The 235,671-nt window shown below is 43.8% G+C and overlaps 7 protein-coding genes across 17 annotated transcripts; 5 read left to right on the forward strand and 2 right to left on the reverse strand.

Moving 5' to 3' along the window:
- The first annotated feature begins 13,266 nt into the window (after positions 1-13,266).
- LOC140909741 (baculoviral IAP repeat-containing protein 5-like) lies at positions 13,267-16,840 on the forward strand. The gene is made up of 4 exons (XM_073339755.1): positions 13,267-13,443; positions 13,672-13,781; positions 15,449-15,566; positions 15,791-16,840. Exons 1-4 carry the CDS (start codon positions 13,321-13,323, stop codon positions 15,872-15,874), a joined length of 435 nt encoding a protein of 144 aa, XP_073195856.1. The 5' UTR covers positions 13,267-13,320; the 3' UTR covers positions 15,875-16,840.
- Positions 16,153-50,662, reverse strand: DZANK1 (double zinc ribbon and ankyrin repeat domains 1). 8 transcript variants are annotated; one of them, XM_073339745.1, is made up of 22 exons: positions 50,607-50,662; positions 48,571-48,695; positions 47,635-47,788; positions 46,562-46,679; positions 45,241-45,337; positions 44,276-44,400; positions 42,713-42,795; positions 42,147-42,264; positions 36,888-37,001; positions 35,544-35,636; positions 34,995-35,038; positions 33,934-34,018; positions 32,534-32,698; positions 31,603-31,831; positions 26,723-26,826; positions 24,179-24,253; positions 23,172-23,268; positions 20,706-20,800; positions 19,088-19,168; positions 17,636-17,763; positions 17,032-17,106; positions 16,153-16,759 (listed from the first exon to the last, which is right to left on the reverse strand). In XM_073339745.1, the coding sequence occupies exons 2-22, from the start codon at positions 48,677-48,679 to the stop codon at positions 16,594-16,596; spliced, it is 2,355 nt and encodes a 784-aa protein (XP_073195846.1). In that variant the 5' UTR covers positions 48,680-48,695; positions 50,607-50,662; the 3' UTR covers positions 16,153-16,593. The 8 variants fall into 8 exon arrangements, with proteins under 8 accessions (XP_073195846.1, XP_073195845.1, XP_073195844.1 ...); XM_073339744.1 differs by lacking the exon at positions 50,607-50,662 and adding an exon at positions 49,854-50,001; XM_073339743.1 differs by lacking the exon at positions 50,607-50,662 and adding an exon at positions 49,913-49,980.
- Positions 50,663-50,710: 48 nt separating this feature from the next.
- Positions 50,711-63,064, forward strand: POLR3F (RNA polymerase III subunit F). Of its 2 annotated transcripts, XM_073339752.1 has the most exons (9): positions 50,711-50,891; positions 51,137-51,254; positions 52,965-53,032; positions 54,054-54,121; positions 55,043-55,155; positions 57,167-57,310; positions 59,080-59,187; positions 61,034-61,225; positions 62,416-63,064. In XM_073339752.1, the coding sequence occupies exons 1-9, from the start codon at positions 50,836-50,838 to the stop codon at positions 62,491-62,493; spliced, it is 945 nt and encodes a 314-aa protein (XP_073195853.1). In that variant the 5' UTR covers positions 50,711-50,835; the 3' UTR covers positions 62,494-63,064. The 2 variants fall into 2 exon arrangements, with proteins under 2 accessions (XP_073195853.1, XP_073195854.1); XM_073339753.1 differs by lacking the exon at positions 59,080-59,187.
- A 10,451-nt stretch (positions 63,065-73,515) lies between these two features.
- On the reverse strand, positions 73,516-77,488 carry RBBP9 (RB binding protein 9, serine hydrolase). The gene is made up of 5 exons (XM_073339754.1): positions 77,302-77,488; positions 75,786-75,828; positions 74,854-74,959; positions 74,134-74,219; positions 73,516-73,823 (listed from the first exon to the last, which is right to left on the reverse strand). Exons 1-5 carry the CDS (start codon positions 77,416-77,418, stop codon positions 73,597-73,599), a joined length of 579 nt encoding a protein of 192 aa, XP_073195855.1. The 5' UTR covers positions 77,419-77,488; the 3' UTR covers positions 73,516-73,596.
- A 5,305-nt stretch (positions 77,489-82,793) lies between these two features.
- Positions 82,794-105,519, forward strand: SEC23B (SEC23 homolog B, COPII coat complex component). The gene is made up of 20 exons (XM_073339736.1): positions 82,794-82,933; positions 86,618-86,853; positions 88,810-88,867; positions 89,604-89,690; positions 90,628-90,864; positions 91,289-91,374; positions 92,122-92,266; positions 93,171-93,329; positions 94,191-94,306; positions 96,521-96,644; positions 97,684-97,764; positions 98,179-98,268; positions 98,863-98,969; positions 99,157-99,310; positions 100,821-100,898; positions 101,211-101,372; positions 101,862-101,948; positions 102,693-102,848; positions 103,681-103,746; positions 104,941-105,519. Exons 2-20 carry the CDS (start codon positions 86,633-86,635, stop codon positions 105,028-105,030), a joined length of 2,304 nt encoding a protein of 767 aa, XP_073195837.1. The 5' UTR covers positions 82,794-82,933; positions 86,618-86,632; the 3' UTR covers positions 105,031-105,519.
- A 2,169-nt stretch (positions 105,520-107,688) lies between these two features.
- Positions 107,689-109,089, forward strand: SMIM26 (small integral membrane protein 26). Its single transcript, XM_073339738.1, has 2 exons — positions 107,689-107,873; positions 108,619-109,089. Exons 1-2 carry the CDS (start codon positions 107,744-107,746, stop codon positions 108,771-108,773), a joined length of 285 nt encoding a protein of 94 aa, XP_073195839.1. The 5' UTR covers positions 107,689-107,743; the 3' UTR covers positions 108,774-109,089.
- Positions 109,090-113,561: 4,472 nt separating this feature from the next.
- Positions 113,562-218,360, forward strand: DTD1 (D-aminoacyl-tRNA deacylase 1). 3 transcript variants are annotated; one of them, XR_012158340.1, is made up of 7 exons: positions 113,562-113,702; positions 120,209-120,299; positions 122,777-123,012; positions 133,476-133,573; positions 202,644-202,819; positions 208,631-208,671; positions 212,056-212,659. XR_012158340.1 is itself a non-coding variant. In XM_073339740.1 (6 exons), the coding sequence occupies exons 1-5, from the start codon at positions 113,660-113,662 to the stop codon at positions 202,797-202,799; spliced, it is 624 nt and encodes a 207-aa protein (XP_073195841.1). In that variant the 5' UTR covers positions 113,562-113,659; the 3' UTR covers positions 202,800-202,819; positions 218,045-218,360. The 3 variants fall into 3 exon arrangements, 2 of the variants coding, with proteins under 2 accessions (XP_073195841.1, XP_073195840.1); XM_073339740.1 differs by lacking the exons at positions 208,631-208,671; positions 212,056-212,659 and adding an exon at positions 218,045-218,360; XM_073339739.1 differs by lacking the exon at positions 208,631-208,671.
- The last annotated feature ends 17,311 nt before the right edge of the window (positions 218,361-235,671 follow it).

Here is a 235,671-nt window from a genome sequence, read left to right on the forward strand (position 1 = left end):
AATATGCAGTGAGATTTTCAAGACACCCTTAACTTTGTATGTGCACAACTGTGCCCCATCCAAGAGAGGAAGGATGGGCCAGTGATTAGGGCACTAGCCTAGGACTTGAAGATCCAGCTTCAATTCCCTGCTCTACCAGACTCCTAGTGTGACCGTGAGCAAGTCACCTAGCCTCTCTGTGCCTCAGTTTCCCATCTGTAAAATGGGGGGAATGGCACTTCCATACCTCACACGGGTGGTGTTAAGCAAAATATATTCATGATTGTGAAGTGCTCTGACACAATGCCAATAGAGGACAAATAAGTTAAATAGATTCCTCTGCAGTTTTATGGGCAAGTGAGATATAGGCACAAGTGACAATACAGAGATGGCTACATTCTCTGACTTGTAAATATTGCTTGTCCATTGCTTTGTCCAGCCAGTTAGCTGTCTAAATTCTGCGCCTGGTTCCTACAGTTTACTGTACTCCCAGAACTGTGGAGTTAAAATGAGATACCTGATTACCATGATTAATATACTCTGCAGTGTGCTATTGTGCTGTCGATGCATACACAAAATCCCTTTCACAAAGTGCTATCTTGTTGAGGTCCCTTTAGAAATGTGGTTCTCATCTATTCATCATAATGTTCTTCTGGTGTGAAAGCAGGATGCCACCAGAACTGGCAGTAAAATCGCTCTCGCAGGCAGTCTAGCAAGACATCACTGGCACTGAATGGCCATGGAAATGAAAGCACCCTTGAGCCCCATGAAAGTCCTTCTGAGTTGAATCTGAAGTACGTGGGTGGGGCTATGCTTCTCGTGTTGTACCTGTCCAGGGTGGGTTTGGATTGATGGCTCTATAGGATATGGAGTTTGTTTTCACTTGTGACTCAAACTGCTATAGTGTCTCAAAATTCAGCTGCTTCTATTTTATCAGCTAACCAGGCAGAATGCAGAAAAGCTCATTAAACTGATGTTTCCTTTAGAGATGATGGGCTGGGCCGTCCCCACTATGAGAGATCAGGGTCAGGTCCTTAGGCTGGTAGCATTGAGGAGGCAGCATGTCCAGTCCTGGGGAAGCACTTCCTTCTCTATGGTGCAGTTTTGATGGGTTCCAAGGGAGCTGTGCACAGCCTTTCCCCATTAGACAGTCATCACACCATGAGGCATTTGAGGGGGTGGAAGTCCAATGAGGGAATTTTTTGTCCTCAGAGGACCCACCTGAAGAGGTAGAAAGGCAGTTTTACGTCCCAGAATATTAACTGTTTGTCTTCCCAATCACCATCTATGATTGTACTATGGGGTGACTCCAGTCTCCTTTCCTCTCACGTGTTGAATCTATCTTAGGCCTTGTCTACACTATAAAGTTTTGTCCATAAAAGTTATGTTGCCTTAATTAAAGCCACTGTTGCATGTCCACCCTAGCTCCTTGTGGCGGCAGAGCACATCCACACTAACAACTCTTGCATCAGACCCAGAGAGCATTGCACTGTGGTACCTATCCCACTGTGCAACTGGCCGCAGGGTGCTTTGGGAAGGGTTTGCCATGCCTCATTGGGCAGGTACAGCATCACATGGGGCAGGTTTCTCAATCCCATCCTTGTCAGCCACTTTTCAACTGAAGTGTGATGGGGGAGGGAGAGGAGAGCAGTGTGTCTGGGGTGCGGGAGACAGGCGCTGAGGAATGTCAAAGCAGCCCAGCAGTCCCCTCTCCCATCCTCCTCCACCCCCGCTCCCTGCAGCAGCAGTCTGCGTGCCCCTGTGTTCCCAGTGCAGGGCAGAACAGCAGCATTCCCCGCTAATGATTTGCTCTTTGTTCCCCCAAGGGACCAGCAGGCTCAGCTATCAGATACTTTCCAGAGTCCCCAAGGGAGCAGCAGGCTCAGCTATCAGATACTTTCCAGAGTTTTGAAGGAGAGGGTCGCATGCCTGCAGGGCAGCAGAGATCAAAACAGTGAGCAGAGCGGTCACGGCAAGCATTGTGGGATACTGGTGGAAGCCAGTTATGTCAACAATACAAACAGCAGTGTCTACACTGATGCTTTGTTGCTTTAATTTTGCTATAAAAAGCTCTATGCCTCTCATGGAGGTAGTTTTATTTTTGTAGGGAAAACAGCAGATTTTTGACCGCTAAAGTAGCTTTGTAGTGTGTACACCTCCCCTGTTTTGTTGGCAAAAGGCAGCTTTTGCTGACAAAACTTTGTTGTGTAGAAAAGGCCTTACGTAAATGGAAAAGGGACCCAGAACTCTGAACTTCCAAATGGCTCTTTGCCGTTCAAGGCCACTAATATGAAAACAAGCGCACACACAAATCTCCATGGGGCAGCTGGCTTTCTCTGGAATAGCTAGAGCCCTCTAGTAGAGTGTAAGTAGAGCATGCTATTCACTACTGAGCTTTCCTTTCCTTTGTGCCTCAGCCATTTGACTACCAAGCAATCTTATCACTGATTAAAAAAACAACACCCCATCAACTTGAATTATGTTGCAGCTCCACTGAGCTGTACAGTGACTGTGCAATTCCAATTGCTAAACCAGCACCTTGGCACAGCCAAATTCAGCTGAGCAATCTTACCTTTGTGACTAATAACTGAATTTCACCTTCCTCCTACGGGACAAAAATCCATCTAAGTGGCCTTACCTGTGTAGGTTAATGTTACGTGATAGGGAAGCTGCCTGTGCCAGCAATGCCCCTCTGCTATGTACATTGGTCAAACTGGACAGTCTCTAAGTAAAAGAGTAAATGGACACAAATCAGACGTCAAGAATTATAACATTCAAAAATCAGTCAGAGAACACTTCAATCTCTCTGGTCACTCGATTACAGACCTAAAAGTTGCAATTCTTCAACAAAAAAAACTTCAAAAACAGACTCCAAGGAGAGACTGCTGAATTGGAATTAATTTGCAAACTGGATACAATTAACTTAGGCTTGAGTAGAGACTGGGAGTGGATGTGTCATTACACAAAGTAAAACTATTTCCCCTTGTTTATTCCGCCCCCCACTGTTTCTCAGACGTTCTTGTCAACTGCTAGAAATGGCCCACCTTGATTATCACTACAAAAGGTTCCCCCTCCCCCCTGCTGGTAATAGCTCACCTTAAGTGAACACTCTTCTTACAGTGTGTATGGTAACACCCATTGTTTCATGTTCTCGATCTATATAAATCTCCCCACTGTATTTTCCACTGAATGCATCTGACGAAGTGAGCTGTAGCTCACGAAAGCTTATGCTCAAATAAATTGGTTAGTCTCTAAGGTGCCACAAGTCCTCCTTTTCTTTTTGCGAATACAGACTAACACAGCTGCTACTCTGAAACCCGAATTTCATTGGGGTCATCTTGCATCTAGATCTGCAACATAAGATGAGCAGGATAGGCAAAAGAGATTGTTTTATAATTATCTGAGCACTAAATAATTTGGGCAAAATCATGCTTGGCACTTCACCTTGACAGAGGAATCTAATTACTCTTCGGACAAACAAGGCTGGGAACTGGCAAAGTCTGGTACAGATACTGCAGTGGTTCTCAAACTCCCATATTGGTGACCCCTTTCACATAGCAAGCCCCTGAGTACAACCTCCCCTTATAAATTAAAAACACTTTTCAATATATTTAACACCATTATAAATGCTGGAGGCAAAGTGGGGTTTGGGGTAGAGGCTGACAGCTTGCGACCTCCTATGTAATAACCTCAGAACCCCCAGTTTGAGAACCCCTGATATAATGCTACAATCTCTTGTGTCAGAGTAACAGCCGTGTTAGTCTGTATTCGCAAAAAGAAAAGGAGGACTTGTGGCACCTTAGAGACTAACCAATTTATTTGAGCATAAGCTTTCGTGAGCATCCACAGTATGCATCCGATGAAGCGAGCTGTAGCTCACGAAAGCTTATGCTCAAATAAATTGGTTAGTCTCTAAGGTGTCTCAATCTCTTGTGTGTACGTGTACTTTACACAACTACAAACATACATGGTGGAGCGTTCTGACTGTTTGCAGACTAACAGGATAAATTGCCATCACCCATCTCACGTGCACCATGGTCACTCATCCCTCTCCACCAAGACTAAGAATATTCCAGACCAATGAGCTGCTCCTAATAGCTGTCATTTAAAAAAATATCAACCTGACACAAAAAATGTTTCCTCCTTTCCCCACAAAACTGGATTTGTACCTGTTTTTGTTCAGCTGTAGGAAGCACTGAATGGCCTAAGGACAAAAACAGAGCATCACAAACAACATGTAAAGTAACATGCTGTTGGATGCCCTACTACAAAGAGCTGGGGCAAAGAAGGATGACTGTCCAAATCTATTACTCAGGCAGTTAGGGGACCTGTCCATATCGCACAAAAGCAGCATGCTGAACTGGTTACAGAGACAACCATATGGCAGCCAAGGCCTGTGACAGGAGCAAAACACCATGAGCACTTGAGGGCTACACAGAACGTTAGCCATGTTCTGTGCTGTCACAAAAATCATGTTTAGAGCCAGCCATACCATTAACTGGCTACAAATTCCATGAGATGTTATTGTATAGATAAGGCCTGAGCCACAAAATTCTTATTCACTAATCCGTACTCATGGGAGAAAGGGCTTGCATGATTTGGCCTGTACAGTGCACCTATCGTGTAATCAGAGCCAGATTTTCAAAACCAATTACGTGATTTTGCCACACAAATATCATTGAGTTATGTGGCTAAATGCCCCAGTCAGCTTTGAACATTTCAACCTTGGTGTAAAACACTAAGTTAATGTATAGTTAAGGTTCCACAAAGAAGCACTCCAAAGTCAGGAAATGAGAAAGTTAAGGTTTAACACGCAACTTTCATTCTATCATTTTGCATGCAAGCATTTATAATGGGATTTTTAGTCATGTGAGCACACAGGATTTCAAATACCATTTTCCTTACAGCCTTACATACACTCACAAATCTAAAAGGCTAATTTGATCATACACACAAGTAGCACGATTAACCCTAACATTTGTATTTTCCAACTTTTGGCTGCATTTTGAGTTACATAGGAAGTGCTTTGCAACTTGACCTGCAGCAATGGCTGCTGGTACAAGCACTATGTCTTGTTGTATTGAATAAAAGTAATTAATTAGCTTGCCCCATGGAGATAAGCATATAATTGTGCGAAGTGCTGTAAAAAGTTCTTCAACCCAGCTGTTTTAAACTCTTCTTTTTCTTCTTGTTACATTCATTCAAAAATGTTGGTCAAAAATGTTAAACTTTGCCCTAAATATGCTTTTAATAGTCTGTGTTATTTCTGGGTTTGATATTATTTCTATTGCAGTAGCATTTAGAGGCCCCAGCTGAGACTGCAGTCCCATTATGCCTGGCTCTGTCAAAACACTTAGGACTTGTCTGTACATAGGTGTTGCACCAGTTTAATTAAAAATGTGATGTTAAATCAACTTAGTTAAACCAGTGCAAAAGTCCTTGTGGACACTCTTATTTTGGTATGGCTTCAGTCAATTACTTATTGACTGAAGCTAACCAAAATAAGACTGGTTTCAGAGTAACAGCCGTGTTAGTCTGTATTTGCAAAAAGAAAAGGAGTACTTGGGGCACCTTAGAGACTAACCAATTTATTGGTTATCCAAAGTGACCACTCTCCTTACAATGTGTATGAAAATCAAGGTGGGCCATTTCCAGCACAAATCCAGGTTTTCTCACCCCCCCGCAACACACACACACTCTCTCTCTCTCTCTCTCTCTCTCACTCTCACTCTCTCGCTGGTAATAGCAGTAATTGTAATAGCTGGTAATAGTAATTGTAAGGATAGTGGTCAGTTTGGATGAGCTATTACCAGCAGGAGAGTGAGTTTGTGGGGGAGGGTGAGAAAACCTGGATTTGTGCTGGAAATGGCCCACCTTGATTTTCATACACATTGTAGGGAGAGTGGTCACTTTGGATAAGCTATTAGTGAGTCTCTGTGTGTGGTTTTTGGAAAAAAGGGGGGGGGGTGAGAAAACCTGGATTTGTGCTGGAAATGGCCCACCTTGATTATCATACACATTGTAAAGAGAGTGGTCGCTTTGGATGGGCTATTACCAGCAGGAGAGTGGGGTGGGAGGAGGTATTGTTTCATGGTCTCTGTGTATATAATAAGAAAAGGAGGACTTGTGGCACCTTAGAGACTAACCAATTTATTAGAGCATAAGCTTTCGTGAGCTACAGCTCACTTCCTCAGATGCATATCGTGGAAACTGCAGCAGGCTTTATATATACACACAGAGAATATGAAACAATACCTACTCCCACCCCACTGTCCTGCTGGTAATAGCTTATCTAAAGTGATCATCAGGTGGGCCATTTCCAGCACAAATCCAGGTTTTTGGATTTGTGCTGGAAATGGCCCACCTGATGATCACTTTAGATAAGCTATTACCAGCAGGACAGTGGGGTGGGAGTAGGTATTGTTTCATATTCTCTGTGTATATATAAAGCCTGCTGCAGTTTCCACGATATGCATCTGAGGAAGTGAGCTGTAGCTCACGAAAGCTTATGCTCTAATAAATTGGTTAGTCTCTAAGGTGCCACAAGTCCTCCTTTTCTTTTTGTGAATACAGACTAACACGGCTGTTACTCTGAAACCTGTGTATATAATGTCTTCTGCAGTTTCCACAGTATGCATCCGATGAAGTGAGCTGTAGCTCACGAAAGCTTATGCTCAAATAAATTGGTTAGTCTCTAAGGTGCCACAAGTCCTCCTTTTCTTTTTGCAAAATAAGACAGGTTTCAGAGTAGCAGCCCTGTTAGTCTGTATTCGCAAAAAGAAAAGGAGGACTTGTGGCACCTTAGCAACTAACCAATTTATTTGAGCATAAGCTTTCATGAGCTACAGCTCACTTTTATAGTTGCACATGCAATTGTTTTCACATAGAAGTCACATTTAGAAGTTGTACTGGTTTAACTAATGGAGTTCACTGCTCCACCTACCAGATAACACTGCCTCGATAGGATTTGTCCTACATTTTTTTAATGCCTATTTTCCTTTATAATATTTTCTGTGATATATAATGTATTCATAAGAACAATGTTTACAGGAACTCATCTATTCCTAACTGAGTAAGCCAGATTCTCACCTAGTAACAAAACAATGTTCCCAGCCAGTTTATTGCCTAGCCTAGAGGTAAATACAGTTGGCAGGAGACTTCTTCATCTCCCCTGAGAATACAGTTACAGATTGTTAATGTCTAGTTTGTAAGGGATGTTAAAAGAAACATGTTCAAGTTTTGTACTGTCCTCAGATCATTGCATCTATTTGAAGTGGACAGGAAAAAAACACCTCTTTAGGAGACTTTTAAGTTACACAGTTCTATTCAGACCCTTATAGTGTGATCACAGTAATCGTTCTCAATTATTGTGGGTTCTTTCTACTGAAGTACTATAATCTAATAGGAGATCTTTTTATTCAGTTGTAAGGCATGGGATTTATCATGGTATTCCAAAAGAAACCTTTCCACATGTATTGAAACACACATGCTGTTGACTCAGATTACACTTATATCTTGATGACTGATAAGTATAAAATCTTGGATGGCCAATCAGAAAGTTCTGTGACTGAGCCCTGTTCATGATTTAAAAAAAAAACACTTTAAATACGAAGTTAAATGGTCACATTTTGGGCTTAATTGACAGTAGGCATCCCTGAATGCTGTCTTTGTGGTATTAAGCATGCACCCATACCCGTAGAGAGTATTCATGCCAGCAACAGAAATAGTCCTCAGAACAGGGGTATGTGGGGCTGTATCAATATCAACCAGGCCTCACAATGTGACCACTATACCCCACCAGGCTTCCCTTGTCCTTTCAAGAGAACTAAGAAACTTCAACGTTCTTGTGTTCCTGGCTGTTGCCCACTGAACTTCACCACGCTTTCATCATGAGTACACCAGCTCTTATATAATTTTTCCCATACCATCAAGAAGGGCCAACAATCCTAGCACCCCGCCATAATCCCACCTTAGAGAGCAGGCTTTCCTTTCAGTTTACAAGTAAAACAATGGATTTTTAACTGCCAGTCCTGCAGACTCAGCCTGGCATCTAAAACTCAAGGATATTTTTTTCTGGCTCATGTATTACCAACCATAAAAATTCTGCAATCAAAATTTAGCTAATTGTTCTACTGATGATGCACAAACAAAAATACAACCCAGCTTACTCTCTTGTCTCTGGAATGTTTACAGGAATAAAAAGCAGCACAAACTTATTGATAGTAAGGTCAGCAGCTTTGACTACAAATGGGACCATGTTTTTAAGTAAGATAGCACCACTTTTACAGAGTTGCTTTTAAGATTGGAGCTGCCCTTGAAGAACTTCTCCATCTTTGCTGTTTCTGAAGCTGGAAATCAAGTTTATATGGGAAAAATATGAGGCCTGCATAATCAGCACAAAAGCTGAAGGAGGAAAGACTCAGAGACCACCCTCAAAGGGCCTATGTCTTCACTGCAGAATTAGTTCAGGCTCTTACTTGGTGTTGCCTCTCTAACCCCTTTCCCGACCACACAGAAACTTCTCATACAAATTTAGTTATACTTTCAGTCTGACACAGCTGGGGATGTGAATTAAAGGCCGGGTTCCACTTTCACTTGGGTTGGCAACCAGCCCACTTTGAAGTGAGGACACAGGTAAACCACTTTTATGCAGACAGTTCTCCAATGCCTTCCCACATGCCCCCCATGTTCTCAAAAGGACAGACAAGTTCTCACACAATTCACTGGGAAATAATAAAAGAGCAGCTGACCTTACTGCAGCACAAAGAACCATGGGCAGTCAGTCACCAGCAGTTCTAGCCACACACATGGGTGAGCGTAGCACCAGTGAGGGTGCGGTATCTGGGGTATGGCTTTGAGGTGTGGCAACTCACGCATCGGCCAGGCTAAGCCAGCTGCTGATCACCTGGGCTAACTCTGCAGTGAAGAGCTGCTGAAGCTTTTCTTTATATATGAGGAAATATCCACAGTTACTGCAATGGGTTCTGTGCCAAGAGCACAACCTGCCCCAAATACCAGTGCATTATCCAAGTAATGGTATACCAGAGGACCCCCTCCTCCTCCGCAGCAGAATGGCCAGCTGATAAGTAGAATAATTCCAAACCTTGATTGTGCCATCATTCACTCATGACAAACAAAGCAGTTTCTTCCTTGTGATTGGCATCTGAGTTCAAAAACAGTGCAGCCTGCTTTAAAGTAGATCTATTTCCATTCACAGGAAATAATGTTGAGAATCTGAATTAGAGACATATTCTTTCTGACACAGGGATGAGGACAAAGCAGTTTTGATTTCTTTGCAGAAATATATATCAATTTTATTGAAACTTAAGGCCTACATTTGTAGCAGTAAGCTCTGATTTTCGATACATATTTTGAGACACCTATAGTCTGATTTTCAGAGGCGCAAAACATGCCCACAGCTCCATCTGAAGCCAGTGGTGTTACACCTCCAAAAATCCTGGCCCTTGGGTCTCAAGTTGGGTACCCAAAAATTGAGGCACCTAAAATTAGTGAATATTTCTAAAAATTTGGGCTGGATGCCAGATATTCCACTTACTTAAGGAGAAACATCAAGGGCTACTACCTGGGTACTACCTGGCTATAATATTAATTTGCAAGTTCAGTGCACTATGAATTATGCACACACTACGGAACAAGTTTTTAAACACGAAGACTCAAAGTCCATAGGTAAAAATGTGTACCCAGTAACAGAAGGCACAACCTGGGTACCTGCTCAGAAAAATGGTCATTTAGGAATCAATAATACAATTTAAAGGTCAAATAATCAAGTACTCAAAAATTCCAAAGGCTGAGCAACAGTGCTCCCTTGTGCATCTGCCTCAAGGCCCCCCAGCACCTCCACAGCATCAATGAACAGCTCTAGCTGAAATGGACACACTACTTGGCATTTATCCCCGAGACACTGCTCTGTTTCAGCAGCAGGAGATATCTCTCAGATCCACTGTGAGCTATTATCTGCAGTGTAACATGAATATTTTTCCCAGTGGGAAAAATTCTATCCCCCATATCAAATCATATAAATGATTAACCAACCTTTTAATTACCTGGAAGAGTTCTGCAATGTGTAACTGTGGACACTATAATGGGAAAAAAGATGCCTTCCTTCAACTTCACCATAACAAGATCCAGTGGCAGTTAATTAAGGCCTGTGTTATGCAGCAGGTCAGATTTCAGGGGTCAACAACCTTTGAGAAGTGGCATGCCAAGTCTTCATTAATTTAAGGTTTTGCGTGCCAGTAATAAATTTTACATTTACAGGAGCCCTCCGACAGAACCCCAGACTGGCAGCAGGTTGAGCAGTGCCGGCGACCAGGACCCCCGTTGCAGGGGCTGGCGGCAGGAACCCCAGACCGGCAGCGTGGGCAGAAGACAGAACCCCAGACCGGCAGCACGCTGAGCTGCTCAGCCCGCTGCCGGTCTGGGGTTCCATCTGCCAGCCCCTGCCAGCCAGGTTCCCGGCCGCCGGCCCCGCTCAGCCCGCTGCCAGCCCAGGGTTCCGTCCATCCAGGCCGACAGCGGGCTGAGCGGGGCCAGCGGCCAGGAACCTGGCCGTTAGCAGAGTGCCACTAAAAATCAGCTTGCGTGCTGCATTTGGCATGCATGCCACAGATTGCCAACCCGTTTGATTAGATGATCACAATAGTCCCATCTGGTGTGGTAACCTGCAACCATAGAGTTTTGAACATCAAAAGCTCTTTATTCTGCAGAGCAGTCAGACTGGCCACAAGACTTCCACCAGGAATATTCTCTCTCCACTGTTGCAGGGAATCAGTCTATCATTGTGACCTATGAAGATGAAGCTAGTATAGAAAGTGTCTGAAGCCCACCATACCAATAGTAGAAGACAAAAGATCACTATAAAATCTTACCACACCACTGATAGAGCAGTCATTCTGCTTAACAATATTCTCCCTCATGGCGGTCTGGAAACAGAACCAGCAAAAAAGGGTCATTGCCCTGACAGAATAAAGAAGACAATGGTCAGCCCATGACAAAGAAATAATATTTTCCTGCTCAGCTTTCAGGCTGGAGCCAAACACCAGGAGTGAACTATTGGCCTTATGAAGGCAATGGGAGTTTTGCCATTGATTTCAAAGGGGCCAGGATTTCACCCTGACTTGAGCGTGTCCAACACTATGAGTAAAGATGGCAACTGTCTACATGACATGTGATGGCAGACATAAAATTCTGAGATGATCCAGAACAAACATCATGTAAATGACATTGAAAGTTTTCATCAAGATAGTTGTGTAATAGCTAGGTGTATTTATAATGAGTTTCAGTGGAACTGAGAAACAGGGTTTGACTAACTCCCTGAAAAAAGCGACAGCATAACCTTTGATTTCTTGTGAATTACAGACACCCACACAGGGCTGTTATTCATCTGCCAATTGTGGCAAACATTCACAAAACAGAACTCCCTTTGGACTAGGTTGTTAAGGATTAGCCTAAGGGCTTGAGTGCCCCACAGTACCTGTTATTAAAGTTACAGCATATTTTCCATAAAAGCTTGCTTTTCACATTAAATAAGGAGTTAAGCAGAACATACCAGTAAGAGCTAATTTACTATGCAAACTCAGTACTGATCTTAGCAGGCAGTTATTACACTTAGACAGCTACAGTTTGTATTGTTCTTTTTCAAACCAGTAGCAACACCACCATCTTTCGTAGTGTTATTCTGTGGGAGCCAGCATATATGAATTAATATACAAAAGCACCACGTTGTGCATCAGATAAGGTTGCTCTGTACATAGCATATCTAACAGAAGGAAATAAGTTAAGACTATCAGAAATATATACCCCAACCTCCTCCACTCAAAGACACACCTCATCTTTAGCACAACCATCATATACCTCAGAATATTAATCAAGCCTCAGTCGGGATGCCAGCCTATCAGCAACCTTTCCCCAAACGGGCCACAATTCTCCACCCCCTCCAACCCCAAGTTCTGTGGTCTGAGGTCAGTCTTTATCGTTGGTGCAGTTGGGATTAGCTCCCTGGACTGTATAGAAGAGGGAGACTAGCAACTACAAGCTATACAAGGGTTTCACTCCCACCTCAATTATAATATAAAAATTTCATCTTTAGGTAGCAGTAAACAAAACTGGCTTTCATGCTTAGATCATAAGCCTCTTGGGGTGGGGACTGTCATTTTTTCTGTTTGTACAGTGCCAAACATAATGAGGTCCTGGTTTGTAAAGGGCTCCTAGGCATGACGGTAAAACAAATAATAATAGTGCTCATTTAAATCCAAGAACCAATGAAACCTGAATCAACTGAGCTTGCACCTGTTTGTGTCCATTCCCTATAAGGGCCCAATCTCTGCTCCCAGCACAGACCCAAAGCCATCCTCTCATTCCAGCCTTTCCTTTTCTGGCTCCAGGCTCAGACTGACGGGTAGGGGTTGCGATTCACCACCTCAAGTATTAGGGAGTAGCCGTGTTAGTCTGTACCCACAAAAACAACAAGGAGTCTGGTGGCACCTTAAGGACTAACAGATTTATTTGGGCATAAGCTTTCGTGGGTAAAACACCACTTCTTCAGATTCACCACCTGTGTCACTGCTCATGCCCTGTTCCCAGGATGGGGTGAGCTCTGTCCTGCTCCCCAAACTACCAAGCAGCTGAGCTGGGGCAAAGAAGGGCCGCCACACCACCACTCAGGGCAGAGTGCCTCAGCCCCTGCCCTGACACGCCGACATCCCCCACAGCCCTGACACACATCAACACCCCCGCAACCCTGACACCCCTAACATCCCCCCCTGGCCCCAGTGCCCCCCCACAGGTCAACAATCCCACAGCCCTAATACCCCCCATGTCGCCCCACAGCCCCTCCCTCAGCTCAAGATTTCCACAGCCCTGACACCCCCCACATCCCCCATGCCCCCCCTCAGGTCAACCCCCCCACAGCCCTGACACCCCCACATCTGCGCATGGCCCCGATGCCCTCCCCATGGCCCCTCCCTCAGGCCAACATCCCCCCACGGTCCCGCTCTCATCTAAACACCCCCAAAGCCTTGACACCCCCACAACCCTCATGGCCCCGATGTCCCCACAGCCCCTCCCTCACATCAACCCCCCCCCACACACACACACACTCACACTCACACTCACACTCACTCAACCCCCCCCCATCAACACCCCCAGGCCCCGCCCCGTCTCTCTGTGACGCGCTACCCACGCACGAGGGTGCAACCGCTATAACGGCCCGCCCCGCCTAACCCCTCCCCCGCCCCAACTACAGCTCCCAGGGTGCCCCGCGCGCGCGGCCGCGCCCCGTCCCGGCAGCCCCCGCGCCGCCGCCGCCGCCGGGATTTGAAGATGAAGTGCCCCGCGGCCGCCGCGCTCCTGCCCGCCGAGTGGCAGCTCTACCTGAGCGAGGCCCGCCTGGCCACCTACCGCAGCTGGCCCTTCACCGAGGGCTGCGCCTGCACCCCGGAGCGGGTGAGGCTGGGAGCCGGGGCCCTCCCTCCCCCACGCCCGCCGCGCTGCGAGCGGCCCGTTCCCCGGCCCCAGGCTCCCCGCGGCTGCGGGCGGGGATCTCCGGCCTCTCCCGCGGGCCCCTGCTGTGCCCGCCGCCAGCCCCCGCGGGGCGGTCGGTCCCACCTGTCGGGAAGGAGCGCGGTGGTCTTGCTGATCCGGCTTTCTCCTCTCTCTCCCCCCCCCACCCAGATGGCAGAAGCCGGATTCGTCCACTGCCCCAGCGAGAATGGGCCTGATGTGGTTCAGTGCTTCTTCTGCTTCAAGGAGCTGGAAGGCTGGGAGCCTGAGGATGACCCCATGTAAGTATCCCCGTCCACGGGGGCCACCATCGCCCGGCGCCCTGCCCACAGAGAGAAGCTGCCCGTAACAGGGGAGACGAGACCCCTGCAAACCAGGGTGCCGAAAGGTCCCATGGCAGCCTTCATTTTCTTGGCCATGTGGCACGTTGTCTAATTACACATCACTGAAGCTACCCAGCGTCTGCCTCTTGGGTGGAGTTGTCTCCTGATTATTGCAGGACTACAGGCTTATGTACTGGGTTTATGCTCCTCAGAGGAGAACAGGGCGCCTCTGCTGCCCCAGGCCTGCTTTGGTAGCTGGGCCCAACGTTCTCCTAAGTATCACAAGGAAAACGAATGTCCTGTGTGTGTCCTCAGTAAGTAACTTGAATTTTTACTCAGGAGTGGAGCCAGTCTATTGGACCTCCATAGAAGGAGTTCCACTGTAGGAACCCACAGTAGCTTTCCCCCTCTGGGGGCGTGTGAAAGTCACAAACACAGAGGTCCGCTAAATATGGGAGTGAAGCCAGAGTACCATACTATGCAAGACAGGTTTCAGAATAACAGCCGTGTTGGTCTGTATTCGCAAAAAGAAAAGGAGGACTTGTGGCACCTTAGAGACTAACCAATTTATTTGTGCAAGACAACACATCACTGAGCAACAACTGGAACACTCCTGTCTTTAGCCTCCTCTAGGACCTTGTTCTTCACTCATGCCAAGTGAGACATGGTTACATTCTACTTTTCTTAACTAATAGCAATCAGAACAGAGGACTAGGATCCTTTAAATAGTTCCCTGAACCCACAGCCCAGTTGCTACTATGGGTTTGGGACTGAGCCCTGAGGAGACTGAAGGGGCTGAGAGTGAGGAAAGTACTTTAGGATTGAAATGCCAGCTGAACCTCAATGGTGGAGTGTTTTAGCAAAATACCAGTAACTTGGTATCTTCTCAGTATTGCAGGGAGTGACTCACTTGTGGCTCTGTGACTAGTGGACATATGGTAGAGCAGAGGTTCTCAAACTTTTTGTTGACAGACCCCTTTTCAAATGTAATGTTAATCACAAACTCCCAACTGATGAACTGATTGACAAAAGTATGTATACTTCATATAAACATGTACTGTTAGTAATGTTTTAAGAAAAAGAGTGTAAGAGATACCTGTGAGATGGGTGTGTCTGCTTCTTTCTGCAGCCTCTATCCAGAGGCAATGGATGTGTGTGTGCACGCAGATGTGCCCTGCCAGATTTCTGTCTTCCTTTTGGCCCTGCTACCTGAAGAGCTGATGTAGCAGGGCCGAACAGTGGTGTCTCTCCTTGGCTAGCTGCTGCCTGCTCATGCAGTCAGTGGTTGTGAGGCAACTCCTTCTGATGGCAGGGGGAGATCTCTCTTCTGCAGTGACACACTGCAATTTTTAGTTGCGTGACAGGTGAGGTGGAGGTGGCACTGCCTCCCTGGGCCCATGAACATTTTGATGGCTCCCCCTGCCATCAGAAGGGGTTGCCCCACACCATTGACTCCACAAGCAGGACCCCACATGGCCCCCCGGATGTCGCCTCTGCTCGTAACATTTTGTGGAGCCCATGTGCAGTCTCTAAGGACCCCAATTTGAGAACTCTTGTGGTGGAGGATGGGGTGAAAGCAAGTAACTATTTGTGCCTTTAACATGAGCCTGGTCTCCCTTTCCTAGGGATGAGCACAGGAAACACTCCTCTGGCTGCGCTTTTCTCTCCCTCCGTAAGAACCCTGTTGACCTGACACTTCAGGAGTTCCTGAAACTGGACAAGGAACGAACAAGAAACGTGATTGTACGTACAGCTCAGAATTGGGGTGTGTGTGTTAGGCCTCTATTCCAAAAGGCTAAGGTAGCCTCCAGTCCTAGGACCTGTTGGGTCAGCCAGCATGTCAACTTGAAGTTCCCTCCCTTTGCCCTGGGGGGAGTGCTGAGCTGCAGTACCTTGTCCTTTTCCACCAAGCTGAGTGTGATACTGCCTGTACTAAGCTGAAGGAATTTTATTTTTGATCTTTCCAGAAAAAGCAAATCTCTCAGAAAGTGACGGAGTTTAAGGAAGAATCAGAGCGTGCACGTCGTGATATTGAGAAGCTGGTCTCCTAGGCCCCTGCGACTTGCCTGTGTGCAGTGTTTGACTTGTATATATGTTCTCTAGAGTTGCCTCTTTGTGCCTGCGTGGTGGTCGTAGCTCACGTCCCTTTCATGCAAGGATCAAAGGGATGTATACTTAAAAACAAAGGGGGAGATTTTCAAAATCATCTAAGGCATTTAGGACTGCAACTACCATTGACGTTTGTGTTCCTAAATCTCTTACATGACTCTGCAAACCTCCTTTGAAATTATTTTGTCTCATGTTGACACATAAATAAATGTCTCAAGGAAACAACGCACAATGATTTATTTAACTGCTCAAACTGAGTATTCTCTAGTGAAGTGTATCAATCTCTCCTATTAGAATAGTTCACATACATTCTTTTTATTTTAAAATGTAAGTTAATCACAGTAACTGCTGTCTTAAGGGCACCACTGCGAAAGTGGTGAATGATCCATTTAAGATTAGGGTGCTGTTGGAAATATCTTAAAGGCACAATTACTCTCCTTGGGCTCAATCCTGTAGTTCTTACAAGTATAAGAAGATTACTTATGATTTTGATATCAAAAGGTGTCAGCTACTTGCTTGATTCAAAGTCCCTTAGTCAGTTTAAAAAAAAAAATGCATCGCCAAGGTGTGCTGTCTTTTAAAAACCAAAAAAACCCACTTTCTTCCTCACACACACACATACACACAGCATCCAGCTCTGCCTTGGATAAGAGAGCTCCAATCAAGCCATGGCCAGACTGATATTCTTGGGCTTGGTCAGTTTGTCCAGCATTCCCTGTCCAAGTTTACTAGCAAACAATGAAATTATTTCTTCATTCCCAGTCTTCAGTGCCAAGTCATATGCTGATAAGCCTTTTCCATTCTTCTTTTTAATGTTTGCATTACAGCTGTAAATAAAGAACAGGCTGCTTAAGCTAATTTAGAAAAGGAATCTGTTTCAATTCACTACAACTCAAAAGTAAATCACAGAGTCAGATTCTGATGCTTACTCGTGTTACAATGTAAGTGATGATATCTGAGTTTGGCCCTGGGTCCTGTTGTACATGTACAGCACAATATTAAGTTGTGGGCACTCAGCTCCTTGCTGGATGAAGCCCATACCTGTTACTGATTACAAGTAGCCCAGAGTTGCACTGGATGCCACAACAGCAGAACTTACCCTAACAAGACTTTGATGCATTTCTTTCCCTCTAATCCAAGCAAAGCTGCCTCATGAAGAGCAGTGGTGTTATGCCTGTATAGGTGGAAAACAGGGTGTACTCAAATAATTTATATTATTTAAAAAGAAAGTCATGACTTTATTTAAAGGAATGTTTTATCTCTACTAGTATATCAACTGCCTCAAACTAGGTGGGAAAATCAAGGACCAACAAATGTAGTCTCCGGTGAGGTGGCTATCTTCTCCTTTTTGATAGGGAGAAATGGTGTAGGAGAGGAGAAGACTGGGGGGTGGTAGTGGGGGAACAAGGAAGGTACCAGTGACAGGAAGATTGAGGGGAAGGGTTTAGGAGAAGGATTGAGGTTTTGTAGAGCTAAAATATGGGGCCACATTTTTAAAGCTGGCCAATTAAAGTGAAGCAATAAAAGGGGTAATTGTCTGTTGATTGACCTGTTTGCAGCTGTGGGTGTGTGTGTGTTTGGTTTTGAAAATTTGATTCATGGTCACTTTAGGAGATTTTAGTCCCTTTTGGTGAAATATAAGTCTCAAGTCCCCCTGCTGGTCAAACTCTATAGAGGATTCTTGTTAGAAATTGCTCACTTACGGTCCTGACTGCTGGTCAATATCAGCACCTTTCTGGACAAGAACTGGAACCACTTCATCATGTCTGTTTAGGACAGCAACTGTTAAAGCAGGTCGGTCTTCACTATTGGTGCAGTTTGGGTCAGCTCCCTGGAATGTGCAGAAAAGGACTAGCTTATTACAAGCTATACATGTTTCAACTCGCCTCCCCGATTTAATATAACAAATTCAGCTTTAGTTGTCACATGTACTGTCACAGTCTCTCTCAAATCTGCTTTAACATTCAAAACACTAAAGAAACAGCCAAACCTGGAAAATTCAACTTTCATGTATTTGTCTTTTTTCGGTCAAGCCCTTGTAGTTGTGCCTAGCACAAAACCAGAGTAATCACATGGGAGGGAGAGAGGGTCAAAGGCTTCCCCACCTATTTGGAGGAGAGACATTGCAGCTGCTTTGTGGCCACAACTCCAGGCAGAGGTGGCGGTAGTGTTGTGATGATGGATTTGGCCAATGGAGGACTCCCCAACCTGCTTGCACCTCAGAGCTCTCGCTCTTCTTGCGTTCTACTGTGCAGTATATCACCATGAAGTTAAGGTGTATGCCCCCACTTTAGGGCAGGCTTGTGGCAGTTCTTCTAAGGATTTGACCTTAACCCATAAAATGGTTACAGAAAAGGTTACTTTTTTCCTTACTACCATGCTGTTGGTGGAAGCGGGGCAAACTTCTCATGTATCTGTTCATTATCAATTTTGGAAGAATCATAGAATATCAGGGATGGAAGAGACCTCAGGAGGTCATCTAGTCCAACCCCCTGCTCAAAGCAGGACCAATCCCCAATTTTTGCCCCAGATCCCTAAATGGCCCCCTCAAGGATTGAACTAGGATATATGCAAATAGATTTTCCTGTTTCTTTTTATTTAAACTTCATTTTCTTTAATACTGGGGGCAGCAAGGCCCAGAGCCTCAAAAATATTTAGGGCTGGTCTACAGTACACAGTTAGGCTGACTTAACTACATCGTTCAGGGCTGTGTAAAACATCATGCCATGTGTAATGTAATTAAGCTGCTCTAAACCCCAGTGTATCACTGCTTGGATGATGGAAGAATTAATCTGTCGTCTTAGCGACAGCGTCCTGGAGAGGTGGATTCACTACACTGACAGAAGAACCCCTTCCGTGGCTGTCGTAAGTGCCTATGCTACAGTGGCACAGCTGCTGTAGCATTTCTAGTGTAGAGGTTCCCTTAGGCTCCTAATTTCCATTGAAATCAGTGGAAGTTAGAAGCCTAAGTACTTTTGAGGATCTAGGCCTAAAAGCTCTACTGCAGCGATTGCCCTGGGAACAATCGTGTTGGGTTATGTTTATTATTTTTCTTATTAAAAGTCATGAAGGCAGGACTAAAGTTTTAAAAAAGAGTAATTTCTAGTTCAGGTTTTCAAGACACAGATCCAGGCCCATTTACTTCATGAACTTACTTCATCAAGCAATTGTTCTACCAATGAAATTTTTCCTTCCCCTTCTGGACCCACTTCTTTCAGGAGCTGTCTAGCCTCAGGCTGTGAAAATACAGAAATCAACAACACTCGATAACATTTCACAGAGTAGAAATATGATCATAGGGAACTCACACTGGCAGAGTAGCGTAAATGTAGCTGAGGGCAGAATTTGGTCTTATGTATGTTAGGTATTTGAACTTCACTAATACACACACAATTTCTACAAAAAAAGGCTGTCTCGCCCTACTTCTGAGCAAATATTGAACAGCAGGATGCTATCGTCAACGGTCATATTACTAAGGTCCCAATCCTGTAATCACTTATACACGAGCTTAACATTACTACCATGAGTAGTCCTATTGAAATAAAATAAAACACAAGATAATAAGGTTAAGCACATACATATCTTTGACAATTCAGGGCCTTCGACTTCCTGTTTTTACAAAATACACTGCATAATATTTACTAGCATACTATGAAGTTTTATCAAATAAAACTAAACTCCAATTGCCAAAGCACTTTAACAAAATACACTTTGTGATTTGCTAGCCTTGCTTTTTAATTGTGTTTGTTCACTTAAGCCAAACTCCAGCATCCAGCCTGAAAATCTGGGCTGCACATGGGTGACACGAGGACAGAAAGAGGTGGGAAATCCTACTAGGCCTCAGAGTCACTCTATGGCATGCAAACTCGAGCCAATGGCGGGATTAGCCTATACAAACATTTTCACCCCACAGTTCCCTAGATCTATGGCCCAGTGGCTTTCGGCTGAGCCTAAATATGTGCTAAGCCCAGGAGAGACTATAAAATAGCAAGGAGTGAGGGAAGCACTTCAGCATGTAAAACGCATACAGTGGCCCCATCACATTGCCACACAGAGGTTCTTGTGAAGTATGGCTTGCAGAAATGTGATCTTTTATTTGGGGTGTAATTCACTGGAAGTGTTTTTATTTTTGCACTGAAAATCAGTTATCTGTTTTTTTGTTTCTTTATTTTTTTAAAAGCCCTGAATTCAGGTACTCATGTTATATTTCTTACAATGTAACATAGCAAGTCTCCTCTTGTCCCCACTGGATAAATGATGTAACCACGTCCATGGTAGGTTGCCTTTAAAGGTTTCCATAACACATTTTCTGTAGCATTAACACTCCCAATTAGTAACAGTGGCAAAGATTCTGGACCTGATCCTGTTCTAATGGGAGTGCTACCATTCACTTCAAAGGGAGAAGAATGGGTCCAAAATACTTTAATTAAGCTACTTGCATACTGTCCAGACAGTAATGCTTTCGTTAAAAAATGAAAGCTATCTAGTTAAAAAAAAACTTTTTCAGGGAGTAGGGGAAAATTTGGTTAAATCCAACTTCTACAAAAATATACACATGCCAACCAACCATGCCTATTTAGAAAGAGAGCCATTTTTTAAACCAAATTTGACTATGTTCCACCTTTCCCTTCCAAAATGTTCTCCTAGACCAATGCATTTAGAAGGTGTTAAAAAATAAAGCAGCCCAGTTTTTCCATTGGATGTGTCGATTAGCATTAGCACTTTGGCAGTCCCACTATCCTTCCTACACTCACAGATTGTACATATACATACAGATAACTTATCTTCTTTTTCTAACAATTTTCTTGTCTTCTTTGTTCTTTTTACTTTTTCTCTGGGGCTTGTGATGCTGTGACCCTCTTCACACACTAAAATGGGAGAATCCAGAGTTAAAACTAAAAGTCATATTAGTGGTGTAGCAAGAACTCAGGAGCCATATGTGGTACATACATTCATACATTGTTGTAGCAGCGTGAAATCAACCCCTATCCAGAGCACCAGCATGAAGCCTACACCCCATTTAAGTGGCCCCTTGTACTGGCCATTTGCACTGGAAATGAACTTCAATTGGAGTGTTTCGGATTTGAATAGCATTGAAAATGGGTTAACTCTACAGACCATGCCACATCCCAAATCTCAAGTGACTTGGTATACAACAGCTCTAATAAGGAAAACTGACAGGAATGTGTAAATGCAGTGTTGTTGTAATCGTGTTGGTCCCAGGATATTAGAGAGACAAGGTGGGTGAGGTAACATCTTTTACTAGACCAACTTCTGTCGCTGAGAGAGAAGCTTTCGAGTTTACACAGAGCTCTTCTTCAGGTGCACGCTTGAAAGCTTGTCTCTCCTACCAACAGAAGCTGGTCCAATAAATTATATTACCTCACCCATCTTGTCTCTCTAGGTATATATAAAAGCATTCAGAAATAAATAAGGCACCATGATAATTCACATGCATGTGCATTCATAAGAGCAGTGTTGATAGTAAATGGCAATAAAGCCAGAGTCCAATAACAGGTGGTCTGATTTTCACGTATTGAGCGTTCACACCTCCTACTGAAACCCATGGGTGGTACGAGTGCTCAGCACCTTGGAAAACTGAGCCCTAGGATTATACATGTAATCATTTCTGTTTCATTTGTCAAATGTAGCAAAACCAAAACCCTGCAAACAACAGCTCAAAAACCTAGAAGTTGTGGCCTTCAGATATTAAACAAACACCTGTCAGGGATGGTCTAGGTATACTTAGTCCTGCCTCAGTGCAGGGGCTGGGACTTGATGACCACTTGAGGTCCCTTCCAGCCCTCCATTTCTCTGATTCTATTACTGCTTGATTAGAGCCATACAGTGTCACTGGGCACGGATTTTACAACTAGGATTCAAAACCCTGAGCTTCAGCTGCACTTACATGAGCTTTTCAGCTATTCTCTGACGATGTAATTCAGTGTCTGTGAGCACTCAACACAGCCTGCACAATGCCTATAAACCACTTAGGCCCAGATCCACAAAGATACTGAAGCACCTAAACCCCAGACTTGTTTGGTGCCGATGTTTCACCCTCTGGGCATGCACACTGCTGCATCCTGTTAGGTGTTCAGACTCCTGTCTCTCCACTTAAGCCCTAGAGTGAGTCACAAGATAGGGGTATGGACGCCTGACCTGCATGCAGGGCTCAATCCAGTAGGCATACTCGGAGGCCCCTGACTGGATCAGGTCCCATTCAAAAACTAGGGTGGGTGGGAGCGGTGCCTGCCTTATAACTTTTAGTCCAGCGGTCAAAGAGCTTGCCTGGGATGGGGGAAAGAGGATTTGAACAAAGATCTCCCACCTCTCAGGAGAGTGCGCTAACCACTGAGCTGTGGCTATTCTGAGGAGGGTAGGGTCCCTCAGTCTGTCCTGCTGAAGCGCTTCCTCTGTGAATAAATAATGAAAGAGTGAGTGGAGCACGGAGGCTGGACTCTGGGTAACACACCTCCCAGGTGGATGCCCTAACCACTGGACCACAGAGTCATTCCCTCTGTGGCCCAGTGGCTATTTAAGTATTTATCCACAGTGGAACAGCTCCAACGTGAGAGCTCAGGGATTATAGCATTCCTGTGAGAGGCGGGAATTGAACCTGGGTCTCCCACATCTCACCGGAGTGCTCTAATCATTAGGATAAAAGTTATACGGTGGGTACCAGCAGCACCACCTCCTTCTCCAGCTATTTTGTGTGGAGAAAGGCAGGCCTAACTCATTCTCTCAAGAAACGCTTCAGGAGCCTAAGCCACCTGACTCCAGGAGAGAGGTTCCTGGTCGTGCACCACTAAGTAAACACAGGCGCTTCTCTGCAGCCCAGATTTAGGTGCCTACATCTTTGAGAGGGATGGAATTTAGCACAGCCCCCTCTCGTTGGCATCTCCCATTGGCTCCCTGCTTCATGCTGGATTTTGTGGATTGCATTCTAAGACACTGCTCTCTTCCCATTCCTAGGCACCTAAGTAGGCTTTAGGGAGTCCGTTGTTGTTCTTTTGATTTTTTCTAGGCACCTAAGAAGTAGGTGCCGCAATGCTTAAGTCCCTCTGTGCATCCCACCTCTAAATCCCACTTACACCCTATTTTGAGGTTTTAAATGTTGCAGGCTGTCTGCACAGTGATAAATTTCCCTGTTTGAGCATCTAATATGTTATTCATAGGAGACAGATTCCTATTCTTGACTGCTGTAGTTAGGTCAGATTATAAAGATATAGGAAAACTCACCCAAACTAGCCTGACTATCATACCATCCATCTCTGCCTTCTGTCACAGTGCTCAGATAATGATTGTCAAACTTCATTGGTTTACCAGTGAGAATATCCTGGGGAATCATAACATGTGGACATTTAATCAGATGATCACATAATTCAGTAATATCCTCAGTAGCATGAAATGGGAGGAAGTTATATATGAGAAAAGATATACAGCTATTTAAACTCTTCAATCTTAGTTAATCCTGTTTCAACACAGGCAAAGGAAACAAGTTTTTAAAGCACCTCACTATTCAAGACTTGTTTTAATGCAAAAATTTGATCACCACCTCAATATTGTGAAATGAAGACACACATCCAAGGAAAACCATTATATATATATATCGATTAAGAAAACCTCTTAACATATTGCTTGTCAAATAAGATACAGCACTAAGAAGCCAAATGATACACCTTCTGAAACACCTTTCATCAGGGTGCCCTCCAAAAGACATAATCTCTGAGTTGAGCTGGATTCCTTGGAAGGATTGGGAATGTGGGTAAACAAGGTAATATTGCAGGAACACGCAGAGCCGCAGAGCAAAATTAGAAAAAGCTCTGGCATGTGCTGCCTCTGACCTGTATTTGGAATTAGAAAACCTGTGCCACAAGACAACCAGTTGCAGTCTGGAGAGTAGGAAGATTTGAGAGCAGGAGGAAAGTGGTATTAAGGCTATTAAAAATCTTCTCAGTTGAAAGAAGAATGTTAATATGAATAGCATACTTTATAAGATGCCTTGGCAATGAATACAAGATAACAGCAACATGACCATGAAGTCTGGTTTGATCAATAGGGATTCCTGTTTACTTAGCTCAAACAGAAAAAGAAAAGACTTTCACTTTAGAAAGGAATAACACCCTCCCAACAAGAGACGTTCTGGAATAGGGTTAGAGATACATATTAGTGCTGAGCTGTCAAACAATGGCTATTGGCTCAGTAGGTCAACTTCTCCAATGATTAGCCTAGTCCCCTAAACTGACCTTGTTTATGGAAAGAGTATAATTTAATCTGAGACTGACTTCATAACCATCCTCATGGACTGTAGCAGAAATAATCTATAAGGAAAAAAGCACAAGTTAGCATCTCTTCTTATAAAAGTACAGGAAGACAGTTTCAGTAATGCTAAGTAGTCCTGATGTGGGCTGAAAGTATTTATCAACTGAACCAGTACATTCATAAATAAATAATACAGTAATAATAATAATTAATAATTCACACTTTACTTCTTTACAGCACTGTACGCACATTAACTAATAATCTTTCCACTGTAACTGAGTGAAGGGGTAAGAATTTATAACAGGTGATATTTTGAGATAAGTAGAGAAACCTGAATGACTGAAAATGCCAAATGTCTAAAAATGATATTAATGATTCCTCACACTCTTATCCCAAAATGTTGTACATGCCATGAAACAGATTCACACCCAGGGCTGCAGAGGGATGGCATTTACACACACACACCCTGCACCCAGAGGGGCAGCTATTGGCAAATACTACGGTGCACAGTGCTCCATAAATACAGTAGATGCAACGGATATGATAAATAGAGATGCTTTACCATGAAGGAGGGCTGGTGCTAAGTAAGCATATTTCTCAGCTGACCTGGCCTCTCTCCCACTTACTTTTGGGCTGCACCATATGGCTACAGAGCCGCAGTGGAGCATGAGTTATGGGCAGCTTGTGCCACCCTGCTCCAGGAAGACTTATCACCGTCGGACAATTGCCACCTGGGTTGTGCCAGTTTGCGCCAGCACATGAGCAGAGTGCTGTATATACAGGGGGGCTAACGTCACCCGCTACTGAAATGCAGCCTGCTGTGGAGAGGAAACGGCACCATTCTGTGGCAGCCACACCATATAAACACTCTATGAAAGTGATTTCAAGAGGAGAAATGGTGTTATTTATAAAATTGAGACTTTAGACAAGTGGCACATAGCTGGTTGGCTTATGAAAGCTGATAAGATTACAATGCAGGTTGGCATCACTACAGGCTAAGAACTTTATCTATATCTCTAGATATATTCTTCATGAAACATGAAAAAGCATTAATAAAGACCAAATATTGGCATTTGCCTTGAATCAACACTGATACTTTTCTTGGCAGAGGTTTCATTACAGTAGGATGATAGAGGCCTAGAAATTGCAGGAAATATCCCTCCTGGAGATGTTTTCCATATCTCTCCAAACTGCATATGCCTGAACCTTCTCTCAAAGAAAACAAATGGCAGTGGGCCTGATTCTCATTTCACTAAAGTCACTTTACACCTTCTGGCAGTGTAAAAAGGCTTTAAAATAGACACCACTCACATGCAGGACCCTGCGCAATGTCAGAGAGGTAATAAGGACGTGATGGGATGCCACACCTCCAAAGAGTGGCATATGGCTACACCATTCCTGCTGCCAGCCACCTGCATTTTCAACTGTTTCTGTTTGGTATGATTTTTGCATTTGTGCCATTGAGAGCAGTCACAGCACGTAGAAGGAACCTCAAATTTCCATCTCCCCAGTATGACCATTTTAGCCATCAATACAGCCCCAGCTAACCATTTTTTAGTGTTGGCTGGTGACATTAAGTCAGCTAATATCCCTAATATGCACAAGCCAAGTGCCTGAGGTAAAAACACATTGTTCCAATAATGGCATAGTTTGTGGCAGAAATAAAGTGTATGACACAAAGTGACCTGCTGCTGTCTACTGGGGAAATTCATCCCTGTGCAGAGGGCCAGCCCAAGGCAAATGCACTACTTATAAGTAGGACTTAAATAGTGCATTGGCCTTGTGCTGACCGAAGGCACAGGGGTGAACATCTGCTCTGGGCTATAATAAAATCAGTTGAATAACACCTCTGCTCTGATAGGTCAGCAAGGCCTTTAAGGTTGTTGTGACCATCTCCCCTAACTTCAGGGGTGGTTCCAAAGAGAATATGTGAGAGAAGGAAGGAAATTATAACTAGAGAGAAAGCAGAAAGAGCTCAACAGCAAACTAAGAAGAAAAAAACGCAATAGAATGAAAGAAGTGAGAAAGAGAGAACAAAATGGGATTAGAAAGAGCAAGCAGGAAAAAAAGTAGGACAGAAATAAAACACAGGTAGATGAATCAAGACAATAATTGGCACAGTTATTTAGGCCAGGTCTATACTACAGACTTCTGCTGCGTAGCTATGTCCGTCAGGGCAGGAAGAGGTGTCTGATCCCTGAACAACACAGCTATGCCAGCAGAACCCCCTAAGGTAGATGTAGCTCCACTAGCAAGGCTGCACTTTAACCGGCGTGGCTTGTTTCATTCATGGGGGTGGTTTTACTATACCCGTACAAAGCGCTGCTTTGTTGGTATGGCTGCATCCACACTAGGAGCACTGTGCTGGTATAGTGCCCTGGTATTCCTATACTGGTAAAGCACTCCTAGTGTAGACATGGCCTAAGGGGCTAATTTTCTAGAAAATAAAAAAGTATTTTGATAAGGTTTATTTGCTCTTCAATTGTTCAATCACAAGAAAAATGTTAGGTGCACAAGCTATTTCTTACCTTTCCCATTCGAGGTTCTCCAATCAAAGCCCTGAACTCTGGGTTGTTCTGAGCATAGCTTCTAAGGTGAGCGCAGACATGATCTAACTGTTTTCTCCAGTACCCTAAAAAGTAGGAGTTATGAAAATACCCTGTAATTGTCATCAATAACGCTTCCACTGATGTGGTGGAGTAAGTAAAGAATTGTAGATTTTGACCAGGACAAAGAACACTGCGTTTTTCTGTAGCAAATCCAGTTTACCACGGAGGAGGAAGAGAAGCAAGCTGCACCCCATAAAGGGGTGAAATAATACTCTTCCTCTCAGATCAAAAGTGGAGCACTGAGTCATTCCTTCCCAGTGCTCCTCTTGGGATGGAAAAGCTATGTGCTGGCCCATATTCAGTGTTGAGTCTAAAGACTCACGTTAGCCCTGTGTGACAGAGAATGTAAAACAATTTTAGGGGAAAAAAAGTTTGCATTAGTGCAATATTAAGCCGGAGTTATCAGGCATGACTGAACTGATTTTCAGGAAATTTGGCTTGCTTTGTAGATCTCACAGAGAGTAAAAATGAAGCCAGGTCTGAAAACTGCATACACTGTAACAGCGTATAAGGGTTTCCAGTTTGTATTATAAACTGTATTATTGGACAAATACTTTATAATTTCCTAAAGACAAAGTATATTTTAAGGCATAGACAGAAGGAAGTACAGATAAGGATGAGTTTTGACATGCAATTTGTTGGGAATGGGAGGAGTTCTAACAAATCAATATTGGCTCATTAACTCCAGATGAACTGTCTCTGTATTTCCTTCCATAGGGGCCCCTCCACTTGAAATGGACTGAGCTGATACAACTGACAATTGCCTTCTCATCTTTCAGAGCCTTTTTCCAGACCCACTTCTGAGACATCACCTACGAGACATTAGCCAATTGCTAGGTAGCATCTAGGGGGTAACTGGAGACAGTTTATGCATATAGTGTGGAGCTGCCATCCTAACACTGATCTCTCTGCTTGTATATTGCAGGGGTGGCCAACCTGGGGCTCCGGAGCCACGTGTGGCTCTTCAGAAGTTAACATGCGGCTCCATGTATAGGCACCAACTCCGGGGCTGGAGCTACAGGCGCCAACTTTCCAGTGTGCTGGGGGGGGTGCTCACTGCTCAACGCCTGGCTCTGCCACAGGCCCTGCCCCGACTCCACCCCTTTCCACCCCCTCCCCTGAGCCTGCTGTGCCCTCGCTTCTCCCCCCTCCCCTCCAGCGCTAGATATTATTCATCCCTACCTCAAAAAGCTTGTAGTCTAATAGACGAAGAGCAGACAGAAAACTGGGGAAAGAGATACAGTATACCAGGGGTGGCTAACCTGAGCCTGAGAAGGAGCCAGCATTTACCAATGTACATTGCCAAAGAGCCACAGTAATACATCAGCAGTCCCGCATCAGCTCCCCCACCCTGCTCCCAGTGCCTCCTGCCCACCAGCAGCCCTGCTGATCAGCACCTCCCTGCACCTCCCGATCAGCTGTTTCATGGTGTGCAGCAGGCTCTGGAGGGGAGTGGGGAGAAGCGAGGGCACGGCAGGCGCAGGGGATTGAGCAGTGAGCACCCCCCAGCATATTGACTCCGGGGCTGGAGCTACAGGCGCCAACTTTCCAATGTGCTGGGGGGTGCTCACTGCTCAACCCCTGGCTCTGCCACAGGCCCTGCCCCCACTCCACCCCTTTCCACCCCCTCCCCCAGGAGGCACTGGGAGCGGTGGGGGAGCTGATGGAGGACTGCTGACCTATTACTGTGGCTCTTTGGCAATGTACATTGGTAAATTCTGGCTCCTTCTCAGGCTCAGGTTAGCCACCCCTGGTATACTGTATCTCTTTCTGTCTGCTCTTCGTCTATCAGACTACAAGCTCTTTGAGGTAGGGGTGAACAACATCGAGCACATTCTGGGTGCCGCCACAATCTAAATAATTAATAAGAAGTCAGAGTAGGATTTATTTTAAATTCTTTTGCAATCTAAATCCATTAATTCCAAGGCAATATTCTGTGTTTAGTGGACAAAAGGATGGAAGGACTTGTTTTAAACCTTAAGTGGCTGTGTATTAGGATCCAGCCAACTTTACTGTAGAGTGCCCTTATAGAAAGTACAGAGAGTAAATAAACTGTGGAGAGTACAGAGAGTAAAATAAGCTGTTATATACTTAGATAAAAAACAGTCGTCCCTGATTTAATATCAGGATGTGCAATGGGGCCCAACCCAACGGGGGCCTCTGGACATTACTGCCATATAAATGTTATTTTATTTTATATATATATATATATATAAGGTCAAAGTATAAACAAAGAAATGATTCTCTAAACATCTTTGCCCTTGAGGAAATCAAGGTAAGGAAGCTTAGAAGAAAAATCAACAAGTTCAAAGGTTGGCCATGTAGAAACTATGGTAAAGCAAAAAGACAGACTTCTAGGGTATTGATCACCAAGATAAGCTTTAAAGAAACAAACTAAGAGGGGGTACTCATCTCTACAGGACCCAAAATTGTTCCCCTAATGGCTTCCAAAGCAGAGGCATTTTGCTTTAAACTAAATCACAGACTGCAATAAATACTAATTTAAAGTAACAATTAAACGTTACAACTGGGCTACTACTTTGTGGATGCAATGCCCAGTGAAGTCAGTGATAGTTGCACTAGGTAAAGCCAGGGTTAAATTGGGCCAGGAGCCCATGACATAAAAATCAAGATGTAAAACCAGGACGCCAGAAATACACTTGTGCGTGCTTGGCTTCACGCTACTTATGTTCGTTATGTATCTTAAAGGATTTCTGGCAGCCTTGACTGAATATCTGAACTCATGTTGTCATTAACCAGTTACACCTAGATCGGACCGATTTACTGTATATTACAGTAAATAAAGGGATGGCTTCTCTGTGATATTTACTTTGCAAATGCTTTTGGCTCCTGTTCAAAACCAACTGAAAATACAACAGAAAAAACAGAGTTCAGATCAGAAAACTGAAACTTCTGTTTTGTTATTTCTCTCTCTCTAAATTGTCCTATACTTGTACATTTTTCCCCTGGAAGCATGATTGTCTATTTAGTGCAGGAGGCTTATTTGTTTAGGGAGGAAACAATTACCTTAATTATTTGGCTTTTTAATTTAGCAATAATGTCATAAATCAAATACAGTTGCATTGAAGAAATGATGTATGTATGTGGCCTGGGTGTCACTGAATGGCTGTGGTTAGTACAAGTGTCTCTGGCCTACGTAGCTTAGCATGAAGCAAGGGTGATGATGTGGAAGGCGAGTCCTGTGGGCTAACAAACAAACTGTTATGGATGTGCGGGACAAAGCCTAGGGGATTCTAATGGAGAACAACCTGCCAGCCGCCCCTGCTCTATATTCAGCAAAGGCCTCTGGGGACTCTAACTCTATGTCAGCTGATGAGGTTCAACTGTAATACAAAGCAATTCAAAGCTTCTCCTCAACTTGCCCCGTGAAGGGAGTTCTCTTTCACATGGTGAAAGCTGCACTTCCGATGCACAGACACAAAAGTCTTTAGAGTTAAATATTTTCTCAGCCCTATTTTGGGCCAATCCCTTACCTTGATCTGATAACTTCTTTCACATGTTGAGTCAAGTACTCTATTCACTGCAGTGATGGAACTATGAGGAGATTCCTCACTGCAAGGCAGTGTAAAGAGTTATTCCCCAAGTACTGTAATAGGTTAAAAATAAAAAAGCCTCACCTAGATGTTTACAAAAAATTTAGGAAGGCCTGAAAGATGCATTAACCCCTTTTTTTACACTACAGACATATACATCATTCTAACCAGTCCTTTGGTTGGCACACTGAAAAACCCCAGTGTTCTAAGAGTTAGGTACTCTACTGAATGGGAGAATAGCTACAGATGGGTGAGCCAGCTGGGTCAAAAATCAACCCACCGAACCACTGCCCTACAATACAACAATACAATTAGTTGTATTGAGGCTCTAGCTCTTTAAAAGTTAAAATATCCTCTGGGCTGACAGACTGGAACACATCATGAGATTAATGAGGTCAGTGGGAGCTGCTGGGTGTTCAGCACTTTTGAAAATTAAGCCACTTATTTAGGTGCTCAAATATAGCTATAGGAGTCTATCTTAAGGCTTCTTTTGGCCCTAAACTGGAATTTTGCCAGGACACTGGGGCTACGATCCCTAACAGTAAAGGATTTTTAATGACCACAAACTGTCAAGATGTTGGGTTTAAGCTTGTCTATACAGGAAAATTGACCAGAATAGTTATTGCAGAATAATCTATTCTGCAATAGTTATTCCAGAAGAGCTCCCTGTGTGGACACTTTATTCTGGAATAACAGTGCCTTTTTCATTTAATTTGTTTCCACAGTTTATTCTGCAATAACTATTCAGGTCAATGCTCCTGTGCAGACAAGCCCTTATATATTTTCCAAAAGACAGCGCCTCCAGCAGCACTAAATGCCACTATTGCCAGAAAGACTAAGAACACTGATTATATGAACATCACTTTCAGACAAAACCTGAGTTTTCCTTGGTAGTCTCCAATCCAAATACTGACCAAGTGTGACACTTCGCTTGTGAGATTTGATGACATCACAGTCAAATAGTAAAGCTGCACAAAGGCCTTATAATATAATTCTCGTGCATTCTGTGAAGGCTTGCTGTGCTTTAGAGAATGGCTGCGGTCTCAGATCAAAGCTCCAGACACAGGGTATACAGTTATTAGTGGGAAGAGAGACCAGAGTAATGATGTAAAAGAGTGGCTTTTCAAGGGATTATTCCACAGAGGACCCGTTTTAAAACAATACAAGGTAAAGTACTGTAGTTTTGTTTCAGAACCAGAGGAAGTTTTCCTTGCTGACCATGTGCAATCATGAACTATTTCTAACCTCTTCCAGGACTAATGGCTGTGAGCAGGGGCTTGCGATCACTCATCTTATCCTGTTTTTCTTTTTGAGAAATCAGCTCAAGTTCCTTCTTCTCCAAGAGTGTGCTGGATGGGTAGAACAGGCCAATGGTCTGGGTTCCTTTGTCTTTTCTTTCTGTTATATCTAGCCTTGACTTTGGTAATGAAACAACCAGAGGCTCCCAGGCAGCTCGAGTCTGTAATCCTTTATCCTATTGGGAACAATCAGTGCCCAGATGATAAAAGTGATAATAAAGTGTAATTAATAGTTATATAACTTTATACAAGAAAAAAAAATCACCAAAAAAGGAAAGAAACTATGTCTGTAAAAACAACCCTAGAATGAAAAAAAGTAATCAGAGATGCAAACTGTTTAAAGGAATAATTTTAATAATGCCCAATTACAGTTAACATTTGGGAAAAATGCCACCCTCACATATCAGAAATACTCAGAAAAATCCATGCAACCTATTTCTTGTAAACAGAAATTGACTTATGTTCTAATACCTTACATTTGTGCTTGCTAAGTATTACGGTCTTCTCTTAAAATATATTTTTTTAAAACAACGTGGCATATGCATTAATCAAAGAAAACCTTAAATTAGCCAGATATAATTTGTGAGTGATTGTGTCAGAACCAGATAAAAGTACTTAAAGAGCAAACACTTTAAGGAGAGATGGATTGCTTCTCATTTTGCTATACGTAATAATGATTAGGGATGAATAAATATCCACAGCAAACAATTCCCTCAGTGAACGTATGTAAACTCTTTTTCTGCTCACAGAATGCTTGCAAGCAGAACATGGTATCCTCAGATGGAAGAAGTCTATGGAGTTACACCAATTTATACCAGTTGAGGATACCAGTCTCTCTACTGTGGTCTCAGCCTCGTTTGTGACGTTATGCAACTTACCTCAGAAAACACAAAGGTATCTCCAGCACCCAATAGCATGCTATTCTGAGAGCCCAGTCTTGATGGAGGCTCAATATAAACACCACAAGATCCACAGAATCTAGCATATGGGTGGTTGCTTGCACCACACTTGAAGCAAGTAAAGTAGCTTGGAGGAGGACCTGGCTGAAAAGTACAATGGAACTGTTGTCACCATAGGAGCACATACATATATAGCACAATGGAGATCTACCTTCTTGTACTCCCAGAAATAAACTACCAATCAGACCAACCAGTATGAATTTAGAGAAACTAGAGTAATAGTGGTTACAATTGTTAGACTGGTGACTTGGTTGCCAGTTCTAAACCAGGCTCACACCCTGACAAAAGCCAGACCAAATATACAGCTCATCACCGTCAACTTTGGCTGAACCAGGCCATGCAGAGGTAGGGTTTTGCAGATGGAATCAGCAACTACATAGGTTAATTTTTAGGCCTACCAACCTTAAATTATTGATATCAAATGCACTTTTAAAATATTATTCTCCTCTTGGAAACCCTGTCATCAGTACTGTGGAGCTCTGGAACGTCAAAGCATCTCAGTTAATATTCTGTTCAATGGTATTCCTCCCCAGGCCCTCTCTCTATGAAGACCCATGATTTCACTTTCACCTTGCATCCGACCAAGTGGGTATTCACCCACGAAAGCTCATGCTCCAATACGTCTGTTAGTCTATAAGGTGCCACAGGACTCTTTGCCGCTTTTACAGATCCAGACTAACACGGCTACCCCTCTGAAGCATGATTTCACTGGCATATATAGCAAAGTTTCTAATTTTTATAAAAAAACAACGAGGAGTCCTTGTGGCACCTTAGAGACTAACACATTTATTTGGGCATAAGCTTGTGTAAGCTTATGTAACACGGCTACCACTCTGAAACCTGTCTAATTTGTATGAGGCCCTAGAAGATACAGTTTGAACTTCCCTATCCTGGTGGGGGTGAATCTAGCACAAGAAGTTGTAGAAATACATAGAAATATGGTTGCAGAAATACATTACATGGGGACATCTTTACATTGGCTATTTTAGGTAAAAACTCCTCTGGTCAGGGAACATGGGTGAAATTCTGGCCCTCTGGAAGGCAATGGGAGTTTGGCCATTAACTTTAATGGGATCACAATTTCATCCTATGTCTTTAATTTCTCTTTACTGAGCTCTGCACATCTATAGCACTTTATTCAAACATTAAATAATAACAATATAAAAACATGCCCTAACCCACAAGATTTTTGGGAATGGAGCTATGTAATTGCTTCAGGTCACAGATGAGTAAAACCAGGCTTGTCAACACAAACACCAAATGCCAATGAAACAGAAAGAGAAAACAGTCTTTACAGAAGCCTGAGCCTAAAAGCATACCTTGGCTCCACACCAGTCACAGAAACGAGCATCACAGTGGTTATCACGGCCACATTTTGAGCAGGATATTGTTCTCCCTAGATGACTAGATAAAGGTGGTGGTGTATCTCGACTGAGTGCAGGCTAGTAAAGCAAAACAAGAATTTCATAGGCTACAGTAAAAGAAAACCAAAAAGGAAATAAGGGGAGTGCGAAAGCAAGCCAATTTGAAAGCACAAAGCAATGTTCAATCTAAGGGAATGCTCAGACTAAAGCTATTCTTTCAGCAGTGAATTAACACTGGGTTTACTCTGATCTAATGTGGAATTTTCTCATTAAAAGGATACAATAAAATATGTTTTTAAATAGTTTTTTGTGCCTCTAACTTTCCATTATTCATCCTCTGAGAAATCTGACCACAAAACCTTATTTCCTAACATATTTTGTCCTTTCTTAATAGTGCAATTATTTACCTAGAAACATGGCGGCATAAGGAAAATCTGAAATTAAAACAGGCTATGTTGAAAAAACTACATTCCACAATAGAAAATTTGACCAATATTTTTCTTATTTGTTTGCAAGATTCGTGTACATCTTAAAATGTTGGCGTGAGTGGAGGGCTGGGGGGATTAGATCACTTGTTTCACATTTATTTTGAGCCCTCATCTTCTATAGTTGTTTCACTGCCAGCAAGCCAGCTCCTCAGTGTAACCCTACTACAATGAACCAGTGAGAGTGCACAATATGCTTAATTTAAAGCTTGTGAGTAGTCCCACTGAAGTTTCAAGATTACAGGGATTGTCCAGGAAACCTCTACACCCAGGTCCTGGTAGTTTTAGCTAAGATCTAGCATTGTTGTCATAGTGACCAGTAGGCAATGAGATCCAAATTATTACTGTCTTCTCTCATCTCTGTATCTCTCCCTGCTTAGCAAAAGAAAATCTCTCCTTGGGCATTTAGAAGAGATTTTGCCTAAGAGGTAGAAATTAATAACTACTCCACCCAGCCAAATGAACACAGCTAAACTGGAAGATGACACAGACAGCAATCTTAGAGGGAAAATTCACTGTTGTTTCTCTCACCTCTGGACAGAGTCACTGCCAAAAACAAGCATAGTAGTTGTACGCTGATAGGGAATGCAGGAAGTGGACATAATAAAAATAATTAAAAGATCACGAATACACACAAAATTTTAAATTGATAAGAGTGGTCTTTCCTGCTGCAAATACCCATCATTGTTGTCAAGATTTATAGTTTTTAATTGCAATTTAAAAGAGAACTGAACATACACAAGCTTCACTAAATTAAGGAAACTTTGAGTCAAGACCATCACCTTTAACAGACATTTTCAAAGCACCTTTTGGCAGAGACAGCAGCACTGTACAATTGTGGCTCCCGCAAGAGATACAAGAAGGTGTGTGATGGGATTTCCAGTATTCTTGCAGAGCTCGGAGCAGGATATTTCAAAGGGAGAGCTGCTAGGTGCCAGAATTCTGTCCTAGGCTATGCAAGAGAAAGCACAGTCCCCAGCACAGGACCAGATTTGGCCCCATGTTTTCAAGAATAAGAAAACTAAGTTCATTCACTGATCTCATGTAACCAACTGTGACTGTTTTGTACATGAACCTTACCGTCTGTATTTCAGGCAGTCTGCTTTCACAGGTCACACAGTGTTTTATGTGAATAGGATTTCCTGTGCCACACACCCGACAGATTACTTTGCCCTTTAAAATACAGAAAAAACAGACTAATCACCGGATAATTTTAAATTGCAGCCAACAGAACGGTAAGGATAAACCATCTGCTCAACAGGGATTTGAGCCTGCAGAGGTACGCGTAGCTTAGTCCTACAGATGGAGGAACTCCCTCAAGTGTGCACACACAGTGCTCAAATAACTCCTTAATAAAGTTAAGCTACCATGCCCAGCTGCCATGCAGATCTGCAGCTGATGGCAGTGTTGAATTGGCAATACATTTGCCTCAGGGGCTCCAACATCAGTGTTCCCTTCAAGGCTGTTTATACACTAGTGCCAATTTGCTTAGTTATACACACAGTTCCTTGCAAACAGTCTATTATTTGCAGGGAAAATCAAAAGAAAGCCACCTTTACCTTTGGGCTACTCTTCCTGGGGAGATCTCACTGGTCAGCCCTGGTTACTGCTACGGAGTGTGAGTTTCCACCGGTGCTAGGAATTATGAGTATGACAAATTCTAGTGTCGACAAGCGTGTCCACACTAGCCATGCTCAACTGGTTTAGGATTGCCGCTCTCTACCTACATTAGGGCTGCTCTAAACCATTTAAAGCGTGGGCTGATGTCTATGACAAATGTAAAAACAACAACGAGGAGTCCTCAGCCAGTGAACATCCTCAGTTCACTTTCTGACAATCCCCATTCCCACAGTTCTTCCTTCAGCAGCCTCCTCCCTTTCCCAGAAATGCCTCCCCAGCCCATCATACCCCATGATAACAAGCTAGCTGAGAATCACCAGCTGAGACTGCATTCTACATCCCACAGGAACCCCCCGGAACCTGTCTCCCCCTCACCCCATCTCCAGTAACTGCTCCAGCTGTGCCATTCTCATAGAATAAGTAATATTTCACAATCAAAAGAGGCAAATAGAATTGTGAGGACAGATTTATTAGCGTTAAAATAGCTATGAGTAAGGTATAAATGCCTAGACAGATCAAATTAACATACTCTATACTGTGCAGAAGAAATGTATCCCTACCTCACTCAAATAGATATTACTGACATATTGTGCTCTTGTACAGCATGCTTTGTCATGCTACTGAGGTCTATCTTTAATGACAGCTACTGTTCAATAAATATTTTAAATCCTACTAACTCAAAGTTGCGGCAAGGTAAAGACCCAAAGCCAAATGGAACCAAAACATCTGTGACAAAAAATCGTCTATAGGAAACATACAAAGCTCTAGGTAATTTACTTATTGGTTACATTGATTCTTCATTACCTTTAAGCAGATGCTGGCCTGGGGCTGCAGCTGTGGAGCTATAGGGGCCTCACATACAATACAAGTTGGTGTGTTCATTGGTACCATAGTTCTGCATTCTACGCATAGTCCCATCTGTACAAAAGACAGCATGATGTTTCTTTATAATGGAAAATTACACTATCACGAAAGTTAATATCAGACTTCACAATATTATCACTTAGCAGAGGGTAAAGCAGTAGGCACAGGGATCTGATATTAGGAAGCATCTACCCCATATATTATTCCTGCTACAAACGGTAAGATGTTGTCATTACTAGGGTTCTTTATAAGACAAATCCTGTAATCCTTAGTCTTTACTCAGGAAAAAAGCCTCACACTGATTCCAGTGGGACATTTACTCAGCATTGAGTCATAACACACTCACAAAGGACTGGCTCCTTTCCTCTGAGATAGGGTGTCAGGGAATGCTAAGGAAAGTACACACTGCAGCACACGGAGCATTACAATGAAATATCTATGGCAATTCACACTGCAGGAAAGTGGAATGAAATTAAGAACAAAAGAACGACCACACTGGTTCAGACCAATGGTCCATCTAGCCCAGTATCCTGTCTCCTGACAGTGGCCAGTGCCAGGTGCCCCAGAGAGAATGAACGGAACAGGGAATCATCAAGTGATCCATCCCCGGTCGCCCATTCCCAACTTCTGGCAATTGCTTCCTAAACACCTAAATCCTGGGCTATGCCCTGAGTAGATAAACCTTAGGCTATGCTTGGAGTAGCCCTCGTGGTTGTGGTGGGGAAGGATTCCTTTCCCCTGACAACATCCTGCCTCTGTAGGGAAGCTTCACAGCTGCTCTTATGGCTGCAACAGTAACACAGTGGGGAAAGGGAGGAGGAAGGGAACATCAGGGACCTCTGACCTCACTTAAGCCGCCCCCCCCCGGCCCCAGCTGGAGTTTACATTGCACAGGGGTATACCCAGGACATCTATGGGTGCTTCAGGAGAAGGGAAAAGAATCTTCCCTCCAGGCTGCAGAGTGCCATTCTGCAGCACTTATTGCTGCTTTAAGGTTCCAGTAGGCCAGGGAGATGATATGTGCCCAAGGGCCATTTGCACAAGGAGAATAACAGTTGTATGTGCATACTTCCACACATCAGCTGCTCTTGCCATGCCCATAAATTACACCTCCCCCATGAGCCTCGTAGGAATGGGCCCTGTGCCAAACAGGATCTGCTGCAATCCACCCACCATACAAGGAACCATGCGAGTTCCAGAACTTTCTACAGCCATGCAATAGATGGGGCAAGATTTTCCTCAATAATCAAAATAACCAGTGTATAATACACAGTGAATACTAAAAAGTGTCATGAACTATAGCTGTCAAAAGGAACTATTCCCATTAGACAAGTGCTCTGCTAAAAAGTGGATTCTAAGCTCCTTGGGGCAGAGGCTGGTCTTCCTATGCCTAGCACAAAGCACCTAGCACAAAGTCCTGATCAAGCCCTCTGGCACCACTGCAATGCAAATAATAAAGATTACTGTTACTTTAGCTGGGGGAAAGGGGAGACAAAGTAGAGACTGGAAACCAGGGCAGGGACGGTTTTTCAGAGTCCCGTAAAACTAAGAAAACAAAAACAAAGGACAAACTCATACAAGGTAAGTTTTGCTCAAAAAATAGATGCCTGAGTGGAAATTTGTAACTTCATTTGTCAACCCATTTATACACATTTTAGAGCTAAATTTTACCCCCCTCAAAATAGTGGTTTCATTGGAATTAATGATGACCTCTAATGTTGCCATTATAAGAGTTAATTCCAGAGTAATGCTGCCATTCAAAAACAAGTCAATCCACATTCTCATCTAGATACCCAGCTCAGCAGATTAAATAAGGAGGCTGCTGCTGTTCTGAAGGCCTGGTGTTTATTTACTATTATTAGAGGAAAACAAGTCCAACACGAGTACTGTACTGACATGTAAGACAGTATTTGAGGGAGAATATTCTCATTTGTTTCAAACAATCTCTCTCTCCTCATATGTGATCTCAGAGATTACAGGATGGGTTCTTACCAGAAAATACCTGTTGCTTTTCTGTGTCTGTCATTCAGCATTACCCTGCTATGAATCATTTTTTAGGATAATGGGACAAGTGATTTGAATCCCACAACATTACCTATTTTGATCCATGCAGTCTTAACACAGCAGAATCAATGTTACCCATGTAATTATGGTGTACTTATTCCATAGATATACCATATTATTCAAGGTCCCTAAAGTTCTTCTCTTTCCTACTACTGTAACTCTTGTCCAGGCCTTGGTCAGCTCTCATCTGATAAAACCTCCTATTTCCTGTTCTCACTGTTTCTTATTTCAACCCCTACAGTCTATTCAAAATGCCACTGCCAAACTTGTTCTTCTCCTGTCACTCTGACCATACCACTCCTTTCACTGGCTTTCCACTGGCATTCATGTCAGATTCAAACTTCGCATCTTTCCCTTCATTCAAGCTGGGCACTGCCTACATCTCTACTCTTATCTCCCACAAAATGTCCCTGTATGTCCTCACACCTTTGTCTTTGCACTGTCTTCTATGCTTCCCCTTGTGCTTGGAACTCCCTCTTCTTCATCAAATCATCTCCACCACAAAGTAATAAGGGTCAAATCCTGGCCCCATTGAAGTCAATGGCCAAACTCTCACTGATCTCAGTGGGGCCAGGAGTTCATGCTAAGTGTCTAATGTAACATTTAAAAGAAAGTGAAATCTACACTTTGTCTGTCATCTGGCATGTGTCTGCATTTATGGCCTCAATATTGCAAACACACACCTAAGTAGCTTTAAGTATGTGACCAGTCTCATTGAAATCAATGGGACTGCTTACATGTGTGAAATTACTCGAGTGTTTTCAGGATCAGAGACTTAGACTATTACTTGTGGCAATGACTATCTCTGTGTTTTGTACAGGATCAAACATCCTGATTATGGTTAATAGATAAGAAATAGAGCTATACAGAGCTCTAGGCTAAGATTTTCAAAGCCACCTAGTGGATTTAGACACACAATTCCCATTAATTCCAATGGGAATTGTGCATCTAAATCAGCCTCATTGTGTTATTGTGACTATTATATGTGTGAGCAAAATCCTAAAACTGTGACAGAGTGCTAGGAATCAGCACCTATTGAAGCACTATGGTCACTGTTTAATCGATTAGGCCTAGGGGATTAAGAAGAGGAGTTCCTGATGTTCTGATTGGGGCTGGGGAGCTAATGAGCTAATTAGCACATTACGGAGACTGGATAAAAGAGCGCAGAAAGGAAGCAAAGGAAAAAGCAAAGCAAGAAAGAGAAGGAGAGGAAGAGTGCAGAAGGAGGAGTCCTCTGGGAGGAGGGAGACAACTTCTCCCCTACCCTTTGTAACAGGGCTAGTAAAGCTGGATAACATAAAATACTGTGACTGCACTAGTATACAGAAGGTGGTGGAGTAAAACACTATAAATGAACTGTACGGTGGTATCTACATGGTGTCCCTCACCTCTGTTTGCCAGAAGCTGGGAATGGGCGACAGGGGATGGATCACTTGATGATTACCTGTTCTGTTCATTCCTTCTGGGGCACCTGGCAATGGCCACTGTCAGAAGACAGGATACTGGGCTAGATGGACCTTTGGTCTCTCCCAGTATGGCTTATCTTATGACTCTCTGAGCAGCTTATGCAAAGCAAAGAGGATGGGAGAAGTGTGTGCCCCATCAGAGAAATAATTAAACTATACATGCAGTCCATCAAAAGAATAATATTCATTTCCAACTGCAACAAGTTCAACATTAATGATACTGCAGCAATGTCAAAACCTAACTATCGCTAACGGGGTGTGCTCCAGCTATAGTTAAAGTTACCGAAGTAGTTCCATTTTAAAGGCTGTTCCTTAATTACTGACAACTGTCTCAAACTTTCACTTTTCAGGCTGAAATTGTCCAGATCCCTTCTCTGCCTGAAGGCAGAAAGTTAAGCAACAGTTCTGAAAACTAAAAGAGTAAAAAAAATACACTTTTGCCATGATAACATTATTCTTGCAACTCAGTGACCCTGGCTGAGTTATAACCACCTAACAGCACGCGCATGTTTGGTCCATTTTTAATAACATTTTAAAAAAAATAACAAGCTCACAAAATTCTAAAGGAAGGGGGCTACACTATACTTTGTATCACACTGTATTTTGTATTGTATTAAAATGGATCAGCATTAACTCCCAGGTTTATTTATCCTAAGAAATCCGCTGGGCTCAGTGGGAACTGTACAGTAGCTGATCCTCCATTTTAGCTCCTCCTACCTGATATATTACCTTGAGACCTGCAGAGGTCAAAACCCAAGACAGTACCTAAAGAGGGGTTTCTTGGGCATAGCGGGAGCGTGATGAAGATCCGTTGCTCTCTAGTTAAGTCACACTCCCTTGTCCAGTCCCACTGACTCTTGTTCCCCATCATGAGCACAAGGGAAGGGTTACAACTGATCCTATACCATTCCCCTTTCAGTATCAGGTTGCTGATAGATTTATGTGTGGACTCTAGTAATTGCATTTGCTTTTCAAGTAGGAGCCATTTATGGAGCTGAAATAAACAAGACCTACTCTTCCCATGGTATTTAACCCTATACATTGCTCACTGAGGCAAAAAAACTCATGAATAAGCAAAATCTGAAATTGGTTTTGCTAATTCAGTCAGATTTCTGCAGAACCCAAGAGTACAATCCTGGGTGCAGATACGTTCTTGTGGAAGTTACATTGTTTGTTGGCCTGACCAGCTCATGATTGGATACTGCCTCCTGTATGAGACAGAAGGAGCAAAAGTGTTAGTTGCAAAAGCAATTTATTTTCCAATCAGAGCCTGACACTGCTCTCAGTGAAGCCAGTAGAAATGTAAGTATTCGTAACTTTACAGTTTCTGAAGATTTGTTGGTCACTGCAGCTCTAATGGGAATCTATATTTTTGCTCTTTTCTGGCACAGATGAAGAGAAAATAATTTATTTTTCCAGAATATGCTTACAAGAACAGATCCCATTAGAAACTTGCCCTGGTCAGCTGAAAGCCACAGGCAAAACAAACCAGAAAGAATTATTATTGTCCCTCCTGTCAAAGTTACTGACCGATATGAAGAATTGCAGAGAGCAGGATTTTCCAACAGAAAGTGTGATGAAAACACAGTTCCCTCAGCAGTAACTTATATAATTTGTGGAGGCTGATTCTCGAAATAGGAGGGAGTTGGTTACAATTTTTTTTGCTGACCTGAGCTCCTTCAGGGGATGGAAGGTGATACCCTGGCACTGGCAGGATAGGAGAACCACATTCTTGACAGAAGCGAGCAAAGGGATCAGATGGGCGAGGAGCTAAGCAATGTGCACACCTAGAAATAACAGCAAACTGGTTGAACGTGTTCTCAATTTGTGCTGCTAAATCCTGCAACCTCCTGTAGTGAAACCCAGCGCAGGGAATCAAAGAGCCTAGACTGGTGAGCACTTACTCACACTCACTGTCTGGGACTACTCCTGGGCAAATGCTCACCAACACGAGAAAGGGCTACATACTGGAATTTTAAACCCAATTCCTCCCCCTCCCCATTCTTTGGGATGTCAGATCACTAATTAAGTTGACATCTCACTATAATAAGACATTATCAGTAAGATACTGTAACATTAAAACAATATGACAACAGCAGTCCCCTTTTATTAACCAATGTCCACACTTACCTTCCTCATTTTAGTTTAATTTAACAGCATTGTCCCTTCAATTGTTAAAGCAATTTCTCTGTGATTCCCCTACCACAAACAGCACGGGGGAAAAAAACACCTTACTTGAGGAAGTCTGTTTCCCTCTGGATTCTCATTGTCTGGGTGCTTGTTAGACTTTTCCTGCTAGACACTGCGGAACTAATGAACTGAAATAAAGATGGTTCTTTAAGATAGTGAAACATGCACGGTAAAAATATTAATTTGATTATAAATGACTTATTACCTATAGGCTGATCTACACTGAAAAGTTAGATTGGCATAGCTACTTTGGCAAGGGATGTAAAAAACCACACCCCTGACCACTGTAGCTAAGCCAACCTAAACCGCAGAATAGATGCAGCTATGGCAGTGGAAGAGAGCTGTCAACACAGCTGACTTCGTTTGGGGAGGTGGCGTTCCGACACTGACAGAAAACCCCTTCTCTCAGTCCAGGCTGTGTGTACGCTGCATTAGTCTCCAAGTACATTTACAGTTTAGAGACTATGCCAGCATAACCCCAAAGTGTAGATGCAGCCTACTCCAATGAAGGGGTTTTTTCCCCATCAGTGTAGGAAGTCCACCTCCCTGAACTAAATTAAGTATGTTGATGGAGGTATTTTTCCATTGACATAGCTGAGTCTGCGCTTGAGTATAGGTTAGCATAGCTATGTCTGAGGAGTATGTCTTTTCCACACCCCTGACCATGTAGCTATGTCCACCTAACTTTTCAGTGTAGAACAAGGGCTGGTCTACACTGAAAAGTTAGGTTGACCCAGCTACATCCCCATATGAATGCTTATTGTTCAAGGTAAAACTCACTGCAATTCAGAGGCTTCAGGTAAGGCCTGCTAAACCAGTGAATTTCATCTGTGATCCACAATAAGGACCTCCAGCTCCTGATAAAATAAATGTGAGTCTTACTATTTACTTTAATGAGAGCAGGATCAGATCCTACATTTTAACAATTTCACCTGTATTTAACAAACAGAAACTACTACTGCTGCAGGTCTATAAATCACTAACGAGTTAGAAAGAGAAACAGTAAGAGTCAGTCATCAATTATTTGCTCTGCCTCATCAGTCTTTACTGATGGCTGAGTTCTGCTTTGGACGTTCCTTGAATTATGTATTACAGGCCTGTCACCACCAACTTGTTTAAATCAGTACTGTACAGTATAGGCAGAGAAGTGAACTAGATGGAAAAAGGAATGAGGATGACTACGAAAGCTTCAAATATTTTTAATTGTTTAGGGCTCAGTTCTCATCCAGTCCTGCATGGTTGTGCAGGAGAGTAAAGGGATCTCAGACCACCCTGCAGGACTCACTCATCATAAATCATGATCTGGCGGAACAGTAAAGCCCATAGACCCGATATTGACCCCACCAAGCTAGTGCATGGGGAGCGGGAAGGGCCCTCAACCTGCACCCTTTATACACCAGCCAGCAACCATGCTGGTTCTGGAAATGGGCCAACCCAACCAAATTCCCCTGCCTCCAACTGGGTGCAAGGCAGGAGCGCTGGAGGAACTGTGATTCATAGGCCTCTCTCTGACTCACAGCTCCTTTCTGGAGCTATTCCCTCACACTGGGCTGAGAGTCAACTCTCAGCCTGGCCCTTATTGTTTCCCCCAGTAACTGTTTAACTTACCTGGGACTGGTGTGTTGGTGGTGATGAGATGGACTTTTCTCCATAACCTTGTGTTTCCAAATGACCATTCACGAACCGTGGCCCTTTCAAAGACTTGTGGACAGTTCTTCTCTCTAACTCCAAGTCTAAAATTACAGGCAAATTTCATCCCATCATTCCTCTATCATGCACTTCAGAAAAACATGAGATTTGATTAACATTATGACACATGTAATCCCAGGATCACATCCCAACATCTAAGAACAGTTCTCGCCATTTTCGAAAAGGTTATTTGGCAAACAGTTTTCTGGTAGTGGAAATCTATCACAAGTTCCTCTCTAATGAAGGGTTTCCTTTTGCATTTTCCCCTTAATTAAGATTTTCTCCTCTCCTAAAACCTCCACCCAAAAGTAAATTAATGAGCGATGGCATTAGGATCTTATGCTCTTAAGCAGGCTCATTTATCATAGCTATGGAACAATCAGCTTTATTTATAGCATGAATCAAAATCTGAGCTAAGTTTTCATTTTTGCCTTGTGGTATAATCCTGCACTCCTTATGCAGGCAAAACTCTGAAGGCCCTCGACACAATTGTGTCTAAGACATCTGAAACTCCCATTAACTTAAATGTTTGTAGTGTTGTTGTGGCTGTGTTGGTCCCAGGATATGAGAGGGTACGAGACAAGACAGGTGAGGTGATAACTATCATTGGACCAACTTCTGTTGGTGGACGGTACAAACTTTCAAGCTTCAAAGAGTTCTTCTTCAGGTCTGGGGAAGGTAACCAGAGTGTCTAAGCTAAATACAAATTGGGACAGATTGTTAAGCATAAGGGGTTCTAAAGCACATGGGAACTCACAGAGAATGCTCAGTGTCTGAGATATCTGTGAGATTATCTGCAGTTTCCTGCAGAGAACAGAAAAATACACTCCTACCAACTACTTTCAGTGGGGTTAAGGTCCAATTTGGCTTTAATGCAGTCATACCTTGAAACTCTTGGGCTGTATCATTCCAGCTGGATTTGCTTTCCACTTTCACTCCTTTCTTTTTTAATTTTGTGACAGACAGTCCACCTTCCAGCTCCTACGAATACAAAGATTACCTGTCTATAGTCACACATGCACACTCCGTAGAACACTGAATTCAAACACATGCCTGTGCTCAGTCTAGTCATCACTCGCCTCAATTATTGTTGCCTCATCTTCTTCGGTTTCCCTGATAACAATATCATTTCCCTCCAGTATGCCTTAGGGTATGTCTACACTACAGCGCTATTGTAAGGTCTCTCATGTAGCTGCTCTATGCTGATGGGAGAGAGGTCTCCAGCCGGCTTAATTAAACCACCCCCATTAAGTGGCACTAGCTATGTTAGCGAGAGAACGTGTCCCGCCGACAGCTTTTGTCAGGGAAACTTCTGTCAGTCAGGAGGTGTTTTTTTTCACACCCATGACCGACAAAAGTTTTACCAACAAAACTGTGTAGACATAGCCTAAAACACAGATGCTAAAATGATCATCCTTCCCTTACCCTAACTACATGGAAACTCCTTTGAAGGGACTTATGAGGTGTCCAGGTCTTTGGGTTGGGAAAGGAAAAGTATGGAAGGAGGAGGATTGTCACTGCACTACCAGACCACCCTCATAGTATAAATTTCTTCTTAACCAATGAGATTTGTACCCCGTGGAGATAGAAAGTGGGTGCAATCTCAGCATGTGGTGGAGTGCAAGAACTATAGTAGTGCCAGGCAGTTGCACTTGATGGTGGTGGTGTACAAGTGGGACCAGATTTTTTGTGCACATTCCCCCCTTGCACACCCAAGCAGCAGGGCACAACCAGGCTCTGAGTAAGAATTTCAAGATTTGGCCCTTTCTGGACTTCTCGTTTTCAGATGCTTAATTTTTCTAATGAGATCAGAACAATCCCAGAGAAAACATTACAGGACACGTTGAAGTGTTATTTCCAAACGAAGTCTCTGTATAAACCTTTCAGTTAAACACAACATTCCCTGAGCACAATGAATGGTAAATGTTGTAAGTTACTAGAAACTGAAACAAAACCATTCTTGCATAATGTCAGCTGCTCATAAGTAAAAGAGATGTATCACAATAGTTTCAATTGGTTGTCCCAATAAAGAACCAACCATTTGAACTTTCATAGATTTCAATACCAGAAAAGATTGAAAAAAACAACGATGGGCAGATAAAGAAATAAAAGTAATGAAACTCTACAGCTACCTGGATTTTGTCTCTCTGTAATAGAATACAAAATGTTATGGTCAAACAGGGATTCACCATTGCTGTAACTTGCCTGGTTGGAGAGGTCTTTCAGAAAATTCTCATCATTATCTTCATCAGCAAAGAGTATGTTTGGTGGCTCATATTCTACCAGAAATACCTTTGTTACAATGGCACTCTCCCTGCAGTCTCTGAAAGTTAATAATCAAAAGGATACAGATAGCTAGAGCACAAAATTATGGGTATTATTAGAAAGGAAATCAGTGGTGAAAATGGGTCGTTTATTGAAACTCCTCCTGCTAGCCAGATTACTATTTCAGCAAGCTGCCATGATCCCTTCATACTCCCAATCAATCAGTGCTTTTAAAAAACGACAGGAATTCTATGTATGATAAAAAATTACCAGTTTAAAATGATGAAAATATGGATAATTTTAATACCTGGTTCCCTTTCATATAAGATATTCCTGATATACCTTAATCCATGTCCTCTTTCTGTCCTTGTTACTGTACAACTCCCTTGTGGGGGCGAAAAGGTGATATGCTCCACATTATACATAATGCCACATGGAATGGGAGCCCTTACCTCCAAAGCTGAACCACATTCAGCTTGCCATTCCATACCATTCATTATATGTCATTGCTGACATTTGATACCACACACATTCACTGTCCATGCCATTCATTTAGCAGGGGATGAAGAGCTGAGAATGTGTCTTTTCACAATCACAACAATAAAAAATAATGTATGGTCTGGACAGCGATACCAAGAACTATATATAAGCCTTGATTCTGCAAGTCCTTGCCCAGGGAATGCACGGTAGTTTCACTCCAGGGCAAGTATGAGCAAAGTTTGTTTGTCCCTGATCCATGGTTGGGGCCCTAAGCACCACTGCAATACAAGTAATTACTATATAATAATAATAATAATAAATGTTCTGGCATAGAAGATACTGATGTCCATACAGAGGAATACATGAATATTAATTAGACTGTAAGCTCTTTGGAGTACGGGCTGTCTTTTTGTTCTGTGTTTATACAGCACCTAACACAATGGGGTTCTGGCCCATGACGGGGACTCCTAGGCACTACAGTAATGCAAATAAATTACCATAATTATAATGCAATATAGACAGTTGCTACTTACTTGGTGACTGCCAAAGCTTTTACTGTTATTTTCCCATCAGGTAATCTGATAGGTCCCTTATACTTAAAAGTGTTATGTTCTCCATAGCCAGGTCTCCTAACGAGTTCTGGTTTACTTCCATCTAAAGTGTAATATATAGTGACATCAGGAGTATCTGAAAGACATGAATAAGATAATTACCAAAATTGTATTAGAGCTGTTCAAAAATAAGCCTCACTCCTGTAAATGCTTACACACATGCTTAATTTACTCACATGAGCAACATAAGGATGTGAGTAAGGGATTGCAAGATTAGGGCCATAATGTGTGTTTTGGTTTTTTCCCTTCCCCTCTCTCCTCACAAAATTTGGTGACAAAATAATCACAATTTCATTACAGGCCAGTCATCTTCTCACAAAAAAGTTGCAAAAAGGGTATGTGAAAATATGCACAGGTTCTACATGTGGCATGTTCGGATATGAAAAATGATCATGGTTGAAATATAAAAGTTGGAATTTCAAAACTGAGACTCTTGCTAACAGATAGGGCCTTTTCAGTGAAATGGACCCATGCTATTTTCAAGTACCAGTTTTGCAAAATCACAAAACACAAAATTATCAAATTCTAAGGTTTTCATATTTCATTGTGACTATGGAACAGACACAATAGCACAGAAATATAAGGCCCAGATCCTGCAAACACTGAAAAATTTGAGTTACGTTACACACGAGTAGCCCTATTAGCTTCAACGGGACTAGTCACATGAACGAAATTAAGCATGTGCACGTTTGCAGGATAGAGATGTAAAGGATTAATTTATGCAAGGTATTTATGAAAATAGATTCTCATCAAAATCACGATAAAATGTGAACGCAAACACAGTATCAAAAAGTGAGAGTCAAATGACAAAATAAAAGAACAGGGTTTATAGAACAGATTTAAAGCTGTTGTTTATACCTGATTTTATTTCTACATGTGTATTTGTGTCTATTTCATGTTTAGCCTTCCCTGGCAGAGGGAGTCGAAGTGGTATAATTTGAGGCACTGACACTGAACCAGCAGTCATTTTTCTTTGTAGTGATCTGAAAAAATAGCAAATGTTTCTTTTAAAATGTAAGAGTAAAGCAGAAATGAATCTTCATGCAATTTCACACCCCTATTCCACCTCCCTGAAAAAAGAGAACATGAGATGCAGTAAATTGTTAATCCTTATAACAATAACATTCTTATTTGTTTTGCTGTCCATTGAACATTTTTTCCTATTGAACCCATCTGAGCATGCTAAAAGCTAATCAAAATTTTGACCAGTTCTGCAACTCTGCAATTTTGGACAGAGTGTGAGAAAAGTACCACTACTTTTATTCCAATCTGATCTTCATTGCATGAGTTTAATTGATCTTCTGCATACGCAGCTGAAACCAGCTTTGCCAAGGTCAGCCCTGTCCATGAGGTGTCAGTGATACATGCTGGATCTGAGTGACAGTTCATGAGATAATCACGAAGAGTGTTGGCCTTGTTTATAATAGATGTGGCTCCATCCATCTAATATCTCATGTAAGAGAAATCAGCTACTTATTTCACTATGTCTATATGAGTGCCTACATGGAACCCAAGATTATTTGCTGAACAGGACTAAAATAAGGCACTCTCTGGTATTCCTGAGTGGTGTCTCGCCTGCAGTATATTAGGACAAATGATGCTGAACATGATTTTGTCCTGGTTTACAATGGCCAGCACTGTGTCAATGAACTTAATTGTGAACAACTGTGCTTAGAGATGATAAAAGTGTATAATATAGACAAGCCCCTAATGTAGGTCTTGGGTGGTTATGTTCACAGCCAAAGGCCTTGTCTACACTAGCAAGTTCTGGTTTTACAATCAGCTTCCCAACCCCCCAACATGTCTGTAACATGTCACACATAAAACTACTACCCACTCTGCAGAGACAGGCATTCATTCATGAGAACGCTGGGACTGCACTTGTTCTGATCAAGGGTAACTATAGTGTCAGTCTGAACTTCTGTATTGCCTGTACAGACAGCAAGCACTGTGAGAGCAATTTCCAGCAGTGCCTTTACTCCTCCCACCAGATACGCCCTGGTGCAGTACATTTGCCAGAATCTGCCACCTCGAGCGCAGGATTAACAGATGGCAGAACCATTCCGATTGGTTTTCTACCACCCTCAGGTGGCCAGCTGACCACACCGGTTTATTTGAGAAGCTGGATGGCTCTTATGCACCTGCGGGAGGCAGAACCAAAAATGGTAATTCTGTTGGTGCACCGAGTAGGTTATTTTACCGCATTCAGAATAAATGCCAAAGCCGGGCAGCCACCCGCAGCCGCTGGCTCTGGTTGTTCTACACGGCTCCCCACGCCCCGCATCAGGTTCCCCGGGCTCTGGATCCCCCCGCCCCGCATCAGGTTCCCCGGGCTCTGGATCCCCCCGCCCCGCATCAGGTTCCCCGGGCTCCGGATCCCCCCGCCCCGCATCAGGTTCCCCGGGCTCCGGATCCCCCCGCCCCGCATCAGGTTCCCCGGGCTCCGGACCCCACCCCCCCAAACTGCGCCCGCCCCGCCCCGGGCTCTGGATCCCCCCGCCCCGCATCAGGTTCCCCGGGCTCCGGACCCCACCCCCCCAAACTGCGCCCGCCCCGCCCCGGGCTCTGGATCCCCCCGCCCCGCATCAGGTTCCCCGGGCTCCGGACCCCACCCCCCCAAACTGCGCCCGCCCCGCCCCGGGCTCTGGATCCCCCCGCCCCGCATCAGGTTCCCCGGGCTCCGGACCCCACCCCCCCAAACTGCGCCCGCCCCGCCCCGCCCCGGGCTCTGGATGCCCCCGCCCCGCATCAGGCTCCTGCCCCACTCCAGGCTCTGGACCCCGCCCCCATGAGGCTGCTCCCGCCCCACTCCGGGCTCGTCACCCCGGCTCCGGACCCTGGCTCCCACCCCAGACTCCAGTCACCCCCCACGCGGCTCCCTCCCCGTTACTCACCCGTCCCCGTCCCCGTCACTAGAGACGCTGTAACACCGGCAAGAAGGCGGCCCCGGATTGGCCCGCCTCCGGCTGCTCCATGGCAACCGGGTCCCCTCTGTGACGTCATCTCCCCGCGCCCCGGCGTTGGGGGACCTGGCTGGGGTTTGCGCCGCCGGGGCAGGGTATTGCCCCGCGTCACTGCGGGCTGCCACCCCCCCCCCCACCCTCCGCCCGGGTCCCGGCTGCCATGGCCGAGGTGAAGGTGAAGCCGGAGGTCCCGGACCCGCTGGAGATAGAGAACAGGTGCGGCTGAGGGGCCGGGGCCGGTCTGTCTGGGTGGGGGTGAGCGGTGCTGGGTGGGGTGCGGGCCCCCAGCGCCTGGGGAGTGGCCTGGGACAGAGCTGGGGGGCGGGGACGGTAGCGGGGTGGGCTGAGAGGGGGGCAGGGCTGGAGCGCAGCTGGGGTTGGGGTTAGGCCTGAGAGGGGTCGTGGTGGGGCTGTGTCTGTGTGTTGTGATCTGACTCTGCTCCTCTTCTCCTCGCCTCCAGGATCATCGAGCTCTGCCACCAGTTCCCTCACGGCATCACCGACCAAGTGATCCAGAATGACATGCCCCACATGGAACCCCAGCAGCGGGCCATGGCTATCAACAGGCTGCTTTCCGTGGTAGGGTTCACCTCCCCATCAGTACAGCCCGTTCTGCGGTGCCGGAGGGATCGCACCGCCCTTTCATATGCATGCACGCCATGGACTTCATCAGCCATTACCAACATCGAGCAGCTGCAGAGTTGGGCCTTGTGTATTAATCTTCTGCGATCTAGCAAAGCAATATGAGTGCGTTTCTGTTAACCACTGTAACTGCATCTCAAACCTCATTGGTATTGTTATATAATATAGGGATAACCTGAAAGAGCCATAGATTTACCTGCCATTATTGAATCCTGTTGGTATCTGCTTTTAGAGGGAAGGTGACATCCTGGCCCCATGGAAGTCAAAGGAAGTTTTGCCATTGACTACAGTGAGGCCAGGATTTCACCCAATGTTTACTAGATTCCAGCTTTTAGGTCAAAGTGTCTGGGATTATCTCATACCTTTTGACTTACTGTAGTTTTAGTTGCACTTATTATTATAAGACACATGTAACCAATATAACTGAGTGCCATTCATATGCGAGCATGGAACCAACCAACATATTGCCCAAAATAGCGACAATGTTTCCTGCATTTCTCTACAGTAGCATACTCAGCTTCCCTGTAAGGATTTGAAGTGGTGTTTAACAATTTAGCAGACCATCAGGAAAGTCCAAGCCTTGCTGTTATAGTTAAAGCCTTAATAACAAGACATCTTGAATCTTGTTCTAAAAGTGACCAGACCTGAGTCCTGATATAGATGTATATGTCAGAACTGAACTCCAGATGCAAGAAGCCACCACTGAGAATACTCTGCACTCATCTCTCACATGCTTCACGCTTGGCATAGATAGCAAGTGTTCCCTCTGAGCACAGTTATGTGGTACATGGGAAGAGCATTCTTTGAGATAACTGGGAGCATAGAGTATTTAGGGTTTCCACCTGTAAATTAATTGGCAGGCAATGTAGAAAATTATGCACTGGCATAGTATGCTTCTGTCAGTTTGCCCTATCTAAAAAGGTAGATCTTCAAAGTTAGTCCAAGTTAGACCATGTTGCACTTTTCCTGCCTTGAGGTAACAGACATAGGTAATCATGGCAAAGCCTGCCACCATCTCTTGGCCAGCTGAAGATGAAAGAATGTGTTCTTACTCACAGCTGTTATGTAGGAGTCTGGGAATGATAAGGAGGAGAATCTAGCAGCATCCTGAGAATGTGAATTATTCTGACAGTAGGTGGGTAAATTCACTCAACTGGAGGAAGTGTCACAATTTTTACTGCAGTTTAGAATGCTTTCTCATACCATATGTATCACCTCCATCTTACCTGAGCTGAGCCAAAGTAATTTTTTTTTACATTGACTTATGTTTTCAAGCTAACTGTTGGCTATGTAAGTGAGCAATTAAAAAAATGATTCAATGGACATGTAACTGCAGGCTGAGAGAGGTGCATGCTGGAGCTTTACATCTTTTGTGCCGTGTTGGAAGATGAAAGAGTAGATTTCTACATTTTAGTTAATGACACGTGTTGCAGAAAGAGACCAGGAGCAATGTCAATAACCTCTAGCAGCTCGATGATAAATGAACAGAATATTTCCTGAGCAGAGCTGTCTAAAATGTCCTAGTGTTTCCAAAGGATGAAAATGTATTTTGGTCTGTTTTTTATTTAGGCAAAATTAAATGAGATTTCATGTTTAAAAGGTAAGTGTCAAGCTCTTAATAATAGTATTTATGCCTGTCTCTTTCAGGGACAGCTAGACCTTCTCAGGAGCAACACTGGCCTTCTCTACAGGATCAAAGAGTCTCAAAATGCTGGGTAAGCTTTATTTTGTTGAAGGGACAGTCATTTGATCATAGCTCTCATGCACTCTCCCAGTGCAATCAGGGTGATGGTAGTAATCATCAAGTGTTATTCACCCATTCATTCCAAGATGGCACATTTACTTACTTTGGGCCCCATCTTGTAAATGCTCTTGGAGGTCATGCTTCCCACTGTGAATAGTTGCATTGAAGTGGGATTACATGGTGTGGGAAGCACTATTGCTGGTAGTAAAGCCCCCCATCAGGTGATCTGATCCATGCAGGCAGGCCTGTATGCCCAAGTGGAGTCCCACTGAAATCAGTGGAGCTCTGCTGTGGGTCCAGGGGTCTGCCTAGATGGAGCAGAGAGCAGGATCAGGCCCTATATTTGTAACAGTCATCCAACCCCAAGTATATTACTCTGTATACTAAATGGAAGTTTTATTTGGTTCATAAAATGTGCCTGTACAAAACTGAGTAAAGACATACTCTGTTTGCTTCAAAGAAGGAAAATCCCCCAAACCTAACAGTCCTCCCCACTCCTCCACCACCACTCTCAAATGCTTCAAAAAAGAGATGAACCTCCCACTGTGGCCTGGAGCTTGGCAGAATCAGGCTGTCTTAGACCAGTGGGGAAAGCAAACTTCAGAGCTGAGAGCACTTTGCTGCACCTTCCCAGATGTTCCATCCAGGGGCTGCTTATTTTGCGTAAGATTTTATTCAGGATTGAGCTACTGCAGTTGTAGGTGAGCAATTGGTGGTCATGGTAGTGGTGGGGAAACTGGAGTACTGCACCAACAAAATGCTGACAGTTACTTTGGCTGACTTGCCATGACATGTAAGAAATGATAAAAGCTGTCTGTAATAACAAGGAACTGCAGTAACCAGCTAGTGCCAGCTGCTTTCTTTTTGTGTAATTGAATTCATTTTATAGTTTTGCTTTCCACAGTTTAAAACAAATCTAGTTTACTTCTATCCAACCTGCTGGACATTCACAATAACTAACTCCTTTCCCTTTTGTAATCTGTCCTTTACAGTAAAATGAAGGGATCTGACAATCAAGAGAAGCTGGTCTATCAAATTATAGAGGATGCAGCCAACAAAGGTGACTTATTCAAGGGCTATTATAATTTTATTCATGACTCGTTGCTTAGCATGTATTTGGGGAAAACAGTGTGTACTGTTTCTCAATACTCAAGAATTAAAGGCATGGTAATAAACTACCAAAGCATTATTAACTCTAGCTTCTTTACTATAGTTGTTTTAAAAGCATCTGTTTGAGGTATGACATGCTTAACTAATCACTAAAAATAAACAAGTAAAGTATCTGTATCCACATTAGGACTTGAGTCAATTCCTCTCCCAGCTCCTTCTGTGACTAAAAAGTACAAATTCCCTATAAAATACCCTCCCCTGCCGGACTGTTTCATATCCCAAACTCTCTGAGAGAGCCTAGGAAATCAGATGAGCCTTGCAGCATATGAAGGCCAAGAAACTGGGATTCTGTCAGACTGAGGAGTGAAGGGATGAGCGTTCCAGAACCAAGGGGCCCTCAGAAAAAATGTTTTCCCCATTTTTTGGCCAAGTCTGTTGACAAAAGAGAACTCCCCTGTATGAGCTCTCAGAGCAGGCAAGTTTGGGTTATAACAACTGTAGGGAGATGTTGGAATAATACAGACGTGTTGCATGTTGTACATGGTGCTAACTGTGGTAGTGATATAGTGAGTGCCCTTAAATCCCCCTGAATTAACTGGGAGTTGACGGTGCTTGGCTCTTGGCAGGAGGTTTGGGATCTTTAGTATGTATGCACAATCTGAAATTTTTGGCTTAAGTATGTATATACTATGTTAAGTATGTGCATTCTATTTAGGTAGCGCTCAAGCAACATTGTGATGCGAATTCTGAATCGGAAAGGAACAGCTCGAGACTTGGCTTGGAACATAAGAGCAAATGTAATGTGCCTGAGACTTGTCATGCTCTGTTCATATTCATTTGAATTCAGCTTTCCTTTTTTCATTTTAAACAGGTATTTGGAGCAGGGATATTAGATACAAAAGTAATCTACCTTTAACAGAGATCAACAAGATACTGAAAAACTTGGAGAGCAAGAAACTTATTAAAGCTGTTAAGTCTGTGGCAGTGAGTAATCTATAGTTTTAAATACTTGAAATACTGTATATACTGCAAAGCATGTTTGTTAGAGCAGGTGACTGGCAGTCAAGAAACTTGGGTTATTCTCCCAGCTATGTCACTGACTCTCTGGCACCTTGAGAAGATCACGTAACTTCTCTGTACCTCAGTTTGCTCCTCTATAAAATGGAGCCAATACTTTAACTACATTGTAAAGCACTGATGGTCTCAGACATATGGCACTATCTAAGTGCAAATATTAGAGAAGGGTAGAGGTGCAATAACTTTAGCAAAGAGTTGCTGGTATCCTTTATTCAAAACAGTAGGAATCATAATAACCCTTATCACAATTGTCTCTTCTGCTATTAGGAGTGAACTGCTTAGGCCAAATTAAAACTTCTGTGCTTTGCTCTTTCCAGACTATCCCACAGCCAGAATTTTCTTTGGACGTAATTTCTCTTAAGTGGGGGAGAGTTTTTAACCTGCTGATTATTATAACTGTGATTCAGGAAAACATTCCTATTCAGGACAAACTTAAAAGACATGCCTAAGTGCTTTCCTGAATCAAAGCCTATACTAATAACATGACTTCAATGGAGTTGAAAAAGCATCTAACCCAGTTTATAAATACTTGATTTGGAATATGTAAGCCATTTATGAGATGGCTTTGTGAAGTGTCTTCATCCTTCATTTATTGCAGAATCCAGGGGCTTTATTGGGGGGGCTGCTGCATGTTCTGAGCTTTTTTCATCTCTTGCCATAGTTAATGAAGCTTCAGAAAGGCTCACTTTCAAATGTGTTCATTAGGCACTTGTGTTTTAGTGCAGTGTTGCTACAGCCTTCGTGTCAGTCCCAGGATATTAGAGAGACAAGGTGGGTTAGGTAATACATTTTACTGGACCAACTTTTGTTGGTGAGAGAGAGAGACGCTTTCAAGCTACACAGAGCTCTATGTGAGGTCTGTGACTGAAGCAGAGCTCTGTGTAGCTTGAAAGCTTCTCTCTCTCGCCACCAGAAGTTAGTCCAGTAAAATATATTACCTAACCTACCTTGTCTTTCTAACTTGTTTAATGTAATAAAACCCTTTTCCTGTTCATAGTACTGAATTCATGTTCACCATCCTGTGCAAAAGCTTGGGTACCACTTATTGCCTACAGCATAATACATCGCTCTGGAATTACCAGAGCAAGATTTATAATTTACGGCTAAAGATACGCGTTTATATTTAAAAATCTTAAGATTAACTTCTCTAATTTAAAGATGCCATTGTATAACTTCAGAAGTTAACCCTCTGAAGTTTCATAGCCCCACTGTATTGTATGTGTAAAGTCATCTGACTCTGTATTTCATCTCAGACAATGTCCTGTTGTAGCTGCCATGAGTCAAAAAGCAGAATAATGAGTGTCCTTTCCACAAAGAGTAAACTCTCAGAAGTGATTTTAAAATGGAAGCTGATTTAACTGGGAAATGTTTATAGCGGGCATTTTGGCTATGTCTAGGACTAGTTCTGCATTAAACAATTTTAAAAGCGGTTTCTCATCCCCTTTAGACTAGGTCATCAGGCATGCTTAATCATCATACTGTTATAGGAGGGATAGCTGAACCACATTCTGACCTGAAGGAGGGCCAAAACCAGGCTCAGAACTTGGAAGGACATCAGATAACAGGCTAAATTCAGATCTTTTGCAGCTTCATTGAAATGAAGCTGTAGCGATTCGCACCCGAGCCTGAATCTGTCCCATTTTCTTTAAAGCCCTTTATCTTTGTGTAGTTTTGTTTCCCTTTTCCAACCCTGCTCCATAAAACAAGTCTGAGAGTCAGAATCCAAAAAGACGACCTCCTCTTTAACCCCGGTATTCTTGGAGTGCAGACAGTGCTTCTAATGGTTTGCTGCAGCTATGCACTTCCCATCTTTCGGGGCACATGGCACTACATGGATCGTTCCTATGCTTGTTTAAATGAAATTTTCCTTTCATGGAAGATCTTCAGCTATTAAAAAAAAGTGTGTATTGTTCAATAGGCCTCAAAGAAGAAGGTGTACATGTTATATAACCTGCAGCCTGACCGGTCCGTGACTGGTGGGGCCTGGTACAGCGACCAAGACTTTGAATCTGAATTTGTGGAGGTGTTGAACCAACAGTGTTGTAAATTCTTACAGACTAAGGTGAGGGATTGCTACAGATTAACCCATCTTTGATTGTTTTTACAAGTAATTGCTTTTCCTTTAAAAACTGGTGGAAGAAAAGTTTGTATACAGTTGTTAATATAAAAATAGGTGGACTTTGTTATGTAGTTGCTGGACCATAATTCTTTATTGGCATTTTTCTAATTTAATTGTCGCTGCAAATGCATGCAATGGATCATTCACCTTAATAAACCCATAATTTGTACTTTTAAAAGAAAAGAAACATCATTCCCCCAGATTCATATCTCAAACTGAGTATTGAAGAATGTAGGAACAAATGAGGAAAGGTCAGCTTTCCCATACTACTTCAGCTGTGCAAAAAAGGTTGTCGGCCCTGATTATTGTGGACTGTGTCTAGAAAGTGTTACTCCCTATCCATGCTACAGGGAAAGCCCAACCTCCATCCTCTGAGTCCTAGTCAGATCGTGTCAATTTCCCTTTCCCTCCAAAATATACATTACAGGCCACTGGCTATGGCTGAGGTTTTTCCATAGTCGGGAAACTCAGAATGATGGTGCCTACGTTCTAACTCTTCATGTCAATATGGTGTTTCATGTTACTGTATATAGTGTTAACTTGTAATTTGCCACTTACTGTTCATTGTGCAATATATATGTAGGATTATTCCATTTGTTGATAATCACCTGCTTAAAACGGCAGTGGGGAACCTTTTTCCTATCAGGGGCCATTGATCCCCAGAAAAAATCAATTGTGGGCCACACACAGCCCCGCCGGTGGTAGGGAAGGTGGGCGCAGAGGCTCTGGGCTTCCCCTAGGGTTGCCAACTTTCTTAATTGCACAAAACCGAACACCCCCCGCACTTCTTTTAGACCCCGCCCTACACTCACTGAAGCCCCCCTCCCTCAGTTGCTCACTCTCCTCCACCCTCACTCATTTTCACTGGGCTGGGGTAGGGGATTGGAATGCGGGTGGGGGTGAGGTCTCCAGCTGGAGGTGCGGGCTCTGGGGTGGGGCCAGAAATGAGGGGTTCAGGGTGTGAGAGGGGGCTCTGGGATGGGGACAGGTGGTTTGGAGTGCAGGAGCGGGCTCAGCGTTGGGGCAGGGGTTTGGGGCGCGGGCTCCAGTCAGGCAGTGCTTGCTTCAGGCAGCTCCTGGTCGGCGGCGCAGCGGGCCTAAGGCAGGCCCCCTGCCTGTCCTGGCTCCGCGCTGCTCCTGGAAGCAGCTGCTGTGCCCAGCTCCTAGAAAGAGGCGCAGCCAGGTGGCTCTGTGCAGTGTGCACTGCAGGCAGTGACCCCGCAGCTCCTGCTGGCCGCGGTTCCTGGCCAATGGGAGCTGCGGAGCCAGCACTGGGGGTGGGGGCAGCACACGGAGCTTCCCTGATCACCCCTGCGCCTAGGGGCCGCAGGGACATGCCGTCCGCTTCGGGAGATGTGCGGAGCCAGGACTGGTGGGAAGCCTGCCTTAGCCCCGCTGTGCCACTGACTGGACTTTTAATGGCCTGGCAACCCTAGTTTTCCCCCGCAGCGGGGTGAGCCGGTGCTCGCAGCTCCAGCCCTGCGGGGCAGTGTGGAGGCTCAGGGTTTCTTGCCCATGGCGCCAAGACTTGCCACGGGCTGGATGAAATTAACCAGGGGGCCAGATTCCCACCCTGGCTTAAAACTTGGGAGAGATTGTCTGGAAATTGCCTCTACAATGGTTTAAAAGCAGCTTGTTGTATACCTAGAGACATTCTCTTCACAGGGAGCACTGACTGCGTTTGTCACACTCTCCCCTCCATGCTTCCCCAGGCAGAAGCAGCTCGCGACAGCAAACAGAACCCTATGATACAGAGAAACAGTTCGTTTGCATCATCCCATGAGGTGTGGAAATACATTTGCGAGCTGGGCATCAGTAAGGTCAGAATGGCGTTTAACTTACCACCTTTCAAGTTGGTGCCGAATGGCTAGCATTTGGAATTGGGCCCTAAGTCCTAATTTTGGTGCCTGACTTGATGCATCCAAGTTTGCACATTGGGGTCTTATATTGCAGTGTGTATGAAGTAGGGGGTTTGTGCTGCATTACAGCCCAGAGCCAATATAGTCTGGGATTTCCAAAGGCACCTAAGGGAGTTAGGCATCCAGTGCCCAGTCAATGCGAGTTGGGACCCATTTTCTTTTGGCAATCCCAGCCATAGGGAATTTTATAATTGCTCTGTTGGAATTTCCCTATGAACATAAACTGAGATTCTTGAAGTCAGCTAGGAATTTAGCCACACAGTTTTAATGGGAGATGTGTAACAAATTCCTAGCTGCCTTCGAAAAGCTCCATCATAATATGTAAGAGCAAGAAAACAGCCATGGGTTCCCTGTTAAGTGAAGATCTGGCACAGCCCTGGTCAAGCTTCCCCTGCTGGCCACTCACCAGGCTGCTGTGTTCGGACTCATGCTGGATCTATGTGCTCTAAAGCTCCCATTGCTCACTGGGTAGGCTCTGGTTTAGCCGCGCTCTCTGGCACCCTTCCTGGCTGCAGACTCTGTCTGGTGCCCTTTCTGGAAGTGGGAACCCAGGGCCCTGCTGTCCTGGCCCTAGGACCGGTGCTGACCCCCGAGATATCTCAGTTGCTTTAGCATGCCCATTCCCAGAGCTTTTGCTTTGTGAACACTCTAGTTTACAGGTGTCACCTTCAGGGACACATGATAGTTGAAGCGACTAGACACAGACTTTGTAAAAGGACTTCTAAAAACAGTCGTTCTGCTTTAGACAGCATGGAATATACAGACCCATAACAACAACAAATGCCTGTGTGCCATTCCCTGCCTCAGTTTCCTCACCACTCTTGAGAGTTCTATGGGATTTGGATCAGTGTCTCTTCAGGGTCCAAGTGCTCTCTGTTGAACTGCAATCCTCCAGCTCAAGGCTTCTCTAAACCATGGTGTGTGTGTTTCTCTCTCTCCCCTTCAATCAGTGTCCTTCAGCTCCAGCTGATCTGACAGTCAACAATATTCCCTCTAGCTTATGACACCTGGCCCTTTATTCCTTTGTCTCCCTCTAAGTCCTCCTTCAACTTCTCACCCTTGTGTTTTTAAGCTTCTGCCCTGATACCTCTCTTTGTCCCCTTTCTGGGGATTTTCCGCTCCTTGAAACCTTAACTGTATGCAGACAAGTGAGAAAAATTATTTCTCTGGGGATACAGCCATCCTGTTCTGTTTGGGTAAGATTATATTCAGGTGTTGATGGTCTCTAAAGGCCATCCTAGTCAGCAATAGAGACTTGGCACTCCTCCCTGTTTCCTTAGAGGCACGAACATCACAATGATAATCATAAGGGCTTAAACATTATGATTGAACATTAGTTCATAATCTCAATCAGAATTCATAACCTGTGCTTAGATATCCCAAATCATCAGAGGGTTATTGCATTGTATCTGAATTGTTGCAGACACTTGAGGAGTATGGGTGAATTCCACTTGGCAAATGTATCTGAAAGCCCAGCATTATTTTAAAAGAACTGTAAGAAAAACAGTGAAAACCTCACTCTCTTTGCTCTTCCCTTTTCCGCATAAACTGCCATTCAGTATCCATGATTCAGTGAATTCTGTGCCTGTATCAAGGCTACACCAGACCTCTAAAGCCTTAGGAATGAGGGATGAATGTCATCATTCATAAATGAGAGTTTATTTTCCTTTTTGCAGGAGTTATTGCTACACCTTTTCTCTAGTTGTTACCAATATCTTTTGTTATATTTTTACAAAATTGCCTTTAGGTCGAATTGTCAATGGAGGATATCGAAACTATTTTAAACACACTAATATACGATGGAAAGGTGGAGATGACCATCATTGCTGCAAAAGAAGGGACAGTTGGCAGTGTGGATGGACACATGAAATTGTACAGATCTGTCAATCCTATCATCCAACCCACTGGGTTAATCCGAACACCCTGTGGACTCTGCCCAGTAAGTTACTGATTGTGTATGTGGAGGAAGAAGTACTTACTAATGTAGACCCGGGTCTGGCAAACACTTAGTCACATGCTTAACGTTACACACAGGAGTAGTCCCATTGACTTCAAAAAGTCAGTGGAGGTCACAAATGCCTTGGCTATGGAGTAAATAAAAGACCGATACTTTTATTTAGGCCATGATGTTTCCTATTTAAACACTGCATCTCATCCCTTGATCGCATGGTAAAAGGACACTGTTAAGTCAAACATGCTCCAAAATGTAGTCTTTTTATAAATAAATGTCTGGGAGATCTAAGACCAGTAGAAACTGTTTTAATAATTTTTTGTTTTGTTGGATTTTTAATTTCAATGGGAAGCTTATACAAGCACATGTCCCAGCTGAGTGACAGCCCAAACATTGTTGCATTGTTATAATGCATGGGAACCAAAAAGAGATACTACCTGGTTTATTTTCATTGTCCAAGATCAGAAATACAAAAAGCCTTGCAATAAGAAAGCAGAAATAAACACTAAATGGTTCTAACACTCTTTAGCTGTAATAATCAAAGGCGTTGAAAACGTGAGTAGGAAATGTTTTCAAACCAGGGTTTTAACCGGACAATGTCCATTTAGCTTTTTTCAAGCCCCTCTCTCATTTTTAACATCTTTACCCTCATCCAACTCATTTATTAGTATAATGTGTAAATGGAGTTTTTACAATGGGCTGTTTGTATTGATGTAATGATTTCTTGCACATCAAAGCCCCAGCATAGCTGTTGATTATTCCTGTTCTTTGCGATGGCACTGTGGTCTTGCCTAGTGGATACGGAACTGAATGGGGAGTAATAAAACTGGTTCTAATCCCAGCGCTGTTCCCCTGTTGTATGCCCTTGGGCAAGTTATTTCACCTCTTTGTAACCCTTTGTCTTGTCTAATAATTTATAAACTGTCCAAGGCTGGGACAGTCAATCACTGTGTGTACAGTCCCTAGGACAGTGGGGCCCTGATCCTGAGTGAGGGCCTCTGGTGCTAGTGTAATATAAATAATAATCTCTATCAGGGTTGGGATTAGATGATCTCCTGGATCCCAGTCTTGTGTTCATTTTACTCCTCCATGGAGCAAACACTTCAGTTTTTTACTTCCAATTGTGTTGTGCTCACTACATGTAAGGAAGTCTTACACCTGGTTTCATTTTACCACAGGTCTTTGATGACTGCCATGAAGGTGGTGAGATTTCTCCATCAAACTGCATTTATATGGCAGAGTGGCTAGAATTTTGATGGCAAGATAAGAACCATGGATTGTACCACTCTTTGCAGCCTACCTTGATGAACCAATTGGCTTTTTAATCGTGGACTCGGGATTTTTTGTGAGCGACTTCAGGACATGACGTTAATTTTTTTTAATTACATGCAGAGAAGCAACACATTGGTTTGTTAGCAGTCCTGATAATGGACCAAAAGTGATGCACTACTTGAGGTCAGGTCATTGATGGCAACCTATCCTCATTCTCGCACCAAAAAGGCATAGTGACTTGACAAACATGACAACAGGAGTGGGATGTAATAGAAAATCTTGGAGAGTTATGTATAGCTCTGTACTGAAGGTTATATTTTGAACATGAGAAAAGAAGTCGCTAGCTCTGATCTTTACAAAGAACTCTCATGTTCAAAGTGGTAATACTGAGCAGAGAGCGCAGTCCTAAAGGCAGCACCTTACTCCAGTGGTAACAAAAGTCTGGTTGGAGACAAGTGTTGCATAACAAAGGCTCGAGGACATTGGAAAGCATCACTCATTGATTCTTCCTTCTCCTCCTCTAGTGTTATAAATAAAACGCTATTTTAATATCAACAGGTATATTTGGTCTTTGTTGTCTTCGTTACTTCTATTACAGTAGGACAATGGAACAGACTGCCTCGGGAGGTTGTGGAAGCTTCTTCACTGGAGGTTTTCAAAAGGAGGCTGGATCGCCATCTGTCTCGGATGATTGAGACACACCAAATCCTGCATCTTGACTGGGGGTTAGACTAGATGACTCTTGTGGTCCCTTCTAGCCCTATGATTCTATAGTAGAACCTGGCTGTGGGTACCCAGGATTGAGGGTCATTTAAGATTTTCATTTCACTCAACGAACAGCCAGAGAGATAGATTGTTAATCTTTGTAAGTGCATTCTGGGGATTAAAATCACATAACTGAGAGATAAGGCAAAGTCTTTGAATAGAATAACAGTGAGATTTTAAAAAATCTCCACCATCTAGTCTTACAGGTAGGAGAGTGTTTCACATCGCTGGGTTACCATGGATTAATGTAAAATCACATCCTCCAGAAATTTACACACATCCTTTAGCAAAGGCTTCTCTGTGGGATTGGGACAGAACTAGAAATAAGATAAGATCTTTTCCTTCGCCAATGACACCCATTGCAAATGATCCAGCTCTTCGCCCAAATCACGAACCGAAGATTGAGAGAGCCATGGAATACTCACAATTGGCCAGCTATTCGGTAAAGAAACTTTTCTAACTTCTTTAGAGATGTTGTCATGATGGCTTTGTTTCTGATCTTTACATAGGGGCGAGGGAGGTGGGGGTGCAGATGGTGTTCTCATCGATCCTTTTGGCCAAGGGGAGGGGCCCAGGCACAGACATTCACACCCTGGTGGTGAACACATGGCTCCACAGATGGTGTTGCCAGGAGGACTGGCTTCCTTGACCGCAGGATGCTGTTCTGAGAAGGACTGCTTAACAAAGATGGAGTCCACCTATCAAGGAAAGGGAAGAGTATCTTTAGATGCAGATCTGCTAATCTAGTGGGGCAGCAGACAAAAGCCCACAGGTGAGTCTGTAACATGGAGACCTGGGTGAAGGATTGGAATCTGGGGAACATAGGCAATCAAAGCTGGGACAAAGGAGAGTCTAGAGGGAATATAGAGGGGAAATCTAATGAACATCTTAAAGGTCTGTATACTAATGCAAGAAGTAAGGGGATTAAACAGGAAGAACTAGAAATACTAGTGAATAATCACAATTATGACATAGTTGGCATCAGAGATTTGCTGGCATAATTTACATGACTGGAATATTGGTCTAGAAGGGTACAGCTTGTTGAGGAAGGATAGGCAGGGGATAAAAGGTACTTAAAGGTATACAAGGCACTTGCCCTGAGGCTGAGACAGAAGTGGGAGGCAGACCTATTGAAAGTCTGGATCATGACCAAAGGGGGTAAAAAACAAGGGTGATGTCATTGTAGGGGTCTACTATAGACCACCTAAGCAGGAAGAAGAGGTGGACGAGGCTTTTATTAAACTAACAATCATTTAAAGCACAGGACTTGGTGATGATGGGGGACTTCAACTACCCAGACCTCTGTTGGGAAAACAATACAGCAGGGCACAGATTATCCAACAAGTTCATTTTTTATTACAGAAGGTGGAGAAAGCGAGTAGGGGAGAGGCTGTTCTAGATTTGATTCTGACAAATAGGGAGGAACTGGTTGAGAATTTGAAAGTGGAAGGCAGCATGGGTGAAAGTGATCATAAAATGATGAGTTCATGATTCTAAGGAATGGTAAGAGGGAAAACAGCAAAGTAAAGACAATGGACTTCAAGAGGACAGACTTTAGCAAACTCAGAATTGGTAGGTAAGTTCCTGTGGCAAGCAAGTCTAAGGGGGAAAACGAGGTCAGGAGAGTTGGCAGTTTTTTAAAGAGATGTTACTAAGGGCGTGAGCAAGCTATCCAAAAGTGTAGAAAAGATAGGAAGTATGGTAAGAGGCCACCTGGCTTAGCCAGGAGATCTTCAATGACCCAAAACTCAAAAGTCATACAAAAAGTGGACGCTAGGTCAAATTACAAAGGATGGATATAAAAAGATAACACATGCAAATAGGGACAAAATTAGAAAGGCCAACCATAAAAGGAGATTAAACATGCTAGGTACACAAAGGGTAACAAGAAAACATTTTACAAATACATTAGAAACAAGAGGAAGACCAGGGAGGGTGGACCCATTATTCAGGGGCAAGAGAGAGATAATAACTGAAAAGAAGCAATGGCCAAAGTGTTAAATTCCTTGGGGGGAGAGGGGTGTGTGTGTTTGCTTTTTTATTTTCCCCACCAAAAAGGTTAGCAGTGAATTTGCTCAGACTAACACAGTGAACATACATGAGTATAAATGGGGTAGGATTTGAGGCTAACATAGGAAAAGAACAAGAATTTAGTTAGACGTCTTCGAGTCAGCAGGGCCTGATAAAATACATCCTAGAATACTTAGGGGATTGTCTGAAGGGATCACTAAGCCACTAACAATTATCTTTGAGAACTTATGGAGGATGGGAGAGATTCCAGAGGACTGGAAAAAAGGCAAATATAGTTCCTTCCTATCTATAAAAAAGGGAATAAGGACAACCTAGGGAATTATAGATCAGTCCTCTTACCTTTGGTACCCGGAAAGATAATTAATTATTTGCTCCATCAATCAATTTGTAAGCACCTATAAGATAATAGGGTGATAAGTAACAGTCAAGAACAAATCATAACAAACCAACCTAACCACATTCTTTGACAGGGTAACAAGCCTTATGGAGGCAGGGGAAGCAGTGGATGTGATATCTGTTTTAGTAAGGCTTTTGATGCTGTCTCACATGACCTTCTCATAAGCAAACTATGGAAATATAGCCTGCCTAGACAAACCTGCTATCAGGTGGGTGCACAACCAAATGAAAACCTGTGCTCCGAGAGCAGTTCTCAATGGTTCACAGTCCATCTGGAAGGGCATATTGACTGGGATCCCACAGGGATCTGTCCTAAATCTGTTTCTTTCAAGATCTTCATAAATGATTTAAATAATGGCATAAACAGTATGCTTTTATAAAGTTTGTGGATGATACCAAACTGAGAGGGGTTAGAGGTGCTTTGGAGGACAGGACTAGAATTCAAAATGATCTTGACAAACGAGAGAAATGGTCTGAAATAAATAAGACGAAATTCAATAAGGACAAATGCAAAGTATTTAGGAAGGAACAATCAATTGCACAAATACAACATGGGAAATGACTACCTAGAAAGGAGTACGGCGGAAAGGGATCTGGAGGTTAGAGTGGATCACAAACTAAATATGAGTCAACAGTGTAAAACGCTTGCAAAAAAAAAAAATCATCGTTCTGGGCTGTATTAGCAGGAGTGTAAGCAAGACACGGGAAGCAATTCTTCCACTCTACTCTGCACTGACAAGGCCTCTGCTGGAGAAAATGTGACCTAGGACAATAAAGATTAAAAAAACTGGGTTGTTTAATCTGGAGAAGAGAAGACTGAGTGGGGGGTGGGGGAGAGGGGAACGTAACAATCTCCAAATATGTAAAGGTTGTTATAAAGAGGAGGGTGACAAATTGTTCTCCGTATTCACTGAGGATAGGCAGTAGGCTTAAATTGCACAAAGGATGGTTTAGGCTGGACATTAGGAAAAACTTCCTAATTGTCAGGGTGGTTAAGCTGTGGAATAAATTGCCCAGGGAGGTTGTGGAATCTCCATCACTGGAGGTTTTTAAGAGCAGGTTAGACAAACTCCTGTCAGGGATGGTCTAGATAATACTTAGCCTTGCTTCAGTGCAGGCCCTGAGCAATGTAACAAGGTTGATCTAATTTTTAAGAGTAGACCAGATCACAGTTGCAGCGCTACATCTTTTAATAGTAATTTCAAGAGGAGCAAGTTTCCAGGCAGATGAGCTGTGACATAGTGGAGGGATACTTATCTTTCAGACTAATTAGTCCTCACCTCAGGGTGTTGAGAGGATAACAGGAATGCTGATTCAGGAAACCTGAGCTACTCTAATCCTTGCTTGAGGATCCATTGTCTACTCACAGAAAGATAATTAGCATTAAAGTACAAGGGAGAGACTTTTGTTCTGTGTTTGTGCAGCACCTAGCACAATGGGGTCTAGTGAGTAGGGCAATGAAAGGGGAATCGTAAGACTGGAGTCTCATGACTTCCAGCTTGCCATTTCTGCTATGTACGCTTGTGCAAGTTATTTCACCTCTCTGTACCCTTTGTCTTGTCTACTCAGGTTAACTGTCCAAGGTAGATTGTGAATGACCAATGGGGTCCTGGTCTGAGACTGGGCCTCCTGCAATGAAAGTTTTTTTCAAACTAGAGCTAGAAACTGATTTGCCAAGAAATAACAAGTACCAGAAGCTGAAATTTCAGCATATCCTTGTTATGTGCGCAATATTATGGATGGATGGCACTGGAAATGAGAGAGACCTCCTGCTATGTGAATGTATTTTGGAAGTCTTAGAGCACATCACCAATGAAGAACTGGTTTATTAAGCAGTTCAAGTTGGCATCTGTCTACCTGTGTCTCTAAAGTGCCTTGCACAATGGGGCCCTGAATTCTCATGGGAACCCTGGGGTGCTACTAATTTTATTTCACTGTCTCTGAAATCAAACTCCTGCTGGGTGTAGCAAAAATGTGTTTCAGTAAATAAAGAACAAGCTTTCTATCATTTGGGCCTTTCTGAACTTGGTTTATGTTGTCTCCACTGTCCCTCTCAGGAGAGACGGCAAACTCAGAATAAACACAGTCAGTTTTCTTTTTCAAATTAGAATCATAGAATATCACGGTTGGAAGGGACCTCAGGAGGTCATCTAGTCCAACCCCCTGCTCAAAGCAGGATCAATCCCCAATTTTTGCCCCGATCCCTAAATGACCCCCTCAAAGATTGAACTCTGAACCCTGGGTTTAGCACGCCAATGCTCAAACCACTGAGCTATCCCTCCTTCAGTTTCCTTGGTGTGACTGAGAAGATGGACTCCAGTGTGGCAGTGTATGGCTGTGCTTGCATTCACTAGTGGTTTATAATTATATGGTAAAAATGAGAAACTGAAAAATAGTGAGCGGTGACACTTTTTTGTATTTTTATGTCTGATTTTGTAAGAAAATAGTCTTTAAGTGAGGTGTAACTTGGGGGTACACAACACAAATCAGACTCCTGAAAAGGGGTACAGTAGTTTGGAAAGGTTGAGAGACACTGGTTTAGAGGGAACCACGATTCTGGATGTTGTACTGAAAATGGAATATCTTATTCATATAAACTTTAGATCTTTGAGCAGCTTTAAGGAGGTCAGACCCTTTGAGGAGGTCAGACCTGATGATCACAGAGGTGCCTGCTGACCTTTAAATCTAGAATTTATGACTGGATTTCAACTTCGCCTCCAAAGAAAAAATGTCTGAGCAGACTGTGTTTCTGAATCCTTTATCTAGCCGAGTAAAACCCGTCCTGATTTTAGAGCAGTTAGAAGAGTCAAGCTTTAAGCAGAATGCTGGTCTAAACCTTAACTAAAGTAGACCTGGAGAGGTTCACTAGCATTCAAACCCTCAAGAGACCGTTCAAACATCAGAAATTCATTGGCCAGAAGGCCCTATAAAGCAGGCTGGGGATCTGAAACTAACAGTCCAAATGCAAGCTGATGATAGTCACACCCAAATACTGTTCTTATCTGGGAAATCAGACACAAGATCTGCTTTAGTTCCTGGTAGAAAAAATTAACTCCAGTAGCCAGGTTGCGTGGCATATACTGATAGCACAGAGCTAACAGGTGCTCTTTAACAATGCCTACCAGAGCTACCTTTCCACAGAAAAGTCCAAAGGTTACAGACTGTGTCAATAATGATATACCAGGATCTTTGATAGAGAAACCACTTGCCCTGTGACTCTCAGGCTCTTTTCATTGTTACATTTGACTGGAAATAGTGAAGGGCTAGTTAGGTTTATCTGCTGCTCCTCGAGCACCATCTGCTGCCTATTCTGGGTAGTCCTGCATTTGTATCCAATGTCTTCCCTTTGGAGAATAGGGTGGGTTTTTAGCATCCAGTCTGAAGAAGATTATTAATTGTATTATCATAGTGCCTTGAAGCCCCAGTCATGGACCGTGAACCCATTGTGCTAAGCTGTAGCCTTCAAAATGATTTAAAAACAACAACATCTTTTCCCCCTTTTCTACTGCAAGGTCTATTTCCGTCCATTCCATTACCAGCGGGGGCAGAGGTTTGGCATAGCCGTGACTTCTGCAGCATGAGCAAGACAGGAAGCTCTTAAAAGAAAAGCCCCATCCTTATTTGAAGAGGCTGCTCCCTGGCAATTCAGGCTGCCTTAGGCCAGAGCCTGCATAGGGGCGGGGTGTGTGTGTGTAAAATGACTGTGATGTGCTGGACCAATCTGCAAATCAAATTATTGACCCCGTGGAGTCTGCCCTAGGAGTCTCCATTATGACAGTGAGACGGTGCTCAGTCTAACGAAGAGTGCTTCTGCAGAGGGCTCGTCCCCACTACAGACACAGCGCCTTGTTGTTTCTGCTCGACACCAGGCACACACAGTAGAATGGCAGAGGGGCGCCTCAATGAGTGACAGGAGATCCATAAAACCCTCTGTTGTGCTGAGCCCTCCCCTGAGCTGACATCTCAAAGGGCGTGAAAAGCGGGAAGCAAGCCGGTGTGACTAGCTGGGTAGCTGGGATGTTACAATTCTCGTTGAAAGGACGCCCAGAAGGGAGACAAAGAAATGATGTGACGCAAAGGGAGTTTGAACTAAAAGATCCACTGACTACAGGGCTCAGGCAGCTCGTGAGGCTACCCAAGCTAACAGGCAAATCGTTGCAAGACGAGGGAAAGTTTGTACGTGGACCATCAAAAATGTGCTTTGATTGGGTCATTTAGATGAGACCAGCTTCCTAACCCTGCTGTGCACTTCTGGGGAGTGCTGGGCAATGCACATAGCTCAGTGGGGCAGCGGCATCAGTCTCACAGGGGCCGTTCTCTTCACTGTGGTCATCACTACGGCCACCCATGCTGGGACCTGGGGCTTTACCTGTTGCCTTTCTTGCTGACCCTGAAATGGATATTATGATTGGTTCAGACAAAAAGGCAAGCAATGACATCACCAGTGCCATGGTGATGCCCTGTATGAAGGTTCTTGTCACCCCCTCCCAGCATGAGAGTTTGCACCCTCTGTCTTATTCCTTCTTCCGACATCTTGTCTTTTTGCCAGCACAGCTCTAACCTTGCAAGGCTTTGGGGCCAGTTCTCCAAGCAAAAAGCTGTCCTGGGCAGCCCAACCTCAGTGAAAAAGATTGGTCTCCCCCAGATTGGCCAGAGGAAATTAAATGTAGATCAGCCAGACACTTCCCAGAGCGGAGGAGTAAAGCCAGATCCCGGGGTGTCGGACGGAGTCTTGGGGCATGTACTTTGTTTGTAGCTTTCCAGCAACTGAACTGCCACCCAGGCAGGAGACAAAGCAGCATTTACTGCACTTCTTTTATCCCTCCCCTGTTGTTAATTCTATGTACTGCACCCCAGGACCCGATTGTTGTGCTAGGCACTGTACAAACACAGAACAAAAGGACAGCCCCGGCTTCAAAGGGTATGTCTACATAACAATTAAACACCCGCAGCTGGCCCTGGTCAAGACATTAGGGCTCACTCGAGCTCTGGGATCCCATGAGGGGGTGGGGATGGTCCCAGAGCCTGGGCTCCGGCCTGAGCCCAAAGTCTACAGAGCAATTTTTAGTCCCACAGCCCAAGCCCCAGTGTAGACGTACCCCAAAAGCTTACGCTCTCCGTAACTGTGTGTGTTTATCCTGTTTTGAGAGGAGACACCACGAGAGTTTAACATCAGGGCCTGAGAGCTAACACCTCAAAATGATACTTCCTCACCAAGGATAATTGACAGCCTCTGAGAAACTGTCAAGCAACAGTTATTCTCTTTGAAAAACTTCAGACTCTAAAGTTTAGAGGCATACGCTTGGGCCTATGTGTGCATGCAGGCCTGTACACACGCACATATAGTGAAGAGGGAATTACACGCAGTGATACACAGATTAATTTGATCATTTCTATGTAAAATGTTTAATGTATTTTTTTTTCTTTTAAAGCATTTAATAAAAGTTTGCATTGTCCCGTATGCAGCAAGACAAACTGCCTCCCTGGCAACAACACCCTGAACCCACATCCCGATTCATGTAGAGCTGGAAGAGTAGTAAATGGGTAACCGGAAAGAATGCCCTCACAAGTCTAACTGATCTTCCCAAAACACCAGGGGAGGAATGTACTTCTCTAATGCAAGAGGGACCTTTTATTGCTGCACTAAGACAGGTTTGCATAGCAAATAGAAAAGGAGACTATCTGAAGTACAAAGCAATATCTGAGATTTTTATCCCATACCCTTTTTCTTGCACAGCCACTGATTTTTTCCCCCAAAATATCCATGCCTATGCTATCGTGTTAATTACCAATATTAGTTGTCTGGTCTGGAGTAATAGCTCTTTGTGACTGGTGTAACTTCATTGACTTTAATGGAGTGGCAGCTACTTAGTTACATTGCCAATTTTCAGACCAACCTGTCAGTATTTTATTGGAAACAATAATATTAAAGAACAGCCTGACAGCAATAATGCAGAAGATGTCGCTTTAAAGCACACCATCACAGGGTGTTAGGGGATGAGGTTCTTTGGCCTGTGTTCCGTCAGAGGTCCCTTCTGATGTTAAAATCTGTGGCTCTATCTCCATGCCTTGAGCCGCAGGTATTGGAATAGACTCACATAACAGCCTAAACTCCTTAAAAGAAACAATACATATTTTGTGTAACAAAAGCCATGTTATTGTGAGATTGCAAAGGCTTTGATTTTTTTTTTTTTAAGTAAGCAAAAATCATCATCACCCTCGAAACCGTGAATCTAATCAGCGCAAAAAGACAGGGCGAAAGAATTGGCATGTCCTACAAGCTGCACAGCAAAACTGAACTGGGAAAGAGAACACATGGAAGTATGATCACAACGCTATAGGAGGTCCTTATTCAAAGCCCCTTGGCATTAATGGAAAGGCGCCCATTGAGTTCAACAAATTTATTTGAGCATAAGCTTTCGTGAGCTACAGCTCACTTCATCGGATGCATTCAGTGGAAAATACCGGGTGCATTGGCATCTGATGAAGTGAGCTGTAGCTCACGAAAGCTCATGCTCAAATAAATTTGTTAGTCTCTAAGGTGCCACAAGTCCTCCTGTTCTTTTTGCGAATACAGACTAACACGGCTGCTACTCTGAAACCTGTCATTGAGTTCAATGGCTATTGGCTCTGGTCCTTAAAGCAGAGTGAGGACTTCCCAAACAGTGCCCATCCAGCCCTTGGATTAGCTGTTCTCTTTCAGATTTCATTTTCTTCCCACTGTATTCCCTTACACATTCCATCCATCTGTAACCTTTACATGAACAGTCAATTCTTTCTTAGTTCCTGGCAGTGTGGGGGCTGAGCCTGCTGCCAGAGAACAGGCAAGCTGATGATTCAAGCTTTGCTCACATGGTACATGGTCTTAATCGTGCTTTGTGACTGCGAGTGCTCTAGATCAGCGTTTTTCAAACTTTGGGTCGCGGCTTGTCAGGCACCAGGTCGCTCTGGTCAGCACTGCTGACCAGGACGCTAAAAGTCCCATTGGTGGAGCTGCCCAGCTGAGGCAGGCTAAACCTGTTTCGACACCGCGCTGTGCCCTGGAAGCAGCCAGCAGCGGGTCCAGCTTCTACACGGGGGGCCACGGGGCTCTGCGCGCTGCCCCTGCCCTGAGCACCAGCTCCGCACTCCCATTGGCTGGGAACCAGCCAACGGGAACGGCGGTGCCTGGAGGCGAGAGTCACGTGAAGCCACTTGCGCACCTCCACCTAGGAGCTGGACCTTCTGCTGGCCACTTCCGCGGCGCAGCACGGTCCACGGTGCCAGGACAGGCGGGAAGCCTGCCTTTGCACCCCAGCTGCGCTGCTGACCGGGAGCCGCCTCAGGCGAGTCCGCACCCCAACCCTGCACCCCAATCCCCTGCCCCAGTCCTGAGCCCCCCCACACCTGGAACCACTTCCTGTACCCTAAAGCTCTCATCCCCAGCCCCACCCCAGAGCCTGCACCCCCAGCCCACAGCCCCCTCCCACACCCTGAACCCCTCATCCCCAGCCACACCCCACAGCCCTCATCCCTGTACCTCTGCCCCAGCCCTGAGCCCCTCCCACGCCCCAAACCCCTCATCCCCAACTCCGTTGGGTTGTGGGCATCAACAATTTTCTTCAACTGGGTCCCCAGAAAAAAAAAGTTTGAAAGCCACTGCTCTAGATCTTTGCTGTCAAATTGCTCAGAAGAAAATACAGCCTGCACCTCCTGCCCCCAAGGTAAGGAAATACACAATGAACTGGTTTCAGAGTAGCAGCCGTGTTAGTCTGTATCCGCAAAAAGAAAAGGAGGACTTGTGGCACCTTAGAGACTAACAAATTTATTGGCGCATTATGCTCAAATAAATTTGTTAGTCTCTAAGGTGCCACAAGTCCTCCTTTTCTTTTTACACACAATGAACAGGCCCTGCTTTAAGCAGCCCTGTTGAGTATTCCCTGGACCACACTGATTAGCTCATTGAATTCACTGCTCTGAAAATGGCCCCTGTCTGTGAACTTGTAAAGCTCTGCGTTGAGCTCATTGGCCACTGCCTGCTGCTCACTCCAGGGAAGAAAAGGATCATCTGTGGAAGCAAACTGCACAATGCGATTGCAGTTAGCCTTGATCTTCTCCCATTGCCAAGGTCGGTTAAAGTATCCTGAAGGGCACAAAAACAATCATTATGGAACTGAATCTAACCTCTCTGTGGTATCTTCAATGTCCTGTTTACTTCCTTGTAAATTTCCAATGCAAATAAATTTCTTCTTGGGACCAGATGCAAACTGGGAGCAGTCACGGATTTAAAAGATTTCTGACTGCCCAGTGTCAAGCAATCAGTCTCCGGTTTGTGGATAAGCAGGCATATGTGAAAGGACAGGACTCTCCTTTCACATTATTAGGGAATGTCATGCTAGTAATTTTATTGGTTCAAGAGAATGCCACACGTAGATCAGATGAGATCAACTTACCGCTCTCTCTTTCATTCTCATCTCCCAAGTCGGAAACGTAAGCAGACACTAAAATAACTGCATACACCTTGTGAGTTTCTGCAAACCTGAGAAAAAAAGGAGCCAGGTGACTAAGCCGGCTGTACATCATTCTCGTACACAATACATAGTTCCTGTCATTTTAAGCAGTTTGCACCTTTGGGAGATGGTTTTTACCTTCTAATCTATCATTTAAGAACATGAAAAAAATCTAGATTGTTTTTACATTTAAAGGAGAACGAGAAGCAGGGAACAGCAGAAGTCAAGACAAAGTAACTGACTGAATCTGACAGCAGGGCTCTACAATGTCCTTTCTGCAAAGATGGGGTGAAGTTCATGTAAAAGATTTGGACAGGTTACAGCTACAGGCAAGTCACCCAAGGATTTTCAGATGGATCATGTAATGCTATAGCACCCAAACTATTACATTCGATTGAGGTGGGGGTGTTTTATCGTGGCATTCCGTCCCCATTGGTACATATTTAGTTCTTCAATGGCAGATCAGAGGCCCAATACAGAGCCAATCCTGAATCCCTTATGCATGGTTCTAATCCCATTAAAAGCATTCTACTCACACTGATGTCAGGGGGTATTTTTGCCATTGATCTCAAGTCAAGCAGAACTGGGATCATTAGCTTAAATTGGCCTGATCACATTAGAGTGTGAAACATGAAGCTCTGTGCAATGTCCCCTGTACTGTACCTCATGGCAGCAGCCGCACCAGAACTGTGTCCAATAATGATAGTCTGCTCATCGCAATGGAGTTCTGATTCCATGAATGGCAGCCAGATTCTCTCTCGAGCTGTAACTGATTTTTAGAGAAGCGATTCAATTGCTTTGTGCTTCCTTATCTGGCAAAGAATGAACTCTTCCCCTCCTCCCCACCCCGGCTGGCATGCTCTGTGTGCATCTCTTTCAGGGATTTTCTCTCTGTTTAATTCTCCGTGTACTTATTGCTTGGGAAAGGGGTTAGGTTAGCAGCCCTGGAAACCAAAGGCCTCTGTTTATCCCTACTATGCATCAAGTGTACACTGCAGCTGTGCAAATTCCAACCATGCTACCCCACCAAAAAGCACTTCCACATGGAGCTGGAGGTGCCAGGTGTAAGGGTCAGTGTGTAGTTTAACCTTCACGGCTCAGTCTTTGGCCTCTTGGCTGAGATTGCCAACAAAGACACCAGTCCTGATGGTGGTGGTGGTGTTGTGGACACCGGGGTCTGCTGGAAACTGGGCTGAGACAGAGACTATTTGTCTAGAACTACTGGCAGAAAGAGCGATCTGGAATGTCAGCCTTCATGAACACTTCCCCACCGAGCTCCCCAGTTTGCTCCAGCTCATCCAGGGCCCCGTGGAATCTCTGGGGCTTGCAGGTCTTAGTCAAACATGTATTGTCTGTGCACGAGCAATGTTTTGCATCACAGTATGTGCACATAACATTCAGATGAGCATCCCAAGCCCTCTCCCGATTAAAGCATGTGAGCAGGCTATGCACTATGGATCTCCTTCTGGGCTGGGGGTGCACCAACTCCCCAAGCATGAAGACAGCCACTGAGATAGTGCAGGCTCATATTCATTTTCTGGAAATATTGAGCATGGGATAAGGCAAAATAAGGGGACAAGAAAAAACAGACTTACTTGGGTCAGGCATATTTCGAAGTATACACTGGAAACCAGGTATCTGTGTGGAGAATACCAATGATTGCACTGTCAAAGGTTGTCTCTTAGCAAGCAAAGTTAGACAACTACTGGATTGCTCACTTTCCTCCAGAGGGTCTTCAAAGACGGGCCTTGCTACAGTGTGTCAGGTTGAAAGGTTGAACGCTTGAGGTGGACTGGGGAACACGGAGAAGAGTGAGTAGCTAGTATTTACCTAGTCCTTTGAAAACGTAAAGCACTGTACACACTGCAAATTATTATACCCTGGGTGGAGGGAGATTGCTGATTTTACAAATACTCCTCATTTGAATTACCAGCAATCTCTCTCAAACATACCTTTTGGGGTTCTCCCTTGGGAGACCAATCACTGCACTCTTGTGCTTGCATCTCACTAAGAGCGATCCCTTATTTCTGTGCTAACTTTCTCCTCCATATGATGTCAAGTGGCTGAACGTCATAACAGAAATACCCGAGTGGAATTACAGGGAACCAGGTGAGAGTCCCGAGAGGAGCAATAAAGCATCATATACTGCATCCTTCATGCATCATTCAAATCAGTGTGCTGGATCTTCCCCCAAAAGGGAGGTCTGAACAAGCCTGAGGGGAGGGGGGGATGTTATATGACAAAGACAAGAATCACAGAGAAAGTTACTTACTTCTAATGCTGAACAAGGAACTTTATTAGAGTAAGAAAAACTATATGATCTCTCTCTCTCGCTCTCTGATTCACTGCAGAAGTTCTGCCTAGACCAGAGATTCTCAAACTGTGGTCCGCGGACCAAGCTCCATTCAGGTGGTCCGCGGACAGTTCCCTCTAAGGTGCACACCTGGGCAGCCACACATGAGAGAATGAAGGGCCACCCACCTATTTAGTGGAGCTGCACAGGCAGGGGGTAGGTGGGAGCGGGCAGTAGGGTGAGAAGGCAGCTGGGGGGAATTTGGAACGTGCAGGGCTGTGGCTGCCAGGGAGAAACACCCCCTCTCCTTCCCAGCCCCAGCTTGGGGGGCTGTCCTGGTGCGGGAGAGAGGGCACATCCATTGCATTAGAAAGGTAAGACTACTGATATTAAAATATGAGTTGTTTGCTTTTATTTGGAGAACAAACAACGTTTATTATTATTATTAAGGTTTTTTATATATAGCACTTTTATGCAAAGCGCATTACAATAGTTAGCTAACGGTACAAACAACATTTGGAAAGATCATTAAGTGGTCTGCCGAGACCCTCAGCAATTTTCAAGTGGTCGGCGAAAAAAAAAAAGTTTGAGAACCGCTGGCCTAGACCCTTCCCCAGTCCCCCTCCTGCTTGCCAGCTGTGGATTTAAAGAAAGGGAACATAGATGCTAAACCTCACAAAAGGGAAGCAGAGACTGGGGCACACAGCTTGACGAGGAAAAGAAGCCAGGTGCCTGATCCAGGGTGTTCCAAACACCTGGTGGGGAGAAGAGTAAATAAATGCAGTCAGATCAAACCTCGTGTCATCACCACGTCTCACCTCCTCTAGTCTTTCCCACACCCATCTGTACCAGTTGGATTGCTCGATATCGCCTGACCCGTTCCCAGGTACGATAACAGCTTTAGTGGCAGGAAGCTTCTGCCGCACCTGGAACATGCTGCTGCTGCACTGCAGCAGCAGGAGCAGATGCTTTTGCTGATACAGACTAACAGGGCAATCACTCTGAAGCCAAGAAGAGGGGATCCTGGGATGGCTGGGAAATGGAGGCAGAAAGGAGGCATCTTGGGAGTTGAAGTTTTCTCGGTAGAAAATTATTCACAGTGTGGTCCTTGCTGTCATTTGTTGCTCTCTGAAATAAGCTAATTTAGAAACCCCAAAGCACAAGTTAATGAGACAAAAGCGACACGTCAAAGACTTGACAATCACAATGGGAGCTAGCGCCTTACCTGCTACTTGTCAATTTTGTTTGCAGTGTTGTCGTCATGTTGGTCCCAACTCCCAGGATATTAGAGAGACAAGGCGGGTGAGGTAACACCTCTTACTGGACCAACTTCTGCTGGCAAGAGAGACAAACTTTCAAGCTACACAGAGTTCTTCTTCTTGTTAATTTTGTTATTTCCACCTTTTTTTTTGAATGTTTGTACAGTGTCTAGCGCAATGGGGCCCATCCTGGTCCACAATTGGGGGTCTGCAGACACTAATGCAATGCAAATTACTATTAATTATTATTTTCAGTAGAGAATATTATCAATATACCTAAGCATAAATTTCAATAAGGTTTGTGTATGGTTTTGTTTAGCAGTGTGTATTGGATAGCTGATATAATTTTTGAAAGATGTAGTGTAAATATATTATACAGTATAGGCTTATATTTTTGATAAGGTAAGAACATCTGAGAATGTGATCAGCCTTTGGGGTCTCTGTCTGGTGTACTGTATGTGAAGGTGCTAATATTGTCTTAATGATTATAATTGTCTTTAGATGATTAAATAAAGTAGGTTGGAATGTCAAAGTTAAGGTTGCAAATTGTAGTGTAATTCTGAGTTCTTTGATGAGAGCACTGAGTTGAATTGAATGTGTTAGAGATGGCATTAGCCTCATGGTATAGCTACCTAGACCATTGGTGGCAGTGGGCAGATTGTTATTGTGCAGGTGTGAATGTTGCTTTAACATATGCGTTTCTCGCTTTATAGTGTTTGCATTGATGTGAGGAAATACAATTGAGCAACTTTATGTTAAAGATTTTAGTGTGGGAGTGACTATAAGGAACAGTACCGCAATGTTTCAAATACACTACCATAGCCCCTGAAGACATATCTACACTGGGCGTGTTAGTCCACTTTCCCTTTGTTGCTGCCATTGTTTCAGCTCCACTTGTGGAAGCAATAATACGTATTATCTGCACCATATATATGTATTTTATATGCATTAAGCATAAATAGTATTAAGCACAAATATAATAGCAATTATATAGCTAACATTGGCCTATGCTTTTTATATAACCCTAGGTTTCAGAGTAACAGCCGTGTTAGTCTGTATTCGCAAAAAGAAAAGGAGTACTTGTGGCACCTTAGAGACTAACCAATTTATTAGAGCATAAGCTTTCGTGAGCTACAGCTCACTTCCTCAGATGCATATCGTGGAAACTGCAGCAGGCTTTATATATACACAGAGAATATGAAACAATACCTCCTCCCACCCCACTGTCCTGCTGGTAATAGCTTATCTAAAGTGATCATCAGGTGGGCCATTTCCAGCACAAATCCAGGTTTACTCACCCTCCACCCCCCCCACACAAATTCAGCAGGAGAGTGAATTTGTGTGGGGGGGTGGAGGGTGAGAAAACCTGGATTTGTGCTGGAAATGGCCCACCTGATGATCACTTTAGATAAGCTATTACCAGCAGGACAGTGGGGTGGGAGGAGGTATTGTTTCATATTCTCTGTGTATATATAAAGCCTGCTGCAGTTTCCACGATATGCATCTGAGGAAGTGAGCTGTAGCTCACGAAAGCTTATGCTCTAATAAATTGGTTAGTCTCTAAGGTGCCACAAGTACTCCTTTTCTTTTTATATAACCCTATTTACTTATGCTGAAGCAACGGAAGCTGTCAAAATCAGGATTGATGAATCCTTTACCACAGCACCAGAATGGGAGTTATTCTCACAGGCCAGTTCTGGAATGTTCCAAAGGAAGAAGACAAGACATATGACTATTTTACCCTGGTACAAACCTAGGAGGTACCTTCATATGCCCTTGGTACATGGAGTGCATGTGTTCAGAACAAAGAGGTAATCAGTACACCCTGGAACCAGAAAAACAAGGTAGAAAGCTGATTGTTTAACCTAGTTTCAGATGACGTACACAGTACCTTTTACTTGTAAATAGGGTACAAAAAGATGGCTTTAGGGGTGTAACTTGGGAGCACATCTGCTGCTGCAACATGAATGTAACAATGTTGCATGAGACGGCTTCCTGGAGACTGTTATCATATAGGACTTTTTCCTGTACTGTATTCTTTTTGGCTTATAGCAATAAAACTTATTGATGTTAGTTATTTGGTCACTTGAATACATTTCATAACGAACCAAAGTGTGGTCAAGTAATTGACTATACAATTTGTCAACAGGACTAATGCTCTAAGCCCTGTGCAATCTAACTCTGCTCATGTCAAGGCTACATGACACAATGTTTAAAGTACCACCAGACACTACTGCCTTGTCTACGCTGTGGCTCCCAATGTTGCTGCCACTGATGGTAGTAATGGCTGGGAAAAAATCTTAGGGCATGGCTACACTTGCAGATGTAGAGCGCTTTGAGTTAAACCAGCCTTCGTAGAGCACAGTAGGGAAAGAGCTGCAGTCTGTCCACACTGACAGCTTCCAGTGCACTGGTGTGGCCACATTTGCAGCACTTGCAGCCCCATTGGGAGTGGTGCATTATGGGCAGCTATCCCGGCATGCAAGTGGCTGCAACGTGCTTTTCAAATGGGGGTGGGGTGGGGTGTGACAGGGAGTGTGTTGTGTGTATGTGGGGGGAGAGAGCATGTCAGCATGCTGTCTTGTAAATTCAGAGAGCAGCAGACCCCCCTCACCCCCCCCCGCCCCTCTCTCTCACACACAGCATTCCACACTAATGGTTGCTTTGTCTCGGAGCAGATAAGCAGCTGTCAGAAATGGAGCTTTCAAAGGGCATTTCCTCATTCCTACAGCCAATTCCAAACAATGACAAGAGTGGCCACTTGATTTAAGGGGATTATGGGACATGGGATTATGGGATTCCAGAGGCTGATCAGAGCACAGTAAAGCAACACCTCGTTCACACTGGCGTTGCGGGGCGAGGGCGCAGCAAACATTATTCCACTCGCCGAGGTGGAGTACCAGCAGCCCTGTAGCCGCGGAGTCAGAGTGCTCTGTGTGCCTTGCCAGTGTGGATGGGTATTGAACTAGTGTGCCTAGGGCTCCTTTATTGCACTGTAACTCGCAAGTGTAGCCAAGCCCTTAGTATAGACTGGTCATGGAGAGTGTCACGCTGTCTGGAATGGCTCACGACTGAGAGTGCTAACCTCGGAGCAGACTGTCAAAAGCAGGGCAGATACCCCAAGCTGGTGGTATGTTCTATAATTAGATTTCACCAACCCAGTAACAAATATGAACTAAATCACGGTAACAGTCTTACCATGGAATTCAAGACAGTCCCCTTGGGCTCTCCAGACTTTCATGCCACCCAGGCAAGCTGAACTTAGTGATAAATGGTCACTTGCACCAAAAATCACAAAATATTCAGGTTGCTTCTAGTCGCAAGAGACCAGTCACTTACCCCAGATCAATTTGTACCTTAGATCTCTCACCAAAGACAATGCCTGTAACCAATCCTGTAACAAACTAACCAAAGGTTTATTAACTGGGAAAAAGAAATGAGTCATTCATAGGTTAAAGCAAGCAAGCACATACACAGATGAATTTCAGTCTGGGATTCAAAAGGTGACAGAGCTATAGCAATCTGTTAGCATGCCACTGAATGTCTTTTTAGGGCTTAACCCAGGTCGACCCTGGGGATCTCTGCTTTTTGTTTCTTAGCTCCAGCCCTTGTGAGAGATGAAAAAAATCCATGTCCATTATTTTTATATCCCTCTTCCAGCATCCAAACGGATGGGATGAGGCCTTCTGCACTACTTCTCCATCCGTGGGTAGGGCAATTAACAAAGCTTTTGTCCTATGATGGCCCACTTAATTTTTGATAGTCCTGCTGGGTGGGCGTGGGTGTGTGTGGGGGAGAGACTGAGTTCACAAGTCAGGCATTTTTATAATTATAAAACAAATTTATATTTTACCTTGTAGGAAGGAATACAGACAAGTGAGGTTAATGCATGCAGAAATTTACAAGCATTTAATAGAGTCTAAACACTAAATACATTCTTATGAGACTAATACCTATTTTGAACACAACTAACACAGGTGAGCTGGCTAGGTTTCCAGCTATGAGTTTTGTCAGTTCTTAGCTAATGCATATGACCTTGGCAAGAGCTGGCACCTGGTTTACCAGCACTATAGAGGGCCTTAGCCCTTTGTATACAAACAGTACTGGGATTATTTAGTGGTCACATAGTCCATTAAATAGTATCTCTAAAAGAGTGAAAAATTCCCCTCCTACATCAGGTCTTGAGTCTCCAAAACTGGGTTCAGTCCCTTATACCAGTTGTGAGCTTGGCCCTCAGTCTTCCTGCAGACACCCACCATCACTGCGTGTGTTTTGTTAAACATGACTTCGCCGTTGTTTTATAGCCATCTCTATAGCATCAATTGAGATGGTGTCAGAATACCTATTCCACCCCACAGGTTTCCCATTTGTCTTGGTGTTTGTGCTGACTTTGTCTGGGCCACCCCACATTGCCTGGATCCTCTGCTCAGTGTCAGGGCCTGGGGCAATTTGTGGGGTGACATTTTGTTGCCACGTAAGGATGCTTTGGTACAAGATGGGGACACACGTTTTGACGTGAGAAAGGGGCCTTTGAATGCGCGGCTTGTTTAACGCGACAGGGCCAAGGGCGAAGGAGGCTTTTAAGCGGCACGGGGCGGCGAGGCTTTGATGTGACTGTGGGGTGTCACTGCACTCGGAGTCGGGGTGATGTTTGTGCCAGGAGGCGGGCACCCTCAGGGCTGGCACGGCGAGGTGAGCACGTTTGCCGTGTGGTCTCCACCTCAGGGGGGCGAAGGGAGAGGCGGCTTGGTGAGGGAACCTCAGGGGAGCCGCACCCATGCCCAGGGCACAGAGAGCTGGCTGGCTGCTGGGGGATGCCCACATCACCAGGACTCACAGCCGCCCTCCCCGCTTCCACCCCCATCCGCCAGCGCCCACTGGAAGGGCGAGTCAGCCCTAACCCTGCAAGGCCCCGCCCACGACCGGGAGCGTCATGGAGCCGCCCGCCATACTGGATGCGGGCGGAAGCCCGTAACGAGGCGCGGGTGCCCTCCGCTGAGATGGCGACAGCAGCCGCGCAATGGTGCCGCCATCTTGGGCAAGGGCAATGTAGCCGGCGAGGCGCCCGCGCCGCCATCTCGCTGTCGGGCAGCCCCGCCGCTGAGCTGGCCTTTCGGGCGCGGGCGCTGCCGGGACACGGATCGTCGGGCGCTGCGAAGCGGAGCCGGCAGAGCGACAGCACCGCGGGCAGGTGGGTGTTCGGGGGCGGCGGGAGGGCAGGTCTCGGCAGGGCCCCCCGGTGCTGAGGCTGGGGGGGGGGGGTCCGCCAGGGCGGGAGGGTTCCCCGGGTGAGGTGAGGGGAGGGGGCGACGGCTCCCCCCGGGCCAGTGGGGAAGGTGCCAGGGGAGGGGGGACCCCTGGGTCAGGGGAGGGGTGGGGGATGGGGCGAAGGGGGTCCCCCGGGTCAGGGGAGGGGGTTCCTTTCCAGTGGGGGATGGGGTGCGAAGGTCTCCCAGTGGGGGGAAAGGGTGCGGGGGTCCTGTGGGTCAGGGGAGGGGATTCCCCCAGTGGGGGATGGGGTGTGGGGGCGAGGAAGGTCCCCTGGGTCAGGGGAGGAGGTCCCCCAAGTGGGCGATGGGGCAAGAGAGTCTCGTGGGTCTGGGGAGGGAGTCCTGCCAGTCGGTGGATGGGGTGAAGGGGTCCCCCAGTGGGGGGTGGGGTCAGTTTCCCCAGGCCACTGTAGGAGGGGAAAGGGCCCCACTGTTGCTGTTGGGGCCGCCTCCTCTACGATTTGGGACTTGAGTAGGGCTGCTAGACCTGTCCAGGTTCCCCAGTATTGTCCTGTTTCTGAGGTCACTGCCCCGGGAATCTGTCGGGGTGTTCGGTGCTCGCTGCCCAGCTTGATGTGCTCAGGATCATCCTGAATATTGTGCGGGTTTTGTACTTTGGAGGTGGCAACCCTAGGGCTCAGAGAACGGGGGGAGGATCCCCTGGGCCTCTGTTGTGGGCAGTGAAGGAGGGACAAGGACCCCCACCTCACTGATTCCCCCACTCTATGTGGAGGTTGGTGTGAGGCCACTGTGTTGCTGTTGGAGTGGGATGGGGGAGTCTCCCCCAGTATGGGGTTGGCATGAGGGGCCCTGCCTCATTATTGCATTTTCTGTGTAATTTTTGGTAAACCTTTACTCTCTTTCACAGAGGAAACAGCTAAAATTTCTCCTTTTTTAAAAATGTTGCCCTGATCTCCTCACTCTCTAACTAACACCCGCAGTTCAACAAACTTCACAAAGACCTTCTGAGAACATCTTGGATACAAGCCCCATTTAAAACTAAAGAGGCAAGACGTTCCTCTATTAACCCAGGATTAGCTAACTTCTTTACGTCAGGATTAGTCAATTCCGTCAGCTCCTGTTTTGTGATGCTGTCAGCCTGCCTATCTCACTCACAGGCTCTGCTCAGCACAGGGACCCTGGTGAGGGTGTCATGATGTTTAGATGCAGCTGAGTGGCTCACGGGAGAGAGCTCTGAACCCTGGGGATGGGGTTGTGTGTGGAGCACTTAGAGGAAGTAGTACTGTGTAGAGGGTTTGAGGATTCCTCCTCACATCCTCAACCGTAAGACCGATGCAAAGAATTTATTTAGTTTCTCCGCAATTGCCTTATTGTCCTTGAATGCTCCTTTAGCATCTCGATCGTCCAGTGGCCCCACTGGTTGTTTAGCAGGCTTCCTGCTTCTGATTTATTTACTTTTTTTTTTTTTTTGCTATTATTTTTTGAGTCTTTGGCTAGCTGTTCTTCAAAATTTTTTGGCCTTCCTAATTATATTTGTACCCTTCATTAGCTAGAGTTTACGCTCCTTTCTATTTTCCTCATTAAGATTTAACTTCCACTTTTTAAGGATGCCTTTTTGCCTCTCACTGCTTCTTTTACTTTGTTATTTAGCCATGGTGGCTCTTTTTTGGTTCTCTTACTATGTTTTTAATTTGGGGCATACATTTAAGTTGAGCCTCTATTATGGTGTCTTTAAAAAGTTTCCATTCGGCTTGCAGGGATTTTACTTTTGGTACTGTACCTTTTAATTTCTGGTTAACTAACTGCAGTTTCCACGGTAAACATCTGATGAAGTGAGCTGTAGCTCACGAAAGCTCATGCTCAAATAAATTGGTTAGTCTCTAAGGTGCCACAAGTACTCCTTTTCTTTTTGCGAATACAGACTAACACGGCTGTTCCTCTGTAACCTTATTTTTGTGTAGTTCCCCTTTCTGAAATTAAATGCTACAGTGTTGGCCGTTGACCATTAACATGCATATGGATCCTAACAGGGACTGATATGGTCTTGCTTTTGAGCGGGTCTGTATTTTCTGGGATGCCTCAAGGATGGTGGGCAGTTTCTTTTGTGTTGTGAAGGTGCTCTCATATGGGGTTCCCCAGGATTTCGTCTTGTCTTGTCTTGTCCAGTGTGTATGTGGTGCTGGTAGACAGTTTGGTAAGGCAGCAGGAATGATGATTTCTTCAGTATGCTAAAGGAACTCAGCTCTCTTTCCATGCCATGTCTTCTGTAAGATGTCATCAGGCAAATTATTCTCTGACGGAGATTGGGACATGGCTTCACATTAGGGTGACTGACACGCAACCCAGCTGTGACTGAGAGAATGCTTACACTGGGTATGAGGGAGACATTTCTTCTGTCTGCATCTCTGCTTAATGTTTGTGTCTGTGGTTGGTTTGTAAGTGCACCTGAGGATCTTTTTATCTCCACTGCTACTGGAGTCCCAGACGGCAGTGGTGGTCAAATGTATTTCCTACCTGCCCTTGGTGAGGATGTTGTGTCCTTTTCCTTTTGGATACAGACTTTGGCCTGATTAGCCATGCTTGTGTCACCTGTAGGATCGATTATTGCAATGCACTTTACATGGGTCTTCTCCTTGCAACCCTTTAGAAATTGCAGCCAGTGCAGAATCTCATGTAGGGATTTCGCATAGGGACCACGTTACACGATGCTCCATGATCTGCATGGCAACCAGTGATTTCCAGGTGAAACAGCACCTTACATTTCTACCTTGAAAGCCCTAAATAGTTTGGGGTCTTTTTGTCTCTTGCTGCCACAGAGCAGAGATCATCTGAAGTGTTCAGGCTAACAGTTCCCTTTCCTGCTACAAACAGGGGAGGGCTGGCAGCAAGATGTCCTCTGTGAAAGGTCCTGCGTTCTACAACTTGCTTCTTCCTTTGGTCCACACGCATTCTCATTTGGTGACTTTCAGGCTGTATTGGAAGCCTGACCAGTTTTCTCCAAGCCTTCCATGGGGTAGCCTGCAGCCCAGTCAGCACACAGCTGCAGCCCACGTGACATTCTCAGGGTCATACAGGTAGTATATATACTGTGTGAATGCAGCCCACATAACACATACAGAGCTGCATACGTGGCCCACAGTAGTAAATAGGTTGAGAACCACTGATCTGGAAGCTGTGAGGCTGAGGTCGGCAACAGAGTTGGGGAACTGGGGTGTTTACCGCAAAGAGATGCTCATGCTTAATGGGGAGTAATCTTGTGTGAGGGAGAGGTCTACCTGCAGCATTTGGGATCTGCTGATTTCAGTTGGCTCTTAAATGTTGGTAGCTTGGCCAGAGCACTGGGTGAGAGCTTAATAGATGTGGATGTACTCATACTGGCTCATTTTATTGTGGGATTGGCTAATTTCATCATGTAGGGCCTGATCCTGCAGTGGCTTGTGTATGACTGTAACTTACTCTTGTGAGTAGTCCCACTGATGGGTGTCCATCTTTGCAGAATTTCTGACTTTTGATGGTATTCTCTTTAGGGCTGGAATCTCGTCATCTTGTGTTTATCTGCCAAGTGATAACTCCCTTGTCGTGCTGTCGCTCAAGTGAGTGGTTCCTGAATGAACATGTGTCATATCGGTTGTCCTTTCTTTCAGAACCTTGAAGATTCCATGGCGACATATCTGGAGTTCATTCAGCAAAATGAAGAGCGAGATGGAGTGCGTTTCAGCTGGAACGTGTGGCCTTCCAGCAGGTTGGAGGCTACAAGAATGGTCGTACCCTTGGCCTGTCTACTGACTCCCCTGAAAGAACGTCTAGACCTGCCGCCTGTACAATATGAACCAGTGCTTTGCAGCAGGCAGACTTGCAAAGCCGTGCTCAACCCGCTTTGGTATGAATTTCTGACTTAACTCTAACCTCTGAATGTTAACATTGGATGGAAATAGAGCTTATCGCAGTCTGTTTTCCCTGATCTGCATCCCTTTCCTTCCCCGTCTCTCAGGCCAGGGCCTGTCCCAAGAGACCCTTCAGATTAGGTGTCCTGAAATTTTTCAAACACTTGCACACGTAGTGATAAGTAAAGAATGCCAGTCTGCTAGTCCGGGCTGCCAGAATGAGAAGGAAGCAGAAATGGGGTGGAGAGGCAAATGGTTATCCGAGCTCGGGGGTCAGCGATTCAAGGGAAGCCAGCACTGATGTGCAAATAGCTACGTATATCTAATCACTGAGACGTTGCCCTTGTGTAATGTTAGTATGCTGTGCACCTTAAACTGAATGAAAAGCATGCCTAGCGCCTAGAGGCTGCAGTGATGGGCGTATTAGTCGAGCCCTGCGCAGATACAAAATTGGTCTCTGCATCCAAGCCACAAAAGTGGTCCATGGATATCCACATCTGCGGATATAAAGCAGTTATCTGTGGATTTGCAGGGCTCTACATATTAATTAGGGCCAGGAATGTCTGAAGAGACTGGTCTCTGTGCTTTTGGTGGCAAAGTGGGAATTTGAATCAACGCTGTAGTCCTCCTGGATGTAGGTGAGGTTTGATGTAAGTAGAAAGGTTTTGTTTGTGCGTGTGCTTTTATTTTAGGGGAGGAAACAGTTTCTGTGTTCTCAAACTCCCATGATGATCTTATGGACATGCATGTCTTCTGACAAGTATTGGGAAGAAGTTGTTGCCAATGAGATCAACAGGAAGTGTGATTGTAAAGGAAGGCTAGAGAAGGGGTAGGCAACCTATGGCACGGGTGCCAAAGGCGGCATGTGAACTAATTTTCAGTGGCACTCACAGTGCCTGGGTCCTGGCCACTGGTCTGGGGGGTTCTGCATTTTAATTTAATTTTAAATGAAGCTTCTTAAACATTTTAAAAACCGTATTTACTTTACATACAACAATAGTTTAGTTCTATATTATAGACTTATAGAGAGAGACCTTCTAAAAACGTTAAAATGTATTACTGGCACGCGAAACAAATTAGAGTGAATAAATGAAGACTCGGCACACCACTTCTGAAAGGTTGCCGACCCCTGAGCTAGAGGAAGGAGAGTACATCCAAGTGTTACTGCACTAGTCTTCACACTATAAAATTACAGGGGCTAAGGGGGCCAAGCTTTTTGGAGCAGGGAACCATCATTTTGTTTGTACATCCCTTGCACATTAGGGTCCTGCTCCAAGACTGTGGGTCATAGATCCTACTGCAATACAAATAATAAATAACAGTAATATTCCACTGACTTGTGGCATCTGTTAACTATCAGCTAGTTACGCGTTGGGAGCAAAAACACCAACCCCAAAACACAGGCTGAAAATTGAGAGGTGACTTTATTCCGGTGTAAGGACCTTCCCAGGGAGAAAATACTGGGTACTAAAAGGCTCTTTAACCTAGTGGAGAAAGGCAGAACAGGAACCCGAAGTCAGACAAATTCAAATTAGAAGTAAGGCACAGATTTTTAACAGTGAAAGTGGTTAACCATTGGAACAAACTACTGGGTGAAATGGTGATGCCTTTCTGAACTAGATGCGTTATGTTCTCTTGATGTTCTCTCTTCAAATCAAACCTTGATGTCTTTCTGGCAGATATGCTGGTAGTCAGACACAAGTTATTGAGCTCAATATAGGGGTAACTGGATGACATGCTGTGGCCTGTGTTCTACAGAAAGTCGGACTAGATCTACTGGTTCCTTCTGGCTTTAAAATCTGTGAATCTGAGGTCCTTTAACTCGGTCATTAAAATTAAGAAAATATATTGAGTGTTTTTATTTTCTTTCATCTCAACTGTAAAGCCTGGTAGGTGTTTGGCTATAAAATCAATACCTTTGTACTAAATGTCCCACCTTTCCTTTCTTCTAGCCAAGTTGATTATCGTGCCAAGCTCTGGGCCTGTAACTTCTGTTTTCAGAGAAACCAGGTAGGTTGGGAAAGTGCTTCACTTTCTCATTATCTTCTCTATCACCTTCATGCTCTCTTCATTGAGTATTCAATTGATAGTGTTCTCTAGCAAAGGGTAGTAAAATAAGTAGAAATTTCTGCTAATGAGACCCTTCCCCATGGCCTCTTTCTCTTGGTGCACCCAGTTCAGCATTTCTTTTTACTCAGTGTGATGTGAAAGCAGTGGAATCTCATCTCTTCTAGTCTTGGTTCAGTTTTGCCAGTGGCTGTTTGCCAGCACATGTGCTACAGGCAGCTGATCTGTAGTTATTTTTGTGCCTTACATTTTCATCATATTCTTTGTGCATGTTGAGGCCAGGGCTCATCATTGTCTTTTGTTCTTCTGAGTATGAAACTTGCTGTGCTGTAAGTGGATGTCTGCTGTCAGAAACACTGTGTGTCATCTGACTAAACGATTCTCAGTTGCTTTCTAATTGAATTATGCTTCAGACCTATACACATGCTGCTAACCACCACTCCTATCCATTCATAATGAAAAGCAGTGAAGAACCAATGCTGCATTTTATTCAGGTAAAAGAGTTTGCTGCTGTATCAGGAAATAAGCAATTGAGCAACACGTACTTGAATTCGAAAGCTTTCCTCCCTTGTACATCATCCAGCCTTCATAATGCAGGAGATATACCTGGTGTTGTACATTTCTTCAAATAACCTGCACAGTTAACTTTCTTTTTCTAATCCTTGCTTCTCATTTTCAGTTCCCTCCAGCGTATGCAGGCATATCCGAAATAAATCAGCCAGCAGAACTTATGCCTCAGTTTTCCACAATCGAATACATAGTGCAGGTAAGTGCATCATGGTCAAGCTTGGGATTCTCAGAAAACATTTGAAACACATATGTATGCTGTAAGATTATTTAACATAACTTGAATAAAGTGTTTTCATGAGCAAAGTGCAGTTGGACTTTAGGTTAATTAAGCACAGTTTAAACTCCCTGCTGTTTGTCTGATCTCTTGGGTTAAGCCATTCATTTTTAGCTTTTTAATTTAAATAGGTTTCCTCTAAAAATCTGTGTATACAATTTTCATGTGAAGACTGGAGAGTGGAAATGGATGCAGTTTCTTACGTTTAGCATCCAGATTCTCTGTTTTAATTAAATAGAAGCCAAACAAGCCATATTGTAAGCATTTGTCTACACTTGGAAATTGACCAGAATAGCTATTCTGCAGTAGCTGTTCCTGAATAACTCCATGTGCAGACATCCTTATTCCAGGACAAGAGTGCCTTGTTCTGGTTTAGTTTAACCCATTTCAGAATTAATCTGTGTGTAGACAAGCCCTTAGTCTTGTTGTTATAGACTGTGGCCCAATCCTGCCAACCCACTGAGCAGTGGGTCTCTAAAACCAGTTTCATAGTTCAAATAAGTCAATGGAGAGATAAGTGTCTCCCAGGTCTTTGTCCTGCCTGCATTGTGCTTTGTTCTTGATGCCTCCAGTCATGAGAAAAGGTGACCATCTTTTGCTGATCCAGTTGCGGATCTGTTTTAGCTGTTCTCTATCGTTCAGGAGGAGCGCTGTGATATTCCCGAAATAAGAAATTTTAACTTGCTGACTTTTAATGGATATTTGTGAGTGAAAGACATAAGAGTTTTCTTATTTCTATAACCATTGTGATTAAAATATTTTGTTTCATTATGAGAATTCCCAGCCCAAGGAGGGTGGGCAGTATGTGTCACTGAGAGCATATACAGATTCATAGTAAACCTTTTTCTTTCCACAACAGAGAGGTGCCCCAACTCCACTGATCTTCCTTTACGTTGTTGACACGTGTCTGGAAGAGGAAGACTTGCAAGCATTGAAGGAATCCCTGCAGATGTCCTTGAGTCTGCTGCCTCCAGATGCACTGGTGGGGCTGATCACATTTGGCAGAATGGTCCAGGTTCATGAACTGAGCTGCGAAGGAATTTCCAAGAGCTATGTTTTCAGAGGGACCAAGGACCTGACAGCTAAGCAAATACAGGTGTGTTCTGCCTTCTCTTCCTACACTTAATCTAACATGTAATTCCATTTAGGTCTCTTATCACATTCCCCCCTTTTCAAACTCTTGGCTTGTAGAGAGCAAATAGGAAGGATGGTCTAGTGTTTAGGGCACTAACCTTAGGGAGACCTGGGTTCAATTTCTTGCTCTGCTGTAGACTTCCTGTGTGACCTTGGGCAAGTCACTTAACCTGTCTGTGCCTTGGTTTCCCCTGTCTGTTAAATGGAGAGAATAGCAAACTCACAGAGGTGTATGAGGATAAATACATTAAAGAATGTGAAGCAGTTAGATACTAGGGGAAGAGGTGCTAGATAAGTACCTCGGATCGGTAGCTAGATAGTAAATAATAGATCTGATGTTTAAGTAATCAAGTTTATCCTTCCCACCGCTTCCCTCTGTCTTGTAGGATATGCTGGGTCTTACAAGGCCTGTGGTACCCGTTCAGCAGGGAAGACCTCTTCAGCCTCAGGAACAGCCACCTATTTCAAGCAGGTAAGTGGCTCAGTGAAACACACTATCCCAGAAGGGCAGGACAGAGCCCATGTTCACATTATGACTTGTAGGACCCAAGCCCCTAAATGCGGGTTTCTTAAAGACAATCCTTTGTAAGATGGCTTGAGTTCTCTCATTGCAATAACTTGTTTACAATTGTAGATCTATATTGATGGGGTTTATTTGAGCAGCCTATAGTGCTTTCATAGTGTCTGTTTCTTACAGACTCCAAAAATAGTGCCATCCACGCTGGATTTCTATATGGAGCCAGCATTTGAAAACTTATTACTTAAAGTGTAAGCAGAGACTGCCTTTTTATTCTGTGTTTGTACAGTGCCTAGCACAATGGGGCCTTGGTCTGTGACTGGGACTCCTAGGCACTAATGAAATAGAAATAATAATATTGTAAAAGTCGAGCAGAATAATGAATTATTAGAAAACAGCGGGAGTTTGTTTCCAGATTAAACTGTTTTTCCCTGTGTTGGGTCCTAGCTCATGTGCTCTCTGTCACTCACTCACTCATAAAGCTCTCGTTCGTGGCCAGTTCTCTTGTGCATTTTGGTGGAGTAGCTTTTCCAAGTCCTCATGCTATGTGCTCTTTGTATCTTGCTCTGATCAAATTGTTTATCTGTTCCTTGTGCCTGTTTTGAAAACTTCAGGTGTAAGAGGTGCATTACTTTGATACAGTTTTTGGCAGCAAAGACCAAACCAATAGGATTTATAATTGTTCATTTTGAATTCTTGCAGGTTCCTGCAGCCCGTACAGAAGATTGACATGAACCTGACAGATCTTCTTGGGGAACTACAGAGGGACCCGTGGCCAGTGACTCAGGGAAAGCGACCCTTGCGATCAACTGGAGTAGCTTTGTCAATTGCTGTTGGTTTATTGGAGGTAATCCTAATTCACTCTTAATATGAGATTACCTGGTAAAATTAAAATCTTATGGGATTATGCTGTGCTTGGCCAGTATGTCTCAGTATTTGAAAGACTTAGTCTGTGGCCTGATTGTGTATCAATAGGGTTCATGGTCCATTTTGGTCAATTTCACGACTAGAGGATTTTAAAATTAGTTAATTTCATGTTTTCAGATATTTACATCTGAAATTTCATGGTGGCGTAACCATGGGGGTCCTCGCCCAAAAGGTGGTCAGGGTGGGGGTGGGTCGCAAGGCTATTGTCGGGGGGTCGTGGGATTGCCACCCTTACTTCACAGCCAGAGAGGAGAGAACGCGTTTTTTACGGCCATGAATTTGGTAGGGCCTTACATATCAGATGTGAGTGTAGTTTGTCACATCCCTTAACTTTTGAAATACCTACTCAACTTTGTTATGGGAAAATGACGCCTCCTGGGGTGTGATGTCAGGGATAGTTAACGCTTAAATAATATTTGAAAGATACTTTGTATGAGGGCATTCAGGAATCTCAGAGATATTTACAAACAATATTTGGCTTTCAGATGCATCAGAGCCTCACTGCATCTCTGTGGAATCATACGCTGGTTTTGTGGATAGATCACCTGAGGCATAGGGGGGAAGATGGGAGCAGAAATCTGGGGTGGGAGCATGAAATCTGACCTCCCCTTGTTTAGAAATTGACAGCGGTGCATCAGTCCCCACTATTCCATGTCAAGAAGGCAGGAATTATTTTTTAAGGGAGCACCCAAACACCCCCATCATAATCAGCCCCCTGATGTGCTAGGTGCTGTACACAGAGGTAGACAGACCTTGCCCCAAAAAGTATATTAAAAGTATTGCTGTCCTTTAATCTCTAAAATAAGGCTTTAATTTTATTTTAGGGCACATTTCCAAACACAGGGGCCAGAATAATGTTGTTTACAGGCGGGCCACCAACACAAGGGCCTGGCATGGTGGTAGGAGACGAACTGAAAACCCCCATTCGTTCCTGGCACGACATAGAGAAGGACAATGCACGGTACATGAAAAAGGCCACAAAGGTAGGTCTTGCTGTCTGCTAAAGCAAAGACACTGCTTCTGCTGCACAAACGATGTGATGGACCTGCTGGGTATAACTGGTTTGGGTGTTATGGTGTATGTGGTGGCAACATAGTTGTGCCAGCTCATGGCTCTAAGCCACCCCTAGGGAACCAATAGCTAATCCTAGGTCTGTATTGGTGAGCTGCACTTCACCCTACTAACCCCTTTGTGCAACTTTACTAGTGACAAGCACGCTGCTTCTTCGTGGCCCTGAAGCCTGTATGCCCAAACATGGACCTGGGTCTCCCTCAGATACAGATGCTGTTTTTATTACCTAGGTCAAGGTATAAGGCCGGGTTCTGTTCCACCAAGTCCCAAACAAGGCTAAGTCTCTCAGTCCTAGTTTGCATCCAGCACAGGTCTTTCTCCAGAGAGCAAGAAGGTATTTTAGCATCTCTTCCTCAGCTGTTCGGAGGGCAGAAGGATTCGACCCTCAGTTCCAGGAGTATCCTAACCCCTCTTCTCTTCCTGGCAAGAGAGCGCACTTGCATCTCCTGCTGAGAACCAGTCAATCTCCAAATGCCTCCTGGGTCTTCTTGACACATAGCTAAGTGGTTAAAATGTGCTGTACTTACTCTGAATGTACAGTGCAGTTTGGGGATGATAACAAAGGTGAAACGCAAGCTCTAATGCAGTGCTCGTTGTGTATTGTGGCTCTGGGATTTGGGTCCCTTACTTTAGGGGTGGTATGTCACCATTAAAATAGAACATGCTTTCCCCAGGGGCAAATTCCTGCTTTGGCCCCAGCTGTAGAACCCAAGGAAATCCTTACCTGCCTGTTGGAATGTTTTAAAAACTCTGCGTGCCCTTTGTCTCCACAGCACTACGAGATTCTAGCTAATCGCACAGCAGCCAACGGCCATTGCATTGATATCTACGCCTGTGCTCTTGATCAGACTGGCCTTTTGGAGATGAAGTGTTGTGCAAACCTTACTGGGTATGTCCTCAGCCCTGAGCAGTGAGCAAGCATGGCCCTGTCTTTTGCGGGGGAAGAGTGGGATAGGAAATGATTAGTTTGATATAAATGTATGGAGGTGAAAATTATTGTCATTTCTCTGATTCTAAGCATCAGCAGTCAGATCTTGTGTCTGGTGTATTCAATGGCAAAGCTGCCATTGACTTCAGTAGCGCAGGGTCGTACTTCAGGGCAGCTTGTATGGGATGAATTTTGATGCAGTCAGTGGCAAAGCAGATGTCCTGTTTAGAGAAGGGTGATTTAATGTTTTAACCAACTCCTAAACCCTGGATGCGGTCTTTTTCTACAAACACGTTTTATTTCACTGAGACTTAGCAAGGACACTTCCAGAGAGGAGAGCTGAAAAACAGATTAAGCAGTGACATGAAGAGCAGTGGCATTATGAGCATAATGTTAAGTGCTTGTTAATCCTGCACAGTGTCATGCAAAATGAAATTTTCTGCAGGGACCAGGAGGGCTTGATTATGGGCTTGGTGCTAAGGAACTGGATTGAGTTTGGTTCAGGGTAGTAGCAGAATTATAATTTCTTACAGATGCTAGGCCTCTCTGGAGTCAAGAAGCCAGTGCCAAGAGTCATTTCAGTCCCTAGTGGGCATGTATCCCCAGTCCAACCATCATCATTTGCACTGAGTAGCACCCTTGCTGGTGTCAGAGTAACAGCTGTCTTAGTCTGTATTCGCAAAAAGAACAGGAGGACTTGTGGCACCTTAGAGACTAACCAATTTATTTGAGCATAAGCTTTCGTGAGCTACAGCTCACTTCATCGGATGCATACTGTGGAAAGTGTAGAAGATCTTTTTATACACACAAAGCATGAAAAAATACCTCCCTGCACCCCCCACTCTCCTGCTGGTAATAGCTTATCTAAAGTGATCACTCTCCTTACAATGTGTATGATAATCAAGGTGGGCCATTTCCAGCACAAATCCAGGGTTTAACAGGAACGTGGGGGGGGGTGGAAACAAGGGGAAATACGTTACCTTGCATAATGACTTTTTTTTTTTATTTGCAAATTGGATACAATTAACTTAGGCTTGAATAGAGACTGGGAGTGGCTAAGTCATTATGCAAGGTAACCTATTTCCCCTTGTTTTTTCCTCTCCTCCCCCCACCCCCCTCACCCCAGACGTTCTCGTTAAACCCTGAATTTGTGCTGGAAATGGCCCAACTTGATTATCATACACATTGTAAGGAGAGTGATCACTTTAGATAAGCAGGAGAGTGGGGTGGGGGGAGGTATTTTTTCATGCTTTGTGTGTATAAAAAGATCTTCTACACTTTCCACAGTATGCATCCGATGAAGTGAGCTGTAGCTCACGAAAGCTTATGCTCAAATAAATTGGTTAGTCTCTAAGGTGCCACAAGTACTCCTTACCCTTGCTGGTGGCATTTGCAGAGGTGCCAACCACTACATGGATTATTGTAGGGACTGTCTGTCTCTTTAATCTGCCAGTTGAGATTTACTGGGCCAGTTATCTGGAAAGTCCCTATGCTCGTCTTGCTGGAGGCAAGGTGTTTTCGATAGAATACTCTTAGCTCTAGAATTGCCTTCCCTTTCTTGGTGTGATAGACCTTCAGTCTGCGCTATTAGGCCCTATCCATTTACTCTGGCTTTTTCTGAGGAGGTGAGTTAATTAGAAGAGGATTTAGTTGATGGTTGTTTGGGGGTTGGGGAGTTCCGTAATGTGTCAAGCATCATCACTGCTAGGGCATCAAGTAGTTTGAGTTACGTGCACTGCATGCATTGGAAAATAAACAGATAAAGACAGAACTACCCTCCAGCCCTAGAATTAGGTTTCCCCAATCTCCATTCTAGCACACAGATGGGGAAGACTGCACTGCCATTGCAAGAACTGTTCTGTGGCCAAACGGACAACTCCCTGGCTGCCAATCTAACCCCTTTCATAAACACTTACTGTACTTTCCATTTTTGTGTTTACCCAGAACTTGCTCCTTTGTGCTCTGCTCCTGGGGGTGGTGCCAGCATGTTCAGATTTGAGGATTGGAATGCATCCTTCCTGTAGCTAGTTCCTTACTTTGCAATTCGCCGTGGAAACTTTTAAAAAGTCTGTCTGTCTGTCTTTCTGTGGTGGGAGAAGGGTAGGAGAGGGACATCTTTTGCAATTCCGTTCCAGTTACTTGTTGTTTAGTTCCCTTGTCATTTTTCTTTCCCAGGGGTCACATGGTGATGGGAGACTCTTTCAACACTTCTCTCTTCAAGCAGACATTCCAGCGGGTGTTTAGCAAAGACTTCCATGGAGAATTCCGTATGGCGTTTGGTGCTACGTTAGAAGTGAAGGTGAGAGATAGGGCGCATTAAACAGAACGAACAGATAAATCAGTAAAGAGCACTCCGATGTAACAGATTGTTAAATAGTTGGTTCTGTCTAGGATGTAAACAATGAAATACTTAAGCTTACTTTGCAACATGCAACATTTTAGTGAGTTATGTTAAATTTCCAGTGGCTCTTAGTGATGGAAGCAGCAGCCAGAGAGAGTGTATGTTTTGAAACCAAGCCTGTTTGGAGGAAATCCTAAGATCCTGACACTGAGTATCTAACCTAACTCCTCAGCCTTCCAAGCTGTTCCATGCAGGCAGATCCCTGCACTTGGTGCTGAGCCCCACTGACTTGAAGCATCCATGTCCCTTGGGCTGCTGGAAGGGAGGAGCTTTCTCTCTGGTCCCATCTTGGAGCCTGTTGAATAGGGAGTGGCTTGGGCTCTGCTGCTCTCCCCTTCCCCTGCCTCCATTTTTGGTGTTGTCCTCCCCACGCTGAATAGCTCCAGTGCCTTCCCAGGCTATTGCAGCCAGGCAGCAGGAGAAAGAAATTGACCAGATTTTTGTCACTTTCACAGACAATGGATATTTTGGGGTGTTTTTCCTTAGGGAAAGCTTAATCTTTGCAGAGATGAATGGCTTGGCCCTACTTGCCCTAACTTGTCAAGGACAATTTCCTACTCCCACAGGCAATTGTGGGCTTGTGGTTTTTGTCTGAAATCTGATTATGTAGATCAGAGGTTCTCAAACTCTAATCGTGGTGTGGCGTTCAGAGATACAGTCACGTGGGCTACATTTCCTCCCCTTCACGATTGCACAACGTCCCTGTGGCAACTGCAACAATAACTACCTTGGAAAATTAGTGGATGTGGTTTAGCTGTCTTTTAATGTAACTTAGCAGCTGGAAAGGAGGAGGAGAAGGCAGCTCCATGTGACCTGCCAGGTTTCTGCAGAGCAGTTTGGGAACCTCTGATCATCAATGTCTTTTCTGATTAAAGCTGAGCGGCTGTGTACTTTGTTTGACTGATTTGATTTTCGGACTTTTCTGACCCTATTTTAGACTTCTAGGGAGCTGAAAATCTCAGGGGCTATTGGACCATGCGTATCACTAAACGCTAAAGGACCATGCGTCTCTGAAAATGTAAGTTACCAACATGGAAAATCTTTCATAAAGAAGTAAATAAACAGTGCAAAGCCCAGGCTAGAGGTAAATTGGGTGCATTGTGGAGGTGACATGCTTGGTCTTTGAATGAGGGGTGGGGTCTCCTGCAGGGCTGCTCTTAATGTGTTCCACGGATGGCTGACCAGTGGAAAAAGATGACTGGTGTCCTTGGAGAAGACAGCTGAATCTGGCTTCAGCTGTTAAACAGTAAAGCTTTCATTTAATTATTTGTTTTCAAGTTCACTTTTGGACTTTAACGTGTATCTAGGTGTGAGATGCAGTAGAAGGCACGTGCTGAGTCTTACCTTTGGTCAGAATTTAAAGTGATCTTAACTTATCCTGCACTAGAGAAAAGATCACCACTTTCTTTTTTTTCCTTTGAACCCTCTCCAGGAACTTGGTATTGGAAGTACATGTCAGTGGAAAATCTGTAGCCTGGATCCCAGCTCAACTCTTGCCATATATTTTGAAGTGGTGAATCAGGTCAGTCCAGTTTTTTTCCTCATTCATGTAGAGTTACAGAATACTGTTGTCTATAGTAGCGATCACCTCCCTAGCAGATCCCCGAAGAGTAATTACAATGGTCCCTTTGTAACGTATGAGATACCAATTAACAAGTGTCATATCTAGAAAAAAACAGTCTCACACAGACTGCATTCATGCTCCTACTTGCTCTGCTGATGAAAAGCACGATAAGAGCTAAGTGATAAATGTTTTTACCTTGCACAGTGACGCTGTTGTTTCTCTTTTCTCTTCCCTACCTGTTATACTTATTCCATGTGCTTTTTTTCCACTGTTGTAGGGATGAGAAACTGCTCCCATCCTTTATTGCCCAACTGATGTAGAGCCTGTTAGCAAAGTATCTAATTAACTTGCCACCCCCATTCTTACTCTGGGGTTGCTTAATACTCCTTATATTTTCCAGCAGCGCTGAAAAGTGACCACCTTGAGCAGCGGGACTGAAGCTTGCAATTATACTCAGGCCTGACGTATAATGCATTGCAGTTCTTTTGCTGTTCTGTAACTCTACCCTAGAAACGCTTCATGAGAGTAACACTTTATTCCTCTGTTTTGCAGCACAATGCACCAATACCTCAGGGTGGCAGAGGCGCCGTGCAGTTTGTCACTCAGTATCAGCACTCCAGTACACAGAGACGCATTCGAGTAACCACCATTGCCAGAAAGTGAGCTCCATAGGCCAGTCCCTACTGTATTGTTCTTTGATGGCAGAAGCATTAGTATAATCTGTATTTCTGAATTTTTCCAGCGGTCTGGGTGGATTGGACACAGGGTGTTTTGCCTGTACAGCATGATCCAGTTTTTGTTCTTGGTAAAGATGCATGTATGTAGCACTAACTTTGCTATTATCAGTTGGGCAGATGCGCAGAGTCAGCTCCAACATATAGAAGCGGCGTTTGACCAGGAAGCAGCTGCAGTGTTAATGGCTCGTCTGGGAGTCTACAGAGCTGAGTCGGAGGAGGGACCTGATGTACTGCGATGGCTAGACAGGCAGCTAATCAGATTGGTAAGTGTGATGGGCGAATCTTGTTGGGTTAAATCTGAAACTGTGTAAACTACTAGGCTCTGTCTACACCTAAAACGCTACAGCTGCGCTGCTGTAGCTCTTCAGTGTAGACACTCACTGCAGCAACGGGAGGGGAGATTATTGCTATAGTTCTCCACCGCCCCGAGATGTAGTACTTAGATCAACAGAAGAATTCTTCCATCAGCTTAGTGCTGTGTACACTGGGGGTTAGCCACAGCTACAACTCTCAGGGATATAGATTTTTTTCACACCCCTGAGAGACATAGCTGTGCCAATGTAAGCTTCCAGTGTAGACCAGCCCATAAACATCAGCTAGTCCATTACTGATCATTTCAGCAGAATCCTCCAGCTGACGTGATTATATTACAACGCCAGACTGCCTCCAACTTTTCTACAGGAGCCAAAAGTCCCAGCTGCCGAAATCTCCAGCTATGCCCCAACGGCTTTTAGGGCTGGTCTGTGCTAACAAATTAAATTGACCCAGCTACATTGCTCATGGGTATGAAAAACCTACACATGGAGTGATGGAGTTAAGCCGACCTAAGTCCCCGGCATAGGTGGTGGTAGGTTGACGGAAGAATTATTCTTTCGATCTAGCTACCGCCTCCTGGGGAGGTAGATTAACTACAGCGATGGGAGAACCCCTCCTGTCACTCGGGTAAGTGTCCATCCTGAAGTGCTACAGCAGTCCAGCAACAGTACTGAAGCCGTGCTGCTGTGGCATTTTAAGTGTAGACATAGCCTACAATGCTGCTATGTTGTGTTCGTACAAAAGCCTGTGGCATGTCCAGTTCTGAAAATGTGGGGTCAGTGTAAAATAAAAGTGAATTGAATACTAAACAAATGCGAGGGGCTGGCTACTGCTCTTATTTGCAGTGTTCATTTGCATATTTCAGTCATTAAAACCGTCGATTTTCAATGACGCTGCTGCAGAATTTCCAGTCTGCTGTTGCAGAGCCAAGGAACGTTGGGCCAGCCAGTGTTTCGTAGCATACAAAACACCTTGGCAATAATGAAGTCTAAGTGATGTGATATACAAAGCATTAAATGAGAGCCAGCTATCAGATCATAACTGATCCAATAAAAAACATTAATTTCGTGGAAGCAATTTTTTTCCCCTTTAGTTATTTTTAATCTGACCTTTGTACTAAGCTTATGATATGTATTTACATGCTAAAATATGATAAGTGAAGATGGAGTCCAATCATTATTCCAGAAACAGCCCCGCATATTAGTGACTTAATTAATAATGTGAAAAGAATATAAGAACAGCCATACTCTGTCAGATCAAAGTCCATCTAGCTCAGTATCCTGTCTTCCAACAGTGGCCAATGCCAGGTGCTTCTGAGGGAATGAACAGAACAGGTTAATTATCAAGTGATCCATCCTGTGTCATCCAGTCCCAGCTACTAGCAGTGAGATGTTGAGACACCACATTGTGTAATGTTTCTCTGTATTACCCATTGGTAATACGCATTCCTTCCAACAGTGTCAGAAGTTTGGACAATATAACAAGGATGATCCGAATTCCTTCAGACTGTCAGATTCATTTTCTCTGTATCCCCAGGTAAGGACTCCACTTTGCATAGACATGGAGATGTGGAAAAAGGCAGTTACAGGCAGAAAGGTCAATAAAACACACAATTATGATTGTCTGATGATTTTTAAATTTGTTGTGATGCAAGTCAGCACCCTGGCATGCAGTTAAATGCTGTAAACGATTGGTAGATGAAGCTTCCAAAGAGTTAATTAGAGGAAAGACTTTGGCAGTAACTTATTGTACATTCAGACTGGACTTGTGAATAGGGAGGTTAAAAAAAAAAAAATTCAATTTTTTTTTCTTTTTTCTTTCCTCATTCATCTTTCTATTTAAATGTAGTTTATGTTCCACTTGCGACGATCTCCATTTCTTCAAGTGTTTAATAACAGCCCGGATGAATCTTCCTATTACCGTCATCACTTTGCCAGACAAGATCTGACCCAGTCCCTCATCATGATCCAGCCCATCCTTTATTCCTATTCTTTCTCTGGACCACCTGAGGTAAGTCACTGACTTGCTATGTTGAGCAGAGAGCTTTGGAACAATCCTTAATAATGTCTAGTCAGTCATCAAAATGGTACTGTTTTATACAAATGGTCCAGCTTGTAGTATGGTCTGCCTTTAATTAAGATAATTATTCAGAAAAATATTTGTATTTCAAAGACAAGTATCGTCTTTTAAAATTCTAAAGTTGTGAACATACAGTAAACATAATATTCTTTTGATGAGAGATTCTTGTCCAAGATCATTTCAAATCAAACTCATGTAGTTGAAAAATAGCTTTTCTACACATTATATTTCCTGCAGAAACCTTGATGATTCGTTCCGCGATACTTGTGTCATTGGCTACAGTCTGAAATTTGCTTATTCAGACTGATTGGCACTCAGTTGATTCTGTTGTGTACTGCTAAGATCTATTGCACTGAACTTGAAGTTTAATACAGTTCTGAGGGCATCATGGTGACTGACTTCTCATTTTATCTTTCCCAGCCTGTGCTTTTGGACAGCAGCAGCATTCTTGCTGACAGAATTCTGCTGATGGATACTTTCTTCCAGATTGTAATCTACCTTGGTGAGGTACAGTGCAAATCATGTGTCTTTTGTTACCCTGCACCATTACTGTGTGTGTAAAACGAGCCGTTTGAAAAGCTTGGGCTAGTGTAATGACACCAATGTTAATTCCCCTGCAATATTGCCTCTAAAGGCATGTCAGTTTGCAATGGCTCAGTTATCTGCTTCCTGTTTTTTGAAGAGATTTGGTCTCCGCGAGAGATATGCACACAGATCTAATTAATGTGAATGTGCGTTGTATGTACACCTGAGTCAAGCAGGAGGAATCATCACCTTCCTGTAATGTTGCAGTTTGAGCCAATCAGCTGTTTTGGTGAAATCTGTTGCGGGAAGGGGTAAATTTGTATGTGAGTGGAGCAGTTGTCAGGTCTCTGTAGCCTTATAAACACTACAAGAAAATGATTACTGCCATGGTATGTAAGTCTTAGTTAAACTAAGAAATAGCAATTTTTAACAATGCTGTGCATATCCCTCATAAATGTATATTTTGATGAACTTTAAACTATTGGTTATTTTCAACAAATTGCTCTTGCAGCTCTACAAAATAAATGTAGATATTTGGCTGAGTTTCTCATCTTGTTAGCATGTTCTTTATTTGAATTCAGGATTAGACAAATACTAAGTAATTGACTAAATAATAAAAATGTGTTTCCTATAACATTTTACTGTTTTAAAGCAGAGACACAAAAGTTACAAAGTGAGGGGTAACATGGAGACTTCTCTCCTACTTTCTCTCTTTTCCTCCAATAGACGATTGCACAGTGGCGGAAAGCTGGCTACCAAGACATGCCTGAATATGAAAACTTCAAGCATTTACTGCAAGCCCCCTTGGACGATGCCCAGGAAATATTGCAGACTAGATTCCCAATGCCGCGTTATATTAACACTGAACATGGAGGCAGTCAGGTACAGCAAAGCCTTATCCAGGAGCACGTGTCCATTACTTTTGATTGAAGCAAGTTCATAGGTTTAGTAATAAGCTGATTCTGTAGACTAAATAACTTTGCAGTAATTCAACCCTCAAAGTGTACAGCCTATATATCTTTCCTTGTGAGCCCTTACCCTAATAGTCTGTTTTAAAAGCGTAGTTTAGAAATTGTTCATGGGACAGGCCTTTGAAATAAAAGGGTGCAAAAAAGAAAATGGTCAGATGACATACTGCATGGAGAATAAATGATAGTTACATATCAAAACGTATCTAGCTTAAGTAATACATTCAGTGCAACTTTGTTTATGAGTCACGCTGGATTAGAAGCCTAGTCCTGGCATTCTCTCTCCGAAGCCTATGGCAGCATTCATAACTAGCAACAAGTGGGAACACTTGTACCAACAAAAATTGGTATAGTCCATATGCCTCTGGTAATAGGAAGCTATTTAGCTTTATCTTCCTCTTATTCCCTTCTCTGCTTATCACACCCTCTATAAAAGCAGCATAACTGCCACATCAGTTAGCAGCAGTAACTGATGTCCAAAATTATTGGTCAAATGTTTAGCTGTTACAGTGATCAAGAGATGAAAACCAGTGCATCATGTGGTTACCATAGTGATATAGCTATTGCATTGGAACTTTAGTGGGACATCAGTTCAAGTTAAATGAGAAAAAAATATTCTCTAGACAAGGGCCTGAAAGCAAAGGCTAGCCAGACTGCTGTGGTGACCTGAGGTGTGGTGATAAGTCCTGAAGGAGTTGATGTTCTTTATTTTATTATTTTTGTAATATTTTGTTTGTTTTTTACAGGCCCGCTTCCTCTTGTCTAAAGTGAACCCCTCTCAGACTCACAATAACCTATATGCGTGGGGACAGGTGAGTTATGGAGGAGTTACTGCTGTTGGAGGAAGGACAGAAGCATGCATATATAAGATACACATTTTTAAATTTATATTTTCCTTCCCCATTCTATTTGCTTTCTAATCACATAGTATTAGGCTATGAACAATGGCTTGCTTAGTTCCTGTGGGTTGCTTTAGACCTCTCATGCTTCTCCCCTGGCTAGCAACTTTCACAGACATTGATGCCTTGATGATTTGAAATTCTGTCATGTTTTGTGAGGGGAGAAAACATCTCCCTGTAACAATGGAGCTAAGAACGGAACTTCTGTGTGTTGGCTCTGATAGTCACAGTATTTAAAAACGGAGAAATGTACAACTCAATTCTGAGGAGCCAGATTTTCTTTATAACCTAGACATACATCGTGTGTTCATTACAGTAAATATCAACTGATTAGAATATACTAGCTAAACTAGATGAACAGGGAACAATTAGATGAACAAAAATAACTTGCACATTCAGGATAACATTTTCAAACCTGGATGTCTAATGTTAAGCTCCTAATTTTTTTTTAAAATTAAGATCCTAAATAAAGGTAACATGATAATTAGTGGGAACAGTAATCTGCTTGTTGGGTCCTGAGCACCTAAACAGCTTTTGCTGACTTCAGTGGGAGCTGCCAGAGCTCAGCAACTCTGAAAACCAAGCTACTTTGATTTAGGCTGCACTTCCAAAGTTTCAGGCAGTCAGGTTTGAAAATGTTGGCCACAATATCATCTTGATCTACCCTTCACTAACTGGTCTGATACCATTAGATCACAGCTGGTTTACATTAGTACTCTGGTACTATAGAGTAAAAATATTAATAATAAATGAATCAACCCACCAGGTATAAGTGTACTGCATCTGAATATACAATGTGCTTGGTTTTGTGTCTGTTCATTCTTCCTGTACCTTTATGTTGTCTATGTAAACTTTCCGGGGCAGGGATACACAGGTTGCTTCTTGAATAATAAATATTTCACTATGTATTCTTTTGGGAATCCACAATATGGAATGTTGTTGCTTTTGTTACCAAGCAGCTTCTTCCCAATATATCCTTATGCAATTGATTTAGCAGGCAATTAGGGTAGAGCACTGAAGCCTGACATCCTTTCAGAACAGTCCTAGTGGTAACTGTGTTTGCTTTGTTCTTACAGTTATTTACTAATTTATTTTATATTATTGTAGGAATCAGGATCTCCAATCCTAACGGATGATGTTAGTCTCCAGGTGTTCATGGATCATCTGAAAAAGTTGGCAGTGTCAAGTGCATCATAACTTTGACTTAACAAGGAAGTGACCAAAAAAAAAAAAGCGAAGAATTACTGGGATCATGGTGACAATTAGTGTGGAAAAACGTACTCCATTCCTTTCCCTCTTTGAGATCAAGGCTTTTAAATATTACACAAAATGAATATTCAAGGAGAGTTTTGTACTTAGTTCTTTTAGTTTTTAATTTATTTGTATTCCTTTTTTATGTGATCTCTCTGATCTTTATTTTTTTCATACATTGCAGCCCAAGGATGTTTTAGCTGATATAGATATTAATACATTTTTAGATTAATTTTAATGGCCTGTGTGTAAAATAATTAAAAAACAGTAACTTGCCTTTCAGCAGCTTCATCAGGGGGACTATACTGATGAAAAATAAAAGTGGAGGAGGAGAGCATTTAGTGCTGGACTGAACTTGTGTGTATGTGTGTGTGTGTGTGTGTCTATGCTGAGAGGTTGACTTTATCACACAATAAAGTACACTATGAACTTGAACTTTTTCTTTGTTCTTGAAATCTTAGAATGCTTCATCTTGTTACTTCATTATGTTATGGCTCAGACCTGCTCCTGTATATAGGGTTATGTTGATAAAAAACATAAGGACTCGATCTAAATTACCTTTATTAATTTCCAGCTCTGTTGATTTGCATTGACTTGCATTGACTTGTAATTACAGGAATTTTAATATTGGCTTTGTTGAATGTAACACTTATTTTATATAGACCAAAAATAACATTTCTTGCCCGTAATTGTCACAGAATTTGAGGGTTTTTTTTCCAGACTTGTTAATACAACAAGATTTTCTGCATTTCATTTACCCTCTTCAAAACCACTGATATGAGCCAAGAATGAAGAATGTGTCTATAGCTAGATTTCACATCACAAGTGTGTCGCTAATGGTAAGATGCTTTATATAGCTCTGTGTGTAAAATCTAATTTTAACACATGCCACACCTTTGAAATGCAGTCTGCAGACCCCTACAATCCCTCCCCCACAGAGCCCAGCCCTGATGCTCCCCAGCCAATACACCTGCACCCCCTTCCCTCCCAGAGCCAAGCCACAGGGCCCTCCTGGCCCAGATACCCACACTCTCTCCCCCCTGAACCTAGCTGTGCCCCTGGTTTTGCTGAGATACCCACATCCTTTTTGCCCCAGAACCCAGGGATTCAGAGGGATGCAGGGTTTGGGGGCAGGAGGGGGCTCTGAGCTGGGGCAGGGGGTTGGGGAGCAGGGTCTGGGAGGGAGTTTGGGGGCAGAAGGGGGGCTCTGAGCTGGGGCAGGGGGGCTGGGTCTGGGAGGGAGTTTGGGGGCAGTAGGAGGCTCTGAGCTGGGGCAGGGGCGATGAGGCCAGGGTCTGGGAGGGAGTTTGGGGGCAGGAGGGGGGTCTGGGCTGGGGCTTGGGGGGCAGCGTCTGGGAGGGAGTTAGATGGCAGGAGGGGGCTAGGGGCTGGGGGAGCAGCGTCTGGGAGGGAGTTTGGGGGCAGGAGGGGGCTCTGAGCTGGGGCAGGGGCTTGGGGGGCAGGAGGGGGGTCTGAGCTGGGGCAGGAGGTTGGGGGCAGGAGGGGGCTCCGAGCGGGGGCAGGGTCTGGGGGGAGTTTGGGGGCAGGAGGGGGCTCTGAGCTGGGGCTGGGGCTTGGGGGGCAGCGTCTGGGAGGGAGTTTGGGGGCAGGAGGGGGCTCTGAGCTGGGGCAGGGGCGATGAGGCCAGGGTCTGGGAGGGAGTTTGGGGGCAGGAGGGGGCTCTGAGCTGGGGCAGGGGCGATGAGGCCAGGGTCTGGGAGGGAGTTTGGGGGCAGGAGGGGGCTCTGAGCTGGGGCAGGGGCGATGAGGCCAGGGTCTGGGAGGGAGTTTGGGGGCAGGAGGGGGCTCTGAGCTGGGGCAGGGGCGATGAGGCCAGGGTCTGGGAGGGAGTTTGGGGGCAGGAGGGGGCTCTGAGCTGGGGCAGGGGGTCTGGGTCTGGGAGGGAGTTTGGGGGCAGTAGGAGGCTCTGAGCGGGGGCAGGGTTTGGGGGCAGGAGGGGGCTCTGAGCGGGGGCAGCGTCGGGGGGGGCAGAAGGGGGCTCTGAGCGGGGGCAGGGTCGGGGGGGGGGAGTTTGGGGGCAGGAGGGGGCTCTGAGCCGGGGCAGGGTCTGGGAGGGGGCTCTGAGCCGGGGCAGGGGTGCGGGGCGGAGGCTCCGGCCGGGCGGCGCAGCGGGGCTCAGGCTGCCTGCCGTGGCCCCACGCTGCGCCCGGAGGCGGCCCGCCGCGGGCCTGTCCCTGCGGGGAGGGGGGCAGCAGGTGTCCCTGCGCCCCCCTCGCTCGAACCGGCCCGTGGAGCCACCTGCCCCCCGCCCCGGGGGTTTAGTTTTGCGGGGGCCCCCCCTTGAGCCGGGGCCCCGGGCGGCGGCCCCAAAGCCCCGGCCCCCACCGCGCACGGGAGCGGGGTCTCTGGGGAAGACCGGCCGCGGGGCCAGCCGCCAGGGCAGTGCGCCTGCGCGAGTCCGCGTTTGCTCCCGGAAAGACCCAGCCTCCCCGTCCCGCACTCTCGCAGCCTTGGGGCGAGGCCGCGCCCAGCGCAGGGGCCGCACCCGCTGGGTTCGCTGCACGCAGCCAATAGGAGCGGGCGTCGCTGGCCGCCGGCGCGGCGCGCAGCCAATAGGAGCGGGCGTCGCTGGCCGCCGGCGCGGCGCGCAGCCAATAGGAGCGGGCGTTGCTGGCTGGCGGCGCGCGGGGGCCGGACGATGTTCTCGCAGCAGGCGTTGCGCTGGAAGGCGCGCTTTGCCGCCCTGTACGCCGTGGGCACCTGGAGCTTCCTGGGCTGCGTCTTCTTCTACTACTGCTGGCGCGACCGCCCGGAGCAGCTGCCGCCCGGTACGGGCAGGGCCCGCCTGAGGCCTCGCACAGCCGGGCCCCGCCCCCGCCGCGCCTGCCGGGGCCGGAGGTGTCTCTGGGTGTGCGGGGCTAGGCCCGCCCCCTGGGTGTGCGGGGGTTGATCCTGGGGGCCTTGGACGCAGCGCGGCGACCTTCCCCTGGCCCGTCCCTGCCGCCTCCTGGGCAAGGGCTTCTCCTGCCCTGGCGTTGCCCCGCGACTGACCCAGGGCGTCCCCCGCGGCGGGCGCGAAGGCCTCAGGGCGCTCCCTGTTTCGGGTGCCTGGCTTGTGTGTCCCCAGTTGAACGCCGGAGAGAGCAGGGGAGGCTGGAAGTGCTGGCGTTCAGAAACGTGCAGAGCCCGTGCTCACGTGGGTGGTGGGCCTGCAGTTGTGCACCCACATTTAATTGTGCTTGTGTGTAACGGTGCCTGCAACATGAGAGGGGTCCAGTGAAGGCTCAGTCAATATTTAGGCCCCAGTTCAGTTGGTGAGTTGCCCTTGACTTGTAACTTGAAGGTGATCTACAAAGGGCATAAGATGGAGGGAAGCTTGCACCCATATTTGCTGCGGGATGATATGTAAAGAAGTCTTGACAGTTTTGTTTCAAAAACGTTTCCTGTTTTCTACAAAAACTGACTAAAAATATAGTTCTTGCAGTATCTGGATACAACTGTGTTGGCAGCCATAAGCAGGGAAACAAAAGAGTGCTGAAGAATGACACCCCCCCCCCTTTTTTTTTTAATTAGGTGAAGAGAAAACTCCTCCAAGGGAGACACCAGCAGATGTCTTTTTCACATCAACAATAACATATAAACAGAATGCTGTACATCCTACAGGTGGACTGCGTGATTATGTGAAATCCATCTTTGCAACCAGTGATGGCCCTGGTCCAGAAGAGTAACATCCTGGAAATTAGGAATTTGATACGTATAGAAGAGAAATGACTTTCATCACGATGGCTTGCTTGGACATGAAAAGTCTTTAGTTGAAGTGCAGGTTTCATTCTATTTCAATTTAACCCCCCCCCCCCCACCCCCACACAAACACACACACTCTCTCCTCCTCCCCCCACCCCAAAAACAAACAAACAAACCGCAGAATAATTTGCAAAGCCTAATAAACCTTTTCAACTCTGTTAAAGGCAGGGTTTTCCCAGAAACTCTTGGAGGGCTGAAATATTAAATAAATTACAAATGATTAAACTTCCTATAATTAAATCTATGTAGTTTGAAGTTTATTTTAATGATATTGCACACCATGTAGTGTCTACTAAATTAACATAATTGCCTCCACTAGAGCTTTAGCTTTGATCAGGTAATAAGAAATTGCACAGTGTCAGTTTAGGGATTGTGAATGTGAGCCAGTCTTGGACACCAACTGCTCTTCCAGTAAAGTGAATTATATTTTACTTTGTTGGATTTTGAGAGAGTCCTCATGTTATTTACTTCCATTCCCAAAAACAAAATTAAGTGACTCAAGTGTACACCACTCACTAGGAGTAACTCATCTGTTTCATCTCTTTTCCTAAAGGAGTGAAGTTAAAGGTGTAAATAGTGCCCAGTATTAACTGCACTCTCACCAACAGCTGTGTCCATTTTCATGACTCAACCGTTCTACCAGGTCACTTTCCTGAAGCAATTTTTATGTGTAAAGTTGCATTAGCAACAACTTAAAAGTGTGGCTCCCATCTGAAGAGCACCTCGGTGAAAATGGCACTACTTTACTCCACAGATCAGTTCACTATGTGTATTCAGAGTCATCTCTGTGTATACAGAGTTACTGTACTGGTAAATGTATTTTATCTTAGCATTGCAGAGACAACAGATATGGGAGTCTGAGTTGATCTGTTTTCTGGCTGTAACTTCAGCAAGAGAATTGTTAAGAAGCACTACTATAAAAATCAAAGTTATACCTGAACATTTATTTATTACTGATATGTAACACTTGCCTGGCACTCGCCATATTCAAAGTACTGTGCAAACATTGACTAGCCTTCTTGTATTACAAGTAACATCTGAGATCGCTAACTGAAAAGAGTATAGAAATACCTCTGTTTTCAGTTTGCTCATCTAGTGCTTTGACAGTTTTCCTTATGTTGCTCTTTCATACAGCAGTGGAGGAGAGATGCACACTATCTGCAAACATGGGGCAGGTGTACCTGAAGTTACTTAGGTTAGACTTAAAGTTGATCATGTCTTTTTACAAAGTACCATTTACAGAATCTTTACCAATGAGGTGTTTGCCATAATTATACACCTTCACTACCACTATATTACATCTCATCTGGGTTAGGGTTAGGGAAGATCAGTAAACTGGAAATAACATAGTTTGATTTTCAGAGCTCAGCAGGATTTTATAGTAGTAGCAGCTATGGAAGCAATTTTTTTTTAATTTATTAACTGAACACACATGATGTGGAAATCATGGAGCAGTAAATATGAAATGCTATCTTTAGAATAACTTTTCAGATTGGGAACACAGTAAAATCTTTAATCTCTTAAATCTTGATTGTTTTGCAGGACTTAAAAAATCTTAAAATTGTAATGGGTGGAGGGGAGAGAACATCTGGATTAATCACAAAACTAGAAAATTTTAAAAGGCAGGCGCTTAAGAGACATTTGGTGCTTTCTCTGCTGGATTTATAGTATTAAGTAACTAATCAGTATTCCCAAATCCATGTTGACAGTAGTGATGCTAATCCACAAGTAATGCATTTTTATTACAGTTAGGCATTGTTTAAAGTGAAGTAGATTTAAAAAAAACTACAAGAAAAGCCGTGAATTGAGCAGTATTTGAAAAACAAGACACAAAAATCAACTTTGTTTAGGAAAAGAAACTCCTGCTTGAGGTATTTCCAAGGACTTTAAAACAAAAAACAGCTAAGTGTGTACTACCTTCAGGATAGTCAAACTCCATAAAACAGAAGCTTTATATGTGACCATCCACAGCTGCTAGTATGTAGTGTAGGTAAGGGATAAGTCCATCAGTGGAGATATTTGCATTTACTTTGAAAGGAGTGTCTGCTTTTCTGTGAAATGGTGAATGAACAGCCAAAGAAAGCTTTTAGTAAGAGGGTGGAGGTGTAGTTTACTGAGTTAAAGAATCTTATTTTGCAACCAAAGGCAGATTTCCATAAACACATTTTAAATTGAAGTCTGTATTTTAAAAAGCATGTAGGCCTAGTCAGGGAGTAATTGTGGAGGGGAAATGGGTCTTTCTATTTAGCCTGCTAATCAAATGGATCTTCTTTCTTTAAATTATAAATCAGGTCAAGTCTCTCTTCACTTTTTTTTTCTTTAAAATGAACACAATCAACTTGAAATCTAGTCATTTAAAAAAGAATTAGAGGTAGTTTCAGGTACACCACCTGACCCTGAATTCAGCTGTCAGTTTTTGCAGGGTGATATATTTTTTTCCAATTTGTACATGGTTTCTCCCTCTCCGTTAGCTGCCTGAAAAACCATGTGAACAAGGGAAACTGAACATAAGGACAGTCATACTGGGTCAGACCAAAGGTCCATCTAGCCCAGTATCCTGTCTTCCAACAGTGGCCAATGCCAGGTTCCCCAGAGGAAATGAACAGAACAGGTAATCATCAAGTGATCCATCTCCTGTTTCCCATTCCCAGTAGACAAAGTGCTATCAAAAGCACAAGACATTTTTCAGATAGAAGTGTGATGGCAAAGCTTTACCATAGCCTTCCCTCCAATTTTCTACCTCAGTTGTCGTCGTCGTCTTACCGGATGTGGAGCTTGCCAAACCAATTTGCAGCAGGCTCAGTGAAGGTTAGATATGACTTTCCCTTGAAGAAATTATTCCCCATCTTTTGATCACACACACTTCATTAGTTCAATGCTATTTCCCAGGCCCTGCCCCTACCTACTCAATCTACCACCAAGAATTAATTAGTTAATATTTCTAGCACCTCATACTTCCTCCCTTCTCAACACTTGGGACTCTTCAGAGTGATTCCCTTGCCTGTCAGTTGTTCCTTGCTTTAGTGATGGTACCAGCACCAATGTTATGCAGTCTTTGGTTGGGTAGAAGATGGGTCCTTCTGGTGGTGGACTAGGTGGTCAGCTGGAGAATGAGTTTTCTTGGTTTTTAAGGTGGGGAGGTCTCTCCAGGAAGATGGGAGAGCAGGTTTCCTCCCGGGGGGTGGGAATGGCATTAGTATGGAGCTGGGCAGGTACAGCAGGGAGGAAGCCAGGAGGCAGTAGTGAGAGGATTCCTACTTACTGTAGCAGCATCTTGATTCTGTCTCCATATGGTGCTATTAGAATGGGGTGAGGTGTGGGGCTTACAAGAACTATCTCGTGTCTCCCTAATACACACCTAGTGGCACTGGTGAGGAATGCAAGAAGGGACTTCCTCGGGCAGTAGTGACTGCTTTCTAGAGAGGGTTGACCACTAGCAAGCAGAGCTGGCCTTGGCCGTTTGGGTAGATCGTGAATAATTTTTTTATTGCTTTTCCTTTCCCAAATTTACCCAGATTCTGTGATTATCCCACTACTTTACACAGGGCAGGTCTGCTGATCTGGGGTGGGTAGTAAAATTATTCTTTAGGATACTCTCCAATCATGACTAATTGGGTGGGTGGGTACTTTAGATCCTTTAAACCTTACTTCTTTTCCTTAACATAGTGGGTTCATGTTTTCAAGGCTGACTTCTCATGGGAAAAACCATGTCTCTTTTGTTTAACAAAGCTGAGATTCAGCTTTACAGGGCCCAAGGATGGCTCAGTTAACGGTGGGCTTGAACTACGATGGCTTATGATAGGGTAGTCGCATTCTTTTTTGGCTAACATTTTGTATTCCAGAATCTGGCCAAAGTCAGAGAAGACCATCCCAATTTCTCAGAGGGCAGGTCCACTGTGGGGCTAGGTGGCACGCTTCGTATCACCCTTAAAAGTTCACTGCTGTGCTGAACTTGAAAAGGCTCACCACCTCAATGCCTTCTCCTCTGTCTTTAAAACCACCCTTAGCATATACTGTCAAGTGGGTAAGCTAAAGGCCACGGGGAAGTGGCGACAAAATGACTCTTAGGAATTTTGTGCTGAAAGTGGCCATTTCTGTGGCAACAGAATAGCGGCTTGCATGGAGCGCTGTTTAACGTGGTCACTTGAGTGGTGGTAACATAAATGTGAGGAAAACCAATCACAAAGCTAAAACCAGGACCTCTCGCCTGCATAGATTTCCCTGACATTAGAAACAGCCAGGATGTGTAGCAGCCTTTCTGCTGACTGTCAGCATCAGCGCCTGCTTGCTTGGGTGCAAGACCGGCTTGGTAGCCCTGAAGAAGAGCCTCTGCCCACCCTTGTACCTGAGCAAACATCCTGATTTTCATTTTCAAGGAAGACAGTAGTAGTTCCCACTCCCACAGGGAGTGTCCCCCATTCTCTCTAGGGGGCTGCCCCCCATTTCCCACTCCTTTGGGGAGAGTCCCCCATTCTCTCCATGGGGTCTGCTCTGATTCCTCCCCTATCTGGCCTGCCCCCTTCTATCCCTCTGTCTATAGGGGCTGCTGCACCCCACCCGGGACTGTCCCTCCCCTATGGGAATGCCCCCCGTTCTCTCCAGAGGGGCGGTCCCGTTCCCCGCCCTGCACCAGGGGCAGAGCTCAGCCCGACCCCCTGCGGGCGCCCCCCGCGACGGCTCCCGGCCGGGAGGCTGCAGTGCCCGCCGGGGCCTGGAGGGGGCGGCCGCGGCCGCTGATTCCCGGATCCCGGCGCTGTCCGCGCCGCCGCCGCCGATCCCCGGCCGGGCCTGGCTCCGCCACCGCGGCACCATGAAGGCGATAATCCAGCGGGTCACCCAGGCCAGCGTGACAGGTCAGCGCCGGGCCCGGCCTCCGGCCCACGGGCACCTCCCCTCTGCCCCCCGGCCCTCGGGGACCTCCCCCGGGCCCCCTTCCCCCGTCCTTTCTGCCCCCCCGGATCCCCCCCCGTCCTCGCCCTGTACCCCAGACCCCCCCTTCCTCCCCCCCGATCCCCCTCCCCCTGCACCCCGGACCCCCCCGTCCTTCCTCCCCCCCAGACCCCCCCCGTCCTTCCCCTGCACCCCGGACCCCCCCGTCCTTCCCCCCCGATCCCCCTCCCCCTGCACCCCGGACCCCCCCGTCCTTCCTCCCCCCCAGACCCCCCCCGTCCTTCCCCTGCACCCCGGACCCCCCCGTCCTTCCTCCCCCCCGGGCCCCCCCTCCCCCGTCCTTCCTCCCCCCCGGGCCCCCCCCGTCCTTCCCCTGCACCCCAGACCCCCCCTTCCTCCCCCCCGATCCCCCTCCCCCTGCACCCCGGACCCCCCCGTCCTTCCTCCCCCCCAGACCCCCCCCGTCCTTCCCCTGCACCCCGGACCCCCCCGTCCTTCCCCCCCGATCCCCCTCCCCCTGCACCCCGGACCCCCCCGTCCTTCCTCCCCCCCAGACCCCCCCCGTCCTTCCCCTGCACCCCGGACCCCCCCGTCCTTCCTCCCCCCCGGGCCCCCCCTCCCCCGTCCTTCCTCCCCCCCGGGCCCCCCCGTCCTTCCCCTGCACCCCAGACCCCCCCTTCCTCCCCCCCGATCCCCCTCCCCCTGCACCCCGGACCCCCCCGTCCTTCCTCCCCCCCAGACCCCCCCCGTCCTTCCCCTGCACGCCGGACCCCCCCTTCCTTCCCCCCGATCCCCCTCCCCCTGCACCCCAGACCCCCCCCGTCCTTCCCCTGCACCCCGGACCCCCCCGTCCTTCCTCCCCCCCGGGCCCCCCCTCCCCCGTCCTTCCTCCCCCCCGGGCCCCCCCCGTCCTTCCCCTGCACCCCAGACCCCCCCTTCCTCCCCCCCGATCCCCCTCCTCCTGCACCCCGGACCCCCCCGTCCTTCCTCCCCCCCAGACCCCCCCCATCCTTCCCCTGCACCCCGGACCCCCCCGTCCTTCCTACCTCCCCGGGCCCCCCCTCCCCCGTCCTTCCTACCCCCGGACCCCCCTCCCCCTGCACCCCGAACCCCCCCGTCCTTCCTCCCCCCCGGGCCCCCCTCCCCCGTCCTTCCCCTGCACCCCGGACCCCCCCGTCCTTCCTCCCCCCCGGGCCCCCCCTCCCCCATCCTTCCTCCCCCCCGGGCCCCCCCCGTCCTTCCCCTGCACCCCGGACCCCCCCGTCCTTCCTACCTCCCTGGGCCCCCCCTCCCCCGTCCTTCCTACCCCCGGACCCCCCTCCCCCTGCACCCCGGACCCCCCCGTCCTTCCTTCCCCCCCTGGACCCCCCCTCCCCCGTCCTTCCTCCCCCCCAGACCCCCCCGTCCTTCCCCTGCACCCCGGACCACCCCTTCCTTCCCCCCGATCCCCCTCCCCCTGCACCCCGGACCCCCCCGTCCTTCCTTCCCCCCCCGACCCCCCCTCCCCCATCCTTCCTCCCCCCGGGCCCCCCTCCCCCTGCACCCCGGACCTCCCCGTCCTTCCTACCCCCCGGACCCCCCCCCGTCCTTCCTCCCCCCCAGACCCCCCCCGTCCTTCCCCTGCACCCCGGACCCCCCCCGTCCTTCCTACCTCCCCGGGCCCCCCCTCCCCCTGCACCCCGGACCCCCCCGTCCTTCCTGCCCCCCCTGACCCCCCCTCCCCCATCCTTCCTCCCCCCGGACCCCCCTCCCCCTGCACCCCGGACCTCCCCGTCCTTCCTACCCCCCGGACCCCCCCCGTCCTTCCTCCCCCCCAGACCCCCCCCGTCCTTCCCCTGCACCCCGGACCCCCCCGTCCTTCCTACCTCCCCGGGCCCCCCCTCCCCCTGCACCCCGGACCCCCCCCGTCCTTCCTACCTCCCCGGGCCCCCCCTCCCCCGTCCTTCCTCCCCCCGGACCCCCCCGTCCTTCCTTCCTCCCCCCGGACCCCCCTCCCCCTGCACCCCGGACCTCCCCGTCCTTCCTACCCCCCGGGCCCCCCCCCCGTCCTTCCTCCCCCCCAGACCCCCCCCGTCCTTCCCCTGCACCCCGGACCCCCCCGTCCTTCCTACCTCCCCGGGCCCCCCCTCCCCCTGCACCCCGGACTCCCCGGGCCCCCCCTCCCCCGTCCTTCCTCCCCCCGGACCCCCCTCCCCCTGCACCCCGGACCCCCCCGTCCTTCCTTCCCCCCCTGGACCCCCCCTCCCCTGTCCTTCCTCCCCCCCAGACCCCCCCCGTCCTTCCCCTGCACCCCGGACCACCCCTTCCTTCCCCCCCGATCCCCCTCCCCCTGCACCCCGGACCTCCCCGTCCTTCCTTCCCCCCCGGGCCCTCCCTCCCCCGTCCTTCCTCCCCCCCCAGACCCCCCCCGTCCTTCCCTGCACCCCGGACCCCCCCTTCCTCCCCCCCGGATCCCCCTCCCCTGCACCCCGGACCCCCCCGTCCTTCCTACCTCCCCGGGCCCCCCTCCCCCTGCACCCCGGACCTCCCCGTCCTTCCTACCCCCCCGGGCCCCCCTCCCCCATCCTTCCTTCCCCCCAGACCCCCCCCATCCTTCCTCTGCACCCCGGACCACCCCTTCCTTCCCCCCCGATCCCCCTCCCCCTGCACCCCGGACCCCCCCGTCCTTCCTTCCCCTCCCGACCCCCCCTCCCCCATCCTTCCTTCCCCCCCGGACCCCCCCTTCTTCCCCTGCACCCCGGACCCCCCCTTCCTTCCTCCCCCCGGATCCCCCTCCCCCTGCACCCCGGACCCCCCCGTGCTTCCTTCCCCCCGACCTTCCCTTGCACCCCCCTCCCCCTGTCTTTCCTCCCCCCTGGACTCCCCTCTCCTGTCCTTCCCTTGCACTCCCCTCCCCCTCTGTCCTTCCTTCCCCCCCGGATGCTCTCCCCTGTCCTTCCCTTGCACCCCTTCCCCCCGTCCTCCCCCCACCCCCCTGTCCTTCCTCCCCAGGACCCTTCTCCCCCGTCCTTCCCCTTGTACCCCATCATTCCCCTGCATCCCCCTCCCTTTGCACCCCCTGCCGTTCCCCCTCCTTCCCCTGCACCCCCAGCCCTCCCCCCTCCCCTTGCACCCCCTGTCCTCCCCACTCCCCTTACACCCCCGACACCTGCACCCCTGGCCTTCCTTCTCCCCCTGCATGTCCTGTCCTTATCTCTCCCCTTGCACCCTGCCCTCCCCAGGTGTCCTTCCCACCCTCCACAGCACCCTCACTCCTGGCACCTTGTGTCCTTCCCACCCCCTGCATCCGCTTTTCCACCCACATGCTGCCTCTGGCCCCCACCTTTCTATGCATCCACTGACCTTCCCATCCACATACCTGCAAATGCTGGCCCTGCACTCCCACACACTGTTCCATCCCTGCACCCACCCACACTCCCCAGTACCCACCTATCCATGCACCCAGTGTACCTCCTGCCCCTTCACCCACCGTCCTACCCTCTCCCACTGTCCTTCTCACCCACATACCCATTCCCACATTCCCTGTACCCACCATTCATCCCACCTACCTGATGGAAGCTTTCATTCAAAATCTCCTTCAAGATTCAAAACAAAACAAAACAAAAGCCCTTCTAAATGTTAGTGCTGCCTTCCCGAGCCTGCAGCCAGCCCCAGTGCCTCTGCTGCTGCTCAGTGCTTTGCTGAGTTGTGCCACAAAGAGAACAGACCAGGGCCCCCTTCGTTCTCTCTGCTGATCTTTGGACAGCCACGGAGCTCACAGCACTAAAGTGAAAACCATTGTGTTGCAGCCGGGTAATCTCAGAGCAGCTGTGGGAGCAGACACTATCGCTATTCACTGGGGAGAAGGACTCAAAGGCAAGGATGAGTAGTGGAGAGAGCACTGGACAGGGACTTGTGAGTCCTGGGTTCTATTCCTAGCTCTGCCCCTGGGTTGCTGGGTGACCCTGGGCACGTTATTTCCCTTCCACGTGCCTCAGTTTTTCCATCTGTAAAACGGAGATAATGATTTGTAACTCCTGTGTATAGTGCTTTGAGATCTACTGATGAAAAGCGTTCTATATATTATCATTATTCTCCCATTGCTACATTCGGCTACGCCTGCTGTTTGGGAGCCTCCCAATTAAGTTCAAATTTTGTCATTGGTGTAGATGGTTAAAAGGCCCCTTTCAGAGAAGGAACTGATTGATGTGTACTTCCAGCATGCCTGCTACATTTGATTTGACTTGACCTGCTCATAACCTATCTCTTTCAGTTTGCATAGTCCAGAGGTCAGGTTGTCTGTCTGTCTGTCTTCTATTTGGTGGAACTCCCTCTGCAAATTCATTATTTTCTGTTTACTTTCAGTCTTAGTTGTTCAACACACTTCTGTCTTTTGTGTCTTTACTGTTATTCACTGATACAAGGGAATATTGCTGCATAAATCAATTATAATAACATGACTGTAATTGCATGTTGGATTAACTGCTGACTGTTATTGATGGTAGTAGGGCTTTGCTGATCTGCACCTGGCTAAGAGGTTGCAGCTATCTCTTCTGGATGCAGACCTCACTACTGTGATCCATGCCTTTATCACTTTTTGTTCTGTGTTTGTACAGCACCTATGACAGCAGGGCAGTGGTACATGACTAGGGATCCTAGATGCTCCCTCAGGACAGATAACAATAATAGTGCAATACATTCAATTTGGGGCTCCCCTTAAATCCACCTGGAAACTGAAGCAGACCGTCAATACAGCAGCCCACTTATTAATCGGAGTATCTTACGTTGAGCATGGCACCAGTGCTCTGCGATCCACGCTGATGACGTGCTGATTTGTGGATGGGATTTAAGGTGTTGGCTTTGACCCATAAAGCCCTAAGTGGCTTGGGACATGCCTGTCTGAGGGAAATATAGTTGAGATAAGCCGAGGTGCTTTACTGGTGACCTCTCAGTATCAATCAGAGATGGCTGGGGACAAGATAGTCTCTATGAAGACCCTTCAACTCTATAATTTGCTCCTTCCAAACCCTCATTGGAAATTGTCCAAATCTGTTGACCCCTCAGGTGTGCTACGCAGCCAATCACTTGTTGTAGGGTTTTGAGCGAGGGCGTGCTGGAGGGTGGGTAAGGTTCTGTTCACGGCTTTGACTCTCATCTTTCATGGCAGTTTATATTCTGTTTTGTGGGTGGCCGCTGGCTTTTTTTCTTGTTCGTACAGGTATGGTTGTGTTTTTTAACAAATATTAAAATGTGCTTATCTCAGTGGGATTTTTTTAGATGTTGTATAAATCTAAATAAAATAATCCTAGCCATGGCCATGGGTTCTCATTAAAATCACTTTTTATCTCTTTCAGCATATTACAGTGGGCCTAGAGGGACGTATTTTATTTTAGATTTCTTGAAACTGATGTTTGTTTTCATGTGGTTGGATAGAATTGACCCATTTATACCAAGATCCGTTTTCATAGACAGATTCGAAGGCCAGAAGGGACCGTTGTGGTCATCTCATCTGACTTGCTGCATAACAAGGTCACAGGGTGTCCCTGTGTTCATTCCTGCTTTGAGTTCAATAGCTGTGTTTGTGTTAGAGCATTACGTTTAGAAAAACACTCCGAAAGCTCGACATGTTAACATGACTGGGATATGAACCCATGCCTCCAGGGGAAACTGCAGTCTCCCCGGAGCCTGCTTAGCCAACCTGAGAGCTGTAGAGAACATAGGTCTACTTGGCCTCAGCTTAGGGCCTTAGCCACTGCATCATAATGTGTGTCTCTTTGCAAATCTGGAAAAAACAAAATATTGAATGCAACTTATTTTTTGCAGGGTGGAAAGTACCAAAAAAAAAAAAATCAATCTTTAAAAAATGTTAATTTTTTTAGGGACTTCTGCAATGCAGAAATCAAATGAGTTTATTGATTTCATACAGTTGGGTAAATTTTCAAAGAATTATTTCACGTTCTTAACCAAGTGATTCGTATTGACTCTAATGAGAATTGCAGTACTAAAACTCTTCATGCAATGTTTTGAAATGCTGGAGCAAGCATATTGAGCTGCCAGATCGCCTCTTCATTTAGCAAATCAATTTCACGAGAGGCAAGGGGCTGATATTTTGTAACTCACAAAAAAACCCCCAAGGGTGCCACTACATATTGCCTTTCAAGGGATGCTAGAAATGTAAACATAGGGAGTAAACATTTGGAATGCTGGTATGGCATGTGTACATGTTCTGATTTTTCTTACAACGTTGCAAGATGCTAAAATTACTTGTAAGGTAATTCTCCTTTCACAGAAATGACTTTCAGTCCTCTCTGTAAAATTGAATTGGTGTACCTGAGCCAACATGCTGTGGACAGCTAGTTAATTCTTTAAGTTCAAGTGACGTTTCCAGAAAGTGTTTATTGTACCATTGCCTGTTGGAATTGATGCTTGGAGGTGGCATAAAACCAGATAGGGTGTTTAATTTCGCTCTCTTTTTGTTGTTGTCCTGCAGTGGGTGGGGAACAAATAAGTTCCATTGGACGAGGCATCTGTGTGTTGCTGGGTATTTCTTTGGAAGATACGCACAAAGAGCTGGAACACATGTAAGTCATGACATGCATTGAATGTTTCCTTGTAATTCCTGTTCATTCATATGCTACTCACTCCATATCAGTAATATCAGAACTATCTTCAGAAAGTGGGGCCTCTCGCTGTAGGAAAATGTGAGCTTCTCTATGTTCTTTTTTTTATGTTACACTTTGTGTGTGGGCCTCCTAGTTATAGTTTAGCTTCATTTTATGCAGCACTGTGGAAAAGTCTCCCCAAAATAAATAAACCAACCACTACATGTTTTTCCCAGAAAATAACCTCCCATTGTTTTTTTTTTCTGGGCGTTTTTTCTGGGTGTTTTAAAAAATTTCTATCTGTGTCACTATAAACTGTTTACATTAACATAGAACATATTTGAAAGGTTTTGTGATACTAGAAATCTTAGGATCTCTTTTCAATCTGCACATGAAAACTTTAGCGCTTCTGAAAAGTTAAAAGGGACGTGAGGGGACCATCAAGGTTTTTGTTAAGTCGACAAGACAGAGTAAGAAAACTAAAGACATGTCTAGAGAGGGAAGGGGAATGAAATAGCTGGAGTGATTAGTGATTGGTGATTAGAGAGAAGAGTGGAGAATGGGTGAATCAATTGTAATTAGATGCTGAAGAGAGACGGTGCGTGGAGTGTGAACTGTACCAGGGCGTGACTTGTTAGAATCCAAACTTCTTAGAAGATGGGCAAGAAATTTGAAAATGTGCTTCTGTGTGAAGCTGGGCTATCTTATCTCACTTTTCCGATCTTCACAGTGTGTTCAATTCACTGAGTCACTGTATCTCATACTTGCTTTAGTACCTGTGAAAGCTGGTGATCAATACTGCACATAGGTGATTAGAATGTAGAGATACCCAAACTCCAAGGGATTAATTTATCTGACTCAACATATATGAAATTGAATAAAGAGTCAAGAAATAAACAATTGAATGGACTGAGCTATTGAAGAGAGAAAATTATTCTTAAATAAAATATAAACATGGTCCAGAATTGCTAAGGAGAAAAAATGACACACTGGTTTAACCAGTTTCTTCAAGTGCCATTGAATGAAACTTTCTCTGTTGCTCCTGCAAATGAGACAATTTCAATGCTGTCATCATCTGCAAAGTGCAGCAGTGATGATGATGATTTAAGTCCCTGCCGCAGGCCTGCAGCCTTTAATCAGCAGCTCGATTCAGGAGCAGTTTCTGTTTCTTTGACACCCAGAGATTCTTGAACATCAATATATGACTGTCCCATAAAAACAGCTGAAAGGCAAAGACTTACGCTTGATGATAAGTGCATTCCAAGTTTAGGCTAATAACATCCTCTTCAATGTGGAACAAAATGATCAATTTAAAGTGATGACTGTAGTGTTTTTCCCTGGATGTACTCCTCCAGACAAACTTAAACTCGCAGGACTCATTACTAGGTGCTGCAAGTGATGAAACAGAGGAAAAGTTAAAGGAAGAACTTAAAAGAATCAAGATGGATGGGAATGGACTATTATTATTGATTGAACACTAGAAGTGAACCAACAATGCATATATATAGAGGGAGCAATTGCATCTCTGCGTACGACTATTGTTGGGCCCAGTTTATAGTTGCCCTGTGGCCCATTTGTGTGCCCAGTCTAGGCAGTTGGTTCTGTTTTCTAAATCAGTTTTAACCCCTCAAATAAATAATTGTCCTCCCCAGTCAATTAATTCTCATTCAAATTATTTAGCCCCAAATTGCCAATTTGACTCCCCAAATAATTTTGCCCTCCCCTAACTCCACTGCCCGTTTCTGCTGCTTTCATGGACTCTGAGCCTTCCAGCTTACCCGCTCCTCTCTCCCTGCTCCCTTCCTGTGCAAAGCACAGTACTCCCTGCTCCCTTCCTTCCTCCTTGCTATGTTGGCGAAGCCCTGACCCCAGATGACTTGTTGTCCTCCTAGGGACTCACTGCGCCTGTGCAAGGGGACAGAGCTCATGTTGTGTGTGGCCGTTTCCTGACTTTTGAGATCTTCCTTTTCTAATCTAAATTTTCTTGTAATAAGTCTAATTTCTCCACGCAGTGAGAGGATCATAGTCCTCAATGCCTGTTTACATCTTAAACCAGACAGTCCTGTCTTGATTTAGCCAGTGAAAGGCAAGCTTTCAGAATTTGGGGTTTTCTCGTGGTACTCTCTGGCCTGTTGTTGTTTTATTCCCATCCCAATCCCACATTCTCTAGCAGGATGTTTAAGAGAAGGCTTTTATACAAATAGTGTGATGAGTTTGTAAGGGCTTTCATGCCTATGGCTCTGTATGTGTGATATTGATAAGATCCCCCTTTTTTAGGGGAAGGGATGAATGAATGGCTTGTAACTTTGCCATTTGTGATCAAATACCTGTACAGATATATTATAATATATATCTTGATACCTGTGCGCCATTCACATCTGTTAACCTTACACATGATGATTAGGAACGAGCCGAGGTCATGCAAGTAGCCTTCTTTGTTCTGTTTCTCCTCACAGGGTTCGCAAGATTTTAAACTTGCGTGTGTTTGAAGACGAAAGTGGGAAACACTGGTCTAAAAGCGTGATGGATAAACAGTATGAGGTGCTTTGTGTCAGCCAGTTTACTCTGCAGTGCATCCTGAAAGGAAACAAACCAGACTATCACATGGCTATGCCTGCAGAGCAAGCAGAGTCTTTCTACAACAACTTCCTAGAACAACTTAAAAAAGCCTACAAACCAGAGCTTATTAAAGGTAAGGTAGACCCGATATGTTTGAAAAAGGGGTACTTTAAAAATGTTGTGGGTGACTTTTGTCTTTCCCATTTAGGGTAGAACTGAGTCCTTTCTGGGGTTTAAGCTCCAGTCTTTAATGTCCCCAGCAAAAGTTGCTTACATAGACAGCTCCCTAAGAGTTGCCATCTTCTCTTTGCCACTTCGTAACATTGATGCTTTGCTCCATAGACGATGCCTCAGTCTTTCTTCCCAGGTGTGGCCATGCTACTACCCCAGACAGCTAGACCAAACCAGAATCTTCTCTCCTTAATGTTTTTCTACTAGTTGCACTTAAAAGTGAATGGGGTAGTGAACATTATGACTTTCACTTTTTACTCCTTCATTTCCCACCATGTCACATGTTGATGATGGTAATAGGATATGCTATATGTTGCTGATACTAGGATATTATCTAGTCAGTCTGTTCTCTGCTCCATTCATAGTTACTAAACAGCAGTCTTCTCTTGGCTAAAGGAAACATGGTGGATGCCATTCTTCCTTGCTCTCAGGCCGCTGTTCATCTTTTCTCTCTGCTTCCTATGGTCCTCTCCTAATTTGTATTGAATTTTTAGTATCACTGTATAGCAAACAAGTGTATACAGCAAGAACATTGGTGTTAATTTTGCTATCGCTAATAGGGTAGATTGAAGTATAAAAATATAACTCGTATTGTACAGGTCTGCTTCATCCTGCTTAAGAGGAAAGCAGAAAAGTAAGGAGAAGAATGGTAGATAGGGAAAGGTTTAAGGGTTAATCTCCTGATTGACAGTATATGAACCATAATTATCCCAGATACCTGTGTATGGTATGGACTTTCAAAAGAGATCGTGTCTGCTAGTGATGAAATCCATTCCTAAAATGTCAGTCTCGTGTCAGCTTTCCAGTGTCTTAGTATAATATTTTTTTGCAGCTAATATGCTGATAATGATCTAAGTAATGTTGTTCTGATAGACGCTTCAGTTTTGACACATAATATAGGAAACCTAAGTCTGATGAAATCACAGCGTTCTTGCGTCCTGAAATTTTAAACTCTAGCTTTCAGACTGCTTCTTATCCACCATCGTTAAAGCCTAAATCACATATTTCTTTTTATGTGTATGTCAAGTTATTACTAAGTAAGGGGCCTGTTTTTGTGCTCACTGAAGGCAGTAACAAAACTTCCCTTGAAGTCAATGAGACCAGAATCTGGTCCAGTACTGACTTTGCTTGGTTGAATCCTCATCTCTCAGTGAAATTAAACTGAAAACCATAGGTGTGTTTTCCCCCAAAGAATGAAATATAGAAGGTTTGGCATATCTAGCTTTGTTTTCTGGCTTTGTGGAATATTCTGTTTCATTGTTTCTGAACTCTCATACCACAGCGCTTCACTTTGAGGCTTCTTATATTTTGACAGCAATCTTTTAAATGCTCTCTCTTTCTCTCCCCCCTGTCCCCAAGTAACATAATAGTTGTGCACTTGAAATAAAATAGTAATCACCACTGCCTCTTGAATGTCTGCTTTTACTTTAAAAATAGCTTTGATTTCTGCTCTGTCTTGCTGCAATTGTATGTTTAAAAATGCACACTGTCTGTAATAGTGTTGTGTGATGGGTCGGGAATTGCTGTCCTCACTACTGTGCCAGGTAATACACATTTCAAACTAGCTCAGTTAAAAGAACCATCTACTAATTTATACTTTCTGGAGGCTGTTCCAGTCTGTGTCCTATTGAGTCTAATTCTGCTGATGGATATTAAAATCTCCTCCAGCAATTTGTGGCTTACAGAGTGCTATGCCTTTGCCAGAATATTTGTAAACTTTCTGAAGTTTGTAGACAGTCTGTGTGCTGCCCCAGCTCTGTGCAGACAGCCGGCATCACAGACATTGAGTGAACCACCCAATGACCAAAAGATCCGTTAAGGTACGAAGGCACCAGGCCAGGTTTATTGTCAACAAAGCACAGTAATAGCACCTGGCAGACTCTACGAGGATACTAAGACACGTATGCGTGTAACAACGGACGAAGCTCAGTGAATGGTGGGACTTTCCATTCCCCCCTTGGCTGGACAAAGATACTCCCTCTGAGATACATCTTTATACCCTGATACAAACAAATTATGTGCTGCCTCTGACATAGTTATTGCCTCCAGACATGGCTAGTTATCACCCACCACCTTGTACATGTTGGTTCGATCGAAACATTTCTATTACGTACTGTCATCCTGACCTTATCTTTTAGGAGGTCAGTGTGTTCCTGTTATCCTTGGGGAATGTTTTTGTACCATCCTCGATATTGGGATGTTTTGGAACCACTTGATATCGGGGTATGTTTGCGTGAGTGCTCTGTCCTTAGCACTTCTTAGGAATGTGTATTTCTGCAATATTAGCCCTGTTTTTGCCAGATTCTGTGAGCAGGTCCTGTCTCATACCAGGCCTCTGAGGCAAGGGCTTATTCTCAGGCTCTCTTCCTAGTACACCCGGTAGTTTGGCTGATGGCAGTCGCAAACTGTAATGATCTTGCTGAGCGGGAGCACTGTAGCTAACGGCGCTTTCGTATTCAGTGAAGAGATACACCAGTGGGGCTTGTGGAGCTCACCAGACCTTTGGCAAAGTTGTAATAACCAGTCTAGGACGTGATGGACCATTCAAATATCCTGACATCTGTACTGAAAACTTCCAAAAGTCAGCAGCCTACATTGCCAGAAATTATTCTGTGCATTAGATTTTATGAGGGATAATGGGAGGAATGGTCTACTGGCCAGAGAACTAGTCGGGGACCCAGGTTCAGTTCCTCGAATATATTATGGAAATGAGGGCCAGGGGAGGAGATAATTATCTAAGACTATGTCTACACTACCCAATTAACCCATGTGATTGGAATCCAGGTTAGCCTAGCCCAGATATGAGCGTGCCCACTGCAAAGCAATGCTTGAGTTACTGTGGCCTCACTATTTCTGCACTTCTCCCGTCTGGGGGCATAGCCTATGGTTCTTTGAGAAGCTCTAAGATTCTTTTTCAGCTGTTTGTGTCAATTCCAAGAGAACATGTCTGTCCTTTGGGAGGGAGAGAATTGTGGGAAGGGTATTGGAAGACTATTAGCACTTGAATGATTTAGCCTGAAGGTTACAGCCAAAGTCAAACTGGAACCCAGGCTCTAGCCCACATCCCCAGCTGAGCCAGCAAACCTGGGCTTAAAACACCTCCAAACCCAGGTCAGAGGTCTTTGTGTGGACAGTAGGGGAGTTAAGGCCAAAACCTGGATGAGAGCTTGGGTTTAATTGCGCAGTGCAGACATATCCTTAGATAGATTTATGAATAAAACAAATATGAAGTTTCTAGGCCATGCTGTCTGAGAGATGTGTCCAAAGAATATTCTAAAAGCAAATTACTTCTATTTTTAAAGTCTCATATCTCAGAAATGTCTTGTTTGTTTCACCTTAAATACAGAAAAGAAAAAAAAAATTCTGTGGCCCTGGAGGTACCACACATAGAAACCTCTAAAGGAAAAGGATTTAAAAAAATTAAGAGGGTGATGATGTAAGCAAAAATGAACTTGTGATTTTAATTAAATTTTTACACATAGAGTAATGCCTATAAGCGTATTGTATCAAAGAGAAAGTTGAAAGGTATTTTGGTCAATTGATAAGTGCATAGGCAGGGAGAAGGTATTTGATGAGAGGGCTCCTAAATCTAATAGATATAGGCATACCAAAATCCAATGGCTGGAAGTTGACGTAAAAATATTCAAAAAGAAATAGATGTGTATTTGTTACAGGAAAGGAAATTAACCATTGGAGTAGCTTGCCAAGGGATGTAGTACACTCTGCATGACTTGGAGTCTGCAAATCAAGACTGGCTGTTTTTCTAAAACAGTGTTTCCCAAACTAGGGATGCCGCTTGTTCAGGGAAAGCCCCTGGTGGGCCAGGCCGGTTTGTTTACCTGCCGCGTCCGCAGGTTCGGCCGATCGTGGCTCCCCCCGGCCATGGTTCGCCGCTGCAGGCCAATGGGAGCTGTGGGAAGTGGCGCGAGCCGAGAGACATACTGGCCGCCGCTTTCCACAGCCCCCATTGGCCGGGCACAGTGAACCGCGGCCGGTGGGAGCCGTGATCGACTGAACCTGCGGACGCGGCAGGTAAACAAACCGCCCGGGCCTGCCAGGGACTTTCCCTGCACAAGCGGCGTCCCTAGTTTGGGAAACACTGCCCTAAAACATTCACGAGCTCAGCTACAAGTTTTCGTGTTTGATGCAGGAATCACTGGATGTGGCCTGTGTTACGTAGGAGGTCAGATTAGATGGTCACCATGGTTCCGTCTGGACTAAAAATCTTGTTACCTCGTCAGCTATCTCAACAGGCAGACCTGAGAGCACAAGGGAAGCTAGGCACTGCCTTCACAACTCCCGCTTCCTTCATTCCTGGTGCAGCCCCAAAGTGCTAAGGTGGGTTATGCTGACTCTGAGCAGACAAGCTAGTTTTCTCCCTCTAGCTGTGGCCACTCCACAGCTATCCTTTCCCAAGCCCTGGTCAGGATTATTACCCAGCAATCCCTTGGTGCTTCACAACACTTCAGAAGACCGAGGGAACTGCCTCCCCCTAGAAAGGCCTTGTCCAAGAAATAGCACCTAGATGGTCTTGTCTCCATGTCTTCTATGGACAATACAGGAAGTCCACCAAAAATATAAAAGAAATCCAGGAAGCATCGCAGGGATTTGGACTCTTCCACAGAATCTTATGCTTCCTTCCCTTGTCAAAGGAAGAAAGGAATGATCAGAACTCAAGAAGTCATATGCAGGGTCAGAGAACAGTCTGTTCTCCGTTGTCTAGCTTGGCACTGTGTCCAGGTGTGTTGGTACCGTGTTATGCCAACAGCTAGGCAAGATGGAGAGAGGTACTGCTGTCAGGCAAGTATTTTTCCCTCCTGCAGTTAGGTGGGGCCAGGCTTGCCACTCAACTCATGCCTTCAGGAATCATTACATCTGAATGAGAAGCGCCCGCTAAGAGAGGATGTCTGAACTGACAGGTAAGAAAGTATCTCAGCTTTTGCTAAAAGGAGCAACTTTTGGTACAGGTACCCAAAATAGAGGCAGAAGTTGCCACGTGTATGAAGAAAATGGTGACTCCTGCTGAAGGAGAATACATGCCTTAGAAACAGGTAGAGAGACCAAAACAAGCCTGTCTATGAAGGCTGTAGAGAACTCGTAGTTCCATCATCTTTCACTTGCTCTTTCAGAACAGTATTGATGAGGTGCAAGGAAGTGATAGAAATCCCATCCCGTCTGAAGCACCGTGCTATCCAGTGCAGCCGCCAGAGCATGGTCTGTGACCGAGTACTTGGAAAGCTGACTCGCAAGCCAAATAACTGCTAGCAACTGCCCCCGGGAGGGATGACAGACTCTCTGGAGACTTTCTAGCTAAGGTGGTCTTCCTCCTCACTTTGTCTGTGAGATCCCATGAGAGAATGAAGCTGCATAGAACGAAAGCTGGCTTTCCTTTCATTATTATGCCATTTTGAAGTACCACTCTGCTTTGACCTTTGTAGAAACAGAGGCTCCAGGGCAGGGAGATATAGACAGGGCGCGTCTACATCAGCAGCGTTACAGCAGTGCAGCGCGTCTGGTGAAGACACACCATGCCAATGGGAGAAGCTCTCCCACCGATGTAGCACTGTCCACACCCGCGCTTAGGTCAGTGTCACTTACGTCACTCAGGGGTGTGGATTATTCACACGGTGTGAGTCATACCAAAGTAAGCTCTAGTGTAGACCAAGCCTTAAGTATAAGGAGCCAGAGCATTAGCAGCAAGTGTTACCATTTTAAGATGATGTTTTCAGTAGCTCTTATCTTTTTTAATTCTGTTTATCTTTTGGACTGAAATTTGACAAGCTTGGCGTCTGCCTGAGGTGAATGTTGTTTGAATCAAAACAATTCATCCAATTTTAACTATGGGGCTATAAACCTGGTGCCATCTGCGTAATATGGGCATATGTAACATACAAATAATAATCACCTTTTTGGTACAAGTTCATCCAGAGTTTATAGTCACTTCCTGGAGAAGCTATTGTAAACATGTAACCACTTTGCATATTTTTTTGGGTATTGGTGTGGACCATCCCTGCTAGCCTATGTTTAATGCTAGAGTTCCAGATTAATGTGTTTATCAGAAAAAGGAACCTCTCCCTCTGAGTGGGAACCAAACCTGTAAGATGTACTGTGCCATAATCGATATAAATGCAAAGAGATTTTCCCCAAACATTTGAATAGGTATTTAGACTTTAGGTCTGTGAACATGGCTATTGGTTAACCATTGTTAAATTCAGAGTTCTGAAACTTATTTTTCAGCTGGGAATCATTTATAATAGTCCCAGAAAACATTTGCCCATGTGATTCACCAGCAAACCTCTGGGCCACAAATATAGAAAAACGATCTGGGGTTTCTCTGTGGGTTTTAATCTGTTGTGGGTGGCAAAGAGTTTAAGAAATGTGCAAAAGAATTATAATGACTGTGGCTTTTTGATTGCTCTGACGTCATCTCCCCGTGGGGGTCCCCTTTCATGTTCCAGTCTCCTGCAAGTTTGCAAATTGAGAAAGAGGCAGTACAAGGGAGATCAGGTCTGTTTTTTGCTTGCTTGGTAGCAATTCAGTCTCATAAATTTGTTTTATTTTCCATTATTACTTGGTATTTTTGCTGCGTAGCTAGTTAGCAATTGAGAATAGAATGGCATTTCCTCAGGATAGTGAATATTTCATGGTATCTTTTTGAATGGAAAATCAGGTTTGTCATAGCTTTTTTTAAAGCAGTAATTCTTCATCATTGTCAGTCCTTAGGGAAGTCATTAGTGAGTTTCCATTGCAAAAAATCTCATTTTGCTTTGTGTTTTGGAACGTTGTGACTTTTAGCCCCCAAAGAGCGGCAGTGCGTTGTTACATCTTTGATTATCAGAAAGAAACTAGCAGCTTCGGTACTGATCTGGTTACCGTTGTTCAAAGCAAGTTGCTCCCATCTGTGTGGAAAGATTTGGTCAAACCCCCACCTGCAGTTCAGAGCCCAAGCAAAGGACTGGGGAACAACATGGGAGTTTGGGAGGGCGAGAGTAATCTTCAGCCTCTCGGCCTGAAGGGAGGGTGTGAAGCGCTGTGCAGGCTGGCTTCAGCCACTGCCACAGAATGTACAGTATAGGCAGTTGTGTTCTGAAGACCCTCTCTTCCCATGCGCACGCAGGGTGGGACCTGCTGTGGCCAAACCCATGCCACTCCTCTGCCTCACGCGCAGCCCCTTGCACTTTCCTGGAGAGCTGCCTTGGAGCTGGGATCTACATGACACAGGGCCACGCGGTACCCCTGGATGGACTGTTTGCGGGGTGGCCTGCTGAGCAACAGAAACATGGTATTTCTGCTGAGATTCCGAACGTATGCACCTGCAATGGGCCAGTTGGGATTCATATTCGTAGCAAAACTCAGCTTGTATCTGGCAAACAGAAAAAGGGTCTCAGAACATTTCTTCAGGTATGTTACACAGTCAGAAATGGGGCTTTCCCACGTCACCTCTACTGTCCGCTAACGTCTGATCTATTAGACGTGGCTTAATGCACATCTGTGCTGGGAACACTAATCCAAGGTCAGGGGAAATATTTTCCCCCGGGGTTTTTCACCACTTTGCTTTGAAGAATGGAAGAAGCCCTTGTGCTTGGGGAGCTTTAACTCATTTTAGTCCGTAATTTTGAGGAAGCGCTTGCTCGAAATCAGAAGTTCCATCAGAGACTGGCTCAGCATCCACAAAAACTTGGAGTAGCAAATTTTGACATGTGGCTATTTCCTATCTGCTGAAAATCCTTTTCAAGCATTATCCAAAATAGCACAATGTTTTTGCAGATGTTCTTCACCAAAACAATTAAGCTCTGGTAGCATTGCCATAAGGCAGCGCGTCAGTGATCTGTCCCAGCCTGGGGGTGCTCCAGGCTACTTAAGGGGTTTCCAGCTACCCGTGTTCAGTGGTAAAGGAGCCTCTGGGTAACTGTTCCTCTCTATCTGTCTGGTATCCTCTTCCCTCTCCCATGAGGCATTACACACAGTTTTTCTCTCTGTGTTGCCACCTCCTGTCTCTACGGCAGGCCTAAAAAGGAGACTGAAGCTCATGCATCGGGAGAGGGAATGTGTTGGGTCTAGCATAGGAGCAGTCTGAACTGCATAGGAAGAAAGGGAGACAAGGAGAGCACGGGGGGCAGGGGGAAAAACTTGGGATGGAGGAAGCTGAAGAAATGTAAAGAGCTGCAGGAGAAATAAAGGAGGGACGAGAAGGAAAAGGAACAGGCAGAAAAGGACAGGAGAAAACTTGTACAGAGAAAAACCCGAGACTGCAGCGAAGTATGGGCTGGATGAATGCACTATAAGGTGGGTAGAAAGTTGGCTAGATTGTCGGGCTCAACGGGTAGTGATCAATGGCTCCATGTCTAGTTGGCAGCCGGTGTCAAGTGGAGTGCCCCAGGGGTCGGTCCTGGAGCCGGTTTTATTCAATATCTTCAAAAATGATCTGGAGGATGGTGTGGATTGCACTCTCAGCAAATTTGCAGATGATACTAAACTAGGAGGAGTGGTAGATACGCTGGAGGGCAGGGATAGGATACAGAGGGATCTAGACAAATTGGAGGACTGGGCCAAAAGAAATCTGATGAGGTTCAATAAGGATAAGTGCAGGGTCCTGCACTTAGGACGGAAGAACCCAATGCACCGCTACCGACTAGGGACCGAATGGCTAGGCAGCAGTTCTGCGGAAAAGGACCTAGGGGTGACAGTGGACGAGAAGCTGGATATGAGTCAACAGTGTGCCCTTGTTGCCAAGAAGACCAATGGCATTTTGGGCTGTATAAGTAGGGGCATAGCGAGCAGATCGAGGGACATGATCGTTCCCCTCTATTCGACATTGGTGAGGCCTCATCTGGAGTACGGTGTCCAGTTTTGGGCCCCACACTACAAGAAGGATGTGGATAAATTGGAGAGAGTCCAGCGAAGGGCAACAAAAATGATTAGGGGTCTGGAACACATGACTTATGAGGAGAGGTTGAGGGAACTGGGATTGTTTAGTCTGCAGAAGAGAAGAATGAGGGGGGATTTGATAGCTGCTTTCAACTACCTGAGAGGTGGTTCCAGAGAGGATGGTTCTAGACTATTCTCAGTGGTAGAAGAGGACAGGACAAGGAGTAATGGTCTCAAGTTGCAGTGGGGGAGGTTTAGGTTGGATATTAGGAAAAACTTTTTCACTAGGAGGGTGGTGAAACACTGGAATGCGTTACCTAGGGAGGTGGTAGAATCTCCTTCCTTAGAAGTTTTTAAGGTCAGGCTTGACAAAGCCCTGGCTGGGATGATTTAATTGGGGATTGGTCCTGCTTTGAGCAGGGGGTTAAACTAGATGACCTCCTGAGGTCCCTTCCAACCCTGATATTCTATGATTCTTTTTGAGACCAAGTTTGGTGGGAAGTGGAGTGCCCAGGCACTAATCCATGGTGTAGTGGGCACCCTAGGAAAAAATGCTGTAAATAGATAAAAGAAAAGGAGGACTTGTGGCACCTTAGAGACTAACAAATTTATTTGAGCATAAGCTTTCGTGAGCTACAGCTCACTTCATGAAGTCTACCCCCCCCTCCCTCTCCCCCCCCATGCCTCCTATATCTTTCCAATATGAGCGATGAACCTTTATCCAGCCACCCCATAAAGCCTGTGTGCCACCCTCCATTTTATCTGCTTATTATCGTTAAATACTGTGTTCTTGCCTCTTATCCTCCAAATACAGACCAGAAACATGGCCGTCTACCACCCTGACTTCCTGGCATGGTTTCAAAAACACAAACACATGCTGCATCTTTATTCTCTGACCGAAAGAGCACTGTCTCTTGTGTGCCATTCTAGCATGAACTAAGAGCTCAGTCTACCCATCGAGTTTCTCTTTCTGTATTGGAAGCTCTGTTATACTTTCAGCATTCACTCAGCTGTGTGACTAGCAGACCCCCTCGATCGTAAACCACATCCCTACCTTTTCCCACTTCACGCAATGTGTATATCAGAGGCGACAGGCTTCAGAGAGCCCCCATTTACCAAAACAGGCTATGAAGCTATTATTTATTGTATTATCATAGTGCCTTGGACCCCTAGTAATGGACAAGAACTCCATTCAAACACAGAACAAAAAAATGGTCCCTTCCCCAAATTACATTGCATTACATTTTTATTAGATGAAAGCATGAGTGTTTATTTCTGCTTAATTTATTTATAAGCATTTCATTCTAGGAAGTTGCTGGGTGCTCAACACTCTTGAAAGTCAGGCCATTTATCTAGGCACCTACATATAGGAATAAAGGCCTAACATAAAAAGCCATTTAAAAAAAATGTCGATCTCACTTTTTCCATAGTGTGATCCCTCAGGGCGCAGCCTTCTTTCAAGAGTTCTGTGACATTTTTTTTTCTTTTCATTTTCAGATGGCAAGTTTGGAGCCTACATGCAGGTAAACATCCAGAATGATGGTCCTGTGACTATAGAACTGGAATCCCCTGCTGCCACGACGGACCCGAAGCAGGTAAGCCATTAGAAGGCTCTAATTCAGAGCGAGGGGAGACACTTGTACAGTTCTCAGGGTGGACGTGCCCTGCTGACAGTTGGGTGGCTTGGGGCTTTACTTTGTTCTGTATCACATGGTACAGCTGACTTTTGTCATAAGGTCTTAATGCTTTCTGAATTGCTCCTGCAAAGTTAAATAATTTTTCTTCAGTCCCCTGGCTTCTTGGAAGCTGCCTACTGTCTTGCTAAAGGTCACGTATGTGTCATGTGGAGCTGCATTTATAGTACATTCTTCATTAAGGCTGCCTTTTAATCATGAGTCATAGATCGGGTTTTTTTTAATGTATTTGCTTTTTATTTTACAATCAAGACTTTTGACATTTTGGGGCTCTTGTTCATGGGTGGGTGCATGGGGTGATCAACAGGCAAACTGGTTTTTCTGAGGAACTAGAGTGCTGCCAGATTAAACCCTGAGCAGCGTGGGAGGCTAATGAGAAGTAGGGACAGCACTGCTGTGATGCACTGGATCCGACTAGAGAACTCTGAGAACTTAGTTCCTCTCAGGTGACGAGGATTCCCTACCCTCTAGGGTAAAGGTAATTATTCGTGGAGTTATGTTGGGGTTTTCCGTTTCATTCTAGAACGACAATTGCTGTTGCATATTCATATTGGTCCTCTTGTATCATGGAACTGACACGGTCTAACGTCTCTGGAATACAAATGGTGGCTGTAATCCCTGATGCTTTTTTACTACTGTATACTTATATAATTCTCTCCCTTATCACCATGATGACTCTTTGACTGTTCGTAAAAATTGGCATGATAAAGCAGCACTGTTTTAGCATGATAACCAAAAACATATCTCAATGCATAATAGCGTAAGACAAACCGTGATGGACTCGAGTTCATACAGGGTTTTACCCAAGGCAAGTTGTACATTTTCCAGGTGTTGATCTTGCCTGTATCTCCTTTTTATGGGCAGTCTTTTTGCAATAACGGAGACTGCTTCTGGAATTGGAGACTGAGGATTCCTCAGTCTTTCTTCAATACGTTTTCTTTTTAAAAAGCACATTCTTTATTCCTGGAAGAGCACACGTAACACTAGGTGTCAGTAGAGTTACATTACTTCAGAGATTGTGTTTATATACAGTTTTTTAAACAAATATCAGAGTAGGTAAATCAGAAATTCTAGATATCCTTGGATAGTCTTCAAATGTTATTGGGGGCCTTAAAGAAAAGGGAGAATGGTAAAACCCTATGAGGAGTCTTATCCGCAGTAGAATCTCTTGCATATAATTCCTTTAAAATTGCACAATAGCGCTTTAAACAATGCTAATCAGAAAAAAAGAAGGTGTCTAAATTGGACACAAGAGCCCCAAAGGAAGCAGAGAGATGATAACTGAATAATTCTGGTGATTAATAAGCTTCCTTCATTTGCCCCTGCATTGGGTGAGTCTTTGTGGCTACACAGGGGTATGTAATGGCAAGCCTGTCTACCTTCCTAAATTACTATATTTTTATATGTACAGGATAAGCTGTGCTGGAGTTTGGAGATGGTAACTCAACTATATTAAAGGTTTAATCAATACAAATTCCTATCATAAACTGAATAAAGTGACCTTGTCTTGAGAAATAATTTATCTTGAGAGCTGACTTTGCTGTAGGCAAATGTGATGACTGCTTTGATTAGGAAGGTGAAGGTAGAAGTTTAATGAAGAACATCAGATAAAAATAAATACAAGCTACTCTAGTGATAGATTAACATGTAGAGTATTTGGTATTTCTAATTTGGTATTTCTAAATCACTTTAGTCTCTCTTGCATACAGTTTCCCATTTCTCTTCAATTAGGGTTGCTCAGAACTTTTATGGGTGTGTTGCTGCACTAATACCAGTAGACCAAAGGAATCGCCACTTTGGGACACCTGTAGGGGAAAGATACTTCCGAGTTCACTGCCAAACCTGACACTCCTCCTTTTTGTATCTATGGAATGACATTGGGCCATGTTGTAATGGAATGTTAATTCAACTGCCCATTATATCTAAGCATCATCAGCTATTCTCCTTTTCGGAAAGTGTGAAAAGCCTGAAGGGCCAGTGGTTAACTGAAGAGTGGGTAGTTCTCCCCCACCAAAGAGGAGCAATAGGGGTCGCTGTTTTAAACACAGGTATTGTAATTTGCCTCCCTTGTGATTGCTATCTGATAATTGCATTACCAAGGTAAAAGAACCATTTCCAGGAAGTGCAAGAGTTAATTTGAGCCTGGTGCACAGCATGAAGTCCTGATTTATCGTCCCCCACTTTACCTCTCTAACTCTACAGCCTGTGTTACTGAAATTGCAAAACTGAAAGATTTTGTTCCATGTTCTTGGAACTACTCATAAATTAAATGTGGTGAGTGTGCCCCGTCCTTACCTCCAGCCTTTTAGGCTTATTCCTAATCTGCATCTCTCTCAGAGACTCATTTTAATCTTTGTGTTGAACCATAAAACATTTCTAATCTCCAACCTGGATTGTAATGCTGAACAAAACATCTGTTGTACTAAAACTGTTCTACACTTCAGAGCATTAATGAGACAGTGCATGTTTAGTCTGTTTTTTAGCACACAGGCTGATTTTCCAGCATTACAGACTTGACCTGCAAAAGGCAAGCGGCAGGCTTTTAGTTCGTGATGAGCTGGGTAAAATGTTTCCAGTAATATGACTTTCAGTATTTCATTCAATAGCACTTTTAGATTTATAGACTCAAATATTGTATTGTTATTTGGAGCATATTTTTCTAACTCTCTTCTTCCCAGTTCAAAATAATTTGGTACTGCAGTAGCATGTTTATATTTAAATGTATTTTAATACTTATTAGCAATTGTCTTTACTTATAAGATTTTTTTTTTCTAGGTAGAAACTTTTATCTTTCAATTTATTTGAACAACTGCAAACATAATTCTTGACATGTCAAGAATATGGCCATGTCTAGGAAGGGAAAAGGGATGGACTTTTACATAACATTGAAAAGTGTGTAATGTAAAACCTATAGATAGGCTTGGAAGAATGAGATTTTTATTGATAAATGTCAGTGAACATCGATTTCACCGAACACACACAAAGAAAAAATATTTCCGTCAATAATAATCGAAATTCACGATAGGCCAGGTAAGAAAAATGCTGCTTGAGAGAACTTATTAGAATTTGATTTAAGGCTATTTGCTGTGTATATTTTGACATATATGTTGGCAATTTGTGTTTTAATGCTCACAAAGCTTTAACTTTTTGAATCTCAGCATCTACTGTCATTAAATAATTATTGTCCAATGCGCTCATAGTCTGAGCCTCCCATATCTTTCCACAACTGTGAAAATTTAAATGGATAAAAATAGCCAAAAAAAAAATACTTAAATGTATCTATCAGTATCTGTTGAAATGATAAAAATAAATAAATAAAATTGAATTTGGCTAAGCCTACCTATAGAGTTAAGTTGAACAGTTATTAGCTGCCTTTGGTACCATTAACACGAGGTGGCTGTTTTTGCTAAGCCGTTTCAAAATGGAGTGCTGGCTCTCACGTGGTTCTTCACAGTTCCATCTTGTCTCCCCTTTTCTTTCACATGCATATAAGGCCACCGGGAGGGGTTAGTGAGGATATGTGGGTTGTTGTGTCGTCAGCGTGCTGATGACCCCCAGCTCTGTAGCCCCGATGCAGAAAGATACTTAAGCATGTGAGTAGTCCCCATGGAGAACCATGCTGTATTGGGACTTGCTTGTCATTCTCCTCTGATTTAGCCATAGTAGATTATATCTTTAGCCAGGCCTTGTCTACATAAAATTACTTTGCCTGTATACCAATCCCAGCAGAGGCCTCTAATGTAGACACATCTTATGCTGATCGAAGGGGTTTTTCTGTCAGTATAATAACACCATACTAATGCTATATTATTACGGTAGTTACTACTACGCTTCTGTTGGCACAGCTATGTTGAACTTTGTCATGTAGACCTGGCCTTGGTGTTTGTTTGAGATTGCGGTATGGCATGTAAATAAAGTCAATACCACAGTTGACACTTACATTTTCTGATTTGGTACTTTCAGCAGAGTGGTCAAGGATGGAAAAAGCTTAGAGGCTGAACTTCCCCCTAATCCTTCTAGTTAGCCCCTGTTAGATCAGATTCAGGTACGATAGCCAGACAGTGTGAGGAAGGTCACACTACCACCATTTCCAGACTAACCCAGGTCTGTGGATTGAGTACTGCAGTCTACATAGTACAAAGTCCACTTCCTAGAGTATCTGGGTTTTTTAATGAACATAAAAATAAATTAAAGTACTAAAACAAAAATGTGATCAGTAAACACATTTCACATTTGTTTTGTTTATAAATATATTGTTAGGAAAGCTGAAAAAATCTGTGTCCCAGATGATGCATATCAATTTATAAAAGTCAGAGAATAATAAAGAAAAAATAGATTCTCCTTATTTGGGAAGAGGTTTTCATGGCATGAAGTTGATATATAATTTATGAAATGTAAATATGAGATTATAAGATGCTCACTCTTGAGGCCAAGCGGGGATTTCTCGGTGCACAGAGCTAAAATTGGAGTGCCCTTATGGAAATTGCATAAGGTCAAAGCTTTTTAGTAGCCCTTTCATCCCTAACTTGTTACACACCCTTCTTGTTTTTATTGTTATTAATACAACATATTGAGGCATTTGCCAGAACTCTTTTGAGTATTTAGCATGAAAGTGTGTTGTTTTTCTTCCATTTTAATCATAGATGTGCAGCTTTAGTTTTTTCTGTCCTAAGGAGATTCTCTAATGCTGTAAAGCACACGTGTGAAATCTTTCTTCAATAGTTGAAACAATACCTGATGACACAACATATGAGCCCTGAGCATTAGAACCGTAAGAGATCCAAAATCAGTCCCATAAGTTCAAATAAGTAGCTGTTCCAGTTCGGAGGACAGAATGACAAAGTTCTTATTTCAAATGCATGGAAATAAATGTCCTGACTTTTCCAGATATTTGTGATATTTGGGAAGGAAATAATTTGGGGTTTGCTGCTGTAATAGGACACTGAGGTTTAGAGAACTAAAGCTGTTGTTTACTAGATCTGGGGACCAAATCTTACATTAAAGAAATCTGTCAGTAACTCCATGAGGAATTCCAGAGGAAACCTTTCTCCTGATGGCTTGTTCAAGTTACAGTAGCTAATTTGAGAGCTCGTCTGCACATCTAAACAGAACAGTCCTTGCCTAATGCAATATCTGGTTGACTTTGTTCATTTTGTGTGGCCAGTGCCAGTGTCTATCAAGACAAGCACGGAAGGATAGGGAACTTCCAGTGTACAATGGACAACATCTAAAATCACATCTTTGTTTGCCTTCCATGCACTAATTAAAAAGTATCCAAGTTGGGGTTGCACATGGACCATTATTCTATTCTCTCTTATTCTAGGCATTTAAACTGTGCCTATCACCATAGTACCTGAGTGCATTACAACTTCTAAAAGTTAGATTGAATACATTTCTGTTTTTCTCTCTCTCCCCCTCTCTACTCCATCCTTTTGGTTTGCTTTGTTGTGGGGAAATGACACTGAAGCCATGAGATGTTTGTTTTGAATGTGGCAAGGTCTGTGGCCATTCTGATCTCTTGCAGAAGCAAGTTCCGCAGTTGGTTACCAAGTTATTTCACCTGCCATTGCAAGGTAGGCTGTTTCATTGCTTCTGAGGTATGTTGCTGTTGTGGGAGGTCATGACTGCAGCGGAGAGAGGTGCCTATCTCCATGGAGGGCCTTGAACATCAGGACTGAAATCTTAAATGTGACACTTCCTCCCCTTCCCTGGGGAGTTAGTGAAGCAAGTGAGCTCCCAAGGAGAGAGGTTGACTAACCTGTATCGTTAAGGAGGGGGGCTGCATTCTGAACTAAATGGAATCTCTTTTCAGGGCTGGTGTCCGCATTCCTAGGTACAGTACATTAAGATTGTGGGACCTGGAGCTCACAAATGCATGGACCAGAATGGCTAGGTTGGAGCTGGGAAAAGGGGAAATAAGTTACTTACACAGGCTGATAGATGTACACAGTGGGTTTTTAAAAAACAAACAAACAAAAAAACCCAACCAAAAATATAAATACCATAAAGCAAAACTTCTGTCCCGAAGAACTTAAAATCTAAAGGTATTCAGCTAACTTCTACCCTTGGTTAGAATGGTTTTGCTGGGGTTCAACTGATGTAAATGAGAACACAGGTCAGCCTATTACGCTGTAGTTTCATTATTAATCTTGGCATCTCAACTTTTGAGGTGTGCTTGATGTAGTGAGCCTTAGATTTCCAGATGTGTGGTGTAGTGTTATATTTTCTTTGAACTTTTCAGAGCACTTGACTTCTGAAGTGTCACAGATCTGTCTGCCAGCATCCTGGCAGACCTTGGTGTGGTGTTGATTCCAGTTTAATGAGTAGGAAATAGCATCTGGCAACCATACACTTGAGCGAGACCAGCTGAGGAAAATAGCCACTCCCTGGGGACCATAGGTTGGGGAAATCAAATCTTTCTGACTGTACCTCAGATAGTGTCTAGCCTGTCGTTAAAAATTGGGTATGAGATAATTAATCTTCGTTGGCCATTAATACCAGACACGATGAGAAATACCTGTGCAGCCTTGCCCCCAGCACTCGGATGGAATGAAAGAGTCATGTGCTGTGTTAATTAGTACCGTACTGTCAGAACAACTTTCCCTTTTAATAAAACATGTAAAATGTTGCTTGCGAATGGCAGGGAGGCAGTGAGGACAGACAAATAGTATTTTTTGGCTGCAGCTTTGTTGAACCGTAATACAGGAGCTCTTCTAAAAACAACCTGTCCTGGCAGCGGTGAAGGGGATGAGGAGGGGCAGGCCTCAGTTCCCCATTTTCTGTGCTCTAACTGGGCCTCCTAATGAGCCTGCAGTATTCCCAGGCTTGGCAAAGACCACAGACCCTTTTGCAGCTATGGAGACTGGATCAAAACGAGGAACACGCCGCCTGTGGCTCCCTTGTTGACTAGCTAATCCCAGCTCCTGGAAGAAGTGCTGGGCACTAAGCAATAGCAGCTTCCTTAACAGAGGGATGCCATTTGCCAACAGCCACTGTCAATCTTTCATGGGGGTGACCCTGCCCCTCCTCTCCACCCTGCATTCTGGGCAGGCCAGGACGGACCAACCTGCTTCACCACTTCTCTGACTTCTTTATTTTCTTTCTCTTTCTGCTGCTCAAATATGAGACTTGAAAACTTTGCCAAACACCCAGTAGGCACTAAGATGAGCCACACTCCAGAGGCAATGCCCAATTCAGAAATCAAGCCCTTCCCCCACTCACCTGCAAGGAAAGGGTAGCTGTTGGGATTCCTGCAAGGATGCTGTCCTTGGACCCTTTTCAGTGGCTCCCTCTTTTGTAGCCTCAGACTACAAGCTTCAAACATCTACATCACCTGTCTCTGGTTGCTGGACGGGATATTGAATGTTCACATGCTCTCTCCTCCCCTCTCACATTGTGCAGGCTCCTGGCTTCTACAAGGGAGGATCTCTACTAATTCATCCTTCTCCCAACCTCCATTGTGGGTCCCCCTCCCCCCATCCCTGTATAGCCCAAGTTCCTGCCTCTCCGGTTGCTCAGAACTTTTCCAAGTTGCGGAAGGATGCAGCTGTCTCGAATCTGGTTGGTTTCACTGCTGCTCATGAGGTTCGAACAGCAGCACTAAAAACGGACCCGACCGTTCTGTTTTTCCTCTGCTGCAGCAGAAGCACCGGAGGTGTGTACAGACGTAAGAAGACGCTAAGGTTTTATTGGCAAGATTACTGGAACCATATGGGATGGAATCTCTTTTTTTTTTTTTAAGTGAAAGCCTAGATTCTGCAGAAGTTGATGGCACTTAAAAAGGGAAAGCTCCTATTTACTGTGGATGATTGGATTTTTCAGCCTCAGATGCCCTATATTTTGGAGACTTAAGCTCCTGTTACTCCTAAGTTGCCACTTAAAAAGAAATAATCATAACTATTGATGGGAGAAGACGTGAAATTATATGAAATTGCAGTATGTTAATTTTTCTTTTAATAAGCATTTTCTGGTTTTGTCCATGTGGCTATTTAAAACCCCCCAAAACATTCAAAATATTGATTAAAAAAATTAGACCTGTTTATTGGCTGCAGAAAGTTGTACCTGGATTCATGCTTATATTTGTGACTGAGCAATTGGAAAGATTCTTTGGTGATTCAGTCTACTGAGGATATAATGCTTCTGTTGTTTTTCATTCCCAATGTTTTATTTTAAAATCTTTCTAGATGACACGCTATTGATATTGTGTCAATACTGCTTTGTGCCATACTTATGAACTCAAGTCCTTGCAGTTCTGTTTGCACTTTTATCAGCCAAAGCCATGGACATCTCAATTTATAGTCTCCACAGTCGGTCATATTTTATTAGTTCCAAGCAGCTTTTTGACGAGTGGAAACAATGGTAATATCTGTTTAATAAAATGTTCTGTGGAATTAGATTAATAAGAGACATTCAGCATTATGGTTGCAATAGAGAGAAGCTGATTTTGGTGGTGATGCAGACTTTTCAGTTTTTCTGAACACTAGTTGATGGTACATGCATTAGCTCTTCAGTGAAATTAAATTCTTTATATCAAAACATAAAGGGCCATTTTATATCTGAAAACAAACATCTCTGGAGAATAGACTTGCACAAGGAGTAAGCATTGTTTTGTAATCACTCTTTATCTAAAATGTAAATTAAAAAAAAAAGTAAGCTACCAATAGTTTGGGTAGAATATTCCAATGTCTAAATATCTGTATTACAGTTGTACTGTACTGTAGAACCAAACTAGTTTGTGCTTCAGTGAGCTGCATACTGGCAGATCTGCACTGAAAACAGACTTTCAGGTGAATCAGATTCTAATGCCATGCTCTGGGCCAAACCGTATGGGCCATATCATGCTGTTTGTGGGTTGATAGGGGAATGCTATGTAACCTGTCCTGGGCCAGTGCTTAGTAATGTCCAGAAATGGAATAAGGACATTTGAATACGGCATGCACATCTGGTTGCCCCATCTCAAAAAAGATATATTGGAATTGGAAAAGGTACAGAAAAGGGCAACAAAAATGATAAGGGGTATGGAACGGCTGCCATAGGAGGAGAGATTAATAAGACTGGGACTTTTCAGCTTGGAAAAGAGATGACTAAGGTGAGGGTATGATAGAGGTCTATAAAATCGTGGCTGGTGTGGAGAAAGTAAATAAGGAAGTGTTATTTACTCCTTCTCATAACACAAGAACTAGAGGTCACCAAATGAAATTAATAGGCAGCAGGTTTAACACAAACAAAAGGAAGTATTTCTGCACACAACGCACAATCAACCTATGGAACTCTTTGTCAGCTGATGTTGTGAAGGCCAAGACTATAACAGGGCTCAAAAAAGAACTAGATAAGTTCATGGAGGATAGCTCCATCAATGGCTACTAATCAGGATGGGCAGGGATGCAAAACCTGTGTGCCAGAAGCTGAGTCTGGGCGACAGGGGATGGGTCACTTGATGATGACCTGTTCTGTTCATTCCCTCTGAAGTACCTGGCATTGGCTACTGTCGGAAGACAGGATGCTGGACTAGATGGACCATGGGTCTGACCCAGTATGGCCATTCTTATGAAATAAGTTGGTGATGCTGATCTTTCTCCTTGTGAGTTGTGGAATTTCCATATTGGATCAGATTGATGGCACACCTAGCTCACGTATCCTGACTCTACCGTTACGCAGTAGGTTTTCTACTTGCGATATTTCAAAGGAAGCTATGCAGTAATATGCTGATGGGTTTGCTTTGGTTCTGAAGCATGAGGGCTGGTGCCTCTTACACATTCTAGTCCTAGCTAGTGTAGCTGTAGACGATTTAGTTAGTATGCAGATAAATGTTTTCCATCTTTTTATAATCATTCTCAGTACTTTGCCTCAATATCTTGTGGCAATGAGTTCCACATTTTTATGACATTAAACCATGCTCTAGGATTGTGCAGCAAGGTAAATGGGAGTATCTGACTGATCTTCCAAAGACTGATTATTTTATTCAGCTCCAGCATGCTGCTACCTATTTGTTACCTACCCAAATTAAATACACTCTCCTCCATATGGAAGTCTCTCCATGACTTTTCCGGGCTTTGTTGATTTCTGCTGTATCCTTTTTGAAATGGAGTGATCAAAATTGAACACAGTACTCAAGACTTGCCTGGACTTAGCACTGGAATTTCAATGATGGGTTTTTTGCTACCAAGCCAGTGCTATAGTATGAACAGATTTCTCAGAGTTTTGCAATTTGTTCTAAAGAACGTGTATTAAATAAAGCCAGAGCATATACGCTGGTTTCTACAAAGGCTGTAATGTCATCTGCCTTCCAATGATGAAGAATCACATTGTCAGCAATGTCTTTTAGACATACCTCTGTCTTCTGTATAGTTCCTGAGCATTGACCCAGACTGGGGTGACTCCCCCTCATGTATAAATGTATTCCTTCCACAAAATGAGACATAGCTAGAACCAAATATCCCAGGGTGCTATTTAAAGTGTGTGATTTGACTGAAGTAGGACATTGTATTGGCAAATGATGTATAAAGTGGACTCCAGAGACTCCAAGCAGCTTCCATTCCAGTATACCGTCATCCCTTATTTCACTAGAAAAGTTTTAAATGATCACTAGTGCTGTGAGACAACAGAGTTTTCCACTGAACTCATTATGTGGCGGGAGATGAGGAGCCTCTTTGCATTTTCCATCTATTTGGTGTTTGTAAATTTCTGTCGATTTCTGATGTAGCTGACAGACAGTTTCCCCTAACTGGCAGCTACCCTTTTCAGCACTGTCTTACTTTTACCTATGCATACTTTTGAACAGTGCAAACTTTTAAAATTATAACAGACTAATAACAGTAAGATTGTCAGTCAACAGAATGTTTTTCCTTTGAATTGCAGAATTGCATTCTACTGACTGTCCCAGGTCTGTGTTGTTGTACTGAGTGTCCTGTTTTCCCCTTGTCCTTACTTGATGTGCCTTGGGACTCTGATACTCTCACGTCAGCAGAAGTGAATTACAACAGATCTTTGAGAACTTTGTTTTATGGTGGTGTGCGTGTGTAATTCTCACAGCTTTTTTGATAAATGTTAAGGTTTTGTTTTTATCCTTTTGCAGTTTAACTTTTTAATGCATTTTGTGTTCACTTTTTGGCAAGCCCAATGAGATTGAACATCAATTTTTAATTTGCTGGAGTAAATCCTCACAGCAGATAAACTGGGACAGTCTTAAAAAACTTTTTGACTGGAAGTTTCATGTTGCTAGCCAGAAAGAAGTACTCAGAATGCTTAAATCTGAGCCACAGTAAATAATCGATGTTAATATCTTTACCTGAACCTTGCTTTTCATAAATGCATCATGGGAGCTCATTCTTTTTTTAACTACATCATTTATTAAATTTGTCTTTGTTTTTTAAAAATATTGAAACAATGCTGTGTTCTATTTAAATGGTAAAAAGGAAATCTATGGCTTTTAAATAAAGGGAAACAATTTTCAAGTGACTTTTAATTTTTTTTTTTTAATACCTGTGCTTATGTCTTAAGAATTACTAGGGACACTATTAACCTTTTAGACCTTTGTGAAGAGTTTGATCTTGAGTCAAATTGCCTTTTATTTTTTAAAAGGGCACCAGACACTTTCACAGTAATATAAAAGAAGAATTTACTCTGACAGCGCCTGGCTTGTTTGACTTAGCTCGTGAAAGCAGTTCAGAGCCGAAGACCAGCACATTGACTTCACTTTATAAAACAAAACATAAATCAGCTACTTTATACAAATTATATAGTTGTCAAAAAATAAAATCCCTAGTTTTGAGGTTTTAATCTAATTGTTTAACTCTTTGAAAGTTAAAAGCACTGTCAAAAGCACTTAGGTGTGTAGGACCCAGACATGTTCCCTTTCAGAGGGCTAACACATTGCAGCTCCACATTGAGACATTTGCAACTTTAAAAATCTCTGCTGCTCCATCATTGTCCTTTAGAAAAATGCTAGACTTCTACTCAAGTTCCGCTTCCTCTGTCTGGCAATTTCGACTCTGCTTCTTACCTTCTCCCTTCTCTTTGTGATTGCTGTTCCTTTTCCTTTCCCCCATGCTCTCTGTGAGCCCTAGGGTACAACTAAGTGTAATGGGCTGAAATTAACTCCCTTCGTTGAATTAATACGTTTGTTTTAAATGGAAAATATACTGTAATACATTTTTTGAACTTTTTTTCCCTTATGTATCCAGCACATTTTAGGTAGTTCTATTCAGCACTCCTGGGGGAATTCTGCACCAAAAAATTAAAAATTCCATGCCAAAAAATTAAAAATTCTGGCACAATATTTTAAAATTCTGCAAATTTTATTTGTCAAAATAACACTACATAATCACGCCAGTTTCAGTTATTTTGCTAATTTATTTCAAAATACCTGTCAGCAAGTATGTCTGTAACAATACAGACACACACAAAAATTCTCCCAGGAATAGAGAGTTACAGAAACCCCTACGGCAACCCAGTTCCTGTTTCTCTGTCCCCTTTCTGCCTCCTCCCCAGAGCCCAGTCAGGAGGCCAGACACCCACAATTCTTCTCCCCCAAGAGCCCAGCCATGGGCCTGGCCCAGGCATTCATATCCCCTCCCTCCCAGAGCCCAGCCATGGCCCCCCCCCCATCCCAGACACGCACCCCAGAGTCCAGCCATGGGGCCCTCTCCAGCCCAGACACTCACACCCCCTCCCCCCTCAGAGGCCAGCTGCAGGGCTTCCCCCTGCCCAGACACTCACACACCCTACCCTCTAAAGTCCAGGGATCCAGAGTGAGAAACAGCCTGATGCTGGGTCCTGGGCTTGCACAGAGTTTCCTGCCTGCCGCAGTCTCCTTCCTTCAGGGCATGCTGGGAACTGCAGCTGCCAGGTACCCTCCAGTTCCCTCCCCCTCCCCCCGGCCTTGTCTTCTATATGTGAGCTGGGCTCTGCTGTGTCCAGCAGGCCCTAGTGGCGGACAACATCTTTTCAGCCCATTTCTGTTGGGGGGGAAAAAGAAAATTCTCTAACATTAATTTCTGCAAAATTCTGCATTGCGCAGTGGCGCAGAATTCCCCCAGGAGTAATTCAGCTAATAAATTGTTTAAAAAAATAATGCTGTTTTTGTGGCTTGTTAATTTATTTTGTATTTTTATCCAAATAGATTTCAGAGTAGCAGCCGTGTTAGTCTGTATTCGCAAAAAGAACAGGAGGACTTGTGGCACCTTAGAGACTAACCAATTTATTTGAGCATAAGCTTTCATGAGCTACAGCTCATGCATCCGATGAAGTGAGCTGTAGCTCATGAAAGCTTATGCTCAAATAAATTGGCTAGTCTCTAAGGTGCCACTAGTATTCCTTTTATCCAAATAGAGCTTGACACAAATCACCTATAAAAATCTAGTAAATAACAGAAAATGATGAATGATGCAATTAACATAATAAAAAATATAAAAATTAAGAAAGTGAATAAGTGTAAATTAAACGGTATCATTGCTTAAATCAACAGTTCCCAGACTCTGGTTTGTGACCCCAAATGGGGTTAGGCCATCAGCAGATGGGATCGTGGGTCCAGCAGGCCAGATTCAGCCCAGAGACGATGTCATCTAATCTACAAAATGCACAGGGCATGCGAGGTCACAGTGTGCAGAGGATGCCATTTTTGTAGATCAAAATGGCAGCCTCTTTGTGGTGTGACCTCACATGTACAGGGTGTGTGAGGCCAAGTTGTGGGGAGGCTGCTATTTTGTAAAATGGTGGCCTCCTGGAGTGGTGTTTGTGGAGCAGATCCGGACATGTTGGCTGAGCGGAGGTGGGTGTGCAGATGCCGTTCTGTCATTTGCACCATCTGGCTGTGCAAGCATCCAGTTGAGAGACTTGAATCCAGAAAATCCTTATCTGTGGGCAACAGTCTTATCAACAGAGCATCCTCTCTGTTGGGGCTGGTAGGAGCCTGTGCTAGCCTTTTCTGAGATAGGAATCTGCAGGAGCTTGGAAGCTCCTTAAGGCAGGGCGCATATCTTGTTTTATGCCACCATGAGTACCCTGTTGGCACTTGATAAAGAATCATTGTAAGTCACTGTACCTGTGATGCCTTAATGTCACCACACAGGGCCTTCCTAAGTCCTGGCTTCATTTGCTTAACTCTGAATTCCTCTTTCTGATTTGTGATAACAGGCACAATGGACTCATTTTAAAGAGAGTGTGTGCTTCAGCCTCCCGCAGTGAGTCTAATGATGCAGTTATGAACAAAAACGAGAGTGCAAGAAATGTGCTCACAGATATGATGAGGCTTTCTTTGAGTATGACGTCACCAGTGTGTTTTTGTCAAGAACGAAGAAAAGCCAAAATGCCTACTGTCACACTGACTTATCTAGTAAAAGCATGATGCCTAATAAACTTAAACAACATTTGGAACCCCTTCAGAAGGAACACATTGGAAAAGCAAGGTAATTTTTCCAGCGCCGGAAAGAATGTTTGCAACAACGAGTGCAATTCAAGAGAGCTATGTCCGACTCTGACCACGCTCAAAAGGCATCATTTGAGGTGAGTTACTGCATTGCATAGGCCAAGAGCCCTCCCACAGTTCGAGACCCTTTGTTTTTGCCAGCTTCAACTGATATGCAGAAGGTAATGTGTGGGGAAACGAAGGCAAACAAACTTAAAGCTATACCACTCTCCAACAACACAGTGAAGCAATGGATTGAGTTGATAGTGGCAGATTAGGAAAACACACTGGTGGAGCGGTCTGAAAAACATGGATACTTTTGCTCTTCAAGTTGATGTGAGCACTGCGGGCATGATGCACATTTCTTGGTTGAAATACACATGGGAGGGTGCAGTTCTCAAAGATATTCTGTTCTGACTCCCTCTTCCTGGGCACAAGACTGCCCAAGGAATGTTCAGTGTGGTACATGCAAGACAAAAGTATCCCATGTGATTGCATGATGGGCTTTTGCACAGATGGAACTCCGTCTACAGCAGGCCACAAAGCAGGTCAGGCTGCCTTGGTAGAGAAAGTTGCTCCATCTGTTGTGTGGACTCACTGCATGATTCACAGAGAACAACTGGCAACTAAAACTCTGAGTCCAGACCTAGGTGAAGTATTGCAGGAGATCTCATCTATTACGAACCTCAACAAGACTCAGCCTCTTCGCACGTGTTCGTTTGCAAAACTGTGTGAAGACGTGGGATCCGATAATGATGTGGTGTTGTTCCACAGTGATGCTAGTTGGCTTTCAAGAGGAACAGCACTAGGATGACTTTTTGAACTGTGAGATGAGCTGTGGAGTGGAGCTGTGCCTATGCAGTGGAGTGCAAAAAGTGAATTTGTTGATTTTCTGTGTGATCAAAGGAAGATGTGACTTCTTGCCTGTGCCACGGACACGTTTGGGAAACGGAAGGAATTGAATACAGGTCTGCAAGGAAAGAACATCCACATCCTTCAGCGAGTGATCAACTCACAGGATTCATGAAGCAAATTGATTTCTGGAAGAATAATCTATTGAGGGCAAACTGTGAATCCTTCCCACAGCTTTGCAAGTTCCTGGCTGACAGTGAAATTATTTAGCTTCCCACACAGGTGATGGCTGAGCATCTCAGCTGGATGGAGGAACAGTTTGCATCCTTTTTCCCAGACTTGGACATGACAAAGTATAACTGGGTGCAAAGCCCCTTTAAGTGCAAGCCTGAGGCCATGGTTTTGCCAGCAGCTGAAATTGAACAGCTCATTGAAATTTCATAAGAACATAAGAACGGCCATATTGGGTCAAACCAAAGGTCCATCCAGCCCAGTGTCCTGTCTCCTGACAGTGGCCAGTGCCAGGTGCCCCAGAGGGAATGAACAGAACAGGGAATCCTCAAGTGATCCATCCCCTGTCACCCATTCCCAGCTTCTGGCAAATAGAGGCTAGGAACACCATCGCTGCCCATTTTGGCTAATAGCCATTGATGGACCTACTCTCCATGAACTTACCTAGTTCTTGTTTGAACCCTGTTGTAGTCAATGTGATCGATTCTTTCAGGGAACATGTGCTCAACTTTCTCTCCCGGAGTTCTGGTTCAATGTCAAGAATGAATATCCTGCACTCTCAACACGTGCCTTGAAACTGATGCTACCATTCGCGAGCACATATTTGTGTGAAGCTGGATTCAGCGCCCTTCTGTCCATCAAGTCTCAGTATCGATCTACCGTTGATGTCACATCAGAGTTTAGATGTGTAATTTCTCCCACACAGCTGGACTTCGAGAAGCTGTGTTGCAACATGCAAGCCCATGTGTCACATTAGAGGCATTAAATAACATACTTAATGTGTAAATTTGTTAGTCGCTGTGTTGCTTCGTTGCTGTATGGGGTCACCAGAAACAGTCTCCAAGTGGGGTCATGCAGGCAAAAAGTTTGGGAACCCCTGGATTAAATAAATGCATAGTAGAGTATCTTCCTGATTAGCAAAAAAGAAGCACCAAATTTAGTGGTAACTAAATGTGCAACTAAGTCTAGTTGCAAATCAACATGTTTTAATAGTTACCAACCAATGAGAATCAACCTTCTTTAGCATTTGTACTTTTAGTTATTTTCCTAAACACGATTCAAACCAATGGTTTAAATCAAGGTTTCCTGCTTGCTGATTTAAATGATTAAAATTGGTGATGTAAATCACTTCAATTTAAATCAACCCACCGTATGGTAAAGTATGGTAATGTCAGGGTCTGAACAAGGGAGGGCAGGAGCAAGGATCAGAGCGGGGTCAAACCGGAGGCTGGGAGTAGCAGAGGAGTTTGTAGTCAGCCTCTAGGTCAGGGTCCATACCAAGGGTCAGAGTCCAAGCCATGTTTCTGGGTCAGGAGGCGAAGTCTAAATCAAGCTGAGGTCGAAGTCACGAGTTCAAGAGCCAGAATGGTCTTGGCGGCTACAGGAAATCAGCAATTACCTTTGCCTGGATACTTCCTGGAACACCCCTTTGGTTCACCCAGCATGGGGAGCCAATCAGGAGCCATGAGGCTGTTGCCTGTCAGACCCCTGAGGTGGGACTTCCCATGGTCTCTGTCCACAGCGCATCATGAGTAGCGGAGAACAAACTGGTTGTGGCAGCCTGGAGATGTCTGCAGGCCCGTGTTCTAGACCTGCTGGGCCTTATAGCTAGACCTGATCCAGTGGTATGAAGAGATACAAAATAAGCCTGGTGCTTGAGGAGTTCACACTTGATATTTGGTTGGTGAAATGTTGTTATAGAACACACAACCAGTTTTGGGTGTGTGCCCAGTGTCTTAACAGTCTGCGCTGCAGTTGGCATTCATGGTCGTGAGCCACTCTAGACAACCTGACATGCACTCTCTTGACTTCTGCAGCAAAGCTGTTAACCATGTTGTCCAGATAGTGCTATCCGGCACATGGACTCTTGCCTGACAAGGACTGGCAAGGCGGGCTGTTAAACTCTTTGTGACTACTGGGGGGTGGGGGTGGGGGACTACTGGGGGTGAGGGCAGAACCCACTAAACGAGAGGCAGGAGACTGACAGTGACTGATTCTCCAGGTCAAGTGGTTAGTGCTTGAGGCTGGGCAGACAAGGATATGGAGGCTGAATTCTGGGTGATGTGGGAACCCACAAATAACCCCTCTGTGGTGTTCAATAAAGACTGGGAGAGGATGAAATTAAGACATTATCTGTCTAAAAGCTCTGTTTTAATGGGCTGTCATAGTAAAAAAGTAGGTAAAGGAGGAGTTCCCCAGGAATCACAGATTGCTGAATAAATGTAATTTTGAGTGTGTGTTAGGGAGTAGAGGGTCAGGAAGAGCAGAAGATAGTATATATATTTTTTTCAACAGGCCTTGGCTGCTGAGACAAGAGAGAGCCATTTCAGGCAGAACTTGGCAATACTGACTAGCTCCTGTTTGCTTAAGCTCCTTCACTTTTCCTGCAGGTGTGAAGGAATACCAAATAAGAAGATGCAGAATTGGAGTGAGCTCCCGGTAGAGGTGATGGGTGGAGAGGGAGATGATATGATATACTTCAGCTTTAGGAGAAAAGCAGGCCTGTTGTTGTTCCCTTGATGTGGGCCTATCCTATCCAGATGAAGTTGCTTTCTATTAAAGAAACAATTCTAATGCAGCAATTACCTTTTGTATTTGGCTTTAACAGCTGGTGCCCATCAAATCAATGCCTGCTTCTCATCAGCAGCTGGTGTTCTTTGAAACAACAGGGAATCGAAACTTCCAAGATTCCTCACTTCATCCTAGGGGAGAAACCAATGACCCTTCACAAGCACAGAGGCTAACCTTTCCAGAGGCAGAGATGCAATTGGCCTCATTAAACACAGGCTGTTAGATCCCAAACAAGACTTGTGGAGTACTGAACACTTTCATTTGTAAAGATGTTTGAGAGTCTAATAACCATGCTGCAATTGTAATACTAGTGAAACCCTTTTGAAATTTCATTTACAAGAAGAGTAGTGCTAGAAATAATACATATTAAGGCATATGGCAGGGAGCTCATGAGGTATATTGTTATTCCAAAGTGTTCTAACACCCTTGTGGAGTGAATACTTTCCAGTGAATTTCATATCATTTAAAAACATCTGTTCTCTTTGATGACAGTTATTTTCTGACTTTAGTTTACATTTTTGTAAACTTGTTAAGATATAGCTTGGTGATATGGGAGCCCTTAAGAGGAGGATTAATACTCCTAAAAAAACAGAACAAAAAGAGGGGTAGGAATGGAGAAAGAGATCTATTCCTTTGTCAATGCATCCAGAATTCCAATTCACATAAATTAGTTATTAGTTTAAAAAAAAAAAGCAACCCTGCAGTTGTGTACTGGGTATTAACTCTAGACTATGTTATTACCAAGTTAACAGAAAAAATACTCAAATTTTATTATTTTATTATTATGCTTATATGTTTTGCAACATAATTTGGGTTGAAGTATGTTTTTGAACTGAAAGAAAAGCTATAATAAAAAGTTAGCCAAGTTTATATCTGTGGACATACGGATATTCAGTTGTGAGGGCATTAGCAAATCAGAATTCAAGGATTTGCATACTCTAGTTACAAAAAGATTGTAAATTCGTAATTACGAGGGTGGAAGGGGATCCCTATTCTCTGACTAGCTCAGACTGTAATTTACATCAGTGACTTAATTTAGGGTATGTCTACACAACAAAATTAGGTTGAATTTATAGAAGTTGATTTTGTAGGAAGTGTTTTTATACAGTTGATTGTGTGTGTCCCCACACAAATGCTCTAAGTGCATGTAGTCGGCAGAGTGTGTCCACAGTACCGAGGCAACCATCGACTTCCGGAGCGTTGCACTGTGGGTGGCTATCCCACAGTTCCCGCAGTCTCCGCTGCCCATTTGAATTCTGGGTAGAAATCCCAGTGCCTGATGGGGCTAAAACATTGTCACGGGTGGTTCTGGGTACATATCGTCAGGCCCCCCGTTCCCTCCCTCCCTCCGTGAAAGCAGCAGCAGACAATCGTTTCGCGCCTTTTTTCTTGAGTTACCTGTGCAGACGCCATACCATGGCAAGCATGGAGCCCGCTCAGGTATCCGTCACCGTATGTCTCCTGGGTGCTGGCAGACGCGGTACTGCATTGCTACACAGCAACAGTTTATCGCCTTTTGGCAGCAGACAGTGCAGTATGACTGGTAGCCGTCATCGACGTAGTCCTGGGTGCTCTTTTAATCGGGCGCCTGGGCAAACATGGGTGTGACTCAGCCAGGTCATTTCCCTTGTTTCGTCTCGTGGCAATTCAGTCCTACCGGCAGTGCACTGTCTTTTAACCTCCAGCTAGCAGAAGATGATGGCTAGTCGTCATACTGCAGCGTCTTCTACCGAGCACCCAGGAGATGATGACGGCTAGCAGTTGTACTGCACAGTCTGCTGCCAGCAAGATGTATAAAGATAGATGAAGTGGCTCAAAACAAGAAATAGACCAGATTTGTTTTGTATTCATTTTCTCCTCTCTCCCTCTGTGAAATCAACGGCCTGTTAAACCCAGTTTTGAGTTCTATCCTTGAGGGGGCCATTCAGTTTCTCCCAAAGCCACCCCCTTTGTTGATTTTAATTCCCTGTAAGCCATGTCATCAGTCTCCCCTCCCTCCGTCAGGGCAACGGCAGACAATCGTTCCGTGCCTTTTTTCTGTGCAGATGCCATACCCCGGCAAGCATGGAGCCCGCTCAGATCACTTTGGCAATTAGGAGCACATTAAACACCACGCGCATTATCCAGCAGTATATGCAGCACCAGAACCTAGCAAAGTGATACCGGGCGAGTAGGCGACGTCAGCGCGGTGACGTGAGTGATGAGGACATGGACACAGACTTCTCTCAAAGCACGGGCCCTGGAAATGGGGGCATCATGATGCTAATGGGGCATGTTCATGCGGTGGTACGCCGATTCTGGGCTTGGGAAACAAGCACAGACTGGTGGGACCGCGTAGTGTTGCAGGTCTGGGACGATTCCCAGTGCTTGCGAAACTTTCGCATGCGTAAGGGCACTTTCATGGAACTTTGTGACTTGCTTTCTCCTGCCCTGAGGTGCAAGACTACCAAGATGAGAGCAGCCCTCACAGTTGAGAAGCGAGTGGCAAGAGCCCTGTGGAAGCTTGCAACGCCAGACAGCTACTGGTCAGTCGGGAATCAATTTGGAGTGGGCAAATCTACTGTGGGGGCTGCTGTGATGCAAGTAGCCAACACAATCAAAGATCTGCTGATATCAAGAGTAGCAACCCTGGGAAATGTGCAGGTCATAGTGGATGGCTTTGCTGCAATGGGATTCCCAAACTCTGGTGGAGCCATAGACGGAACCCATATCCCTATCTTGGCACCGGAGCACCAAGCCGGCAAGTACATAAACCGCAAGGGGTACTTTTCAATAGTGCTGCAAGCACTGGTGGATCACAAGGGACGTTTCACCAACATCAACATGGGATGGCCGGGAAAGGTACACGATGCTTGCATCTTCAGGAACTCTGGTCTGTTTCAAAAGCTGCAAGAAGGGACTTTATTCCCAGACCAGAAAATAACCGTTGGGGATGTTGAAATGCCTATAGTTATCCTTGGGGATCCAGCCTACCCCTTAATGCCATGGCTCATGAAGCCGTACACAGGCAGCCTGGACAGTAGTCAGGAGCTGTTCAACTACAGGCTGAGCAAGTGCAGAATGGTGGTAGAATGTGCATTTGGACATTTAAAAGCGCGCTGGTGCAGTTTACTGACTCGGTTAGACCTCAGCTAAACCAATATTCCCACTGTTATTACTGCTTGCTGTGCGCTCCACAATATCTGTGAGAGTAAGAGGGAGACGTTTATGGCTGGGTGGGAGGTTGAGGCAAATCGCCTGGCTGCTGGTTTCGCACAGCCAGACACCAGGGTGGTTAGAAGAGCACAGGAGGGCGCGGTGTGCATCAGAGAAGCTTTGAAAACCAGTTTCATGACTGGCCAGGCTACGGTGTGAAAGTTCTGTTTGTTTGTTCTTGATGAAACCCCCCGCCCCTTGGTTCACTCTACTTCCCTGTAAGCTAACCACCCTCCCCTCCTCCCTTCGATCACCGCTTGCAGAGGCAATAAAGTCATTGTTGCTTCACATTCATGCATTCTTTATTCATTCATCACACAAATAGGGGGATAACTACCAACGTAGCCCAGGAGGGGTGGTGGAGGAGAGAAGCACCAGGAGGGGTGGTGGAGGAGGGAAGGACAAGGCCACACAGCACTTTAAAAGTTTAAAACTTTAAAACTTATTGAATGCCAGCCTTCTGTTGCTTGGGCAATCCTCTGGGGTGGAGTGGCTAGGTGGCCGGAGGCCCCCCCTCCGCGTTCTTGGTCGTCTGGGTGAGGTGGCTATGGAACTTGGGGAGGAGGGCGGTTGGTTACACAGGGGCTGTAGCAGCGGTCTGTGCTCCTGCTGCCTTTCCTGCAGCTCAACCATACGCTGGAGCACATTGGTTTGATCCTCCAGCAGCCTCAGCATTGAATCCTGCCTCCTCTCATCATGCTGCCGCCACCTTTCAGCTTCAGCCCTCTCTTCAGCCCGCCAGCTCTCCTCCCGGTCATTTTGTGCTTTTCCTGCATTCTGACATTGTCTGCCTCCACGCATTCATCTGTGCTCTGTCAGTGTGGGAGGACACCATGAGCTCAGAGAACATTTCATCACGAGTGCGTTTTTTTTGCCTTCTAATCTTCACTAGCTTCTGGGAAGGAGAAGATCCTGTGATCCTTGAAACACATGCAGCTGGTGGAGAAAAAAAAAAGAGACAGTGGTATTTAAAAAGACACATTTTCTAGAACAATGGCTACACTCTTTCACGGTAAACCTTGCTGTTAACATTACATACACAGGACATGTGCTGTCGTTCCAAGGTTGCATTTTGCCTCCCGCAACCACGTGGCTAGCCCCTTACCCCTCCCCGTGGCTAACAGCGGGGAACATTTCTGTTCAGCCATAGGCAAACAGCCCAGCAGGAACAGGCACCTCTGAATGTCCCCTTAAGAAAAGCACCCTATTTCAACCAGGTGACCATGAATTATATCTCACTCTCCTGAGGATAACACAGAGAGATAAAGAACGGATGTTGTTTGAATGCCAGCAAACATACACTGCAATGCTTTGTTCTACAATGATTCCCGAGTATGTGCTACTGGCCTGGTGTGGTAAAGTGTCCTACTATGGTGGATGGAATAAGGCTGCCCTCCCCAGAAAACGTTTGCAAAGATTTTGGGAGTACATCCAGGAGAGCTGCAAATGCCAGGGCAAATTAATCATTAAACATGCTTGTTTTTAAACCATGTATAGTATTTTAAAAGGTACACTCACCAGAGGTCGCTTCTCTGCCTGGCAGGTCCGGGAGGCAGCCTTGGGTGGGTTCGGGGGGTACTGGCTCCAGGTCCAGAGTGAGAAACAGTTCCTGGCTGTCAGGAAAACCGGTTTTTCCGCTTGTTTGCTGTGAGCTATCTACAACTTCATCATCATCATCTTCCTCATCCCCAACCCTGCTTCCGTGTTGCCTCCATCTCCATTGAAGGAGTCAAACAACATGGCTGGGGTAGTGGTGGCTGAACTCCCTAAAATGGCATGCAGCTCGTCATAGAAGCGGCATGTTTGGGGCTCTGACCCGGAGCGGCCGTTTGCCTCTCTGGTTTTCTGGTAGGCTTGCCTCAGCTCCTTAAGTTTTATGCGGCATTACTTCGGGCCCCTGTTATGGCCTCTGTCCTTCATGCCCTGGGAGATTTTAACAAATGTTTTGGCATTTTGAAAACTGTAACGGAGTTCTGATAGCACGGATTCCTCTCCCCATACAGCGATCAGATCCCGTACCTCCCGTTCGGTCCATGATGGAGCTCTTTTGCGATTCTGGGACTCCATCATGGTCACTTCTGCTGGTCACCTCTGCTGATGAGTTCTGGCCAGCATGGCAAGCTGCAGGTGACCATGCAAACAGGAAATTGAAATTCAAAAGTTTGCGGGCCTTTTCCTGTCTACCTGGCCAGTGCATCTGAGTTGAGAGTGCTGTCCAGAGCGGTCACAATAGAGCACTCTGGGGTAGCTCCCGGAGGCCAATACCGTCTAATTGCGTTCACAGTACCCCAAATTCGACCCGACAAGGCTGATTTAAGCGCTAATCCACTTGTCGGGGTGGAGGAAGGAAATCGATTTTAAGAGCCCTTTAATAAGTCGAAAAAAAGGGCTTCATCATGTGGACGGGTGCAGGTTTACATCAATTTAATGCTGCTAAATTCAACCAAAACTCCTAGTGTAGACCAGGGCTTACATGTGCATCAAGGGGAGTAAAGATGCCTTAGTGTTCAGATGCTTTTTAGTGCTTGTAATTTTTTTTTATTCATAATATAAGTGAAAAGCTTTCAGTTCAATAACTGCAATTACGTGCTGGAAAATAAAATTGGCATTTATTTTTTCCAGTGCAATAGTTAAAGCTAAAATCTCTGATGAAAAATATATTTTGAAAAGTAACTTTGTAAAAACACCATAGGGTTCCATGTATGTTTTCTTGGTAATTTTTTCATATTAAATCCTTTTGTTAACAAGTAGAAAATTATATTTTTAACTTTAGCCCTGTGGGTTGAATTAGGAGATTTGAAAGTTGGACTGGTTAAAAGTTCTGTTGCCAAAGTTCAAACCATAATAGAATCCAGCATGCTCTCTCCCTCTTTTGTAGCTGTGGTGGTGCATTAGCATTGTCAGTATTTTTTTTTAAGTTTATTTTTGTCAGTAAAGTAAGACTGTATTATAACTCTGAATATTCATAGGGAGCAAAGCCCTTTATTATGAAGGTGATATTTTAAAATAGGGCCAGGTATTTATCTCCTGAACAAATACACGCGGAGGAGGAAGAAAGCTAATACAAAAAGTCTGGCTTTTGAATAGCTCTAGAATCAGCACATGGTCTCTTCTGCCCCGACTAGTCTAAGGGATTCACAGTGGCAGGACCACACCAGGGTACTGTGGAATCCTAAGGATCCTGGACAGCTGCATGGAAGGTCCCTCAGTCACGGCAGTGTGGCCAGGCCAACAGCTATGCTGCCGTTGGCTTGATGGCTTGCGTTTCATTGTGTCTGGGTCTATGCTAGGGAATTCCCATTGGGGCTACCACCTGTTAAGATACACTGATTGTAAGCTCTTGGGTGCAGGGGAAGTCTTTTTGTTCTGTGTACAGCACCTAGCACAATGGGGCCTGGTGCATCACTGGGGATACTGGGCGCTACTGCAATATACGTAATAATAGGAGCCCTAGGATGGACAAAGATCTTACGACTTCCAGTATTTTTGCCACCATCTCACTTAAACCTGCGGAGCAGTACACCTTCTGAGTGGGCTCAAAGCCGCATTAGCAGCCTTTATATTTTACTGTCGAAGGCATGAAGCTCTTGATAGCAGGGAACTTGAATTCAGTTATTCCTCCTGACCCCAGACACGCAGAGTCTTTCTACTGTGTGGATCTTTCATGGAGGGTAGTATGGCTGCAATAGGGAAGGGAAAGATCATCCCATGGTCATCTTTTCAACGAGGGCTTTTTCCATAGATTCACTCCCCTCTGTATCATAGTCAATTATCTGCCTGTAACCACACTTTCATAGATTTAAGTCCAGAAGTGCCCATTATGATCATCTAATCTGACCTCCTGCATAGTGCAGGCCAAAGATCCTCACCCAGGGACTTATGTATCAAACCCATAACTTCGGTTTGAACAACAGTATTTGTTTTGGAAAGACCTCCCTTTTAACGGTAGACTTTTTGTACACCTAGTTAACTTAGTATTCTTAAGTAAACTACTCTGCTTTCTTCTAAGGCAGCTTTTTGGCTTTGCCAAAGTTATCACGAAGAAATATCTTGGCACTGATCCTTTCATCTTGACATACAGTCTGGTAAGCAGCACTTTAAACAGGCAGTTGGTCTAGGCATTCGGATGTGAGACAAATAACAGGTTGGTTAACATCATGGTAGTTTGCTGAGTTATAGGAACACATTGCGTAGCAATTGCTGAAATCCAGAGAATTGCTAAGGAAATATAAGCTCAGAATCAAGCAATTTGTTTGACAGTTTCTGTCAGAAGATAAATGACATCTATTTAGAGTATGAGTACTTTTTTCTTCCCCCTGTGAAGCATGTTTTGAAACTAAAAAGCACAAAGGGTATTGCTGTAGAAGGGAACACCATGTTCAGGCTAGTTGTAGCATAAATTGTGGTACATTATGTCTTCAGATCTTGATTATTATAGATGATTTGATATATATAGATAGATAGATAGATGATATAGATGGTTGATGAACCAGCATACTCAGTCATCTGCATCACTGTGGTATCCGAGCTCCTCCCAGATATTTGAAAATAGAAATAATAATTTCTCCTTTCCTTCCTTCCCTCCCAATCTAGTCTGACCTCCTGCATAGTGCAGGACAAAGAATGTCACCCAATAATTTCTGCTTGATGAGTTTTATATGGTTATTTTGCTTGCGTGCTTGCTTTGTTGTTTGTGAGTGTGCTGAGCATCTCTGTTTTGAAGAAATTTACTAAGGAAAGCTAGGGCAAAGAAATGAGTTTTGAATTTAACTGTGGAAGTGTCAAGGTCCATGGTGGTTCTTATCTCTTGAGGTTGAGTTCCATAGCCTCACTCCAGCTCCTCTAAAAGGTCTGTCTCCTCTGTTTGCAAGCCCCTTGTAGGTGGTGGATGGTTTTTCCATTGTTCTGGTAAAATGCAATTATTGCAGGAGTTCATGGCCATGGAGGCTTTGTCTATACTAGAAACACTACAGCAGTACAGCTGCACTGCTGTAGTGTAGACCAGGGGTTCTCAAACTGCGGTCCACGAAGGTACTCCATGGAGTCTACAAGTCATGTCCAGCTCTAGGGGATCATGCCCGGGACCGCTGGCCCCACTGATCAACTCCTTCCCCTCCCTCCCAGTGCCTCCTGCACACCACGGAACAGCTGTTCAGCGGCTTGCAGGAGGCACTGGGAGGTAGGGGGAAGAGCAGAGATGGGGCGTGCTCAGGGGACGGGGCCGAAAGAGGCAGGGAAGAGGTGGGGCGGAGGTGGGAAGAGGTGGGGCAGGGGTGGGGTCTTGGGGGCAAGGGGTAGAGTGGGGGTTGAGCACCCTCAGAGAAAATTAGAAGTTGGATTGAGGATCCGAGAAAAATTTAAATCAAAATGGGGGTCCTCAGGTTGCTAAAGTTTGAGAACCACTGGTGTAGACATTAACTACAGCAGCAGAAGGGGTTCTTCCATAAACGCAGTGCTGTCTATTAGGTTAGCTTGATTACATCTTTCAGGGCTGTGAAAAATTCACACCCCTTGAGCAGCATAGCTGGATCAGCCTACCTTTCCAGTGTAGATTAATCTGGAGAAAGAGATGATTTCTCTGGTATTTGGGGCCAGAATGAAGGAGGCATAAAGAGTTCGGAACATCAGAACAGAGACCTTGACCTGAACTTTATGCATTGAGGAGCCTTTTCAGAGAATAGAACACAAGGTGACATTCATGGAAATCGGTGTTGCTAAGCAAATAGGCTGTTGAACCTACTGGGAGTTTTTTGAGATATAATTATAATTAGAGCTGTAAATACCACCAAGATTAGTAGCTTAGTCTGCCTTTCAAACACCACATTTGTATCTAGGAATTGATATTTGTAAGAGGAAAATCCAAATTGTATTTATTTACTGCACTTTAATCAAGCAGCGCCAAAACTCAGTTACGTAATTTTTTTGATCTGAGGGCGCAAATGCAGATCTGTGGTTTCCCCTTTTGCTTATTGGACAAGTTTATATGACTGTCTCTCAATGTACACGATATATGAGTTGTGACAGGCCAAAACAGGCTTTATCCATTAAATGTTGACTGGTCTTTTTATCTAGGATTTTCTGACACTCCTATTATTGTATCTTTTGGTCTTTTATCTATTGTAACCAATGTCCACATTGTTGTTAGTGGTAATTGATGTAAATGTGGAAGTCACCAAGTACAGTACCTTTTGATTACCCCAGTGCTAGAGTCAACAAGATCCCAAATGGTAGCAGGGGAGAGGGTGAATGACCTGTACGCCACCACAGCTATGTTAATATCATGTAGAGGGTTAGCCAAAGTAGACATGTCACATTTGAACAAATGCCAATTTTGGGATAGCACGCATCTTACATCTCAGATGGAAATCCACAGTCACTTCCTCTCCGTTGCCCATTCTAGGTGCATGCTAAACTGAGTACCCATGCAAGCAAAGTTGGCAGTCTTACCCACAATTGAACCCAGACCTGCATTGCATAGCACTGTCCAAAGGGGAAGGTGTCAGTCTCTTACTTGAGTCATGACTACTGCATGTGGAATATGGACAGATTAGTAACTGATTTGTGCTTGGCTGTTAAATTTATAATCCCTAATATCTCCTGGTTTGTTACTACAAAAATCTGAGGACACTGATGCTCCAGATTGATCAATCTTCCAAACTCCGATTCAATCCTCCTGGCCATCCTGATATGGCCCTCAAAAATTCACATCTTCCTTAAGACGAAGGCCCAAGATCAACCTCTCAGCAGAGCACCAAGGCCAAATCCCTTGGATTGACGATATCTCAACATGTAGCTGGGTCAACAGAGGGTGTCTTCAATATCCTCTCTTTACCCAAACCCCAAGTCTCCACCATTAATTGACAATCACTTATTTGCTCTGTTGGGTGATATAGAATTCCCATTTAGTCTCCCTATCAGTACTGAAAAGTTGTATCTAACCTCTGAGTAGATTTCAGAATCCTTGTCTGACATGGGGTGTTCCAAGTTCACCTCCTGCGTTACCGCCAAAATCAACTGGGGAACCTCATCCACAAGGTGGTGGAGGCTGTGCCAATGATCCAGGAGACCTAGTTTTACAGTAACTTTTGCTCTTTGGGTTCACTTGTATTTACAAATTGTATTGTCTTTACCATCACTTTAAAAAAAAAAAGAGAGAGAGAAAGTGAGAAGGAAAGGAAAGCTGCCAGTTCATTTATAAATTTTTCTGTAATAGAAGTCTTTATGATGCTTCTGCTGTGATTAATTTTTCTGCAGCTTGGCAGTTCTTGCCCTGGAATCTAAATTTTAATCACATTTGAATTCTCTTTCCTTTGTAGCCTGTTCATGCTAGAATCTGCCTTCTCCAGTCCAAAGTCTTTTATTAAAAAACAAAAGAAATATGACTAATAAAACATAATATGAAATGTCACAGAGTATATAACACCTTCCCATAATAAACGTAATTGATTAGTAAAGAACTGTTTTAATAATTTCTTGACTCTGTTACGCTATATTGAGCAACACAAATTCAGCTTGCTTTTCTGGCTGAGTAGACTCCATGCTATGCAATTTTTAAAGCATCACTCTTCCTAACTTAATTCCTATAGCCAAGAATAAGAGCAATAAGGTATCCTAGTACTGTTTATTACATAGTGTAAAGTACTGAAGCTGTCTTCTGTCTGACTTTTAGTAGGCTTTATCATCACACTTTAACTTGTTTGCTGGAAGAGGTGTTAAAATATTTTTGACTTTTGTCTGTTTTATGTCTCTGCCTGTCTGTCTTGCAATTCTTCAAAACTGAAATAAAATTGAGAACCATACCTGCCCATGCCTGATTTGGTCAAATTTATTACTGGATTACGTAGAAAAGAAACAAGCCCGTTGGAATGAGCTTCCAGTAGAGAAGAAGGTCGGGAAAAATACTCCATTGAATTCCCTTTTGTTTAATGTTAAGTTAGGTCCTGTCTACACTGAGGGTATGTTTACACTTAAAATGCTACAGCAGCACAGTGGCTGCTCCGCTGTAGCACTTCAGTGTAGACACTCACTACGCTGCAGAGGCAGAAGGGGTTTTCCGATTGCTACAGCTAGTCCACCTCCCGAAGAGCTGGTAGCTAAGTTGATGGAAGAATTCTTCCATCGACCTAGCACTGCCTAGGCTGGCGGGGGGGGGTGTCTGTAGGTCCGCACCCTAAGCTATACCGATGTAAGTTTTCAGTATAGAACAGCTCTGAGATGTGTAAGCGTTAGCACCATTTTAGAAAGCCTTGTTAAAACGTATTTCTCTAGAAAGGTGCTAATGTGGTATCCCTCATCATCACAGATGGTACTAAAGTGCCTTTATAAAACTGTCAACAGATTGTCTTTAGCCTAGGTAGGGATCTCAGGTCTGGTCTACACTACAGACCTATATTGGTATAACTACATTGCTCAGGGATGTGAAAAATCTACACCCCTGAGCAAAGTAGTTATGCTGACCTAACTGCCCGTCTAGACAGCACTATGTTAGTGGTAGAGCTTCTCCCGCCAACCTAACTACAGCCTTTCAGAGAGGTGGATTAACTACGCAATGCAGGGTTTTTCATGTAGACATGACCTAGGTAGTGGGGGGAAGAGGGGGGGGCAATGTTGGCTAATGATTAGTACAGGGAGCTAGAAGTAAGAACATCTCGGGGTTTCTTCTGAGTGTTGCTGATTGACTGTATGACCTTGAGGAAGCCAGTGAATATTTATGTATTCATTAATGGTATTTACCAACCCTCCTCACCACCCTGAGATTCTTGTGTGAAAAGCGCTTTATAGGTGGAGTAGTCCAGAAATAAGTCACATCTGCATTTTTTTTTCTAGTGAAGGAAGCCTGAATAAGTGACGCATTTTCAAGACCAATAAAAACCTTAACAGCAAATATTCAACATGTTGGTTCCCCAGCTATAGTCTGATGGATTCGTAGTTTTAGAATTTTTTAGGTTTTGTAAAGAAAAACAGTGCGATGATTAGATATTATTAATTGCAAAGTCTTTGTTGCATATATACTGGAACATTTCATGACTCTAATGGGTGGACTGTTACGTAACAAGATATTTTGCAATTTCAGAAAATAGTATTTATAAAAGAATACAAATAAAGGCATTTAAGAATAAGTACTTTCTTCTTTCTGGTAAACCTAATAATTCAAGGTCCATAGACTAGAAGTTTGCTGATAATACGTGGATATGGACCATCTGAGCACTCGGGCCAGATTATGCTTTATGTGGGAGTAGCCTGTGTCACAGTCCGGAAGCTTGCCGAGTTTCTCCTCATGGAATGTTTCTAGAACTGTTGCCTCAAAGTGTCCAGGCCTGGCTGGGGTTTGCCCCCTCTTTAAATGAGATCTGTGTGGGGCACAGGGTTATCTGTGGGGGGACAGTCTGTCCCCTGCAGCCTCAGTGGTATCATGGCTCCAGCTGCAGTATGAATACCGTGTCTGATGCTCTCAAAGAGCTTGACAGACATTAAGAAGTGAAGTGTGTCAACACCTTTGTGAGCAAGGGAGAGCTCAGCCCCAATTTACTGACAGGGAAATGGGCCCAGAGATGGAGTGGACGAGACTGGGACGGAACCCAGGTGGGCTGAGTCCCACTCCTGTACTTATTTAGAAACAGGGATGATTCCGGAATGAGTGAGTATTGAGCATTTTTTACCCACTGAAGCCTATTGTGATTTACATTTTCTGTGGCTTTGGCTTGAAAGACCAACTCTCTTGGTAACAGTTGCTATGGGAAACATGCTGTACTGTTACATTAGTAGCTGTAAATTACTGAACTTCATGATCTAAATTCTCTGCTTGTTTGGTTTTTAAAAAAGATCTTGTTTTGTATTTCCTGGCTCATAATTCTGCACATTATTGCTCTCAGAATTGCTTTTTATGGCTTTTATAATAGCTGCTTTTTATGAGGGATTTATAGCTTATTATACTTTCACTCCACTTCTAGAGATACAGTCGGTCAATGAAATACCTGCCTTTGAAATAAGGTAAACAGTTCTGTAGGCAGCTGTGTTGTGTTTGGTTAAATTCTCCATTATCCAGTACTGTTGAAATGAAAAACAAAACAAAGCATAGACTTGAGTATATTTTAGAATAATCTTCCCTAGGTTCTAGACGTTTGAGAACTGTACTAATGGAAACCACAAAGGCTTTCAGCTTTAAGCCTCAGTCCAGTGGCAAGAATGTGAGCAAAGAGTCAACAGTCCAGTGTGACCTCCCAGAGGCCTTGTACCCGATGAATGTACAGTCTCAGGAAGATTAGCTGCTGCCATAGCCTTTGGAAAGCTAAGTACATGCTCCACACACGGGACCAGCTCTGTATAAGCTTCTTGTGCTCCCTGAATCCAAGGACAGAGATTGTGTCAAGTTCCTTCCCATGGATGAGTGAGTGGAAGGGTAGCCTTGTGGCTAAGGCATTGGACTGTGTATTGACAAGTCTGAATACGCTCCCTAGCCCGAAAACAGACTTCCTGTGTGACTGCAGGAAAGTTGCATATGGCCTGGTTTTTTTAGAGGTGTTGCACAACCACAGTTCTCATCACCGTCTGTGGGAGTTGTAAGCGGTCAGCACCTATGAAAATCAGGCCATTCCTTTCTCTGTCCCTCAGTTTCTCCATCTGTAAAATTGAATTAATACCACCTCCCTGCCTCACAGGGGTGTTGGGAGGCTTAATTCATGTTGGGTTGCTCAGATACTGCAATGATGAGCACCAGAGAAAAGCCTGTAAAAATCAAATGGTAGGAAGAGAGAGGTGAAAGCTTTTTTGCACCCTCTTCTACCCATTGCCCTTGCACACCTATATATGGCGAGATGCAGTTTGGCCCCAAACCTGTTCCTTTTAGTTCAAACTGAGGTCAGGTTGGGGGCACCTACTGAGCAAAACTAGTTACTATCTGAAACCTCTTTAATGGCCTCTCTGAAAATGAATTGGTGGCCTTCATCCAGGTCCTAGTGCATAGATGTTCACAGTGAAAAACCTACCACAATTGGCAGGAAGTCGCACACTTGCTTACCAAGTTTATTCTTTTTCATTATTGCATGTTAAAGCCCTTAGCAGATTTAGAGAATTTGTTGAATAAAATCTCTTTGCATATAATCTTGGATAACATTTGTTCTAAAATCAATATTTCACCAGGGGTAAAAAGTTAAGGCAAACGTTACTCCAGGGTACCAGAATTTCCTTCAAATTGCTCCAAGAATGAACTGTTACATGTAAACTTTAAATTTAAAAAAGGTCTGAGAGCTTATCAGCAGACAGAGTAATCTCTCTAAAACAGAATGTACATCTAAAGCCAGTGGAAAGAGAATGCATGAGAATTAAAACTATATAAATAAACTAACAAGCTTAAATAGTATGTAGCGGATACTTCTGCTGGCATAATGTTTGTTTGTATCCAGTACCCTCAGCATTTTTATTCTGTGCCTTTTGTGTGACCATTTCCCCCCCAGCATCCGCATGCGTTTGCTATATTTTTGCATTGTTCAGCCTTGGTATTCACCATCAGATATAGTTTAAAGGGAATTCCTCTGTTGCTTGTACTGAGATTTCAACGCACGTTGTCAGAGGCACTGTCACCTCTGTCACTTAGGCTCTCTTCATCATAATACTGTTTGATGTATCTGCTGTCATTTAGGATAGGTTGTAGGGGAGGTGAAGAGATGTTAGATAAGGAAGAATGACCGGTAATTTATGTTTGTCACCCTTGTCTTCCCTCAACATCCTAACACTGCGTTCTTCTCTGCTATAATGTAGTCTGATGGCATGTTTGTAGCATGGGAAATGTTGTAGCTGCAAGTGAAAGGCTAGTGCTTCTTGCTTCCTGTTCAACAAGTGGAGACAAATTGCTCGATAATGTGTGATTGTAAGATGGGCAAAAGGAGATTAAAACAATTGCTGAGAAGTAATTCATTCATGTCTTTATGTATATTTCACTGTCACTTAATTTTTAAAAGGGAGTGGCTATTTCAGATTGTAAATGGTAATTCTAACCGTTATAATTCTTCTGTAATACTGATTTAATCTAATTCTGGCTATTTAAGTATACTTCATATTTCTCTGGACTACACTGTTATAAATAAATCAGTTAAAAATTAAACTAAGGGCAATAAGTGTCTCCTGAGAGGTTGTATAATAAAAATTAGAAGCTGGAAGTGGCCCAGTTGTAGGTGAAACACTAGTAAAAAGCAGTCGTCAGAATAACTTTATTAGTTGTAAAATGCCGGTCTCTTTTTCTGATATTGTTAGAAGGATGGTATATTTAGTACGTGGTTGAAACAATAAGTAAAAAATAAAATTAGAAAATACCTACGTGCTCATGAGAGAAAAGGCCTAACCGCTGGCTTTTATCATGAGAGAAAAAGTCATGACTCACTGATGTACTAGAATTCTATGGACATGACAGTAGCGTAGGAAATAAAGGAGAGCCGACTGACAGTTTATTTGCACCTTCAAAAAAACCTTTTGAAAATGTCCCTCAAGAGAGGCTATTGAGAAAACTAGGTAGTCATGGGATGAGAGGCGAAGTACTGTCATGGATCAGAAACTGGCTCAGAGACAGAAAACAGAATAGGAGTAAAAGGCCCTTTTTCATAAGAGCAAGAGGTTAACAGAGGGATGATGAAACAATACTAGGAGCGGTGTTTAATATGTTTAAGAATTTGGAAAAATTTGACAATTATTTCAGTTTTCTCAAAACCAGAGAAGAGGATGAGGTAGTTCAGAGGGACTTAACCATGTCAGGTACATGCTGACAAGTGCAAGGTAAAGCACATTAGAAGGAACCATTTGAACTACTTGCACACCTTACTAGGATATAAATTAATTGTAACCACTTTGGTGTGTGGTGGAGAGAGAGACCCAAGGATCATTGCAGAGAGATCAATGGAGATCGCTGCTCAATGTGAATCGCCAATCAAAAAAGCAAACAAAACTTTAGGATTCTTAGGGAATTTGGAAAGTGCTTTGTGCATAGTGTGCACAACCACAGAAAAAATAATACTATAAATTATTACAATGCCACTGTATAAATCATTTGCACATTGTCTGGAATACTGTGCTCAGTCCTGGTCAACCTATCTTGAAAAAGGATGTAGCAAAATGGAAGGTGGTGGTGGTTGGGGTATCCAGACAACAAAAATGATTTGACGCATAGAAAAACTTCCATGGAAAGGGTTTTTAAAACAGTTCCAGTGTTTCACTTAAGACATGTTTACAAAGGCATTCAAATTAATAAATGTTCTAGAAAGGGTAGATCAGGGATTTCTGTTCATGCTTGCTCATGATACAAAAGCAAAAGGATGTGCAACAAAATTGAAAGTTACAAATTTAAAGCTGATAATGCTTTGTGTGAAAAGTTCTTTCATTTGCCTGTGGAACGTACTGCTCCAAGCCATCTTTGAGGCCAAGAGCATAGCAGAATTAAAAAAAAAAAAAAAATAAGTTGGACGTATGTCCATGTACAAAAAAAGTCACAATTAGAATCAACACTGATCCCTCCAGGCATAAGCAAGCGACTGACTAATGGGGCTTAGATAGAAACTTTACTTGTGGATAGTTAATCCAAAACTGTCTCCGGTAAGATTTCTTGTAACTTTTTCTGAAACATCTGAAACAGTGGAACTGGCCACTGTTGGAAACAGGTTACTGTGCTAGATGCACCACTGGTTTGGTCCTAATGGATAAGATGGAAAGAATGTCACTGTAGGAGATTGGAATTAGCAGAAGAAGATAAAAGGGTAGGAAAGAACTAGAAGGAAGAAAAGGGAAAAAATTGCATAGGATGGGAGGGCAGAGGGGCAGAGAGAATATTTTCTTGTCTTCTATTTGTTACTTCCTATGTACAGTAAAAAATAAACTTTAAAACAAAATCTTGAGTAGTAACATCATATTGTTGCTTTTGCTATTATATTACCACTTATTTATTGTAGCTTTGGAATATGCGACTACCTGTGGGATGTTCAAAGAGCCATCTCTGAGATATGGACTGAAGAGATGGTCACCTCGAGTAGTAAAATACTAGGAGCAACACAATATTCAGTAATTGCTTGCATTGGAGACTGCAGCCCTGTAAGCAGCAGAATACCTAGAGCTGGCCTCATCCTATAGGTACTGTCTCACCTATGGAAGCCAGCCATATGTTACAGAAACAAAGACCTGAGTGGTGTTTCAAACACCCTTCTCAGAATGTTAAGTTTTTGTAATACCTTCCATCAGTTAAAGAATAGAGACAAGTCTCATAGTTAGCACTCACATAATGTTGTATGTTGACCGTTGTGTATTACCCACATCCATATAGAGACTGCCGCCAGGTAAAGCTGTTTCAGTAAACTTTATTCAGTGCTGACATATATAAATTAGTTTACATAGTAATCCCCAAAAGACTGATTAGGACAATTATAGCCAGATAGAACACTTATGTCATGTTTGTCATGTTTTGGGGAAGGCTTGGGAGAAAGAATCTTCAAGATTCTTTTGAAGGAGCATGTGTCTAGCAGGAGATGCCAGCCAGAGCTGAGGTCTTAGGAGGTTTTAGGGTGAAGGGATGGCATGGTGGTGGTGGGGGCGGCAGCGGCATAGTGACAGATCAAAAAAGAAAAACCTTTGAAAGCATTAGGCATAATTATGGAAGTTTAAATTGGAAATGTACAGTGCATTTTTAATACTTCTACTAGGAAAGAGTATAGCAGTTTTAATGTTTAATGCATGTACTGTAATGGAAGACTGAATTGCTCTCCAAGGTCCCCATTTATTCCATTACTGTCCAGAAGGAAATAAATTACATTCTATTTTAGACCCATATTTTGGAACTGGACACTATCGTGGGAGAGAAGCAGGGAACAAGAGCATTGCAACAGGCTTTGTCATTGCATCTGGCGCTATCTGTTCTGTGAAGCACTGCACCCATCTATGCTGCTCTATAAGTAATAAATCATAATAATTTAGTGCCTCTGTGAATTGAGTGGAGAGGATTTTGAATGGGGGTGGAATTGCTTAAGAGTGAGATTTAATTAAGTTACACTTTTAATGGCAGAATGATCTTGATTCTAGAAAATCCAGTAAGTAAATTCCAGATAAATTTTCTGTTGTTTATATTGTTAAAAATACCATAACTCTGCACCGGCGAGTGATTTCTTTGCTGAGTGCACCACTGACATTTTTTAAATCACGATTTGATGTTTTTCTAAAAGATAAGCTCTAGGAATTACCCTTCTGGCCTTGGAATCTATGAAATCTATGAAAAATGAAACCTGGTATTATAAATGTGTTGCCCTTTCCATGCTGTCATTTTCCTGTCATTTTTAGTTTAGAGTCCTTTAATATGGTTTTGTTCAAGGCACTCAGATTCCGCAAGGGTACAAGCAGAAGAGGTGGGTGATTGTATTTTATGTAGGGTTGGCGGTTAACACTGAATCATTTGAGTAATAGCTTATTGTTGGGCAGTTGGTATAAAATGGTATAACATCAAACGAACCTAAAAACAGAATTATCTTGATTACTTGCCTTCTGGTGGCTCATGTACATGATATCTTGGATGTAAGAAGCACATTGATTGCGGCTGAAGTTCTATTAATAAAGGAAGAGAAGGGGAAAAAGAAATTGCCTGCCTACAAATTTGACACGAGATTGATCACAGCATATCAAGGTGATATACTGAAAACTTTCAGGCCTGTATCTGTAGGACTTCCCATCCCATTTTCTTCCTTTCTTTTTTTTTTTTTTTTTTTTTTAAATTTCAAGGAGAGGCTTTGCTGGGTTCACTCTCCCCTTCATTTTTCTTTCTCACCATTACGTCATGGTGGCCCTCTTGACTCCACTGAAAGAGGCGTCCATTAAGTGTGCTCCCAATGCTGAGCATAGGCGATTGTTTGAAGGATATGAGATGCCTCCTCCCACCACAGACTGGGAAAGTTGCTTCTGCAGTGTTCACAGTCTCTGACAGCTTGGAACCCAACATTGGCTTTGCCACTGGAATGCGTAATCTGCTGCTAGATAACAAGCCTAGCCTGGCACAATAAGATATTTGAGCCATTTCTTAGCAATCTGTTAAACCTTAAGGATATGATTCTGACCCATCTACACACTGGTGTAAATTAGGAGTAACTTTACTGAAGTCCATGCAATTAGATCGGCATAAATGAGATGAGGTTCAGGTCCTCAATGGTTTCTTTAAACAGGTATTAGACCAAAAATTACACAATCTGCGACAGTAGTCCAGACTGGGAGGTTTTATGTTCCGGTCTCAAAGATCAATGCCGAGTAGGAAAATTGAACTAAAACCCAACAGTGGTCAAACTAAGTATGAACTTTTCTTAGGGTTTCACATTAATGTAGTATCTCAAGGCTTCCACCTAAAATAGATTGACGGGAGAGGCGTGTGGGGTTCCAGAAAGTTCTGCCTGAGACAGAGGTTTATTTGTCTGGTTTTTGTGCCGGGGAGGGGGCAAAGGGTAAAAGAAAGGTGGTTGATGTTGTGAATGTTCTGGTTATATTGGAAAAGCTTTATCACCTTGGAAGGTTTTGTGGCATTTTCGAAAGGTGATCAGGCACTGGATTCACCTAATCTTCTCTAGAAATTGATGCTGTAGTTGGATGCCCCTAACTTAGAATGCTCTGCTCCCAACACTCCCAAGCTTCATTCTGGGCTTTGTGATCTGCGTTCTCCCAGAGGCATGCAACTGTGCTGGCAGTTGGTAGATGGAGATGTGATCTCTGGGACGTGACCCATTAATTGCTTTAAAGGTTAGGGCCAAGGATGCATGCCATTAAAATAAACGTAACTCTGCTCCTTCTGTTCACCGGTTATGATGGAATGAGTTCTTCATATTGCCTCCGGCAGCAACAACTACCGACAACCTGTCTTTCTGATGCTCCCTATTGGCGCCTCTCCCTCTGTGACCTTTCTGCTTGTTGTTGTGGCTCTCGCACAGATAGTCACAGCAAGCAGCCCTGATAAGAAAATAAGGAAAAATCAAACAACTGAAAAGAATTCTGCACGGGGTGTGGGGAGACAACCACGGACCCAAAAGGAGAATGAGACAGATAGACAAATCTAAAGCTTTCTCACCTGTTCATGGGCCTACAGGTGAGAAAATAAACTAGGTTTTGTCATGCAGTTATCAGGCTAGAAGTATGGCTTCCAAAACTAGCGAGCCTAAAAACTTCCTGCTATGCTGCCAACAGGAATTTAGACTATTCTCCATATGATGCAAGCCTTCCTGCCTCTGGGCTTGCTGAATAATTTGTCTCTCTCCTCCTGTCTGATCTTGCTGTAGTATTCCTCTCTTACTTTTTTTAAAGGACCCAGCTCATGCCCTTCCCTCAGTGGCCCATCAAAAAGTGCCCTGGTTTTTAAAGGCAGTTGTGGAAGATTAATTCCCTGTTTTTTGCATGCACCCCTGAGCTATTATCCGAGAGCTGAAGACCAGTCTTGGGATTCAGAGAGAGGAGTGTTCAGTTTAGAAACCGTTCTGAAAGGAGACACTGAAGTAAATAGGTTTCCAGTGTAGTCTGCTGGAACTAAAAATGTTCCTAGGCTGTAAATGTGGCAGAACTGTATAAACCTCCAAAAACGGGGACTCTTCCTTTCAACAGCTCTGTCCGTGGCTCTGGGAGGCGTAACATACTTCTGCTTTGTCCTTCTGACTGTCAGCAGATTGCCTTACCAGCTCCTCCAGTAGAGAGCCTTCTACTCTTCTGGGACGCAGATTACCTCAGGCAAAGGAGGCCTGGCTGTAGCTTCAGCATGGCACTAGATAGACTTCTCCCAGTTCTGTCTGTTTCAAGACAGGAAGTTTCCTTGCCTCCCTTGGTCTAGCAACAATCAAAAAAGAGAACTGGCATGTTTGTTTGTTTATAGTTTCACCTCCTTTCTGTAGGGACAATATTCGAGTTCTGCAAATAGAGCTGCTGAGATGTTTACTCTATTTTATATTTCCTAAAAGCTATACTAGATGTCAGGTACAGAGGCACCCCAGGTTGAAGCTGGTGAAGTCTGCATTCGTTTCCATAGGTCCACATAAATTACTAGCATCTGGTGCTTACTTCAGATTCCCATAGTCAGCACTACCTGGCGTACTGTCATCTCCAATACGAAGCAGTGCCACACAGACTATCAGCAGCTCCTGGAGGCTGCAGAATACAATGCAAGTCATGGTAGCAGCCTTGATAGGCAGCTGTGGTCTAGATGATTGGTGTTAATCCATGCAGCTTTGAAACAAGCAATGATGTCAGCGGTTCAGTCACTACTTGGACTTTTTCAGAGTTCAGGGGCTTGATTCGTCACTGCTTTGCACTTTGTAAAATGTTATCAGATCAGAAATGGTAGTTGGACACCCGCTTTACACTCAAATTCAGCAGATGGGAATACACAAGAAGCAAGGCACTTGAGAATTGGATCACGTGGCAAACAAGACCCAGCTATTTCCCCTTAAATTCCGATTCAGATGATGAGTATTTGGAAATGTGATTCAATATACCTCTAAGAAAACTGTTCTCCTTCCCACCCAAGAGGGAGAAAATAAAACACAACATCAGATCCTCTATCTAACAGAAAGTCCTCTATGAAAAGAGGTGTAGCTCTGATGGTTCTGTTAGTTTAATATGTGGAGGTAGTCCTATGATCCAGACCCCACACCAGTGGCTAGTTGATAATTCCCATTCAAAAAGGGGCTCAGTTTCCAGAAACAGCAGTACACAAAACACACTGGGGAACTTGTAGTGTGCAGCCTCAGGGTCCACATGGATAGTTAGTGTATGTGTACTGGAACGCTGTAGATTTACACCCCAGTTTGCGATGGAATAACTTTGTTCAGACCAGCCCTAAGTACTGTATATAGATGATTATCACTCTATAGGTATCAAACAGATCATGGTATAGGGAATCCATTCCCACCTCAAGGCAATCTAATTCTGTTTCCTTGGAGACTATGATTTCATGCTAGGCCAAATCAAGCAACTCCAGCCCTATTGGTCTGATTATTGAAAAGAAAAGCTAAAGGCAGGTCTGCACTTCAAACTCTGCAGTGGCACAGATTCACCGGTGCAGCTGCGCCGCTGTAATGCTTCAGGGAAGATACCACTACACCGAAAGGAGAGCGTCTCCCGTTGCAGGAGTTAATCCACCTCCACGAGAGGCTGTAGCTGTGTCAGTGGGAGATGCATTCCATTGACACAGCGCTGTCCACATCGCCGGGGGAGGGGGGGGTGAGGGGGAGGTCGGTATAACTGCATCGTTTAGGGGTGGATTTTTCACACCCCTGGCCGACGTAGATATACCAGTGTAAGTTTATAGTGGGCTAAGGCTCCTTACAGTTCTTTGACGGTGTAAAGGGGCTGTAAAGTGTCCTAAATTACGTTCACACTCACTCTAAGACTCTTTTATGCTTCCAGAGGGGCATAAGGATCTGAGCCCTGGTCTACATTAGGGGGTGGGATCAATCTAAGTTACGCAGCTTCAGTTACATGAAGTTGACTCTGCCTGCACCTCTCACGGCTGTGGAGTACAGGAGTCGACCGGAGAGCGCTCGGGGGTCAATTTATCGCAGCTAGACTGGACGCGATAAATCGATTCTTGCTGGATTGATCACTGCCTGCCGATCCGTCGGGTAGTGTAGACATACCCTTAGTGTGAATGAGAATTGGGGCGTACGAGGGCTAGATTTTTCTGGCCTAGTAGTTTATGTTACTGCATTCTTTGTACACTGGCACTTGATCGCTGAGTCTGAAAGAAATTTTGCACATAACAGTAACTTGAGTGTTACTGAATTGTTGAAAGCCGTTGAATTAAAACACGTTGAGTGGGATTGTCAAAAGCACTCGTCGTTGGCATAAGTCAGATCCTATTGAAGTCAATGATAAAACTTGCCCTGCTGCTTAAATATATTCAGTAACACTCATGAGTACTGGGATATTTTAGATTTATCCAAAATCTTGCTAATGGTGTCACCGGGCAATATGTAGTTAGATGTAAAAGTGGAAAACAAGACAGACTTATTTACGTTGTTGCTAAAATGACCCCATGATCCTATCAGGTCTTTTCCAGACATTCACCTCTTCAGGTAGATGCCTTCTTTTTACTGTTGTGCTGTTTATTTCCTCTCCTTAGCCATATGCCTGTACATTTGTTAATAACAAATCTTACCTTTTGGTGTACAGTCTACTGGTCTGCCACATTATTTGCAGTTTACTTCTGTCTTCCTGTGTATTTACTGCCACTCTCTTTTTAGTGTGGTGGGGAAATTCGCTCATGGCTTAATTGCTACCTTTCATGATTGCTAATGAAAATATTAAGTGCAAGATTTTGGGTCCTATTATTGACTCCACCCTTCCCTCCCTTCCCTGTAGTATAGCACTTTCTTGCTTTCTTTCTTGCTTTCCGGTCTTTACTCTCATTAATGTTCATTAAAAGTGAAACTTCTTGTATCCTTTCCAGTTATTAATTCTTTTGACCTTCAGTAGCTTCATACATTTTTGCGGGAGAGTTTTTTGCCTACTTTAAACTCATTATATTTAAAGAGATTAACTTGCAAGATGTAGAAGATGCCAATAGCCTATCTCTCTCACCCCCAAAATAATTTTACAGCTGCCAAACAGGAGCAGTAAAGGCAGCCTGGAGTGTTTGAATTAAATGCCTTTATTAGTATTACACCTCTGGCTAATAATTAGAATTTGATATACGTGAGACATATATTAATTGCTGGAAAAGACTCATTTTCCTCTTCCTTTATGGAGGAAAAACAATATTCAGATAGGTTTCAGAGTAACAGCCGTGTTAGTCTGTATTCGCAAAAAGAAAAGGAGTACTTGTGGCACCTTAGAGACTAACCAATTTATTTGAGCATAAGCTTTCGTGAGCTACAGCTCACTTCATCGGATGCATACCGTGGAAACTGCAGCAGACTTTATATATACACAGAGAATATGAAACAATACCTCCTCCCACCCCACTGTCCTGCTGGTAATAGCTTATTCAGATAATACTCTGTTCTAGTTTTTTCATAGATGACAGTTAGTTAATGAGATTCTGATGTTTGAACACGAGGAGAATGAAGCAATAGTACCCTTTTCTTTAACTTCGTTTTGTTTTTAAATACGTACTCCAATAAATCATTATCATCCTTATGAAACAGATGACTGAATGGTGTCAGCAGAAAGTGGTATACCCAGAATGCATCCAATTGTTTTGGAAATGTCATTGAGAATCCTTTACGTAGGCTAAGATTGGTTGGTGTCTGTTTTTGGTATAGTGCCTCAGTATGCTCTATGAAATCTGAGCCAGAGGGTTAGTGATAATAAATTCATGTGATTGAAAATGTGTCATTACACAAAGTAAAATGATTTCCACATGTTTATTTCCCTCCCCACTGTTCCTCACACGTTCTTGTCAACTGCTGGAAATGGCCCACCTTGATTATCACTACAAAAGGTTTTTTTTCTTGCCTGCTGGTAATAGCTCACGTTACCTGATCACTCTCGTTACAGTGTGTATGGTAACACCCACTGTTTCATGTCCTCTGTGTATATAAAATCTCCCCACTGTATTTTCCACTGCATGCATCTGATGAAGTGAGCTGTAGCTCACGAAAGCTTATGCTCAGATAAATTGGTTAGTCTCTAAGGTGCCACAAGTCCTCCTTTTCTTTGTACGGAAAGTGTGTCTCTCTATTATTTTTAATGTTGGAGTTTCCTATTTAAAAATAATAATTCTGAGGTTTCAGCAATGTAAAATAAACTGCCTCAGAAGAAATCAATAACTAATCTGGTCTAAGAAAAACATATGAATTGACCTTTGACTTACGTTCTGTAAGGACTATTAGGTGGTATATGCTGCTTCAGAAGAAAAACACTGCGTAAAATAATATGTAGTCAAAAGACTATCATTTTTTCTGCAATGTTTAATACAACCTTCTGCCCTGTTTCTCAAGCACTTACCCAAGTACATAACGTTAGTTGTCATTATTCAACTGCTTTGGTCTGGTCTACACTATAGACCTATATCGGTATAACTGTGTCGCTCAGGGGTGTGAAAAATCCACACTCCTGAGCAATGTAGTTCTACTGACCTAATCCCCTGTGTAGGCAGCTCTATGTTGGTGGGAGATTTTCTCCCACCAACATAGCTATCGCCTCTAGGGGAGGTGGATTAACTACGGTAGAAGCTCAAGAGTTGTAAACACCTTGGGAATGGAGGTTGTTCATAACTCTGAACAGAACATTGTGGGTGTTTTTTCAAAACTTTACAACTGAACACTGACTTAATACAGCTTTGAAACTTTACTATGCAGAAGAAAAATGCTGCTTTTAACCATCTTAATTTAAATGAAATAAGCACAGACACAGTTTCCTTCCCTTGTCCAATCTTTTTTTTTTAAACTTTCCCTTTATTTTTTAGTAGTTTACATTTAACACAGTACAGTACTTTCTTTGCTTTTCTTTTTTGTGTCTCTGCTGCGCCTGATTGCATACTTCCGGTTCTAAATGAGGTGTGTGGTTGACCGATCAGCTTGTAACTTTGGTGTTTGTACCTGTGAGGTTCTACTGTACACCGACGGGAGAGCTTTCTCTTGTCAGCGTAGGAGTGTCTTCACTTAAGCGCCGATGCAGCATTTTAAGTGTAGACCTGCTCTTAGTTGTGTAACGTTATTCCCATGCATAAGGCTATGTCTACGCTTAACATGCCAGAGTGCATCACTGTAGCGCTTCAGTGTAAACGCTTATTACAGCAACAGGACTGGTTCTCCCATCACTATAGGACATCCACCTCCCCGGGAAGCGGCAACTAGGTCAACAGAAGATTTCTGCTGTCGGCCTAACGCTGTCTACTTCAGGAGTTGGGTCAGCCTAACTACGTCTCTCTGGGGTGTGGATTTTTCACAGCCCTCAGAGACGTAGCTACGATGATGTAACTTTTCAGTGTAGACCAACCCTTAGTTTCTCCCTTGCATAAATGAAAACTATATTGGCACTTTAATTCTTAACCGTTTAACTTGTTCACAAAAATATTGTCTTTGCTCACATTTTCTCAGAAGAGGGTGCATTTTGAGTTTCTATCATAACTCAGCAGATGCCAGCTGGAATCTGTACACCATTAGCGGATAATAACTGGCTAAACAGATGAACGCAAATAAAGCTAGTAGAGAAAGGAGTGAAAATGTCTGGCGTCGTGGGTGATTGTTCTTTACAGTACGTGCCACCTGTTTGTTTTTTCCGTATAGCCTGGACATCAAAGCTTCCATAATGCCATTGTGAAGCGGTGCTTTAAGCTTGAGCTACCTGGCCCGTGGGGGCCTGCATGGGTTGGATCTAGTGTGCTACTGAAGCTCAAGGTAGTAATGCAGTGTGGATGCAGCAGCTCAAGTTGCAATCACCCATCAGCTGCTAATCCAATCCCTCTGTGCAGCTTGAGTGTTTGGACGTGTGGTGATTCTCAGGGTATGTCTACGCTGCAAAAGCTGTAGCCTGAATCCAGCTAGCGGGGGTAACCAGAGCAGGGAAGACAGGGCAATGTGGGCTTCCGTACAAGCCTGGCCCAGACCCTGCTAGCCTGCACTGAAGCCTGGGCTACACTCTCCTCCCTGCTGTTGTTAGCAAGGCTGGAACTGAAGGCAGCACTGGTAGCTACACCATGCCCAGCTTTTGCTGTGTAGCTGTCCCCTCACTCTGCTCTTGCGGAGCGAGGCTAGCCCTCAAGTGGAGCAACTCGAGCAAACCGGTGCAGTGAAGGCAAGCCCCTAGTGTGTATTTAAAATCTTGCCTCAAACTAAACCATAAAGAAAGCAGTAAATAATAATAAATAAAAAGCTGAGGACTGCTTATTTTTTCTCATTACACTTTAATCTAATTCCATCTATGCTGACTGCTGCATTTTGTTGCATTCCATGCTGAATGCTGGCATGTCAAAAGGAATATATCACGGACAGAAGCTACTACGTGCAGATATTGCATCCCTTATCTGGCATATTGTGAACCAGAGAAACAGCTAATTTATGTAGTATATCTGCCTTAACCAGCAATTTGAGGTTAAGATTAGGTTTATCCATACATGAAGCTACTTCTAGAACATACAGTTCTGAAACCAGTCCCATGATATTGGTGTTATTCTTCAAACCCAACTGTTAGAATCAGGAGAATTCATGAGAGTCTCAGCTTTCATTAAAACAAAGTACATTTCTAGTAAGTTTCTAGTTTTTGTGGCAACAAGCTTGAAAACATAAAACGGGGGCACTCCAGAGGCTCAGGAACTAGAAGGCAAGTAAAGAGTCAATTTAAAAAAAAATCTCATGATTGTTAAGCCAGTCTCATGATGTTGAACTTGAGGTTGGCAATACTGCAGTGTTCAGTATTGAGACTAATCTGTTTGGCAGTCTCTCTCTGTTGTTCGGATAGGTGAAAATGTGACTTTTTGTCTTTAGTTCTCATAAGTTGACTCCTTGGTGACTGAAATAACTTAATGCTTGTTCCTGGTGGTTCTTCGGGCATGATTCTGTACCTGTTGAAGTCAGCTCCCACTGAATTCAATGGCACGGGATCAGGCACTTGTAGTATACCGAGCCATGTTTGTGTCATTGGCTTTTTTATGGGGTAGAGGACTGTTTATTGCAACTTTCAGGAGTCATACTTTGTGAAAGGGATGGCACTGTTGCAAAGTAATCTTGTATTTTGTCTCCGAGACACAATGGAGACTGGTGTTCTGTGGGGTGTTTTTGGTGCGTGTCATTAATTTGTGTAGGATGCGGAGAACTAGTAGGCTAATAGACAGTGGGTTGTTTTTTTTTTATAAAGGCGCAACAGGCAAACGAGTAGTGAGTGCAGGACCTACTGTTCTGCAAGTCTGCTTATTAGATAAAACTTATCTGTTCGGATTTGGTAATGATGCTCATGAACAAAATCTTTTTACTTTGTAATCTAGCAGGCTTAGAATTTTAGAATTGAAGGAGGAGCAAAGAAAGTAAATAGTGTTGGGATGATTCATATTAAATACCTCAGGGTAAGTTACAGTATAATTAAACACAAGTTATAGACCATTATGCCTTGTGGTTATATATCATCTGCTTTTTATTACCTTGGTGAACATTTTATTATTTTTCAGGCTCTAGAGTAAGAGTGCTGGTATCACTTTTCTAATCAGCAACAGATTAATTGCCTGCAGATTTAAAAAAACAATATGTAATTACAATTCTACATTACAGAGAAAAATGTCAGCTTGTGGCAGAAATGTATAATTATCTACCTATTATACATCTTCAAATTATTTTCCATTCACTTTTAAAAAATGAGCAATACTAGTTAAGGTATGAGCATGACCCGGAACGTCCATTTTACAGTAACAAAGAGTTAAAATTAGGGCTTTCAAGTGATTAAAAAAATTAACCGTGATTAATCGCATTGTTAAACAATAATAGAATACCATTTATTTAAATATTGTTGGATGTTTTCTACATTTTCAAATATATTGATTTCAATTACAACACAGAATACAAAGTGTACAGTGCTCACTTTATATTTATTTTTGATTACAAGTGTTTGCACTGTAAAAAAATAAAATAAATAGTATTTTTCAATTCACCTAATACAAGTAGTGTAGTGCAATCTCTTTATCATGAAAGTTGAACTTACAAATGTAGAATTATGTACAAAAAACTTGCATTCAAAAATAAAACAATGTAAAATTTTAGAGCCTGCAAGTCCACTCAGTCCTACTTCTTGTTCATCCAATCACTCAGACAAACAAGTTTGTTTACATTTGCAGGAGATAATGCTGCCCGCTTCTTGTTTACAATGTCACCTGAAAGGGACAACAAGCATTCTCATGGCACTGTTGTAGCTGGCGTTGCAAGATATTTACATGCCAGCTGCACCAAAGAGTCATATGTCCATTCATGATTCAACCACCATTTCAGGGGACATGCATCCATGCTGATGATGGGTTCTGCTCGACAACAATCCAAAGCATTGCGGACTGACCCATGTTCATTTTCATTATCTGAGTCAGATGCCACCAGCAGAAGGTTGATTTTCTTTTTTGGTAGTTCGGGTTCTGTAGTTTCCATATTGGAGTGTTGCTCTTTTAAGACTTCTGAAAACAAGCTCCATGCCTCATCCCTCTCAGATTTTGGATGGCACTTCAGATTCTTAAACCTTGGGTCGAGTTCTACAGCTATCTTTAGAAATCTCACATTGGTACCTTCTTTGCATTTTGTCATATCTGCAGTGAAAGTGTTCTTAAAATGAACAACACATGCTGGGTCATCATCCGAGACTGCTATAACATGAAATATATGGCAGAATGCGGGTAAAACAGAGCAGGGGACATACAATTCTCCCCCAAGGAGTTCAGGCACAAATTTAATTAACATATTATTTTTTTAATGAGCATCATCAGCATGGAAGCATGTCCTCTGGAATGGTGGCGGAAGCCTGAAGGGGCATACGAATGTTTAATAAACATGGGACGTAAATACCTTGCAATGTCAGCTACAAAAGTGCCATGCAAATGCCTGTTCTCACTTTCTGGTGATGTTGTAAATAAGAAGAGGGTAGGATTATCTCATGTGAATGTAAACAAACTCGCTTGTTTTAGCCATTGGCGGAACAAGAAGGACTGAGTGGACTTGTAGGCTCTGAAGTTTTACATTGTTTTGTTTTTGAGTGCAGTTATGTAAAAATAAATCTACATTTGTAAGTTGAACTTTCATTACAAAGAGATTGGACTATAGTACTTGTATGAGGTGAATTGAAAAATACTGTTTCTTTGTTTATCATTTTTACAGTGCAAATATTTGTAATAAAAATAATATACACTTTGATTTGAATTACAACACAGAATACAATATATATGAAAATGTAGAAAAGCATCCAAAATATTTAATAATTTTCAATTGATAGTCTATTGTTTAACAGTGTGATTAAAACTGCAATTCATCGCCATTAATTTTTTTAGTCCCCATTAATTTTTTGGAGTTAATCACGTGAGTTAACTGCGATTAATTGACAGCCCTAGTTAAAATTAAGGAAAGTAGCATAAAACAGTTATGGCTGGATTATATTTTTAAAATACAGTGCTCTGGTAGGGGAGGGTTCAAAGTTGCAAAACACCAGCTGCAGCTCATAGAGGCATTGTGCCCCGAGTCAATCACAGGGGGTCCTATGGGAAGCACCCAGAACAGTGGCTGCTTCTCCTTCCCTTTTAGAGGGTGCAGAGTGCATTTCCCCACACATGCATACTGGCCTAGGTCTGCTGGCTGGTGCAGAGTGCTTCACCCCTTTAAGCTTGAAAGGTGGTCAGTTTATGAATTTGCTATGGCGCCAGTTAGATTTTAAAGCTGAAATCTAACAAACTAAATTTGCCAAAACATTAGATTCCAATAGGATAACCTCTTTTATTGAGTCCAGGGAGCATTAGTGTACTAGTTTAATGCTGGGTTTTTTCTGGTCAAGTCAAATCCTACTGAGGAAAATAGAAAGGAGCATAAACTCTAGCCAGTCAAGTGTAAAAGTGTAATTAAGCAGGCCAAAAAATAATATGAAGAGTAGATATAGTGTATTTAGATTTTCAGAAAGCCTTTGACAAGGTCTCTCACCAACCATTATCCAGTGTAGCCTTCCATCACTACAACATTGTTACCAACTCCTAGTCCCTTTCGCACGTGCTCCAGCCCACAGAGGTCATCCAGTGGGCAGCTCGACCGACAGCTTTAAACTGTCACCAGCCTTCTGTTCTCCTCTCGGCCAGGTGGCAGTACAGCCTACTTGGATGAAAGAGAATGGATCACTTGATAAAGCGCTCTGTTTTGTTCATTCCCTCTGAAGTATCTGGCACCGGCCACTGTCAGAAGACAGGATACTGGTCTGGATGGACCATTGGTATGACTCAGTATGGCTGTTCTTACGTTCAGCTTTTAACTTGAACAGTATGTCTCAAATCAGGACACTTGCTTATACTTAACCAACCACAATTTATTTATTTTTGCCAGAACCACATTAATATATAATCAACTTTTCCCCGCTCAAATATACACGTAATCAGTGTTGTGTATTATTATGCACAGAATACAGTCCTGCAAGCAATTATCACAGACTAGAGTTGAGGGTCAGTAGTTCTATCAAACAACAATGCAAATTACCAGGATTTCTTATTACATTTATTTATGATCAACAATTCTAAAAAAACCCCCACATTTATCAGACTTCCAATGGTGCACTTGTCTTTAAGGCACTGTGAAGAGTGTGGTTATTTCTCTTTGACTAGATTAATCCAAGAGGGACAAGTTGAGAATGTTAAAAGAAATTGCTTAAAACCGTTCCTTTCAGTCTCTCTCAGACCAATTTGCTTGGATTTATAAAGGAGTAAAAATCTAAAATATGGTTACTTGAGGTCTCACCAGAGAGTGCAGACTCCGCAAGATAACCTATAGTTATTTATATCAAAGAACAGAAGAGGAAATACAACCTTTGAGATGAAATCTCACCACCACTTCTTATCCTCTTAACCCAGGGACGGGAGAGACTCCTTTCCACATGGTTGGTCATGGCATTATTTACATTTAGGATTCTGCAGCTTCTTGTGTTGGGTTCAGTCAACTCCCCTGAGCGCATGGTAACCTCCATTTTATATACACTAGTTTCAGGGTTGATTGGAGGGGGCACCCTCTGATTTCCATTGGACGGGTGCCAAGTGATTGCACAGATTTCAGCTCTTAGTTAGTTGACTGGCAAAGTATCACAAATGGACAAATCACCATTTTACTCCCATTTTCCAGTCTCATTTTTAAATCTTTTTTGCTTGTTATGTAAATAGCATAAGAGTAATGTTAACCATGTACATACAGTAAACTGATTTACTTCCTTCTAGATATCATATATAAAACCACCCACAGTTTCATGGGATATCTCTCTTTTTTTTTTTTAAATATCTGTTACTTCTGTGCTCTGATCTAAACATTGGGATGTAATTTCTATATATACTCACATTATGCAACTGCTTAGATCAGCCATGTCAAAACAGAGATTTAATTTTCCTATGGGTGGTTTTTTAGTAGAGGTGATGAAGCATGATTTTTTCTGCAAAGCACAGAAACTGATAAAATAAAACCAGTAATACAAAGATGACAGAAATAATAATACTAAAAAAGTATTTCCAGGCTGCAACACTATTTATGGCAGCCTTCACTGTGAATGCATGATTGATTGATCAACCAGCAATTTATGGCTTTTTAGCTTGTTGAGTAAATCTGCTGTTTATGGAAGGTTCATTTTTATTGAATGGTTCAGAATCGACATCTATTTTAGAAACCCTGTTGAGTACATTCATAATTTATTATTGATGAAACAGGATTATTTATAGCAGGCCTGTTTAGCAGGAAAGCACTGGAAGGTATTGCTGGAAGTCTGTTCATTCAGATTTCTAGGTTAGTGTTTTAAAATGATGCGCAATTTCAGCATATTTGTACTAACTGCTTTTCACAGTTCATTGTTCAAGGGACGTATAAAAGTACAACATACTCTAGCCACATTCTGTATGAAATGTTTTCAAAATGGAACTTGGATTTTCAAGAATGAGGTGTCAAAAGTGCTTTTCTCCTCTGTTCAAACAATTTTGGAAATTTAAAGTATGATCTGTTTTTTAAAATCAGGTTTCTCTCAGCTTGTGGTCTATTTTATTTTATATACAAGAAAACTCCATTAACCCTCCCAAAGATTGCAGAATCAAGCACTCTAATGCTAGGAATGGCCATGCTAAAGTTTTTCTTTATGCAGCCTTAATTGGGCCCTCTTGTTTGTGTGCGTTATAATAGCCTCCCCTAACATCACATAGAGTCTGTGGCAAAGCCAGAGGTAGAGTTCAGCTATCCTGGGTCCCAGGCCAGTGCCATAACAACAAGAGAACATTTTTCGTCTCCTCATTGCCTTTGGACTCATTTGCTGTCCATCCCATACACTGAGGCTGGGATCCTGTAGAACAAATTGGAACAAATAGTGCATGGTCATGTGATTAAAGGCAATATCAATTCATACGCACAGGCAGGCTGAATTAAGATTGGATAGGCACCCCTAATTCTGACACTTCCGAATTTAGGAATTGTTGATTTAGCAATATTAACATTCTTTAAACAGCAAAAGGTGTGGTGCTGACCTCAGGAGTATCACCCAAATTTTGAGTTCCTTTTTAAAGATATGGAAGTGCTAGAGCCCTTCAAAGAAATAACTGGAAACATTTTTTAACACTGGCAAAAATACTTATTTTTCCCCCTATCTGCATTAGGAAAATGTCTGAGCCATTTGTTGAAACGTAAAAAAAGAAAAGAAAATCACCTTGAGACAGTGAGAAAGGAAGACTCCAGTCTGAAGAGTTAAGGTTTGGCAGGTTATCAATGATTGAAAGTGGGGTTTATCATGGAAAGTGTTAGCCATCACCACCAGCTCTGCTTATAATTATATTGTTCAGAGAGCTTATATAACTTATGGAAAGCTTACCCTCCATTTTCATGTTTGCATATGGTTTTGTGAACAGTATTAAAACCATTCTGTATATTCCGTGAGTTGTATTCTGCCCTATTTACAGCATTCCCCTTTAGTTGTCTCAGGTTTATGCTTAATTTAAGTAAGCCATACTACATAAAGCTTTTTTTTTTTTCTCGTTCCTTGGGGTGACTTTGTGTTTTGCACAGCAGCTAGGCACTGAGGGCTCTTAAAATTCTTAGTGCTTTAACTTCATTTTTGTCTGTAGGGGAAGATCTCTTGATCCTCTCACAGTCAACAAACACCACGTCCCTTTTACATTTTTTTTTTTTAAATTGTAGGTGCCTCTAAATTTCCATGATAATAATAACCTTTCCCAGGGAAATCTAGAGGCAACTACATCTAAAAAAATTTCTCATTCACATTTTCATGTGTGTAATATTATGTGTGTGTGAGAGAGTCATTTTGAATGGAATTGGGCTTCAAAAATCAGCCTTAGTTGAGTGCAGTTCAGCCTGTGTGTGTGAGAAGAGAGAATTTTCCATGTCCAATAGACAGTGTGGTAAGGGAGAGGAGTAGCAGAGGGAGGAGAGAGGGGTAACTCAAAGGATGGGAACTCTTTCAGCGGGTTTGGTTTGTACAATCGTAAAAGTTAAATCCTTTGGGTTATTTAGTCCATTTGCTGCCAATGCAGTATTGCTACTTACAGTATTTGTTAGTACTTTGTCCAGTCTGTTTTCAAATGTCTTGCCTTCGGGCAACTAATTCACAATCTAGCACATTACACTATTAGTCTAAATGTTGGAAAAACTTGCCAAGTGCCAGGCTGGTTTGACCTTCTGTAGGTGTGCAAGGAAGGAGGTCCCAAGAAGCCTTCCTCTCTATTGCGCCAGCCCCTGCAGGTGGTACAATTCCAGTCCTGTTATGTTTCAGAGTAACAGCCGTGTTAGTCTGTATTCGCAAAAAGAAAAGGAGGACTTGTGGCACCTTAGAGACTAACCAATTTATTTGAGCATAAGCTTTCGTGAGCTACAGCTCACTTCATCGGATGCAAACTGCTCCCTCCAAGCACCATGGAGGATTCAAGACTCCCCAAAGGTGGAGGGAGGAGCTGGGGCCCAGGGGTTAATGTTGTCAATCTCCCAGAATATAACCCTGCACAGTCTATAAGTACCTTCATGGGGAGACGATTTCTGATACTAGAGGGCTCTTATACCTAGCAGTCAAAGGCACAAAAAGATATAATGGCTGGAAGCTGAAGCTAGACCAAAATTTTATGTGAGGGCCGTTGACTGCTAGAAGAGCTTACCAAGGGATGTGGTGGATTCTCTATTATCTGAAGTCTCTAAATCAGGATGGGATGTCTCTCTGAAAGGGGCAGAAGTTATGGGCTTGATCCAAGCATCGCTGGGTGTAGTTCTGTGGCCTGTGTTAGGCAGGAACTCGGACTAGATGATCTTAAGTGAAGCTTTCCATGCTAAAATAAACTGCGCTGGCCTATTGTTTGTTCCTGTCTAAGGAACCTACTGTAGCCCTGGTTCCTAAAAATGCTTTTGCACGGGCTTTGCCTCACTTCACTCGTGTGATCACTGGCACTACTCATGTGGATAAAGTTAATGGTATGCAGAAGGTTTTGCAGGAGCAAGGTTTTAGTTTCGTGACCTTTTCTTTTAAAACACGAACCCCATGCTTTGTGTGTGTGTGTGTGTGTGAACTATTCAGTTAGTTCAATCCAGTAGTTACAACTCTTCTTACGACCAGACAGTACCACAGATGTAGTGAAGGGGAAACATGCTGTAGGGGAAATAGTTTTCAGTATCAAGCTTCCAAACTTGTGATTATGAGTGAGAAATGGAACATATATTTTAAAAATAATGAAAAATACCACGGCAATAGCCAGTTCTTGACTTGGCATCTTTGTTAAAATGCATTCAGGAATGATAAACCCAGCTGCTGTAGTTGATTATTGTGGTAAATGTTCATTTCTGGAACCTTTTACTTTGAATCCAATAACATGTGAAATGGACAAGATGGCCCATCCCCGTGAAAAAAAAATTACCACAATACATTAAGAAAAAACTAAAACACCATGTCAAAAGATATAGCTTCCAGATTATTGGCTGACAAGAAAATAATTCAGAATTTATTTATTGATTTTTAAGCCATAGATACATTCTTTCCCCGTTGCAGCATAGGTACATTGCTGGCAGAATAGAGCCAGAGAAACAAAGAAGCTGGGCAGGTGAGAACATTAATTTCTTTTGCATGTCAGTGACAAACTGAAATGGAAGTCCAGGCCATGAGTTTTGAAAGTGGGTGCCTAAAGATGAGATCCTCAAGAAGTTTGGCCTGATTTTTTTTCCAAAAATGGTGAGCCACTCTCAGCTCCCCCTGAAATCAGCAGAAGCTGAAGGTGCTCAGCAGTTATGAAAAATCAGGCAAACTTTTATTCAGGAGCCTTACTTAAGGGTTCATTTTAAAAAAAATTTTTTGGCCCCTGTTTTCATACTCAGTTTAAAGTCAGACATTTTGGTCAGTCGGTGCAACTGGGATTAGGACCTTGTTTGATCAGAAGTTTGTGTGAGAGGTAAGTCATTTAAACTTAATTTCTTTGGGCTGGGATTTTGATTGTTCTTGGCCGCTCAACAAGGATGGTATTTAAAACAACTGAAATATTTAAAAAGGATCGTATTTTTCTTAACAGTATGATGACACCCTTAATCAATAGAATAATCCCTCCCATTCACATTTGAGCCTCTTCACTAGACACAAGAACAGCTCCTGAAATGTTAGGTAATGGGACATTTCAGAGAGTCATAGAAAAAAGAAACTTTCCTTTAAAGAGTACATGGGCTCAAACTGGAAATGTGGCCATGCTCTTCAGCTTTTTAGCATTCTATAAAATCAAATGCTTGATAGATGAGTTATTTAACAGTGCAACACTGTATTGCAACAATTTTTTTCATTCATTTCAATAATAAGTGAATGTTATGTAGGGTTCTTGTTGGACCTCATCCTTTTCCATGGATTAATATTTCATATTCTGTGCATAATGTTGTGTTAATTTGTATATTAGTACTAAAGTTAGCTGAATTATTTGTTGCCAGTATTATTCACTGGGCTCATAATATTTTTTTCTGTTTGCAAAACATTTTCAAACCAGTGCTGATTTCTGAGAATGTATTTGTTGTCTATAACTATTTGTTGGATAGTTTGGGTGGATACTTGCACACTCTTCAGTGTATTTGCTGTTTGTTACCTGTGGTATGATTGGTCACCATAGTCAAGTGGAATTGTTTCTGTTTCCTGATTGAATGGCTGGACCATTTTGGGCGGGAGGATAATGTACAGTGAATACCACAGGCTGTAGGAGAAGTGAAACTACAACAACCTGGCTGGGTTCAGTTGTAGAGCATCTTTGATAGGGGTTTACTCAGGTTTGTGGAGGCCTGTCAGAGGCATGGGAGAACACCCTTCATTCCTGTTGGTCTGAGAAGTACCTAGTGACATGTATGGCTGGTAGATTTCTGGATTGCATTCCCTTCATAGCCAGTAGATGGCGATGTCTTGCAAATGTTTTAGTCCATATTTAATCAGAGGAGGATGAAACTCTGAAAGTTGAACCAACTGTTTGACATGTTATAAAACTGACTGTGTACAAATATAGTTGATTGATTGATCAATACATTGCATACATATGCAGTTATTCCTCAAACCTAGAAGAACTGCAGGAAAATCCCGAAGAACTGCTTCATAAAGTTACACTTGTGAAAGACAGAAGGGCGAACATTCATCCCTCAAAGACAAAAGTGCTAACTTCATTTTATTATCATTAACTTAAAAAGACAAAAAGAGAAGAAAAGAAAAATGAATTGATCAAAAGTAGAGCTACGTAAATAAATTTTGGAAGAAACGTTAAAGAAATCTTCTAATAATCATAGAAAATCTAGCCCTCCTATTTGACTTCCGTGTTTTGTAAAGCAAGTATTCAGTTCTTCACATGGAAACCCAAAGGAATTGAAATTTACATTAGAAAGAAATATATGAATTAAGCAAGATAAAAAAAGCATATCTTAACAAAGCATAGACCTATTCACTTAGAGACTATATGAAAGAGAGATTTCCAGCCTTAAAACATTAATTTAAATATTTTAATATTTGAGGCTGAGGCATTTGACTTGCAAGTTCCTCTGCATGAGAGCAAGATAACGTTTGAAAAAGAAATGACGCTTGTCTCTTTGGACCTTTTCTACCCTAGACACTTTTTCTTAAAATTTCCTGCTGTTGCTACCACCGGTACAATTACATTGACATGTTTACTTCTGTGTCAGCTAGACCTGCTCTGAGCAGGGTCAAAGGATGTGGTAAAAATATCTGAGCCCTATATATGGTATGTCATGTGGTGGAGCTGTAACCATGATGAATTACAGGGTTTAATTTTCGTCGTGTAGATAAGGAACTTTCTTGTAGCTGAACTTCAAATGTAAGTCCAGTCAGCCCTGGACTGTATCTCCTTGTCATTGCTTGCTTGTTGCTGAGACCAGTTAATATGGTTTTGTTTGGAAATGACTAAAAAAATTATCCTTCTCTGATTAACAGGTTTGTCTCAGAAATGAAGATAATTAGCTAGCCAAGACCTTGCTTCAGGAGCATGCTATTGTCCCAAGAAAAGGAGCAGGCAATATGCATCATATAGAAAAAGTCTTGATCCATTATTAACCATAAAATTGATGTCTTTCACTTTTATGTAATATTTTTGCTTGCCACATAAAACTGATCTGTTCTAATGAAAAATATACTTCAATGAACAAGACTTTAAGCAAGCTCCTGTCTGAATTTTGGGCCAAATTTGGATGTAACTCTGTTGACAGCAGGGATGAGGTTAGCCCATTTAGATGAGACTTTGCTTTGCCTGTTGCTATCCAGTGCTTGTCGTCTTTCATTTTTGCGTAGATGTAAAACTTGCTCAATGAAAAAAACCAAGTTGAATTGTGTAAAGTAGCTCCTTTTCTTTAAAGAAATGCAACAAAACACACTTCTGCTTTTGTGTGGGAATTTAGTCCCTGTCAAAGGTGCTGGATTGACAAACTTGAAGACTTAAGTTTACTCTCTACAGAACAAGAACAACATGAGCAGTAGCGATGCAAGCTTCCTCACACTGCTCTGCCAATGTGGCTGAAATCTGACCTGGCGAGCCCGTCTTTCAGGGTTGGAGTGTAGTTCAAGGCACCTGATGGGATTGTCTTGCGGGGTTGGAGTGCATTTCAGTGCCAGTGCCCATTCTCACTTGTCTGGCAAGACTGCTCTGAGCATTGTCAGTTAATGCTAATTTTGGTGGTGCTTTTTCACAGTGTGGACACTGGTAACTGTACTGATAGCCCTGTACACTGATCTTATATAACAGATTTCTAGACAGACATCAGGTAATTATTTTTGGTTACTACTGACATGGTCCGGATTCTCATCACTAAGTGAAAAGCTGTATATCCTGTTGCTAATCCCCTCAGCCATCTTGTCCTTCTGTAAATTATTTTAAAGCATAACAAACAATGATCTAATGGATTCTCTTTTTATTCTGTGTTGATACAGCACCTAACACGGTGTTGGAGTCTGGGTCCATGATTGGAGCTCCTAGGTGTTAATGAAATACAAATAACGAATAATGAGGTTTGTTTAATTTGCAAGGTTTCTTACTTTTAGATGAGTTGTCTAGTTTTTTTTCTTCTAGATTGATTATGAAGACAATGTGTTTTGTAGAGTTTCCTCTAATACAAGTAACTAGAAGAAATCTGTTAAGACTTGCAATGGTCTGGACACACAAAAGCCCTCAACTTATTCTTAAGAATACATACCCCTAACTATCAGAAGGTGCTATTAACAAAACTTTGAAGCATTTTTGTTTTATTTTGTTTTGGGGACTTTTTTCCCGCTGTTCAATAAACTTTATCTACAAACATCTCTGAAACATCGTGGAAAGCTTACAATGTGTAGGAAGTATTCTTAACTCAACACCTCATATAGTGACTGGTCCTGCAAAGACAGAAGTTTGTGGGTAACTTCATTCACATGAGTAGTCTCTTTGACGTCAATCATTAACTTTTTGTCAGGATTGGGCAGTAATCCATAACCTGTCCTGGTGGGACCACTCCTTGTACTAGCAAGAAGTAATGCACTTCCTGTGGAAGATTCATACCAGTTGCATACTTTTCATCTTACAGTGATTAATATTGAGGAATTAGAAGTAGTGGAATATGTTCACTAGGAATTGAGCAAAGGCAGCCTTTGCTACTAAACTCATTTCGGTTAATACCAGAAGTTGGATTTGCACAGGTTTGCAGAGTTGAAAGTTCAAGCTGTTGCCCACTTAATCCTTCCTAATCTGGTCAGGATTCAAGAGAAACACTTTGACTGGCCATTTTTTGTTAAAATCCATTTGTTTTACAAATTTTATTTGTGAAAATCTATCAGAGCTGAAGGTTAAATAGAAGTGGAATTCATGTTCCTTTGCTTCTCTGATAAAGTATTTGAGAAAGACAGACTATCTTTCTTTTATTCACAAAGTTTTGTGGGGTTTTGGTTTGTGGCATCAGTTTGTTTTGCATCTTGTAATAGCAGTAGAATTTAAAGCAAAATGCAAGGGCTTTTCAGCACTAATCATGAAGTTTATCTGACAGCTGTTTTATCTTTGTGCAGCTTTGCATAACTGTTAAGAATGATACCATAGTACCACATTATCCAATTATAATTTTTTCCCCTTTTCATTAGAAATGTGCCTTATCTAAATCCCTTCATAAAAATTGTGTGCTCTTGGTTTACAGCAATGCAGGGGAAAGCTGGCTTATTTTTAATTTTGCATAATAACGTTTTGGCATCCCAAATGTAATCTGTGTATATTTGGACATTTACGTTGCCGGAGGCAAAAAGCAGATGCCATTCTTCTGCTGTATGGGCAGGATCCCCTAACCGTTGCTTTTTCTCAGGATCAGCTAATTGTGCTGCTTCCCCAGTCTCGGTATATAAAGCCCATCGCACAGCATATTGCACATGTGAAAAACAGCCACAGCCCTCTGCCCTGGCACTAACAGTTGCTGTTTTCTCCAGTGCCAGTGCTTGCTAACTCATACGATTTGAATCACGAGTCTCAGGATATCTGGTATTTCTCTGAAGGATCTGTTCCAGTCATACCGTTCCATGAGACTCTCAGCTTTCATTAAAAAATACTAATAAATAAATAAAAAATATCTCCCTCGTGGCTGCAGTGGAAAGCTTAAAAACGTGAATGTGAAAGACTCCAATGCCAAAAGGCAAATAAGAACCACCCTAAATGTCAGGTTTCAGAGCAGCAGCCGTGTTAGTCGGTATTTGCAAAAAGAAAAGGAGGACTTGTGGCATCTTAGAGACTAACCAATTTATTTAAGCATAAGCTTTCATGAGCTACAGCTCACTTCATCGGATGCATTCAGTGGAAAATACAGTGGGGAGATTTATATACACAGAGAACATGAAACAATGGGTGTTACCATACACACTGTAAGGAGAGTGATCACTTAAGATGAGCTAATACCAGCAGGAGAGTGGGGGGGAAGGGGGGGAAAAAACCTTTTGTAGTGATAATCAAGGTGGGCCATTTCCAGCAGTTGACAAGAACATCTGAGGAACAGTGGGGTGGGGGGAAATAAACACGGGGAAATAGTTTTACTTTGTGTAATGACCCATCCACTCCCAGTCTCTATTCAAGCCTAAGTTAATTGTATCCAGTTTGCAAATTAATTCCAATTCAGCAGTCTCTTGTTGGAGTCTGTTGGACTGGTTCTTGTTGGAACCCCGACCTGGGGTATTCTATCTGCTACCCAAGATCCATAAACCTGGAAATCCTGGATGCCCCATCATCTCAGGCATTGGCACCCTGACAGCAGGATTGTCTGGCTATGTAGACTCCCTCCTCAGGCCCTACGCTACCAGCACTCCCAGCTATCTTCGAGACACCACTGACTTCCTGAGGAAACTACAATCCATCGGTGATCTTCCTGAAAACACCATCCTGGCCACTATGGATGTAGAAGCCCTCTACACCAACATTCCACACAAAGATGGACTACAGGCCATCAGGAACAGTATCCCCGATAATGTCACGGCAAACCTGGTGGCTGAACTTTGTGACTTTGTCCTCACCCATAACTATTTCACATTTGGGGACAATGTATACCTTCAAATCAGCAGCACTGCTATGGGTACGCGCATGGCCTCACAGTATGCCAACATTTTTATGGCTGACTTAGAACAATGCTTCCTCAGCTCTCGTCCCCTAATGCCCCTACTCTACTTGCGCTACACTGATGACATCTTCATCATCTGGACCCATGACAAAGAAGCCCTTGAGGAATTCCACCACAATTTCAACAGTTTCCTTCCCACCCATCAACCTCAGCCTGGACCAGTCCACACAAGAGGTCCACTTCCTGCACACTATGGTGCTAATAAGCAATGGTCACATAAACACCACCCTATATCGGAAACCTACTGACTGCTATTCCTACCTACATGCCTCCAGCTTTCACCCAGATCACACCACATGATCCATTCTCTACAGCCAAGCTCTGCGATACAGCTGCATTTGCTCCAACCCCTCAGACAGAGACAAACACCTACAAGATCTCTATCAAGCATTCTTACAACTACAGTACCCACCTGCTGAAGTGAAGAAACAGATTGACAGAGCCAGAAGAGTACCCAGAAGTCACCTACTACAGGACAGGCCCAACAAAGAAAATAACAGAATGCCACTAGCCATCACCTTCAGCCCCCAACTAAAACCTTTCCAACGCATCATCAAGACTCTACAACCTATCCTGAAGGACGACCCATCACTCTCACAGATCTTGGGAGACAGGCCAGTCCTTGCTTACAGACAGCCCCCCAACCTGAAACAAATACTCACCAGCAACCACACACCACGCAACAGAACCACTAACCCAGGAACCTATCCTTGCAACAAAGCCCGTTGCCAATTGTGCCCACATATCTATTCAGGGGACACCATCACAGGGCCTAATAACATCAGCCACACTCTCAGAGGCTCGTTCACCTGTACATCCACCAATGTGATATATGCCATCATGTGCCAGCAATGCCCCTCTGCCATGTACATTGGTCAAACTGGACAGTCTCTACGTGAAAGAATAAATGGACACAAATCAGATGGCAAAAATTATAACATTCAAAAACCAGTCAGAGAACACTTCAATCTCTCTGGTCACTCGATTAGAGACCTAAAAGTGACAATTCTTCAGCAAAAAATTCTTCAACAAAAAAGACTTGTTATAGTCTTGGCCTTCAAAATATCCTCTGGTAAAGCGTTCCACAGGTTGACTGTGCATTGTGTGAAGAAATACTTTTGTTTATTTTAAATCTGCTGCCTGTTAATTTCATTTGGTGACCCCTAGTTCTTGTATTATGAGAAGGAGTAAATAACACTTCCTTATTTACTTTCTCCACACTAGTCATGATTTTAAAGACCTCTGCCATATCTCCTCCTTAGTCATCTCTTTTCCAAGCTGAAAAATCCCAGTCTTATTAATGACAGGTTTCAAAGTAACAGCCGTGTTAGTCTGTATTCGCAAAAAGAAAAGGAGTACTTGTGGCACCTTAGAGACTAACCAATTTATTTGAGCATAAGCTTTCGTGAGCTACAGCTCACTTCATCGGATGCATACTGTGGAAAATACAGATGTTCTTATACATATAAACCATGAAAAAATGGGTGTTTACCACTACAAAACGTTTTCTCTCCCCCCACCCCACTCTCCTGCTGGTAATAGCTTATCTAAAGTGATCACTCTCCTTACAATGTGTATGATAATCAAGGTGGGCCATTTCCAACACAAATCCAGGTTTTCTCCCCTCCCACCCCACCCCCCACAAACCCACTCTCCTGTTGGTAATAGCTTATCTAAAGTGATCACTCTCCTTACAATGTGTATGATTATCAAAGTGGGCCATTTCCAGCACAAATCCAGGTTCCCCCCCCGCCTTTCCACACACACAAACCCACTAGCCATCACCTTCAGCCCCCAACTAAACCCCCTCCAACACATTATTAAGGATCTACAACCTATCCTGAAGGATGACCCAACACTCTCACAAATCTTGGGAGACAGACCAGTCCTTACCTACAGACAGCCCCCCAACCTGAAGCGAATACTCACCAGCAACCACATACCACACAACAGAACCACTAACCCAGGAACCTATCCTTGCAACAAAGCCCGTTGCCAACTGTGCCCACATATCTATTCAGGGGACACCATCACAGGGCCTAATAACATCAGCCACGCTATCAGAGGCTCGTTCACCTGCACATCCACCAATGTGATATATGCCATCATGTGCCAGCAATGCGATGTACATTGGTCAAACTGGACAGTCTCTACGTAAAAGAATAAATGGACACAAATCAGATGTCAAGAATTATAACATTCATAAACCAGTCAGAGAACACTTCAATCTCTCTGGTCACGCGATTACAGACATGAAAGTTGCGATATTACAACAGAAAAACTTCAAAACCAGACTCCAGCAAGAGACTGTTGAATTGGAATTCATTTGCAAATTGGATACAATTAATTTAGGCTTGAATAGGGACTGGGAGTGGCTAAGTCATTTTGCAAGGTAACCTATTTCCCCTTGTTTTTTCCTACCCCTCCCCCCCAGACGTTCTTGTTAAACCCTGGATTTGTGCTGGAAATGGCCCACCTTGATTATCATACACATTGTAAGGAGAGTGATCACTTTAGATAAGCTATTACCAGCAGGAGAGTGGGGTGGGGGAGAGAAAACGTTTTGTAGTGGTAAACACCCATTTTTTCATGGTTTGTATGTATAAGAACATCTTCTGTATTTTCCACAGTATGCATCTGATGAAGTGAGCTGTAGCTCACGAAAGCTTATGCTCAAATAAATTGGTTAGTCTTATTAATCTTTCCTCATACGGAAGCCGTTCTGTACCCTGAATCATTTTTGTTGCCCTTTTCTGAACCTTTTCCAATCCCAATATGTCTTTTTTGAAATGGGACGACCAGATCTGCACGCAGTATTCAAGATGTTGGGTGTACCATGGAGTTATATAGAGGCAATATATTTTTGTCTTCTTATCTATCCCTTTTTTAATGATTCCCAACATTCTGTTTGCTTTTTTGATTGCGGCTGCACGTTGAGTGGATGTTTTCAGAGAACTACCCACAAGGACTCCAAGATCTCTTTCTTGAGTGGTAACAGCTAATTTAGACCCCATCATTTTATATGTATAGTTGGGATTATGTTTTCCAATGTGCATTACTTTTGTGTAGTTCCCCTCTCTGAAATTAAATGCTACTGTAGTGTGCTGCTTTTGTGTCTCCCCCCTCCCAGGGATGTTAAATTTCATTCTTATGGTCACTATTATCAAGCGGTTCTGCTATATTCACCTCTTGGACCAGATCCTGTGCTGCACATAGGACTAAATCAAGAATTGCCTCTCCTCTTGGGTTCCAGAACGAGCTGCTCCAAGAAGCAGTTATTTAAGGTATCAAGAAACTTTGTCTCTGCATCCCGTCCTCAGGTGGCATGTACCCAGTCAATATGGGGATAGCTAAAATCCCCCATTATTATTGAGTTTTTTATAGCCTCTCTAATCTCTCTGCATTTCACAGTCACTGTCACCATCCTGGTCATGTGATCGATAGTATATCCCTACTGCTATATTCTTATTATTAGAGCATGGAATTACTATCCAAAGAGATTCCATGGTACAGTTTGGTTCATTTAAGATTTTTACTTTATTTGACTCTGCGCTTTCTTTCACTTGATATGCCAGCTTGTTTCAGAGTGTTTTTATTAAAGGCAAAACTGATTTTTAAAAGTGACATGACATGACTCTACAACTGACATAATGGTAGGCATTTCAGTGTTGATGAAACCTCCTGTCTTAACGTTCTGTCAAGCTTTCCATTATAAGAATTCCAGTTTTAGGATTTCAGATCTGTCATGTACTGTTAAATTGCCTAATGCTAGAATTTGGCACAGAAGTTGTCAACCCAGATGTAAATGTTGACCTTTTTCAAAATTGTTATCGCATACATCAGTTAATCTGCATGTTGATTATTTAAGGGCTTTTTTTTTTTAGTGGTGGAAAAAATGTGTATTTACATAGTTCCAGATGATTTGATTATCAGCTCAGTCACAACGAAAGAAAATATAAATATTAAATGGAAGAAGTTGCCTTCTGTGTAGTGAGGGCTTTTGCATTTTTATATGGGATGAGGAGAAAAATAGCCTTACAACACCTGAGATATTTCAAGACACTTTTGACTCTTACCATGCTCCAGGAAGTCAGCAGTTGAACCAAAACTGAAGCTGATATTTAAAGAAATAACCATGGGTTCTTGATTCAGAACACATGGGTGGAATTGGAGGATTATTTCTGTGTAACTGATTGGTTTGGTATGGTGTGTTCTCCCTTCCCCCTGGCCCTCTCTGGCTGAGGACCAGAAAGATAACACAAATGAGCTCCAGGACACTGCATCAGTAGATTGGATGGTCAGAGTTTCCAGGGTCTACATTTGAAAATTATGGTTTCCTAATTAGTTTGAAGGCTTAATTGCTCCCCTTGCAGCCCATACTCATTTAACAAGGTATGTAGTCTGTGATCCTCTCAGGATGTCTTGGAAAATATGGAAATGCTCTTCATTGACTACAGCATTTGCACACATGAAGTCTCTCAACAATAACAAATCAACAAACACAGTGTAATGGTAACAATAAAATGTCTTATGCTTGTTTTTAAAACCATCTCAAAGGACATTGTGATCTTTATAAAAAGTTCAGTAATACATTGAAAGCTTGCAAGACATGATTTGTTGGACCAGAGTGTTTACAATTCAGATTATATTCTATCCAAAGCCAAAAAATGGAACTAACTTAACTCTTTTTAAACATAGTGACAACATTGTACTTGCTTATCACATCATTTTAACAAACCCAAGCACTTAAAAGCAAGGAAGTGAAAAGCGAAGGTCAAAATCAGTCTTGTACTAGGAATACTTATTTGATCACATCCCAAGTATCTGAACTCTGACCCACAGATTAATGGTACGGTGATGGTAGCATATAAGTACATAGTTAGATTGTTGTCTCATACATGTCATTCACGAGTTCTTTGTATTTTTGCTGAGGGTAACAATCTGCTTTTTAATCTTTTAATAAAGTATTATGTAATAGATACTATATCCCATGTCTGACACAAGTTGTAGGCTAATTTAGCAACTAAAAAGGTGGGTACCTTTTTTTCTTCAAGCCATTTGTTACATCTTTTCCATTTTGGGGGGAGAATACTGCCATTTCGACCACTGCAACCCAGGGACAGGACTGAATTACCTGGTTATCTCAGTTCCCATTTTTTGTCTATTAAAGGTGCCACATCCTCTAAGAAAGGGGTTTATTCAAATACTGACACCTGGATTCCTGACCTGCTTTGAGATGGATCTGGAGTTGCCTTTAGATCTCTAGTTAATTTTCTATCTGTAGTGCCTTATTCTGCTTGGTTTAGTCTATTTGATTTTTAGAAATATGAACTGTTTCAAACGATAAAAATGACCTTTGCAAATATTTCATTAAATATACATGAGTCTTTACTATTTCTTTCGAAGTTGTATTTTTGTTTTCACATGCATCTATCCAGTAACTTGAAGACTGTTATCCTAAGAGCATATCTGGTCCATTTGCATATCAAATATATAATATAAAAATATAGAATAAACATTGTGGCTTTTCTGCTTCATAATGCAAATTCCACAATTTGCATACACTGCTGCTTTCAAAGTTCAGAAAGTACAGACTTAGATTTCTTAGGTTGGTTCACAGTGTTCTCAGAGAAAATTTGACTGTTTGATTCATGGTGCCATATGTTGTTTTTTAAACAATTGAATAATATGAGGAGCAGGAGAACATCGGTTACAAAATAATGGGTTTCATCTGGTTCAGATCATCACATCATTATCACAAACTATTAAATAAAAGTTATGGAAGGTACGGTTACACGGCTGGAGCAGAGATTGTTTCCACCACCGTTATTTAAGGTAGGTGGGTCATTGTTGCGATTAAGTGTGTTTCAGTAAAGGGAATGATTGTAATTCTACGAGGAAACACATTGATAACACGAGTAACTTCTCAGAGGTTTGTCGTAGTGGGTCTTGTCTACCATCTCCTCATGGCACCTTTGCATTGGTGTAGCTGGAGGTTAATATCGGATTTATAAATGTAACTGATAACCGCTAGGTTGAGGGCTAAGCGATTGAAGATTGCTGGTATTTATTTAGTTAGTTTTTATTTGTTTATTATTTGCACATATCAAAATACATATAACATTTTTTAAAACTGGTTGGGAATGTTTGAGTTCTTCATGTTAGCATGTTCCCATTCTGTTCCCTCACCCTCAGTTTTTCCTTCCCTTGTGCAATTTGTCACACTTGTTGTGTTGCTTCTTAAATTAGATTGTTAACTCCTTGCAGTAGGGACAGTCGTGTTTACACTGGGCTGAGCTCAGTGAGGCTCTGCTTCTGATTTGGGCCTTTGGAGTTTACCATTACCACAACATAAATAGCCACCAGCATGAACTGCATGTACCACCTGTCAGTGCTTTGTGAGAGGCTGAACAGCCAAAAATTACAAAGGTTCTTAAAATAACAATTCTACTTTAGGGGTACAAATACTCCGTAGAAGAAATCCCACGGCAGCGAGCCTGAGTCAACTGACTGGGCTCTGAGACCCAGTGAGAGGGCAGGGTCTCAAAGCCTGGGCTTCAGCCCAATTGAAAACATCTACGCTGCTATTCTGAGCCCCACAAACCCAAGTCAGTTGATGTGGGCTCGGAGACTCGCTGCCGTGGTTTTTTGTTTGTTTGGTTTTTGCAGTGCAAATGTACCGTAGATTTCCTGGGATGCAAATTTACCAATTTTCCATTATCACCTAAAACATTCACTGGCTGTATTATCTGTAGTGTTGCTGGGAAAATAATGCGCATGTTATATAATTTATAATAATATATAATGGGATTTAGACTGTTGTACATATAGGTGATACATATACATTGGGCGAAATATTACATACTTGTCCTCATGACTTATCAATATACTGTATGGCATGAATTAAACTATTACACTCTACCATCTCAGACAGGAAAAAGAAGCTGTTTCTCAGCTTGCTGAATAGTAACACGTAAACTAGCTCAGTTTGTTCTCTGTTGATTTCATTCCCAAAAAGTCCTGATGGCCTTGAAATGATGATTTGCAGCTAACACATTATTAACCCAGAAGAAATTGGAAAAAGCAGTTTGATAAATTACAGTAGATTACAGAAAATCAAATCAACTGATAAACTAAAATCATGAAGTGTCTCTAGTCAGTAGGGTAGCTATTGATAAGCAACATACCTGAAACGTGTTGCAGGCTGCTTCTCTGAAAAATGGGAGATAAATGCCAAAGTGACACCGACATTCAACTTAATTTGGTTTTTCACATTGGGTTGAAGGCTTCTACATTGAGAAATGATTTCTTCATTATTTTCCTTTTGAATATTAGGTCTACAATGTTAGCAGAGATTTCTCTCTGATGTGGCTGAAATTGGGTGTTCTGTTCTCCTCGCTTTGGACCATACAAATGTTTTTCTCTGTAAAGATAACATTCCCCTCTAGCATGGTCGTGTAGGCTGGGTCTCAGAACATGGGATGTCTTTATTTGGTTCCTGGCTCTGCCTTAGTCATAACAGTACAGAATAAGAAATGGCTGAAATTATGAAGCCCCTCTAAAACACGAGGCTGTACAGCTGGTGAGTTTCCACTGGAATTCTACAAGAGCTTTGGCCCAGATCCACAAAAGGGACTTAGGCATCTAAACCCCAGACTTAAACAACTAAGTTTGGGGGTAGGCACCTATGTCTGGGATTTGGCTCCCCCGCAATTCACAGAACTCCTGCCAAATTCTGTAGACATCTAAACTCACTTGGTGCTTAAGTTTTCAGGGTAAAATTTCCCTTAGTGCCTAAGTTTCTGCCTCTGGACATGCGCGCTGCTCCCTCCCTCTAGGTGTCCAGGCACCTTTCTCCTGCCGAAGCCCCGGCGTGATTCACAGGCCAGGGAAGACATTTGTTGGCCGCCTAACCCAAGTATGGGGTCTGATCTGGTAAGCATGCTCAGAGGCCGTCTACCGGATCATATCCTATTCAAATCTAGGAGGAGGAGGTGGTGGTAGTACCCACTTTTTAACTTCTAACCCAGTGGTTAGAGCACCCCCCTGGGATGTAGAAGACGTAGGTTCAATTCCACCCCCCCTCTGCCAGAAGGTGGGAGAGGATTTGCCCAGGGGTCTCCCACCTCTCAGGAGAGTGCTCTGACCACTGAGCTATGGGATATCCTGGTGTGTGGCCCCCTCACTCTCTCCCATTGAAGCTGTTCCACTGTGGATAGATAATGAAAGAGTGATTGGAGCAGGCTGATTGGACCCTGGGTCTCCCAGGTGGCCGCCCTAACCTCTGGACTACAGAGTCATTCTCATTGTCTCTCTGGTCCAATGACTGTTTCACTGGGAATAAATACTTATATAGTCACTGGGCCAGAGAGAGTGAGTGTGACTGACTCCAGGTGGGTTCCCATTCATGGTTCACTAAGCAGAGATAGGTGCCTCCATGTAGCCTGGACTTAAGAGCCTGTCTCTGAGAAAGGGTGAGGTTTTTTAGCACACCCGCCCTGTCCTCGTTGGTTCCCTGCCCAGTGTACTGGATTTTGCAGATAGCATTCTAAGGCACCCATCTCCCAACTTAGGCTTTGTGGACTGCAGTGGTGTTCTTGTGATTTTTCTAGATGCCTAAAAGTTAGGTGCCGAAGTGCTCAGCATTGTGAGGCCTAAGTCCCTTTGTGGATCCGGGGCTTTGTAATTAAACTCTCCGTCCTTGTTTGATCCAGGTCTTTAATCAGTTTTCCATATTGTCAAATGACCAGGTACTGCACTCCCAAAAGAAGAGCGTGAGGATGAGCGCTCTTCTATTCACCTCCAATCCACTGAGATCACATCTTATAAATTATTCACTTTTCTTGTGACGTTAGGAACCATTGAAAATGTTTTTATTGTAGTTGCAGAAGAGAGGTTCAAATTCAGGAAGTTTTTGGTGCTATTGTCTAATATTCTGTTTGTATTTTTTAAAGTGTTTCTTTTCCTTTCTCTTTGTTAATAGCTGGCAAAGCTTGAAAAACAGCAGCAAAGGAAAGAGAAGACCAGAACCAAGGCACCCTCTGAATCAAGTAGAGAAAGAAATGCCCCTCGTAATAAGGAGGACCCCAGTGCAAGCAGTGGGGCAGAGGGAGATGTGTCTTCTGAAAGGGAACCTTGATCCTCAAAAGCAGGCCTCAGGTACGAGTCCTTGACACTTGCCCAGATACTCTGACAGTCACCTTGCAAATGCCTAAAGGCCTAATAGTGATACCCTTGTTCGCAGTGACTAGCCTAAGGGGCTATTTGTTGGGCGAGGTACTTATTCATTGTGAACAAGGTTATCCTCAGCCTGGCCCTAAAGGAGACAGCTAAGTTGGAGATGACAGCATCTTTGATTTAGAGAATTCAAAAGTATATCTCCTCTTCAGTTCAGCTTCTTGAACAGTCACTTTTTTCTCGTTTATTATTGGCTGCAATTCTAACACCTCTACTAACCCCGAACCCAGACTGTGGTGTACATGACCGAGTGAGATCCTCAGCCCCGTTCTGCCCCACGTTTATGCTGGGCGAAAGGGTCCCAAGCGCAAAGAAGGTCTGAAAGCCCTGGTTCCAGCCAGGAGAGGACTCCCATAATAAAGAACTCTGGCTGCCTTCTCAGGACCCCACTACAAGCCCTGGTGTAGGGGGAGTGCCAGGGCTTGGTGGTCGGAGGGGTGTGTTGAAGGTAGAGTCGCAACACGCAGTCCATAGGGAAGCCAGCTGCCTCTCCAGCCCCCAGAGCAGACCAGGATTAGGAGAGAGCAAAATTGGTTAAAGCCACCGCCACCATAGCCTTCACCCAACTCCTCTCCAGCTGGTGGCAAGTTCTGCGCTGTGCCTCACAGAGGTGCAGCACGAAATCTCACCCCTAGCAGTTAAAATGCTGGAAATCACTCAAAACCTTGCACATGCTAAGGCTTCCGCCAGGACTACCAGCAGAAATGTTGGCAGCACCAGTAGGAGTTGTCTGTAGACGAGGCCCAAGTGTGAATTTGGCTCGCAGTTGTGACTATTGGCAGGTATACTTCTGAAAAATCCTTGGCTATGTAGGAAAAGGTACAATCTTTTCTAAAGCTACCCTTATATTAGCCTAGGTTACGGAATCCTCTTGGGGCTGAAACTAGGACCCTCCCAGCTGCTCACCCTCTGCCTTCCATTCAGGATGATTCCTCCTGCTTGCTGCTTGTACCACCAGCATGGGGTGCATTGGGAGCACTGGAGAGAGTGTCTCCTTACTCTTAAAAAGAAAAGGAGTACTTGTGGCACCTTAGAGACTCACCAATTTATTTGAGCATAAGCTTTCGTGAGCTCACGAAAGCTCATGCTCAAATAAATTGGTTAGTCTCTAAGGTGCCACAAGTCCTCCTTTTCTTTTTGCGAATACAGACTAACACGGCTGTTACTCTGAATCCTTACTCTTAGTTATGGTGCCTGACACTACAGTGATTTCTGGCTGCCAGACGAAGCAATTGGAGGCAAAATCCGGCTCAGCCACCGCAGCCCTGGCATGGAACGTGCTCAGTGTAGATAGGATCTCCAAAGAATTTAGCTGCCAAATTCGAACAAGTTTCTACTGCTCACGTGCAAACTGAGATTTTCAGAGAGTTATAACTTGGCCAAATGTGGGTGGATTTCCTGGGGACAGCAAAAGGCACACCCCAGATACGGCGGGGAATCCCTTACCAAATTTCAAGTCCCTGCTGCAAAGCCAGGGAGAAGCTAGAATATCTCAACAAAACAGTTACAATTTTTTTTAAATGGACAAAACATCTTTTTTCTTAATCTCATTCTCTGAAACAGCTAAACTTGTTTAGGTGAAACTTTCCCCCAAAAATTCAGCCCAAGGTTGAATATAGGTCTGCACATATTTATATACATACACGTAGCATTTCAAGATATCTTTGGGTTTTATGAACGCAAGTAGCAAAGTTCTTAAGCATTTATTTCCAAACAATATACCCTGCTTCTTTAAACCCAGACACTTCAAACATTAAAATGAACTCTAAAGTTGTATGTTTTGCATTTCAAACTACAAATATGTATATAGAGTGATCATTTTGTGAACCATGTTCACCTGCAGGTGATAGGGTGTTTTTGTCTTTTATCATTTTCCTGTGAGAGTTTGTTGGAGTGTAGAGATTGTCCGGTTTCACCCACATAGTTGTTGGGGCGTTCAGTGTACTGGATGAAGTACACCACATCTTGTGATAGGCATGTGTAGGACCCATGGATCTTGATGTGTGTTGATCATTGTAGCAGTGGAGATAAGTCTGCAGGTTTGGCATCTGTTGTTCTGGCAGGGTCTGATGATGCTTTGAGTTGTTTTCGGGTCCTGGTCTGTGGGGAGCTTGCTTCTAATGAGGAGCTTAGAGAGGTTGGGGGGCGTGTTTGAAGGCCAGAAGAGGGGGTTTAGGAAAGATTTCTTCCAGGATGGTGTCCCCATAGAGTATGGGCTGTAGTTCTTTGATGCTATCCCATATGGGTTCCAGTGTGAGGTGGTACGTGACAACTAGGGGTGTGGTCAGAGAGGGTTTTATTTCTGTGTTGAAGCAGGTTCTCTCAGGGTATTTGAGTGGCCTCTTCCACAATGTGAACGACTTCTCTGGTGGAGTGCCCATGTTCGGTGAATGTGGTTTTGTGTGTGTTAAGGTGTGTATCCCGGACTTTCTCCTCGGAGCATATCACTACGCTCTCCAATGAACTCGCACAGGAAAACAATAAAAAACAAAAACACCCTATCACCTGCAGAAACTAGATCTGACCTATCAGCCCTCGTCCTCAAAGGAAATCTGCACAACACTTTCAAAGATGAGCCTGGGAGCTTAAATTTATTACTCTGCTAGACACTAACAATCATGGACTGAACAGAGACACTGGATTTATGACTTATTCCAACAACCTGTGACCCACTAACCCCATCTTTTTGTCCTATGACTGCAGGGGTGCTTGAATGGTCCCTTACAATATGTGCTAACTACTTATGCTAAACAATCTGTTCCACCTTGTATTTTGTGATGATGCTGGAAGTTCCTTTCCCATCCCTGAAGAAGAGCACTGTGTGGCTTGAAAGCTTGTTTTTCTCACCCACAGAAGTTGGTTCAACAAAAGATATAACCTCACCCACCTTGTCTCTCTAATATCCTGAGTCCGACATGACTACAACTACACAGCATTCATTAAAGATATGGCAGAAATAGGAGTTCACAGACAGGCTTCTGTAAAAAGAGAGACTGTCAAGACTGGGACTGTTAATTTAGAGGAGAAGAATAGGAGGATATGGTAGAGGTATGCATAATAATGAATGGTATACAGAAAGTAAATCAGATGCTCCTGATTTATCCTTTCTTATAGTAGAAGAACAAGTAGCATTCAAAGAACAGAAAGACAACCCATTTAAAACGTATTAAAGGCAATATTTTCATACAGCTCATAATTAACCTGCGATAGGCATTGCCACAATATAACATTGAATCCTAGATCTTTGTAGGAGTCAGATGACCCATTCGTATGACTTATGTAAATGTCTAAAAGAATTAGACATAGATATCGTTTATGAGGACATCCATTTGGCATTGGATGGTATTTAAAATAGGGATATAAACCCTCATGTTTTAGGGCATCTTTTTTGTTTTTTAATTACAAACAAAAGAAGAAGAAACTGGCCATTAACTAGTACCTGGAATTGACCACTTGCAGCGATGGGATACTGGAACAGATGGACCACTAGTTTGGTGCCGTATGTCAATGCTTCTTTTCCTATAAGAAGAGTAGATTCATAGGTTATAAAACCATTGTGATCATCTTGTCTGACCTCCTTTACAGCACAGGCCTTAGGACTTTCCTGAATTAGTTCCTGTTTTGAACGAGAGCATATTTTTTAGGAAAACATCCAATCTTGATTTAAAAATAGGTGGAATAATATAGGAGTTGTCATACATCTTTGAAACTAGATCTTTGGAAAGGGAATGTAAGTAGTAAATTCTTTTGTGCCTGGGATTAGTGGAATAAATGTACCTTACTCTTTTGGGTTTAAGTCTTCTTTTGTTAATGTGTTGTAAATGTAATTCTTAAGCTTTTTGTAGGTTTTAAAGCTCTTATGTTCCACATTGGTGGAAATGCAAAATGCCACTTAATTTAATAAAATCATCTGAACGAAAGGAGACGTCACAGATCTGCAATGCAACATTCTGACAGGACCATGCTTTTGGTATTTGAAAACTTGAAGCCAGGTGACTGGCATCTGCCATTTTCCTGAATGAGAAGCAGTGGTATGTGGAGAAAATGGACATGTTCCGTGTAAACTGAACAAACAAGAATAGCGAGGCTTCTTTTCTGGAGGAAAAAAAGGAAAGTCTTTTTCATTCACAGCACAGATGGACTTTCTTCAGTTCATGATAATTATCAGATACAAACTTCTGCTTATACAATGTCACCAAAGACCTGTCTGCAATTTTCAGCGACCAGTTAGACAGTAGTTCATTGTCGTCGCTGCATAGCTCCATACTTTTGCTTTTCAGACCCTCATGTAGGTGTCAAGAGGGGTCAGTGCTCTTGTGGGCTTTTTTTCTTTTTGTCTGGAATGTTTTAATTCTCAACTAATTTTGTTCTGTGGGTATTTTCCTCAGTTGTTGATCATTTTCTTGTATTTGTGGAGATACATGAAATAGTCAGTGGTGTGGAAACATCTTAATTGGTGGCGTTTTCATTTACAGAAGCTTTCATGTCTCTCTTGATTTCCGGAGTAGGATGTTCCTTACTCTCATTTAGCCAGAATTTTCAGATGGCTTGTGTGGAAGAAATTGGACATGTGGAAGGGGTAGCATGGTGGGTTAAAGGGTAGAAGAATAGGGGTGGGATTGAAGGATTGATGGTTTGGGAGATGGAAAAAATGTACAATCTTGTGCAAAATTTCCTTTGAAGATAAGAAAATATCTTCAGGTTCAGTTAGTGTTCCCAGGCGATCAAAAGTTCTGCATATATATATCAGAAAGAAATGTGACTTGCTTATTTTGTCAAATGGACACAAAACTGCTAAAAGCTACTTTCTTTTTCTTATCCTGTTGCTTTAATGCACATGAGCCAGAAGGTTTTATAGAACTTTTCCATTAGCAGCAAAAATCATACCATCCCCAGCCTTGTTCCAGCAAGCGAAGCCTGGTTTATGGTGTCTCCTTTTTAAAAGATTCTGACAAAGTCAACTCTATCTTAAAAAAAAAAATCTTGTATGTGGAAGAAATTGGACATGTGCTTGGAAGGAGGAGCATGGTGGGCTGTAGGGCACAAGGATAGGGGAGGTGTTGAAAGATTCATGGTTGCGGGGGAGAATGTAATTAATGGATTGTGGGGAAATACGAGTATGGAATTGATGGTTAGGAACAGCCAGATTGGGTCAGACCCAAGGTCCATCTAGCCCAGTATCCTGTCTTCCCACAGCAGCCAATGCCAGGTGCCCCAGAGGGAATAAACAGAACAGGCAATCACCCAAATGCTCCATGCCCTGTTGCCCACTCCCAGCCTCTGGTTTGTTAAGGGGTTAGGGAAGAGCAGGGAATAAATAGGTGGATTTGGGTCGGTGAGCAGGCTGTTGGTTTGGGGGGTGGTTTTTTGCTCAGGGGACATTACATGAACCTCTAAGGCTAACATTTTTAGGGAAGCCCCCTGTTAACATTTTGGCAGCACATCTCTGGTCAGGCGTACCTTTCGTCTAAAATGGGTTTTTGGAAAACAGTTTCCTGACAGTGAGGTGTGTTACACAAGCTTTATAAAGTAGTGGTGAAAACCCCCGTGAGTGCCTGACTCAAAACTCGATTGGACAAAGCACTTAAGGTTATACGGCAGGGGATGGTCGTAGGCTGAGGAGTGAACTATGTTACCATATATGTTTCTTTCATTTTTAATTTCTCTTATTTTTATGAGACCTGCTCCTGGTGAAATGATGGTACTTTTAAAAAAAACTGCTCTGTATTTCAGCTGAAGAATCAGAACCGTGTGTACCTGAATCCATTGTCCAGGTTTGCATCTTGTTCTTTATTTCTTTTTGTGGAGTTTGATGACTTGCCAGCCTGCCATGCATTAGTTCAGCTGCACTCAAATGACTAAATCCAGTGGCGGGTGCGTGAAGCAAAATTTAAAACAAAGAGGGGACTCCTTGATGGTAGAGCGTTTTGTAGCTGGTGCTGCAGTTGCCTGTACGCTGTTCCTGTTTCAGGAAGCCGACAGAGCCTGCTAAAGTGAGCTGCAGATTTCTCATAGCTTTGCACTGGAAGCTGACACTGAAGAGCTGAAAAATCCTTGGAGGCCTTAACATCACATATATCAAGAAAGATCTAAGAAAGTGAATAAAATGAATGACTATACAATCTTGTGCAAAATTTCCTTTGAAGATACAAAGATACTTTCCAGTTCGGTTCAAGTTCCCAGGCGATCAACGGTTCTGCATTCATCAGGAAGAAATGTGACTTGGTTATTTTATCAAATGACATAAAACTGCTAAAAGCTGCTTCTGTTTTTCTTATCCTCTTGCTTTAAGGCACGCCAGCCAGAAGTCCTGCAGGGCTTTTCCATTAGCAGAGATAAGCATACCAGTTATATCCATAGCCCCGTCCCAGCTAGTGAAGAAGGGTTTGTAATGTGTCTCCTTTAAAAGATTCTGACACAGTCAAGCTCCATATTCTGACTCTTTAAGCAGAATAAGATACTTTTTTCAGCAGCTCTTGTCCTGATCTGACCTTGGTGTGACTAGAAAGAAATATCCTGCCCTGAGCAGATTAATCTTGCTCCCACCTTATCTTATTCTGTCACTGTGGATTCACAAATCAGCTGTTGGGTTGTCACACTCCAGGTTCCATCAATCAAGACCTACCAGACCAATTGTAATAATAATTTGTTTTCTCTCTCTCTCTCTCTCTCTCTCTCTCCCAGCTAAAGCCCTTTCTCATATTTATATCCATTGTGTACACTAACTGCATCATCAATTATACTTTTTCATCCTTCTTTTCCAGACACAACACCTCAGGCTTTCCTGGTATGTTGTTCGCTGCTTTATTCCTCAAAATCCCTTGTCTTTAAAAACATCTGGGCTTGATTCTCATTTACACCCAAGCCGTTTTACACCACAATGGCAGCACAGAGGGGGCATTAGAGTGGGTACAAATGTAATTTCCTTCCATTTGAAGGCCCCTTTACTCTGCCAGAGAAGCGTAAAATAGCCTTGGTGTAAATGAGAAGCAAGCCCCGCTGGGTCTGTTGTTAGTTTGACCCAAGAGACCTGAACTTTGTCTTGGCCTATAATATACTTAAGTGAAAATAATGCACTCAGTGGTAACAGTCATAAAAATATTATTTGTAAAAACAAAAACAGCTGTGACTCTTTGGGGCTGAGAGAATACCCCACATCCTGACAGTTGATAGGATTATTAGAATCCATTCCCCACAGTTCTGAGCGTGGTAATAAATGCCTTTGGGAGAGACTTCTTAACTCCTGACAGCCACTCATGTCTGCCATAATCCAGATCTAGTGTATAGAGATTTAGCTGAATCTGGACCTGATTCTAGCTGGAGTCTAGTAAATTCTTATTCTCAAGCTCTCTGGTGGCCTGTCTGGAAATCCTATTCTTTGTCCTCTTCAGCATTAAGAGGCACTGAGATATTTTGCCCTCCTAGCTTTCCCTAATAGTGAGGCATCTCTGTGAAAGCAGTGGCCACCATAATTTATCTCCAGAAAACATTGTCTCCAAGAGTTGCTATGGAATCAGTCTAAAAGTGGAAAAGAGACCAGAAATGAGTCATCCAGTTATGACTCCCTAACTTCCTAATATTTCTAAATATTTTTGAGGATGACTTGGACAAATGGCCCTTTCCGTTCATCCTGGCAGCTGCTATTGAGACGTTTTGATCTGACATGTAGTCCTCTTTAATTGCCACGTCCCTGAGTATCTTGTAATCTCGGACATGGTTGAGGTCTCTAAGACAGGGCTTCCCACCCTTTCTTTGAACACTTCTTCTGGTCTGGGTAGAATTTTCAAAGGTGCCCAAGGGATGGGCCTGCTTCCCACTGAAAATCAATAGGACATAGTTGCTTAAATCACTTGGGCACCTTTGAAAATTTTCTCCTTTACTAATAAGAAGGCAGTGCTTCCCTTGAATGGCTATTTGAGATCTCAGTTTGTTAATCGTTTTCATTTATTACCACAGTGACTAAGTTAGACCTGGTCCCTCCTCTCAAATGCTGTAGCTATAGAGCTCAGGCTGGACTATGATTTATCAGGTATTGGTTAGAAACTGCTTTGATCTGTGATGCCGCTTGGTGCATAGGGCTACAGGGATGAATTCCACAGTATGGTAGGTCCCATACCTTTTGGATCCAAGCGAATGAATGAATGAAGTTGCACGAGGAGGTTCTCTATAAAGGCTTTAGTCTGTTCAGGGAAGATCTTGAGAAACCTTTAAGTGGAAACATTTCTTTGTCTTGGAATCATAGAGTATGCAGTCCCATGCTCCAGTCCTCAGCTCTGTTAATGTTCTCTACCTGTTAACATCCTGCTGGCTTACTAACACCAGCTAGCCTACAGTTCACTCTTCAAAACGTCTCCTGATAAACTAGATGATCCCTTCATTTTTAGTACTGGAGTGGCATATTACACATTCAGTAAATCTAATATTTCCACTGGCCAGTTGCCGTTACTGTATTTTTGCGGACACTATTTACGATGTACTTTAGTAAACAAAAGGAGCTCTGACCCATGGCAGTATGTATGCGGGGGGTTGCCAGGGGGTTTGCCAGATGAGAATGCAGGATTTCTAATGAGATCTAATTAAGTGCTGTTTACCGAAGAAGTTTTGTTATGCATATGAGAATTATTTGTCTCTCTTCACTGCAATCACAACAAATGAGGTTTCTGTGACATATAACTGCTGAAATCAAGCCAGAAGGTAGAGAGGGTTACTTTAAGAGCTTACTATTATATGGTCTATACTTCAGAGCAACAGAGGCTGGTCGTGTTTGCAACATCTTGTTTTAATATTGGAGGAAGGGGAAGCACTTAGTAAATTTTTGCTACATCTTGTTAATAGCCCAACAATTTTGGCCTCACCATTACACTGCGTAGATACAAATCTGCAGATCTTCCACTGGATGGGGGCTGTTCCTTTTTGTGGGGTGCCATTAGTTATTTATTTTAGCTACTCAGCCATGTATTTTTATCCTGGTTTTTAAATGGAGCTCTGATCTAGAGTGGTGTAGATAAGTGGGGTGTGCGTAGCAAAGGGAAAAACGTTCATGGAGGAGACTTCACATGACTGCAAGCAAAGGTATTTTTCTTCATGTGGTTTGAAAGAAGCCTGTAAGTTTCCTGTATGTCTCTAGTGATATTCATATTTCTTTTTGCATTTAACAGTTTGTCATACAAAGGCTATGTTGGATCCTTAAGAATTCACAGTTTACGTTATCCTCAGCGTCGATCTTAAAAGACTTTGGAAAAGAAAGAAAAGCAGGAAAACAGAACTAAGAAATTGTGACTCTCCATCATTCTGTACTAAAAACAACCAAAGGAATGTTATCAGTTTCAGGTAAAATGTATTTGTAGTAGTGAAAATGATTCACAGCTTTTTTTCTGTGTATCTGCGTTTGTTTTCACATGGTTAGTGAATGAAGGGTGACTTGTTTTCATGCCGATTGTAACAGAACATATGATAACAGAGCACATGATCAGTTTCCAAAAATAAATTCAATTTTCCTCAAATTCTGACTTTAATTCTGGAGATATCTCAAAGCAAGCTTGAATTTTCATTTTCGTTGTGTGGTGTCATGTGCTGCCCGTTTCCATAGCAATGTGTATATCTGTGTACATTACCATATATTGTACAATCTATGTCTAACACCAGGTTTGGGAGTGCAGTCTTTTTTCATGTATCATTGATCATTTATTGTGAAATACGTGTGTCTTATAAAATTTTTTTTTAAAAAAGAAAACACTTTATTAAACAAATTACACTACCTTATCGCCTGCTGGTGTTTGATATGGATTGCTGTAATCTTGGGGACGCAATGAACTTTAACAATACAACTAATGCAGAGCACAAGTATCTGTCCGAAAAGTTTGTAATTGAAGAGTATCGTATTCCTCTCGCCCTTAAAAAAAATTCTATTGACAAAAGTTTCTGCCTTGGTACATTTAACTCTTTTAGGCATAGTCAGTCTAGATCTTCTAGACACTTTCTGCTGGCCACCAAAATTTAGAGGCAGCCGCTCCATCTACAGTATCTTGCATTTGGTGATATTTCTATCAGATGCAGAGGCAGAATAACCTTTGAAAACTGGCAGAGTGCAGTGAGAGCAGAGAAATAGCAGGCTACGGAAACTGCTGTTGTGTGAAAGCCCAGGAAATTTTAGTCCTGTCCCTTTAACTCCTCTGAGAGGGGAAATTAAAGGCTGTGATGTTTGCTTCTTTGTTAGATGTAGTAGTACTTTTATAAAGTGTATTTGTCAAGGAAGGAGTTATTGTTACCAGGTTTCAGAGTAGTAGCCGTGTTAGTCTGTATTCGCAAAAAGAAAAGGAGGACTTGTGGCACCTTAGAGACTAACCAATTTATTTGAGCATAAGCTTTCGTGAGCTACAGCATCCGATGAAGTACTCCTTTTCTTATTGTTACCAGGGTAACCCCAGGCAAGAACATAATTCCTGCTAAATAGCTGAATAGCAGTGATTCATTAACAACAACAACAGTTTGTCGTACATTGGTTTCAGTGTTTCAGCATTTATTTTAAAAATTTACTTGTATGCTTGGATGGATTCTAAATTGCTTTTGTCACTAGATTATTCTTTTGGAAGATGAACCATTTACTTTCTGAAGCCTTAGATTTCCTCTGAACTCTGTCTCTGTACCTTATGATGTGAAAACTGTTATATCCCTTATTGTTGAGCTACCTCACTGATGACCTGTCATTCTGAATCCAATTGTTACTGTATTGCAAGACTATAAAGCCATCCATGGTCTTTTGCTCATGTAGCATTTCCAAATGCTGCTCTCTGCTTGTGTTTATAATTCACAGTTTATTGTCTAATAAAACATTTGACAGAGGACAGGAAGAATTCAGAAACTCACCATGTATGGCTATTCTTACAAAGATTTGGCTGGCCACAACCCTGGCACTCTAAACAGAGCAGTAAGTAGCTAACATTGGTTGAAAGGTTTCAATTAATCTTGCTTTTAATGGTTCACTTGATTGTAGACCCTAATCTTGCCACCACGCAGACCATAAACCATATCAAGTCATTTCCTGGTGCGAAAGGCATTTTGCGTCTCCGTGTATAAGTGGTTGTTTTTAATTTGGGAGGAAGGGGATCATTTCTCTCCTAACGTGTCTTGTCACTTTGGATTCTTTTGGTATATAAACAGTGTCCTGACAATCTGGATCAGATCGGTGTTTAATCAGTTGTGAGGAATGAATCCGACCAGCTTCGTAGCAGAGTCCCAGACATCCAAAACACTGATGCTATATTTGAAGCAACAGCTCCACTTACTTTGGGATCCCTCTGTTGTACCTACCTAAGCCCTTCTGTCACACACTTGCCACAGCCCACTTCTGAATTCTTGCATTCCGTCCTGTAGCTTGAAAGTATGGCATGGACATAGTCACCCCTTTTGCATTCGGGAAGGTAAATTGGGAGACATTAAATCAAAGAACAGCTTTTAAAATCCAAAGAGAAAGCAAAGAGAAACTAAACAAACTTTGAGTGGAATTCTAGGGGGATGAGTGTGGTGTTTCTCTCCTGATCTGTCATTAAAATGAGAGGAAGGAGGATCTATGGTATGGGGGCTAGCCTGCAATTTAGGAGCCCCTCAGTCAATAACCTGCTTTGTCACAGACTTCCTGTGTGTCCTTGGGCATATCACTTAGCCTCTGTGTCTCAGTTCCCGTACAACACATTGGGGGACAGAGAGCTACGACAGGGAGTGAGGGGAGCTAATGAGACTGGGGGGAATGCCGGCTTCAGGCGGGGAAGGGGCATCCCGGCAGTTTCTACTGCCATTCCTGGGCAGCTGGTGCCCAGTGCTTTCCCCTCCCTCTCGGTGACGTCCCCTGTCACCCACCTAGGTGCTGGTACCCCAGCCTGGGGGCTGGTCCATGTGCTCTGGCCCCTCCCACACTGTGGGTATCTCTGCTGGTAGTCCCTTCTGCTCCCTAGTGGCTGGCCCAATCTCCTGCATCATGGTGGCAATTCCAGCCCCTGCTGCCGCTCTGCTCTTGTCTCTGCCCCCTCCCTGGGTGCGTGGGGGGAAACATAGCTGGTGCCTGCTCTCGCCTCTGCAAGAGTCATAGGGATGGAAACCACCCGGAGGGCGGAAACCGAGATCCACTCCCTGGTATTTACATTGCGGGGGAGCTAGCCTCCACTGCGCCCCTGCACCACATCATGATTTCTGGAGTAGTCTGGCACCGATGCCACTGTGTATGTGACTATGTAAAAAAAGATTGATTTAGATCTTACACTGTGGATTCGCTGTCACAAGGGCATTATCAGGAGCCAGAGTCCTGATTCCACAGCAAATGCACATCCCACAGTCTTCACTTCACAGCTACTTGCTATCCATTTATACTGGATGGGTTTTCTTAGCTCCTTTCCATCCCAGTATAGAATCCTGCTGCATTTCTACACTAGAAATCTTATGGGTCTTACAATAGACTCAAAGTTTGGGGAGATGGGAGTGTTTCTAACCAAATAATCTGATTTCATGTTGCAACAATGCCTCAGGAATCTGAATGGAGCTTTAGAATGTCTCCTAGTTTTAATTATTCCGGTCATGATGGCAAAACACAGTCTTGGGCTGTGAGGATATCGGCAATCTTGGCACCATCGTAACTGGGCAGAAGTTAGAAAACCTCATGATTAGAAGACTTACAGTGGGGCTTTCCTGCTATGCCAGGCCTATCCAAAGTAGGCTTTCAATGTTCAGCCCCCACATACAATGTTTGAGTTAGGATTTTTTTTAAGTATGCACCCTGATTTCAAGACAGCAGTCCTGTTCAGGACAGCAGTGAATTATGTGCCGAGCGTTAAGCATGCACTTCTGCTCCTCAAGTGGGACCGTGGAGAATGGACCACATATGGTGAAGTTAACAATGTTTGCATCCCCCTAACACAGCTAAGACTTCTCTTGTGATCTGTGAATATCTTAACTTTAATGTCCTACAAAGCTTTCATTTACAAGAGCAACATCATGTTGACCCAAGGGTAGGTATAATTCCAAGTGCTAATGGATTTGAAACAACCATCAGTTCTGAATGAAAGGCAAGACTGCTGTGTGATGCGTGATGCTGTCTGGATATGATGGACTGTGTCCATCAAGGCTAAAAAGTCTGATGGTTTCAAATACATCATCGATGTTAATCCCACCCAAGCCTTTTGTCCTTAACCCACTCCAATAAATATGATGCCACAGTCAGCCTACAGATGACTAATGCTGTCATGTTTGCAGCTGAGGTCAAGAGTTTTGTTTACTCAATTTTGATGAGGCCCAAGATACTGGCAGTGTTACACCGAAACAAGTTTCCACATGACAGCCTTTTATGGCATTAAACTGTAACTGTTGTGCTTGATCCTTTGGCCCGTTTTTGTTGTGTAGCAACGATGACAACTTCTTGTTGAAATCTAGCTCTCATTAGCTACTAAATTGTTTTGTTCTCTGGATGGAGGTAGCATGCTACATAGTGGGAGGAAGAAAGGACTTACCGATCCAATGTTAATGTGCAAGAACCAGGAGTCACTGCCTTTGATAGGGTACTTCCCGACACAATTGGAAAAGATAGAGTGACAGATGTCATTGAATATTTCAGAAATGCCAAGCTTGTACCTGTTTGTTGTGTGGTTGTTCTGGTACAAGGTACAAGCCTTCCAAAGGTTTTTTTGCCCTCACTGCTCCCTAACTTGTTTCAAGACTGAGCTTCATAAGTTTACGGAGGGGATAGTATGAGGAGATTGGCTACAGTGGCATCTAGCTGATCTGCGACTGCCATTAGCAAATATCTCCAATGGCCGGTGATGGGACACTAGATGGGGAGGGCTCTGAGTTACTACAATGAATTCTTTCCCGGGGGGTCTGGCTGCTGGGTCTTGCCCACATGCTGAGAATCCAACTGATCGCCGTATTTAGGGTCAGGAAGAAATTTCCCCCAAGTCAGATTGGCAGAGACCCAGGGTTTTTTTTTGCCTTCCTCTGCAACATGGGTCACGGGTCACTTACATGTTTAAACTAGTGTAAATGGTGGATTCTCTGTCACTGGAAGTCTTTAAGTCATGATGTGAGACTTCATTAACTCAGCCTATTACAGGAGTGGGTGGGCAAGGTTCTGTGGTTTGCAATGTGCAGGAGGTCAGACTAGATGATCATGAATGGTCCCTTCTGGCCTTAAAGTCTGAGTCTATGTGCACAAAAGTTTAATACTTTCCTTCATCCAATGAATCTTGATCTGAGTCAACCCACCCAGTCAGCTTTTATCTCCTGTCTCTCCCTCTTTGGGGCATGTGTGACATTTTGACATGGAAGGACATGTACGTGTATGTATGAGTGTTCCGGGGAGGAGGGATTTAACATTACTTTGTTTGGCTAAAAGGCAGTTTTCCCTTTTTAATCTGTTTACAAATATTCAGATTCACAAGTGATGAATAAGGTGGTGGTCATTTAGTTTCCTTTACGCAGATTTGGACTCCTGAACAATCTACTCCTGGACATCTACTTGTGCTCGCTCATAGGAGAGGAGGAAGCTGTGCAAAGGAGTGAGAAGAAGATGTGTGTGAAAGGAGGGAGTGGCCAATTAACATCAGCTTGTATATGAAGCTGCTTCTTACTCAGAAAGCCTGGTGTCTGTAAGCTCCAGCCTGAGGTTGTCTACCTTCACGCTGGCATTTCTGGAGTCAGAATCGGAGGAGGATGTTTTTGGGACACTGGGACCTTCATTCCTCATGATGCTGAATTGCAGGAACATGGATTAAATAATCATTACATTTTAACAATGGAAATGGGACCTCAGTTGAGTAACCCTGTGTCCATTTCTCTGTAACCCTCTTCCTACCTTGCTTCATTCCCTGCTCATTGAGTGATTGGTCCCCACCCTCACATGGCTGCTGACGCTGAATTGTGGGCCGTATGGGGCGAGGTTCGTAGTCTTGTTCAGTTAAGCACCTCATAAGCTTTTTACTGCTGTAAAACCACAAGCCCTGTAAACACCGCTAAAAATGGGCTCATTGCAATGAAAATGTGGCTGCTGTCTTGTAAAGTCCTAGGAAATGTTTCTCCTCAGGAGTCCCAAGAAAGTCCTGTGAAGTTTGTATGCAACAAATCAGACTGCAAGAAATTCTGTGTTTTGTTCTTTTTGTTTTTCAGCTTGAAATGCCCATGAGGAGTGAACACAACTTCAAGCTGAATACAAATGTCCTTCATCTCTTTGTCTAAATAGAATATTTGCAAATCATCCTGTTGGGATTTACCCCACCACTGAGGCAATTTACCATGTGTTTTTATTGCCCCACCTTCCAATCCTACTCTTGGTTGCTCAACCAGGGGTGGGGGTGGGGAAGGATATCTTCTTGATAACTAGAAATTATGCTATGAGTCCTTTCAATTTACAGTAAATCTGTCACTGTGGATTATATTCAGGTAAGGCTGTAATTATAACAATAAAAAAGTTTATTGGGCATCATGCACGTGTTTGAGACAAATATTAAATCTATGATCTGGACTGGCAAAAAGAGTAGCCTAAGGCAGTATTGTTATGTCATGTTGTGGAATCTATACTGCTGAGGTATGCTGGATAATACCGGTAACATTTGATCTTACTTTATTAAGTCAATGGCTGCTGAGCAAATTACTGGCTAGTTTAATTTGGCTTTGTATTTGATATATAGTATATTTAGAGAGAGACATGCACAAATTGAACACAGATAGAACTCTAGGGTTACAAATGTACATAGTCCAAAAATCAGTAATGGCTGAAATTAAGGTTGAACACACAGAGCAAAAAATTTCAAATTTCAGTGCCTAAAGGCAGGCACCTAAATACAAGTGGTCTGATCTGCAGAGGGCCTGAGTGCACGCAACTTTCACTGAGCCCAAGTTTGAAAATCACAGAATCTAGAAATGTAGGGCTGGAAGGGACCGCGAGAGGTCATCTAGTCCAGTCCCCTGCTCTGAGGCACCAGCAAGTCAACCTAGACCTTCCTTGACAGGTGTTTGTCTAACCTGTTCTTAAAAATCTTCAGCCTACCTCAGATCTTAACTGTCCTTATGGCTAAGTTTTCCTAATATCTAACCTAAATCTCCCCTGCTGCAGATTAAGCTTGTTACTTCTTGCCCTGTCTTCAGTGGACATGGACAGTGTTGAATTTTCTCCATTTTCCAACAGCCCTTAATATATTTGAAGACTGTTATCAGGTTCCCCCTTCAGTCTTCTTTTCTCAACGCTAAACATGCCCAGTTTTTTAACCTTTCCTCATAGGTCAGGTTTTCTAAACCTTTGATCATTTTTGTTGCTCTTCTCTGGGCTCTCTCCATTTGTCCACATCTTTCCTAAAGTGTGGTGCCCAGAGCTGGACTCAGTACTCCAGCTGTGGCCTCACCAGCGCTGAATAGAGCAGGACAGTTACCGCCTGAATCTTACATATAACCCTGCTGTTAATACACCCGAGAACATTAGGCTTTTTCTCAATGGCATCACATTGTTGGCTCATACTCAGTTCCTGATCCACTCTAATCCCCAGACCATTTTTCAGCAGTACTACTACCTAGCCAGCTATTCGCCACTTTGTAGTGGTTCATTTGATTTTTCCTTCCTATGTGTAGTACTTTGCACTTGTCTTTATTGAATTTCATCTTGTTGACTTCTGACCAGTTCTCCAGTTTGTCAAGGTCATTTATTAGAATTCTAATCCTGTCCTTCAAAGTGTTTGCAACCCCTCCAAGTGCAGTGGTGTTCACCAATTTTGTAAGCATAATCTCCACGCCATTATCCAAGTCATTAATGAAAATATTGAGAGTACCTGACCCAGGACAGACCCCTATGGAATTTCACGAAGTACGCCCTTCCAGTTTGACAGAGAACCATCAATAATGACTCTTTGAGTAGGGTTTTTCAACCGCTTGTGCCACCTGCCTTATAGTAATTTCATCTGGATCATATTTCTCTAATGTGCTTTTGAGAATGTCATGTGGGACTGTATCAAAAGCCTTACTGAAAACTACTGCTCCCCCAAAACCAGCAACCCTGTCAAAGAAGGAAATTAGGTTGGTTTGGCATGATTTGTTTTTGACAAACCCATGTTGGCTGTTGCTTATAACCCTGTTATTCTCTAGGTACGGTACTTACAAATGGATTGTTTAATAATTTGTTCCAGTATCTTTCCTGGTATTGAAGTGAGGCTGACTGGTCGATATTTCCCTGGGCTCTCCTATGTTTGTCCTTCTCCATTCCTCTAGGACCTCACCTGTTCTCCATTAGTTCTTGAAGAGAATTGCTCCAACAAGTACCTTAGGATGAATTTCATCAGGCCCTGCCAGCTTCGGTAAATTAGATTTATTCTAGGGCTGTCGATCACAGTTAACTCGCACAATTAACTAAAAAATAATCACCATTAAAACAATTAATTGCAGTGTTAATTGCACTGTTAAGCACTAGAATACCAATTGACATTTATGAAGTATTTTTGGATGTTCTACATTTTCAAGCATATTGATTTCAGTTACAACACAGAATACAAAGTGCACAGTGCTCATTTATATTATTATTTTTGATGACAAATATTTGCACTGTAAAATCAAAAGAAAGGGTATTTTTCAATTCACCTAATACAAGTAACTGGAGTGGAATCTCTTATCGTGAAAGACGCCAATAAGTGTAAGGATCTATAGCCCTGTCCGATCAGAAGCGACTAGGATTTTGAGGGAGGTTTCATTTCACAGTGCATTATGTGATAAATTGTAGGTGACCATGCATGGACACAGGGGCAAGCTCTTTGTGCTCTGCTTGTGGCTGCAGTGACATTTCTACCAGCGAGGCCATGGACCAGCGGGACAGCGCTGCTTTAAGCTCTGCGTCCACTGGTCCCTTGCTAGCAGGGTCTGTATGCATGTGCTGGGGGTAGGGTGACCAGACAGCAAGTGTGAAAAATCAGGACGGGGTGTGGGGGGGTAATAGGTGCCTATATAAGAAAAAGCCCCCCAAATCAGGACTGTCCCTATAAATCAGGACATCTGGTCACTCTAGCTGGGGGAGAGGGAAGGCTAGTTTGACGTCGCATATTCTAATTTTAGATGATCAGAGCCCATGGGGCGCCTCCCAGTGTATGCTGCCAGGTAGGTATTAGCGGGGCACATGTACATCCCAGGAATCGGGAATGCATGGGAATGCCTGAGCAGTGGCTGCTTGTCTCTGATGCGGGCAGGTTGGCAAAGCACAGCACAGAGGGGCCAAGTTCTCCCTTCTAGGTTTTTAGTGGCCCACTGTGTCTCACAGTTCGCCCTGAGGAGGCTGACCTCCAGAATGGCAATGAGAGACACTGACAGCCGTGCACAAATATCAGCAACCAACGTTTCCTCCTGCAAATGTGAGTTATACTAAAAAAGGGAAGGGGAGTGAGGAGCGGCCTTCATGGGTTGGAGGGGGATTAAAGAGGGTGCCAGAATGTGGTTTCCTGGCAGCAGGGAAAAGAAACTGTGTATTATTATGGAAATTCAGGCTCCAGTAGCTATTTGTCTGCGAGTACATTGTGACAATCTCCTTAGAAGGCTTCCAAAGAAACATATTAAATATATTTCACTGTTGAATCATTAGCCCAAGCCAGACACGCCGGGTCCTGGTTCGTGTCCTGGGGTTCGTAAGGCATTACAGATGCTTGACAACCTCAGAACTGTGACTGACTTAGTTGTTATGACATAGTACCTAAGCACCCCAGTCATGGAGCAGGACCCCCGTGCGCTAGGCCCTGTACAAACACAGAATGAAAAGACAGTCTCTGCCCCCAGGAGATGCCAATCTAAGTATAAAACAAGAGACAACAGGTGGATGCAGACTGTCAAGGGAATACAAGGAAACGACGAAACAAGATTGGTCTCATTGCTAATCTGTGGTGAGGATGCTGAAAATTAGGACCAACAAGAACAAAAAGAAGTCATTAAAGATACAGGGCAAATTATTACTGATAATGCGGGGCACTTCTCTGTTGTCCTTTAATTGCCGATCTCGAAACTCTTTGAAAACACTGTCAAGGCTTGCACCATCCCTTATAATTCGGCTTGGCAGAATTTGATTTTGATTTTGTTATATTTTTGACAGAAAATATCGATGTTTAGCTTTAAGCATTCCACCCCCCCCACACACAATTTTTATTGATTTATATTTTCCCAGTTGCGGGAAAGTAGAGGGTGGCAATCAGACAACAGCGTGGGAAAGACGATTATTTCATGACAGCAGATGGAGAGATTCAAGAATTTAAAGCCGTATAACCGTTAAAACCGTTGTCAACATCACATGCAAAACATGCAAAGCGAATAGCCTTACATCAAACTCATGAGTTCTCTAACAGCATTTTTCTTATTGAGCTCATCTGTAAATTTTGATGGAAATATTTTTGCATCGGTTTGTGTGTACAGTGAGATTGACGTTTACCAATAAAAATCTAATCCTTCCACGCCTGTTTATGATGTATGTAGCTGGTGTTAGACACATTTTACAAACAGGTTAATTCAGAAACAGAGGTTGTCGCTATAGCTGGTTAAAAAGGGAGGAAAATTTGGCTTTTGTTAAACATCAAATTTCAAGACCAGCTGTGACCTCTGTTATCATGTAATCTGACCTCCTGGGTAATGCAAACCAGAGAAGCTCACTTTGATCCCTGCATCAAGCCCAGTGACTTGTGGTTGAGCTAGAGTGCATCTTTTAGAAAGAGTTGATTTAAAGACTGCAAGTGATTGAGAATCTGCCATGTCCTATGGAAAGGCTGCTCCGATGGTTAACAGCCCTCTGTGTCTCTTATTTCCAGGTTGAATTTTTCTGGCTGCCAGGGTGTGGCATTGATGGGTTATTTTTAGGCTAGGATGGCGCTAGTAGATTTGAAGGGAGGAGTGGGAGGGTATGACACACAGGGAATGTCACACTGTGGTGGAAAATGCCATGTTGGAGGAAGTTAAACCTCTGGCCACTGGCTATATCTATGTGGATGAACAGAAGGCTTCATTCTGCAGGGCTGCTAGTCTGTCCCCTCTCAGGAGAAATGCATTTTTTCCCCCACGTTGAATGTAACATTCACTTGTTAGCCGATTGTCCTGGCTGCTCTCACTCCCCAAGATACTGTTCAGGAGACAGAAATGTTGCGGATCAGCTAGCACATGCAAATCTCTGTTCTTACGTGAAGCGATGCTCTTTGGAGAGGCACTGGGTGGAATTTTCAAAAGCACTCAAACCCAGATCCTCAAAAGGTATTTAGGCATCCAACTCCGGTTGATTTCAAGGGAAGTCAGGAACCTAAATGTCATTGAAGATCTGGGCCTTAGTGCTGGTCCCATTCCAAGTTCATGATAACTTTGGTCCCATTCCAAGTTCATGATAAAATTCCCACTTGGGGTTAGGGCATGCTGAGTGCTTTGAAAACCTGACTCATCCTGCACTGAGACATAGAACTGGCTGAAAACGTTGTCAACATGTTTTTTTTTTTTCCAGTGGAAAAGGGCTTTTTGTCAAAAATGGCAATTCCCATTGGAAGTGTCTGTTTTCAGTCTTTTCTGGAGGTTTCAGTAAAAAAAACAAAAATACCCATTTTTGGTTAGTTTCTGGCAACCGAGAATGTGTCATCTGAAAAATGTTCAATTTTGGACAAAAACCACAAAAATGTTCATTTTCTTCAAAAATGTTTCTTTGGAGGGGGTAGGGGAAAGGGATAATTCCCCACCGGCTCTACCAGAGCTAATATAATGGCTTATTTAAGATTCAGGATGACTGCAGTTTGGCCTCAAGAAGATGTGTGTCTGTAACAACCTCGGTCTTGTAACTGCACCTGAATGGCACTGCAGGGGGTGATGTTCAGACCCCAGCTCTTCATTCAGCTGCGCATTAATTCAATTTGTTCCTCACAGTATTCTTACTGTACTGCCGAGCCTCTAAATGAACTGCTTTATATGCCTGGCACTGGTCTCCTGAGTCAGTTGCTTTCTCTCCATCTGCCTCATCAACTGTGTTTTGCATACAGTATTTGGCAAAGGATGGCAAAAAATAAGGCTCTACCAGGCTTTAGAAGTCAACACTGTTTATGTTGTCTCAAGGGTTTGTGGTTAAGAACTGAAGGGAGCTCCCCTTTGCGTGATGTCCAGCTTGGGTGGAACATGAACATATGCAGATCTTTTCTTGCTAAGCAAGACAACTTTATAGCATAAAGAAAGTGTGTTTCTCTAGTTGTTCCTATGCACTGAACAGCCGGCTCTCCTTGACTGCGGGGAGAATAGTTTCTTTTCAACAGATGTTTAGACCCCTTTCCACCACTTCTTTAAAGAGGCCTTAAAGTGCAGGTCACATGTCCTTTTGCAGCTGCCCTGACTGTTTGCCCTCAATAGTTTTCCCTCCCCATTTCCCCTTTCTATAACTAACGCTGCCAGTACTTCCCTGTTGGAACGTTAACTGGGTCACCTAACCTGCTTCAAAATGCTTCAGAGTTAGGAGAAACCTGCTTGCTTTCTGCTCCTGGGGGTGAGCTTCAGACAGGGCGATTCCTAGAAACTTCTAGGTGCGGAATGCTAATTGTGCATCTGCACCAAGGTCCCAGACAAAACGAATTCCTCTCACTGCTTCTCTTTAGACAGCTTAAAGAGATATTTCCCTAGTAGGGGTGTGGGTTACACCAGTCAACCTTTTCCATACTTGGACTCTCTCCTCCCCCACAAATCTCCCTCCCACTTAGCAATGTGGGAACAGCAAGGGAGTCACAACTCCATGACCCCGTTCCCCAGTCCAATTTAACTACATGCGTTTCTTGTCTTCTAAATTAAGAGTTTTTTAAAGAAAAGATCTGACCTGTTGGGTGACAGATGGGATCCACTCCAATTTAGGTTTAAACAGTTTTTTGTAGCCTTTACTTTGTATGTTTTAAGACCATGCAATTATTACCTATGAATTACTTATACGTTCCAAAAACAGATCAGGGAAGAAGAGTAACTGATCAAGTTACCTCTCCTGGGGACAGGGTGACTTTTTTTTTTCAGATCTCTGGTCCTGCTATGTTCTGCCTTGTGTCTTCTCCACTCTCTTGTTGTCAATCATGATCTTTTATACCCTGTTCCGTAACTTTACGCAGACTCTGTTACTCCGTTACCTCATCTATGAACCCACCCATTCTAAACCCCTTGACTAAAACTTGTTCGGCATAAATCGCAATGGCTAACACATTTTGGCTTACCCTGCTTAAGCTTATATTTGTCTATTTCTACCACATGTTCTCTGCTGTTAATCCCACTGGCTCCACCCAGTTGTTTTAGCTTGCTGGTCTGTTTTGGGGCCTTGGGTTTTTGCTTGTTAGCTCGGGGGCGGGAGGGAGGGACCTGAAATTAACAATTCACTCACAACGATCTGTTTCACCTTACTATTTACACAGAGCAAGGTTTTACAAAGTAAGACGGACAAACCAGGTTTCACACCACCCAGACGCTGTTTCAACAGTGTTCTGAAATGCTGCATCAGCGGAGACAAAAGCAAAAATTCCTTTATCTTTTCTTTTTCCATATGGAAAATATATATTTATATATATATAAAAGATTCATTTCTCTAACATTATTTAATATATAGTTCTGACTAACACTGTTTTCCAACAGACCCTGGAATGGCTGGAAGCAACTGATCCGAACATTATTGGTCCCAATTCTCAATCCTTCTTAACAGCCCTTTGATCTGCTTTTTCACTACCAGAGGGGATCGTCAGCACTGTGGAGCTGACTAACGCATCTCATTTCTTTGGCTTGGGTATGCTCCCACCTAGAGAGGATTTGTGAGTTGGTCAGATATTTTTCCCCCCTTCACCATTGGAGAGGTGAGTTTATACAGAACCTGTTTGTGTGTTTGATTAGCTAGGACCAGTGGGGATGTTGTGAATACTAGTGCAAGTCTTTCCTTATGCTGTAGATATTTCTAGTAACTTCTCTTCTCCTTGTTCACAATATCACTAATATTTTCCATAGATTTGCCCCTCTGATTACAAAATAATTCCCCAGGCTAATACAAAGACTGAACGACATCTCGGTGAGACGAATTTCCAGGCACACTAAAAATGAGCAAAATCCCTTAGCATAGAAGCACGGGTGGGGAGAAGTGCAAAGTACAGGGACTGGGTTTTTCAAAAGCCATCAGCATTGGCCTTACTCGGCTCCTATTGAAGTCAACGGTAAAAGTCCCACTGACTCCAATGGGAGCAGAGTCAGGCCAAGGATGAGAATCTTGTAATATCCTACCAGCATCGTGACACATAATGAATGCATTTTTAGAGAGAGAATTGCTGCGTGATCAGTTTGGCATAGGTCCAGCGTAACGGCACTTCTGACCTCTCTGTGACCTGGAGAGCATCCTACTCGGACCTTCAGCCATTGGCCTTCTCAGGGCAGGACCCCACAATCTTCTTCCTCCAGAACAAGGGTTTGGAGGCAGTTCTGCCTGCCATTCACTGTGATCGCTCTAATGAGCCTGGCATAGTCCAGCAATTGCCATCCTGCTCTCTCCCAAACAAAATGGCAGGTTTACCAGCGACCAGTCAGCCTTCATGAAGCAAAGTAGAGGAAGAATATCCTAAAAACAACCAACAGTTTGGACACATGCGTGTATGACCAAGCATCCTCTATCTTCTATCCCTTCAGACTGTGGCTGCGGGGTCTGTCCCTCTGGGTCACAGTCTCATGTCAGTTCTTGGATCCAGTGGGAGAGATACTTCCTGTGTATCAGGCTGCCCACTTGATAGCGTTCTGTTTGCTGGGCCTCTTGAACCCAGTTAAAGCCAGTCTATGTGTCTCCTCCCAGGGGGTTGTACTTCTGCAGACTTGTTTTCCTGCCTAGAGCTGGTATGAATTATCCCCTCCTGATGCTGTTAATTCCTGAGGGTTCATTTGTGCTTATTGACTTTCCCATAGTCACTGCATTGTTTGATTTGTTTCAAGAAAATAAATTAACCCTCTTTCTCCCCCCAGTAGATAACAATACATGGGAAGAGGGGAAACTTTTCCCCTCTCACTTTTTTTTCCCCCATAAAAATAGCAGAATCATCACAATAATCAAAGAATCTCACTGAAAACTAATTATAATCATCTGGGGCAATATGACATGTCTTATTAAGAAGTCACACACTGTCATCCATGCACCATCATATTCATAATCTGCTTGCTATCAAACTTTGAGACTAAGGAAACTATAAAGGGTCTAATAAATTTAGACAGGGAAGAGGGAGATTTCAAATGAGTTGCCTTTAAAAAGGTTTTTAAAATACTATAAAAGGAGTGGATGGAAGATGAAATTCTGCCTCAGAATTAAAAAATAGTTAAAGAGTTCCTCACCTCTATCACCAAGCACACACAGTAATCTCACAGGATTTGCTTTAATGACATTTCAGTTATCATTAGTTTCTGATATATGCCATTTACATTCACATTCCCCTTTTCAAGTTGCTCAGTCACAGAGTTTGGTGCCATCATTTTGCACCTGACAGCCGCTCTCTCTTCTCCAGGAGCTTTCATTTTCGCCTCTCCCATTAGAATGCATGGCTCAGAATGACATTTTAAAAGCAAGCGGGTCTGATTTAGACTCCAAAGGATCAAATTTGGAATGTAAATTCCATATGGCAGCGAAGTTAGCATCAGTGAAATACGAGCGGGATTGAATGGTTTGAGAGAAGATGGTTGAGTCACAGATTTAACAGCTTTTGTTTCCTTGTGGCAGCATGAATGAATCCATAGGTAAACTCTGATTTATATCTCCACTCTTCTGTCTCTGTCTCTCATTTCTGAGGAGCGTAATGGGGACAAAGGAGGGAGAACAGCAGAAGAAATTAACTGATCGTGGTAAATAGGCCCAATGGCCTGTGATGGGATGTCAGATGGGGTGGGATCTGAGTTACTACAGAGAATTCTTTCCTGGGTATCGGGCTGGTGAATCTTGCCCACATGCTCAAGGTTCAGCTGATTGCCATATTTGGGGTTGGAAAGGAATTTTCCTCCAGGGCAGATTGGAAGAGGCTCTGGGGGGTTTTCGCCTTCCTCTGTAGCATGGGGCACGGGTCACTTGCTGGAGGATTTTCTGCACCTTGGTCTTTAAACCATGATTTGAGGACTTCAATAGCTCAGACATAGGTGAGAGGTTTATTGCAGGAGTGGACGGGTGAGATTCTGTGGCCTGCGTTGTGCAGGAAATCAGACTAGCTGATCATAATTGTCCCTTCTGACCTTAATATCTATGAGTCTATGAGAAAGTACATCCCTTCAAGCCCGATGCATGAATCAAAGCAACAACAAAGTGCATTAGGGAAAGACGCTGACCAGACTATTAACAACCCCAAATGAAAAATCTCCCCCAAGGGGAGACTGAACAACAGGGAACTACCCAGGACATCCAAACAAAAGAAAAGCAAGTGGTGTCAATTGGACAGGAGGCTTTAATTTTCCTCATGATGTCAACGCTAGCTTCAGCGAAGATGGGGGTGGAGCCAGTGATTGGCTGATTCATTAAAGAACTGCTTATTCATTTGCCAGCATCCCTTTGTGTACCTGACCCTGAACAGGAAATGCTCAGTTAGAGCGATTTCCCAAGGGTTGATCATAACTGGAGAGGAAGAGCAATTGATTGTAGTTTCCACTCTTTCCCTAACATAAGCCTCTTCTAAGTACCAGTGGAAGGCCCTGATTCAGCAAAGCATTTAAGCACATGCATAACTTGAAGCACAAGCTTACATCCTATCTTAAGCATATGCCTGAAGTTAAGGACACGCTTAAGGGCTTTGCTCAGTAAGGATGAATTGCTGAATCGGGGGAGAAAGTGCTAGTTCAGAAGCCAAACTAAAGGAGGGTGTGTGCGTCCGGGACCGACAGCTGTTTGGAGGGATGCAAATGCCAAGGAACGTTCCATGTGTTTATTCTCTAATTCCTGCAGCTCTTATTCCTTGACAGATTTTCCAAAGAGCTTTCATAGCTAATCCCTGTGTATTTGGTAGGCTGCTCACTGTCAGAATGCAGCTCCCCCTGCTGGAATGGCGCTTTCTGAGCCCTGTTGCAAACCCATCCAACTGCTTCGCTGGTTTCCTAGCACGTGCAGAGCCTAGTCCTCACCTCTACATACAACAGTTCTGCCCTGCCCCGAGTTAGGCCAGAACTTTAAAGTTAGGCCAGAACTTTAGGTTATATACCTGGCACGGCTCTCTGCACACCCAAGCAGCGCCTCCCACGTCTAGACGGCTGTTTTTAACAGTGTGGTGTCCCGCTCCCCTGCCAGAGCCTTTCACTCCCGCATGTAGCTACACACCGCAGTGTGGAGGCAGCCTGCTGTTCACAGTGGTGTGCAGCGCCACGTACCCTACATGGCACCACAAGGGTAGACAAGGCCTTAGGCTATGTCTACACGCAAGCATGAGGTGTGCTTGTGTAACCCACACACCTCCTGGGTGTGGTGTTCTGTCCCATCTAGTGACATTGAGGCCAGAGAGAGAGAGAGTGTGAGTGTGGGTTAAATGAGTCTTCTCTACAGCCTCATGTGGCAGAGGCTCATGCATGAAGCTGCAGAGGTCCCAGGTTCGATCCTGCCCGCCGCCGACCGGTGTCTGTCAGTGTTCAACTTGCAGCATGTGTAACTGAACCAAAGTTAGCTTTAATCTAGCTAGCGTGGCTACCATAATGAAACTGCGGCAGCACGGGCTACCCCGGGAGTAATTCCACGGTTCCAGGTGGGTTTGTACAGCCCTTGCTGCTGCAGCTTCACTGCTCTGGTACCTGAATTAGCTAGATCAAAGCTCGCTGCAATGTCGCCATACCCCTAGACAGCCCTGGGGACGTGTCTAAGCTCGTTGATTTGCCCTATGGGCTGCAGCACTGCCCAGAATCTCCACTGCGCTGCAGGCTGCAAGCCTGACACCCTCCAACCCAGGGCTTATGAGAGGTCCTGAGAGGACAGCTGTATGGGTCGTCTTGTCCTGGGGAATCCTCTCCCACCCAGCCAGAACCAAGCCTTTTAGGGCCCCTTGTCATCTCTCCTGCTCTTTAACCAGACAGAAAGGGACTGGCGCGTGGTGCGGATCTCACTCCAGAATCTCAAACCCAACTAAAGGACCTTCGGAGTCATCTTAAATCAGAGGTTAATGCCTCTGTCCTTTCCTGATGAAGATCACACCAGAGGCACTGAAAAACCCCTTGAAATATACTTCTTCACTCTGAAGCTATTATAGGAATGAAACTATAAAGCAGGTAACTTCCAGCCCAGCAACTGTGGAAAGAAGAAATATACCTGTGATTAGAATAGCTCCGGTTTCCAGTAGTAGCTTGCCCTCCGTTAGACTCACAGTTTATATATGTCCGCAAAAAATTATGGCACAGTTTCCCCCTAGGATTTTAAGAAAGGGGAATAAATGCTATTTGAATGCACAATGTAATACCTACAGAGAGTATGAATTCCCCCTGGAAATTTGCTTCAGAACAGATCACCTTTTATAGCTCACGCTTACAAGAGAAATTCAAAAAGGCCAACCAGACATTGCTTTACTACATGGTAGTCTAGGCAGCTATGTACTGCCCTGTCTGACAGCTCATCACTAAGCTCTGGTGGCCCATAATTGCTGCAGCAATATTAGGTGGGACACCAGTGTTAGGACCAACAAAGCTGCCCCCTTATTTGTCCATCTTTGATCTCATTTTTATATCTGTGGATTCTCCTTTTTACTAATCATCCTGAGGCATTCCCAATCCAGATCAGACTTGCAGTCCACCTAGCCCAGTATTCTGCCTCTGACAGTGGCCATCACCAGATGTTTCAGGGGAAGGTGTGAGAACTCCACGAAACGTGGCGATGAGATAACCTGCCCCCAGGGAAAGTTTTTTTCCAGCTTCTGCCAATGGGAGATTCCTTCTCTTGAGAGCAGCAGTGCTCCCCTGAAGTGCTAGGCAGGTGCAAAATGGCTGCAGATTGTAAACCTGCGGTGATTTTCAGCCCTTCTCTAGTCCTGAAGAGGCACCTACGTCCATACAAAATACCTGTTAGTGTGGCGCAATGTAAAGGGTTATGTGCATCCATAGCTCAAGGCCTCATCAATAGCCAGCAATGTGGCCATCTCAAACACAGAGAAGAGGTACCCTGGCCATTGAAAGTCACAAGGCAGCTGAATACCAGTGAGACTCAGGAGGCCGCGTAGAGCTGGTTGGGAAATAGGATACCCTCGCTGGCAACGTTGGCAGAAGCCAGACAAATCTCGGTGCTGTTGAAAATCGCAGGAGAACAGTTGGATTTTTTGTTGAAAACCCCAGCGTTTCCCTGTTTTCCGCCCAAAACCAACATGTTTTTCCTCCAATTTTCAACTGTTTTTTAACCAGACATTTCCTCCAAACATTTTTGTTTACTCAACCCCCCCAAGCCCAGATTAAAGAATATGGGGTCCTTGCACACTATGGAAATTGGGGGACCCTGTGCATGATGGAACCTAGACAGTGCATGTGATATACAAAACAACCCCCACCCTGGGCAAGGCCTCAGTATGCCTCCCCATCCTACCCCTGAGAATAGAGGTGCTCACCAGGGTGGGAAGCAAGACTGCCAGGGGGACAGGAGGTACAGTGAGCTTTCTCATGGTTCAATGGTTCTGGTAGAAGCTTGTGTGGGGGGTGTCCACCAAGTACCATGTTGAGATGCCTCTCACTCAGGTTTGGCCCAGCTGCCCCTCCATCATGACAGAGCAGTGGGGAGAGGGGCTGGGTCAAATTTGAGTGAGTCGCCTTGTGACCTGGCACACTATATTTCAGAGCTACTCAGGTTTTGTTTTTTTCTGGTGGTTGGGGTTCCCACAGAGATGGGGGTCCCTGTGCGAGTCCATCTAGTGCACATTGGTTAATCCGGGCCTGAAAACCCCAATTTTCCATTAAAACAAGTTTTGATGGAACATTTTGACCAGCCGGTTTCCTAAGTCACTTAGGTGTTTTTGAAAATGTTACCACTGTCTCAGTTGCATTCCCAGCTAGACGCCACTTTGGAGGAAATACTTGGGTCAACTCCTCAGCTGCTATAATTCAATCGACTTCACTGAGGCTCTGCCGATTCACCCCCCCCCCCGAGGATGTAACCTTCAGTATTTGATACAGTATTTCATACAGCTTAACACAGGCACTCTCTCACTGCGAGCCAGTTTCTCCACTGCCTGGCACCTTGCTCAATCAATTACATGTGTGTGTTGTGAGTACAAAGTGCTTCCAGATTAACAATGGCACAAGGGCAGTGGCTAATAAGTCTCTGTGTTTTTTACAGGGGCCTCATTTCAATTGTTCTTCTAAAAGACGATTAACCCCCTGCTAGGTTTCTCTACTGGGTTTATTAGATTATGAAGTATCACCTGATTATAGGATCATCCTGACCAGACAGACTTTGTCACAGGGCTGGCTGAGCACTGAGTGCTTTTATGAGATCTCTGACCGACTCTATCTCCAAGCTATTGCTCCAGGCCAAGAAGGTATAACAGTTTAAACTTGGAATAAAGATCCATCATGTAAATTCCTACTGAAAGGAACTGTTACAGTGCGAGGTACTGGGGACTGCTTGGATCACAAACCTCTTCACATAAGATAGCTATAAATAACACTTAAGGGGCCATACCTAAAACAAGGCGTAATAGAATCCGCTCAGAGACTAGCACCCTGTGGGCAGCGGGGTTCAGCTGGGTGTTGTGACCAGGTCTGTGTGTATGAGGGAACACAGAAACTGAGAGGAAAAGAAGAGAGACTCAAAGGAGGAAGAAAGCCAAGCAACAGCCTGTACGCATGGTATGCCCCTGGAAAAAGCTAGAGAGAGAGCTTTTGGGTCTGGTGTTGGGTAAAGAGGCCTGGGACTGTAAGCTAAGAAACTGCTCCCTTGGTTTTTGGCAGGACAGGCAAGTTGGGCAGTTGCCCTGCGTCCCAACTTCCAGTGGGTGCTGGACTGCTGTGCAGTGAGGCTGGAGAGGGGCACTGAAAATGGTTTCCCCTCTCTCCGCCATTAAAATGGCTAGGGCAGCTCCTGGTTCTTGGGTCCTCCTGCATTCAGAGAAGCAGGACTTTGTACGTTCCTCGTAAATCAGGGGTTCTCAAACTGGGGGTCGGGACCCCCCAGGGGATTGTGAGGTTATTAAATGGAGGGTTGTGAACTGTCAGTCTCCACCCCAAACCCCGCTATGCCTCCAGCATTTATAATGGTGTTAAATATATTAAAAAATGTTTATAATTTATAAGGGGGGGTCACACTCAGGGGCTTGCTGTGTGAAAGGGGTCACCACTACACGAGTTTGAGAACCACTGTGTAAATAAACAAGATTGCATCTAAGAAAATACCAGACTCCATCCATTTCTACTTCCAGCTGGGCCCCAAAATTTGACTAGGCCACTCGGGTCAAAAAGCAGCAATCCTGGTGTTAGTGGTGGGACCTAGTTTCCAAGGAGAGAAATTGTGAGCTAGTATACCCGTCAAACCGAGACAGAGCAAATATTGGAGGTGCTTGCAGAAATCAAGACTGGCCAGCAGGATTTAAAACAAGATCTAAAATAGGAGCTGGAGGTTTTTCAGAAAGGGCTTAGACAGGACTGCAGATCGAGATGAGATCCCTGTTAGAGCAGCAAGGACACAGTGACCAGACAGATTGAGAAACCCAGCTGCAACACACCCAGGCTGGAATGGTAAAATAGATTGATGACAGGACCAGCAATCTGACTGCCACAGCGTGGAGATTTTCCATGAAACAGTGGAGACCAAACAGGCTTTGGCCAGTCTGGAACTTGCTCACCAAGATGAGTTCCGGCAAGGACTTAAGGAGCTGGAAACCCAGCTCCAGAAGGAAATGAAAGGGTCACAGAACACAGCTGAAGGCAGCCTCCTGGATGAGGAATTGAGCCAGCCAGAAGGCTTGGGTAAGACCGGGCATTGATACTCGTTTTCTACCCTGCTTGTGACCCACAGAGGCCCAGAAGGGAGAGATCAGGCTGTCCCAGTCCAAATTATGCAAAACCTTTCAGGGTAAAACTCCCTAGGAGGCTTATTTGACTCAATTCAACATTATAGCTCAAATGAATGGCTGGGAAGATGGACAGAAAGGGGGTTACTAGTAGCCAGGTTGAGTGGCCCAGCTCTGACGGTGCTGTAGACTTACCCCCAAAAAACAGACACAGTTATCTAGGCCTGGTGCAAGTCCCTGATGTGGTTTGGAGCTAGACCTCAATCTGAGTGGGCCAGGGCACAGCAAAGACCTAGAATAGAGGGGAAACAGAAACCCCAACTGAACAGGCAGAGCACCTCTGGGGGCTTGCATTCCAGGTGTACCCAGATACCAACGAGGCCTTCCAAGATAAACTGGTGATGGACCAGTTTATAGATGCTTATCTGGATGTGGACTTGCAGATCAAGATCAGAGAAAGGAGCCTAAAAGCACTCTGAGAGGCTGGGGAAATAGCCAGGGAACTTGAATCTTTCCTTTCAGCAGTTCTCTGGAAGAGGCAACAACCACTAGTGAGGAAGACGGAAGTTGATTGCCATGAGCCCTGTAAGCCCAGCTCCATGTTGAATGTGTGTGAGGAGAGAGGAGATTCTAACCTGGTTGTTAAAAGAAGGGAAATTGGCAATAATGCAAAACTTAATGGAAAAAGTCCAGTTGAATGCTGAGAACCTGAGAGGAACAGAAGAGAAACCCCGAAGAGGAAGCAAGCTGAGTAGCAACCTATGAGCACAGCCTGACCCTGGAAAAATCTGGAGCGAGCGTTACGGTTGGCTAAAGAGGTTTGGGGCTGTGAGTTAAGAAACTGTTCCCTTTCGTTCTTGGTTCCGCCTGTGTTCGGAGAAGCAGGATTTCATACATTCCTTTTAAATAAACAAGACTGCATTAAAGAAAATACCAGACTCCCTCAATTTCTGTTTCAAGCTGGAACATCCCCACGGCCCTGAAATTTGACTCGCTGCTCAGGTCAAAAAGGGGCAACTGTATTACCTGGGCTAGGTTGACTTTATAAGGCATGACAGATCAGAGCTGTAGAATTAAAGGGCTGTTGCTGGAAATGGGAGGGCCTGACTACAGAGACATGGACCTCTAGGAGAGAAACATCTTCCTTCCTTCCAGTGCTGAATCCTCCAATACAGTTTCAACTGTCTCCAATTCTTTTCACCTTGTCAGCCTCCTCAACAGAAAGGTCGGAAGTAATGGGATTAACTCTAGGGGATCATTACCACGCTCTCTCTTGTGCTGTCAGTGTCTGACAGCCAGATTTTACTTCCATGGGAGCTGGCTGCTCAGCACTTCTGAAAACTCCAGCGATTTATTCTGGCACCTAAATAAGGATTTGGGAGCCTAGCTTTACGTCGCTGTGTTTGAAAACTTTGGCTTTTGCATCAGTCTGCAAGTCCAGGTCCCGTCCAGCATGGGCAGAGGTGTGTATTTCAACTGACTCATCGCTTAGAAAGGGAACGTTTTAGAGGATGCAAGTGAAAGTTACCCTTTGAGAACAGAGGTTGTCATTTCCAGATTCGCCCTCCAACTGTGATGGAGAGCAGTGAAATCCTTCCATGTCTGAATTATTGTAGGGTGGGATTGGTCTTACTCCACTCCCATTGAGGTCTAGGGGAGTTTCACCATTCACTGAGGGCAGAGTTAGGCTAGTGCTAAGCATCCGCAAACTTCCCACATGTGCTTTGGAAAGATGCAGCCCCCTGTTACTTGGAATACTGAACTAGGTCTCATGGAAACCTTTCAGGATGTGGATGAGTTCAAGCAATCAGAACTGAATATGCTGGCCAGACT

The sequence above is a fragment of the Lepidochelys kempii genome, chromosome 3 (genome assembly GCF_965140265.1).
Source record: "Lepidochelys kempii isolate rLepKem1 chromosome 3, rLepKem1.hap2, whole genome shotgun sequence".
Taxonomy (NCBI): Eukaryota; Metazoa; Chordata; order Testudines; family Cheloniidae; genus Lepidochelys; species Lepidochelys kempii.

Excerpts from the sequence above, each read along its gene's own strand:
- LOC140909741 (XM_073339755.1), top strand. The coding sequence starts at position 13,321 with ATGAAGTGCCCCGCGGCCGCCGCGCTCCTGCCCGCCGAGTGGCAGCTC. Across the intron at positions 13,782-15,448 it reads GAGCCTGAGGATGACCCCAT|GGATGAGCACAGGAAACACT; the intron begins GTAAGTATCCCC and ends TCCCTTTCCTAG. Across the intron at positions 15,567-15,790 it reads AACGAACAAGAAACGTGATT|AAAAAGCAAATCTCTCAGAA; the intron begins GTACGTACAGCT and ends TGATCTTTCCAG.
- DZANK1 (XM_073339741.1), bottom strand. Across the intron at positions 31,832-32,533 it reads ATACCTTTGTGTTTTCTGAG|GATAAAGGATTACAGACTCG; the intron begins GTAAGTTGCATA and ends TGTTCCCAATAG. Across the intron at positions 17,764-19,087 it reads TAGAACAATTGCTTGATGAA|GGAGCTGACCCAAACTGCAC; the intron begins GTAAGTTCATGA and ends TGCACATTCCAG.
- POLR3F (XM_073339752.1), top strand. The coding sequence starts at position 50,836 with ATGGCCGAGGTGAAGGTGAAGCCGGAGGTCCCGGACCCGCTGGAGATA. Across the intron at positions 50,892-51,136 it reads CCGCTGGAGATAGAGAACAG|GATCATCGAGCTCTGCCACC; the intron begins GTGCGGCTGAGG and ends CCTCGCCTCCAG. Across the intron at positions 59,188-61,033 it reads GCGAGCTGGGCATCAGTAAG|GTCGAATTGTCAATGGAGGA; the intron begins GTCAGAATGGCG and ends AATTGCCTTTAG.
- RBBP9 (XM_073339754.1), bottom strand. The coding sequence starts at position 77,418 with ATGTTCCAGGTGCGGCAGAAGCTTCCTGCCACTAAAGCTGTTATCGTA. Across the intron at positions 75,829-77,301 it reads TGTGGGAAAGACTAGAGGAG|ATACCTGGTTTCCAGTGTAT; the intron begins GTGAGACGTGGT and ends TTCTCCACACAG. Across the intron at positions 74,960-75,785 it reads TCGAAATATGCCTGACCCAA|TTACAGCTCGAGAGAGAATC; the intron begins GTAAGTCTGTTT and ends TCTAAAAATCAG.
- SEC23B (XM_073339736.1), top strand. The coding sequence starts at position 86,633 with ATGGCGACATATCTGGAGTTCATTCAGCAAAATGAAGAGCGAGATGGA. Across the intron at positions 99,311-100,820 it reads ACAGGCAGCTAATCAGATTG|TGTCAGAAGTTTGGACAATA; the intron begins GTAAGTGTGATG and ends TCCTTCCAACAG. Across the intron at positions 102,849-103,680 it reads CTGAACATGGAGGCAGTCAG|GCCCGCTTCCTCTTGTCTAA; the intron begins GTACAGCAAAGC and ends TGTTTTTTACAG.
- SMIM26 (XM_073339738.1), top strand. The coding sequence starts at position 107,744 with ATGTTCTCGCAGCAGGCGTTGCGCTGGAAGGCGCGCTTTGCCGCCCTG. Across the intron at positions 107,874-108,618 it reads CCCGGAGCAGCTGCCGCCCG|GTGAAGAGAAAACTCCTCCA; the intron begins GTACGGGCAGGG and ends TTTTTTAATTAG.
- DTD1 (XM_073339740.1), top strand. The coding sequence starts at position 113,660 with ATGAAGGCGATAATCCAGCGGGTCACCCAGGCCAGCGTGACAG. Across the intron at positions 113,703-120,208 it reads CACCCAGGCCAGCGTGACAG|TGGGTGGGGAACAAATAAGT; the intron begins GTCAGCGCCGGG and ends GTTGTCCTGCAG. Across the intron at positions 123,013-133,475 it reads CAAACCAGAGCTTATTAAAG|ATGGCAAGTTTGGAGCCTAC; the intron begins GTAAGGTAGACC and ends TTTCATTTTCAG.